At 42.2% G+C, this 277536-nt stretch overlaps 2 protein-coding genes across 2 annotated transcripts; one reads left to right on the top strand and one right to left on the bottom strand.

The window, feature by feature from the left end:
* Positions 1-99039: 99039 nt before the first annotated feature.
* On the top strand, positions 99040-210765 carry EFCAB6 (EF-hand calcium binding domain 6; the record flags this gene model as incomplete). Its single annotated transcript, XM_080609804.1, is given in 28 exon segments — positions 99040-99150; positions 105828-105905; positions 129517-129665; positions 134803-134922; positions 135236-135317; positions 136339-136360; positions 139448-139501; positions 141488-141528; positions 141532-141579; positions 143942-144102; positions 155693-155864; positions 160914-161023; positions 163995-164028; positions 167295-167320; positions 167322-167528; positions 169962-170058; positions 171448-171594; positions 173295-173342; positions 173346-173362; positions 182880-183035; positions 186117-186312; positions 189583-189675; positions 189677-189704; positions 189707-189768; positions 198718-198735; positions 208050-208104; positions 208107-208198; positions 210643-210765. Coding segments are annotated over 28 exon segments (2547 nt in total).
* A 19492-nt stretch (positions 210766-230257) lies between these two features.
* Positions 230258-276415, bottom strand: MPPED1 (metallophosphoesterase domain containing 1; the record flags this gene model as incomplete). Its single annotated transcript, XM_080639202.1, has 6 exons — positions 230258-230376; positions 233985-234098; positions 238753-238868; positions 256840-257061; positions 270934-271119; positions 276264-276415. 6 exons carry the CDS (start codon positions 276413-276415, stop codon positions 230258-230260), a joined length of 909 nt encoding a protein of 302 aa, XP_080495328.1.
* Positions 276416-277536: the final 1121 nt, after the last annotated feature.

Raw genomic sequence — 277536 nt, 5'->3', positions numbered from 1 at the left:
ACCAAACAACAAAACCTTAAAAAAGTCCTGGCTAAATCACTGTGAAAAGCCCTGGCAAAAGTCTTGGCAAAAGTCTTGGCAAAATACAATACTTGGCAAAAGCCCCTCAAAAATCTGTGCTAAAATCCCTGTCCAAAGCCTTGGGAAAGGCCTGGCAAAGGCTTTGGCAAAATGCATGGCAAAAGCCCTGGCAAAATCCCTGCTCAAAACCCTGGAAAAAGCCTTGGAATAATCCTTAGCAAAGGCCTGGCAGAAGCCAGGAAAACCTTGGGGAAGAGCCCGGGCAAAATTGCTGTTAGAAGCCTTGGCAAAAACGCTGGCAAAAGCCTGGGAAAAAGCCCTGGCAAAATCCCTAACAAAAGCCTTGACAAAAGTCCTGGCAAAATTCCCTGTAAAAGCCTTGGCAAAATCCCTGGCCAAAAAGAAGACAAGGCTTTTGCCAAGATTTTGCCAGGGAACTTATCAAAATTTCCCCAGGGATTTTGCCAAGGCTTTTGCCAGGGCTTTGGCCAGGGCGTTTGCCAAGGCTTTGGCCAAGGCTTATTCCAGTGTTTTTGCCGGGGATTTTGCCGAGGCTTTTGCCAGGGATTGTGCCATAGCTTTTGCCAGGACCTTCTCCAAGGCTTTTCCCAGGGCTTTTGCCAGGGATTCTCCCAAGCTTTTTACCAGGCATTTTGCCAAGGCTTTGGCCAGAAAGTTGACCCAGGGCTTTGGCAGGGCTTTTGCCAGACTTTTTCCCAAGACTTTTGAGAGGGATTTTACCAAGACGTTGGCCAGGGATTTTGACATAGCTGTAGCCAGGTTATTTGCTAAGGCTTTTCCCAAGGCTTTTGCAACTTCTTTTGCCAGGGATTTTGTCATGGATTTTGGCATGGCTTTTGCCAGGGCTGTTGCCATGGATTTTGACAGGTAGCTTGCCAAGTCTTTTGCCAGGACTTTTGCCATGGATTTGGCCAAGGGTTTTCACAGTGCTTTTGTCAGGGCTGTTGCGAGGGATTTACCAAGGGATTTTTCCAGGGCGTTTTTTCAGGTATTTTACCAGGAATTTTTCCAGGGCATTTGCCATGGATGTTGAGCGGGAATTTGCCAGGGCTTTTGCCAGGGCTTTTCCCAGTGCTTTTCCCAGGTTATTTTCCATGGATTTTACCTGGACTTTTCCCGAGGCTTCTGCCAGGGATTTTATCAAAGCTCTTCCCACAGACTCTCGCAAACCCCATTCTAAAAGCGTTTGCAGAAGCCTTGGGGAAAGACTGGCAAAATCTATGGGAAAAGCCAGTCAAGATGCCTGGCAAAATCTGTGGCAAAAGCCCTGGCAGAAGCCCTGGTAAAGTCTTTTGCAAACTCCTCCACAAAAGCTTTGGCAAAAGCCCAGGCAAAATCCATAGCAAAAGCCATGCCATAATCCGTGACAAAATGCCTGTCAAAATTCCTGGCAAAAGCCCTGCAAGTATCCATGTGAATAGCCCTGGCAAAAGCCTTGGCAAATCACTGGAAACAAATGGGGAAAATCCTGATGAAATACCTGTCAGAAGGCTTGGCAAAACCCCTGGCAAAAGCCTTCCCAGAATCCCTGGCAAAAGCTTTGGCAAAAGCTCTGGGAAAAAAAACCACAAACAACAAAACGTTAAAAAAGTCCTGGCTAAATCACTGTGAAAAGCCCTGGCAAAAGTCTTGGCAAAAGTCTTGGCAAAATACAATACTTGGCAAAAGCCCTGGCAAAAGCCCCTCAAAAATCTGTGCTAAAATCCCTGTCCAAAGCCTTGGGAAAGGCCTGGCAAAGGCTTTGGCAAAATGCATGGCAAAAGCCCTGGCAAAAGCCCTGCTCAAAACCCTGGAAAAAGCCTTGGAATAATCTTTAGCAAAGGCCTGGCAAAAGCCAGGGATCCCTTGGAAAACCTCTGGGAAGAGCCCGGGCAAAATTGCTGTTAGAAGCCTTGGCAAAAACGCTGGCAAAAGCCTGGGAAAAAGCCCTGGCAAAATCCCTAACAAAAGCCTTGGTCAAAGCCTTGACAAAAGTCCTGGCAAAATTCCCTGTAAAAGCCTTGGCAAAATCCCTGGCCAAAAAGAAGACAAGGCTTTTGCCAAGATTTTGCCAGGGAACTTATCAAAATTTCCCCAGGGATTTTGCCAAGGCTTTTGCCAGGGCTTTGGCCAGGGCGTTTGCCAAGGCTTTGGCCAAGGCTTATTCCAGTGTTTTTGCCGGGGACTTTGCCGAGGCTTTTGCCAGGGATTGTGCCATAGCTTTTGCCAGGACCTTCTCCAAGGCTTTTCCCAGGGCTTTTGCCAGGGATTCTCCCAAGCTTTTTACCAGGCATTTTGCCAAGGCTTTGGCCAGAAAGTTGACCCAGGGCTTTGGCAGGGCTTTTGTCAGACTGTTTCCCAAGACTTTTGAGAGGGATTTTACCAAGACGTTGGCCAGGGATTTTGACATAGCTGTAGCCAAGTTATTTGCTAAGGCTTTTCCCAAGGCTTTTGCAACTTCTTTTGCCAGGGATTTTGTCATGGATTTTGTCATGGCTTTTGCCTGGGCTTTTGCCAGGGCTGTTGCCATGGATTTTGACAGGTAGCTTGCCAAGTCTTTTGCCACGACTTTTGCCATGGATTTGGCCAAGGGTTTTCACAGTGCTTTTGTCAGGGCTATTGCGAGGGATTTACCAAGGGATTTTTCCAGGGCGTTTTTTCAGGTATTTTACCAGGAATTTTTCCAGGGCATTTGCCATGGATGTTGAGCGGGAATTTGCCAGGGCTTTTGCCAGGGCTTTTCCCAAGGCATTTCCCAGTGCTTTTCCCAGGTTATTTTCCATGAATTTTACCTGGACTTTTCCCGAGGCTTCTGCCAGGGATTTTATCAAAGCTCTTCCCACAGACTCTCGCAAACCCCATTCTAAAAGCGTTTGCAGAAGCCTTGGGGAAAGACTGGCAAAATCTATGGGAAAAGCCAGTCAAGATGCCTGGCAAAATCTGTGGCAAAAGCCCTGGCAGAAGCCCTGGTAAAGTCTTTTGCAAACTCCTCCACAAAATCTTTGGCAAAAGCCCAGGCAAAATCCATAGCAAAAGCCATGCCATAATCCGTGACAAAATGCCTGTCAAAATTCCTGGCGAAAGCCCTGCAAGTATCCATGTGAATAGCCCTGGCAAAAGCCTTGGCAAATCACTGGAAACAAATGGGGAAAATCCTGATGAAATACCTGTCAGAAGGCTTGGCAAAACCCCTGGCAAAAGCCTTCCCAGAATCCCTGGCAAAAGCTTTGGCAAAAGCTCTGGGGAAAAAAACCACAAACAACAAAACGTTAAAAAAGTCCTGGCTAAATCACTGTGAAAAGCCCTGGCAAAAGTCTTGGCAAAAGTCTTGGCAAAATACAATACTTGGCAAAAGCCCCGGCAAAAGCCCCTCAAAAATCTGTGCTAAAATCCCTGTCCAAAGCCTTGGGAAAGGCCTGGCAAAGGCTTTGGCAAAATGCATGGCAAAAGCCCTGGCAAAATCCCTGCTCAAAACCCTGGAAAAAGCCTTGGAATAATCCTTAGCAAAGGCCTGGCAGAAGCCAGGGATCCCTTGGAAAACCTCTGGGAAGAGCCCGGGCAAAATTGCTGTGAGAATCCTTGGCAAAAACGCTGGCAAAAGCCTTGGAAAAAGCCCTGGCAAAATCCCTAACAAAAGCCTTGACAAAAGTCCTGGCAAAATTCCCTGTAAAAGCCTTGGCAAAATCCCTGGCCAAAAAGAAGACAAGGCTTTTGCCAAGATTTTGCCAGGGAACTTATCAAAATTTCCCCAGGGATTTTGCCAAGGCTTTTGCCAGGGCTTTGGCCAGGGCGTTTGCCAAGGCTTTGGCCAAGGCTTATTCCAGTGTTTTTGCCGGGGATTTTGCCAAGGCTTTTGCCAGGGATTGTGCCATAGCTTTTGCCAGGACCTTCTCCAAGGCTTTTCCCAGGGCTTTTCCCAGGGCTTTTGCCAGGGATTCTCCCAAGCTTTTTACCAGGCATTTTGCCAAGGCTTTGGCCAGAAAGTTGACCCAGGGCTTTGGCAGGGCTTTTGTCAGACTGTTTCCCAAGACTTTTGAGAGGGATTTTACCAAGACGTTGGCCAGGGATTTTGACATAGCTGTAGCCAAGTTATTTGCTAAGGCTTTTCCCAAGGCTTTTGCAACTTCTTTTGCCAGGGATTTTGTCATGGATTTTGGCATGGCTTTTGCCTGGGCTTTTGCCAGGGCTGTTGCCATGGATTTTGACAGGTAGCTTGCCAAGTCTTTTGCCAGGACTTTTGCCATGGATTTGGCCAAGGGTTTTCACAGTGCTTTTGTCAGGGCTATTGCGAGGGATTTACCAAGGGATTTTTCCAGGGCGTTTTTTCAGGTATTTTACCAGGAATTTTTCCAGGGCATTTGCCATGGATGTTGAGCGGGAATTTGCCAGGGCTTTTGCCAGGGCTTTTCCCAAGGCATTTCCCAGTGCTTTTCCCAGGTTATTTTCCATGGATTTTACCTGGACTTTTCCCGAGGCTTCTGCCAGGGATTTTTTCAAAGCTCTTCCCACAGACTCTCGCAAACCCCATTCTAAAAGCGTTTGCAGAAGCCTTGGGGAAAGACTGGCAAAATCTATGGGAAAAGCCAGTCAAGATGCCTGGCAAAATCTGTGGCAAAAGCCCTGGCAGAAGCCCTGGTAAAGTCTTTTGCAAACTCCTCCACAAAATCTTTGGCAAAAGCCCAGGCAAAATCCATAGCAAAAGCCATGCCATAATCCATGACAAAATGCCTGTCAAAATTCCTGGCGAAAGCCCTGCAAGTATCCATGTGAATAGCCCTGGCAAAAGCCTTGGCAAATCACTGGAAACAAATGGGGAAAATCCTGATGGAATACCTGTCAGAAGGCTTGGCAAAACCCCTGGCAAAAGCCTTCCCAGAATCCCTGGCAAAAGCTTTGGCAAAAGCTGCGGGAAAAAAAAAACAAACAACAAAACGTTAAAAAAGTCCTGGCTAAATCACTGTGAAAAGCCCTGGCAAAAGTCTTGGCAAAAGTCTTGGCAAAATACAATACTTGGCAAAAGCCCCGGCAAAAGCCCCTCAAAAATCTGTGCTAAAATCCCTGTCCAAAGCCTTGGGAAAGGCCTGGCAAAGGCTTTGGCAAAATGCATGGCAAAAGCCCTGGCAAAATCCCTGCTCAAAACCCTGGAAAAAGCCTTGGAATAATCCTTAGCAAAGGCCTGGCAAAAGCCAGGGATCCCTTGGAAAACCTCTGGGAAGAGCCCGGGCAAAATTGCTGTGAGAATCCTTGGCAAAAACGCTGGCAAAAGCCTTGGAAAAAGCCCTGGCAAAATCCCTAACAAAAGCCTTGACAAAAGTCCTGGCAAAATTCCCTGTAAAAGCCTTGGCAAAATCCCTGGCCAAAAAGAAGACAAGGCTTTTGCCAAGATTTTGCCAGGGAACTTATCAAAATTTCCCCAGGGATTTTGCCAAGGCTTTTGCCAGGGCTTTGGCCAGGGCGTTTGCCAAGGCTTTGGCCAAGGCTTATTCCAGTGTTTTTGCCGGGGATTTTGCCGAGGCTTTTGCCAGGGATTGTGCCATAGCTTTTGCCAGGACCTTCTCCAAGGCTTTTCCCAGGGCTTTTGCCAGGGATTCTCCCAAGCTTTTTACCAGGCATTTTGCCAAGGCTTTGGCCAGAAAGTTGACCCAGGGCTTTGGCAGGGCTTTTGCCAGACTTTTTCCCAAGACTTTTGAGAGGGATTTTACCAAGACGTTGGCCAGGGATTTTGACATAGCTGTAGCCAGGTTATTTGCTAAGGCTTTTCCCAAGGCTTTTGCAACTTCTTTTGCCAGGGATTTTGTCATGGATTTTGGCATGGCTTTTGCCAGGGCTGTTGCCATGGATTTTGACAGGTAGCTTGCCAAGTCTTTTGCCACGACTTTTGCCATGGATTTGGCCAAGGGTTTTCACAGTGCTTTTGTCAGGGCTATTGCGAGGGATTTACCAAGGGATTTTTCCAGGGCGTTTTTTCAGGTATTTTACCAGGAATTTTTCCAGGGCATTTGCCATGGATGTTGAGCGGGAATTTGCCAGGGCTTTTGCCAGGGCTTTTCCCAGTGCTTTTCCCAGGTTATTTTCCATGGATTTTACCTGGACTTTTCCCGAGGCTTCTGCCAGGGATTTTATCAAAGCTCTTCCCACAGACTCTCGCAAACCCCATTCTAAAAGCGTTTGCAGAAGCCTTGGGGAAAGACTGGCAAAATCTATGGGAAAAGCCAGTCAAGATGCCTGGCAAAATCTGTGGCAAAAGCCCTGGCAGAAGCCCTGGTAAAGTCTTTTGCAAACTCCTCCACAAAATCTTTGGCAAAAGCCCAGGCAAAATCCATAGCAAAAGCCATGCCATAATCTGTGACAAAATGCCTGTCAAAATTCCTGGCGAAAGCCCTGCAAGTATCCATGTGAATAGCCCTGGCAAAAGCCTTGGCAAATCACTGGAAACAAATGGGGAAAATCCTGATGAAATACCTGTCAGAAGGCTTGGCAAAACCCCTGGCAAAAGCCTTCCCAGAATCCCTGGCAAAAGCTTTGGCAAAAGCTGTGGGAAAAAAAACCACAAACAACAAAACGTTAAAAAAGTCCTGGCTAAATCACTGTGAAAAGCCCTGGCAAAAGTCTTGGCAAAAGTCTTGGCAAAATACAATACTTGGCAAAAGCCCTGGCAAAAGCCCCTCAAAAATCTGTGCTAAAATCCCTGTCCAAAGCCTTGGAAAAGGCCTGGCAAAGGCTTTGGCAAAATGCATGGCAAAAGCCCTGGCAAAATCCCTGCTCAAAACCCTGGAAAAAGCCTTGGAATAATCTTTAGCAAAGGCCTGGCAAAAGCCAGGGATCCCTTGGAAAACCTCTGGGAAGAGCCCGGGCAAAATTGCTGTTAGAAGCCTTGGCAAAAACGCTGGCAAAAGCCTGGGAAAAAGCCCTGGCAAAATCCCTAACAAAAGCCTTGGTCAAAGCCTTGACAAAAGTCCTGGCAAAATTCCCTGTAAAAGCCTTGGCAAAATCCCTGGCCAAAAAGAAGACAAGGCTTTTGCCAAGATTTTGCCAGGGAACTTATCAAAATTTCCCCAGGGATTTTGCCAAGGCTTTTGCCAGGGCTTTGGCCAGGGCGTTTGCCAAGGCTTTGGCCAAGGCTTATTCCAGTGTTTTTGCCGGGGACTTTGCCGAGGCTTTTGCCAGGGATTGTGCCATAGCTTTTGCCAGGACCTTCTCCAAGGCTTTTCCCAGGGCTTTTGCCAGGGATTCTCCCAAGCTTTTTACCAGGCATTTTGCCAAGGCTTTGGCCAGAAAGTTGACCCAGGGCTTTGGCAGGGCTTTTGTCAGACTGTTTCCCAAGACTTTTGAGAGGGATTTTACCAAGACGTTGGCCAGGGATTTTGACATAGCTGTAGCCAAGTTATTTGCTAAGGCTTTTCCCAAGGCTTTTGCAACTTCTTTTGCCAGGGATTTTGTCATGGATTTTGGCATGGCTTTTGCCTGGGCTTTTGCCAGGGCTGTTGCCATGGATTTTGACAGGTAGCTTGCCAAGTCTTTTGCCAGGACTTTTGCCATGGATTTGGCCAAGGGTTTTCACAGTGCTTTTGTCAGGGCTATTGCGAGGGATTTACCAAGGGATTTTTCCAGGGTGTTTTTTCAGGTATTTTACCAGGAATTTTTCCAGGGCATTTGCCATGGATGTTGAGCGGGAATTTGCCAGGGCTTTTGCCAGGGCTTTTCCCAAGGCATTTCCCAGTGCTTTTCCCAGGTTATTTTCCATGGATTTTACCTGGACTTTTCCCGAGGCTTCTGCCAGGGATTTTATCAAAGCTCTTCCCACAGACTCTCGCAAACCCCATTCTAAAAGCGTTTGCAGAAGCCTTGGGGAAAGACTGGCAAAATCTATGGGAAAAGCCAGTCAAGATGCCTGGCAAAATCTGTGGCAAAAGCCCTGGCAGAAGCCCTGGTAAAGTCTTTTGCAAACTCCTCCACAAAATCTTTGGCAAAAGCCCAGGCAAAATCCATAGCAAAAGCCATGCCATAATCCGTGACAAAATGCCTGTCAAAATTCCTGGCAAAAGCCCTGCAAGTATCCATGTGAATAGCCCTGGCAAAAGCCTTGGCAAATCACTGGAAACAAATGGGGAAAATCCTGATGAAATACCTGTCAGAAGGCTTGGCAAAACCCCTGGCAAAAGCCTTCCCAGAATCCCTGGCAAAAGCTTTGGCAAAAGCTTTGGGGAAAAAAACCACAAACAACAAAACGTTAAAAAAGTCCTGGCTAAATCACTGTGAAAAGCCCTGGCAAAAGTCTTGGCAAAAGTCTTGGCAAAATACAATACTTGGCAAAAGCCCCGGCAAAAGCCCCTCAAAAATCTGTGCTAAAATCCCTGTCCAAAGCCTTGGGAAAGGCCTGGCAAAGGCTTTGGCAAAATGCATGGCAAAAGCCCTGGCAAAATCCCTGCTCAAAACCCTGGAAAAAGCCTTGGAATAATCCTTAGCAAAGGCCTGGCAGAAGCCAGGGATCCCTTGGAAAACCTCTGGGAAGAGCCCGGGCAAAATTGCTGTGAGAATCCTTGGCAAAAACGCTGGCAAAAGCCTTGGAAAAAGCCCTGGCAAAATCCCTAACAAAAGCCTTGACAAAAGTCCTGGCAAAATTCCCTGTAAAAGCCTTGGCAAAATCCCTGGCCAAAAAGAAGACAAGGCTTTTGCCAAGATTTTGCCAGGGAACTTATCAAAATTTCCCCAGGGATTTTGCCAAGGCTTTTGCCAGGGCTTTGGCCAGGGCGTTTGCCAAGGCTTTGGCCAAGGCTTATTCCAGTGTTTTTGCCGGGGATTTTGCCAAGGCTTTTGCCAGGGATTGTGCCATAGCTTTTGCCAGGACCTTCTCCAAGGCTTTTCCCAGGGCTTTTCCCAGGGCTTTTGCCAGGGATTCTCCCAAGCTTTTTACCAGGCATTTTGCCAAGGCTTTGGCCAGAAAGTTGACCCAGGGCTTTGGCAGGGCTTTTGCCAGACTGTTTCCCAAGACTTTTGAGAGGGATTTTACCAAGACGTTGGCCAGGGATTTTGACATAGCTGTAGCCAGGTTATTTGCTAAGGCTTTTGCCAGGGCTTTTCCCAAGGCTTTTGCAACTTCTTTTGCCAGGGATTTTGTCATGGATTTTGGCATGGCTTTTGCCAGGGCTGTTGCCATGGATTTTGACAGGTAGCTTGCCAAGTCTTTTGCCAGGACTTTTGCCATGGATTTGGCCAAGGGTTTTCACAGTGCTTTTGTCAGGGCTATTGCGAGGGATTTACCAAGGGATTTTTCCAGGGCGTTTTTTCAGGTATTTTACCAGGAATTTTTCCAGGGCATTTGCCATGGATGTTGAGCGGGAATTTGCCAGGGCTTTTGCCAGGGCTTTTCCCAAGGCATTTCCCAGTGCTTTTCCCAGGTTATTTTCCATGGATTTTACCTGGACTTTTCCCGAGGCTTCTGCCAGGGATTTTATCAAAGCTCTTCCCACAGACTCTCGCAAACCCCATTCTAAAAGCGTTTGCAGAAGCCTTGGGGAAAGACTGGCAAAATCTATGGGAAAAGCCAGTCAAGATGCCTGGCAAAATCTGTGGCAAAAGCCCTGGCAGAAGCCCTGGTAAAGTCTTTTGCAAACTCCTCCACAAAATCTTTGGCAAAAGCCCAGGCAAAATCCATAGCAAAAGCCATGCCATAATCCATGACAAAATGCCTGTCAAAATTCCTGGCGAAAGCCCTGCAAGTATCCATGTGAATAGCCCTGGCAAAAGCCTTGGCAAATCATTGGAAACAAATGGGGAAAATCCTGATGAAATACCTGTCAGAAGGCTTGGCAAAACCCCTGGCAAAAGCCTTCCCAGAATCCCTGGCAAAAGCTTTGGCAAAAGCTCTGGGAAAAAAAAGCACAAACAAAAAAACCTTAAAAAAGTCCTGGCTAAATCACTGTGAAAAGCCCTGGCAAAAGTCTTGGCAAAAGTCTTGGCAAAATACAATACTTGGCAAAAGCCCTGGCAAAAGCCCCTCAAAAATCTGTGCTAAAATCCCTGTCCAAAGCCTTGGGAAAGGCCTGGCAAAGGCTTTGGCAAAATGCATGGCAAAAGCCCTGGCAAAATCCCTGCTCAAAACCCTGGAAAAAGCCTTGGAATAATCCTTAGCAAAGGCCTGGCAAAAGCCAGGGATCCCTTGGAAAACCTCTGGGAAGAGCCCGGGCAAAATTGCTGTGAGAATCCTTGGCAAAAACGCTGGCAAAAGCCTTGGAAAAAAGCCCTGGCAAAACCCCTAACAAAAGCCTTGGTCAAAGCCTTGACAAAAGTCCTGGCAAAATTCCCTGTAAAAGCCTTGGCAAAATCCCTGGCCAAAAAGAAGACAAGGCTTTTGCCAAGATTTTGCCAGGGAACTTATCAAAATTTCCCCAGGGATTTTGCCAAGGCTTTTGCCAGGGCTTTGGCCAGGGCGTTTGCCAAGGCTTTGGCCAAGGCTTATTCCAGTGTTTTTGCCGGGGATTTTGCCAAGGCTTTTGCCAGGGATTGTGCCATAGCTTTTGCCAGGACCTTCTCCAAGGCTTTTCCCAGGGCTTTTCCCAGGGCTTTTGCCAGGGATTCTCCCAAGCTTTTTACCAGGCATTTTGCCAAGGCTTTGGCCAGAAAGTTGACCCAGGGCTTTGGCAGGGCTTTTGCCAGACTGTTTCCCAAGACTTTTGAGAGGGATTTTACCAAGACGTTGGCCAGGGATTTTGACATAGCTGTAGCCAGGTTATTTGCTAAGGCTTTTCCCAAGGCTTTTGCAACTTCTTTTGCCAGGGATTTTGGCATGGCTTTTGCCTGGGCTTTTGCCAGGGCTGTTGCCATGGATTTTGACAGGTAGCTTGCCAAGTCTTTTGCCACGACTTTTGCCATGGATTTGGCCAAGGGTTTTCACAGTGCTTTTGTCAGGGCTATTGCGAGGGATTTACCAAGGGATTTTTCCAGGGTGTTTTTTCAGGTATTTTACCAGGAATTTTTCCAGGGCATTTGCCATGGATGTTGAGCGGGAATTTGCCAGGGCTTTTGCCAGGGCTTTTCCCAGTGCTTTTCCCAGGTTATTTTCCATGGATTTTACCTGGACTTTTCCCGAGGCTTCTGCCAGGGATTTTATCAAAGCTCTTCCCACAGACTCTCGCAAACCCCATTCTAAAAGCGTTTGCAGAAGCCTTGGGGAAAGACTGGCAAAATCTATGGGAAAAGCCAGTCAAGATGCCTGGCAAAATCTGTGGCAAAAGCCCTGGCAGAAGCCCTGGTAAAGTCTTTTGCAAACTCCTCCACAAAAGCTTTGGCAAAAGCCCAGGCAAAATCCATAGCAAAAGCCATGCCATAATCCGTGACAAAATGCCTGTCAAAATTCCTGGCGAAAGCCCTGCAAGTATCCATGTGAATAGCCCTGGCAAAAGCCTTGGCAAATCACTGGAAACAAATGGGGAAAATCCTGATGAAATACCTGTCAGAAGGCTTGGCAAAACCCCTGGCAAAAGCCTTCCCAGAATCCCTGGCAAAAGCTTTGGCAAAAGCTGTGGGAAAAAAAACCACAAACAACAAAACGTTAAAAAAGTCCTGGCTAAATCACTGTGAAAAGCCCTGGCAAAAGTCTTGGCAAAAGTCTTGGCAAAATACAATACTTGGCAAAAGCCCCGGCAAAAGCCCCTCAAAAATCTGTGCTAAAATCCCTGTCCAAAGCCTTGGGAAAGGCCTGGCAAAGGCTTTGGCAAAATGCATGGCAAAAGCCCTGGCAAAATCCCTGCTCAAAACCCTGGAAAAAGCCTTGGAATAATCCTTAGCAAAGGCCTGGCAGAAGCCAGGGATCCCTTGGAAAACCTCTGGGAAGAGCCCGGGCAAAATTGCTGTGAGAATCCTTGGCAAAAACGCTGGCAAAAGCCTTGGAAAAAGCCCTGGCAAAATCCCTAACAAAAGCCTTGACAAAAGTCCTGGCAAAATTCCCTGTAAAAGCCTTGGCAAAATCCCTGGCCAAAAAGAAGACAAGGCTTTTGCCAAGATTTTGCCAGGGAACTTATCAAAATTTCCCCAGGGATTTTGCCAAGGCTTTTGCCAGGGCTTTGGCCAGGGCGTTTGCCAAGGCTTTGGCCAAGGCTTATTCCAGTGTTTTTGCCGGGGATTTTGCCAAGGCTTTTGCCAGGGATTGTGCCATAGCTTTTGCCAGGACCTTCTCCAAGGCTTTTCCCAGGGCTTTTCCCAGGGCTTTTGCCAGGGATTCTCCCAAGCTTTTTACCAGGCATTTTGCCAAGGCTTTGGCCAGAAAGTTGACCCAGGGCTTTGGCAGGGCTTTTGCCAGACTGTTTCCCAAGACTTTTGAGAGGGATTTTACCAAGACGTTGGCCAGGGATTTTGACATAGCTGTAGCCAGGTTATTTGCTAAGGCTTTTGCCAGGGCTTTTCCCAAGGCTTTTGCAACTTCTTTTGCCAGGGATTTTGTCATGGATTTTGGCATGGCTTTTGCCAGGGCTGTTGCCATGGATTTTGACAGGTAGCTTGCCAAGTCTTTTGCCACGACTTTTGCCATGGATTTGGCCAAGGGTTTTCACAGTGCTTTTGTCAGGGCTATTGCGAGGGATTTACCAAGGGATTTTTCCAGGGCGTTTTTTCAGGTATTTTACCAGGAATTTTTCCAGGGCATTTGCCATGGATGTTGAGCGGGAATTTGCCAGGGCTTTTGCCAGGGCTTTTCCCAAGGCATTTCCCAGTGCTTTTCCCAGGTTATTTTCCATGGATTTTACCTGGACTTTTCCCGAGGCTTCTGCCAGGGATTTTATCAAAGCTCTTCCCACAGACTCTCGCAAACCCCATTCTAAAAGCGTTTGCAGAAGCCTTGGGGAAAGACTGGCAAAATCTATGGGAAAAGCCAGTCAAGATGCCTGGCAAAATCTGTGGCAAAAGCCCTGGCAGAAGCCCTGGTAAAGTCTTTTGCAAACTCCTCCACAAAATCTTTGGCAAAAGCCCAGGCAAAATCCATAGCAAAAGCCATGCCATAATCCATGACAAAATGCCTGTCAAAATTCCTGGCGAAAGCCCTGCAAGTATCCATGTGAATAGCCCTGGCAAAAGCCTTGGCAAATCATTGGAAACAAATGGGGAAAATCCTGATGAAATACCTGTCAGAAGGCTTGGCAAAACCCCTGGCAAAAGCCTTCCCAGAATCCCTGGCAAAAGCTTTGGCAAAAGCTGTGGGAAAAAAAAAACAAACAACAAAACGTTAAAAAAGTCCTGGCTAAATCACTGTGAAAAGCCCTGGCAAAAGTCTTGGCAAAAGTCTTGGCAAAATACAATACTTGGCAAAAGCCCTGGCAAAAGCCCCTCAAAAATCTGTGCTAAAATCCCTGTCCAAAGCCCTGGGAAAGGCCTGGCAAAGGCTTTGGCAAAATGCATGGCAAAAGCCCTGGCAAAATCCCTGCTCAAAACCCTGGAAAAAGCCTTGGAATAATCCTTAGCAAAGGCCTGGCAAAAGCCAGGGATCCCTTGGAAAACCTCTGGGAAGAGCCCGGGCAAAATTGCTGTTAGAAGCCTTGGCAAAAACGCTGGCAAAAGCCTGGGAAAAAGCCCTGGCAAAATCCCTAACAAAAGCCTTGGTCAAAGCCTTGACAAAAGTCCTGGCAAAATTCCCTGTAAAAGCCTTGGCAAAATCCCTGGCCAAAAAGAAGACAAGGCTTTTGCCAAGATTTTGCCAGGGAACTTATCAAAATTTCCCCAGGGATTTTGCCAAGGCTTTTGCCAGGGCTTTGGCCAGGGCGTTTGCCAAGGCTTTGGCCAAGGCTTATTCCAGTGTTTTTGCCGGGGATTTTGCCGAGGCTTTTGCCAGGGATTGTGCCATAGCTTTTGCCAGGACCTTCTCCAAGGCTTTTCCCAGGGCTTTTCCCAGGGCTTTTGCCAGGGATTCTCCCAAGCTTTTTACCAGGCATTTTGCCAAGGCTTTGGCCAGAAAGTTGACCCAGGGCTTTGGCAGGGCTTTTGCCAGACTGTTTCCCAAGACTTTTGAGAGGGATTTTACCAAGACGTTGGCCAGGGATTTTGACATAGCTGTAGCCAGGTTATTTGCTAAGGCTTTTCCCAAGGCTTTTGCAACTTCTTTTGCCAGGGATTTTGGCATGGCTTTTGCCTGGGCTTTTGCCAGGGCTGTTGCCATGGATTTTGACAGGTAGCTTGCCAAGTCTTTTGCCACGACTTTTGCCATGGATTTGGCCAAGGGTTTTCACAGTGCTTTTGTCAGGGCTATTGCGAGGGATTTACCAAGGGATTTTTCCAGGGTGTTTTTTCAGGTATTTTACCAGGAATTTTTCCAGGGCATTTGCCATGGATGTTGAGCGGGAATTTGCCAGGGCTTTTGCCAGGGCTTTTCCCAGTGCTTTTCCCAGGTTATTTTCCATGGATTTTACCTGGACTTTTCCCGAGGCTTCTGCCAGGGATTTTATCAAAGCTCTTCCCACAGACTCTCGCAAACCCCATTCTAAAAGCGTTTGCAGAAGCCTTGGGGAAAGACTGGCAAAATCTATGGGAAAAGCCAGTCAAGATGCCTGGCAAAATCTGTGGCAAAAGCCCTGGCAGAAGCCCTGGTAAAGTCTTTTGCAAACTCCTCCACAAAAGCTTTGGCAAAAGCCCAGGCAAAATCCATAGCAAAAGCCATGCCATAATCCGTGACAAAATGCCTGTCAAAATTCCTGGCGAAAGCCCTGCAAGTATCCATGTGAATAGCCCTGGCAAAAGCCTTGGCAAATCACTGGAAACAAATGGGGAAAATCCTGATGAAATACCTGTCAGAAGGCTTGGCAAAACCCCTGGCAAAAGCCTTCCCAGAATCCCTGGCAAAAGCTTTGGCAAAAGCTGTGGGAAAAAAAAAACAAACAACAAAACGTTAAAAAAGTCCTGGCTAAATCACTGTGAAAAGCCCTGGCAAAAGTCTTGGCAAAAGTCTTGGCAAAATACAATACTTGGCAAAAGCCCTGGCAAAAGCCCCTCAAAAATCTGTGCTAAAATCCCTGTCCAAAGCCCTGGGAAAGGCCTGGCAAAGGCTTTGGCAAAATGCATGGCAAAAGCCCTGGCAAAATCCCTGCTCAAAACCCTGGAAAAAGCCTTGGAATAATCCTTAGCAAAGGCCTGGCAAAAGCCAGGGATCCCTTGGAAAACCTCTGGGAAGAGCCCGGGCAAAATTGCTGTTAGAAGCCTTGGCAAAAACGCTGGCAAAAGCCTGGGAAAAAGCCCTGGCAAAATCCCTAACAAAAGCCTTGGTCAAAGCCTTGACAAAAGTCCTGGCAAAATTCCCTGTAAAAGCCTTGGCAAAATCCCTGGCCAAAAAGAAGACAAGGCTTTTGCCAAGATTTTGCCAGGGAACTTATCAAAATTTCCCCAGGGATTTTGCCAAGGCTTTTGCCAGGGCTTTGGCCAGGGCGTTTGCCAAGGCTTTGGCCAAGGCTTATTCCAGTGTTTTTGCCGGGGATTTTGCCAAGGCTTTTGCCAGGGATTGTGCCATAGCTTTTGCCAGGACCTTCTCCAAGGCTTTTCCCAGGGCTTTTCCCAGGGCTTTTGCCAGGGATTCTCCCAAGCTTTTTACCAGGCATTTTGCCAAGGCTTTGGCCAGAAAGTTGACCCAGGGCTTTGGCAGGGCTTTTGCCAGACTGTTTCCCAAGACTTTTGAGAGGGATTTTACCAAGACGTTGGCCAGGGATTTTGACATAGCTGTAGCCAGGTTATTTGCTAAGGCTTTTCCCAAGGCTTTTGCAACTTCTTTTGCCAGGGATTTTGGCATGGATTTTGGCATGGCTTTTGCCAGGGCTGTTGCCATGGATTTTGACAGGTAGCTTGCCAAGTCTTTTGCCAGGACTTTTGCCATGGATTTGGCCAAGGGTTTTCACAGTGCTTTTGTCAGGGCTATTGCGAGGGATTTACCAAGGGATTTTTCCAGGGCGTTTTTTCAGGTATTTTACCAGGAATTTTTCCAGGGCATTTGCCATGGATGTTGAGCGGGAATTTGCCAGGGCTTTTGCCAGGGCTTTTCCCAAGGCATTTCCCAGTGCTTTTCCCAGGTTATTTTCCATGGATTTTACCTGGACTTTTCCCGAGGCTTCTGCCAGGGATTTTATCAAAGCTCTTCCCACAGACTCTCGCAAACCCCATTCTAAAAGCGTTTGCAGAAGCCTTGGGGAAAGACTGGCAAAATCTATGGGAAAAGCCAGTCAAGATGCCTGGCAAAATCTGTGGCAAAAGCCCTGGCAGAAGCCCTGGTAAAGTCTTTTGCAAACTCCTCCACAAAATCTTTGGCAAAAGCCCAGGCAAAATCCATAGCAAAAGCCATGCCATAATCCGTGACAAAATGCCTGTCAAAATTCCTGGCGAAAGCCCTGCAAGTATCCATGTGAATAGCCCTGGCAAAAGCCTTGGCAAATCACTGGAAACAAATGGGGAAAATCCTGATGAAATACCTGTCAGAAGGCTTGGCAAAACCCCTGGCAAAAGCCTTCCCAGAATCCCTGGCAAAAGCTTTGGCAAAAGCTGTGGGAAAAAAAAAACAAACAACAAAACGTTAAAAAAGTCCTGGCTAAATCACTGTGAAAAGCCCTGGCAAAAGTCTTGGCAAAAGTCTTGGCAAAATACAATACTTGGCAAAAGCCCTGGCAAAAGCCCCTCAAAAATCTGTGCTAAAATCCCTGTCCAAAGCCTTGGGAAAGGCCTGGCAAAGGCTTTGGCAAAATGCATGGCAAAAGCCCTGGCAAAATCCCTGCTCAAAACCCTGGAAAAAGCCTTGGAATAATCCTTAGCAAAGGCCTGGCAAAAGCCAGGGATCCCTTGGAAAACCTCTGGGAAGAGCCCGGGCAAAATTGCTGTGAGAAGCCTTGGCAAAAACGCTGGCAAAAGCCTTGGAAAAAAGCCCTGGCAAAATCCCTAACAAAAGCCTTGACAAAAGTCCTGGCAAAATTCCCTGTAAAAGCCTTGGCAAAATCCCTGGCCAAAAAGAAGACAAGGCTTTTGCCAAGATTTTGCCAGGGAACTTATCAAAATTTCCCCAGGGATTTTGCCAAGGCTTTTGCCAGGGCTTTGGCCAGGGCGTTTGCCAAGGCTTTGGCCAAGGCTTATTCCAGTGTTTTTGCCGGGGATTTTGCCGAGGCTTTTGCCAGGGATTGTGCCATAGCTTTTGCCAGGACCTTCTCCAAGGCTTTTCCCAGGGCTTTTCCCAGGGCTTTTGCCAGGGATTCTCCCAAGCTTTTTACCAGGCATTTTACCAAGGCTTTGGCCAGAAAGTTGACCCAGGGCTTTGGCAGGGCTTTTGTCAGACTGTTTCCCAAGACTTTTGAGAGGGATTTTACCAAGACGTTGGCCAGGGATTTTGACATAGCTGTAGCCAGGTTATTTGCTAAGGCTTTTCCCAAGGCTTTTGCAACTTCTTTTGCCAGGGATTTTGTCATGGATTTTGGCATGGCTTTTGCCAGGGCTGTTGCCATGGATTTTGACAGGTAGCTTGCCAAGTCTTTTGCCACGACTTTTGCCATGGATTTGGCCAAGGGTTTTCACAGTGCTTTTGTCAGGGCTATTGCGAGGGATTTACCAAGGGATTTTTCCAGGGCGTTTTTTCAGGTATTTTACCAGGAATTTTTCCAGGGCATTTGCCATGGATGTTGAGCGGGAATTTGCCAGGGCTTTTGCCAGGGCTTTTCCCAAGGCATTTCCCAGTGCTTTTCCCAGGTTATTTTCCATGGATTTTACCTGGACTTTTCCCGAGGCTTCTGCCAGGGATTTTATCAAAGCTCTTCCCACAGACTCTCGCAAACCCCATTCTAAAAGCGTTTGCAGAAGCCTTGGGGAAAGACTGGCAAAATCTATGGGAAAAGCCAGTCAAGATGCCTGGCAAAATCTGTGGCAAAAGCCCTGGCAGAAGCCCTGGTAAAGTCTTTTGCAAACTCCTCCACAAAAGCTTTGGCAAAAGCCCAGGCAAAATCCATAGCAAAAGCCATGCCATAATCCGTGACAAAATGCCTGTCAAAATTCCTGGCGAAAGCCCTGCAAGTATCCATGTGAATAGCCCTGGCAAAAGCCTTGGCAAATCACTGGAAACAAATGGGGAAAATCCTGATGAAATACCTGTCAGAAGGCTTGGCAAAACCCCTGGCAAAAGCCTTCCCAGAATCCCTGGCAAAAGCTTTGGCAAAAGCTGTGGGAAAAAAAAAACAAACAACAAAACGTTAAAAAAGTCCTGGCTAAATCACTGTGAAAAGCCCTGGCAAAAGTCTTGGCAAAAGTCTTGGCAAAATACAATACTTGGCAAAAGCCCTGGCAAAAGCCCCTCAAAAATCTGTGCTAAAATCCCTGTCCAAAGCCCTGGGAAAGGCCTGGCAAAGGCTTTGGCAAAATGCATGGCAAAAGCCCTGGCAAAATCCCTGCTCAAAACCCTGGAAAAAGCCTTGGAATAATCCTTAGCAAAGGCCTGGCAAAAGCCAGGGATCCCTTGGAAAACCTCTGGGAAGAGCCCGGGCAAAATTGCTGTTAGAAGCCTTGGCAAAAACGCTGGCAAAAGCCTGGGAAAAAGCCCTGGCAAAATCCCTAACAAAAGCCTTGGTCAAAGCCTTGACAAAAGTCCTGGCAAAATTCCCTGTAAAAGCCTTGGCAAAATCCCTGGCCAAAAAGAAGACAAGGCTTTTGCCAAGATTTTGCCAGGGAACTTATCAAAATTTCCCCAGGGATTTTGCCAAGGCTTTTGCCAGGGCTTTGGCCAGGGCGTTTGCCAAGGCTTTGGCCAAGGCTTATTCCAGTGTTTTTGCCGGGGATTTTGCCAAGGCTTTTGCCAGGGATTGTGCCATAGCTTTTGCCAGGACCTTCTCCAAGGCTTTTCCCAGGGCTTTTCCCAGGGCTTTTGCCAGGGATTCTCCCAAGCTTTTTACCAGGCATTTTGCCAAGGCTTTGGCCAGAAAGTTGACCCAGGGCTTTGGCAGGGCTTTTGCCAGACTGTTTCCCAAGACTTTTGAGAGGGATTTTACCAAGACGTTGGCCAGGGATTTTGACATAGCTGTAGCCAGGTTATTTGCTAAGGCTTTTGCCAGGGCTTTTCCCAAGGCTTTTGCAACTTCTTTTGCCAGGGATTTTGGCATGGCTTTTGCCTGGGCTTTTGCCAGGGCTGTTGCCATGGATTTTGACAGGTAGCTTGCCAAGTCTTTTGCCAGGACTTTTGCCATGGATTTGGCCAAGGGTTTTCACAGTGCTTTTGTCAGGGCTATTGCGAGGGATTTACCAAGGGATTTTTCCAGGGCGTTTTTTCAGGTATTTTACCAGGAATTTTTCCAGGGCATTTGCCATGGATGTTGAGCGGGAATTTGCCAGGGCTTTTGCCAGGGCTTTTCCCAAGGCATTTCCCAGTGCTTTTCCCAGGTTATTTTCCATGGATTTTACCTGGACTTTTCCCGAGGCTTCTGCCAGGGATTTTTTCAAAGCTCTTCCCACAGACTCTGGCAAACCCCATTCTAAAAGCGTTTGCAGAAGCCTTGGGGAAAGACTGGCAAAATCTATGGGAAAAGCCAGTCAAGATGCCTGGCAAAATCTGTGGCAAAAGCCCTGGCAGAAGCCCTGGTAAAGTCTTTTGCAAACTCCTCCACAAAAGCTTTGGCAAAAGCCCAGGCAAAATCCATAGCAAAAGCCATGCCATAATCCATGACAAAATGCCTGTCAAAATTCCTGGCGAAAGCCCTGCAAGTATCCATGTGAATAGCCCTGGCAAAAGCCTTGGCAAATCACTGGAAACAAATGGGGAAAATCCTGATGGAATACCTGTCAGAAGGCTTGGCAAAACCCCTGGCAAAAGCCTTCCCAGAATCCCTGGCAAAAGCTTTGGCAAAAGCTGTGGGAAAAAAAAAAACAAACAACAAAACGTTAAAAAAGTCCTGGCTAAATCACTGTGAAAAGCCCTGGCAAAAGTCTTGGCAAAAGTCTTGGCAAAAGTCTTGGCAAAATACAATACTTGGCAAAAGCCCCGGCAAAAGCCCCTCAAAAATCTGTGCTAAAATCCCTGTCCAAAGCCTTGGGAAAGGCCTGGCAAAGGCTTTGGCAAAATGCATGGCAAAAGCCCTGGCAAAATCCCTGCTCAAAACCCTGGAAAAAGCCTTGGAATAATCCTTAGCAAAGGCCTGGCAAAAGCCAGGGATCCCTTGGAAAACCTCTGGGAAGAGCCCGGGCAAAATTGCTGTGAGAATCCTTGGCAAAAACGCTGGCAAAAGCCTTGGAAAAAAGCCCTGGCAAAATCCCTAACAAAAGCCTTGACAAAAGTCCTGGCAAAATTCCCTGTAAAAGCCTTGGCAAAATCCCTGGCCAAAAAGAAGACAAGGCTTTTGCCAAGATTTTGCCAGGGAACTTATCAAAATTTCCCCAGGGATTTTGCCAAGGCTTTTGCCAGGGCTTTGGCCAGGGCGTTTGCCAAGGCTTTGGCCAAGGCTTATTCCAGTGTTTTTGCCGGGGATTTTGCCAAGGCTTTTGCCAGGGATTGTGCCATAGCTTTTGCCAGGACCTTCTCCAAGGCTTTTCCCAGGGCTTTTCCCAGGGCTTTTGCCAGGGATTCTCCCAAGCTTTTTACCAGGCATTTTGCCAAGGCTTTGGCCAGAAAGTTGACCCAGGGCTTTGGCAGGGCTTTTGCCAGACTGTTTCCCAAGACTTTTGAGAGGGATTTTACCAAGACGTTGGCCAGGGATTTTGACATAGCTGTAGCCAGGTTATTTGCTAAGGCTTTTCCCAAGGCTTTTGCAACTTCTTTTGCCAGGGATTTTGTCATGGATTTTGGCATGGCTTTTGCCAGGGCTGTTGCCATGGATTTTGACAGGTAGCTTGCCAAGTCTTTTGCCACGACTTTTGCCATGGATTTGGCCAAGGGTTTTCACAGTGCTTTTGTCAGGGCTATTGCGAGGGATTTACCAAGGGATTTTTCCAGGGCGTTTTTTCAGGTATTTTACCAGGAATTTTTCCAGGGCATTTGCCATGGATGTTGAGCGGGAATTTGCCAGGGCTTTTGCCAGGGCTTTTCCCAAGGCATTTCCCAGTGCTTTTCCCAGGTTATTTTCCATGGATTTTACCTGGACTTTTCCCGAGGCTTCTGCCAGGGATTTTATCAAAGCTCTTCCCACAGACTCTCGCAAACCCCATTCTAAAAGCGTTTGCAGAAGCCTTGGGGAAAGACTGGCAAAATCTATGGGAAAAGCCAGTCAAGATGCCTGGCAAAATCTGTGGCAAAAGCCCTGGCAGAAGCCCTGGTAAAGTCTTTTGCAAACTCCTCCACAAAATCTTTGGCAAAAGCCCAGGCAAAATCCATAGCAAAAGCCATGCCATAATCCATGACAAAATGCCTGTCAAAATTCCTGGCGAAAGCCCTGCAAGTATCCATGTGAATAGCCCTGGCAAAAGCCTTGGCAAATCACTGGAAACAAATGGGGAAAATCCTGATGAAATACCTGTCAGAAGGCTTGGCAAAACCCCTGGCAAAAGCCTTCCCAGAATCCCTGGCAAAAGCTTTGGCAAAAGCTCTGGGAAAAAAAACCACAAACAACAAAACGTTAAAAAAGTCCTGGCTAAATCACTGTGAAAAGCCCTGGCAAAAGTCTTGGCAAAAGTCTTGGCAAAATACAATACTTGGCAAAAGCCCCTCAAAAATCTGTGCTAAAATCCCTGTCCAAAGCCTTGGGAAAGGCCTGGCAAAGGCTTTGGCAAAATGCATGGCAAAAGCCCTGGCAAAATCCCTGCTCAAAACCCTGGAAAAAGCCTTGGAATAATCCTTAGCAAAGGCCTGGCAAAAGCCAGGGATCCCTTGGAAAACCTCTGGGAAGAGCCCGGGCAAAATTGCTGTTAGAAGCCTTGGCAAAAACGCTGGCAAAAGCCTGGGAAAAAGCCCTGGCAAAATCCCTAACAAAAGCCTTGGTCAAAGCCTTGACAAAAGTCCTGGCAAAATTCCCTGTAAAAGCCTTGGCAAAATCCCTGGCCAAAAAGAAGACAAGGCTTTTGCCAAGATTTTGCCAGGGAACTTATCAAAATTTCCCCAGGGATTTTGCCAAGGCTTTTGCCAGGGCTTTGGCCAGGGCGTTTGCCAAGGCTTTGGCCAAGGCTTATTCCAGTGTTTTTGCCGGGGATTTTGCCAAGGCTTTTGCCAGGGATTGTGCCATAGCTTTTGCCAGGACCTTCTCCAAGGCTTTTCCCAGGGCTTTTCCGAGGGCTTTTGCCAGGGATTCTCCCAAGCTTTTTACCAGGCATTTTGCCAAGGCTTTGGCCAGAAAGTTGACCCAGGGCTTTGGCAGGGCTTTTGTCAGACTGTTTCCCAAGACTTTTGAGAGGGATTTTACCAAGACGTTGGCCAGGGATTTTGACATAGCTGTAGCCAGGTTATTTGCTAAGGCTTTTCCCAAGGCTTTTGCAACTTCTTTTGCCAGGGATTTTGGCATGGCTTTTGCCTGGGCTTTTGCCAGGGCTGTTGCCATGGATTTTGACAGGTAGCTTGCCAAGTCTTTTGCCACGACTTTTGCCATGGATTTGGCCAAGGGTTTTCACAGTGCTTTTGTCAGGGCTATTGCGAGGGATTTACCAAGGGATTTTTCCAGGGCGTTTTTTCAGGTATTTTACCAGGAATTTTTCCAGGGCATTTGCCATGGATGTTGAGCGGGAATTTGCCAGGGCTTTTGCCAGGGCTTTTCCCAAGGCATTTCCCAGTGCTTTTCCCAGGTTATTTTCCATGGATTTTACCTGGACTTTTCCCGAGGCTTCTGCCAGGGATTTTTTCAAAGCTCTTCCCACAGACTCTGGCAAACCCCATTCTAAAAGCGTTTGCAGAAGCCTTGGGGAAAGACTGGCAAAATCTATGGGAAAAGCCAGTCAAGATGCCTGGCAAAATCTGTGGCAAAAGCCCTGGCAGAAGCCCTGGTAAAGTCTTTTGCAAACTCCTCCACAAAATCTTTGGCAAAAGCCCAGGCAAAATCCATAGCAAAAGCCATGCCATAATCCGTGACAAAATGCCTGTCAAAATTCCTGGCGAAAGCCCTGCAAGTATCCATGTGAATAGCTCTGGCAAAAGCCTTGGCAAATCACTGGAAACAAATGGGGAAAATCCTGATGAAATACCTGTCAGAAGGCTTGGCAAAACCCCTGGCAAAAGCCTTCCCAGAATCCCTGGCAAAAGCTTTGGCAAAAGCTTTGGGGAAAAAAACCACAAACAACAAAACCTTAAAAAAGTCCTGGCTAAATCACTGTGAAAAGCCCTGGCAAAAGTCTTGGCAAAAGTCTTGGCAAAATACAATACTTGGCAAAAGCCCCGGCAAAAGCCCCTCAAAAATCTGTGCTAAAATCCCTGTCCAAAGCCTTGGGAAAGGCCTGGCAAAGGCTTTGGCAAAATGCATGGCAAAAGCCCTGGCAAAATCCCTGCTCAAAACCCTGGAAAAAGCCTTGGAATAATCCTTAGCAAAGGCCTGGCAAAAGCCAGGGATCCCTTGGAAAACCTCTGGGAAGAGCCCGGGCAAAATTGCTGTGAGAATCCTTGGCAAAAACGCTGGCAAAAGCCTTGGAAAAAAGCCCTGGCAAAATCCCTAACAAAAGCCTTGACAAAAGTCCTGGCAAAATTCCCTGTAAAAGCCTTGGCAAAATCCCTGGCCAAAAAGAAGACAAGGCTTTTGCCAAGATTTTGCCAGGGAACTTATCAAAATTTCCCCAGGGATTTTGCCAAGGCTTTTGCCAGGGCTTTGGCCAGGGCGTTTGCCAAGGCTTTGGCCAAGGCTTATTCCAGTGTTTTTGCCGGGGATTTTGCCAAGGCTTTTGCCAGGGATTGTGCCATAGCTTTTGCCAGGACCTTCTCCAAGGCTTTTCCCAGGGCTTTTCCCAGGGCTTTTGCCAGGGATTCTCCCAAGCTTTTTACCAGGCATTTTGCCAAGGCTTTGGCCAGAAAGTTGACCCAGGGCTTTGGCAGGGCTTTTGCCAGACTGTTTCCCAAGACTTTTGAGAGGGATTTTACCAAGACGTTGGCCAGGGATTTTGACATAGCTGTAGCCAGGTTATTTGCTAAGGCTTTTCCCAAGGCTTTTGCAACTTCTTTTGCCAGGGATTTTGTCATGGATTTTGGCATGGCTTTTGCCAGGGCTGTTGCCATGGATTTTGACAGGTAGCTTGCCAAGTCTTTTGCCACGACTTTTGCCATGGATTTGGCCAAGGGTTTTCACAGTGCTTTTGTCAGGGCTATTGCGAGGGATTTACCAAGGGATTTTTCCAGGGCGTTTTTTCAGGTATTTTACCAGGAATTTTTCCAGGGCATTTGCCATGGATGTTGAGCAGGAATTTGCCAGGGCTTTTGCCAGGGCTTTTCCCAAGGCATTTCCCAGTGCTTTTCCCAGGTTATTTTCCATGGATTTTACCTGGACTTTTCCCGAGGCTTCTGCCAGGGATTTTATCAAAGCTCTTCCCACAGACTCTCGCAAACCCCATTCTAAAAGCGTTTGCAGAAGCCTTGGGGAAAGACTGGCAAAATCTATGGGAAAAGCCAGTCAAGATGCCTGGCAAAATCTGTGGCAAAAGCCCTGGCAGAAGCCCTGGTAAAGTCTTTTGCAAACTCCTCCACAAAAGCTTTGGCAAAAGCCCAGGCAAAATCCATAGCAAAAGCCATGCCATAATCCGTGACAAAATGCCTGTCAAAATTCCTGGCGAAAGCCCTGCAAGTATCCATGTGAATAGCCCTGGCAAAAGCCTTGGCAAATCACTGGAAACAAATGGGGAAAATCCTGATGAAATACCTGTCAGAAGGCTTGGCAAAACCCCTGGCAAAAGCCTTCCCAGAATCCCTGGCAAAAGCTTTGGCAAAAGCTCTGGGAAAAAAAACCACAAACAACAAAACGTTAAAAAAGTCCTGGCTAAATCACTGTGAAAAGCCCTGGCAAAAGTCTTGGCAAAAGTCTTGGCAAAATACAATACTTGGCAAAAGCCCCGGCAAAAGCCCCTCAAAAATCTGTGCTAAAATCCCTGTCCAAAGCCTTGGGAAAGGCCTGGCAAAGGCTTTGGCAAAATGCATGGCAAAAGCCCTGGCAAAATCCCTGCTCAAAACCCTGGAAAAAGCCTTGGAATAATCCTTAGCAAAGGCCTGGCAAAAGCCAGGGATCCCTTGGAAAACCTCTGGGAAGAGCCCGGGCAAAATTGCTGTGAGAATCCTTGGCAAAAACGCTGGCAAAAGCCTTGGAAAAAAGCCCTGGCAAAATCCCTAACAAAAGCCTTGGTCAAAGCCTTGACAAAAGTCCTGGCAAAATTCCCTGTAAAAGCCTTGGCAAAATCCCTGGCCAAAAAGAAGACAAGGCTTTTGCCAAGATTTTGCCAGGGAACTTATCAAAATTTCCCCAGGGATTTTGCCAAGGCTTTTGCCAGGGCTTTGGCCAGGGCGTTTGCCAAGGCTTTGGCCAAGGCTTATTCCAGTGTTTTTGCCGGGGATTTTGCCAAGGCTTTTGCCAGGGATTGTGCCATAGCTTTTGCCAGGACCTTCTCCAAGGCTTTTCCCAGGGCTTTTCCCAGGGCTTTTGCCAGGGATTCTCCCAAGCTTTTTACCAGGCATTTTGCCAAGGCTTTGGCCAGAAAGTTGACCCAGGGCTTTGGCAGGGCTTTTGCCAGACTGTTTCCCAAGACTTTTGAGAGGGATTTTACCAAGACGTTGGCCAGGGATTTTGACATAGCTGTAGCCAGGTTATTTGCTAAGGCTTTTCCCAAGGCTTTTGCAACTTCTTTTGCCAGGGATTTTGTCATGGATTTTGGCATGGCTTTTGCCAGGGCTGTTGCCATGGATTTTGACAGGTAGCTTGCCAAGTCTTTTGCCACGACTTTTGCCATGGATTTGGCCAAGGGTTTTCACAGTGCTTTTGTCAGGGCTATTGCGAGGGATTTACCAAGGGATTTTTCCAGGGCGTTTTTTCAGGTATTTTACCAGGAATTTTTCCAGGGCATTTGCCATGGATGTTGAGCAGGAATTTGCCAGGGCTTTTGCCAGGGCTTTTCCCAAGGCATTTCCCAGTGCTTTTCCCAGGTTATTTTCCATGGATTTTACCTGGACTTTTCCCGAGGCTTCTGCCAGGGATTTTATCAAAGCTCTTCCCACAGACTCTCGCAAACCCCATTCTAAAAGCGTTTGCAGAAGCCTTGGGGAAAGACTGGCAAAATCTATGGGAAAAGCCAGTCAAGATGCCTGGCAAAATCTGTGGCAAAAGCCCTGGCAGAAGCCCTGGTAAAGTCTTTTGCAAACTCCTCCACAAAAGCTTTGGCAAAAGCCCAGGCAAAATCCATAGCAAAAGCCATGCCATAATCCGTGACAAAATGCCTGTCAAAATTCCTGGCGAAAGCCCTGCAAGTATCCATGTGAATAGCCCTGGCAAAAGCCTTGGCAAATCACTGGAAACAAATGGGGAAAATCCTGATGAAATACCTGTCAGAAGGCTTGGCAAAACCCCTGGCAAAAGCCTTCCCAGAATCCCTGGCAAAAGCTTTGGCAAAAGCTCTGGGAAAAAAAACCACAAACAACAAAACGTTAAAAAAGTCCTGGCTAAATCACTGTGAAAAGCCCTGGCAAAAGTCTTGGCAAAAGTCTTGGCAAAATACAATACTTGGCAAAAGCCCCGGCAAAAGCCCCTCAAAAATCTGTGCTAAAATCCCTGTCCAAAGCCTTGGGAAAGGCCTGGCAAAGGCTTTGGCAAAATGCATGGCAAAAGCCCTGGCAAAATCCCTGCTCAAAACCCTGGAAAAAGCCTTGGAATAATCCTTAGCAAAGGCCTGGCAAAAGCCAGGGATCCCTTGGAAAACCTCTGGGAAGAGCCCGGGCAAAATTGCTGTGAGAATCCTTGGCAAAAACGCTGGCAAAAGCCTTGGAAAAAAGCCCTGGCAAAATCCCTAACAAAAGCCTTGGTCAAAGCCTTGACAAAAGTCCTGGCAAAATTCCCTGTAAAAGCCTTGGCAAAATCCCTGGCCAAAAAGAAGACAAGGCTTTTGCCAAGATTTTGCCAGGGAACTTATCAAAATTTCCCCAGGGATTTTGCCAAGGCTTTTGCCAGGGCTTTGGCCAGGGCGTTTGCCAAGGCTTTGGCCAAGGCTTATTCCAGTGTTTTTGCCGGGGATTTTGCCAAGGCTTTTGCCAGGGATTGTGCCATAGCTTTTGCCAGGACCTTCTCCAAGGCTTTTCCCAGGGCTTTTCCCAGGGCTTTTGCCAGGGATTCTCCCAAGCTTTTTACCAGGCATTTTGCCAAGGCTTTGGCCAGAAAGTTGACCCAGGGCTTTGGCAGGGCTTTTGCCAGACTGTTTCCCAAGACTTTTGAGAGGGATTTTACCAAGACGTTGGCCAGGGATTTTGACATAGCTGTAGCCAGGTTATTTGCTAAGGCTTTTCCCAAGGCTTTTGCAACTTCTTTTGCCAGGGATTTTGTCATGGATTTTGGCATGGCTTTTGCCAGGGCTGTTGCCATGGATTTTGACAGGTAGCTTGCCAAGTCTTTTGCCACGACTTTTGCCATGGATTTGGCCAAGGGTTTTCACAGTGCTTTTGTCAGGGCTATTGCGAGGGATTTACCAAGGGATTTTTCCAGGGCGTTTTTTCAGGTATTTTACCAGGAATTTTTCCAGGGCATTTGCCATGGATGTTGAGCAGGAATTTGCCAGGGCTTTTGCCAGGGCTTTTCCCAAGGCATTTCCCAGTGCTTTTCCCAGGTTATTTTCCATGGATTTTACCTGGACTTTTCCCGAGGCTTCTGCCAGGGATTTTATCAAAGCTCTTCCCACAGACTCTCGCAAACCCCATTCTAAAAGCGTTTGCAGAAGCCTTGGGGAAAGACTGGCAAAATCTATGGGAAAAGCCAGTCAAGATGCCTGGCAAAATCTGTGGCAAAAGCCCTGGCAGAAGCCCTGGTAAAGTCTTTTGCAAACTCCTCCACAAAAGCTTTGGCAAAAGCCCAGGCAAAATCCATAGCAAAAGCCATGCCATAATCCGTGACAAAATGCCTGTCAAAATTCCTGGCGAAAGCCCTGCAAGTATCCATGTGAATAGCCCTGGCAAAAGCCTTGGCAAATCACTGGAAACAAATGGGGAAAATCCTGATGAAATACCTGTCAGAAGGCTTGGCAAAACCCCTGGCAAAAGCCTTCCCAGAATCCCTGGCAAAAGCTTTGGCAAAAGCTCTGGGAAAAAAAACCACAAACAACAAAACGTTAAAAAAGTCCTGGCTAAATCACTGTGAAAAGCCCTGGCAAAAGTCTTGGCAAAAGTCTTGGCAAAATACAATACTTGGCAAAAGCCCCGGCAAAAGCCCCTCAAAAATCTGTGCTAAAATCCCTGTCCAAAGCCTTGGGAAAGGCCTGGCAAAGGCTTTGGCAAAATGCATGGCAAAAGCCCTGGCAAAATCCCTGCTCAAAACCCTGGAAAAAGCCTTGGAATAATCCTTAGCAAAGGCCTGGCAAAAGCCAGGGATCCCTTGGAAAACCTCTGGGAAGAGCCCGGGCAAAATTGCTGTGAGAATCCTTGGCAAAAACGCTGGCAAAAGCCTTGGAAAAAAGCCCTGGCAAAATCCCTAACAAAAGCCTTGGTCAAAGCCTTGACAAAAGTCCTGGCAAAATTCCCTGTAAAAGCCTTGGCAAAATCCCTGGCCAAAAAGAAGACAAGGCTTTTGCCAAGATTTTGCCAGGGAACTTATCAAAATTTCCCCAGGGATTTTGCCAAGGCTTTTGCCAGGGCTTTGGCCAGGGCGTTTGCCAAGGCTTTGGCCAAGGCTTATTCCAGTGTTTTTGCCGGGGATTTTGCCGAGGCTTTTGCCAGGGATTGTGCCATAGCTTTTGCCAGGACCTTCTCCAAGGCTTTTCCCAGGGCTTTTCCCAGGGCTTTTGCCAGGGATTCTCCCAAGCTTTTTACCAGGCATTTTACCAAGGCTTTGGCCAGAAAGTTGACCCAGGGCTTTGGCAGGGCTTTTGTCAGACTGTTTCCCAAGACTTTTGAGAGGGATTTTACCAAGACGTTGGCCAGGGATTTTGACATAGCTGTAGCCAGGTTATTTGCTAAGGCTTTTCCCAAGGCTTTTGCAACTTCTTTTGCCAGGGATTTTGTCATGGATTTTGGCATGGCTTTTGCCAGGGCTGTTGCCATGGATTTTGACAGGTAGCTTGCCAAGTCTTTTGCCACGACTTTTGCCATGGATTTGGCCAAGGGTTTTCACAGTGCTTTTGTCAGGGCTATTGCGAGGGATTTACCAAGGGATTTTTCCAGGGCGTTTTTTCAGGTATTTTACCAGGAATTTTTCCAGGGCATTTGCCATGGATGTTGAGCGGGAATTTGCCAGGGCTTTTGCCAGGGCTTTTCCCAAGGCATTTCCCAGTGCTTTTCCCAGGTTATTTTCCATGGATTTTACCTGGACTTTTCCCGAGGCTTCTGCCAGGGATTTTATCAAAGCTCTTCCCACAGACTCTCGCAAACCCCATTCTAAAAGCGTTTGCAGAAGCCTTGGGGAAAGACTGGCAAAATCTATGGGAAAAGCCAGTCAAGATGCCTGGCAAAATCTGTGGCAAAAGCCCTGGCAGAAGCCCTGGTAAAGTCTTTTGCAAACTCCTCCACAAAATCTTTGGCAAAAGCCCAGGCAAAATCCATAGCAAAAGCCATGCCATAATCCATGACAAAATGCCTGTCAAAATTCCTGGCGAAAGCCCTGCAAGTATCCATGTGAATAGCCCTGGCAAAAGCCTTGGCAAATCATTGGAAACAAATGGGGAAAATCCTGATGAAATACCTGTCAGAAGGCTTGGCAAAACCCCTGGCAAAAGCCTTCCCAGAATCCCTGGCAAAAGCTTTGGCAAAAGCTCTGGGAAAAAAAACCACAAACAAAAAAACCTTAAAAAAGTCCTGGCTAAATCACTGTGAAAAGCCCTGGCAAAAGTCTTGGCAAAAGTCTTGGCAAAATACAATACTTGGCAAAAGCCCCGGCAAAAGCCCCTCAAAAATCTGTGCTAAAATCCCTGTCCAAAGCCTTGGGAAAGGCCTGGCAAAGGCTTTGGCAAAATGCATGGCAAAAGCCCTGGCAAAATCCCTGCTCAAAACCCTGGAAAAAGCCTTGGAATAATCCTTAGCAAAGGCCTGGCAAAAGCCAGGGATCCCTTGGAAAACCTCTGGGAAGAGCCCGGGCAAAATTGCTGTGAGAATCCTTGGCAAAAACGCTGGCAAAAGCCTTGGAAAAAAGCCCTGGCAAAATCCCTAACAAAAGCCTTGACAAAAGTCCTGGCAAAATTCCCTGTAAAAGCCTTGGCAAAATCCCTGGCCAAAAAGAAGACAAGGCTTTTGCCAAGATTTTGCCAGGGAACTTATCAAAATTTCCCCAGGGATTTTGCCAAGGCTTTTGCCAGGGCTTTGGCCAGGGCGTTTGCCAAGGCTTTGGCCAAGGCTTATTCCAGTGTTTTTGCCGGGGATTTTGCCAAGGCTTTTGCCAGGGATTGTGCCATAGCTTTTGCCAGGACCTTCTCCAAGGCTTTTCCCAGGGCTTTTCCCAGGGCTTTTGCCAGGGATTCTCCCAAGCTTTTTACCAGGCATTTTGCCAAGGCTTTGGCCAGAAAGTTGACCCAGGGCTTTGGCAGGGCTTTTGCCAGACTGTTTCCCAAGACTTTTGAGAGGGATTTTACCAAGACGTTGGCCAGGGATTTTGACATAGCTGTAGCCAGGTTATTTGCTAAGGCTTTTCCCAAGGCTTTTGCAACTTCTTTTGCCAGGGATTTTGTCATGGATTTTGGCATGGCTTTTGCCAGGGCTGTTGCCATGGATTTTGACAGGTAGCTTGCCAAGTCTTTTGCCACGACTTTTGCCATGGATTTGGCCAAGGGTTTTCACAGTGCTTTTGTCAGGGCTATTGCGAGGGATTTACCAAGGGATTTTTCCAGGGCGTTTTTTCAGGTATTTTACCAGGAATTTTTCCAGGGCATTTGCCATGGATGTTGAGCAGGAATTTGCCAGGGCTTTTGCCAGGGCTTTTCCCAAGGCATTTCCCAGTGCTTTTCCCAGGTTATTTTCCATGGATTTTACCTGGACTTTTCCCGAGGCTTCTGCCAGGGATTTTATCAAAGCTCTTCCCACAGACTCTCGCAAACCCCATTCTAAAAGCGTTTGCAGAAGCCTTGGGGAAAGACTGGCAAAATCTATGGGAAAAGCCAGTCAAGATGCCTGGCAAAATCTGTGGCAAAAGCCCTGGCAGAAGCCCTGGTAAAGTCTTTTGCAAACTCCTCCACAAAAGCTTTGGCAAAAGCCCAGGCAAAATCCATAGCAAAAGCCATGCCATAATCCGTGACAAAATGCCTGTCAAAATTCCTGGCGAAAGCCCTGCAAGTATCCATGTGAATAGCCCTGGCAAAAGCCTTGGCAAATCACTGGAAACAAATGGGGAAAATCCTGATGAAATACCTGTCAGAAGGCTTGGCAAAACCCCTGGCAAAAGCCTTCCCAGAATCCCTGGCAAAAGCTTTGGCAAAAGCTCTGGGAAAAAAAACCACAAACAACAAAACGTTAAAAAAGTCCTGGCTAAATCACTGTGAAAAGCCCTGGCAAAAGTCTTGGCAAAAGTCTTGGCAAAATACAATACTTGGCAAAAGCCCCGGCAAAAGCCCCTCAAAAATCTGTGCTAAAATCCCTGTCCAAAGCCTTGGGAAAGGCCTGGCAAAGGCTTTGGCAAAATGCATGGCAAAAGCCCTGGCAAAATCCCTGCTCAAAACCCTGGAAAAAGCCTTGGAATAATCCTTAGCAAAGGCCTGGCAAAAGCCAGGGATCCCTTGGAAAACCTCTGGGAAGAGCCCGGGCAAAATTGCTGTGAGAATCCTTGGCAAAAACGCTGGCAAAAGCCTTGGAAAAAAGCCCTGGCAAAATCCCTAACAAAAGCCTTGGTCAAAGCCTTGACAAAAGTCCTGGCAAAATTCCCTGTAAAAGCCTTGGCAAAATCCCTGGCCAAAAAGAAGACAAGGCTTTTGCCAAGATTTTGCCAGGGAACTTATCAAAATTTCCCCAGGGATTTTGCCAAGGCTTTTGCCAGGGCTTTGGCCAGGGCGTTTGCCAAGGCTTTGGCCAAGGCTTATTCCAGTGTTTTTGCCGGGGATTTTGCCGAGGCTTTTGCCAGGGATTGTGCCATAGCTTTTGCCAGGACCTTCTCCAAGGCTTTTCCCAGGGCTTTTCCCAGGGCTTTTGCCAGGGATTCTCCCAAGCTTTTTACCAGGCATTTTACCAAGGCTTTGGCCAGAAAGTTGACCCAGGGCTTTGGCAGGGCTTTTGTCAGACTGTTTCCCAAGACTTTTGAGAGGGATTTTACCAAGACGTTGGCCAGGGATTTTGACATAGCTGTAGCCAGGTTATTTGCTAAGGCTTTTCCCAAGGCTTTTGCAACTTCTTTTGCCAGGGATTTTGTCATGGATTTTGGCATGGCTTTTGCCAGGGCTGTTGCCATGGATTTTGACAGGTAGCTTGCCAAGTCTTTTGCCACGACTTTTGCCATGGATTTGGCCAAGGGTTTTCACAGTGCTTTTGTCAGGGCTATTGCGAGGGATTTACCAAGGGATTTTTCCAGGGCGTTTTTTCAGGTATTTTACCAGGAATTTTTCCAGGGCATTTGCCATGGATGTTGAGCGGGAATTTGCCAGGGCTTTTGCCAGGGCTTTTCCCAAGGCATTTCCCAGTGCTTTTCCCAGGTTATTTTCCATGGATTTTACCTGGACTTTTCCCGAGGCTTCTGCCAGGGATTTTATCAAAGCTCTTCCCACAGACTCTCGCAAACCCCATTCTAAAAGCGTTTGCAGAAGCCTTGGGGAAAGACTGGCAAAATCTATGGGAAAAGCCAGTCAAGATGCCTGGCAAAATCTGTGGCAAAAGCCCTGGCAGAAGCCCTGGTAAAGTCTTTTGCAAACTCCTCCACAAAATCTTTGGCAAAAGCCCAGGCAAAATCCATAGCAAAAGCCATGCCATAATCCATGACAAAATGCCTGTCAAAATTCCTGGCGAAAGCCCTGCAAGTATCCATGTGAATAGCCCTGGCAAAAGCCTTGGCAAATCATTGGAAACAAATGGGGAAAATCCTGATGAAATACCTGTCAGAAGGCTTGGCAAAACCCCTGGCAAAAGCCTTCCCAGAATCCCTGGCAAAAGCTTTGGCAAAAGCTCTGGGAAAAAAAACCACAAACAAAAAAACCTTAAAAAAGTCCTGGCTAAATCACTGTGAAAAGCCCTGGCAAAAGTCTTGGCAAAAGTCTTGGCAAAATACAATACTTGGCAAAAGCCCCGGCAAAAGCCCCTCAAAAATCTGTGCTAAAATCCCTGTCCAAAGCCTTGGGAAAGGCCTGGCAAAGGCTTTGGCAAAATGCATGGCAAAAGCCCTGGCAAAATCCCTGCTCAAAACCCTGGAAAAAGCCTTGGAATAATCCTTAGCAAAGGCCTGGCAAAAGCCAGGGATCCCTTGGAAAACCTCTGGGAAGAGCCCGGGCAAAATTGCTGTGAGAATCCTTGGCAAAAACGCTGGCAAAAGCCTTGGAAAAAAGCCCTGGCAAAACCCCTAACAAAAGCCTTGGTCAAAGCCTTGACAAAAGTCCTGGCAAAATTCCCTGTAAAAGCCTTGGCAAAATCCCTGGCCAAAAAGAAGACAAGGCTTTTGCCAAGATTTTGCCAGGGAACTTATCAAAATTTCCCCAGGGATTTTGCCAAGGCTTTTGCCAGGGCTTTGGCCAGGGCGTTTGCCAAGGCTTTGGCCAAGGCTTATTCCAGTGTTTTTGCCGGGGATTTTGCCGAGGCTTTTGCCAGGGATTGTGCCATAGCTTTTGCCAAGACCTTCTCCAAGGCTTTTCCCAGGGCTTTTCCCAGGGCTTTTGCCAGGGATTCTCCCAAGCTTTTTACCAGGCATTTTGCCAAGGCTTTGGCCAGAAAGTTGACCCAGGGCTTTGGCAGGGCTTTTGCCAGACTGTTTCCCAAGACTTTTGAGAGGGATTTTACCAAGACGTTGGCCAGGGATTTTGACATAGCTGTAGCCAGGTTATTTGCTAAGGCTTTTCCCAAGGCTTTTGCAACTTCTTTTGCCAGGGATTTTGGCATGGCTTTTGCCTGGGCTTTTGCCAGGGCTGTTGCCATGGATTTTGACAGGTAGCTTGCCAAGTCTTTTGCCACGACTTTTGCCATGGATTTGGCCAAGGGTTTTCACAGTGCTTTTGTCAGGGCTATTGCGAGGGATTTACCAAGGGATTTTTCCAGGGCGTTTTTTCAGGTATTTTACCAGGAATTTTTCCAGGGCATTTGCCATGGATGTTGAGCGGGAATTTGCCAGGGCTTTTGCCAGGGCTTTTCCCAAGGCATTTCCCAGTGCTTTTCCCAGGTTATTTTCCATGGATTTTACCTGGACTTTTCCCGAGGCTTCTGCCAGGGATTTTATCAAAGCTCTTCCCACAGACTCTCGCAAACCCCATTCTAAAAGCGTTTGCAGAAGCCTTGGGGAAAGACTGGCAAAATCTATGGGAAAAGCCAGTCAAGATGCCTGGCAAAATCTGTGGCAAAAGCCCTGGCAGAAGCCCTGGTAAAGTCTTTTGCAAACTCCTCCACAAAATCTTTGGCAAAAGCCCAGGCAAAATCCATAGCAAAAGCCATGCCATAATCCGTGACAAAATGCCTGTCAAAATTCCTGGCGAAAGCCCTGCAAGTATCCATGTGAATAGCCCTGGCAAAAGCCTTGGCAAATCACTGGAAACAAATGGGGAAAATTCTGATGAAATACCTGTCAGAAGGCTTGGCAAAACCCCTGGCAAAAGCCTTCCCAGAATCCCTGGCAAAAGCTTTGGCAAAAGCTCTGGGAAAAAAAACCACAAACAACAAAACGTTAAAAAAGTCCTGGCTAAATCACTGTGAAAAGCCCTGGCAAAAGTCTTGGCAAAAGTCTTGGCAAAATACAATACTTGGCAAAAGCCCTGGCAAAAGCCCCTCAAAAATCTGTGCTAAAATCCCTGTCCAAAGCCTTGGGAAAGGCCTGGCAAAGGCTTTGGCAAAATGCATGGCAAAAGCCCTGGCAAAATCCCTGCTCAAAACCCTGGAAAAAGCCTTGGAATAATCCTTAGCAAAGGCCTGGCAAAAGCCAGGGATCCCTTGGAAAACCTCTGGGAAGAGCCCGGGCAAAATTGCTGTTAGAAGCCTTGGCAAAAACGCTGGCAAAAGCCTGGGAAAAAGCCCTGGCAAAATCCCTAACAAAAGCCTTGGTCAAAGCCTTGACAAAAGTCCTGGCAAAATTCCCTGTAAAAGCCTTGGCAAAATCCCTGGCCAAAAAGAAGACAAGGCTTTTGCCAAGATTTTGCCAGGGAACTTATCAAAATTTCCCCAGGGATTTTGCCAAGGCTTTTGCCAGGGCTTTGGCCAGGGCGTTTGCCAAGGCTTTGGCCAAGGCTTATTCCAGTGTTTTTGCCGGGGACTTTGCCGAGGCTTTTGCCAGGGATTGTGCCAAGGCTTTTGCCAGGACCTTCTCCAAGGCTTTTCCCAGGGCTTTTCCCAGGGCTTTTGCCAGGGATTCTCCCAAGCTTTTTACCAGGCATTTTGCCAAGGCTTTGGCCAGAAAGTTGACCCAGGGCTTTGGCAGGGCTTCTGCCAGACTTTTTCCCAAGACTTTTGAGAGGGATTTTACCAAGACGTTGGCCAGGGATTTTGACATAGCTGTAGCCAGGTTATTTGCTAAGGCTTTTGCCAGGGCTTTTGCAACTTCTTTTGCCAGGGATTTTGGCATGGCTTTTGCCTGGGCTTTTGCCAGGGCTGTTGCCATGGATTTTGACAGGTAGCTTGCCAAGTCTTTTGCCACGACTTTTGCCATGGATTTGGCCAAGGGTTTTCACAGTGCTTTTGTCAGGGCTATTGCGAGGGATTTACCAAGGGATTTTTCCAGGGCGTTTTTTCAGGTATTTTACCAGGAATTTTTCCAGGGCATTTGCCATGGATGTTGAGCGGGAATTTGCCAGGGCTTTTGCCAGGGCTTTTCCCAAGGCATTTCCCAGTGCTTTTCCCAGGTTATTTTCCATGGATTTTACCTGGACTTTTCCCGAGGCTTCTGCCAGGGATTTTATCAAAGCTCTTCCCACAGACTCTCGCAAACCCCATTCTAAAAGCGTTTGCAGAAGCCTTGGGGAAAGACTGGCAAAATCTATGGGAAAAGCCAGTCAAGATGCCTGGCAAAATCTGTGGCAAAAGCCCTGGCAGAAGCCCTGGTAAAGTCTTTTGCAAACTCCTCCACAAAATCTTTGGCAAAAGCCCAGGCAAAATCCATAGCAAAAGCCATGCCATAATCCGTGACAAAATGCCTGTCAAAATTCCTGGCGAAAGCCCTGCAAGTATCCATGTGAATAGCCCTGGCAAAAGCCTTGGCAAATCACTGGAAACAAATGGGGAAAATTCTGATGAAATACCTGTCAGAAGGCTTGGCAAAACCCCTGGCAAAAGCCTTCCCAGAATCCCTGGCAAAAGCTTTGGCAAAAGCTCTGGGAAAAAAAACCACAAACAACAAAACGTTAAAAAAGTCCTGGCTAAATCACTGTGAAAAGCCCTGGCAAAAGTCTTGGCAAAAGTCTTGGCAAAATACAATACTTGGCAAAAGCCCTGGCAAAAGCCCCTCAAAAATCTGTGCTAAAATCCCTGTCCAAAGCCTTGGGAAAGGCCTGGCAAAGGCTTTGGCAAAATGCATGGCAAAAGCCCTGGCAAAATCCCTGCTCAAAACCCTGGAAAAAGCCTTGGAATAATCCTTAGCAAAGGCCTGGCAAAAGCCAGGGATCCCTTGGAAAACCTCTGGGAAGAGCCCGGGCAAAATTGCTGTTAGAAGCCTTGGCAAAAACGCTGGCAAAAGCCTGGGAAAAAGCCCTGGCAAAATCCCTAACAAAAGCCTTGGTCAAAGCCTTGACAAAAGTCCTGGCAAAATTCCCTGTAAAAGCCTTGGCAAAATCCCTGGCCAAAAAGAAGACAAGGCTTTTGCCAAGATTTTGCCAGGGAACTTATCAAAATTTCCCCAGGGATTTTGCCAAGGCTTTTGCCAGGGCTTTGGCCAGGGCGTTTGCCAAGGCTTTGGCCAAGGCTTATTCCAGTGTTTTTGCCGGGGACTTTGCCGAGGCTTTTGCCAGGGATTGTGCCAAGGCTTTTGCCAGGACCTTCTCCAAGGCTTTTCCCAGGGCTTTTCCCAGGGCTTTTGCCAGGGATTCTCCCAAGCTTTTTACCAGGCATTTTGCCAAGGCTTTGGCCAGAAAGTTGACCCAGGGCTTTGGCAGGGCTTCTGCCAGACTTTTTCCCAAGACTTTTGAGAGGGATTTTACCAAGACGTTGGCCAGGGATTTTGACATAGCTGTAGCCAGGTTATTTGCTAAGGCTTTTGCCAGGGCTTTTGCCAAGGCTTTTGCAACTTCTTTTGCCAGGGATTTTGTCATGGATTTTGGCATGGCTTTTGCCAGGGCTGTTGCCATGGATTTTGACAGGTAGCTTGCCAAGTCTTTTGCCACGACTTTTGCCATGGATTTGGCCAAGGGTTTTCACAGTGCTTTTGTCAGGGCTATTGCGAGGGATTTACCAAGGGATTTTTCCAGGGCGTTTTTTCAGGTATTTTACCAGGAATTTTTCCAGGGCATTTGCCATGGATGTTGAGCGGGAATTTGCCAGGGCTTTTGCCAGGGCTTTTCCCAAGGCATTTCCCAGGTTATTTTCCATGGATTTTACCTGGACTTTTCCCGAGGCTTCTGCCAGGGATTTTATCAAAGCTCTTCCCACAGACTCTCGCAAACCCCATTCTAAAAGCGTTTGCAGAAGCCTTGGGGAAAGACTGGCAAAATCTATGGGAAAAGCCAGTCAAGATGCCTGGCAAAATCTGTGGCAAAAGCCCTGGCAGAAGCCCTGGTAAAGTCTTTTGCAAACTCCTCCACAAAATCTTTGGCAAAAGCCCAGGCAAAATCCATAGCAAAAGCCATGCCATAATCCGTGACAAAATGCCTGTCAAAATTCCTGGCGAAAGCCCTGCAAGTATCCATGTGAATAGCCCTGGCAAAAGCCTTGGCAAATCACTGGAAACAAATGGGGAAAATCCTGATGAAATACCTGTCAGAAGGCTTGGCAAAACCCCTGGCAAAAGCCTTCCCAGAATCCCTGGCAAAAGCTTTGGCAAAAGCTGTGGGAAAAAAAAAACAAACAACAAAACGTTAAAAAAGTCCTGGCTAAATCACTGTGAAAAGCCCTGGCAAAAGTCTTGGCAAAAGTCTTGGCAAAATACAATACTTGGCAAAAGCCCTGGCAAAAGCCCCTCAAAAATCTGTGCTAAAATCCCTGTCCAAAGCCCTGGGAAAGGCCTGGCAAAGGCTTTGGCAAAATGCATGGCAAAAGCCCTGGCAAAATCCCTGCTCAAAACCCTGGAAAAAGCCTTGGAATAATCCTTAGCAAAGGCCTGGCAAAAGCCAGGGATCCCTTGGAAAACCTCTGGGAAGAGCCCGGGCAAAATTGCTGTTAGAAGCCTTGGCAAAAACGCTGGCAAAAGCCTGGGAAAAAGCCCTGGCAAAATCCCTAACAAAAGCCTTGGTCAAAGCCTTGACAAAAGTCCTGGCAAAATTCCCTGTAAAAGCCTTGGCAAAATCCCTGGCCAAAAAGAAGACAAGGCTTTTGCCAAGATTTTGCCAGGGAACTTATCAAAATTTCCCCAGGGATTTTGCCAAGGCTTTTGCCAGGGCTTTGGCCAGGGCGTTTGCCAAGGCTTTGGCCAAGGCTTATTCCAGTGTTTTTGCCGGGGATTTTGCCGAGGCTTTTGCCAGGGATTGTGCCATAGCTTTTGCCAGGACCTTCTCCAAGGCTTTTCCCAGGGCTTTTCCCAGGGCTTTTGCCAGGGATTCTCCCAAGCTTTTTACCAGGCATTTTGCCAAGGCTTTGGCCAGAAAGTTGACCCAGGGCTTTGGCAGGGCTTTTGCCAGACTGTTTCCCAAGACTTTTGAGAGGGATTTTACCAAGACGTTGGCCAGGGATTTTGACATAGCTGTAGCCAGGTTATTTGCTAAGGCTTTTCCCAAGGCTTTTGCAACTTCTTTTGCCAGGGATTTTGGCATGGCTTTTGCCTGGGCTTTTGCCAGGGCTGTTGCCATGGATTTTGACAGGTAGCTTGCCAAGTCTTTTGCCACGACTTTTGCCATGGATTTGGCCAAGGGTTTTCACAGTGCTTTTGTCAGGGCTATTGCGAGGGATTTACCAAGGGATTTTTCCAGGGCGTTTTTTCAGGTATTTTACCAGGAATTTTTCCAGGGCATTTGCCATGGATGTTGAGCGGGAATTTGCCAGGGCTTTTGCCAGGGCTTTTCCCAAGGCATTTCCCAGTGCTTTTCCCAGGTTATTTTCCATGGATTTTACCTGGACTTTTCCCGAGGCTTCTGCCAGGGATTTTATCAAAGCTCTTCCCACAGACTCTCGCAAACCCCATTCTAAAAGCGTTTGCAGAAGCCTTGGGGAAAGACTGGCAAAATCTATGGGAAAAGCCAGTCAAGATGCCTGGCAAAATCTGTGGCAAAAGCCCTGGCAGAAGCCCTGGTAAAGTCTTTTGCAAACTCCTCCACAAAAGCTTTGGCAAAAGCCCAGGCAAAATCCATAGCAAAAGCCATGCCATAATCCGTGACAAAATGCCTGTCAAAATTCCTGGCGAAAGCCCTGCAAGTATCCATGTGAATAGCCCTGGCAAAAGCCTTGGCAAATCACTGGAAACAAATGGGGAAAATCCTGATGAAATACCTGTCAGAAGGCTTGGCAAAACCCCTGGCAAAAGCCTTCCCAGAATCCCTGGCAAAAGCTTTGGCAAAAGCTCTGGGAAAAAAAACCACAAACAACAAAACGTTAAAAAAGTCCTGGCTAAATCACTGTGAAAAGCCCTGGCAAAAGTCTTGGCAAAAGTCTTGGCAAAATACAATACTTGGCAAAAGCCCTGGCAAAAGCCCCTCAAAAATCTGTGCTAAAATCCCTGTCCAAAGCCTTGGGAAAGGCCTGGCAAAGGCTTTGGCAAAATGCATGGCAAAAGCCCTGGCAAAATCCCTGCTCAAAACCCTGGAAAAAGCCTTGGAATAATCCTTAGCAAAGGCCTGGCAAAAGCCAGGGATCCCTTGGAAAACCTCTGGGAAGAGCCCGGGCAAAATTGCTGTGAGAAGCCTTGGCAAAAACGCTGGCAAAAGCCTTGGAAAAAAGCCCTGGCAAAATCCCTAACAAAAGCCTTGACAAAAGTCCTGGCAAAATTCCCTGTAAAAGCCTTGGCAAAATCCCTGGCCAAAAAGAAGACAAGGCTTTTGCCAAGATTTTGCCAGGGAACTTATCAAAATTTCCCCAGGGATTTTGCCAAGGCTTTTGCCAGGGCTTTGGCCAGGGCGTTTGCCAAGGCTTTGGCCAAGGCTTATTCCAGTGTTTTTGCCGGGGATTTTGCCGAGGCTTTTGCCAGGGATTGTGCCATAGCTTTTGCCAGGACCTTCTCCAAGGCTTTTCCCAGGGCTTTTCCCAGGGCTTTTGCCAGGGATTCTCCCAAGCTTTTTACCAGGCATTTTGCCAAGGCTTTGGCCAGAAAGTTGACCCAGGGCTTTGGCAGGGCTTTTGTCAGACTGTTTCCCAAGACTTTTGAGAGGGATTTTACCAAGACGTTGGCCAGGGATTTTGACATAGCTGTAGCCAGGTTATTTGCTAAGGCTTTTCCCAAGGCTTTTGCAACTTCTTTTGCCAGGGATTTTGTCATGGATTTTGGCATGGCTTTTGCCAGGGCTGTTGCCATGGATTTTGACAGGTAGCTTGCCAAGTCTTTTGCCACGACTTTTGCCATGGATTTGGCCAAGGGTTTTCACAGTGCTTTTGTCAGGGCTATTGCGAGGGATTTACCAAGGGATTTTTCCAGGGCGTTTTTTCAGGTATTTTACCAGGAATTTTTCCAGGGCATTTGCCATGGATGTTGAGCGGGAATTTGCCAGGGCTTTTGCCAGGGCTTTTCCCAAGGCATTTCCCAGTGCTTTTCCCAGGTTATTTTCCATGGATTTTACCTGGACTTTTCCCGAGGCTTCTGCCAGGGATTTTATCAAAGCTCTTCCCACAGACTCTCGCAAACCCCATTCTAAAAGCGTTTGCAGAAGCCTTGGGGAAAGACTGGCAAAATCTATGGGAAAAGCCAGTCAAGATGCCTGGCAAAATCTGTGGCAAAAGCCCTGGCAGAAGCCCTGGTAAAGTCTTTTGCAAACTCCTCCACAAAATCTTTGGCAAAAGCCCAGGCAAAATCCATAGCAAAAGCCATGCCATAATCCATGACAAAATGCCTGTCAAAATTCCTGGCGAAAGCCCTGCAAGTATCCATGTGAATAGCCCTGGCAAAAGCCTTGGCAAATCATTGGAAACAAATGGGGAAAATCCTGATGAAATACCTGTCAGAAGGCTTGGCAAAACCCCTGGCAAAAGCCTTCCCAGAATCCCTGGCAAAAGCTTTGGCAAAAGCTCTGGGAAAAAAAACCACAAACAAAAAAACCTTAAAAAAGTCCTGGCTAAATCACTGTGAAAAGCCCTGGCAAAAGTCTTGGCAAAAGTCTTGGCAAAATACAATACTTGGCAAAAGCCCCGGCAAAAGCCCCTCAAAAATCTGTGCTAAAATCCCTGTCCAAAGCCTTGGGAAAGGCCTGGCAAAGGCTTTGGCAAAATGCATGGCAAAAGCCCTGGCAAAATCCCTGCTCAAAACCCTGGAAAAAGCCTTGGAATAATCCTTAGCAAAGGCCTGGCAAAAGCCAGGGATCCCTTGGAAAACCTCTGGGAAGAGCCCGGGCAAAATTGCTGTTAGAAGCCTTGGCAAAAACGCTGGCAAAAGCCTGGGAAAAAGCCCTGGCAAAATCCCTAACAAAAGCCTTGGTCAAAGCCTTGACAAAAGTCCTGGCAAAATTCCCTGTAAAAGCCTTGGCAAAATCCCTGGCCAAAAAGAAGACAAGGCTTTTGCCAAGATTTTGCCAGGGAACTTATCAAAATTTCCCCAGGGATTTTGCCAAGGCTTTTGCCAGGGCTTTGGCCAGGGCGTTTGCCAAGGCTTTGGCCAAGGCTTATTCCAGTGTTTTTGCCGGGGATTTTGCCGAGGCTTTTGCCAGGGATTGTGCCATAGCTTTTGCCAGGACCTTCTCCAAGGCTTTTCCCAGGGCTTTTCCCAGGGCTTTTGCCAGGGATTCTCCCAAGCTTTTTACCAGGCATTTTGCCAAGGCTTTGGCCAGAAAGTTGACCCAGGGCTTTGGCAGGGCTTTTGCCAGACTGTTTCCCAAGACTTTTGAGAGGGATTTTACCAAGACGTTGGCCAGGGATTTTGACATAGCTGTAGCCAGGTTATTTGCTAAGGCTTTTCCCAAGGCTTTTGCAACTTCTTTTGCCAGGGATTTTGGCATGGCTTTTGCCTGGGCTTTTGCCAGGGCTGTTGCCATGGATTTTGACAGGTAGCTTGCCAAGTCTTTTGCCACGACTTTTGCCATGGATTTGGCCAAGGGTTTTCACAGTGCTTTTGTCAGGGCTATTGCGAGGGATTTACCAAGGGATTTTTCCAGGGTGTTTTTTCAGGTATTTTACCAGGAATTTTTCCAGGGCATTTGCCATGGATGTTGAGCGGGAATTTGCCAGGGCTTTTGCCAGGGCTTTTCCCAGTGCTTTTCCCAGGTTATTTTCCATGGATTTTACCTGGACTTTTCCCGAGGCTTCTGCCAGGGATTTTATCAAAGCTCTTCCCACAGACTCTCGCAAACCCCATTCTAAAAGCGTTTGCAGAAGCCTTGGGGAAAGACTGGCAAAATCTATGGGAAAAGCCAGTCAAGATGCCTGGCAAAATCTGTGGCAAAAGCCCTGGCAGAAGCCCTGGTAAAGTCTTTTGCAAACTCCTCCACAAAATCTTTGGCAAAAGCCCAGGCAAAATCCATAGCAAAAGCCATGCCATAATCCGTGACAAAATGCCTGTCAAAATTCCTGGCGAAAGCCCTGCAAGTATCCATGTGAATAGCCCTGGCAAAAGCCTTGGCAAATCACTGGAAACAAATGGGGAAAATCCTGATGAAATACCTGTCAGAAGGCTTGGCAAAACCCCTGGCAAAAGCCTTCCCAGAATCCCTGGCAAAAGCTTTGGCAAAAGCTGTGGGAAAAAAAAAACAAACAACAAAACGTTAAAAAAGTCCTGGCTAAATCACTGTGAAAAGCCCTGGCAAAAGTCTTGGCAAAAGTCTTGGCAAAATACAATACTTGGCAAAAGCCCTGGCAAAAGCCCCTCAAAAATCTGTGCTAAAATCCCTGTCCAAAGCCCTGGGAAAGGCCTGGCAAAGGCTTTGGCAAAATGCATGGCAAAAGCCCTGGCAAAATCCCTGCTCAAAACCCTGGAAAAAGCCTTGGAATAATCCTTAGCAAAGGCCTGGCAAAAGCCAGGGATCCCTTGGAAAACCTCTGGGAAGAGCCCGGGCAAAATTGCTGTTAGAAGCCTTGGCAAAAACGCTGGCAAAAGCCTGGGAAAAAGCCCTGGCAAAATCCCTAACAAAAGCCTTGGTCAAAGCCTTGACAAAAGTCCTGGCAAAATTCCCTGTAAAAGCCTTGGCAAAATCCCTGGCCAAAAAGAAGACAAGGCTTTTGCCAAGATTTTGCCAGGGAACTTATCAAAATTTCCCCAGGGATTTTGCCAAGGCTTTTGCCAGGGCTTTGGCCAGGGCGTTTGCCAAGGCTTTGGCCAAGGCTTATTCCAGTGTTTTTGCCGGGGACTTTGCCGAGGCTTTTGCCAGGGATTGTGCCAAGGCTTTTGCCAGGACCTTCTCCAAGGCTTTTCCCAGGGCTTTTCCCAGGGCTTTTGCCAGGGATTCTCCCAAGCTTTTTACCAGGCATTTTGCCAAGGCTTTGGCCAGAAAGTTGACCCAGGGCTTTGGCAGGGCTTCTGCCAGACTTTTTCCCAAGACTTTTGAGAGGGATTTTACCAAGACGTTGGCCAGGGATTTTGACATAGCTGTAGCCAGGTTATTTGCTAAGGCTTTTGCCAGGGCTTTTGCCAAGGCTTTTGCAACTTCTTTTGCCAGGGATTTTGTCATGGATTTTGGCATGGCTTTTGCCAGGGCTGTTGCCATGGATTTTGACAGGTAGCTTGCCAAGTCTTTTGCCACGACTTTTGCCATGGATTTGGCCAAGGGTTTTCACAGTGCTTTTGTCAGGGCTATTGCGAGGGATTTACCAAGGGATTTTTCCAGGGCGTTTTTTCAGGTATTTTACCAGGAATTTTTCCAGGGCATTTGCCATGGATGTTGAGCGGGAATTTGCCAGGGCTTTTGCCAGGGCTTTTCCCAAGGCATTTCCCAGGTTATTTTCCATGGATTTTACCTGGACTTTTCCCGAGGCTTCTGCCAGGGATTTTATCAAAGCTCTTCCCACAGACTCTCGCAAACCCCATTCTAAAAGCGTTTGCAGAAGCCTTGGGGAAAGACTGGCAAAATCTATGGGAAAAGCCAGTCAAGATGCCTGGCAAAATCTGTGGCAAAAGCCCTGGCAGAAGCCCTGGTAAAGTCTTTTGCAAACTCCTCCACAAAATCTTTGGCAAAAGCCCAGGCAAAATCCATAGCAAAAGCCATGCCATAATCCGTGACAAAATGCCTGTCAAAATTCCTGGCGAAAGCCCTGCAAGTATCCATGTGAATAGCCCTGGCAAAAGCCTTGGCAAATCACTGGAAACAAATGGGGAAAATCCTGATGAAATACCTGTCAGAAGGCTTGGCAAAACCCCTGGCAAAAGCCTTCCCAGAATCCCTGGCAAAAGCTTTGGCAAAAGCTGTGGGAAAAAAAAAACAAACAACAAAACGTTAAAAAAGTCCTGGCTAAATCACTGTGAAAAGCCCTGGCAAAAGTCTTGGCAAAAGTCTTGGCAAAATACAATACTTGGCAAAAGCCCTGGCAAAAGCCCCTCAAAAATCTGTGCTAAAATCCCTGTCCAAAGCCCTGGGAAAGGCCTGGCAAAGGCTTTGGCAAAATGCATGGCAAAAGCCCTGGCAAAATCCCTGCTCAAAACCCTGGAAAAAGCCTTGGAATAATCCTTAGCAAAGGCCTGGCAAAAGCCAGGGATCCCTTGGAAAACCTCTGGGAAGAGCCCGGGCAAAATTGCTGTTAGAAGCCTTGGCAAAAACGCTGGCAAAAGCCTGGGAAAAAGCCCTGGCAAAATCCCTAACAAAAGCCTTGGTCAAAGCCTTGACAAAAGTCCTGGCAAAATTCCCTGTAAAAGCCTTGGCAAAATCCCTGGCCAAAAAGAAGACAAGGCTTTTGCCAAGATTTTGCCAGGGAACTTATCAAAATTTCCCCAGGGATTTTGCCAAGGCTTTTGCCAGGGCTTTGGCCAGGGCGTTTGCCAAGGCTTTGGCCAAGGCTTATTCCAGTGTTTTTGCCGGGGATTTTGCCGAGGCTTTTGCCAGGGATTGTGCCATAGCTTTTGCCAGGACCTTCTCCAAGGCTTTTCCCAGGGCTTTTCCCAGGGCTTTTGCCAGGGATTCTCCCAAGCTTTTTACCAGGCATTTTGCCAAGGCTTTGGCCAGAAAGTTGACCCAGGGCTTTGGCAGGGCTTTTGCCAGACTGTTTCCCAAGACTTTTGAGAGGGATTTTACCAAGACGTTGGCCAGGGATTTTGACATAGCTGTAGCCAGGTTATTTGCTAAGGCTTTTCCCAAGGCTTTTGCAACTTCTTTTGCCAGGGATTTTGGCATGGCTTTTGCCTGGGCTTTTGCCAGGGCTGTTGCCATGGATTTTGACAGGTAGCTTGCCAAGTCTTTTGCCACGACTTTTGCCATGGATTTGGCCAAGGGTTTTCACAGTGCTTTTGTCAGGGCTATTGCGAGGGATTTACCAAGGGATTTTTCCAGGGCGTTTTTTCAGGTATTTTACCAGGAATTTTTCCAGGGCATTTGCCATGGATGTTGAGCGGGAATTTGCCAGGGCTTTTGCCAGGGCTTTTCCCAAGGCATTTCCCAGTGCTTTTCCCAGGTTATTTTCCATGGATTTTACCTGGACTTTTCCCGAGGCTTCTGCCAGGGATTTTATCAAAGCTCTTCCCACAGACTCTCGCAAACCCCATTCTAAAAGCGTTTGCAGAAGCCTTGGGGAAAGACTGGCAAAATCTATGGGAAAAGCCAGTCAAGATGCCTGGCAAAATCTGTGGCAAAAGCCCTGGCAGAAGCCCTGGTAAAGTCTTTTGCAAACTCCTCCACAAAAGCTTTGGCAAAAGCCCAGGCAAAATCCATAGCAAAAGCCATGCCATAATCCGTGACAAAATGCCTGTCAAAATTCCTGGCGAAAGCCCTGCAAGTATCCATGTGAATAGCCCTGGCAAAAGCCTTGGCAAATCACTGGAAACAAATGGGGAAAATCCTGATGAAATACCTGTCAGAAGGCTTGGCAAAACCCCTGGCAAAAGCCTTCCCAGAATCCCTGGCAAAAGCTTTGGCAAAAGCTCTGGGAAAAAAAACCACAAACAACAAAACGTTAAAAAAGTCCTGGCTAAATCACTGTGAAAAGCCCTGGCAAAAGTCTTGGCAAAAGTCTTGGCAAAATACAATACTTGGCAAAAGCCCTGGCAAAAGCCCCTCAAAAATCTGTGCTAAAATCCCTGTCCAAAGCCTTGGGAAAGGCCTGGCAAAGGCTTTGGCAAAATGCATGGCAAAAGCCCTGGCAAAATCCCTGCTCAAAACCCTGGAAAAAGCCTTGGAATAATCCTTAGCAAAGGCCTGGCAAAAGCCAGGGATCCCTTGGAAAACCTCTGGGAAGAGCCCGGGCAAAATTGCTGTGAGAAGCCTTGGCAAAAACGCTGGCAAAAGCCTTGGAAAAAAGCCCTGGCAAAATCCCTAACAAAAGCCTTGACAAAAGTCCTGGCAAAATTCCCTGTAAAAGCCTTGGCAAAATCCCTGGCCAAAAAGAAGACAAGGCTTTTGCCAAGATTTTGCCAGGGAACTTATCAAAATTTCCCCAGGGATTTTGCCAAGGCTTTTGCCAGGGCTTTGGCCAGGGCGTTTGCCAAGGCTTTGGCCAAGGCTTATTCCAGTGTTTTTGCCGGGGATTTTGCCGAGGCTTTTGCCAGGGATTGTGCCATAGCTTTTGCCAGGACCTTCTCCAAGGCTTTTCCCAGGGCTTTTCCCAGGGCTTTTGCCAGGGATTCTCCCAAGCTTTTTACCAGGCATTTTGCCAAGGCTTTGGCCAGAAAGTTGACCCAGGGCTTTGGCAGGGCTTTTGTCAGACTGTTTCCCAAGACTTTTGAGAGGGATTTTACCAAGACGTTGGCCAGGGATTTTGACATAGCTGTAGCCAGGTTATTTGCTAAGGCTTTTCCCAAGGCTTTTGCAACTTCTTTTGCCAGGGATTTTGTCATGGATTTTGGCATGGCTTTTGCCAGGGCTGTTGCCATGGATTTTGACAGGTAGCTTGCCAAGTCTTTTGCCACGACTTTTGCCATGGATTTGGCCAAGGGTTTTCACAGTGCTTTTGTCAGGGCTATTGCGAGGGATTTACCAAGGGATTTTTCCAGGGCGTTTTTTCAGGTATTTTACCAGGAATTTTTCCAGGGCATTTGCCATGGATGTTGAGCGGGAATTTGCCAGGGCTTTTGCCAGGGCTTTTCCCAAGGCATTTCCCAGTGCTTTTCCCAGGTTATTTTCCATGGATTTTACCTGGACTTTTCCCGAGGCTTCTGCCAGGGATTTTATCAAAGCTCTTCCCACAGACTCTCGCAAACCCCATTCTAAAAGCGTTTGCAGAAGCCTTGGGGAAAGACTGGCAAAATCTATGGGAAAAGCCAGTCAAGATGCCTGGCAAAATCTGTGGCAAAAGCCCTGGCAGAAGCCCTGGTAAAGTCTTTTGCAAACTCCTCCACAAAATCTTTGGCAAAAGCCCAGGCAAAATCCATAGCAAAAGCCATGCCATAATCCATGACAAAATGCCTGTCAAAATTCCTGGCGAAAGCCCTGCAAGTATCCATGTGAATAGCCCTGGCAAAAGCCTTGGCAAATCATTGGAAACAAATGGGGAAAATCCTGATGAAATACCTGTCAGAAGGCTTGGCAAAACCCCTGGCAAAAGCCTTCCCAGAATCCCTGGCAAAAGCTTTGGCAAAAGCTCTGGGAAAAAAAACCACAAACAAAAAAACCTTAAAAAAGTCCTGGCTAAATCACTGTGAAAAGCCCTGGCAAAAGTCTTGGCAAAAGTCTTGGCAAAATACAATACTTGGCAAAAGCCCCGGCAAAAGCCCCTCAAAAATCTGTGCTAAAATCCCTGTCCAAAGCCTTGGGAAAGGCCTGGCAAAGGCTTTGGCAAAATGCATGGCAAAAGCCCTGGCAAAATCCCTGCTCAAAACCCTGGAAAAAGCCTTGGAATAATCCTTAGCAAAGGCCTGGCAAAAGCCAGGGATCCCTTGGAAAACCTCTGGGAAGAGCCCGGGCAAAATTGCTGTTAGAAGCCTTGGCAAAAACGCTGGCAAAAGCCTGGGAAAAAGCCCTGGCAAAATCCCTAACAAAAGCCTTGGTCAAAGCCTTGACAAAAGTCCTGGCAAAATTCCCTGTAAAAGCCTTGGCAAAATCCCTGGCCAAAAAGAAGACAAGGCTTTTGCCAAGATTTTGCCAGGGAACTTATCAAAATTTCCCCAGGGATTTTGCCAAGGCTTTTGCCAGGGCTTTGGCCAGGGCGTTTGCCAAGGCTTTGGCCAAGGCTTATTCCAGTGTTTTTGCCGGGGATTTTGCCGAGGCTTTTGCCAGGGATTGTGCCATAGCTTTTGCCAGGACCTTCTCCAAGGCTTTTCCCAGGGCTTTTCCCAGGGCTTTTGCCAGGGATTCTCCCAAGCTTTTTACCAGGCATTTTGCCAAGGCTTTGGCCAGAAAGTTGACCCAGGGCTTTGGCAGGGCTTTTGCCAGACTGTTTCCCAAGACTTTTGAGAGGGATTTTACCAAGACGTTGGCCAGGGATTTTGACATAGCTGTAGCCAGGTTATTTGCTAAGGCTTTTCCCAAGGCTTTTGCAACTTCTTTTGCCAGGGATTTTGGCATGGCTTTTGCCTGGGCTTTTGCCAGGGCTGTTGCCATGGATTTTGACAGGTAGCTTGCCAAGTCTTTTGCCACGACTTTTGCCATGGATTTGGCCAAGGGTTTTCACAGTGCTTTTGTCAGGGCTATTGCGAGGGATTTACCAAGGGATTTTTCCAGGGTGTTTTTTCAGGTATTTTACCAGGAATTTTTCCAGGGCATTTGCCATGGATGTTGAGCGGGAATTTGCCAGGGCTTTTGCCAGGGCTTTTCCCAGTGCTTTTCCCAGGTTATTTTCCATGGATTTTACCTGGACTTTTCCCGAGGCTTCTGCCAGGGATTTTATCAAAGCTCTTCCCACAGACTCTCGCAAACCCCATTCTAAAAGCGTTTGCAGAAGCCTTGGGGAAAGACTGGCAAAATCTATGGGAAAAGCCAGTCAAGATGCCTGGCAAAATCTGTGGCAAAAGCCCTGGCAGAAGCCCTGGTAAAGTCTTTTGCAAACTCCTCCACAAAATCTTTGGCAAAAGCCCAGGCAAAATCCATAGCAAAAGCCATGCCATAATCCGTGACAAAATGCCTGTCAAAATTCCTGGCGAAAGCCCTGCAAGTATCCATGTGAATAGCCCTGGCAAAAGCCTTGGCAAATCACTGGAAACAAATGGGGAAAATCCTGATGAAATACCTGTCAGAAGGCTTGGCAAAACCCCTGGCAAAAGCCTTCCCAGAATCCCTGGCAAAAGCTTTGGCAAAAGCTGTGGGAAAAAAAAAACAAACAACAAAACGTTAAAAAAGTCCTGGCTAAATCACTGTGAAAAGCCCTGGCAAAAGTCTTGGCAAAAGTCTTGGCAAAATACAATACTTGGCAAAAGCCCTGGCAAAAGCCCCTCAAAAATCTGTGCTAAAATCCCTGTCCAAAGCCCTGGGAAAGGCCTGGCAAAGGCTTTGGCAAAATGCATGGCAAAAGCCCTGGCAAAATCCCTGCTCAAAACCCTGGAAAAAGCCTTGGAATAATCCTTAGCAAAGGCCTGGCAAAAGCCAGGGATCCCTTGGAAAACCTCTGGGAAGAGCCCGGGCAAAATTGCTGTTAGAAGCCTTGGCAAAAACGCTGGCAAAAGCCTGGGAAAAAGCCCTGGCAAAATCCCTAACAAAAGCCTTGGTCAAAGCCTTGACAAAAGTCCTGGCAAAATTCCCTGTAAAAGCCTTGGCAAAATCCCTGGCCAAAAAGAAGACAAGGCTTTTGCCAAGATTTTGCCAGGGAACTTATCAAAATTTCCCCAGGGATTTTGCCAAGGCTTTTGCCAGGGCTTTGGCCAGGGCGTTTGCCAAGGCTTTGGCCAAGGCTTATTCCAGTGTTTTTGCCGGGGATTTTGCCAAGGCTTTTGCCAGGGATTGTGCCATAGCTTTTGCCAGGACCTTCTCCAAGGCTTTTCCCAGGGCTTTTCCCAGGGCTTTTGCCAGGGATTCTCCCAAGCTTTTTACCAGGCATTTTGCCAAGGCTTTGGCCAGAAAGTTGACCCAGGGCTTTGGCAGGGCTTTTGCCAGACTGTTTCCCAAGACTTTTGAGAGGGATTTTACCAAGACGTTGGCCAGGGATTTTGACATAGCTGTAGCCAGGTTATTTGCTAAGGCTTTTCCCAAGGCTTTTGCAACTTCTTTTGCCAGGGATTTTGGCATGGCTTTTGCCTGGGCTTTTGCCAGGGCTGTTGCCATGGATTTTGACAGGTAGCTTGCCAAGTCTTTTGCCAGGACTTTTGCCATGGATTTGGCCAAGGGTTTTCACAGTGCTTTTGTCAGGGCTATTGCGAGGGATTTACCAAGGGATTTTTCCAGGGCGTTTTTTCAGGTATTTTACCAGGAATTTTTCCAGGGCATTTGCCATGGATGTTGAGCGGGAATTTGCCAGGGCTTTTGCCAGGGCTTTTCCCAAGGCATTTCCCAGTGCTTTTCCCAGGTTATTTTCCATGGATTTTACCTGGACTTTTCCCGAGGCTTCTGCCAGGGATTTTATCAAAGCTCTTCCCACAGACTCTCGCAAACCCCATTCTAAAAGCGTTTGCAGAAGCCTTGGGGAAAGACTGGCAAAATCTATGGGAAAAGCCAGTCAAGATGCCTGGCAAAATCTGTGGCAAAAGCCCTGGCAGAAGCCCTGGTAAAGTCTTTTGCAAACTCCTCCACAAAATCTTTGGCAAAAGCCCAGGCAAAATCCATAGCAAAAGCCATGCCATAATCCGTGACAAAATGCCTGTCAAAATTCCTGGCGAAAGCCCTGCAAGTATCCATGTGAATAGCCCTGGCAAAAGCCTTGGCAAATCACTGGAAACAAATGGGGAAAATTCTGATGAAATACCTGTCAGAAGGCTTGGCAAAACCCCTGGCAAAAGCCTTCCCAGAATCCCTGGCAAAAGCTTTGGCAAAAGCTCTGGGAAAAAAAACCACAAACAACAAAACGTTAAAAAAGTCCTGGCTAAATCACTGTGAAAAGCCCTGGCAAAAGTCTTGGCAAAAGTCTTGGCAAAATACAATACTTGGCAAAAGCCCTGGCAAAAGCCCCTCAAAAATCTGTGCTAAAATCCCTGTCCAAAGCCTTGGGAAAGGCCTGGCAAAGGCTTTGGCAAAATGCATGGCAAAAGCCCTGGCAAAATCCCTGCTCAAAACCCTGGAAAAAGCCTTGGAATAATCCTTAGCAAAGGCCTGGCAAAAGCCAGGGATCCCTTGGAAAACCTCTGGGAAGAGCCCGGGCAAAATTGCTGTTAGAAGCCTTGGCAAAAACGCTGGCAAAAGCCTGGGAAAAAGCCCTGGCAAAATCCCTAACAAAAGCCTTGGTCAAAGCCTTGACAAAAGTCCTGGCAAAATTCCCTGTAAAAGCCTTGGCAAAATCCCTGGCCAAAAAGAAGACAAGGCTTTTGCCAAGATTTTGCCAGGGAACTTATCAAAATTTCCCCAGGGATTTTGCCAAGGCTTTTGCCAGGGCTTTGGCCAGGGCGTTTGCCAAGGCTTTGGCCAAGGCTTATTCCAGTGTTTTTGCCGGGGACTTTGCCGAGGCTTTTGCCAGGGATTGTGCCAAGGCTTTTGCCAGGACCTTCTCCAAGGCTTTTCCCAGGGCTTTTCCCAGGGCTTTTGCCAGGGATTCTCCCAAGCTTTTTACCAGGCATTTTGCCAAGGCTTTGGCCAGAAAGTTGACCCAGGGCTTTGGCAGGGCTTCTGCCAGACTTTTTCCCAAGACTTTTGAGAGGGATTTTACCAAGACGTTGGCCAGGGATTTTGACATAGCTGTAGCCAGGTTATTTGCTAAGGCTTTTGCCAGGGCTTTTGCCAAGGCTTTTGCAACTTCTTTTGCCAGGGATTTTGTCATGGATTTTGGCATGGCTTTTGCCAGGGCTGTTGCCATGGATTTTGACAGGTAGCTTGCCAAGTCTTTTGCCACGACTTTTGCCATGGATTTGGCCAAGGGTTTTCACAGTGCTTTTGTCAGGGCTATTGCGAGGGATTTACCAAGGGATTTTTCCAGGGCGTTTTTTCAGGTATTTTACCAGGAATTTTTCCAGGGCATTTGCCATGGATGTTGAGCGGGAATTTGCCAGGGCTTTTGCCAGGGCTTTTCCCAAGGCATTTCCCAGGTTATTTTCCATGGATTTTACCTGGACTTTTCCCGAGGCTTCTGCCAGGGATTTTATCAAAGCTCTTCCCACAGACTCTCGCAAACCCCATTCTAAAAGCGTTTGCAGAAGCCTTGGGGAAAGACTGGCAAAATCTATGGGAAAAGCCAGTCAAGATGCCTGGCAAAATCTGTGGCAAAAGCCCTGGCAGAAGCCCTGGTAAAGTCTTTTGCAAACTCCTCCACAAAATCTTTGGCAAAAGCCCAGGCAAAATCCATAGCAAAAGCCATGCCATAATCCGTGACAAAATGCCTGTCAAAATTCCTGGCAAAAGCCCTGCAAGTATCCATGTGAATAGCCCTGGCAAAAGCCTTGGCAAATCACTGGAAACAAATGGGGAAAATTCTGATGAAATACCTGTCAGAAGGCTTGGCAAAACCCCTGGCAAAAGCCTTCCCAGAATCCCTGGCAAAAGCTTTGGCAAAAGCTCTGGGAAAAAAAACCACAAACAACAAAACGTTAAAAAAGTCCTGGCTAAATCACTGTGAAAAGCCCTGGCAAAAGTCTTGGCAAAAGTCTTGGCAAAATACAATACTTGGCAAAAGCCCTGGCAAAAGCCCCTCAAAAATCTGTGCTAAAATCCCTGTCCAAAGCCTTGGGAAAGGCCTGGCAAAGGCTTTGGCAAAATGCATGGCAAAAGCCCTGGCAAAATCCCTGCTCAAAACCCTGGAAAAAGCCTTGGAATAATCTTTAGCAAAGGCCTGGCAAAAGCCAGGGATCCCTTGGAAAACCTCTGGGAAGAGCCCGGGCAAAATTGCTGTTAGAAGCCTTGGCAAAAACGCTGGCAAAAGCCTGGGAAAAAGCCCTGGCAAAATCCCTAACAAAAGCCTTGGTCAAAGCCTTGACAAAAGTCCTGGCAAAATTCCCTGTAAAAGCCTTGGCAAAATCCCTGGCCAAAAAGAAGACAAGGCTTTTGCCAAGATTTTGCCAGGGAACTTATCAAAATTTCCCCAGGGATTTTGCCAAGGCTTTTGCCAGGGCTTTGGCCAGGGCGTTTGCCAAGGCTTTGGCCAAGGCTTATTCCAGTGTTTTTGCCGGGGATTTTGCCGAGGCTTTTGCCAGGGATTGTGCCATAGCTTTTGCCAGGACCTTCTCCAAGGCTTTTCCCAGGGCTTTTCCCAGGGCTTTTGCCAGGGATTCTCCCAAGCTTTTTACCAGGCATTTTGCCAAGGCTTTGGCCAGAAAGTTGACCCAGGGCTTTGGCAGGGCTTTTGCCAGACTGTTTCCCAAGACTTTTGAGAGGGATTTTACCAAGACGTTGGCCAGGGATTTTGACATAGCTGTAGCCAGGTTATTTGCTAAGGCTTTTCCCAAGGCTTTTGCAACTTCTTTTGCCAGGGATTTTGGCATGGCTTTTGCCTGGGCTTTTGCCAGGGCTGTTGCCATGGATTTTGACAGGTAGCTTGCCAAGTCTTTTGCCACGACTTTTGCCATGGATTTGGCCAAGGGTTTTCACAGTGCTTTTGTCAGGGCTATTGCGAGGGATTTACCAAGGGATTTTTCCAGGGCGTTTTTTCAGGTATTTTACCAGGAATTTTTCCAGGGCATTTGCCATGGATGTTGAGCGGGAATTTGCCAGGGCTTCTGCCAGGGCTTTTGCCAGGGCTTTTCCCAGTGCTTTTCCCAGGTTATTTTCCATGGATTTTACCTGGACTTTTCCCGAGGCTTCTGCCAGGGATTTTATCAAAGCTCTTCCCACAGACTCTCGCAAACCCCACTCTAAAAGCGTTTGCGGAAGCCTTGGGGAAAGACTGGCAAAATCTATGGGAAAAGCCAGTCAAGATGCCTGGCAAAATCTGTGGCAAAAGCCCTGGCAGAAGCCCTGGTAAAGTCTTTTGCAAACTCCTCCACAAAATCTTTGGCAAAAGCCCAGGCAAAATCCATAGCAAAAGCCATGCCATAATCCGTGACAAAATGCCTGTCAAAATTCCTGGCGAAAGCCCTGCAAGTATCCATGTGAATAGCTCTGGCAAAAGCCTTGGCAAATCACTGGAAACAAATGGGGAAAATCCTGATGAAATACCTGTCAGAAGGCTTGGCAAAACCCCTGGCAAAAGCCTTCCCAGAATCCCTGGCAAAAGCTTTGGCAAAAGCTCTGGGAAAAAAAACCAAACAACAAAACCTTAAAAAAGTCCTGGCTAAATCACTGTGAAAAGCCCTGGCAAAAGTCTTGGCAAAAGTCTTGGCAAAATACAATACTTGGCAAAAGCCCCTCAAAAATCTGTGCTAAAATCCCTGTCCAAAGCCTTGGGAAAGGCCTGGCAAAGGCTTTGGCAAAATTCATGGCAAAAGCCCTGGCAAAATCCCTGCTCAAAACCCTGGAAAATCCTTGGAATAATCCTTAGCAAAGGCCTGGCAGAAGCCAGGGATCCCTTGGAAAACCTCTGGGAAGAGCCCGGGCAAAATTGCTGTTAGAAGCCTTGGCAAAAACGCTGGCAAAAGCCTTGGAAAAAAGCCCTGGCAAAACCCCTAACAAAAGCCTTGGTCAAAGCCTTGACAAAAGTCCTGGCAAAATTCCCTGTAAAAGCCTTGGCAAAATCCCTGGCCAAAAAGAAGACAAGGCTTTTGCCAAGATTTTGCCAGGGAACTTATCAAAATTTCCCCAGGGATTTTGCCAAGGCTTTTGCCAGGGCTTTGGCCAGGGCGTTTGCCAAGGCTTTGGCCAAGGCTTATTCCAGTGTTTTTGCCGGGGGCTTTGCCGAGGCTTTTGCCAGGGATTGTGCCAAGGCTTTTGCCAGGACCTTCTCCAAGGCTTTTCCCAGGGCTTTTGCCAGGGATTCTCCCAAGCTTTTTACCAGGCATTTTGCCAAGGCTTTGGCCAGAAAGTTGACCCAGGGCTTTGGCAGGGCTTTTGTCAGACTGTTTCCCAAGACTTTTGAGAGGGATTTTACCAAGACCTTGGCCAGGGATTTTGACATAGCTGTAGCCAGGTTATTTGCTAAGGCTTTTGCCAGGGCTTTTGCCAAGGCTTTTGCAACTTCTTTTGCCAGGGATTTTGTCATGGATTTTGGCATGGCTTTTGCCAGGGCTGTTGCCATGGATTTTGACAGGTAGCTTGCCAAGTCTTTTGCCACGACTTTTGCCATGGATTTGGCCAAGGGTTTTCACAGTGCTTTTGTCAGGGCTATTGCGAGGGATTTACCAAGGGATTTTTCCAGGGCGTTTTTTCAGGTATTTTACCAGGAATTTTTCCAGGGCATTTGCCATGGATGTTGAGCAGGAATTTGCCAGGGCTTTTGCCAGGGCTTTTCCCAAGGCATTTCCCAGTGCTTTTCCCAGGTTATTTTCCATGGATTTTACCTGGACTTTTCCCGAGGCTTCTGCCAGGGATTTTATCAAAGCTCTTCCCACAGACTCTCGCAAACCCCATTCTAAAAGCGTTTGCAGAAGCCTTGGGGAAAGACTGGCAAAATCTATGGGAAAAGCCAGTCAAGATGCCTGGCAAAATCTGTGGCAAAAGCCCTGGCAGAAGCCCTGGTAAAGTCTTTTGCAAACTCCTCCACAAAATCTTTGGCAAAAGCCCAGGCAAAATCCACAGCAAAAGCCATGCCATAATCCATGACAAAATGCCTGTCAAAATTCCTGGCGAAAGCCCTGCAAGTATCCATGTGAATAGCCCTGGCAAAAGCCTTGGCAAATCACTGGAAACAAATGGGGAAAATCCTGATGAAATACCTGTCAGAAGGCTTGGCAAAACCCCTGGCAAAAGCCTTCCCAGAATCCCTGGCAAAAGCTTTGGCAAAAGCTCTGGGAAAAAAAAAACAAACAACAAAACGTTAAAAAAGTCCTGGCTAAATCACTGTGAAAAGCCCTGGCAAAAGTCTTGGCAAAAGTCTAGGCAAAATACAATACTTGGCAAAAGCCCCGGCAAAAGCCCCTCAAAAATCTGTGCTAAAATCCCTGTCCAAAGCCTTGGGAAAGGCCTGGCAAAGGCTTTGGCAAAATGCATGGCAAAAGCCCTGGCAAAATCCCTGCTCAAAACCCTGGAAAAAGCCTTGGAATAATCCTTAGCAAAGGCCTGGCAAAAGCCAGGGATCCCTTGGAAAACCTCTGGGAAGAGCCCGGGCAAAATTGCTGTTAGAAGCCTTGGCAAAAACGCTGGCAAAAGCCTGGGAAAAAGCCCTGGCAAAATCCCTAACAAAAGCCTTGGTCAAAGCCTTGACAAAAGTCCTGGCAAAATTCCCTGTAAAAGCCTTGGCAAAATCCCTGGCCAAAAAGAAGACAAGGCTTTTGCCAAGATTTTGCCAGGGAACTTATCAAAATTTCCCCAGGGATTTTGCCAAGGCTTTTGCCAGGGCTTTGGCCAGGGCGTTTGCCAAGGCTTTGGCCAAGGCTTATTCCAGTGTTTTTGCCGGGGATTTTGCCGAGGCTTTTGCCAGGGATTGTGCCATAGCTTTTGCCAGGACCTTCTCCAAGGCTTTTCCCAGGGCTTTTCCCAGGGCTTTTGCCAGGGATTCTCCCAAGCTTTTTACCAGGCATTTTGCCAAGGCTTTGGCCAGAAAGTTGACCCAGGGCTTTGGCAGGGCTTTTGCCAGACTGTTTCCCAAGACTTTTGAGAGGGATTTTACCAAGACGTTGGCCAGGGATTTTGACATAGCTGTAGCCAGGTTATTTGCTAAGGCTTTTGCCAGGGCTTTTGCCAAGGCTTTTGCAACTTCTTTTGCCAGGGATTTTGTCATGGATTTTGTCATGGCTTTTGCCAGGGATTTTGCCAGGGCTGTTGCCATGGATTTTGACAGGTAGCTTGCCAAGTCTTTTGCCACGACTTTTGCCATGGATTTGGCCAAGGGTTTTCACAGTGCTTTTGTCAGGGCTATTGCGAGGGATTTACCAAGGGATTTTTCCAGGGCGTTTTTTCAGGTATTTTACCAGGAATTTTTCCAGGGCATTTGCCATGGATGTTGAGCGGGAATTTGCCAGGGCTTCTGCCAGGGCTTTTGCCAGGGCTTTTCCCAGTGCTTTTCCCAGGTTATTTTCCATGGATTTTACCTGGACTTTTCCCGAGGCTTCTGCCAGGGATTTTATCAAAGCTCTTCCCACAGACTCTCGCAAACCCCACTCTAAAAGCGTTTGCGGAAGCCTTGGGGAAAGACTGGCAAAATCTATGGGAAAAGCCAGTCAAGATGCCTGGCAAAATCTGTGGCAAAAGCCCTGGCAGAAGCCCTGGTAAAGTCTTTTGCAAACTCCTCCACAAAATCTTTGCCAAAAGCCCAGGCAAAATCCATAGCAAAAGCCATGCCATAATCCGTGACAAAATGCCTGTCAAAATTCCTGGCGAAAGCCCTGCAAGTATCCATGTGAATAGCTCTGGCAAAAGCCTTGGCAAATCACTGGAAACAAATGGGGAAAATCCTGATGAAATACCTGTCAGAAGGCTTGGCAAAACCCCTGGCAAAAGCCTTCCCAGAATCCCTGGCAAAAGCTTTGGCAAAAGCTCTGGGAAAAAAAAAACAAACAACAAAACGTTAAAAAAGTCCTGGCTAAATCACTGTGAAAAGCCCTGGCAAAAGTCTTGGCAAAAGTCTTGGCAAAATACAATACTTGGCAAAAGCCCCTCAAAAATCTGTGCTAAAATCCCTGTCCAAAGCCTTGGGAAAGGCCTGGCAAAGGCTTTGGCAAAATGCATGGCAAAAGCCCTGGCAAAATCCCTGCTCAAAACCCTGGAAAAAGCCTTGGAATAATCCTTAGCAAAGGCCTGGCAAAAGCCAGGGATCCCTTGGAAAACCTCTGGGAAGAGCCCGGGCAAAATTGCTGTTAGAAGCCTTGGCAAAAACGCTGGCAAAAGCCTGGGAAAAAGCCCTGGCAAAATCCCTAACAAAAGCCTTGGTCAAAGCCTTGACAAAAGTCCTGGCAAAATTCCCTGTAAAAGCCTTGGCAAAATCCCTGGCCAAAAAGAAGACAAGGCTTTTGCCAAGATTTTGCCAGGGAACTTATCAAAATTTCCCCAGGGATTTTGCCAAGGCTTTTGCCAGGGCTTTGGCCAGGGCGTTTGCCAAGGCTTTGGCCAAGGCTTATTCCAGTGTTTTTGCCGGGGATTTTGCCGAGGCTTTTGCCAGGGATTGTGCCATAGCTTTTGCCAGGACCTTCTCCAAGGCTTTTCCCAGGGCTTTTCCCAGGGCTTTTGCCAGGGATTCTCCCAAGCTTTTTACCAGGCATTTTGCCAAGGCTTTGGCCAGAAAGTTGACCCAGGGCTTTGGCAGGGCTTTTGTCAGACTGTTTCCCAAGACTTTTGAGAGGGATTTTACCAAGACGTTGGCCAGGGATTTTGACATAGCTGTAGCCAGGTTATTTGCTAAGGCTTTTGCCAGGGCTTTTGCCAAGGCTTTTGCAACTTCTTTTGCCAGGGATTTTGTCATGGATTTTGGCATGGCTTTTGCCAGGGCTGTTGCCATGGATTTTGACAGGTAGCTTGCCAAGTCTTTTGCCACGACTTTTGCCATGGATTTGGCCAAGGGTTTTCACAGTGCTTTTGTCAGGGCTATTGCGAGGGATTTACCAAGGGATTTTTCCAGGGCGTTTTTTCAGGTATTTTACCAGGAATTTTTCCAGGGCATTTGCCATGGATGTTGAGCGGGAATTTGCCAGGGCTTTTGCCAGGGCTTTTCCCAAGGCATTTCCCAGTGCTTTTCCCAGGTTATTTTCCATGGATTTTACCTGGACTTTTCCCGAGGCTTCTGCCAGGGATTTTATCAAAGCTCTTCCCACAGACTCTCGCAAACCCCACTCTAAAAGCGTTTGCGGAAGCCTTGGGGAAAGACTGGCAAAATCTATGGGAAAAGCCAGTCAAGATGCCTGGCAAAATCTGTGGCAAAAGCCCTGGCAAAAGCCCTGGTAAAGTCTTTTGCAAACTCCTCCACAAAAGCTTTGGCAAAAGCCCAGGCAAAATCCACAGCAAAAGCCATGCCATAATCCGTGACAAAATGCCTGTCAAAATTCCTGGCGAAAGCCCTGCAAGTATCCATGTGAATAGCTCTGGCAAAAGCCTTGGCAAATCACTGGAAACAAATGGGGAAAATCCTGATGAAATACCTGTCAGAAGGCTTGGCAAAACCCCTGGCAAAAGCCTTCCCAGAATCCCTGGCAAAAGCTTTGGCAAAAGCTCTGGGAAAAAAAAAACAAACAACAAAACGTTAAAAAAGTCCTGGCTAAATCACTGTGAAAAGCCCTGGCAAAAGTCTTGGCAAAAGTCTTGGCAAAATACAATACTTGGCAAAAGCCCCTCAAAAATCTGTGCTAAAATCCCTGTCCAAAGCCTTGGGAAAGGCCTGGCAAAGGCTTTGGCAAAATGCATGGCAAAAGCCCTGGCAAAATCCCTGCTCAAAACCCTGGAAAAAGCCTTGGAATAATCCTTAGCAAAGGCCTGGCAAAAGCCAGGGATCCCTTGGAAAACCTCTGGGAAGAGCCCGGGCAAAATTGCTGTTAGAAGCCTTGGCAAAAACGCTGGCAAAAGCCTGGGAAAAAGCCCTGGCAAAATCCCTAACAAAAGCCTTGGTCAAAGCCTTGACAAAAGTCCTGGCAAAATTCCCTGTAAAAGCCTTGGCAAAATCCCTGGCCAAAAAGAAGACAAGGCTTTTGCCAAGATTTTGCCAGGGAACTTATCAAAATTTCCCCAGGGATTTTGCCAAGGCTTTTGCCAGGGCTTTGGCCAGGGCGTTTGCCAAGGCTTTGGCCAAGGCTTATTCCAGTGTTTTTGCCGGGGATTTTGCCGAGGCTTTTGCCAGGGATTGTGCCATAGCTTTTGCCAGGACCTTCTCCAAGGCTTTTCCCAGGGCTTTTCCCAGGGCTTTTGCCAGGGATTCTCCCAAGCTTTTTACCAGGCATTTTGCCAAGGCTTTGGCCAGAAAGTTGACCCAGGGCTTTGGCAGGGCTTTTGTCAGACTGTTTCCCAAGACTTTTGAGAGGGATTTTACCAAGACGTTGGCCAGGGATTTTGACATAGCTGTAGCCAGGTTATTTGCTAAGGCTTTTGCCAGGGCTTTTCCCAAGGCTTTTGCAACTTCTTTTGCCAGGGATTTTGTCATGGATTTTGGCATGGCTTTTGCCAGGGCTGTTGCCATGGATTTTGACAGGTAGCTTGCCAAGTCTTTTGCCACGACTTTTGCCATGGATTTGGCCAAGGGTTTTCACAGTGCTTTTGTCAGGGCTATTGCGAGGGATTTACCAAGGGATTTTTCCAGGGCGTTTTTTCAGGTATTTTACCAGGAATTTTTCCAGGGCATTTGCCATGGATGTTGAGCGGGAATTTGCCAGGGCTTTTGCCAGGGCTTTTCCCAAGGCATTTCCCAGTGCTTTTCCCAGGTTATTTTCCATGGATTTTACCTGGACTTTTCCCGAGGCTTCTGCCAGGGATTTTATCAAAGCTCTTCCCACAGACTCTCGCAAACCCCACTCTAAAAGCGTTTGCGGAAGCCTTGGGGAAAGACTGGCAAAATCTATGGGAAAAGCCAGTCAAGATGCCTGGCAAAATCTGTGGCAAAAGCCCTGGCAGAAGCCCTGGTAAAGTCTTTTGCAAACTCCTCCACAAAATCTTTGCCAAAAGCCCAGGCAAAATCCATAGCAAAAGCCATGCCATAATCCGTGACAAAATGCCTGTCAAAATTCCTGGCGAAAGCCCTGCAAGTATCCATGTGAATAGCCCTGGCAAAAGCCTTGGCAAATCACTGGAAACAAATGGGGAAAATCCTGATGAAATACCTGTCAGAAGGCTTGGCAAAACCCCTGGCAAAAGCCTTCCCAGAATCCCTGGCAAAAGCTTTGGCAAAAGCTCTGGGAAAAAAAAACAAACAACAAAACCTTAAAAAAGTCCTGGCTAAATCACTGTGAAAAGCCCTGGCAAAAGTCTTGGCAAAAGTCTTGGCAAAATACAATACTTGGCAAAAGCCCCTCAAAAATCTGTGCTAAAATCCCTGTCCAAAGCCTTGGGAAAGGCCTGGCAAAGGCTTTGGCAAAATGCATGGCAAAAGCCCTGGCAAAATCCCTGCTCAAAACCCTGGAAAAAGCCTTGGAATAATCTTTAGCAAAGGCCTGGCAAAAGCCAGGGATCCCTTGGAAAACCTCTGGGAAGAGCCCGGGCAAAATTGCTGTTAGAAGCCTTGGCAAAAACGCTGGCAAAAGCCTGGGAAAAAGCCCTGGCAAAATCCCTAACAAAAGCCTTGGTCAAAGCCTTGACAAAAGTCCTGGCAAAATTCCCTGTAAAAGCCTTGGCAAAATCCCTGGCCAAAAAGAAGACAAGGCTTTTGCCAAGATTTTGCCAGGGAACTTATCAAAATTTCCCCAGGGATTTTGCCAAGGCTTTTGCCAGGGCTTTGGCCAGGGCGTTTGCCAAGGCTTTGGCCAAGGCTTATTCCAGTGTTTTTGCCGGGGATTTTGCCGAGGCTTTTGCCAGGGATTGTGCCATAGCTTTTGCCAGGACCTTCTCCAAGGCTTTTCCCAGGGCTTTTCCCAGGGCTTTTGCCAGGGATTCTCCCAAGCTTTTTACCAGGCATTTTGCCAAGGCTTTGGCCAGAAAGTTGACCCAGGGCTTTGGCAGGGCTTTTGTCAGACTGTTTCCCAAGACTTTTGAGAGGGATTTTACCAAGACGTTGGCCAGGGATTTTGACATAGCTGTAGCCAGGTTATTTGCTAAGGCTTTTGCCAGGGCTTTTGCCAAGGCTTTTGCAACTTCTTTTGCCAGGGATTTTGTCATGGATTTTGGCATGGCTTTTGCCAGGGCTGTTGCCATGGATTTTGACAGGTAGCTTGCCAAGTCTTTTGCCACGACTTTTGCCATGGATTTGGCCAAGGGTTTTCACAGTGCTTTTGTCAGGGCTATTGCGAGGGATTTACCAAGGGATTTTTCCAGGGCGTTTTTTCAGGTATTTTACCAGGAATTTTTCCAGGGCATTTGCCATGGATGTTGAGCGGGAATTTGCCAGGGCTTCTGCCAGGGCTTTTGCCAGGGCTTTTCCCAGTGCTTTTCCCAGGTTATTTTCCATGGATTTTACCTGGACTTTTCCCGAGGCTTCTGCCAGGGATTTTATCAAAGCTCTTCCCACAGACTCTCGCAAACCCCACTCTAAAAGCGTTTGCGGAAGCCTTGGGGAAAGACTGGCAAAATCTATGGGAAAAGCCAGTCAAGATGCCTGGCAAAATCTGTGGCAAAAGCCCTGGCAGAAGCCCTGGTAAAGTCTTTTGCAAACTCCTCCACAAAAGCTTTGGCAAAAGCCCAGGCAAAATCCACAGCAAAAGCCATGCCATAATCCGTGACAAAATGCCTGTCAAAATTCCTGGCGAAAGCCCTGCAAGTATCCATGTGAATAGCTCTGGCAAAAGCCTTGGCAAATCACTGGAAACAAATGGGGAAAATCCTGATGAAATACCTGTCAGAAGGCTTGGCAAAACCCCTGGCAAAAGCCTTCCCAGAATCCCTGGCAAAAGCTTTGGCAAAAGCTCTGGGAAAAAAAACCAAACAACAAAACCTTAAAAAAGTCCTGGAAAAATCACTGTGAAAAGCCCTGGCAAAAGTCTTGGCAAAAGTCTTGGCAAAATACAATACTTGGCAAAAGCCCCTCAAAAATCTGTGCTAAAATCCCTGTCCAAAGCCTTGGAAAAGGCCTGGCAAAGGCTTTGGCAAAATGCATGGCAAAAGCCCTGGCAAAATCCCTGCTCAAAACCCTGGAAAATCCTTGGAATAATCCTTAGCAAAGGCCTGGCAGAAGCCAGGGATCCCTTGGAAAACCTCTGGGAAGAGCCCGGGCAAAATTGCTGTTAGAAGCCTTGGCAAAAACGCTGGCAAAAGCCTTGGAAAAAAGCCCTGGCAAAACCCCTAACAAAAGCCTTGGTCAAAGCCTTGACAAAAGTCCTGGCAAAATTCCCTGTAAAAGCCTTGGCAAAATCCCTGGCCAAAAAGAAGACAAGGCTTTTGCCAAGATTTTGCCAGGGAACTTATCAAAATTTCCCCAGGGATTTTGCCAAGGCTTTTGCCAGGGCTTTGGCCAGGGCGTTTGCCAAGGCTTTGGCCAAGGCTTATTCCAGTGTTTTTGCCGGGGATTTTGCCGAGGCTTTTGCCAGGGATTGTGCCATAGCTTTTGCCAGGACCTTCTCCAAGGCTTTTCCCAGGGCTTTTCCCAGGGCTTTTGCCAGGGATTCTCCCAAGCTTTTTACCAGGCATTTTGCCAAGGCTTTGGCCAGAAAGTTGACCCAGGGCTTTGGCAGGGCTTTTGCCAGACTGTTTCCCAAGACTTTTGAGAGGGATTTTACCAAGACATTGGCCAGGGATTTTGACATAGCTGTAGCCAGGTTATTTGCTAAGGCTTTTGCCAGGGCTTTTGCCAAGGCTTTTGCAACTTCTTTTGCCAGGGATTTTGTCATGGATTTTGGCATGGCTTTTGCCAGGGCTGTTGCCATGGATTTTGACAGGTAGCTTGCCAAGTCTTTTGCCACGACTTTTGCCATGGATTTGGCCAAGGGTTTTCACAGTGCTTTTGTCAGGGCTATTGCGAGGGATTTACCAAGGGATTTTTCCAGGGCGTTTTTTCAGGTATTTTACCAGGAATTTTTCCAGGGCATTTGCCATGGATGTTGAGCGGGAATTTGCCAGGGCTTTTGCCAGGGCTTTTCCCAAGGCATTTCCCAGTGCTTTTCCCAGGTTATTTTCCATGGATTTTACCTGGACTTTTCCCGAGGCTTCTGCCAGGGATTTTATCAAAGCTCTTCCCACAGACTCTCGCAAACCCCATTCTAAAAGCGTTTGCAGAAGCCTTGGGGAAAGACTGGCAAAATCTATGGGAAAAGCCAGTCAAGATGCCTGGCAAAATCTGTGGCAAAAGCCCTGGCAGAAGCCCTGGTAAAGTCTTTTGCAAACTCCTCCACAAAAGCTTTGGCAAAAGCCCAGGCAAAATCCACAGCAAAAGCCATGCCATAATCCATGAAAAAATCCTTTCAAAATTCCTGGCGAAAGCCCTGCAAGTATCCATGTGAATAGCCCTGGCAAAAGCCTTGGCAAATCACTGGAAACAAATGGGGAAAATCCTGATGAAATACCTGTCAGAAGGCTTGGCAAAACCCCTGGCAAAAGCCTTCCCAGAATCCCTGGCAAAAGCTTTGGCAAAAGCTCTGGGAAAAAAAAACAAACAACAAAACCTTAAAAAAGTCCTGGCTAAATCACTGTGAAAAGCCCTGGCAAAAGTCTTGGCAAAAGTCTTGGCAAAATACAATACTTGGCAAAAGCCCCTCAAAAATCTGTGCTAAAATCCCTGTCCAAAGCCTTGGGAAAGGCCTGGCAAAGGCTTTGGCAAAATGCATGGCAAAAGCCCTGGCAAAATCCCTGCTCAAAACCCTGGAAAAAGCCTTGGAATAATCTTTAGCAAAGGCCTGGCAAAAGCCAGGGATCCCTTGGAAAACCTCTGGGAAGAGCCCGGGCAAAATTGCTGTTAGAAGCCTTGGCAAAAACGCTGGCAAAAGCCTGGGAAAAAGCCCTGGCAAAATCCCTAACAAAAGCCTTGGTCAAAGCCTTGACAAAAGTCCTGGCAAAATTCCCTGTAAAAGCCTTGGCAAAATCCCTGGCCAAAAAGAAGACAAGGCTTTTGCCAAGATTTTGCCAGGGAACTTATCAAAATTTCCCCAGGGATTTTGCCAAGGCTTTTGCCAGGGCTTTGGCCAGGGCGTTTGCCAAGGCTTTGGCCAAGGCTTATTCCAGTGTTTTTGCCGGGGATTTTGCCGAGGCTTTTGCCAGGGATTGTGCCATAGCTTTTGCCAGGACCTTCTCCAAGGCTTTTCCCAGGGCTTTTCCCAGGGCTTTTGCCAGGGATTCTCCCAAGCTTTTTACCAGGCATTTTGCCAAGGCTTTGGCCAGAAAGTTGACCCAGGGCTTTGGCAGGGCTTTTGTCAGACTGTTTCCCAAGACTTTTGAGAGGGATTTTACCAAGACGTTGGCCAGGGATTTTGACATAGCTGTAGCCAGGTTATTTGCTAAGGCTTTTGCCAGGGCTTTTGCCAAGGCTTTTGCAACTTCTTTTGCCAGGGATTTTGTCATGGATTTTGGCATGGCTTTTGCCAGGGCTGTTGCCATGGATTTTGACAGGTAGCTTGCCAAGTCTTTTGCCACGACTTTTGCCATGGATTTGGCCAAGGGTTTTCACAGTGCTTTTGTCAGGGCTATTGCGAGGGATTTACCAAGGGATTTTTCCAGGGCGTTTTTTCAGGTATTTTACCAGGAATTTTTCCAGGGCATTTGCCATGGATGTTGAGCGGGAATTTGCCAGGGCTTCTGCCAGGGCTTTTGCCAGGGCTTTTCCCAGTGCTTTTCCCAGGTTATTTTCCATGGATTTTACCTGGACTTTTCCCGAGGCTTCTGCCAGGGATTTTATCAAAGCTCTTCCCACAGACTCTCGCAAACCCCACTCTAAAAGCGTTTGCGGAAGCCTTGGGGAAAGACTGGCAAAATCTATGGGAAAAGCCAGTCAAGATGCCTGGCAAAATCTGTGGCAAAAGCCCTGGCAGAAGCCCTGGTAAAGTCTTTTGCAAACTCCTCCACAAAAGCTTTGGCAAAAGCCCAGGCAAAATCCATAGCAAAAGCCATGCCATAATCCGTGACAAAATGCCTGTCAAAATTCCTGGCGAAAGCCCTGCAAGTATCCATGTGAATAGCTCTGGCAAAAGCCTTGGCAAATCACTGGAAACAAATGGGGAAAATCCTGATGAAATACCTGTCAGAAGGCTTGGCAAAACCCCTGGCAAAAGCCTTCCCAGAATCCCTGGCAAAAGCTTTGGCAAAAGCTCTGGGAAAAAAAACCAAACAACAAAACCTTAAAAAAGTCCTGGAAAAATCACTGTGAAAAGCCCTGGCAAAAGTCTTGGCAAAAGTCTTGGCAAAATACAATACTTGGCAAAAGCCCCTCAAAAATCTGTGCTAAAATCCCTGTCCAAAGCCTTGGAAAAGGCCTGGCAAAGGCTTTGGCAAAATGCATGGCAAAAGCCCTGGCAAAATCCCTGCTCAAAACCCTGGAAAATCCTTGGAATAATCCTTAGCAAAGGCCTGGCAGAAGCCAGGGATCCCTTGGAAAACCTCTGGGAAGAGCCCGGGCAAAATTGCTGTTAGAAGCCTTGGCAAAAACGCTGGCAAAAGCCTTGGAAAAAAGCCCTGGCAAAACCCCTAACAAAAGCCTTGGTCAAAGCCTTGACAAAAGTCCTGGCAAAATTCCCTGTAAAAGCCTTGGCAAAATCCCTGGCCAAAAAGAAGACAAGGCTTTTGCCAAGATTTTGCCAGGGAACTTATCAAAATTTCCCCAGGGATTTTGCCAAGGCTTTTGCCAGGGCTTTGGCCAGGGCGTTTGCCAAGGCTTTGGCCAAGGCTTATTCCAGTGTTTTTGCCGGGGATTTTGCCGAGGCTTTTGCCAGGGATTGTGCCATAGCTTTTGCCAGGACCTTCTCCAAGGCTTTTCCCAGGGCTTTTCCCAGGGCTTTTGCCAGGGATTCTCCCAAGCTTTTTACCAGGCATTTTGCCAAGGCTTTGGCCAGAAAGTTGACCCAGGGCTTTGGCAGGGCTTTTGCCAGACTGTTTCCCAAGACTTTTGAGAGGGATTTTACCAAGACATTGGCCAGGGATTTTGACATAGCTGTAGCCAGGTTATTTGCTAAGGCTTTTGCCAGGGCTTTTGCCAAGGCTTTTGCAACTTCTTTTGCCAGGGATTTTGTCATGGATTTTGGCATGGCTTTTGCCAGGGCTGTTGCCATGGATTTTGACAGGTAGCTTGCCAAGTCTTTTGCCACGACTTTTGCCATGGATTTGGCCAAGGGTTTTCACAGTGCTTTTGTCAGGGCTATTGCGAGGGATTTACCAAGGGATTTTTCCAGGGCGTTTTTTCAGGTATTTTACCAGGAATTTTTCCAGGGCATTTGCCATGGATGTTGAGCGGGAATTTGCCAGGGCTTTTGCCAGGGCTTTTCCCAAGGCATTTCCCAGTGCTTTTCCCAGGTTATTTTCCATGGATTTTACCTGGACTTTTCCCGAGGCTTCTGCCAGGGATTTTATCAAAGCTCTTCCCACAGACTCTCGCAAACCCCATTCTAAAAGCGTTTGCAGAAGCCTTGGGGAAAGACTGGCAAAATCTATGGGAAAAGCCAGTCAAGATGCCTGGCAAAATCTGTGGCAAAAGCCCTGGCAGAAGCCCTGGTAAAGTCTTTTGCAAACTCCTCCACAAAAGCTTTGGCAAAAGCCCAGGCAAAATCCACAGCAAAAGCCATGCCATAATCCATGAAAAAATCCTTTCAAAATTCCTGGCGAAAGCCCTGCAAGTATCCATGTGAATAGCCCTGGCAAAAGCCTTGGCAAATCACTGGAAACAAATGGGGAAAATCCTGATGAAATACCTGTCAGAAGGCTTGGCAAAACCCCTGGCAAAAGCCTTCCCAGAATCCCTGGCAAAAGCTTTGGCAAAAGCTCTGGGAAAAAAAAAACAAACAACAAAACGTTAAAAAAGTCCTGGCTAAATCACTGTGAAAAGCCCTGGCAAAAGTCTTGGCAAAAGTCTTGGCAAAATACAATACTTGGCAAAAGCCCCGGCAAAAGCCCCTCAAAAATCTGTGCTAAAATCCCTGTCCAAAGCCTTGGGAAAGGCCTGGCAAAGGCTTTGGCAAAATGCATGGCAAAAGCCCTGGCAAAATCCCTGCTCAAAACCCTGGAAAAAGCCTTGGAATAATCTTTAGCAAAGGCCTGGCAAAAGCCAGGGATCCCTTGGAAAACCTCTGGGAAGAGCCCGGGCAAAATTGCTGTTAGAAGCCTTGGCAAAAACGCTGGCAAAAGCCTGGGAAAAAGCCCTGGCAAAATCCCTAACAAAAGCCTTGGTCAAAGCCTTGACAAAAGTCCTGGCAAAATTCCCTGTAAAAGCCTTGGCAAAATCCCTGGCCAAAAAGAAGACAAGGCTTTTGCCAAGATTTTGCCAGGGAACTTATCAAAATTTCCCCAGGGATTTTGCCAAGGCTTTTGCCAGGGCTTTGGCCAGGGCGTTTGCCAAGGCTTTGGCCAAGGCTTATTCCAGTGTTTTTGCCGGGGATTTTGCCGAGGCTTTTGCCAGGGATTGTGCCATAGCTTTTGCCAGGACCTTCTCCAAGGCTTTTCCCAGGGCTTTTCCCAGGGCTTTTGCCAGGGATTCTCCCAAGCTTTTTACCAGGCATTTTGCCAAGGCTTTGGCCAGAAAGTTGACCCAGGGCTTTGGCAGGGCTTTTGTCAGACTGTTTCCCAAGACTTTTGAGAGGGATTTTACCAAGACGTTGGCCAGGGATTTTGACATAGCTGTAGCCAGGTTATTTGCTAAGGCTTTTGCCAGGGCTTTTGCCAAGGCTTTTGCAACTTCTTTTGCCAGGGATTTTGTCATGGATTTTGGCATGGCTTTTGCCAGGGCTGTTGCCATGGATTTTGACAGGTAGCTTGCCAAGTCTTTTGCCACGACTTTTGCCATGGATTTGGCCAAGGGTTTTCACAGTGCTTTTGTCAGGGCTATTGCGAGGGATTTACCAAGGGATTTTTCCAGGGCGTTTTTTCAGGTATTTTACCAGGAATTTTTCCAGGGCATTTGCCATGGATGTTGAGCGGGAATTTGCCAGGGCTTCTGCCAGGGCTTTTGCCAGGGCTTTTCCCAGTGCTTTTCCCAGGTTATTTTCCATGGATTTTACCTGGACTTTTCCCGAGGCTTCTGCCAGGGATTTTATCAAAGCTCTTCCCACAGACTCTCGCAAACCCCACTCTAAAAGCGTTTGCGGAAGCCTTGGGGAAAGACTGGCAAAATCTATGGGAAAAGCCAGTCAAGATGCCTGGCAAAATCTGTGGCAAAAGCCCTGGCAGAAGCCCTGGTAAAGTCTTTTGCAAACTCCTCCACAAAAGCTTTGGCAAAAGCCCAGGCAAAATCCACAGCAAAAGCCATGCCATAATCCGTGACAAAATGCCTGTCAAAATTCCTGGCGAAAGCCCTGCAAGTATCCATGTGAATAGCCCTGGCAAAAGCCTTGGCAAATCACTGGAAACAAATGGGGAAAATCCTGATGAAATACCTGTCAGAAGGCTTGGCAAAACCCCTGGCAAAAGCCTTCCCAGAATCCCTGGCAAAAGCTTTGGCAAAAGCTCTGGGGAAAAAAACCAAACAACAAAACCTTAAAAAAGTCCTGGCTAAATCACTGTGAAAAGCCCTGGCAAAAGTCTTGGCAAAAGTCTTGGCAAAATACAATACTTGGCAAAAGCCCCTCAAAAATCTGTGCTAAAATCCCTGTCCAAAGCCTTGGGAAAGGCCTGGCAAAGGCTTTGGCAAAATGCATGGCAAAAGCCCTGGCAAAATCCCTGCTCAAAACCCTGGAAAAAGCCTTGGAATAATCCTTAGCAAAGGCCTGGCAAAAGCCAGGGATCCCTTGGAAAACCTCTGGGAAGAGCCCGGGCAAAATTGCTGTTAGAAGCCTTGGCAAAAACGCTGGCAAAAGCCTGGGAAAAAGCCCTGGCAAAATCCCTAACAAAAGCCTTGGTCAAAGCCTTGACAAAAGTCCTGGCAAAATTCCCTGTAAAAGCCTTGGCAAAATCCCTGGCCAAAAAGAAGACAAGGCTTTTGCCAAGATTTTGCCAGGGAACTTATCAAAATTTCCCCAGGGATTTTGCCAAGGCTTTTGCCAGGGCTTTGGCCAGGGCGTTTGCCAAGGCTTTGGCCAAGGCTTATTCCAGTGTTTTTGCCGGGGATTTTGCCGAGGCTTTTGCCAGGGATTGTGCCATAGCTTTTGCCAGGACCTTCTCCAAGGCTTTTCCCAGGGCTTTTCCCAGGGCTTTTGCCAGGGATTCTCCCAAGCTTTTTACCAGGCATTTTGCCAAGGCTTTGGCCAGAAAGTTGACCCAGGGCTTTGGCAGGGCTTTTGTCAGACTGTTTCCCAAGACTTTTGAGAGGGATTTTACCAAGACGTTGGCCAGGGATTTTGACATAGCTGTAGCCAGGTTATTTGCTAAGGCTTTTGCCAGGGCTTTTGCCAAGGCTTTTGCAACTTCTTTTGCCAGGGATTTTGTCATGGATTTTGGCATGGCTTTTGCCAGGGCTGTTGCCATGGATTTTGACAGGTAGCTTGCCAAGTCTTTTGCCACGACTTTTGCCATGGATTTGGCCAAGGGTTTTCACAGTGCTTTTGTCAGGGCTATTGCGAGGGATTTACCAAGGGATTTTTCCAGGGCGTTTTTTCAGGTATTTTACCAGGAATTTTTCCAGGGCATTTGCCATGGATGTTGAGCGGGAATTTGCCAGGGCTTTTGCCAGGGCTTTTCCCAAGGCATTTCCCAGTGCTTTTCCCAGGTTATTTTCCATGGATTTTACCTGGACTTTTCCCGAGGCTTCTGCCAGGGATTTTATCAAAGCTCTTCCCACAGACTCTCGCAAACCCCACTCTAAAAGCGTTTGCGGAAGCCTTGGGGAAAGACTGGCAAAATCTATGGGAAAAGCCAGTCAAGATGCCTGGCAAAATCTGTGGCAAAAGCCCTGGCAGAAGCCCTGGTAAAGTCTTTTGCAAACTCCTCCACAAAAGCTTTGGCAAAAGCCCAGGCAAAATCCACAGCAAAAGCCATGCCATAATCCATGACAAAATGCCTGTCAAAATTCCTGGCGAAAGCCCTGCAAGTATCCATGTGAATAGCTCTGGCAAAAGCCTTGGCAAATCACTGGAAACAAATGGGGAAAATCCTGATGAAATACCTGTCAGAAGGCTTGGCAAAACCCCTGGCAAAAGCCTTCCCAGAATCCCTGGCAAAAGCTTTGGCAAAAGCTCTGGGAAAAAAAAAACAAACAACAAAACGTTAAAAAAGTCCTGGCTAAATCACTGTGAAAAGCCCTGGCAAAAGTCTTGGCAAAAGTCTTGGCAAAATACAATACTTGGCAAAAGCCCCTCAAAAATCTGTGCTAAAATCCCTGTCCAAAGCCTTGGGAAAGGCCTGGCAAAGGCTTTGGCAAAATGCATGGCAAAAGCCCTGGCAAAATCCCTGCTCAAAACCCTGGAAAAAGCCTTGGAATAATCCTTAGCAAAGGCCTGGCAAAAGCCAGGGATCCCTTGGAAAACCTCTGGGAAGAGCCCGGGCAAAATTGCTGTTAGAAGCCTTGGCAAAAACGCTGGCAAAAGCCTGGGAAAAAGCCCTGGCAAAATCCCTAACAAAAGCCTTGGTCAAAGCCTTGACAAAAGTCCTGGCAAAATTCCCTGTAAAAGCCTTGGCAAAATCCCTGGCCAAAAAGAAGACAAGGCTTTTGCCAAGATTTTGCCAGGGAACTTATCAAAATTTCCCCAGGGATTTTGCCAAGGCTTTTGCCAGGGCTTTGGCCAGGGCGTTTGCCAAGGCTTTGGCCAAGGCTTATTCCAGTGTTTTTGCCGGGGATTTTGCCGAGGCTTTTGCCAGGGATTGTGCCATAGCTTTTGCCAGGACCTTCTCCAAGGCTTTTCCCAGGGCTTTTCCCAGGGCTTTTGCCAGGGATTCTCCCAAGCTTTTTACCAGGCATTTTGCCAAGGCTTTGGCCAGAAAGTTGACCCAGGGCTTTGGCAGGGCTTTTGTCAGACTGTTTCCCAAGACTTTTGAGAGGGATTTTACCAAGACGTTGGCCAGGGATTTTGACATAGCTGTAGCCAGGTTATTTGCTAAGGCTTTTGCCAGGGCTTTTGCCAAGGCTTTTGCAACTTCTTTTGCCAGGGATTTTGTCATGGATTTTGGCATGGCTTTTGCCAGGGCTGTTGCCATGGATTTTGACAGGTAGCTTGCCAAGTCTTTTGCCACGACTTTTGCCATGGATTTGGCCAAGGGTTTTCACAGTGCTTTTGTCAGGGCTATTGCGAGGGATTTACCAAGGGATTTTTCCAGGGCGTTTTTTCAGGTATTTTACCAGGAATTTTTCCAGGGCATTTGCCATGGATGTTGAGCGGGAATTTGCCAGGGCTTTTGCCAGGGCTTTTCCCAAGGCATTTCCCAGTGCTTTTCCCAGGTTATTTTCCATGGATTTTACCTGGACTTTTCCCGAGGCTTCTGCCAGGGATTTTATCAAAGCTCTTCCCACAGACTCTCGCAAACCCCATTCTAAAAGCGTTTGCAGAAGCCTTGGGGAAAGACTGGCAAAATCTATGGGAAAAGCCAGTCAAGATGCCTGGCAAAATCTGTGGCAAAAGCCCTGGCAGAAGCCCTGGTAAAGTCTTTTGCAAACTCCTCCACAAAATCTTTGGCAAAAGCCCAGGCAAAATCCATAGCAAAAGCCATGCCATAATCCGTGACAAAATGCCTGTCAAAATTCCTGGCGAAAGCCCTGCAAGTATCCATGTGAATAGCTCTGGCAAAAGCCTTGGCAAATCACTGGAAACAAATGGGGAAAATCCTGATGAAATACCTGTCAGAAGGCTTGGCAAAACCCCTGGCAAAAGCCTTCCCAGAATCCCTGGCAAAAGCTTTGGCAAAAGCTCTGGGAAAAAAAACCAAACAACAAAACCTTAAAAAAGTCCTGGCTAAATCACTGTGAAAAGCCCTGGCAAAAGTCTTGGCAAAAGTCTTGGCAAAATACAATACTTGGCAAAAGCCCCTCAAAAATCTGTGCTAAAATCCCTGTCCAAAGCCTTGGGAAAGGCCTGGCAAAGGCTTTGGCAAAATTCATGGCAAAAGCCCTGGCAAAATCCCTGCTCAAAACCCTGGAAAAAGCCTTGGAATAATCTTTAGCAAAGGCCTGGCAAAAGCCAGGGATCCCTTGGAAAACCTCTGGGAAGAGCCCGGGCAAAATTGCTGTTAGAAGCCTTGGCAAAAACGCTGGCAAAAGCCTGGGAAAAAGCCCTGGCAAAATCCCTAACAAAAGCCTTGGTCAAAGCCTTGACAAAAGTCCTGGCAAAATTCCCTGTAAACGCCTTGGCAAAATCCCTGGCCAAAAAGAAGACAAGGCTTTTGCCAAGATTTTGCCAGGGAACTTATCAAAATTTCCCCAGGGATTTTGCCAAGGCTTTTGCCAGGGCTTTGGCCAGGGCGTTTGCCAAGGCTTTGGCCAAGGCTTATTCCAGTGTTTTTGCCGGGGATTTTGCCGAGGCTTTTGCCAGGGATTGTGCCATAGCTTTTGCCAGGACCTTCTCCAAGGCTTTTCCCAGGGCTTTTCCCAGGGCTTTTGCCAGGGATTCTCCCAAGCTTTTTACCAGGCATTTTGCCAAGGCTTTGGCCAGAAAGTTGACCCAGGGCTTTGGCAGGGCTTTTGTCAGACTGTTTCCCAAGACTTTTGAGAGGGATTTTACCAAGACGTTGGCCAGGGATTTTGACATAGCTGTAGCCAGGTTATTTGCTAAGGCTTTTGCCAGGGCTTTTGCCAAGGCTTTTGCAACTTCTTTTGCCAGGGATTTTGTCATGGATTTTGGCATGGCTTTTGCCAGGGCTGTTGCCATGGATTTTGACAGGTAGCTTGCCAAGTCTTTTGCCACGACTTTTGCCATGGATTTGGCCAAGGGTTTTCACAGTGCTTTTGTCAGGGCTATTGCGAGGGATTTACCAAGGGATTTTTCCAGGGCGTTTTTTCAGGTATTTTACCAGGAATTTTTCCAGGGCATTTGCCATGGATGTTGAGCGGGAATTTGCCAGGGCTTTTGCCAGGGCTTTTCCCAAGGCATTTCCCAGTGCTTTTCCCAGGTTATTTTCCATGGATTTTACCTGGACTTTTCCCGAGGCTTCTGCCAGGGATTTTATCAAAGCTCTTCCCACAGACTCTCGCAAACCCCACTCTAAAAGCGTTTGCGGAAGCCTTGGGGAAAGACTGGCAAAATCTATGGGAAAAGCCAGTCAAGATGCCTGGCAAAATCTGTGGCAAAAGCCCTGGCAGAAGCCCTGGTAAAGTCTTTTGCAAACTCCTCCACAAAAGCTTTGGCAAAAGCCCAGGCAAAATCCATAGCAAAAGCCATGCCATAATCCGTGACAAAATGCCTGTCAAAATTCCTGGCGAAAGCCCTGCAAGTATCCATGTGAATAGCCCTGGCAAAAGCCTTGGCAAATCACTGGAAACAAATGGGGAAAATCCTGATGAAATACCTGTCAGAAGGCTTGGCAAAACCCCTGGCAAAAGCCTTCCCAGAATCCCTGGCAAAAGCTTTGGCAAAAGCTCTGGGAAAAAAAACCAAACAACAAAACCTTAAAAAAGTCCTGGCTAAATCACTGTGAAAAGCCCTGGCAAAAGTCTTGGCAAAAGTCTTGGCAAAATACAATACTTGGCAAAAGCCCCTCAAAAATCTGTGCTAAAATCCCTGTCCAAAGCCTTGGGAAAGGCCTGGCAAAGGCTTTGGCAAAATTCATGGCAAAAGCCCTGGCAAAATCCCTGCTCAAAACCCTGGAAAAAGCCTTGGAATAATCTTTAGCAAAGGCCTGGCAAAAGCCAGGGATCCCTTGGAAAACCTCTGGGAAGAGCCCGGGCAAAATTGCTGTTAGAAGCCTTGGCAAAAACGCTGGCAAAAGCCTGGGAAAAAGCCCTGGCAAAATCCCTAACAAAAGCCTTGGTCAAAGCCTTGACAAAAGTCCTGGCAAAATTCCCTGTAAAAGCCTTGGCAAAATCCCTGGCCAAAAAGAAGACAAGGCTTTTGCCAAGATTTTGCCAGGGAACTTATCAAAATTTCCCCAGGGATTTTGCCAAGGCTTTTGCCAGGGCTTTGGCCAGGGCGTTTGCCAAGGCTTTGGCCAAGGCTTATTCCAGTGTTTTTGCCGGGGATTTTGCCGAGGCTTTTGCCAGGGATTGTGCCATAGCTTTTGCCAGGACCTTCTCCAAGGCTTTTCCCAGGGCTTTTCCCAGGGCTTTTGCCAGGGATTCTCCCAAGCTTTTTACCAGGCATTTTGCCAAGGCTTTGGCCAGAAAGTTGACCCAGGGCTTTGGCAGGGCTTTTGTCAGACTGTTTCCCAAGACTTTTGAGAGGGATTTTACCAAGACGTTGGCCAGGGATTTTGACATAGCTGTAGCCAGGTTATTTGCTAAGGCTTTTGCCAGGGCTTTTGCCAAGGCTTTTGCAACTTCTTTTGCCAGGGATTTTGTCATGGATTTTGGCATGGCTTTTGCCAGGGCTGTTGCCATGGATTTTGACAGGTAGCTTGCCAAGTCTTTTGCCACGACTTTTGCCATGGATTTGGCCAAGGGTTTTCACAGTGCTTTTGTCAGGGCTATTGCGAGGGATTTACCAAGGGATTTTTCCAGGGCGTTTTTTCAGGTATTTTACCAGGAATTTTTCCAGGGCATTTGCCATGGATGTTGAGCGGGAATTTGCCAGGGCTTCTGCCAGGGCTTTTGCCAGGGCTTTTCCCAGTGCTTTTCCCAGGTTATTTTCCATGGATTTTACCTGGACTTTTCCCGAGGCTTCTGCCAGGGATTTTATCAAAGCTCTTCCCACAGACTCTCGCAAACCCCACTCTAAAAGCGTTTGCGGAAGCCTTGGGGAAAGACTGGCAAAATCTATGGGAAAAGCCAGTCAAGATGCCTGGCAAAATCTGTGGCAAAAGCCCTGGCAGAAGCCCTGGTAAAGTCTTTTGCAAACTCCTCCACAAAATCTTTGGCAAAAGCCCAGGCAAAATCCATAGCAAAAGCCATGCCATAATCCGTGACAAAATGCCTGTCAAAATTCCTGGCGAAAGCCCTGCAAGTATCCATGTGAATAGCTCTGGCAAAAGCCTTGGCAAATCACTGGAAACAAATGGGGAAAATCCTGATGAAATACCTGTCAGAAGGCTTGGCAAAACCCCTGGCAAAAGCCTTCCCAGAATCCCTGGCAAAAGCTTTGGCAAAAGCTCTGGGAAAAAAAAACAAACAACAAAACCTTAAAAAAGTCCTGGCTAAATCACTGTGAAAAGCCCTGGCAAAAGTCTTGGCAAAAGTCTTGGCAAAATACAATACTTGGCAAAAGCCCCTCAAAAATCTGTGCTAAAATCCCTGTCCAAAGCCTTGGGAAAGGCCTGGCAAAGGCTTTGGCAAAATTCATGGCAAAAGCCCTGGCAAAATCCCTGCTCAAAACCCTGGAAAATCCTTGGAATAATCCTTAGCAAAGGCCTGGCAGAAGCCAGGGATCCCTTGGAAAACCTCTGGGAAGAGCCCGGGCAAAATTGCTGTTAGAAGCCTTGGCAAAAACGCTGGCAAAAGCCTTGGAAAAAAGCCCTGGCAAAACCCCTAACAAAAGCCTTGGTCAAAGCCTTGACAAAAGTCCTGGCAAAATTCCCTGTAAAAGCCTTGGCAAAATCCCTGGCCAAAAAGAAGACAAGGCTTTTGCCAAGATTTTGCCAGGGAACTTATCAAAATTTCCCCAGGGATTTTGCCAAGGCTTTTGCCAGGGCTTTGGCCAGGGCGTTTGCCAAGGCTTTGGCCAAGGCTTATTCCAGTGTTTTTGCCGGGGGCTTTGCCGAGGCTTTTGCCAGGGATTTTGCCAAGGCTTTTGCCAGGACCTTCTCCAAGGCTTTTCCCAGGGCTTTTGCCAGGGATTCTCCCAAGCTTTTTACCAGGCATTTTGCCAAGGCTTTGGCCAGAAAGTTGACCCAGGGCTTTGGCAGGGCTTTTGCCAGACTGTTTCCCAAGACTTTTGAGAGGGATTTTACCAAGACATTGGCCAGGGATTTTGACATAGCTGTAGCCAGGTTATTTGCTAAGGCTTTTGCCAGGGCTTTTGCCAAGGCTTTTGCAACTTCTTTTGCCAGGGATTTTGTCATGGATTTTGGCATGGCTTTTGCCAGGGCTGTTGCCATGGATTTTGACAGGTAGCTTGCCAAGTCTTTTGCCACGACTTTTGCCATGGATTTGGCCAAGGGTTTTCACAGTGCTTTTGTCAGGGCTATTGCGAGGGATTTACCAAGGGATTTTTCCAGGGCGTTTTTTCAGGTATTTTACCAGGAATTTTTCCAGGGCATTTGCCATGGATGTTGAGCAGGAATTTGCCAGGGCTTTTGCCAGGGCTTTTCCCAAGGCATTTCCCAGTGCTTTTCCCAGGTTATTTTCCATGGATTTTACCTGGACTTTTCCCGAGGCTTCTGCCAGGGATTTTATCAAAGCTCTTCCCACAGACTCTCGCAAACCCCATTCTAAAAGCGTTTGCAGAAGCCTTGGGGAAAGACTGGCAAAATCTATGGGAAAAGCCAGTCAAGATGCCTGGCAAAATCTGTGGCAAAAGCCCTGGCAGAAGCCCTGGTAAAGTCTTTTGCAAACTCCTCCACAAAAGCTTTGGCAAAAGCCCAGGCAAAATCCACAGCAAAAGCCATGCCATAATCCATGAAAAAATCCTTTCAAAATTCCTGGCGAAAGCCCTGCAAGTATCCATGTGAATAGCCCTGGCAAAAGCCTTGGCAAATCACTGGAAACAAATGGGGAAAATCCTGATGAAATACCTGTCAGAAGGCTTGGCAAAACCCCTGGCAAAAGCCTTCCCAGAATCCCTGGCAAAAGCTTTGGCAAAAGCTCTGGGAAAAAAAAAACAAACAACAAAACGTTAAAAAAGTCCTGGCTAAATCACTGTGAAAAGCCCTGGCAAAAGTCTTGGCAAAAGTCTTGGCAAAATACAATACTTGGCAAAAGCCCCGGCAAAAGCCCCTCAAAAATCTGTGCTAAAATCCCTGTCCAAAGCCTTGGGAAAGGCCTGGCAAAGGCTTTGGCAAAATGCATGGCAAAAGCCCTGGCAAAATCCCTGCTCAAAACCCTGGAAAAAGCCTTGGAATAATCTTTAGCAAAGGCCTGGCAAAAGCCAGGGATCCCTTGGAAAACCTCTGGGAAGAGCCCGGGCAAAATTGCTGTTAGAAGCCTTGGCAAAAACGCTGGCAAAAGCCTGGGAAAAAGCCCTGGCAAAATCCCTAACAAAAGCCTTGGTCAAAGCCTTGACAAAAGTCCTGGCAAAATTCCCTGTAAAAGCCTTGGCAAAATCCCTGGCCAAAAAGAAGACAAGGCTTTTGCCAAGATTTTGCCAGGGAACTTATCAAAATTTCCCCAGGGATTTTGCCAAGGCTTTTGCCAGGGCTTTGGCCAGGGCGTTTGCCAAGGCTTTGGCCAAGGCTTATTCCAGTGTTTTTGCCGGGGATTTTGCCGAGGCTTTTGCCAGGGATTGTGCCATAGCTTTTGCCAGGACCTTCTCCAAGGCTTTTCCCAGGGCTTTTCCCAGGGCTTTTGCCAGGGATTCTCCCAAGCTTTTTACCAGGCATTTTGCCAAGGCTTTGGCCAGAAAGTTGACCCAGGGCTTTGGCAGGGCTTTTGTCAGACTGTTTCCCAAGACTTTTGAGAGGGATTTTACCAAGACGTTGGCCAGGGATTTTGACATAGCTGTAGCCAGGTTATTTGCTAAGGCTTTTGCCAGGGCTTTTGCCAAGGCTTTTGCAACTTCTTTTGCCAGGGATTTTGTCATGGATTTTGGCATGGCTTTTGCCAGGGCTGTTGCCATGGATTTTGACAGGTAGCTTGCCAAGTCTTTTGCCACGACTTTTGCCATGGATTTGGCCAAGGGTTTTCACAGTGCTTTTGTCAGGGCTATTGCGAGGGATTTACCAAGGGATTTTTCCAGGGCGTTTTTTCAGGTATTTTACCAGGAATTTTTCCAGGGCATTTGCCATGGATGTTGAGCGGGAATTTGCCAGGGCTTCTGCCAGGGCTTTTGCCAGGGCTTTTCCCAGTGCTTTTCCCAGGTTATTTTCCATGGATTTTACCTGGACTTTTCCCGAGGCTTCTGCCAGGGATTTTATCAAAGCTCTTCCCACAGACTCTCGCAAACCCCACTCTAAAAGCGTTTGCGGAAGCCTTGGGGAAAGACTGGCAAAATCTATGGGAAAAGCCAGTCAAGATGCCTGGCAAAATCTGTGGCAAAAGCCCTGGCAGAAGCCCTGGTAAAGTCTTTTGCAAACTCCTCCACAAAAGCTTTGGCAAAAGCCCAGGCAAAATCCATAGCAAAAGCCATGCCATAATCCGTGACAAAATGCCTGTCAAAATTCCTGGCGAAAGCCCTGCAAGTATCCATGTGAATAGCTCTGGCAAAAGCCTTGGCAAATCACTGGAAACAAATGGGGAAAATCCTGATGAAATACCTGTCAGAAGGCTTGGCAAAACCCCTGGCAAAAGCCTTCCCAGAATCCCTGGCAAAAGCTTTGGCAAAAGCTCTGGGGAAAAAAACCAAACAACAAAACCTTAAAAAAGTCCTGGAAAAATCACTGTGAAAAGCCCTGGCAAAAGTCTTGGCAAAAGTCTTGGCAAAATACAATACTTGGCAAAAGCCCCTCAAAAATCTGTGCTAAAATCCCTGTCCAAAGCCTTGGAAAAGGCCTGGCAAAGGCTTTGGCAAAATGCATGGCAAAAGCCCTGGCAAAATCCCTGCTCAAAACCCTGGAAAATCCTTGGAATAATCCTTAGCAAAGGCCTGGCAGAAGCCAGGGATCCCTTGGAAAACCTCTGGGAAGAGCCCGGGCAAAATTGCTGTTAGAAGCCTTGGCAAAAACGCTGGCAAAAGCCTGGGAAAAAGCCCTGGCAAAATCCCTAACAAAAGCCTTGGTCAAAGCCTTGACAAAAGTCCTGGCAAAATTCCCTGTAAAAGCCTTGGCAAAATCCCTGGCCAAAAAGAAGACAAGGCTTTTGCCAAGATTTTGCCAGGGAACTTATCAAAATTTCCCCAGGGATTTTGCCAAGGCTTTTGCCAGGGCTTTGGCCAGGGCGTTTGCCAAGGCTTTGGCCAAGGCTTATTCCAGTGTTTTTGCCGGGGATTTTGCCGAGGCTTTTGCCAGGGATTGTGCCATAGCTTTTGCCAGGACCTTCTCCAAGGCTTTTCCCAGGGCTTTTCCCAGGGCTTTTGCCAGGGATTCTCCCAAGCTTTTTACCAGGCATTTTGCCAAGGCTTTGGCCAGAAAGTTGACCCAGGGCTTTGGCAGGGCTTTTGTCAGACTGTTTCCCAAGACTTTTGAGAGGGATTTTACCAAGACGTTGGCCAGGGATTTTGACATAGCTGTAGCCAGGTTATTTGCTAAGGCTTTTGCCAGGGCTTTTGCCAAGGCTTTTGCAACTTCTTTTGCCAGGGATTTTGTCATGGATTTTGGCATGGCTTTTGCCAGGGCTGTTGCCATGGATTTTGACAGGTAGCTTGCCAAGTCTTTTGCCACGACTTTTGCCATGGATTTGGCCAAGGGTTTTCACAGTGCTTTTGTCAGGGCTATTGCGAGGGATTTACCAAGGGATTTTTCCAGGGCGTTTTTTCAGGTATTTTACCAGGAATTTTTCCAGGGCATTTGCCATGGATGTTGAGCGGGAATTTGCCAGGGCTTTTGCCAGGGCTTTTCCCAAGGCATTTCCCAGTGCTTTTCCCAGGTTATTTTCCATGGATTTTACCTGGACTTTTCCCGAGGCTTCTGCCAGGGATTTTATCAAAGCTCTTCCCACAGACTCTCGCAAACCCCATTCTAAAAGCGTTTGCAGAAGCCTTGGGGAAAGACTGGCAAAATCTATGGGAAAAGCCAGTCAAGATGCCTGGCAAAATCTGTGGCAAAAGCCCTGGCAGAAGCCCTGGTAAAGTCTTTTGCAAACTCCTCCACAAAAGCTTTGGCAAAAGCCCAGGCAAAATCCATAGCAAAAGCCATGCCATAATCCGTGACAAAATGCCTGTCAAAATTCCTGGCGAAAGCCCTGCAAGTATCCATGTGAATAGCTCTGGCAAAAGCCTTGGCAAATCACTGGAAACAAATGGGGAAAATCCTGATGAAATACCTGTCAGAAGGCTTGGCAAAACCCCTGGCAAAAGCCTTCCCAGAATCCCTGGCAAAAGCTTTGGCAAAAGCTCTGGGAAAAAAAACCACAAACAACAAAACCTTAAAAAAGTCCTGGAAAAATCACTGTGAAAAGCCCTGGCAAAAGTCTTGGCAAAAGTCTTGGCAAAATACAATACTTGGCAAAAGCCCCTCAAAAATCTGTGCTAAAATCCCTGTCCAAAGCCTTGGAAAAGGCCTGGCAAAGGCTTTGGCAAAATGCATGGCAAAAGCCCTGGCAAAATCCCTGCTCAAAACCCTGGAAAAAGCCTTGGAATAATCTTTAGCAAAGGCCTGGCAAAAGCCAGGGATCCCTTGGAAAACCTCTGGGAAGAGCCCGGGCAAAATTGCTGTTAGAAGCCTTGGCAAAAACGCTGGCAAAAGCCTGGGAAAAAGCCCTGGCAAAATCCCTAACAAAAGCCTTGGTCAAAGCCTTGACAAAAGTCCTGGCAAAATTCCCTGTAAAAGCCTTGGCAAAATCCCTGGCCAAAAAGAAGACAAGGCTTTTGCCAAGATTTTGCCAGGGAACTTATCAAAATTTCCCCAGGGATTTTGCCAAGGCTTTTGCCAGGGCTTTGGCCAGGGCGTTTGCCAAGGCTTTGGCCAAGGCTTATTCCAGTGTTTTTGCCGGGGATTTTGCCGAGGCTTTTGCCAGGGATTGTGCCATAGCTTTTGCCAGGACCTTCTCCAAGGCTTTTCCCAGGGCTTTTCCCAGGGATTCTCCCAAGCTTTTTACCAGGCATTTTGCCAAGGCTTTGGCCAGAAAGTTGACCCAGGGCTTTGGCAGGGCTTTTGTCAGACTGTTTCCCAAGACTTTTGAGAGGGATTTTACCAAGACGTTGGCCAGGGATTTTGACATAGCTGTAGCCAGGTTATTTGCTAAGGCTTTTGCCAGGGCTTTTGCCAAGGCTTTTGCAACTTCTTTTGCCAGGGATTTTGTCATGGATTTTGGCATGGCTTTTGCCAGGGCTGTTGCCATGGATTTTGACAGGTAGCTTGCCAAGTCTTTTGCCACGACTTTTGCCATGGATTTGGCCAAGGGTTTTCACAGTGCTTTTGTCAGGGCTATTGCGAGGGATTTACCAAGGGATTTTTCCAGGGCGTTTTTTCAGGTATTTTACCAGGAATTTTTCCAGGGCATTTGCCATGGATGTTGAGCGGGAATTTGCCAGGGCTTTTGCCAGGGCTTTTCCCAAGGCATTTCCCAGTGCTTTTCCCAGGTTATTTTCCATGGATTTTACCTGGACTTTTCCCGAGGCTTCTGCCAGGGATTTTATCAAAGCTCTTCCCACAGACTCTCGCAAACCCCATTCTAAAAGCGTTTGCAGAAGCCTTGGGGAAAGACTGGCAAAATCTATGGGAAAAGCCAGTCAAGATGCCTGGCAAAATCTGTGGCAAAAGCCCTGGCAGAAGCCCTGGTAAAGTCTTTTGCAAACTCCTCCACAAAATCTTTGGCAAAAGCACAGGCAAAATCCATAGCAAAAGCCATGCCATAATCCGTGACAAAATGCCTGTCAAAATTCCTGGCGAAAGCCCTGCAAGTATCCATGTGAATAGCTCTGGCAAAAGCCTTGGCAAATCACTGGAAACAAATGGGGAAAATCCTGATGAAATACCTGTCAGAAGGCTTGGCAAAACCCCTGGCAAAAGCCTTCCCAGAATCCCTGGCAAAAGCTTTGGCAAAAGCTCTGGGAAAAAAAACCACAAACAACAAAACCTTAAAAAAGTCCTGGAAAAATCACTGTGAAAAGCCCTGGCAAAAGTCTTGGCAAAAGTCTTGGCAAAATACAATACTTGGCAAAAGCCCCTCAAAAATCTGTGCTAAAATCCCTGTCCAAAGCCTTGGGAAAGGCCTGGCAAAGGCTTTGGCAAAATGCATGGCAAAAGCCCTGGCAAAATCCCTGCTCAAAACCCTGGAAAAAGCCTTGGAATAATCTTTAGCAAAGGCCTGGCAAAAGCCAGGGATCCCTTGGAAAACCTCTGGGAAGAGCCCGGGCAAAATTGCTGTTAGAAGCCTTGGCAAAAACGCTGGCAAAAGCCTGGGAAAAAGCCCTGGCAAAATCCCTAACAAAAGCCTTGACAAAAGTCCTGGCAAAATTCCCTGTAAAAGCCTTGGCAAAATCCCTGGCCAAAAAGAAGACAAGGCTTTTGCCAAGATTTTGCCAGGGAACTTATCAAAATTTCCCCAGGGATTTTGCCAAGGCTTTTGCCAGGGCTTTGGCCAGGGCGTTTGCCAAGGCTTTGGCCAAGGCTTATTCCAGTGTTTTTGCCGGGGACTTTGCCGAGGCTTTTGCCAGGGATTGTGCCACAGCTTTTGCCAGGACCTTCTCCAAGGCTTTTCCCAGGGCTTTTGCCAGGGATTCTCCCAAGCTTTTTACCAGGCATTTTGCCAAGGCTTTGGCCAGAAAGTTGACCCAGGGCTTTGGCAGGGCTTTTGTCAGACTGTTTCCCAAGACTTTTGAGAGGGATTTTACCAAGACCTTGGCCAGGGATTTTGACATAGCTGTAGCCAGGTTATTTGCTAAGGCTTTTGCCAGGGCTTTTGCAACTTCTTTTGCCAGGGATTTTGTCATGGATTTTGGCATGGCTTTTGCCAGGGCTGTTGCCATGGATTTTGACAGGTAGCTTGCCAAGTCTTTTGCCACGACTTTTGCCATGGATTTGGCCAAGGGTTTTCACAGTGCTTTTGTCAGGGCTATTGCGAGGGATTTACCAAGGGATTTTTCCAGGGCGTTTTTTCAGGTATTTTACCAGGAATTTTTCCAGGGCATTTGCCATGGATGTTGAGCGGGAATTTGCCAGGGCTTTTGCCAGGGCTTTTCCCAAGGCATTTCCCAGTGCTTTTCCCAGGTTATTTTCCATGGATTTTACCTGGACTTTTCCCGAGGCTTCTGCCAGGGATTTTATCAAAGCTCTTCCCACAGACTCTCGCAAACCCCATTCTAAAAGCGTTTGCAGAAGCCTTGGGGAAAGACTGGCAAAATCTATGGGAAAAGCCAGTCAAGATGCCTGGCAAAATCTGTGGCAAAAGCCCTGGCAGAAGCCCTGGTAAAGTCTTTTGCAAACTCCTCCACAAAATCTTTGGCAAAAGCCCAGGCAAAATCCATAGCAAAAGCCATGCCATAATCCGTGACAAAATGCCTGTCAAAATTCCTGGCGAAAGCCCTGCAAGTATCCATGTGAATAGCTCTGGCAAAAGCCTTGGCAAATCACTGGAAACAAATGGGGAAAATCCTGATGAAATACCTGTCAGAAGGCTTGGCAAAACCCCTGGCAAAAGCCTTCCCAGAATCCCTGGCAAAAGCTTTGGCAAAAGCTCTGGGAAAAAAAACCACAAACAACAAAACCTTAAAAAAGTCCTGGAAAAATCACTGTGAAAAGCCCTGGCAAAAGTCTTGGCAAAAGTCTTGGCAAAATACAATACTTGGCAAAAGCCCCTCAAAAATCTGTGCTAAAATCCCTGTCCAAAGCCTTGGAAAAGGCCTGGCAAAGGCTTTGGCAAAATGCATGGCAAAAGCCCTGGCAAAATCCCTGCTCAAAACCCTGGAAAAAGCCTTGGAATAATCTTTAGCAAAGGCCTGGCAAAAGCCAGGGATCCCTTGGAAAACCTCTGGGAAGAGCCCGGGCAAAATTGCTGTTAGAAGCCTTGGCAAAAACGCTGGCAAAAGCCTGGGAAAAAGCCCTGGCAAAATCCCTAACAAAAGCCTTGACAAAAGTCCTGGCAAAATTCCCTGTAAAAGCCTTGGCAAAATCCCTGGCCAAAAAGAAGACAAGGCTTTTGCCAAGATTTTGCCAGGGAACTTATCAAAATTTCCCCAGGGATTTTGCCAAGGCTTTTGCCAGGGCTTTGGCCAGGGCGTTTGCCAAGGCTTTGGCCAAGGCTTATTCCAGTGTTTTTGCCGGGGACTTTGCCGAGGCTTTTGCCAGGGATTGTGCCACAGCTTTTGCCAGGACCTTCTCCAAGGCTTTTCCCAGGGCTTTTCCCAGGGATTCTCCCAAGCTTTTTACCAGGCATTTTGCCAAGGCTTTGGCCAGAAAGTTGACCCAGGGCTTTGGCAGGGCTTTTGTCAGACTGTTTCCCAAGACTTTTGAGAGGGATTTTACCAAGACCTTGGCCAGGGATTTTGACATAGCTGTAGCCAGGTTATTTGCTAAGGCTTTTGCCAGGGCTTTTGCAACTTCTTTTGCCAGGGATTTTGTCATGGATTTTGGCATGGCTTTTGCCAGGGCTGTTGCCATGGATTTTGACAGGTAGCTTGCCAAGTCTTTTGCCACGACTTTTGCCATGGATTTGGCCAAGGGTTTTCACAGTGCTTTTGTCAGGGCTATTGCGAGGGATTTACCAAGGGATTTTTCCAGGGCGTTTTTTCAGGTATTGTACCAGGAATTTTTCCAGGGCATTTGCCATGGATGTTGAGCGGGAATTTGCCAGGGCTTTTGCCAGGGCTTTTCCCAAGGCATTTCCCAGTGCTTTTCCCAGGTTATTTTCCATGGATTTTACCTGGACTTTTCCCGAGGCTTCTGCCAGGGATTTTATCAAAGCTCTTCCCACAGACTCTCGCAAACCCCATTCTAAAAGCGTTTGCAGAAGCCTTGGGGAAAGACTGGCAAAATCTATGGGAAAAGCCAGTCAAGATGCCTGGCAAAATCTGTGGCAAAAGCCCTGGCAGAAGCCCTGGTAAAGTCTTTTGCAAACTCCTCCACAAAATCTTTGGCAAAAGCCCAGGCAAAATCCATAGCAAAAGCCATGCCATAATCCATGACAAAATGCCTGTCAAAATTCCTGGCGAAAGCCCTGCAAGTATCCATGTGAATAGCCCTGGCAAAAGCCTTGGCAAATCACTGGAAACAAATGGGGAAAATCCTGATGAAATACCTGTCAGAAGGCTTGGCAAAACCCCTGGCAAAAGCCTTCCCAGAATCCCTGACAAAAGCTTTGGCAAAAGCTCTGGGAAAAAAAACCAAACAACAAAACCTTAAAAAAGTCCTGGCTAAATCACTGTGAAAAGCCCTGGCAAAAGTCTTGGCAAAAGTCTTGGCAAAATACAATACTTGGCAAAAGCCCCTCAAAAATCTGTGCTAAAATCCCTGTCCAAAGCCTTGGGAAAGGCCTGGCAAAGGCTTTGGCAAAATGCATGGCAAAAGCCCTGGCAAAATCCCTGCTCAAAACCCTGGAAAATCCTTGGAATAATCCTTAGCAAAGGCCTGGCAGAAGCCAGGGATCCCTTGGAAAACCTCTGGGAAGAGCCCGGGCAAAATTGCTGTTAGAAGCCTTGGCAAAAACGCTGGCAAAAGCCTTGGAAAAAAGCCCTGGCAAAACCCCTAACAAAAGCCTTGGTCAAAGCCTTGACAAAAGTCCTGGCAAAATTCCCTGTAAAAGCCTTGGCAAAATCCCCGGCCAAAAAGAAGACAAGGCTTTTGCCAAGATTTTGCCAGGGAACTTATCAAAATTTCCCCAGGGATTTTGCCAAGGCTTTTGCCAGGGCTTTGGCCAGGGCGTTTGCCAAGGCTTTGGCCAAGGCTTATTCCAGTGTTTTTGCCGGGGGCTTTGCCGAGGCTTTTGCCAGGGATTGTGCCACAGCTTTTGCCAGGACCTTCTCCAAGGCTTTTCCCAGGGCTTTTCCCAGGGATTCTCCCAAGCTTTTTACCAGGCATTTTGCCAAGGCTTTGGCCAGAAAGTTGACCCAGGGCTTTGGCAGGGCTTTTGTCAGACTGTTTCCCAAGACTTTTGAGAGGGATTTTACCAAGACGTTGGCCAGGGATTTTGACATAGCTGTAGCCAGGTTATTTGCTAAGGCTTTTGCCAGGGCTTTTGCAACTTCTTTTGCCAGGGATTTTGTCATGGATTTTGGCATGGCTTTTGCCAGGGCTGTTGCCATGGATTTTGACAGGTAGCTTGCCAAGTCTTTTGCCACGACTTTTGCCATGGATTTGGCCAAGGGTTTTCACAGTGCTTTTGTCAGGGCTATTGCGAGGGATTTACCAAGGGATTTTTCCAGGGCGTTTTTTCAGGTATTGTACCAGGAATTTTTCCAGGGCATTTGCCATGGATGTTGAGCGGGAATTTGCCAGGGCTTCTGCCAGGGCTTTTGCCAGGGCTTTTCCCAGTGCTTTTCCCAGGTTATTTTCCATGGATTTTACCTGGACTTTTCCCGAGGCTTCTGCCAGGGATTTTATCAAAGCTCTTCCCACAGACTCTCGCAAACCCCACTCTAAAAGCGTTTGCAGAAGCCTTGGGGAAAGACTGGCAAAATCTATGGGAAAAGCCAGTCAAGATGCCTGGCAAAATCTGTGGCAAAAGCCCTGGCAGAAGCCCTGGTAAAGTCTTTTGCAAACTCCTCCACAAAATCTTTGGCAAAAGCCCAGGCAAAATCCATAGCAAAAGCCATGCCATAATCCGTGACAAAATGCCTGTCAAAATTCCTGGCGAAAGCCCTGCAAGTATCCATGTGAATAGCTCTGGCAAAAGCCTTGGCAAATCACTGGAAACAAATGGGGAAAATCCTGATGAAATACCTGTCAGAAGGCTTGGCAAAACCCCTGGCAAAAGCCTTCCCAGAATCCCTGGCAAAAGCTTTGGCAAAAGCTCTGGGAAAATAAACCCAAACAACAAAACCTTAAAAAAGTCCTGGAAAAATCACTGTGAAAAGCCCTGGCAAAAGTCTTGGCAAAAGTCTTGGCAAAATACAATACTTGGCAAAAGCCCCTCAAAAATCTGTGCTAAAATCCCTGTCCAAAGCCTTGGGAAAGGCCTGGCAAAGGCTTTGGCAAAATGCATGGCAAAAGCCCTGGCAAAATCCCTGCTCAAAACCCTGGAAAAAGCCTTGGAATAATCCTTAGCAAAGGCCTGGCAAAAGCCAGGGATCCCTTGGAAAACCTCTGGGAAGAGCCCGGGCAAAATTGCTGTTAGAAGCCTTGGCAAAAACGCTGGCAAAAGCCTGGGAAAAAGCCCTGGCAAAATCCCTAACAAAAGCCTTGACAAAAGTCCTGGCAAAATTCCCTGTAAAAGCCTTGGCAAAATCCCTGGCCAAAAAGAAGACAAGGCTTTTGCCAAGATTTTGCCAGGGAACTTATCAAAATTTCCCTAGGGATTTTGCCAAGGCTTTTGCCAGGGATTGTGACATAGCTTTTGCCAGGACCTTCTCCAAGGCTTTTCCCAGGGCTTTTGCCAGGGATTCTCCCAAGCTTTTTACCAGGCATTTTGCCAAGGCTTTGGCCAGAAAGTTGACCCAGGGCTTTGGCAGGGCTTTTGTCAGACTGTTTCCCAAGACTTTTGAGAGGGATTTTACCAAGACGTTGGCCAGGGATTTTGACATAGCTGTAGCCAGGTTATTTGCTAAGGCTTTTGCAACTTCTTTTGCCAGGGATTTTGGCATGGATTTTGGCATGGCTTTTGCCAGGGCTGTTGCCATGGATTTTGACAGGTAGCTTGCCAAGTCTTTTGCCACGACTTTTGCCATGGATTTGGCCAAGGGTTTTCACAGTGCTTTTATCAGGGCTATTGCGAGGGATTTACCAAGGGATTTTTCCAGGGCGTTTTTTTCAGGTATTTTACCAGGAATTTTTCCAGGGCATTTGCCATGGATGTTGAGCGGGAATTTGCCAGGGCTTTTGCCAGGGCTTTTCCCAAGGCATTTCCCAGTGCTTTTCCCAGGTTATTTTCCATGGATTTTACCTGGACTTTTCCCGAGGCTTCTGCCAGGGATTTTATCAAAGCTCTTCCCACAGACTCTCGCAAACCCCATTCTAAAAGCGTTTGCAGAAGCCTTGGGGAAAGACTGGCAAAATCTATGGGAAAAGCCAGTCAAGATGCCTGGCAAAATCTGTGGCAAAAGCCCTGGCAGAAGCCCTGGTAAAGTCTTTTGCAAACTCCTCCACAAAATCTTTCGCAAAAGCCCAGGCAAAATCCATAGCAAAAGCCATGCCATAATCCATGACAAAATGCCTGTCAAAATTCCTGGCGAAAGCCCTGCAAGTATCCATGTGAATAGCTCTGGCAAAAGCCTTGGCAAATCACTGGAAACAAATGGGGAAAATCCTGATGAAATACCTGTCAGAAGGCTTGGCAAAACCCCTGGCAAAAGCCTTCCCAGAATCCCTGGCAAAAGCTTTGGCAAAAGCTCTGGGGAAAAAAACCAAACAACAAAACCTTAAAAAAGTCCTTGAAAAATCACTGTGAAAAGCCCTGGCAAAAGTCTTGGCAAAAGTCTTGGCAAAATACAATACTTGGCAAAAGCCCCTCAAAAATCTGTGCTAAAATCCCTGTCCAAAGCCTTGGGAAAGGCCTGGCAAAGGCTTTGGCAAAATGCATGGCAAAAGCCCTGGCAAAATCCCTGCTCAAAACCCTGGAAAAAGCCTTGGAATAATCCTTAGCAAAGGCCTGGCAGAAGCCAGGGATCCCTTGGAAAACCTCTGGGAAGAGCCCGGGCAAAATTGCTGTTAGAAGCCTTGGCAAAAACGCTGGCAAAAGCCTTGGAAAAAGCCCTGGCAAAACCCCTAACAAAAGCCTTGGTCAAAGCCTTGACAAAAGTCCTGGCAAAATTCCCTGTAAAAGCCTTGGCAAAATCCCTGGCCAAAAAGAAGACAAGGCTTTTGCCAAGATTTTGCCAGGGAACTTATCAAAATTTCCCCAGGGATTTTGCCAAGGCTTTTGCCAGGGCTTTGGCCAGGGCGTTTGCCAAGGCTTTGGCCAAGGCTTATTCCAGTGTTTTTGCCGGGGATTTTGCCGAGGCTTTTGCCAGGGATTGTGCCACAGCTTTTGCCAGGACCTTCTCCAAGGCTTTTCCCAGGGCTTTTCCCAGGGCTTTTCCCAGGGATTCTCCCAAGCTTTTTACCAGGCATTTTGCCAAGGCTTTGGCCAGAAAGTTGACCCAGGGCTTTGGCAGGGCTTTTGCCAGACTGTTTCCCAAGACTTTTGAGAGGGATTTTACCAAGACGTTGGCCAGGGATTTTGACATAGCTGTAGCCAGGTTATTTGCTAAGGCTTTGGCCAGGGCATTTCCCAAGGCTTTTGCAACTTCTTTTGCCAGGGATTTTGTCATGGATTTTGTCATGGCTTTTGCCAGGGATTTTGCCAGGGCTGTTGCCATGGATTTTGACAGGTAGCTTGCCAAGTCTTTTGCCACGACTTTTGCCATGGATTTGGCCAAGGGTTTTCACAGTGCTTTTGTCAGGGCTATTGCGAGGGATTTACCAAGGGATTTTTCCAGGGCGTTTTTTCAGGTATTGTACCAGGAATTTTTCCAGGGCATTTGCCATGGATGTTGAGCGGGAATTTGCCAGGGCTTTTGCCAGGGCTTTTCCCAAGGCATTTCCCAGTGCTTTTCCCAGGTTATTTTCCATGGATTTTACCTGGACTTTTCCCGAGGCTTCTGCCAGGGATTTTATCAAAGCTCTTCCCACAGACTCTCGCAAACCCCATTCTAAAAGCGTTTGCAGAAGCCTTGGGGAAAGACTGGCAAAATCTATGGGAAAAGCCAGTCAAGATGCCTGGCAAAATCTGTGGCAAAAGCCCAGGCAAAATGCATGATGAAGACACGCCATAATCAATGACAAAATGCCTGTCATAATTCCTGTCAAAAGCCCTAAAAGTATCCATGTAAATAGGCCTTGCAAAGCCATGACAAAATTCTTAACAAAACCCCTGGCAAAAGTCCTGAGGAAATCTCTAGAAGAACCCCTTCAAAATCCCTGGCAAAATCCATGGCAATATGTCTGACAGAATCCGTCGCAAAATCCTTAACACTGAATCCCTGCGAAATCTTTTTGAAAAACGCCTAAGAAACACCCTGGGAAAATCCCTGGGAAAAGCCCTGCCAAAATGACTGGGAAAATCTTGTTAAAATCCAGGGCAAAAGCCTTAGCAAAATCTCTGCCAAAATCTCTGTGTGGTTTTTAGCTCATCACCTAGATGGCCCTCTCCACCACTCTGGGCTTTGTATTATCCTCTCCTGAGTCTAAGTCAAGGATGCACAAGAAGCCAGGAGGAAGCAGAGACAGCACACCTGACCCAAATCAGCCAAAGTAGTATTCCGTACCACAGCACGTCATGGACAGTATATTAATTGGCGGGTATTACCCAGAAGGCCCAGATCGCTGTTCGGGTTGGGCTGGGTATCAGTCGGCGGGTGGTGAGCAGTTGTGTTGTACATTACTTGTGTTCATTGTTTTATTTTCCTTTTCTCTTTTTACTTTTATGTTCTCTTTCCCTGTTATTTCCCTTATCATTATTATCATTAGTGGTGGTAGTAGTAGTAGTTTTGTATTGTACCTTAGTTATTGGACTGTTCTTATCTCAAACCGTGGGGTTTACATTCTCAAGATTTTCTTCCCCATCCTGCCAGGAGGTGGGGAGTGAAGGAAGAGAGGATTAAGCAAGCAGCTGCATGGGTCTGAGTTACTCGCTGGGCTTGAACCATGACAGTGTGTCACATGGGGACAGCTTATGTGCAGGAGAGGATATGGTATATAAGTGATTGTTTGTTCTTTCTAGTGAGAGCTTTCATGTTTATTTGCTCCTGTTTTGCATTTCCTAAAACAAGAGCCACTACTGTTTTCCCTGTATTGTATGAAGTTAGAAGAAAACTTCGTTGGTCGTCCACCAAGTAAGACAGAGTTTGGATCTAAGTACTCAACATTTCAAGAATCAGCCTTTCCCCCTCAAGCCATGGGAAGAGAATAAGGAGAAGTAGCAACTTGTTTAATAATTTGAGTTAGGGAGCTAAGAAAAAGAAGGTAATGAGAAAACACCATTTTTACATTCTGTGTTTTGCACACCAGAATTTTTCCTGTGTCTAACAAAGACTGGTGAAGATGCTGCTTGCCTCAGAGACAGGGAGCTCCAGGAAGAGTTGTGAGGTGGGAGGTAATGGTGAATTCCCAGGAAAACCCTGCTTCACCCTGTGCATTGGGTGTTGGTAATGTGGGGCTGCAGGGACTGCCTCTTGCCAAATACAGCTGCTTCCTGCCAGCCTATTGCAGGGCACAGGTGAGCCCATCAGCTGTGGTACATCTGTGAAAGTATATTTAAGAAAGAGGAAAATATAAAAATTAAAAATGCAGTACACATGTGTTGAGAGAGAGAGGAGTGAGGGGAAAGAAGTGTGAGAAAAACCATCCTATAGATATCAAAGTCAGAGAAGAAGAGGAGGAGGCCTTCCAGTCACTGGAGCAGAGATTTCCCCCACAGTCCCTGGAGGAGGCCACGGTGAAGCAGGTATTTCACTGCAGCCTATGGAGAGGACCACACCAGGGCAGGTATCCACATGGGAGCCCACAGAGCATCCCAGATTACAGCAGGTTGCTGTGCCCGGAAGGAATCTGCAGCCTCTGGAAAGCCCATTCTGGAGCAGGCTTCTGGCAGGACCTGTGGCCTGTGGAAAGCTGCCCATGCAGGAGCAGTTTGTAAAGGACTGTAACTGTGGGAAAGGACCCACAAATGGAACAGGGGGAAAGCGTGAGGAGGAAGGAACGTTAGAGAAGAACTGTTATGGACTGACTGTAGCATTCCTTTACCAATACATCTGCACTGATTTCATGGAGGGAGCAGAAGAGCTGGGAATAAAGGAGTAAAGTTGAGCCTGGGAAGAAGAGGAGGGTGGTGGAAAGGTGTTTCAGTTATTTTGTAGTTGTTTCTATTTTTAATTGGTAATAAATTATTTTTCCCCAGATCAAGTCTGTCTTGCCTGTGATGGTAATTGGTGAGTGATTTTTACTGTCTTTATTTCAACCCACGAGCTTTTCCATCTTATTTTCTCTCTGTCCTTTTGAGGAGAAGGATTGAGAGAACTGTGTGGGCATCTGACAACCAGTTCAGGTCAATCCACAACACTGTGGAAGCCTCTGGTAGCCTATTTCAGATTACATAGGAGCTTATAGCCTGATGTGGCTCTGATGGTGGTTGGTTGCTATAACCCCATCATGAGAAGAACAAATTGTGCTAGAGCCACAGACTGTTCACCCTTGATCTGCATGGGGGATTTCATAGCCTTAATTCTCTAATTGTTCTCTGACAGTTGCAGAGACTGGCACACTTTCAGGGGGAATAAAGCAAAATAAAAGATAATGTTATGGCAATCCTTTAAGTTACGCAAGATAAAATGTCTTAGGCTTAAAAAAAAAACAAACCACAAACAACAATCCCCCCCCCCAAAAAAAAAAGCTAAGAAAATGAAGGTGATATTTGCTGTCTGTCTTGACAAACACAATTCTAAGTAGTGAAGCTTTCAGACACAAATAGAAAAAGCATTCTATTCTAAATCTTCATTTATTCTTCCAAGAAAAGTATGTAGTCCCATGGTTCTGACTGAAGCACTGTAAGAGATCCTCATTACTCTGTTAATTAGGAACTGCCTTCTCTATGTCCATCTAAACTGTCCAGAAATATATCATTTTCAAGATCCATCTATCTTGTAACTAAAGTGAAACATGCCTCAGATGCAGAAACTTGGTATATAGACACTTGGGAAACTCTTTTCAAGTAAATTATTGAAATGAGAAGAAATGAGGGCCAAGTCCCTTAGTGGTTACAGATGCTGTAATTGTGAAGATAGAAAAGCAAGCAGAGCTATTCTGATTTATGGTAACTGAGGATCTTGCCCTTGTACAGGTAGGAATGTACTTAAAAATATAAGCAATGGATCTGATTTACAACTTTTTATGTGCCAGCATGAATTTCAAGTAATGTATAAATCAGGAGCTATTCAGTACATTTATTTTTGATTCATGGACTGATACTTTGCAGATGTAAAGGCAATGTAAAGGAGAAGAGAACCAGGCTGAGTATCTGATGAAACTTTTAATTTGATTGCTCTATTTCAGTAATCTTTGACTTTCAGTATACGGACTTCATGTCTGGACTATTATTCATAGCTGGACTATTCCTGAAGGGTCCATGAAAGATAGTAAAGAAATGCAAGCTGACTGTTAGTAGACCAGATGGATATATGCTTCCACCAGAAAATGTCTAGTGTCCAGGAAAGTACCAGTTGCACTTGGTTTATATAAGAGTACTTCAGAGCTCCATCCTGATTTTCTGAAGTCAAAGAAAGCTTTGCTAATGACTTCAGCAGCAGCAGGATGTGCTTCTGCTCACTGTATTCTTCTTGTAGCCAAGTTGCTGAGCCACATAGCTGTTACTGCCTTAGCTGTTTGAATGGTCCTTTTGCTAACAAATTGATTTAAATATGTCTGCTGAACCTGTAACAAGGGCAGAGTAGTATTGAAATGTCTATGAGTTTCCCTCTGACTTGTGCATGGTACAAATAGCTGGCACAGCATCTTTAGCATGAACCCCCCCAGTACCTGCAATAGAGCTTGGTGGTGCCTGAGGAGGCAGTGACAGAATTGGCTTGCTTCTGTTTGTTTCAAATATGCTTATTGTCTGTCCATATTTACGATGGGTTAGGTGTTGAAGCCAGAAACCATTCATCTGAGCTCTCAGCCCCTGAGAAATGGGCCTTCCCTGTTCACAGTTTCTAGGGAGCCAAACTTGCATGGGTGCCATTGTAAGTGTATCAGCCAAGTGACTACAGTAATGATGACACTTAGCCATATATCAGATGAAGAAGAAAAGGTTGTTTTCCACCTGAATGGTGGAGAAAGAATGCTTGGAGACTCATTTCTTTTAATAGATGGCTACAGAGCTAGGACATCTGCCAGGGGTTACTGCTGTAGGTGGGCTATGCTAGTAAATTCAGTGGGCTTGTGACTGTTTCTTGGCACTGAGGCAAACTGGTATGGAATAGCCCGTGTCCAGACTGTTAAACACTTCTCAGCCTTTGAAACAGGATGGCTGCATGCAAACTGCCTGTTGGGAATGGTTTCTGACCAAGCTAGCTCCTGAAATGTGCCCAGGAAGCTGCTTGACCCAGAGATTATTCTAACAATTTGAATGTACAAAGGGTGAAGATACAGTGCCCAGTGACAGAACCCAACTCCCTTATTTGCTGAATGCTAAGCAGTGGAGGACATCTACTCAGATCTACTTAATTTCTGTTTGATAATGTGAAGATTGCTTACATTGTCAGAATTATGTTTTCTCTCCCTTTCCCTTTCTCTCCTCTCTCTCTCCCACCCCCCCCACCCCCACCCCCCAATTCTCCCTAGTAGTCCAAAGCACTGAGCTACATATTAAAGACCTGAAGCATTTGAACTGTGGTGGTTTCGTTTGTTTATTCAACTTGGATGGGGAGGGAAGAGGAGGAAGAGCTTCTCTACTTGTGTATAATGCTGCACAGTGCTGCGTTTTTGCTAGACAGCTAGTAAGTCTTGCTCTCATCCCACTGTTTATTTTTACTTCTCATCTCCCTTACAGAGAATTGACTGAGCCTCCTTATATGGCTTTTGTCATTTGTATGCAGCAAGCTGGATTTTCAGAAAGCTACAGAACTCAGAGAATTCACCATGCTAATATTCACTCTCTATACTGTGGTAATGGAATGACAAGAGCAAGGTGCAATTGATTGGCACATATCAGAGAGAAGAGGAAATATATTATACTCTCCGAATGCTACTAAGTTTGGGAAGAAACCAGATTTCTAATTTTGAATTATGTTTTTAATAGAGGAAACGGGGACTTTTAAAATATTTCCTTTGAAGTGTCTGATTGTGTTAACTGCAAAAGGATCAATAAAATCACTCCATGATCCAGTGCATCAGACCGCTGATACTGGAACGTACTTTTGTGACTGATGACTGTAAAATGACATGGAAAAAATTGGGTGGTAGTGCCATCACCTGGATCACCCTTATTTTATTAGCACAAAAAACACATTCCATGTGGGCAAAGACAGGTGCCTCATAAGCCCCAGAAGGGCATTTCCCAATGTTTTGAGCAGTAGAGCATCGTTGGCTCTCAGCATTCCTACCGAGAGCTTACATAACAGTGCAATCACGGCTGCTGTTCAAGTTGCTCTGCTGTGCAGAGCAGATACAGATGGTTTAACATTGTCTAGCAGGTCACCTGTGAGCCACACTCACCAAACTGTTGCATATGCAGTGCAACACTATCTCTGTCTGATTGTTATTTTCCCAGTTAGCTCTTCTGTTTATACTTACAATATAGTTTGCCTCAGATTTCCTGGTGCAGAAAATTAATAATAGCTCTTCATAAAACAGGGTAATTAGTGTAATGAGCTGGCATCTGGTATATGCATTTTTCTCCTGCAAAAGCCTAAAAATCTAAATAAACGTCTAAGCAACTGTACTGCTTAATAAAATAGTAGTCTTCCTTAACTAGAAGGTTGTGCTCTTAAATATTTTTTAGAGGCCTTCAAAATAATGGCCAGAAAGAATTCCAGAGATAATTCTGTGTTATTTGGTAAAGGAGTTAGTCTACCATTCCAGTCTCCTACCCTAAACTGCATATCTGAAAGTGCTGACATGGGAGATAGTATCCGGCACAACCACAGAAACCGTGAAATCCTCTCATCTGGCCACTGCTGCTCAGCAAGAACTATCTCAGTCCATATTTTTGTCATCAAATCAGATCTTGTGTTAAGAAACCAGGTTTTATTGCTCTCGTTGCTGTTGCTAGCCACACTGTTTCTTTTTGTGTCCTACATTCTGGTGGGTTCTCATAATCCTGTTTAAAACTTAAGGGACACCACAGCCAGTGACACCTGCAGAAGACCTCAACGCCTTGTACCCCTTCACTCAAGGCATCAGACTTACCCCAAGACTTCCTTCTGCACAAAACAGAACATCATTGCGTGGCAGCAGGCAGCACTCAATTAAGTTGGCTGCAGGTTTGTACCAAAGTCTAAGTGTTCACAGTCTTGGGACTTTAAATCAAAATCCTTCCATCTCTCAGAGGACAAGCACTGTGTGACTTGCAGATGGCATCACCCTCTCAGTCCTTCTGTCCTAGTGTTTGGGTTTCAGGGGTGCCTTTCAATATAGCAAGTTGCAGCGACCAAGAAACCCTTGTGCCATAGGGTTTGGGCCATATTTCCCTCAGTACTTTGAGAGAAGTTGTCTGTCACAAATACACCATGTTTGCTGGATCCTGTGGACATGAACAAAATCAGTCTGGTTTTAATCATGGAGAGAGGGTAAAAGAGGAAGCCATGGCCCTTCTCACCTACTTCTTGTTACTCCTACTTGTATGTGAGGAACCAGAGTCTTTATTTTTTTTTTTTGCTTCTCTGAAGTCCATTGGAACTTAAAGAGAGATGCCACTTGTTGTACCATTGTCTCAGAACAGACTTCTGTTCTGAAGTCACTACAAGATCACTGTTTCCAATTATAACACATTACCAGATTTGATATACATCCTATCCTTTGGGAACTCATCTGAAATGACTATGCACTTGCCACAGAAAGCTCATTTTCTGGAGCAGTAAGATTTATAGTTTATTCCAATCAAGTATGATTTTGCTGCCCCAATGTGGGCATTCCTTTTGCAAGTAATTTTTAATTATTATCATGTGAGGCTTCCTCCATGATGGTTCATGTCACTTTTCCTCCTCTCCTTGACATGTAGTTTTAGATTTAAGGTCAGATTCATTGTAGAAGGAAGCTGTGACAGCTCTATTGATTTCACTGAAGCTGTATCCAGCTGTGAATTTGAATGCTTTCTTTTGCTGGAATGGCTTAAAGTTGAAATGAAATGTGCAAGGCGTCCATGATTGTATACTTTCCTTGTAAGGAAGGGATGAACATAAGAAAAAAATTGGCTTTTATAAAATTGCAGCAAAGCTGTAAATAACAAAAACCTGTATTTTGCCGTCTTGCTTTCTATAAACAAAGCTTCTTCTGAAGGCAGTTACAATTCACTTAAGAGCAGATCCTGGATTAATGTTTAGAAAAACCAGAAATGCCTAAGAACTAGCCACAGTGTTCAGATTTGTGTAAAAAACCTCCTTTGATTCAAGCAGAAGGTAATTAAATGCTCATAGCTGTGGCTGAATTTGGCTCATTATGAATCCGAAAAAAAAACCCATCAGGCCAAATCTTTTGGTGTTGTTTAATTCTTATTCAAGTCTAATGAGGGCCAGAGGTGTCTTAAGTAATATAAGGCATCCCTGTACACCATATTGCACTGTCAGATACTTCCATTGCTGGTTGTGTTTTCACACATTGTGGGAATGTGGCTGGCAGGAGCTAAAATACTTACCAGCCATAGACTCCATATACAGACAATGAACGTTGACTCCACTGCTGCATGAAATCTCTACCCAAAGCTCAATAACTGAATAAAGCCTCTACATTTTACAGGGCAAAGAGATCATCTCTGTAGCTTGAAGTGGAAGGGCTGCTGTCATAGAACACATCTATGTGCTATTACTTTATTGTTTTTTAACTTTTAAAATTTAAGTGTATCTTCCAACTTACTCTTTTTCCATAGTAGCAAAAAAAGATACCCTGCAATCTTTAATTTAAATACTTGCAAATGTGTTTGGTTATTTATTGCTTTCAAGTCAGTGGACAAAAAAATAACTGATTTACTTATATATTTCTAGAAATGAACAGATTTGTACTGAATTCTCAGAAAAATTAGTGATTCTCCAGACTTAGGAGTATCTGATGACTGCCTAGTATATTTTACAGCTGTCTGTGAGCTCTGTCCCAGATCCCACATTCTTTTCCTGGGACATTGGGCAGAACTTACTTCATGAGACAGCTGAAATAAAAGAGAAACTGAAAAACGCATTTCAGATGCTTGAGGTTGATCTGACCCTGACAATCACAAAGGGTGAATTCAGGAGAGTGATCGAAACCTTTTTCTTCCGTCTAACAGAAGCTGAATTTGACGCTGTGCTGGCAGAGGTATGCTACGTTATTGCTATTCATAATCTTTGAGAGGCTGTTCCCATTTATGTAAAGAGCAAAATTTCAGTAGGAACAGGTTCCAGACCAGTGTTATCAAAAAGATGCTACACATGGTCAAAACCTTGGTTCAAATGAAAGTCACAGAAAACTTGCAAAAATAATGTGAACTAAATTTGACGATTGGTATGTTTATATGAGGATTTTGTCTGTGGTGTGTCTCACTATTTGAAAGAGTTGCAATTTACTAGCAGATTTTTTGATTTAAAAAAAAAACAACTCACAGCTTAAATTCATATACATGCAGTGTTATGAATATGCATAGATTACATTGTGAACTCTGAGTCAGAGACCAGCTGGTTTTTGTCTGCACAGGGAATTTCTCAACTCACTTTTGGTATTTGCTACCTTATAAACCATTGTCAGACTGGATTTGAAGGAACATTGGGTGTTTATATGATATTGTGACTGGCACTTATCCAAAAAGGGGGCAAATCTCATTCAAATCTTCACCAGCATTATTGTACACTTATGTTTATGTCCTGAAGGTGTGGATGACTAAGTTTTATATATTTTTTTCCTAATGTATTTGACTCTTGTTTCTGTAATTTGGTGAACTGATCTGTTGCATTTGCATTTTAAACTAATCAGTCTACAACGGGTTAAGCCCATTTCAGCAAAGATGGATATTAAGTTCTCTGCTAATGCTAAATCGTCATTAGGGAGACACATATACAGCTGAAACATATTGAATAGTCTTTTGAAACAAGAGAAGGATGCATCAGTGAGACTGAGAAGGAATATACTTCCATATATACATGTGAAATATCATAGAGCTAGAGAGTTGAGAAATCTGTCTTACATGAGGGAAATACTTGTAGGTTGTAACTTTTGGGGGGAGGGATTTTCCACATATTAAGTTTATGTTCTGCTTAATTCTAGACAAGTTGCTGAGAATTAGTAATGCATAATACACAAAACAAAATTGTGAGATAGATTTATTTTTTGTGTGTTTTAAGAAAAGAATGAGTAATGCTAATGAAGTATTTAAAAAAATCTGATATCACTGTAGAACTTATCCATGTATATTGAAATACAGATGCCAAATACTTCCTGTCAAAGTTCACTGAAATTGCCAGAAGTATTAACACACTTAAAAAGTTTTCTATACTATGCAGTAAAATTCCTCAAAAATCGTAGTCATGAATCACTTGTGAGTTGTCTAGCTCTGAAAGCAGAATCGAGCTGTTAATGTGAGCCTCAAGTGACATAGTGACATGATACAAGTTTTCCTAAATTGCTTTTTCTGCACATATACCTGGTGCAGCTGCCATAGGAATGTTTCCTGATTGCCAAAGAGAAGAGAACAGTCTGCTAAGCCACTGATCTGCTACTGGAAAAGTATGAACCTTTAAGACTAATCAGTCTGTTCTCTAAATTCACAGTGAAAGTTGTAGTGTATGAAAGGAACTGTAACTGATTCAGTTTAATAGGGATTTGAAAACGTGCCATTCTGCTTGATGTATTTTTAGGTAAAAAACAAAAGCTAAACCAAGGGACCCAGTAGTGAGAAAGTTACAATGTTTCAGGGTTCAATCCTTTAAGAGTGAATAACTCACAGCCATCTTCACTGCCAGTGTAAGTAATTTTTCAATAATAAAGTTGAGAAGACACCATCTGCGTGTGAACTGGGATTAAGTTTAGATTCTTATCTTCAATGAAGTAAAATGGAAATTAAAGCCATACTCTATGTAAAACCAGAAATAATTAAAAAACAAACCAAAACAACCCCACAAACCCCAAACACAAATCTGTGTTCTCACAGTAGCTTTATTAGCGGAGTGCTAAATATTTTTCACACCTCATCCCCTCCCCCAGTGACATTAAAGGGTGAAATTCTGCAAGGGGATCTGTGGGGAAATTCCTTTTCCTTCAGTTTGTCCTGTGGGTTTCTATGATCTTGCCTTCAATAAAGAGTTGCCTCAAAAAATATTCTGTAAATTCCAGTCCAACTTTGTTCCCAGCCAGTGCAAAGCTAAAAAAACTCCCAGACAAAGAGAGAATGGGGGAATGTAATACTGAGGATACAAAAATGGGATTAGGACTTTGAAAGGAAGCAGGAGGAAGAAGAGGAGCAGCAAAAGAAAAGAAGAAAAAGGGAGGGACCTAAGCCACTTTCTCCCAGAGAGACAGGGGAGCTTAAAAAATTCTAATTAATTAGTGAAAACTAATTAAATAACAAATGAGGGATCTTTCCTGGAATAAAAGGTTAATCTTTTCTTTATTACATGCAATATAATAAAACATTAAAGCTTTTTGTATGCCTGGGGTTGGATTTTCTTCCAGTGTTCAAGGAGAATAAGATGTTATTCTTGACTTCCTTTTAAACTCAGTAAAATGTGGGAAGTTAGGATCATGCTTAGACGATCTTGTCTTTCGGCCAACTAGTTTGCTAGAGAACTTCCCTGAGACTGCAATGCATGAAGGCAAAATTAATGGTAGGTTTGTTAGAGCTATCAGGCATAGAGATGTAATCTTACCACTAGAGGGCACTACAGGTGCTGTTTTCCAGGAATTTTGCTAGGAAGCATTACCAGAGCTAATTTCTCTCTCTAGTTAAAACTCATCCAATTCCACTAAATTCAGAGGCTGAAATGGTGGCGGAGCTTGTCTTCTAGGACCTCATCCCACAAATAAAGATCTAAATAAAACTGCACAAGGCCTTTCAGAAACAGTTAGTTAAGGCTGAAACCAGAGAAGGATGTGCAGAGAGTGGATTTTGACCCCTGCAGAACCCACCAGCGAAAGAGAACTTGGCTGCTAGCTGCTAACTCCTGAAATGACCTGCTTTGGTGCTTGTTGCAATCAATAGGTTGCGGAAACAAAACCAAGGTGATATGTTTTTAATTTTTACAAGAACATTAAAAGTTACTGGTGACGAATAGATCTCAGGTTTGTGCTGGATGAGAATAGGAGGAGAGAGCTGTAATCTGAAGAACTCTTGATGGGAGCAGAGGACAGGGGAAAACTAGCACTATAACTTTCTTGACCTTGGGACTCCTGTGTACTCTGTCCAGTACTTGGGACTCCTGAGTACCCTGATCCCAAGGGCTAGATCATCCCTTTGTGTGCTGTTTGACAGCCAGAAAAATACTTTAAGACAAAGTTTTTACACAAACAGCCATCACTGTTACTGTTCACTCTACTTGTGGTAGAGCAGCAGTTGTCCGAGCAAACCTCATAAAGTTCAACTAGACCTTTTGTTCAAAAGGTCCTGCACCTGGGTCAGGGCAATCCCAAGCACCAATATGGGCTGTGCAAGGAATGGATTGAGAGCAGCTCTCAAGAGGTCTTAGGGGTGTTGGCTGATGAGAAGCTCAACACGACAGCTCATACTTGCAGCCTAGAAAGCCAACTGTATGCTGGGCTGCATCAAAAGAAGCATGACCAGCAAGTGGAGAGAGAGACTTCTCCACACCTACTCCACTCTTGTGAGACCCCACCTGGAGTTCTGTGTTCAGCCCTGGGGCCCCAACACAAGAGGGATGCGGACCTGCTTAAGTGAGTTCAGAGGAGTTCATGAAGACGATCAGAGGGCTGGAGCACATCTCCCATGAAGACAGGCTGAGAGACCTGGCCTTCTTCAGCCTGGAGAAGGATCCAGGGAGACCTTAGAGCAGCCTTCCAGTACCTATAGGGGCCCACAGGAAATCTGGAGAGAGACTTTTTACAAGGGCATGTAATGACATAACAAAGGCGAATGGCTTTAAACTGACAAAAGGGAGATTTAGGTTAGATATTGGGAAGAAGTTCTTTCCTGTGGTGATGGTGAGTCACTGGCACAGGTTGCTCAGAGAAGTTGTGGCTGCCCCATCCCTGGCAGTGTTCAAGGCCAGGTTGGATGGGGCTTGGAGCAACCTGGGCTAGTGGAAGGTGTCCCTGCCTGTGGCAGGCAGGTTGGAATTAGATCACCCAAACCATTTTGTGATCTCTGTTCTGCTTAGGGTCCCAGATTTTCTCCAAGAGCAGTGTAGAGCTGTGGAGAACAGCCTCGATGAAGGCTATTTCCTTGCTTTTGTTCACATGCAAAAAAAATCCTTTCCCACTGGTGTCCTGTCCTGGGTTCAGCAGCAGCAGTCAGTTTTTCTCTTTCTTAGTAGCTGTTGCAGCACTGTGTTTTTGACTTTCGGCCTGGGAATGGAGCTGATAACACCGATGTGTAGACTGACCAAGGACTTCGTGAGTCTCATGCTCTGCCAGGGAGGAGGGGAAGCCGGGAGGAAGCAGGGACAGGACACCTGACCCAAACTAGCCAAAGAGGTATTCCATACCACAGCACGTCATGCCCAGGATGTAGAACTGAGAGTGGCCCGGAGGGGCTAGAACGCTGCAGGGTGGGGGTGAGGTACCGGCTGGTGAGCGGTTGTATTCTCTTGCCTTGTTATTTCCTTTATCATTATTATTATTGGTGGTAGCAGTAGTGATTTGTGTTATACCTTAGTTATTAAACTGTTCTTATCTCAACCCGTGGGAGTTGCATTCTTTTGATTCTCCTCCCCATCCCTCCAGGAGCGGAGGGAAGAAAGGTGGGGGGGGAAGTAGACTGCGTGGTTCTGATTTACGGCCTGGGCTTAAACCACGACAGTTCTTTTTTTGGCGCCCAACGTGGGGCTCGAAGGGTTGAGATAACGACAGATCTGACCAAGGCACAATGCTGATTTATTGGCTCTCAAAGTTGTTTCTCTTGATGTCACAGTTTCAGTATGCAGTAGCTTACTTAGAGCCGGTATTTGCTGTGTTAGTGTTTATCAAGCGTGGGCCTTGGGCTAAGGTTCTTGTTTCATTGTATTTTATGTTAATGGCTTGTAATGCGGGCGGGCTCCGGCAGCAGGGCGGGATGGACGTGGCCGTGGACTTGTACCTGGCCGTCCCGCTGCTCTTCACCGTCCTGGCCCTCGTCCTCGCATCCATCTTTGTGAGGCTGCGGGGAGCTGAGGGGGAGCGGCCCCGGGAGCCGGCGGCGGCCGAAGCGGCCCGGGAGAGGGGCCCCGGGGACCAAGCGGCGGCGGGAGCGAGGCTGGAGGCCGGGAAGGAGGCGGCTGCTGAGCAGAGGGAGGAGGCGGCGGAGGAGCCGAGCCCCACGGCCGAGCCCAGCCCCGCGGCGGCCGAGAGCATCCCCCAGCAGCCGTCCGCCGAGCCCCGTGAGCCCGAGCCCCAGGAGGATGCAGGAGACCCCGCAGCACTTTCCAGCAAGGCAGAGGAGGAAGATCTGGACTCGGAAAAAGAGAAGCTGGTGGTGAGAGAGCCGGCAAGCACAGCAGCTACAGCCCCAGTGACAAGCACAGCAGCATCATTTGAGAGTTCTGACGGTTTTGAATGGCCTTTGGGTACCCTTGGAACCTGCCTGCTGATTGTGATGGGGATCACCATGTTGGCACACACACAGAGTGTGTTTTACCCATGGCCATTTTGTCTGATCCCGAGAGTTAAGCAGAGTCAGGTTTGGGTCTTGTCTGGGTTTAGACGACGATATACGGGGACCAAGAGGTTTTCCCCAAGGCTGGACAGTCATGAGTGGCAGGGTGTGTGGGACAGTATGGGTGAGTATCTAATCCACTGGGCCCCTCCAGTGCTTTGGAAGCATCGGAGATGGAAGGCAGCTGTATGGAGTCCCCGACGACAAGTTGCAGAAACTGCTGCAGGGGAGGGTGAATTATTTTGAGCCTGATGGGCCCATGACACTTCAGGCCATCAGGGCAGAGATGCAACATAGAGATGGACTCATGATCGAGGGGTGGACTTAGCAATAGACACTATTGCCCAGGTTATTGACGAGTGTGAACACTGCCCACAGCCTCTCCTGCTCTGAAAGACTGTTACAAGAAATGGAGCCCACCATCATGGACCGAATGGACTCAGCAGCTTTATAGGGATTGGTCTGTGCACTAGGATAAGAGTGCACTGAGATGAGAGTGAGGGTATATTGAAAATGTGGGATCTGAGCATGACGTGAATGGTATGGAATAAGGGGTGGATACTGTCCTGGGTTCAGTAGCAGCAGTCAGTTTTTCTCTTTCTTAGTAGCTGTTGCAGCACTGTGTTTTTGACTTTCGGCCTGGGAATGGAGCTGATAACACCGATGTTTACCCTGACCAAGGACTTTGTGAGTCTCATGCTCTGCCAGGGAGGAGGGGAAGCCGGGAGGAAGCAGGGACAGGACACCTGACCCAAACTAGCCAAAGAGGTATTCCATACCACAGCACGTCATGCCCAGGAAGTAGAACTGAGAGTGGCCCGGAGGGGCTAGAACGCTGCAGGGTGGGGGTGAGGTACCGGCTGGTGAGCGGTTGTATTCTCTTGCCTTGTTATTTCCTTTATCATTATTACTATTGGTGGTAGCAGTAGTGATTTGTGTTATACCTTAGTTATTAAACTGTTCTTATCTCAACCCGTGGGAGTTGCATTCTTTCGATTCTCCTCCCCATCCCTCCAGGAGCGGAGGGAAGAAAGGTGGGGGGGGAAGTAGACTGCGTAGTTCTGATTTACGGCCTGGGCTTAAACCACGACATGTCCCTACAGTGGTCTTCTACAGTAATATGATACATTTGTGATTTATATTTCTTGATGTACTTGTGGTTTATGCTCATGTAATCTTTTTTTATTATCTTTATTTTTAGGACGAACAGTCACAATTGCCAAATAATGACGTTAAGTCAGCTAGAATCCCTGCTCAAGGAGGAAGTATGTTGATGAGGGTAATAGCAGAAACCACATGCTGGGGTAGTAATTCCTTTCAGATAAGTAGATGGTGCTCTTGATATACTGATAAAAAAAATCTAGTAACAAGTTACTGTAAGGGTGGTGAGGCACCGGAATGGGTTGCCCAGGGAAGTTGTGAATGCTCCATCCTTGGCAGTGTTCAAGGCCAGGTTGGACAGAGCCTTGGGTGGCATGGTTTATTGTGAGGTGTCCCTGCCCATGGCAGGGGTGTTGGAACTAGATGATCTTAAGGTCCTTTCCAACCCTAACTATTCTATGATTCTGTGTCACCCTGTTGTATTATGAAGATCTGGTCATTCTTGTATGCTTACAGTTTTCTGGTTTGTCGGGGTTTTTTTGTTTGTTTTTGTTTTATTATGCTAAAGTACAAAGTAACATTTTAAAAGCCTCTCTAATCCACACTTTTTAGCATCCAATACCCAAACACTTTTTCTCTTTCAAGCAGTCTTTTAACAAATCTCTGGCTTAGGGTTGGCATAGTCCCACTGTGAATTTATTTCCTAGTTACTAGATGCTTGTGGCTTGAGTAACAACACTTGACTTATTTAAGAAACTAGATTCTCCATGGCGGTACAGTTTGTGTAATTGCTTAACCCTTTGCAAGGCTGATGTAAAACATTCTGTCACATCAGAAGAACAATATTTTAGGCATTTTGTACTCTTTAGAAGTATCCAGCCACTTGAGAGTCAGCTTAAATCTCAACTCACATTTTAACAGCACAAAACTACTTTTTAAAATCCAGGACAAAGTGGTGGTGTTTCTATGGGAAGGCTAGATTTTTTATTTTAATTTTGTACAAACTGAGCCATGAAAATTTGTTTGTAACATCCTGATTTTTTATTATATTGGGGCACTTGCAAGTTAACCTGATGTCACTTGTCATGCCTAGTAATAGTTATTATTTACAAGGACACAGAAGAGTATTCCATGCTTTTGAAAGCACAGAGTAACAGTCTGTTGGCTTTACTCTAAGACTGCTCATAGAAGAAAAAATACATTAAACATAACCTGATGTAAATTCCAAGGAAAATTCAATCTCCTGCTGTGCTTAGCATGAGCTTGGCCTGTAGTTTGGGAGGGAGAAATAAAATCTTTCTGATTTCACAGCTGTTACTGCACCTCAGGGCTGCAGTAGTATTTGCAACCCATTTGCTTCCCTTCTACAAAGTAGGACATCCGAATATATCCTCACTGTAGTCTGAATAAAATGTTAACATATCGCAAAGGCTGTTAGGACAGATTGTATCCAAGACAATCTTTTCTCACTGTAGAAAAGCCTATCAATCATAACTTAGTATAGTTGTTATTAATGTCATAGCTTTTATTCATTTGTCTGTATACAGCTAACTAAAGAGGAACATTTATGTTTTCATGTTAAGTGTTCCCTATCACAAAAGAAACTGCTGAAATATCTTCTTATTATAGAATTTATTAATTGAAAATATCCTCCAAAGTCCTAATTAGAGGTACATTTAATTTACAAGGTTATATGTTATTTTTTAACAGCATTGTTAAATAGAGCTGTTATGTATATTTTAGTACATTAACAGGAAACACCATTAACGGAAGGCAAGGTTACGGCTACATATATATCCCAGGAACAATTCAGTTAAAGAAGTACTGCAAGATATGTAAATGCATGATGTACACAGGTAATTATTCAAATACACTTTAGAGTTCATATACTCATTTAAATATTTATCTGTAACATATCACAGTGGTTATTCCCAAGCTAAACATTATTCTGCTTATGTTTGGATGCATGTAATCAGCCAAGGACAAGGTTTTGAATTTGTATGTGCAAGTAAAAAAAAAAAAGAAGATTCAGCAAGCCCAAAAGATAAAGCTTCTAATGTCCTCAGTAAAACATGGAATAGTGGTTTTTATCTTGTATAGGCAGAAAGACACATTTGGACCATCTACTACATATATCTGTATTTAGCCATCATAACTAGCATACTGGTCAAGACGAGCATGGTGGTTTACTCTGGATGGATGCCAAGTGCCCACCAAAGCTGTTCTATCGCTCCCCCTTCTCAACTGGACAGGGAAGAGAAAAAACAACTAAAGGCATGGGCTCTCCACAGGGTCAAAGCCTTCTTCAGGCATCTCCCTGCTCCAGGGGATCCTTCACAAGCTGCAGGTGAATATCTGCTCCACCATGGACCTCCATCGGCTGCAGGGTCACAGCCTGCCTCACTACGGTCTGCAGCAGGGACTGCAGGGGAATCTCTGCTCTAGTACCTGGAGCACCTCCTTCCCTCCTTCTTCACTGGCCTTGGTGTCTGCAGAGTGTTCCTCTCACACATTCTCACCCCTCTCTTCTGGCTGCAATTACTCCTGTGAAGCTGGTTTTTTTTCCTCCGCTTCTTAAATATGTTATCCCAGAGGCACTACCACCAGTGCTGATGGGCTCAGTCTTGGCCAGCAGCAGGTGTGTCTTGGAGCTGGCTGAAATTCCCTCTCTTGGATGCAGAGGAAGCTTCTAGCAGTTTCTCACACAAGCCACCTGTGTAGCCCCCCGCTACCAAAATCTTGCCATGCAAACCCAATACCATAAAGAAAATCAGCAAGTGGTTCAGAGCATTTTCTAGTCAGTGAAAAGACATGGCAGAACAAGCAGCCTTGGATTTGTCATCACTATCCTGCACTTAGAAACTCTTGCCATGCTGGTGGTTCACTTAACCAAATGATCCAAGGCTGACCTTGTGTCGTGGTTTAAGCCAGTCGGCAAGTCAGCCACGCAGTTTCTACTTCCCCCCCAGAGGGATGGGGAGAAGAATCGAAAGAATGTAACTCCCACGGGTTGAGATAAGAACAGTCCAGTAACTAAGGTATAACACAAATCACTACTGCTGCCACCAATAATAATAATGATAAGAGAAATAACAAGGGAAGAGAATACGATACCACCTGCCGGAAATATGCCCGACAGAGAAGAGGACGTGCCCTTCCGGGAAACTCCCAGTTACATCCCCGGGCATGACGTGCTGTGGTATGGAATACCTCTTTGGCTAGTTTGGGTCAGGTGTCCTGTCCCTGCTTCCTCCCGGCTTCTCCTCCTCCCTGGCAGAGCATGAGACTCACAAAGTCCTTGGTCAGGGTAAACATTCTGATCAGCAAATGAAAACAGCAGCTTTATCAGTATTATTCCCAGGCCGAAAGTCAAAACCACAGCCCTGCACCAGCTACTAAGAAGGAGAAAAACTGACTGCTGCTGCTGAACCCAGGACACCTTGCCTGGTTTTATGACACTAAAGTTATTTGTTGTGTTTGTTGGAAGTAAGCCTTACTGCCTCTGTAGTCATTCTTACTTGCTCAAAAAAGTATAGATAAGCTAGGTAAGGATTTTGAGTATTTCAAATGCCAGTATTTCAAAGCTCCATGTTCAGTTTTGACTATAGGAGTCCTTCCATCATTTCTAGTCAAATATAGTAAAATGTTACTCCTGAAGGTCACTGTCTTGGGAAAAGCAGAGATAAGGAAAGGAAACAAGAAAACAAATAAAACCAAACCAACAACTGATCAAGAAAGAGAAGTAACAGCAAACTGTAGGAAAATGACCAGTGTTGTCTCCTAAGAAAAAAAGAAAAGCCTGGAAGGAGGGCCAAATGCTGAACCCTGTGCCTGGAAATAAAAATAATTGTACAGGAAATAGCTCTTTTCTATTGACTCAGTGAGCACGCAAGGTAGTAGGCAGCAATGTAGTTAGGCTACTTAAGCACTTCTTTGTGTGCTGTGGGTAACAAGAACCAGAACTTTTATACCATACCAGAAGCCCAGACTCTTCGTGCTCCTGGCCAGCTGATACCCTGACTGCTCACTACTGCTCTGGTGCAGCAGAGGCCTGTTATTGTAGGAATATTGTTTTAGCTAAATTCAGAACCTAACTGTTTCTCTTTAGAGATTACTGAAGTACTGTGATTGATTCTCATTTACAATAAGGCTGTTCATGTAAAGCAGAATGTAAAGAGGACTGAAAATTGATTTATTTTGTGTACTGATTGCACAAATTTCAAGGTCTCTAAAAATTGCTAATGAGTTGTAAAGGGCTATCAATATGAACAAGCATCAGGCCCATGTATTTTCCTCACTTCCCCTACTCTTATCTCCCCTCCCCCATTAATTTTTGATTTTATGTTTATGAGGATCTGAAAATAGTCTAATTCTTTTCTATCTGGTTTGGGCCTATCTTTACCAGCTGGTAAATAGGAAATGTTCACTGTAGGAAGCCAATACTCTGCAGAGTGTAAACAGATGGAATCAATATAAAGTGACAAGTTAGACTGTGCTACTGAGAATACAGAGCCAAAACTAAGAGCATAACAGTCACGATACTTATTTTGTTCCAATTCATTTGGTACTGAATAGCACTTCATATATGCACAGCTGTGTCCTTCCATTTTTTACTTTCTTTCTTCTGGTTTGATGATGACAATTTCAAAGAAATCTTTAATTAAAGATTTTACACAGAATGGCCCAAAGTAGAATATAGGGAAAATGAGAACTGATGTGTTTATAGCAAAAGAAGAATATTTTTCAGGCATTTATTTTCTTTCTTTCTTTTTTAACAAAACAAAATCTGATGTATCTCTCTGTGTATCATATGCTAGATTGATAGATCTTCACAGGTAGAAATCTTCCATTTGGTGATGAGGTATTTAACCATACCTCTAAAAGCTTCCCCATCATCCTTTTTCTTCCCTGGTACCTGTTACAGCAGGGTGTCATGAAGAGCAGAAAATCTAATTGTAAATCTCTACATGGGTGTGCTGGCCGAAGAGAAGGGGACACTGCTACAGACTGCTGTCAGACTGCTCTGAGACACACTGGAAGCAAAGTGACTGAGAGTCTTCCTTTGCCTTCCCTGGCTAGCTTGCCTCATATGTACCTCTTCTACTCTCAAGAAGGATATTTTGAAGACCGTGGATCTGACCCATGGTCTCTTCAGAGACAGTTACTGGGGTGGTAAGCTTCCAAGCTGTCCTGTGTTGTAGGGTTTGCCTTGAAAGCACATCTGAGTTCTAGTCCTTTTGCCAGGTGTTATAGTGTGGGTTTTTCTTTACTAATTTATGCATTTTTGACACATTTTCGCAAAAGTGGAAGAAGACAGCAGGTTTTACCACTCTATCCCCAACTTATTCCTTGCAGCATATTTCTTAATGCTGCCATTAAAATTTTGCTATTTTTGCTTTCTTGGCAAATAATAACCCCCGATTTCCCATATGTTGTTTATTAGGGTGACTGTATGTCTCTAATAAGGGGCAGCAGCCACGAATTTGAGCACAGATTTTGCTTCTGATCCTCATGTCAGGGTCAAGCAGCTTTTGTTTCCTGCAGAAGAAACACTGGGTCTGTCCCACTCTCCTCCATGCATATCTCCCTAGATATGCAAGCCATGGTAGCACATCTGTGCAGAACTCCTCTCCCTCTTCATCCAGTCAGCTGCTTTCTCTGCAAAGCACAATTCTTTTCCTAACTATAACACTAGGGGTCTGTTGGTCTCAGGGATTTCCTAAGACCTCTCTCAGAATTGTTTAACAACAGAAAAAGGGTTTATGGCATTGTAGGCATAATTCAGGAGCTTGAGGTAATGGGAATGCATGAAAGCCCCTTTCCAGATCTCCTTCCCACCCTTGCCAAATACCCTGAGCCACCAAACAAGTTCCATAAAGGCTGGGAAAGGGAAATAACACATGATGCAGGTGGCACCTTATAAGCCCAGATCCATGGGCCACACAGTTTCTGAGGAAAATGCCTCGATATACAGTGACTGGTAACACTTGTGTGGGTAGCAAAATGAACTTTAGTGATTTGTGGCAGGAATTTTTCGCCCAGTAAGTTGCAGTCTGCATAAGCGTGTGTCTGGAAGTTTCTGCCGTTTGTGATGCATGTGGAGGAATTGTTTTCAATGGCTATCCTTTGTGCTCCTGAAGTGTAAGAAAATATTTCAAATATTCATTGCCTTCCTTCTTCCCAAGGGATACCCGAGTGCTTTACATGCATAAATGCTGCTGAAATGCAGTCACTGCTGGGGTGGGGAGCAGCAGCCAGCTGGCACGTGTCAGTGACAACAGAGTGCATTATGCCAAAGACACCATGGCAAGTCCCTGCGGTTGCTAAAAGTGCTGTGGTATCACTAACACTCCAGAGAACAAACAGGAACATTGCTTCTAGTGTCTCTGCTGAGTGATTCTGATAGCATAAACTGATTGCTATGTAGCTTATCTAACCTGTAAGGAGAAATGGTCACACCAAGCTGGCAGAAAAACGTACCACTGGTGCCAGGCACCGCAGTATCCAAACCTGTGCTTCACTCATTAAATAATACATTTCAGTTAAATCTGATTACTGGGGAAATGAATCAAGATTTCTGCATTTCATTCTTTATGAAAAGCTTAGAGTTGTGCTGGAAATGTTTTGCCAGTCAAGGCAAGGAAGAGAAATCCTAGCCTACTCTGATGAAATCTAATCCTTTCTCTGAATTTGAATTCCCTTTGTTGTTTTATATGTATTACTATAGGAAAATACACTTTTAATTAATAAAAACTGTTTCCTTCTTCATGCTTTAGCCAGATAAGAAGCTTTATCCTCTTCCACCTTTTTTTGCCAGGTAGAGTTGCCAAGAAGTAGTCAAATCCACCTGATCTATAGCTACTTACTCTGGGCAACCTTTGCTTGTATCAGTAGATGGCTGTAGCCACAAATAGGCCTATTTACGGTGCAAAAATGCTCTGCAGTAGAAGTACTGGACTTGGAACCTTGACCATTTTGGTGAAAACAAACAAGATACAAAGTCTTGGCCCCACTGAAGTACTGACTTCACTATGATCAGGATTCCCTCCAAGGATTTTCCTGCTTGCTCCTGGTAGCACTGCAGAGTATACGCAACTGAGCTGAGTTTAATTCTGTCTCATGCAGCCTCATTCAAATAAGTGAGTAAGGAGCAGAGGCAGAATCTTTATTATTGCTGCTTTTATGTGAGCCAGAAAGTACACAGCCTGATTCAATTCCCCAGTCACATTCGCAGAAATAGCAGTTAAAAAGAGTGATTATTTTTGAACAAGGCTTTATTCTTGTAAGCTGAACAATTCAACACAGAACAGAGTAAGCATGGAAGCCTTCAATACTACTTTTACTGTCAGTTTTCAGGTTTTAAGCTTGCTTTAAGGTCTAGGCAGCTGAGTTTATTTACAGATGTAGAGAAAACAGTTGCAGTTTCTAGAATGTTAATATATTTGTCAGTTTGTCCCATGTATACATTCTTTTTCAACTCCTAAATCTTCTTGATTTTGGCAATTTTTGAAGTGAAGTGAAAAAAAGAATGCTCTCGTATATGTAGAACAAATAATTCACTGATATTCTGGAGTTCACTGATACTTACAAAACGTATACCTGCCTTGATCTTTGATATCTGGTTTCCAGCAAATCTCTAGGTTTCAGTCATTAAAGGAAGATCATCCTACTGCTTAAAATATATGAATCGTATCAGAAATTCATTGCTTTGCCTAAAAGTGTTTTGAAGTTTACTAGTGCTATTTGAAGAGGAAATTGCCTTAGACATTGAGTAAATGTAAAATATTCATTTCTCTTGGAGTGTTACTGTAACACTTTCTATTGTGCCAAGGAATTACTCTACTGTATTATCAAAATAGGTATAAAACGTCATTTTGTATTATATGTTAGAAAAGCTTTCCACTGCTTGCAATTGTGTCAGTTGTGTCAGTATTAGTTTCTTGTTCATTGAAATCACCTGTAATTTGTAGATTGCAAAGAATGTGAAAAACATTACCAGGTGCTGCAGACTTTTTGACTACAGCCATGCAGGGTGGATACAGAGGCACAAAAAAAGGCAAATTTTTGAGATGACCTGTTTTAGGATGAAGGACTCAGAATTTGAGAAGGAAGTAAAGAAACAGCATGATTTTTCTCTAAGAGTAATAATGCAATAAATAATGGGGACTTTGTGATCTGCTGAGTGACAGTGGCTGGGGGCTGCTTGCAGCAGGCTAATTTGCCAGTTTATCTTCTGTATGCAAGTTACAGCCTTCAGCCTTTCTCTGACTAAACGGATGCAGCAGTATGCAAAGATAAATATGTTGGTAATACACTCCAAAGGGATGAGTCCTGCATCAAAATTCACCCCAATCAGCTTGATTTTCAGGATGGGGGTTAAGATACTAAAGTGACAATGTGGGATTCCTCTTGCCTGAAGTCTCACAAAGCGACATTGGTGCTGCATGTCCTTGGCCTGAGATCCAGGGCAGAATTGAGTAGTCTGCATGGAGATGCTGATGCCTACCCCTGTCTGAAAGCTGAACGGAAGAGATAGTGAGAACCCCAGAGGATCTTCCAGAGGAATAGTGAAAAGAGGGAAAGATTTCTCTACTCTGCTTATAAGAGGTGTTAGGTCAGCCTGTTGCTTGTCCCCTTCCATTTGTTTGGCTGACATAGGATATACATAAGATCTGTTTGAAATATTCTACGATTCTATTCTATATACATATGAATCTATTATATATATGTATGTATATTTGATTCTGTGATTAATCAGTAAACCAATGTATCAAGAGGACAAAGTGTGTGTGCAGAACATACCTACAGGACCCACGAGCCCCTCCCTTTCACAGCTGATTTGAAAATGTTTGCTGATGAACAAGAAAATGGCTCCCCACTCCTTTTGAGACCAGTGAGTGGAGAAAGATAAGAGCCATTGCCTGTCGCTGGAGAAAAGATCCTAATAACCAGGTGACTAGTGAAATCTTGCCTTGGAAAAAGGCAACAGCTCCTATCAGCTGTTTCACGGTTTTGCTAAATTCCTGCAATTGTTTTAAGTGTGACTGGTTTTTTGTCCATGGGGTAGAGGAACACTGTTATTTGAAATAAGATGTTGCATGGCACGTCTTCACATCCTGTGCAACCTGAGGCAGTGAACAGGGAAATGTTATATCATGGATACTATACTCTGCTTCCCGCTGGTTTTGCACAGTTTTCATGTGAAGTGATATGGTGAAATAGAAACTCAGAGGCTGCCTTCAAGTAGGGTGAAGCCAGAAAGCAAGGAGCATCTTGCTTCAGTGAGTCAGCCATCTAAACTTGGCAGTTGGTTCACCAGGAACCTTGGAAGAAACATTTAACCTTTTAGAGCTGTAGTATGCATATCTTCATAAGGGAGTAGTACTTGCTTACCTCAGAGGGAGGATGTGAACCTTGACTGATGTTTGTATAGCATTTGGAAACTAGATTGGTCTGCTCTTCAATGGCAGAACAATGGCTAAGTATTAATACTGGGAGTCCATATGTGCTTCAGATATGATGGATCCAGTGCTCCTATTAGTTTGTACTGGACGAAGCTGTAGCAGATCCTGCTTTCACAGAGCAGAGATGTGAGGATGGGAAGTAGCTGGAGCTTTGACTGCAGCAGGGGATGCACAAAGAGGGATGGTCCAAGCATGATGGGGTAGGAAAGTACATATCTAAAGAGCATGTGGAATATTTCTGTAGGATCTCTGCTGATGGGTTGCTGTGAAATTGTTCTTATAAGGCACTATGATGGAAATGTTGAAAGAGATCAAGTGATGACAGTGCCTGTGAATTGAAGCCTATGCATCCTGGGAGATCAGCTACAAACAGCCTTAAACCAACATGAATCTGTTAGCTGCAACACATACTCCAAGGGCAACCTAAAGAGACTTCAGGGCCTTGGAATGGCCTTCCAGTTGCATGCAGTGACACTGGAAGAAATAGATGGGCCAATTCTATTATTATGTGGCCCCACGGATGGTGTCACCATCACAGTTCTGGGGTTTTCAATAATGAGATGGCTTACATGGCATCAGGCTTGCTGACACCAGAAGGGATTCATCTTTCTCAAAGCAGGAAGAGCCAGCAGGGCTCATTGACAAAAGACTTTGGAGGGGAGGGGGATAATATGAGACGTACTCGTGATAAGCTGTGGGATGAAATACTAAGGTTAGAGAGACGGGTGCTATCAAAGGCCCTCAGCCTGTTGTCTGGGACATGATGGCCACACTGGAGCACACTTGAAATCTTACAGACATGAGCTAGGGCCTCCCTAGGTAATAGGAGCCATGAGGGAAATACCAGTGAAATACCTGAAAGGAATTAATGGATGTTCTTCTAAGAAGGTGACACAGATGACAGCCCAGCTGAAGTGCCTTTACACCAATGCACACAGCATGGGCAACAAACAGGAGGAGCTGGAAGCCACCATGTTGCTAGAAAGCTAAGATCTAGATGTCGTTACTGAAACTTGGTGAGACAAATCCCATGACTCCAGTGCAGCTATTGATTGCTACAGGCTATGAAGGGACAGGTGAGAAAGGAGGGGCAGAGACGTTGCCCTCTACTACAGGAAATGGGTAGAGTGTGAAGACCTGTCACTAAAGAATAGCCACAAGCAGGTTGAAAGCTTATAGGTAAGAATTAGATACTGAGGCAACAAAAGGAACCTTGTGGTTAGTGTCTATTACAGGCCACCCAATCAAGGGGAGCCTATTGAAAATCTACAGGAGGCATCGTGCTTGTGGACTCTCATCCTGCTGGAGTATATTGGCCACCCTAACATTAGATCAAAAGAAGAATGGAGAGCTGTAGGCAGTGTTCAAGATCAGGTTGGACTGGGCTCTGACCAATCTGCTCTAGTGGAAGATGTCCTGCAGGGGAGCTGGAACTAGATGATGTTTACAGCTCCCTTCTAACCCAAACTATCCTATGATTCTCCATGCTCTGATTCCAAAATAATTTTTGTTAGTTCATATTGCCTGGCTACACTATTTCACTTTGTGTATTTTTTTCTGGTTGGGACACTTTCCAGAATTAGATATCAACAAAACCAATTAAATAATTTGGTACAGGCAATTACAGAACAGAAGCAATACTCTTCTAAAGCAGGCACTCAAAACCCAAAAAGATGCTTTATTTGACAATAAACCTTGTGTTTGGCATTGCAATCTGAAAAGTAATAAATCTATAAAAAATTTACTACATCTCATAAGTGTTGAATAATAAAAAACCCCACAAATTTTCATTTTGGGGTTTTAGGCTTTAAAAAGATGAAGTTTTCTCAAAAAACTTATGAAGCTTAACAAATAAAAATAACGGTACTGAGTCACCTCTGTATGAAGCAACACAATATCAAAAATAATAGAGAAAATTTTGTAACATTTGTTTTATTTTCCTACTGATGGAATATCACACAAACATCTTTTGAAGAAGCCTATTAAATTTGAGAATGTTTAAATATATCCAGATTATACCTGAATTTGTTATTATGGGCAAACCTTAAAGCAAATGAAAGTGTATTCTCTTCTCAAAGTGCAAGTTGCAAGATGTTAATGTTAATATGTTTATGGAAGGATATTAATGTCCCAGTCGAAAGAATAAAATGGCTTTGTTTTTGGAAGTGTGGTAAATTCATGGGTCAAATTCATTCATTTCTGTGCTGGTAATTTTGCACCGATCCAGTTAAATCTTAAGAAAAACATAAAACAGCTATGTCTACTCTGTTCCTCTGTCTGCACACTTATTATTGTACAAAAGCTATACATCCTATAATCATCATGCCCTAAAACAGCAGTGCCACTGACTTAGGTCATATTTACTGGATTTATTTTGTCTGTATCACAGGTGGCTGAGAAGACACAGGCAAATCGAGATATTTGAATCTAAATGCCCTCTGCTATTTCAAGTATAACCGTGTCTCACTCTAAATTCCTGATAAATTGGGCAAGCACAGTACTTGAACAGCAAAATATCTAAATAAAATGGGTTCCAATTGAATATTTAAGTTCTCCACGTCATCATTCATGAAATTCCTTGTCAAAAAATCAATAATCCTTCGGCTTTTAGGGTATTTTTTAGCATGTTGAGGGCAGATAAACAGGTAGGCAAAGCAAATGCTAACAGTTTTTTTAGACTGTTTAGGTGTATCTATACCCCTTTCTTCCCTCTCAGTTCCTCTTCCTGGGCAAAAGATTGGAGTGTCATACTCCAAACCCAGCACCCTAAAATGTTGGTTTCATTAGAAAGGAGTTTTCTTCTGTTTTTAGGTTCCCTGTGAGGTTTCTGTGTATTTAAAGAGCATTCAGTTCAAACCTGCAGGTCCAGCTACATTCTAGGGCATTGGATGCTCAACTAGCTGCTAGGCCATGTGTCTTCGGTATGATTACCTCACATTTCTCTGGACTGTATACCTTTCATAGCATAGTCCTCTGCCTGTGACATTTGGAAAATGTATCTTATTTGATAAGCCCTGAGCTCCTGTTGTCCTTCAGGTGTCTACTTTTGAAATACAGTGAAATATGCTCCACTGATAATTATTCTTTCTGCACTGATCTAGAAAAAGCCTCTAACCCAATATTGTTCTTTGGACCAAGTACTGCTGCCACTTCACAGTGTGGTCTCCTGATTGATTTCTGCTCTTGGACTCTGCAGCTGTTCCTGATTCAAGCCAGAGCATGCTGAATATTTGCCTTGGATTGATTAACAAACATTTTTTTCCCATAATACTGTTACGGTTGTTGTGGGACACTCTGTCAAGTCTCTCAATTAACTTTAGTAGTCTTTGGACCAGTTGTGTAATTATCAAGAGGGCTTTTTCTGTCAAGATCCTGACATAAGGCACTGCCCATATGTATCTTTTGGGCTGGGGAAACTTAGTATGTAGTTAGGGGAAAATATTGATTTAAATATAAATATAATGAGCTCTGTTTGTGATCATAGCATTTCTTTTAGATAGGTCAGCCCAGCTCCAGCAAGACAAAGCAATTGTATTATATCACCAAAAGGATATTAAAAATTTTCTGAAAAAAAAACCAAACCAAAACCCAAACCAACCAATCCAGAAGTCTAACAGTCCTGAAAACTACTTTCTGCTAGGGAGAAGTAAACCATTTTTGGATGGACCTCCCATGTAAAGATTTACTTGACTCTGAAAAATGAAACTCTCCTTAAGACCAGATCTCACAACTTCAGATTTTAGGCTTTTGCAGTTGGGCAACCTTGATCATCTAGGCCTAGTAGTCAGGAAAGTTACTCAGGTTTCATATCAAGGCTAAATTCTTCAGTTTCGTGGGAAAAACCAACCATGAACTATATATACATATATACCTATTTCCTTAAGATCCCACTGATGTTCTGAATTCATTGCAACCAGGAAATACGAACTTTCATTATTACAAAAATGACTGGAAACATAGAAACAAAACCAATCTAACTTCTTCCTATATGTGATAACTGGATTTAATTTGAAAATCAGAGAAAGAAAAGGGATATGGCAGGAATTTTTCAATATTGAACTTAAAAGCTTTTTCTTAAAAGTCACATGCTCAAGATGAAGCTGTCCCTAGGCACCTTTAATGTACTCATGTGGCAGTTATGCAGCAAATAACTCAAGGTTATTTTCTTTGGCAGCTATTTCAGAGCAAATCTTTGTGTAAAGAGTGATTTCTTTTCCTTGAACAATGGGCTGGATTCATAAAAAATATAATGGGTATGTTTGTTTTTCAATTTTAACAATTAGGAGGTATTTGTGTGTGTGTAAAAATAGAAAGTAGGAAAATAATTAATAGTTTTACTTACAATTAGCATATTTTGATACCTAGGAAACTAGAAGCCATTTCTATGCTTATTAAATGTGCATTGTCAACTTCAATTTTTTGAAAATTGCTAACTAAAAAAATAATTTTGGATGAAACATTGCTTAAGAAATACTTACTGAAATTAAAAGTAAACCCAGGCTTTAAAATATGTAGAACAATATTTGTGCTTAAAACCATAGAATAATTTGGGTTTAAAATCATTACCCCTTATCCTGTCACAACAGGTCCTATTAAAAAGTCTGTCCCCATCTTTCTTATAAGATCCATTAGATTTTTATAAGCTCACTTGTATAATAGTCTTAGCACTAAGATATGTGCTAGCCTTTAAGCAAAACTTGTGTAAAGATCTCTCATTGTGGAATTGGGCAGTCCAACTATATTCATGGATTCAAGAATATTCAAGGATTCAAGAATATCATGGCTGCACAGGACCGGATGTTTCAGTCTATCACAGCCAAAACTAGCAGTAGAGTTAAAGTAGTTGGGATCTATGTGCTCTGAAAGACCATGTGTTTGCAAGAACAGGGCTTTAGAGAGAGTCTGATTCAGTGTCCCTTGACTGTAATGAACATATTTCCACTGTTTTCAACTGATTTCAATCCAGTCCTTTCATCTTGGATGGAGATAGGAAATGGTGACCAAATTTAAGCAGGCATAGAACATAAGCAGGTACCAAAATATTTTTTTCAGATGATAACCTATGAATTGGTTTAGCTTATAAAAATGAGGAAATAAATGGGAAAGTCATAGAAATAAATAGCTAAATCATCCAATGACAGGAAGGGCAAGGCAATCCAAGTTGCCTATTAATTTTTATCATGAAAATGGGCTGTAGCCCAATTTTAATGGCTGCTGCAAAGGCCAGCTCAAATCTCCATTATTTACATGTCCACATTGTTTCCCACTCCTTCCCTAAGGATGTGGTCTATGGTGTGCAAAGCACGATGGCAATCCTTGCCTATTCATGAGGATCCTGTAAATTCTTTCTACTCCAGAACTGGAGTGTAAAGAACAGAGGGGAAAAATGCAATTATGAGCCAGTAATTATTATTGTATTTCTATTTGTTTATTAAATGGTATTGGCTTTCCAGCCTTGATATATGCAGATTCATAACAAGCCATTTGGTTCAAAACAGCAGGAATTGCCTGAAAGTAACAGTAGGAAGTACCTAGGGGAAGGAGTCAAACTGTTTTCATGTGACAGAAAACAGAGTACCCCCTGGGTTGCTTGAAAAGAGTCACTAATGTAGGATAATGACTGAAGAGTGTTCCTATTCTGAAGTAAGACCATGGTAATTTGTGTATATATCTGTTGTTTATTGCAAGTTGGGGTTTTTTGGTAGATCAAAAACCGAGCTGCAAACAAGGGAGAATTTCAGATAATCCTAAAATCATAGAATAGAATCATAGAATAGTTAGGGTTGGAAAGGACCTTAAGATCATCTAGTTCCAACCCCCCTGCCATGGGCAGGGACACCTCACACTAAACCATGCCACCCAAGGCCTGTCCAACCTGGCCTTGAACACCACCAGGGATGGAGCATTCACAACCCTCCTGGGCAACCCATTCCAGTGCCTCACCACCCTCTCAGTAAAGAACTTTCTCCTTAAATCCAATCTAAACTTCCCCTGTTTAAGTTTTAACCCATTACCCCTTGTCCTATCACTACAGTCCCTGAGGAATAGTCCATCCCCAGCATCCTTGTAGCCCCCCTTCAGATACTGGAAGGCTGCTATGAGGTCTCCACGCAGCCTTCTCTTCTCCAGGCTGAACAGCCCCAACTTTCCCAGCCTGTCTTCATACGGGAGGTGCTCCAGTCCCCTGATCATCCTCGTGGCCCTCCTCTGGACTTGTTCCAACAGTTCCATGTCCTTTTTATGTTGAGGACACCAGAACTGCACACAATACTCCAAGTGAGGTCTCACGAGAGCAGAGTAGAGGGGCAGGATCACCTCCTTCGACCTGCTGGTCACGCTCCTCTTGATGCAGCCCAGGATACGGTTGGCTTTCTGGGCTGCGAGCGCACACTGAAGCTGGCTCATGTTCATTTTCTCATCGACCAACACCCCCAAGTCCTTCTCTGCAGGGCTGCTCTGAATCTCTTCTCTGCCCAACCTGTAGCTGTGCCTGGGATTGCTCTGACCCAGGTGTAGGACCTTGCACTTGTCGTGGTTAAACTTCATAAGGTTGGCATCAGCCCACCTCACAGGTGTGTTGAGGTCCCTCTGGATGGCATCCCTTCCCTCCGGCGTATCAACTGAACCACACAGCTTGGTGTCATCGGCAAACTTGCTGAGGGCGCACTCAATCCCACTGTCCATGTCACTGACAAAGGTGTTGAACAAGACCGGTCCCAACACCGATCCCTGAGGGACACCACTCATTACCAGTCTCCAGTCGGACATCGAGCCATTGACCACAACTGTTTGCGTGCGGCCATGCAGCCAGTTCTTTATCCACTGAGTGGTCCGCCCGTCAATTTGATGTCTCTCCAATTTAGAGACAAGGATGTCATGTGGGGCAGTGTCTGACACTTTGCACAAGTCCAGGTAGATGACGTTCAACTGCTCTGCCCCTGTCCATCAGTTTCGTAGCCCCATCATAGAAGGCCACCAAGTTGGTCAGGCAGGATTTCCCCTTACTGAAGCCATGCTGGCTGTCACCAACCACCTTGTTGTTTTTCATGTGCCTTGGCATGCCTTCCAGGAGAATCTGCTCCAAGATTTTGCCAGGCACAGAGGTGAGACTGACTGGTCTGTAATTCCCTGGGTCATCCATTTTCCCCTTCTTAAAAATGGGGGTTATATTTCCCTTTTTCCAGGCGTCGGGAACTTCACCTAACTGCCATGATTTTTCAAAAGTGCCAAAGTATCATTCCTGATACTGAGATTTACTATTAATCTCATCTTTCTCATGACATTTTCTAAAATAGAACTGTCAATCCCCAAATAATTCAATCACATGAATGTTTTTGAAGTATTCCTTTTATTTTGAATATGTGTGAAAAGTTTGTTCAAAGTGGATCCAAATCTATCAATTTTATTAGATATGTTTCTACTGCATTTCACATGTTAGAGCAATGTCTGTATATTCATTCTGTATTTCCATATGTACAACTCACAGCTCAAATAATCCTAAACCCTCTAAAATTTCCTTGAAAAGAAGTTCAAAGATAAACCTCACCCTCCAGTAAGACACAAAGAGAAGGCTCAAGGTGACATAAGATGTGAGGGAATTGCTGGGGAAAAGAAGTGAAGTCCTACAGTAATTATGCATATACCCATGGCTTGCATGCATCAAAACCAGGTGTGTGATTTACTGTGATAACCAGGATAGCCTCATGTTTTGGGCAGGATTATAACTCAGTTGTTACAAATGAGAAACTGAGGCAAGAAGCAAGTCAATAAATTCCCAAGTTTATTAAATAATATTGTAATTGGGCATTTCTGTCTTTCTGTGCCTCACAAAAGTGAAGCTAATTGTACCTTCACACTTTGCCATGCAAAACAAATGATATAGAGAAAACCAGGGTATGTTACAGTGCAGCTCTCTTTTCTTGTCCCAAATGGAACTTGTCAAATGGCTAATCAGATTCTTTTTATCACCTAAATGGAATTTCCTCCCCCCACCATTTTGGTGCAAGTAATGAGTTATGAGTGGTGGTATGTGGCTTTTTTTTTTTTCATAAAATCTCTTCTACTATGAGTCTCTCCAGAAAGGTTAATATCCAAAAGATGTCTGGAAAAAAGTACTGAGCAGAAATATTATTTTTACTTTCATATATTTTCAAAGTCAAAACCAGAGCACAAATTCACAACAGGTGCTCTCATTCCCAGGATGCTGGAAAATTGTGAAGCTAAAAAAACCCCTCAGACCCCTAAAAAAGCCACAATTGTGATTCAAGGGGTGATATGGATGCTTTAGAGCTTAATGTTAGCATACAATCCGTGTAGCCTTTGAAAAAGGAGTTTACGAAGTGACTACATCATACACTGTAGTATCTTCACTAAATAGGTACATTCAAATGAAAAAATAAGACAATCTGTTTCCATTTTTGGAAAAATTTCATCAGGACTAACTAGATGATTTTTTTTTTTCAGACATGCTGAAATCAAACACAAGTTTTATTGTATTTGGAGACTATGGGACTAACACAAAGGAAGTTAAGATGTTCTAATGGTACCATTTTAGCTTTAGACTTTACTGATCCTCTTTATGCAACAGAATTATAATTCTCATCTTAAAAACTACATCTTTCATGATCAGGAAGATGAAATACAATCATGAGTCTCAGCAGCATTTTCTGAAGGGGATTGGAATTTAATCTCATAATAACTTGTGATAAACTGGCCCTGGTTTCTCTAACAAACTGTTATTCTGGAAGGTGAAAACTGCCTATTTTTTCAAAGTGTTTGGATATAATCTGATGATGGCAAGGGTACACAGTTTTAATAACTTCCCTCCTTATCAGGTGAAAAATCTAGGAAATAAATGTTTCAGAGACTTATTTCCAAGCTGTAGAAGTTAATTCTATGGGTAAATGAGTTCTAATTGCGAAGTGAGGTTCCCATATAATCCAGATGAAGCTGCTGCAAATTTTCCAGCCTGTTATAATATCCAGACAACTTGCCGCAGAATTTAGATGTGACTTATCATAAGTTACACTGGAATTTGTTTAAGAATATCATAATATTCTTATATTATTAGAAGAAAAATGTCCCTTTGCAGATACATTAAAATTCATGTTCATGTAGATGGCCAAGAAAACGGCACTGTATGTAGGATTTGAATGATATTATTCAGACAACTCATATACTATAGACAGTCTTTGGCAGAGGAAAAAGAACAGAAAAAAATGTAGAGGGAAGGTAAAAAAAAGTAACTTATTGTTTTTCACAATCTTTTACAATATTTCATTTCTAAATACTTAATAAATATCCTATTTCTTCAGTTCACTACCAGTATGATCTATACTAGCTGTGTTCTGTAAAAAATGTCTTCTTCTCTAGGCTCTGGAACTGTTATTGTGTTAGAGATTCTAATGTGATGGATTACAAAGAATTTCTGAAGAATTTTGGCATAAGTACAGACACAGTTAAAGAAAAAAGCATAGAAAATGAAGTTCCAGGTATGTACTCAGAAAAGAAGTGGAAACTTGTGTACTTCCCCTCTTTCCAGTTATATCATTAGAAGTATTCCTGTTGGCTTTGATGGATCTGGTTTGCAATTTTGTAGGACACTGATAGCCTCTGTTTCTCAGCAGAAACAACTAGGACAGGGAGGAAAAGAAAGCCAAGCCTTTGGCCTGGGAAATTCTACCAATGGTGTGTGAAAAGTGCCTTTGAAATCAAAACATTACATATTACATGGGACAAAATAAAGAATAACACCATTATAAGCTTATAAACCCCAGACAAAGATCTTGTTACTGCACGTTGGAATCTTATAGCACTTGGGAACCTCTGTTTTCACCCAGTATTCAATCATACTGAACGTTGTAGGTTCAGTAACTTTGTAATAAAGGACTTACACTCTAAGACAGTGGCAAATGGTGAACTTAGGTTGGGAAGGTCAGTGACCATAGGACATTTTTTGTCAGCATGTCTATAGTTTCAAGCATAGCAGCAACCTAACTTATTGGGGTATTGGCAATGTCTTTGTAGGCATCAACTCAAAGAAGGATGTTTGAGAAGTATTGATGGTCAGTAATTAAGTCAGTTTGTGAATGTGTAGGGACAGGTCCTCTCAAATGTAAGGGTCAGCATAAAATCAGATACAAAATGTATTTGTTTGAAACTGCAAGAACCAGACAGTCCAGGGTGACACAAGGGGTCATTCCTTAGTGAAGGGTGATTGGCATGGAGGACGTGGGCCGTGAAGACCTTTAAAATGAAATCATTAGCTTTTCTCTGGTTGTCATTGGTGAGAGCGGTATATGGTTGTTTTCCTCAAAGACAGAAAAAGCGTGTTTCAGGAATTCAGTTGCTGGATGAATGGAGGCAGTGAAGAGACTTAGTACAAGGCATTTTCTTCATTGCATATGTACACACATGATATTTTGGCAGTAGGATTTTTCAGAAGTGTGAGCCTACGTCCTGTTTTCTGCTGAGATAGAATTAGTTTTTTCCTAGTCGCTGGTACAGTACTGTGTTTTGGCTTTTGTCTGAGAATAATGTTGATACATTACTGCTAATTATTTTTTCATTTATTTTTGTTTAAAAAGAAGCATTTAAACTTACTTTTGCTGAAGAAAGCCAGCAAAGACTTACCTGTACTTTGCAGGCTAAAGAGCAGTAGCTTCAAAGACTGTCTCTTTCATTTCTACTACTCAAAATTTAGCACTTAATGAAGAGAATTACAGAAGAATAAACCAAAAATCTATCCTGGTCTAGAAAAGAAAAGCCAGAAGTACAGAAATCTGAATTATGATTATCCTTTTCCTGACAAAAAGTCTTTCCTTGGGTGGTAGGAGCTATTTTTGAACCAATTTTTAATAGATGGCCTGATGTTCAAAGGCCCTTAATACCAGCAGCTCACATTGGCTTCAGTAGAATCAGAAGAAGCTGAACCCTTTGGAAATCATTAAGTCAGAATATCTAGTATTTTACTAATACTTCCTTCTCACCATTTTATACAAGCATGGTGTGACTATATAGAGGTTGGTTTGTGCAGTACTATCAAAGATTGTTTTGAAACTATTACTAGAGGTAAATAGAAGTACCAAAAATAGAGTTGGTTTTTTTTTTTCCCATGTGGGGTACTGAAATTGTGGAAAATAATTTTATGAATTAAGGCTCCTCCTCCTTCCTAGTACTTGCTGTACCTAGCATTGTGCACGATTAAGCCTCTTAATTAACCCATCTAGTTAATGGGGCCTGAGATACAACTTCCCACTTGTTCCACAATACTATGCCTCAGACATTCAAAAACCTAGCTTGTGGGGTGCTCCTGCAGCCCTACTGTACTCACAGTGTCTTGAATTCACCTCTTACCCTCTGATTTCCAGTTTCATCTTTCGTCTACCCACTTTAAGAAGCAGACCTTTGTCCATGAAAAACACTTATGAAAAAATTACCAATCAACACTGATCTAAAAATAGATTCTAAAGTCATCCAGATAAATTAGTAATAACCTCTGTGGTTCATTTCTGTGGTGCATAACTGAGTGATATTTGCTTAATAAACATTAGTACACAAGCAAAACTAAATTGAAATAGAGCAGTTCTAAATGGAATTAAGCATTCACACAAATACTTTTCAAATATTTTGAGTAATATAAAGTATAGCTTTATTTAAACAGGAAGGAAGATCTGTGTTTAGCAGGACACTGAGTGGGCAGAGGGAACAGTGGAGAGTATACCCTAAGCACATACTCTTAGTGTATAACATTCTCAAAATGCCTGTGCCTTGTCTGTCACAGTGATTGCTGCTATGCTCTGAATCAAGCATAACAGATCCGTAGCAGAATCGTTATCCCAAAGAGTGTACATGCCAACAGCACATTAAGCAGAGCAGTATACAGCAAACCACCATTACAGCCTATCTGCAATAAATATTCCACAGAACCGGCTTGGGTTTGGTGGTGGTTTATTTGATGGGGAATCATTGAAGAGAGCTGTTTGCCTTACAGTAACGGAAGCTCTTCCAAGTATCATGGGAGCTAAGATGAGACAGTGAAATGGGAGTATATGAAGCAAATGGAAAAGAGCCTTTTCAAAGTCAATAGTTTTGTTTATCACCCAAAGTCTATAAGGACATTGTCCTCCACTTCCTGCAAATATATTTTTGGTGATGGATCATTCTGGAAACATATTGACAAACAGAGGGAGTCAGTTTCTAGTAGTACCTTCTGATATGAAATGTAATAAAGTTACCTGTAAAGATTATAAGTTATGTGTATTATGATTTAAAAGAAATATTAAATGAAAAATAACTACAACAAATGCACAGATTAGAGAACATAATTTTGAATACTGATCAAGTAGTTTTCTTGAAATACAAGAAAATACAAGAAAGTTGTATTTCAAACTTGGTTTAGTTTGTTTGTACATAAAGATTCATCAAGTTAACAGAAACATTCTATAAGTGTTTTAGATGGCTTTATTTCTTTGAAGCTGACAAAGCTGTGGACTTTGCTAAATCAGTTTTCTTAACAGCACTAATCTGCCAGAAAATAAAAAAGAAGGAACAGAAGCAGAAAGAACTTTTTCTACAGTCTTCACCAGTTAAGTGTGCTATGACAAAGTGCAGTCTGAATAGCACTAAGAAGGCATTTAAGGAAAAGGTAATGGAGTGTCATTGGTACTTCAGAATACATCAACAGGTGGAGAAGCAGAGCCAGGCATCATAGGAGAAGAAAACTGCCAAGCTTTGAGGCCAGTTAACTATATCAGCTTCTTTTATAAACAAATTCCATGCACAGGGCTTCCTGTTTGCTTTTACAGCTGGTTAGCAGAAGCACCAGTTCTGTTTCATTTTGTACATTCCAGTCTTGCTTATTAGAATAACAGCATTAAAAATGTATGTATTAGAACTCCAGATTCCTTAGGCTAAAACAAAGTGAGAGTACATCAAGGCTTGATGTCTAAAGTGCTTCATAATGTGAATTGCTAGATCACTCTGTCAGTTCAAAGTAAGTAATGACTTACACTGTGTAATGACTAGTTGTCATTGTCTGACAATTATTTTCTGACCTGCATGAAATAAATTATTAGTGAATAGGTGCTACTACAGAAACACACTTTTTTATGTGAGATGCAGGACTAGAATAGAGAGCAGAGATGGAATAGACATGGCAAATCACCCTTCCACATGCCCTTAAGTGTGATCTTAACTGAAGAGGGTTGGGGAGTGTGATGGTGGAACGTAACTGTGTTCCACATGCTTTCTGGGAAGGTGAAGAGAAAAATAGTTTTCCAACACTCACTCATATGCTTCCATGCCATGAAAATCCTAACTCTCTAAAAAAGGAGAAGCTGAGACTGTGCATTAACTTCATATTCTACTACAAACTCAATTATACAGACCTGTAGCTGTGTTTTCTCAGCCTTGAAAAGACAAGAGAGGAAGGACAAACAAGGCTATAGGGACGTTCAACATCTTGACCCCTTTTCATTTTGGTAATTTTTGATGTGGAGGTCGAGGCTCGGACTGGAAGCACATTACATCTCACCTGACAAGCCCTTCTAGTCCTTGACGTTTATTTTGGGCCTTCTAAAGTCTCTCAATACATTATCTTTACATTGTGATTTCAGCAGTTTTGAATGAACAATAATCAGCTTAGAAGCAGATGGGGTACTTGCAAAAAATGGCAGGGGGAGAAAAGCCTCAGGGATGCTCGCAGTATTCAACAACCCAGTGTGAGCTAACATTTCAGAAAAACAAACCAGTCTTCCTGTTGTTTCCTGAGCCTTATCAAAATCTGCAGTAAGTCAACTTTCAGGCATTTTACAAGTCCCATAAGCAAAAAAACATCCACATAGCTCCTTTGCAACAGTCCATGAATTAAAAAAAACCCAAAGAAATGTGTGATATGTTTATACCACAGCTATGTTAACTATTACATGTCTTCTAATGTTTTCCAGTATTCAGTGTGTTAATGATCTATTTTTAATAAAGAGAACTTTGTACTAGATTATACCATGGACGGTTTTAAAGTTATATTAAGACAGGTGTTATGAAGCAGTCAGATCCACCAGGTATTTTTAGCTCTGAATTCTGAGGCAGAGTTATTGTTTGAGAAACTTGTCTGACTTGTCATTTGAGAGTGTGTGATTGGGAATACTGTTTTGTAGTGAGCTTATTAATTAAACATCTGATGTTCAGAGCATGCCAGTATAACCTATTTGATCAGTTCAGAGAGACGAACATTCAGAAAGGTCTTGTAAAAAATGCATTATTGTTTTAAAAGCTTCATGAACTTGATTTTTCTGAACAAAACACCATAAATTGTATTCATTACAGCTGTGCTCAGCCTATAAGGACATTGAAAAAGCCTTCAGAGCAATTGATGTCAGTCAGAGTGGATTTGTGTCTCTGGGTTGCTTGGAGTCAGTCATAAATGGCTTTATATTTCCTTTACCAAATGAAACTTTTCAAGAGCTAATGAATGGGTAAGAATCATATTAGTTTCTTAGGGGACATTTTTTAGCAGTGCTGCCTTATAACTTTATTATTGGTTTTTGCGACTACCATCGTTAATTCATCTTGCTTGTGCCTGTATCGCAGTGTGTATGGCACAGTACATAAAAGCTGATATAGTTAGGTATAAAACCAGGGTTTTTTTTCAGTAAGGTATATAGTTTTAATGGAGTAAAAGCTTTAAGTTAGTGCTTGCTTACTTCTATTTGTTCACAAATTTCTATTTAGTTTCCTAAAGGGAGCATTCCTCTCTTGCATTCAAATGACTAGTGAAGTGGGATGGTGTGAGCTTGCTGGAAAAGCAGCTTTAAGACTCTTAGCACCATGTTCACATGGTGATAGTGTGACGCTACAAGCCTCTCCTTTTTAAATATGCTGGTGCAGTAAGTAAAAGAAAGGAAGAAGTGAGACTGAAGTGGATGAATGAAACAATGCTGAAAGCTTTCACTCTGCACTGCTCATTATCAGTCACTGAAAAAGATAACTGAAGGGACAATTCTGTGCCACATAACAAAGCAATTTTATACTTGGAAACTTGAATTTTAACTAAAATGAGGCAAAAATCTTTTGAACTGAGGTTTTGACATAGTAAATTTTTTTATTACAGCTGCTGCGAAGGTTGAGAAATCTTGCCAACTACTGGATTCAATTCAATGCACTTTTTTTTATTTTAACCAATCATCTTTGTAGCATTGTGACCAAAACTCAAATAATCCCATGGGCAGTATAGTGTACAGAAGATAAATGGACAGAAAACGTTTTCCAGCCCGGCCTCAAGGATCTAAGCAGACAGAGTTTAGGCCACAAGACATTATCCAAAATACAGTTTCCTGGCCATGATCACTTCAGCATATGCTGACTAGCTTCCCAAACTCACATTTCCTCTTTAAAGCCAAAATATCACAGAAGTGGATGTTTTTGTGGCTTTTGGTTAAATCTAGACCAGGATCTCTCATTATTAATCTTTTGTACTCAGAAACCATAAAGTGTGAGAAGACTGCCAGAATATACTTTATACTTGTTGGCAACAGTGCCAAGGGCATATGGGCAGAAAAAGGAAGAACAACTTAACTCTTGCACAACATTTGTACTCCAAAATATTACTTAAGCTTATAGTAGCAGAGCAAGGCACCCAAATCCTACAGTGTGAGGAGGCCAGTAACTAGATCATGCATTACTGCTTAATGATTCCATAATTTATAGTTTATCTATTTAATTTTTTGGAGCAATTGAATCATTCATGTAAATAACCAGTTATTTTTTTTTCTTTATATGCACTAGTTAGCTGTAAAGAGCTCAGTGCAGATATACATTTTATAGCAGCAGGTGCTGTATGAGAGTGTCATCTGCAGTAACCATATTGCTTTGTGCATTCAGCAGATAAATCTGATTTGCTTCTAGTCATTCACAGTGTGATATAACAAGGATCAACTATTACTTTGTAAAAAAATTGCTGCTATAGGTTTTTTTTCAATTAATGCCACTTGCTAGTATAAATCTTCAAGTAAATCTTGCTCTTAAGAGCAGTTGCATAATTGAAGGATTTCTGCATGTATTTTTTCACTGGAGCTTTCTCCACCTTTTGAAAAATATAGTGACATTTTAATGATGTAGTGAACAGAAATGTTCAAGCCTATGTATGCCATATCTCTTAGGTGATATTTCTCAGATAATGTCATTCAAAAGCTCCATCAGGTGAATGGAGCAACAGCAAAAGTTTGTCATAGGCATCTAATTCTAATAATGAAGTAACTTCATTGTGTGGCTGATAATAAATGTAGGAGTAATTGATGGGCAAGGGATATAATTTCAAGGTTTTTAAGATTCTATTTAAATAATATGACATGAGATGTGCTAGGGAGCTGTTTATAAGAAATAATACATGACAGCATTTTATGGTTGTTTCAGGTATTTACATCTCATGGGTTCCTGATATAAAATTCAGGGTCCATTGAAGTTGATGCAATTTTGCGTTCAACTTCAGCTAGGATTTCATCGTTGACTGGTTTAGGACCAGATTACCTATACACTTATCTCTCAGTGTATGTCCCCACTGCAGCAAGATCAAATACATCAGAGGCAAACCACTGAGGTGTACTTCATTCAAAGGACGTTACTCATCTGTGTCCCAAATTCCCTGATTTCCATCACTTCTATGCTTGAAAATTCTTTCACTTAGAACTAAAACACTGTGAGCTTGAGGTTATATATAGAGTTGCAGAAACTGAAGGAATTAATCTCAGAATATTTCACCATTCCCATGTGAGAAATATTTTGGTGATGTTTTGGAGCTTTCCTGTGGACTGTGTCCCTTCACAGGCTGAGGGGTATGAGTGAAGGGAATTTTTGTTGACAACTGTGAGCAAATCATACTTGACCAATATGAAGGCTTTGGGCTTTGCTGATGGAAGGCCTAACTTCTAAGACTCTTTTCTGATGGCTGCTGGGATTTCTAATTGATGAATTTTATTTATGATATGAGGTAAATAAATTTGTTCAGTTTGTCAGGACTTCGGTGAATATAATGTCAGCTAAACACACAGAGTATTTTCAGCAGCAGAGGTATTTGTAAACTTTTTGTGTTATCCTCATGCTTCTTTAATTTATGATTTGTATAAAAGTATCAGATGCTAAGGCACTGATGGCTAAAAATTTCTCAATGGGTTGTATTTTGTAAAGGATCCCTACGAGATGATACGTCACATGCTTTTACTAGGTATTCATTATGTTACAGCTCTAATCATTCAATTCTTTTGGAAGTATTCTCTTTTGTATTTGGACATAACCATAACCATACTTCCAAAAAGCCATGAGAATTTATTTCTATTACTTTAATAAATTAGCTGGCTTACTATAGTAGGTAAAATGATGGATTATCACTTACAAAAAAAAAGCATTTTTTTTCTGGCCCTATAGTGGAATCATCTTCCTATGCCTCAGTTATTTCTACCTATGGCATCTAAATATTGTATTTATTGCCCTTCTAGCACAGCTTGAAATCTGAGAGCCAGTAGTTTAACTATAAAGGGGGATTATTTTGAAATTAAAAAATAATAAAAATACTCCAAAGTCCTTCCTCGGATTTTATTCAAACTGATTTAGCTTTATCTAAATGGGGATTTCTTCAGTTTGATCCGTGAAACTTAATGCTGGGGAGCTCCTCCCCACCTCCCCTACTCCAGCCCCTTCGAAGGCCTGATTCATCCCTTTCCATGATAAAACCACAAGATTAATGTGCTGCAGTGACTAGCCGCAGGCAGAACTGGAAGAGCTCCACAATCCTTTACCTATCTGTAGAACAGGGGATAACCACTGCACCTTGTGGACTGATCAGTGGCACCACAAACGTAATGTCAGACCTTCACGCATCTGCATTAGTATTTCTTCCTAAGTTCCATTCAGCTCCCAGGATTTTGGCAATTGTCACTGCCAGTTTCTGAGAGGCAATTGTAGGGCGTCCAAGCAAGGTGGAAATTGAGAGGTCTGTTGCTCTGATTGACACAGCTTTGGCTGGTTGCTCATTTTCAGTTTCAGAATTGCTCTGTACAGTGTGATTTGAGTGATTTAGTAGACCATAGACATTTGAGTTTGAAGGGATCTCTGTTGGGGGCTCAAAATAACAGTTGTTATCTTGGCCTTAATTTTAAAGATCATCTGTTATTTCATACTGTTTGTTTCATATTCATTTATCCAAGAAAATAATCAGATATCAAATACCTATTCTTCCCACAGCTTTTTTTAATAACCCATCCCTCAAACGCATTGTTGGCAAAGCTCTTCCCTGCAGGGAATGAAATGGCTTCCATGGTGAAATCTAAATGCTAGCACTGCCTCTGTCTTAATTTACCTTGAGTCTTTGGTGCTTGGCCCTTCCCAGCCCCTCTTCTGGGCTCTGGTGCAATTGTGCTGCTTGTGCAATGGGAGATGCTCAGCCCCTTGAGCCACTGAGCCATGGTGCATGCACACTACTAACAGGCAGGACCACTGTAAAAAGTCAGGTTCCCCCCCCACCCATTAAATACTCTGTGCTGTCAGGTTGCAGTCAACCAAAGCCTGAATGCTGTGATTCTTGTAACTTGCTTTTCAGCTTTGTTGGCTGAGCTCAAGAAACTGCTGTGTAGTCCAAAAACTGGAGTTTTTTTGTAAAAGATCCAGGAAGCCTTGCATACCTCTTGGTAAATTTTTAACTTTGTCCTATGCATCCTGGATTAGCAAATGCTCTAAACACCATCTGCCACCATTTTAAGGAGCATTAGGAGTTTTAAAAGCTTATCTGAGATGATTAGAGTAGCAAGTCAGCACATTTCTGATAATATGTGAGGGGTGTAATTGCCTACAAAGCACCATCTGAAACAGCAGTGCGTTTACCCATGCTCATTAGAGCTTCCTACAGTACCATTCAAACTGAATAGGAGATATGTCAGTGGTTGGGGAGGGGTCATGGGATCAGGTCCTTCTTGATTTTAAAGTAATTATTCATGCAATATGATACTAGTTAACTTCTTGGGACTTTCAACATAGTTTAGCACTTCCAGTACTTTCAAAATTTTCAAATTTGGATACAATGAACATCATAACATTTAAAAAACCCAACATACTATTCCACTTAGTTTTTCTACAGTTATGTGTAAATAATGAGAAGGGATGCATTAAATACGATCTCATTCTAGACATCTGTAATGTCTACGCCTGAACTGCTCCTCCTAGACTCCATTTTATAGTCACTGGAGAGAAACAACAGGCAGGAATCATCTAATCAGTTTTAGATGTCTGTTTTAGGGTGAGATGAATCCTGTCCTGAAAGTGCCTGTCTCTCCCTAATGACCATAAAGGGAACTTAGAGTGATTCGCTCAGGTGCAGGCATGTACATTTTGTTAGATGAATTCTCACTTGGGGTCTAGCTCTTCCACAGCTAGATATTTGGAACTGAGAAAATAAGTTGGCTCAGTTTGCATATTTAGTAACAGAGAAAAGCTATGCAAGCTAACTCTAATTATGAACGTTGCACACATTGATATTATAATGATGATGTGATTTTCTAATTCAAAATTCTTCTTGAAACGTTTATAAGAAAACCTTTTAAACCAGTTTTCTTTTTTAGAAATCAGGCTTGGACTGAGAGCCACAGGTAAAATTGCTTGGCAACAATTCTTAGAAAAATTCCAGGATCCTGGGAGAACCTTTGAAAACAGGCAGACAATTCCTATGAGAAAAAAAAACATGAGGAGGTAGGGAGTTCCTTTTTTATGCAAGTAACCTGTGGAATACATATATATATATATATAAAATACAAAGTGTATCCATTCAATGGTCACCCTTGATTAAATTCAGTTAAAAAAATCTTTTGGCAATGCTTTCTGTAGGTGCACTCTTATTTTAAATCCTATCAAACTCTGAACCTTAATGAGTTGGTTTGTTCTTCCTGCTCTGAGAAGAAAATGATGAGCAAAAGAGGGTGAGACATGAAAGCATTGCAAAGACTGCCTTTTTTCCTCTTTCAGAGTAAATCCAGCTAGAGGAGGTGAAGCTTTGTCCAGTGAGTGACACTGTTCTTCAGAAGCTGTGCAGATACATCCAAGGTGCTTATCTTTCTTTAAAGCAGGGATTCCTTATGCTCAGCGAAGTAAGAGGAATTATTTTTAGGTGTTTCCTCAGTTAATTACTCTTACAGCTGAACATTTGTGTCTTATATATACTTCAAAGTAATCTGGTGGTTGCCAGCCTTTGTTTTCTCTTACCGCAGCAAGCGGAGTCTGGTTTTCAAGTTTCCTTAACATAGATATGTGCAACTGGGGACTAAATAATCTGTAACAACTTCTCTGATAAACAAAAATTATTGACCTCCTACAATTTCACTGAAATTCATGTTGGCCAGTTCTTTAATCATCCCTGTGGCTGCCTTTGAACCCCTGCTAGTTTTTCTGTTTGTCATGAAAAGTTATGACAGAAATAAGAATTGGTGCTTTCACAGAAGTTGCACTGCTACCAGAAAAAATAAGTAATATAACTTCTCAGATACTGTTAAGTGTTCCCCTGTTTCTATATCCAAGGATTGCCCGAGTCCCTTGTGCCTAACATCATAGTGGCAATTTACTTATGCTTCGATTATACATTATGACCTGCAAATCTTTAAGAGTAACTGCTCCTTGTAGTTAAGATCCCTCTTCTCTTCTGGCATATTTTCTCCATTTCTCATTGTAAGAATTCATTAGAAAGCTTATTCTTTCCTTGTGCTTATTCTTCCTAGTCATGCTGTTCTCTTTGTGGTTTGTTCTCTTTATCATTTTAACATTCCATTTATCTTTCACTTATCTATGGTAGTCTCACGTTTTAAAGCTTCTGGGTTGTTTTTTTTTCAAGTTATTTGTATATGTATTTATGTATATATGTATATAAATATTTATATAGAAAGGAAGAGACATGTTTACTCTGTTAGAGACACATGTATATGTGCATGGGTGCATAAAAAGGACATATAGCAGAGGGCTAAAAATCAGCCCCTACAAGCCTGCATTAGAAACAGGCCTGCTTGAGAATGAGTTATTATCTACAATTCCATTTGAAGGTTTCTGTTATCTGGTTCTGTTATCTATCACACCTGTTTGATATCTGTCATTTGTATCCACAGTGCTCTCCTTTCTAAGTCAAAATGGCATGCCACTAGGCGTAAGTAAAGTGTACCATTGCCTTAGGCAGCAGATTGCCCCAGGACAGTAGTGCAGGCAGGGCCCCAACGCCTGTTTTGCCTCTGCTAGAGTCCTGGACAGCCCTATTAGCCGCTGCTTCCGAGAGAGGGATCTAGATGTGTTAATTCGCAGCTGTTGGCATCCCCATGTTGACTGGTACCACTGGTTATTTCATGTTAGGCATTATATCCTGATTATGCAGGGTTAATCTCCAAACCTGGCTCTGTGTTTCCTCTCCCCACCATTCCTCCTGCTCAGGGCTGTCTCTAGGCCTAAGTGAATCGCCTCCTCTCGATGCCTACAGCAGTCTGTCATGAAGTGTGGTAGCTCCCGGAAAAGCTGGTTTCCTTATCGGTAAAATGAAATGTGATAACTATTGGCTTTGACACTTAGTGAAGAGGGAATGCAATGAATAAATGTTCAGTCTCACATGATCAACACAAGAAAAGTCTTCTTGGATGTCATATTCCTTTTCACACTAAGATCTGCATAACAATATTTAGCAAATACTATTCTCCTGCTAAGCTGCTGTATGCAATAGTTCAACAGAACAATGACCTCACCAGTGAACTCATTATTAATGTCTAAACATATGTGAATTTGTAACATTCCTAAATATTTATGTAACTGTGTGAGTGGGTATTCAGCTATTGTGCAAAACCCATGTAAACCAAGTATGTCTTAGAGTTAACAAGCTTCTTGCTCTTTTCTTTTTTTCAGGAGGTAGAAATAGATTTGAACTTGAATGTCTTCTGTTCCAGGACTTAAATATATCCATGTTCTTATCTAAAAGTTTTTAATAGATTCATGCAGCATGCTCCTGATTCTTCATCACATCACTGCCCAGCCCACATGCAACTGCCTGCTCCTTTTTTCTTCTGATGTTTTTTCGGAAGTGCTCTTGATGTGTTGGCATCTAAAATGCTACAGGTCCTGACCTGTTAAGCCATATTCTGAAAACAAAATCCCAACCTAGTAGCAGTGTTTTCTAATGTGCACGCTATAAATGTAATGTTCCCTGTAACTATACTACAAATTTGACTTTAAAATGTTGAACCACATTGATGTTTTATAATAGGATGAATGAAGCACCCTTTGATGTTCTTCCATGAATCTTGCAATATTTTGTGATTAACTTTAAAACTCAGATCCTAGAAAAAAAATTGTTATACAAGTGTTTCAACACTAAAGAATTAATAATTAAACAACTTCTCTAGCATTCTAGAATGTTTTCAGAAAGTTTCTTCATATATTCTGAAACACAAACAAAAAGTCATTAAAAATTATTTCCGTGGGCAATATTCAATATAAATTAGTTGAGCTTTTTTAAAAAATAAGAAATATCATTACTGTATGTAATTTTTATACATACCATTATATGGACTGCATTTTTTGATAGTTCTTGTTATTGATCAAAATGTCATGCCACAGTCACCTAAGGCATTGGCATTTGTGTCATTTGAAGATGTGACATCAATTTTTATTATAAATTTCATACTGTTGCACCTCCTGCAAATTTAGAATTTTAAAATCACGGTATCAAGTTGTAATTTTTTACCTGCATTATTTAATTGATTGGGGTTTTTTTGGGGGGGTTTTGGTCTCTTTTAAAAGGAGATTTCTCACCTCGGGGCAAGGAATTCGAGTATTGGAAAGTCTTCTAACTCAAGTCTTTAAATGCATCAGGTTCATGAAAGAAATTAAACTGTTTCTCTCTTGTACTGAAATGTGGCCTCAGGCAAACTTTAGTGTTCCTAGCATTATAAAATGTTTAAAGGAATATACCAAGTGTTTTTAATATTGTATCTAAATACTACAGAACATTAATACTTATTTAACATTACATGGTGAAGGCGACTGATTGGTTGTGATTGACATTTAAATTAAAGATAGGCATTAATATGTGCAGGATAAGGTTACACCTTAATCTGAGATACAGCATTTTGAAAAATAAGACAGGTGTCCTAAGTGTCTACATCCAAATATACTGCTTAGCAATAAGTATACATCCCCATGGTCGCTGTCCACCCAAGAGAAATCAGAGCTGAGGCACATATCTTCTGATAAAGGGATAAAATCAGTGTGATAGATAAAGTTAATGAGAATCAGAACTGTGTAGTAATTATTATAAGCTCGTATTATATAATATAAACAGAGAGTGCTATCATGTATTTGCAAAAGGTTGCTCATCTGACAGGTAGACTAGAACTTAAATATGGTACTGACAATGTTGAGCCTACTGTGGCATAGTTCTCTCCAGTTTCAAAAGTACCTTCATCCGACTTTTCCTAGACTTGGGATTGCCTTTTCATGTTTAGTTCTGGATTATGAGCTTCTGATAAGAACGGTCTATCCTTACCAGTTCTGGGGCCCTCATGATGTACAGAACTATACTAAAATGCCTTTTTGTCAGTTTTGATGGAATGTCATCATATGTATGTCCCACACACTGGATTGCATGATCATCTCTTTAGTGGACAAGCTGGATTTTTTTATTACTTTGATTTGCTACATATTGCTCTTCCTAAATTGTGACTCTGTACTTCTAAATTGAACGAACAAATAATAGAGTAAAAAATTAAAACGCTCAGTCTGGTTGACAGAAGCGAAAGGAGCACTGGGCATATCTTCAGGAGTACTATCGGCATTTTTTATTAGATGTTTTTATATAGATGATATATCACAATCCCTTTCTAATATAATTACATAAAGACTGTTCCTTTAAGCTCTGCAGTATTTCATGTATATACATACATATATGACCACAAAAAGAAATCACCTAGCAATTTATAGGAAAACAAATCAGTTTAATACATTGCAGTAGATAATAATTACGCCTACAGCATTCAGGACATGATTCAGTAATGCACTTTACTACATTATTTTAATTCATTTATTGGACTGGAGCATTACTGAATGAAATTGTTTACAAAGACAGAGGTACTGGAAATGGTGGAAAAACAGGCAGAAGAATTATTTAATTCCCAGCATCTGGAGCCTCCCACAATGAAATAAACATTTGTGAGAATGGTTTATAATTATACATAACATCATGATTTTTTTGTAGGAATAGACCAGTACATCCCCAGTTATATCACTAATGCTGGACTGACTGACTTAGGTAATGGTTTGGGCAATAAAATTAAATTTTTTTTGGTAAATAAAATTGAACTTGCATGTATCCAAATAAGCAAATGAAATCTGCTTAATAAATCCTGATGTTGCATATCTTAAGTTTCCCATATTATCTAAGGTTTGAACAGATGTAATATATTTTTATCAAAACAGATATTTCATCTTCATGGGTAAGATCTAGACATTCTGCACAATTGTTTCTTGTAAAGTACAAGCTGTCAGACTCCCTAACTTATTTACTGGGGGAGGTAGGTATATTATCAGGTTTTGCTTCCATATGATTTAATGTAGTGACAGCAGTCTCTAAAGAAAATTCAAATACCAGCTAGTAGTTTCACAAGACCATTATCTTTTGATTGCCAGACTTTAAAGTGTTTCCCAGACCGACTGATGAAGTAAATAATTGCTTATCCTCTATATTATTACTGCCACCCTGGATCTCTGTGGGGGACTAAAGGGAAACGGAATTTTCTTAGGGTGAATTTTATGAACAGAAAGATATTTGTCTAGTGCTTAGCCAGGAAAACTGAATCACTGAAGGAACTATTTACTCCTAATTTTTCTGTTATTGTTCCAAAGCCTTTATTCCACTTTCTTCTTTTCTCCTTATTATCTTTCCTCAGGTTTCTTCAGAGAAAATAAAGAAACAATTAAAAAAAAAAAAAAGTTCAGGAACAAAATTGAAATTATAAAATGCAATAGACAGTTGAAGAAAAGAGTTGGTACAAACCCATATTTAAAACTTTCTCACATAATTTCTGGATATTTCTTGCCATGAGAATTGAGAGAAAAAAAACATGCCCTAAGTGCAGCAAAATAACAACAGCCTGTTTCTCCTGCATAAAGACATTCATTACCCATTACCTTACAGTCCAAATGAGTATCTATTGGCATGATAGTGTGACAGGGCACCAGGCCCTGGATTTCTGATTCTTTCTGAAAGCTAACTGACTCTCAGAAGCCAGGTCAAGAATGTCAATAGACCTAGCGCAGCAGCATACCTGATTTAAAGGATGCATAAACAGGTACAAAGGAAGGGTAAGAAAAGAAAGGAGGTCCAACAACAGTTGGTCTCAAGTATTTCAAGTTAACCGTCAACAGAATTTCTCAGTGCTCACCATGTACTTATAATTGTATCTGTAACTGAAATCTCTGTAAGGACCCAAGTGTTTGCATTTACTCTGGCCTTACAGACTCATGGATGACATCTGACAACTGCAACCTTAGAAAAAGCTGTGCTCAGAATATAAAATGTTTAGTTGAGATTTTGGTTGTTGCTCTGAAGTTAATAATGAAGAAAATCCTGCCACAGATGTGACAGCACATCTGCCTAATAAATTTAGGTTCATGTGTCATCTATGAATATGCCGAGAGCTGTATTAGAATCTAATAACAGACATTACTTGATGGACTTTTGTGTGGACTTAAGGCAATGGTTGAAATACATGCTAACAGCAACTTAGATTCAACTTGACTCAGTTTACTCAGATCCAGCACGTATTGAGTCAGACACAACTTTGTGTGAACACTGGTTAGAGACCAGATAAGGCATGAAATGCAGCTCAGAAACTGACCTGAATGTGAGCTGGTCTGTGAGAGGTAAGTTTACGTATCCATTTGCTTGTAGCACAGCTTATCAACAAACTAAATAATCTAACCCAAGGTAATGGAAACATCATTTTAGCTTCATTCCCATAGTTTTAGCCTTCCATCCAACAAGTATTCCACTTGTAAGTTCACTGGGAACTGGAGTATATTCAGGCTATTGAAACAGCTATAGGGTTGTTAGTTATTGTAGGCCAGGATGATCTGTGAGTGTTGAATGGCATGTTGGAATCAGCATTTCTTTAGTAAATGTTATGTCTTTTTTACGTATGCTTTCTTTTTTTGTCTTAGAAATGAGATGGGAAGATCAGAAGAAATTGCTTTCATCATCTTTTACGTAACTTGGTGTTTCAAATGAAAAATAAAGACTTCCAGGATTTAATTGAGATAATTGATCCAGAACAGACTTGATACCTTGATTACCATAAATTTTTAGGCTTGTTTGAAGAAAAAGAATTAGTAGAAAGTATTTACTTTTAATTCTCTAATCATAACCTCTTTTATAATGGCTGTGGCAAAGCTGGATTATGTTCTGGTAAATTTTTATGCTCTGCATACCGTTGTTGTCAACATTAGTAAGGTCACATTTATTCCAACAATGGAATAACCATAACCAGCACTTCAAGATTATTTTTTTTTCTGAAGCATCAATTGGAAAGCAATCTCATGCTTTTACTCCAGCAAAATCACTAGCTCACACCTGTGCATACAGCAGAGGAAGAACAGTAGTAGCACTTCTTAGCTTTCAGCTGTCAGATCTGTTTTGCCAGTATATTGCTGTTTCTTGTTTTATCCGGTTTTTTTATAATATATCTTGGTTCAAAACATATGCTATACTACACAGACATTGCATATATTCTGGGTACAGCTTTGACACCTTCTGAATTTGCAGTCATCTTACAATTTTTTTTCTTTAGAACCATTCACTGGAGGTACAGAGCGGTTTTACGCTGTGCATTGTCCATTTCTTTTGACAGAAATAAATCAATATATTTTTGCTTACTGAATTATTGTAAGAAGCAAGTCAATCTCCAGTTTGCAAATCTACTTCTTAATATTAAGAAGCTGCTCATAATTTTCAGTATCAACTTTTAGATTTGCATTAGTATGCCAACTGACTAACTTCACATTTAGTCTTAGGTAGTCTGGATAGTGTTTATGAGAGATACCAAAGGAGCACATTAATGTAAAAAGAGATACTAGATGCACAAAAAGAAGGTCCCATTAAACAGTCCTGAATGGTGTGCATTGCTTTGAAACACTTTGGTTTTAGGAGCTGAAACAAGCTGCTTTCCACTCTGATAGATCAACAACAGCAACATTTGATGTAGCAGCTCAAGTCCCTTTCAGCTTGTTTTGAGAAGAATAATGGTATGGTTGAAATTCTGGGGCAAACTTTAGTAGCTGTAAAATTAGCATGCTGGAAAAAATGCAAATGCTGACAGTGCCTACATGTGCCACTGATGTGCACACTAAGTGGGATTTACAAATTAAGCTGGTTAGACTCCAATTAGAGGTGTACACAGATTATTAGTCATTTTCTCGTGGAAAATAAGCATCCCAGATGATGTAAATGCTAGCATGAGGGAAGGCAGGTAAAGGAATGTTAAGCATCACAAAACATTGTCACCTTGGGATGAAATACCACCAGTGATGGCACAGTAGCCACACATGATCTTGGCAGTTGTGGTTTCACACACAGGAAGTGATTCTGCCAGAGGAGTAGGTCTGTTCTGGGCTCTGTGGCTGGGTTTGTACCCTGCTCTTTATGAAAAGTAGCTACGAATAAGCCTAAGTGTCTGTGAATTCTTTTGTTGTGTGACTGAGTAGTGATGCCAGCTCCATCAGTATGGCTCTCATCCTGTAGAAAAGGCAGATTAGAGGTTGTATTAATAAAAGAGGACAACATTTTCAAGAAATCTCTTCATTTTTATCATTCCTCTAGGAAATTATTTGGTCAGAGGAATCTTAAAAGCAGCAACAGGCAGATTCAGAACCTGGAATCAGCCTAGGTCCCTAGTCACGTAAGACAACCCAAGGGGCATCTCAACATCCTTCCTTTCACCTGAAAGCTTGCATAGTACAGTGTTTGGTCAGAACTTCAGTTATGATGAAATTTTTTGTCAAAATGGGATCCTGCTTTTGTTTCTTCTCAGAAACTTCTGTTTTTAATATACTCAATTTGCAAGTGAAAAACACTTTTACTCTAACTGCTAGTGCTACAGACAGATCCTAAAGTGAGTTCAGTAAGCCAGATTTTGTCATTATTTTTCCCCTGTGCAAGCCCATTTTCTTCAGGTTATGCCCTGAGTAAGCTGAGTGCCACTTGCAATTCACTCAGTCCTTGTGGATTTTGTTTTAGAGGACTGAGGGGAAAAACAGAAAAAACTCTGTGTTAGTATCAGTCAGTATACATGACTCTTCAATCACTTAAAGAAGCAGATGTATGAAGTGAGATATATGCTTTCTTGACGTCACTTTTCAGTCAGTTTTCAGAACAAATATTTTCAAGGGTAAATTTTGGGCCTAATGTTGCATCATGCTTTGAAGTTAGTACACTAAAATTATTTTAGTTGAACATAATTTTGTTTTAAATTAGATGGTTCATGAATACCTTACTGAAAGAAACCAAGCAAAGAAGCACACTCTTCTTGTAGCTTATAATACTGTAAGTGGTTGCATATTCATTTTCAGTAACTTTTGGTCTTCCAATATTAGATTTATCATTTCAGTACATTTTTTCATGTGGTAATGCTGACATAGTTTAACCTCAGTGACCTTCTTTTTTCTTTCCTTCATTACTAATTTATTTGATTGTTAGGTGGGAAAGATCCTTTCAGATGAAAACACAGAAAACTGGAAAGATTTCCATAAGGCTTTGCAGTCCTATGATCCTAAGTGTACTGGCACTATTAACAGAAGTCATCTAAGAGAAGTCCTGCAGGTGTGTTGTCCCTCTTTGTCAGATCCACAATATATGAAGTAAGTTGATGATGTCTGCATTCTAACAGATTTAATGTAATTTCTTTTCTTATCGTATCTTTCTTCCTGTCTTTTAATATAGCAGCTATAGCTGAAGGCATTAAACATTTTGGTCTGCCTTAAGCATACAGAAAAGAAAAGATTGTTGGAAAAGATCACTATTCCTCATATAATCAGCTTGTAAATAAGTTATTTATTTTCATAACAATTCCATGTTGGAAACTCTTGGGAGTTTGACAGTATTTCAGCATTTCAAAGGTGAAACAAGCCTTTTTTACAAAGGAAGAACTGATGTGCTGAACATCCAAGACAGTATTTCAAAACACAATGTAATACAAAATTAGTTTAATTAATATTTTGTCTTTCCTCAGTAGACTATAGTTGTAAAGAACAAGGAATTGAAATTTAATATTGTCAATATGAAATTTCATTTTCAACACCAGCAGGCTCCCCAGAGTGGGGAGTCATAAGAGCTACAAGCAAGGGGAGCATTGGGTCAAAATATCTATGTCCAAAGAAGAGGGAATTGTAATCAGCATTTTATTGCAATAACATTTCAGTCAGGTTATAATCGAGTCTAATCTACTCTCTCAGAAGCTCTAGTTTTCTCTGCTTGCAGCCAGTGACTTTCAGAAAGAAGGGGAATTCTTTCCTACCTTTGAAAACATAATAGGAAAATCAAAGAAATCAGGTCCAGTTTGACCCTTACAACCCAGTGTCCTGCTGATCATTGTGTGTGAGCAGCAAACACAACAGCATCAATAGGAAATGGCTTTTGGAAAATAGTCTTTGATCCTGAAATATGAATGAGCATGAGCGTAATCAGTAAAACCAATTCTACTGTATGCATTTTCTTTTCTATATATGACTTAGAGAAAACTTTGGGTGCTGTATATTGGGTTCATAAAAGTCATGTTCCCAGCACAGTATGTTATAACTATATGCTTTCATCATCTGTCAGTTTTATAGCTCTGTGTTGCGTAGTATATAATTGGTGGTCATTGATCATAAACAAGTAATTATCCTTTGAATTACCTGGGACACAGCAATTGTACAATTTTCTAAATAATGTTTCTACCATTATTTGTGTCAATGAAAGTTCTGTACTATAAGAAAAGTAAGGAATTATAGCCACTTTCAATTGAAAAGTGGTCTTTACCTGAAATTCTAAAAATTCCCTATAAAAATAATATAGAATAAGGTAATGAGAGGCAAACAGTCATTCATCATTGTGGTCAATGGCTGCTTTGCTTTTGGTTTGAAAGGATACAAGATAAACCTTGTGGATTAGTCTAGTGAAATGCTGAACACTGAGCCTGTATTCTAGCAAAGCCTAGCAAGAACACTTCTAGAGTTTCTGTTATGGTGAACATTGAGCACATTGTATATTTGCATTATTGAATTGTGGGATTGTTGAAACATGCAGATATCTGTGTTTAGCAAAGAGAGATGTGCAACACCACAGATGTGTTAAGTTTGGAATCCTTTCATGGAAATAGCATCTAAAACATACATCTAAATGGTAAGGTTTGTATTCCACTTTCAAAGACATTCAGGGACATAGAGTCTTGCATTGGCCATGTTCAGTCCATGAAAACAGTTTCACTCACACCGTGTTATTAATTCTTCTCAAGCAAACATTTCTAAAGGCACCTGTTTTTAGCAGTATCTTTCACCAGGGTCGTGTTCTAGAGAGTTGATGACCACGCTGGAGAGGAAATTTAATTCTCATAGTAAGATGAAGAAAGAATTTATACTCAGTCAGGCAATAGATGGCCCACTTGATTGGAGAGGTATTTGGGTTTAGGATAAATGAGTAACAATATAGCTAATTAAGTTAGAATGGCTCATCCACAGATGAAGAGATAATTTGAAAAATCCTTTGTTGTAACCTACTTTTAGAGTTGTCATTCTATGATTTAGGCTGACTCCTTAAAAACACGTTTTGACCTGCATCTATTTACCAATCTACATTTCTTTGTTTCAAACTTGGCATTAATATTTATATTTAATCTTATTTAAGACTATTTTAGGAAAGTGTTGTGGATTATTCAGAGAAACAGTGGATGGCACTGTTCATTCGCTGCTCTAAAGTGGTAAGAAACACCAGGTTTAAAAAGGCTGCATTTTATAATAAAAAAAGAAAGAAGTAATTGACTCCTCCAAATGCGTATACACTGGGCTTAAGACTAACACACCTGTGCTGGCAATGTCATAACCAGATCAGGTTTTTAGCACGGGTGCTTTAAGGGATGCAGGGGTTTTGAGCAAAAGGTGATGAAGTGATTGACTTACATTCTGAATTCCAGTGGTTCAGCTACATCAGTCTTATTTATTTGAAATGATACGTCTGCTCTGGGGGGCTTCTACTGTAATAGGACTTTTGCACTGATGTGACTCATCCTGAGGCACTTGAGGACAATACGGCTATGGCTGCAGCAGAATAGCTGGCATGCTTGTCCCAGATGGCTTCCTGTGAGATGACATTCAGACTGGGAAAAAGAGGGAACAGTTTTTAAGGGCATTTGGAAGCCTTTTATGGTTTAGACTCACAAAGCAGATGTTGCTCTGTAGTGTTCACAGCCACTTCGTGTGTGAAGGCTACACTTGTTTTAGCTGAGCAAAGCTTCACATTTACTAGAAAATGGAGACACTTTCACCTCCTTCTCACCCCCCCTGACACTTTCTCTCCTGCAGTGTGTGGTGACATGGTGTGCATTAGATTTTTCAAAAGCAATTAAAGCTTTGATTTCTTCTTCTTTTCCTAAGAAGGAAGACATTGAGGCACTTATGTTGAGTTGCAAGTGCTTTTTTACTACAAGTATTTTTTTTAGTGTCATTCTAAATAGAACAGGGACTTGGAATAAGTAGAGTGCAGAGAATGCCATGCCTCCCTAGCACAAGGACAGGAGCCTTCTGCTTTCATCCAGGAATGCCCCAAAGGTTTAGGAACATGAATGAAATCCTGTAAGGCTGATCAGCTCAGTGAAGTAGCAATACAGTGATGACAAGGGCTTTGATTCATGAGCTCTGGTAATTTATACAGGAATGATTTAAGAGGGTATCTTAACAGGCCCAGGGAACTACTAAGTCAACCTCTTCACTGGAAGTTACCCTCAGAATAACAGACAGGGCTGAACAGTGTGTCTGCTCCTGGGCTGCTAAGGCTCACATCCAGGAGTATTAACCTAGGCCGCTAGTGACTTCATGATATATTCATTTGCCAGGTAGCAACTTAAGGTAAATAAGGGCTTTCATTCATGATTTCTGACAGATTTCATTGTGCAGTGGCTGTGACTCTAGCTCCATCAGTCCAGCTGAATTTGACAGGTCAGTGTCAGGTGAGCCAAGTTTCTTCCAAGTGTACACCATATAATTCAAGCATTGATTACATAAGGTATTCACAAAGGGTAACTGTACGTAGGGAGAGGCTTTTGTCCTTAGGCTCCTTCTAGAGTCGATAGAGCTTTTCCAGAATGATAGTGGGTTTAAGTTAGTTACCTATTTTTCTGTAGGCTACAAAGAAGCCTGGGAAAACTAGTTTCCAATGCCTAAGGATAGCCTTCAGAACAATGTCCTTAACTATATATGGAAAGGAACTGTGTTACTTTGATTGTCATTGCCTTAAGACATTTGTATTATGCATTGTTCTCAACCCCCCATATTATTTCAAATTCTTATTTTATCCAGGTTATGCTATAAATACAAGGATAACTCTTCTGATGGAATCTTTTACAAGATGCTTTTTGATAACTTAAAAGCTGCTGTTCTTTCCGGTGACTTAAATGGTAGCAGCTCACATATATCAAAGGAAAAAAAAAAAAACAAAGAAGAAAAAAGACAAACAGAATCTTCAAAAAAGTACTGTTATTACAGACAATTTTCTATTTAATGCAAAGAAAAAATATGTATAGAAAGACTTCCAGATAGACTGAAGATACATGCTGGTTTTCTAATGGTAAGCACTGTCCTGACCTGAGCTCTCATTTCAGAGAGATATATTCAAAATTGTACAACAATCAAAGCGTTGCATCAGGAGAGCAAACACACATGGATCATTCATCAAAGAATCTAGGATTCAGGTAAAAATGGTTGAGCTCACATTACAGGCTCCACAAGGAGCATCTTCTCTCATGGCATCATACAAAAACTGGGGTTTTGCCCTCTAGATAACATCTGAAGAGTAAGCTTGTGACCCTCCGTAAAATCAGTGGGGCTCATTACTCTGGAACTTAATTTGACCATTCTCAGAGGATCAGGAACTCAGGCACATCTGATGGCTGTGACTACTGCAGGCCATAGCTACTGCTTTCAACTGAACCAACAGCATTGATAGTGGCATCCAGGTTATGAAGATGTATGATTTACTGATTCTCCTCACCTTTTACTTCTGAATATATGTAAATGCATGCATAACCTGGGGGGGGGGGGGGGAACAACTGCAAACTTTCCTTTGTCATGTGAGGAATTTCTCTTAAAAATATTTTTTTCTTATATTTGCATGATAAACTACATGTGTGGTCACACATGGGACACGTTTCCTTTCACTTGAACCTAGATAATGCTTTACCGTAATATGTCCATGCTCACTGCCTGTCCTCCCCCACTTTTAGGCTGGTGTTCTGTTCCATGAAACAGAATGTCCTATGCAAAGCTCACATTTCTGTTAACAGCTCTCAAGACAGTAGTATGTCCTGTCTTGTCCCAGAGCCTTCTCAGGCTTGTTTCCTCTTCAGTGATCTGATCTTTTTGTGTTTCTTAAGTTCTCATCTGAATCCCTTCCAGATCAGTTCTAGGGATTGCCTTGTCTGTGCATTCACATGTCAGAACTGGCAGCTTATTCCTATGGCTCAAAAAGCCCATTTCTGTTGTCTCTCTTCTGTTGTCTCAGAGCATTGCCACAGGCTCTCCACACACCTTTCAAAGGAGGGCAGAGGTTGCAGGGACACCAAACATAGATATAAACAATGAACTCTGAGCTCTGATGCTGAGTACCAATTTCAGTACTACTCTTAATACAACCTGCCGCAAAGCTCTCACAAAAATGACTTGTAGGCCCACCAGGACCTTCATGATTCTGTCATGAACACAGAGAAACTGGCAGTGGATATTTGGCATCTGAATCAGCAGTATGAGGCGTAAAATGCCTGCCTTAGGACCCTGATGAAGGACAGCTTGTATTCACCAAAATTCACTTACCACTCTAGCCAAGCCCTGCTTTAAATAGACAAAACAGAGGAAGAGCATGCTATCCATCTTCTGAAGGCCTCTCAGGCATTGCAACATCTTTCTGTCTCTCCTAGCGAGGTCTTGGGGAGATATAACCTGCTGGGACATTTTATGGAAGACTACAATCTCTTTTACCTTCTTGCCAAGGTGATTATTGGCTATAAGGCCTTTGAACTGCTTTATGCACTGCAGTCAGTTGCTGGTGGTCAGTTTCTATCTACTGGGAGGATCTCAACTGTTTGGAAATGTTACCTGGCTACCTGCCGTGATTCACGTGAGGCAAGTTCTCAGGTATATGGCTTGAGTCATTTTATTATGTCAGGCCCACACAGGAAGGAGACAATCCCTTGTTGCAGAAAGCTGCAAACATACCAGATCTGACCTTTCATTTATGCCATTTATTTATGACAAGAGCTATCATTTTAGTCATGCTGACAAGCTTAAAACAGAACCTTTGGATGTTCAGCTCCTGAATTGGTCAGTATTTTGGAGCTATGCCAGATAAGTTGCTCCTTCTGTAGCTATAATCAGTGGTTTACATCTCCCCAGTTCCTCTTGTCCCAGTGATGTTCTGTGTTGGCCAAGTCAGTTCTGGTACTAACAATTTCTAAACCTCTAGGCTGGAGTTCAAGACTTCTGCCCCTCCTGAAATTGCCGAAATGACACTTCAGTATGCTTACAAATCTTACTGTTACTGCTTTCTTGGTTACATAATGGCTGTGTGGCTCTCATTCTCTCTTTAGCGAGAATTTGTGATTAGCAATGAAGAAGAAAGTAAGTCTCTAGGAAAGCAAGCCTGATCTCTTTCTTACCAAAGTTGTGATTTTGGACCAATGGTCTGCAACAGATGGAATCCTGTAAGCAGTTTAACAGGTTGGGGTGGTTCAAGTTTCACCACCTGTGAAAGATCCTGTTCCACAATGGCATTCATCTTAATCCTCTGGCCTTCTAGCAGACTGCATCCGTCTCTGAAACTCTTTCCTAATTTGCTTTGTAAGACACTACGAAATATCTAAGACTTATTTTTACTGAGGTTCAATTGCATTTCTACTGACAGACTATCAAAGCAGAGAGCTGGCAAGATGAAAAAAATGCAGATGATCCACCAGCATGGAATAGAGTTCTGTGCATAGGACACATTACTCTGAACTCAAGATAAATTGGTGGTCTCACTAATAAATATCTCTGTCCCTAACATCTGCTGAGACACCATCTGGAGCTTTATCCATACCTTCAGCAAGCATTCTGGCTGTTGAAGAAGACAGTTAGGTTAGGTTTGTCAGGCCTGAATGAAGAACTTTGCCACCCAGACCCAATGAGATGGGAATGTGCAAGGAGTAGGGTTTGGTGTGTCACATAGTTGGTAAATGTACTGTGGCTTATTACCTGAAGGTAGAAAAATAACATAATTCTCACTGAGTACTTCAAGCTGGCAGCTGGGCAAGAGACAGTACATGGCTAGTCCAGAGAAGCACATACACTGATTACTTGACTAGCTGGTAACGGATAGAAAATATAATGTCCCTGCCTTCCCAGCTAGGAGAATGAAGAGTCTCTCTCCTTTGCATGACTGTCAATTTCACAGAACTTGTAAGCGTTGACTCCCCACCTCTCTCAAGTTGAAGACTCCCCACCCCTCTTAAGTTGGACTGAAATTGGTAGGTGGACTCCAAATTTAGGGGGAAGGCTGACAGATGTGGATGAAAAGGCAGATTGCATTATTCTTCTTTCCCTAAGAAACCAAGGTAAAAGTGGTGCTGGTTGGAGGGAAGTCTAATTTAAAATATAAGCTTGCCTGAAATCAGGGTAGATCTTGAGGATCCCTGGTGGCTCTTGTGTCTCTCAGCAGGCTTTGAACTCTTTGTGACTCTGTAATTACTGCCTGAAAGTAGGAACAGATTTCTTAGAAATATGTCAGTAACTCTCCAGTTCTTCTCCTTCCCTCTTTTTAAAGTTAGGTAGTGTGTTTGCTTTTCTGCATAAATTTGGGAGACAATTTTAGGCAGTTATTTAAGAGCCAATATGAGCGCATTGTGATATTCTGTAGTTTGTTCTTTCCTTATTTTTTATTAGCATTCATTGTTTAAGCAATGAATACTAATATATTACATATTATATGTGTTATAAACATATAGAATCATAGATTCATAGAATATTTAGGATTGGAAAGAATCTTAAGATCATCAAGTTCCAAACCCCCTGCCATGGGCAGGGACACCTCACACTAAACCATGCCACTCAAGGCTCTGTCCAACCTGGCCTTGAACACCACCAGGGATGGAGCGTTCACAACTTCCTTGGGCAACCCATTCCAGTGCCTCACCACCCTCACAGTAAAGAACTTCCTCCTTATATCCAATCTAAACTTCCCCTGTTTAAGTTTTAACCCATTAGCCCTTGTCCTATCGCTACAGTCCCTAATGAAGAGTCCATCCTCAGCATCCCTATAGCCCCCCTTCAGATACTGGAAGGCTGCTATGAGGTCTCCATGCAGCCTTCTCTTCTCCAGGCTGAACAGCCCCAACTTTCTCAGCCTGTCTTCATACGGGAGGTGCTCCAGTCCCCTGATCATCCTCGTGGCCCTCCTCTGCACTTGTTCCAACAGTTCCATGTCCTTTTTATGTTGAGGACACCAGAACTGCACACAATACTCCAAGTGAGGTCTCACAAGAACAGAGTAGAGGAGCAAGATCACCTCCTTCGACCTGCTGGTCATGCTCCTTTTGATGCAGTCCAGGATACAGTTGGCTTTCTGGGCTGCGAGCACACACTGAAGCTGGATCATGCTAGGTTTCTCTTCGACCAACACCCCCAAGTCCTTCTGCTCTGAAGGCTGCTCTGAATCTCTTCTCTGCCCAACCTGTAGCTGTGCCTGGGATTGCTCTGACCCAGGTGTAGGACCTTGCACTTGGCATGGTTAAACTTCATAAGGTTGGCATCAGCCCACCTCACAAGCGTGTCGAGGTCCCTCTGGATGGCATCCCTTCCCTCCGGCGTATCAACCGAACCACACAGCTTGGTGCCATCGGTAAACTTGCTCAGAGTGCACTCAATCCCACTGTCCATATATATATGTTATATATATATTATAATACTAATATATATTATATATATAAAAATATGTTATATGTGACTCTTTATCCAAGACCAATATAAAAGAGGCTTTAGGTTCTTCATCATCCTAACTGAAATCTGTTAATATATTTCCTTTTCTGTTGAACAGAAAACCAATATTTTTCTTGATCCCTCTTCTATTACTGAAGCATCTCTAGAGTGAGTTCTCATTACTCTTAATATTTTTTATATTGAATCTCACATTGTGTTGTGGCCTTTCCGATTTTGGATGTATGTACTCATGCTTCTCTCTTCTACTGTGATGGCATGATTCACTGATGCACCACCAGCTCTCCTTAAGTTATTTTCCTTTTTAGATCCATTTCCCATGAGATTTTAGTTCCTTGAAAAGGTAGAAATCTACCTTTTTTCACTATTCTACTACATTCCTTTTATAAGTGTCATAAACACTGTCATTCCATCAACATTCCTGCCTAAGCTGTGTTTCACCTTTTCAAGCAGTTTCTCTGTGTTAATTAGGATAAAATTTAGAAAGACTTTCCTTTCACTAGATTTTGCAGCATCAACAGGATGACACATTCTGATAATCTGCTGGACAACTTATGTTCTGCTGTAATCATTACCCAACCAATTACAACCAGCTTTCTTTTTTACCCTGGATGATTTTGTCATTTTTATTTTTTTTTCTACAGGCAAAAATCTCCACATCTCCAAGAGCTTCAAATCCAAATCCTGTTTTCCCTGTTGGGATGTATAGTAGGCATCTTACCATTGCAGTACGTATTCTCATGGTGTTTTATCAGTAGAACTCAAACAGGGCTGAATTTATTGAAGCGTAAAATTCCAGGATCTTCCAAGAACCATAAGGATGTCCAGGTCCCCTTTTTTCTACCATGTTTCTTACATTCATGTACTGACAACCAGCGTGCTTGATCCATTTTGTTTGGCTTTGTCTATTCTATGACCCGGTAATGTATAACCCTATATCAAGTAGTTTTAGGTCCTCAGCTGAGTGGCTGTTAATACCTTCCTGTAAGCTTTTATGTCAGCTCCTTCCTTCAATCTAGTCTAAGGCTTCCCTAGTATTTTATAAAGCTAGTAGATAAAGAGAGCTTTTTGTGAATAATCCCCTAACAGGGAAGACAGTCTTTTAGATGATATCCTTCAAGTAATCATTCATTTCCAGGACACATCCAGCCTTTGCTTCAGTCTTGAACTTCAATAAGGAGCAAGGATATAAAGAACATTTGAGTTTATCTTCATCACCTGTCCTGTAATTACTTTTTCATTTTCACAGGGTCATTTGTGGCAAGGCCAGTGTTGATAGGCAGGAGAATACAATAATCAGTGCAATGGGACAGGTAAAGCTGGTGAAGTTTTGGCAACCTCTTGCATTCAGGCAAGATGGCAGAAATCAGAAGACCATGTGCCTTCAGCAGATGAGTTCATTTAAGAGCCTCAGAAGGGAGTTACCAGGCATTGTCATCTTTTGATCCCTTTGGGAAGGCTTAATCTTCTGTGTGCTGCTCAGATCAAAGTAAAACTCTTTTCATTAGCATATTGTTAGAATAAGCATTAAAATGCTAAGATTATCTTCAAGTTTAGGGAGAACTATAAAACACATTTAGTAAATCTATAAAGTAAGACTGCTGAATATTTCTGCATTTTGCTTATATGGAAATACATCCTTTAAAATTTAATGAAAATAACTGTTCTAACTTTCATTTTCATGGGTTATAGTAAATCCATAGCAGATATAAGATAGGTGCAAGTGGTACATATTACATGCCCTTTAATTTAAATTTTTTTCTGTCTTTAGAAGTTATTAAATACTTAATTGTTATTTATTTTAATCTCTTACTGATGAAGGTTGTGGTATTTCAACAAGGTGAGTATATAGTCCATATCTATGTACTCTTTATAGGGCCCAAGAAAGTAAGGAATTTTTGCCATTCCTCCAAAGGGAAAAAGCGTGGAAGCAATTTATTTGGAATCCAGAAAGAGAGAAAACGTCATAAGAGATATTTTTTCTTTTAAAGTCAATGGAAAGATTTTCCTTAACTTCTTTCATCTTAGCTTAGCCATCTCACATTAACTGAGGAGGTATTAAAGGATAATGGTGGCTCCTTAGCTAATGTAGAAACTTGGGCTCATTAGAAACTAAGCCTGTGATTTGGAGGTCAAGGATCTCTATTTTCAAAATAAATACTTCAGAGCAGTACCAGTCAATTTTTGGTTTTGGGTTGTTTAGGAGTTTTTCCCTTTTCTGCAAAACAAGCAATACATAAGAAATGTTTGCACAATATATAGAATCATAGAATAGTTAGGGTTGGAAAGGACCTTAAGATCACCTAGTTCCAAACCCCCTGCCATGGGCAGGGACACCTCACACTAAACCATGTCACCCAAGGCCTGTCCAACCTGGCCTTGAACACTGCCAAGGACGGAGCATTCACAACTTCCTTGGGCAACCCATTCCAGTGCCTCACCACCCTCACAGTAAAGAACTTCCTCCTTATATCCAATCTAAACTTCCCCTGTTTAAGTTTTAACCCATTACCCCTTGTCCTATCGCTACAGTCCCTAATGAAGAGTCCATCCTCAGCATCCCTATAGCCCCCCTTCAGATACTGGAAGGCTGCTATGAGGTCTCCACGCAGCCTTCTCTTCTCCAGGCTGAACAGCCCCGACTTTCTCAGCCTGTCTTCATACGGGAGGTGCTCCAGTCCCCTGATCATCCTCGTGGCCCTCCTCTGCACTTGTTCCAACAGTTCCATGTCCTTTTTATGTTGAGGACACCAGAACTGCACACAATACTCCAAGTGAGGTCTCACGAGAACAGAGTAGAGGGGCGGGATCACCTCCTTCGACCTGCTGGTCATGCTCCTTTTGATGCAGCCCAGGATACGGTTGGCTCTGTGGGCTGCAAGTGCACACTTAAGGCTCAGGTTCATTTTCTCATCAACCAACACCCCCAAGTCCTTCTCCACAGGCCTTGGAATAGATCTCTCTCTATATATAATTCATTATATATATTGTATTTTATATATAGATATTATTATATCTATATTATTATATCTATAATATTATATATATAATGTATATATAGGCCTTGGAATCACTATCTCTAACTTGACCAACCTTTCACTTTGTTTTATGGCAAAGAAGTTTCTTCAATGTCTATCTCTTTTTTGTCATCAAAGCATTCTTCTTCATTATTGCTGAATCAAAATTTGAAACTACAAAAAATAAGTGACTTGTCTTTTGTACAATCTTCCAATTTTAGAATCAAGCAGATTGAAGATCAAGCTAAAAAATGTGCCCAGAATAGAACTGTTGATGAAGTAATTAGAAGGCCGAAGGACAGAGTGATACAACAAGCAGCAACTATTAAAGACAGCTTTTTTGCCTGTAACAAGCAATTACATGGGAAAATTAATAACACTGGCTTGCAGAAGGTAAGGAAAGTGTTAGCTGTTTTTCTCTCTCCCGTACTTTCCCAGAAAGGTACTTCTTATCTTGGCAACGTGCTTCTCGCACAGCTGGAGTTGAATCCTCAAGGATTGTTTCTGTTACTGATGAGCTAAACAAGTCTTATGCGGGTTGAGTCCTCCAGAACTCATCATCAGTTACTGATGAGCTAAACAAGTCTTATGCAAGTTATTGTATGAGAAAGAATCTCAACTTGTCTTTAAAGACCTAAAATTGTCATCCTGTAGCAGCACTACACCTTGAAAGCTTCAACTGCTTCTAGTCATTAAAAAGAACACATATGAATTGGGACTGGCAAGACACAGTTGAGACTTGGTCTAATATCAACCAAGAACACACCTCTTATGTGAAGTGAGTGGGCATACCTTAAAGAATCACCTAAGCCTTAACTCAGAGTCTGTAAACTGACTTTGAAACTCTGGAGTGGTAGCTGGTAGGAACTGGGTATAGGTAGGTGAAGAATAAGATTCTTAATAGATACAGCATGATACTTCAGGGAGAATGATTGAAGCTAATTTTATACCATCTTTTAGAATGCTGAGCCCCAGCTTCCTCTGAACTGCTCTTGGACTGCAGTGTGGCTCATCATCACGCTGGATCTCGGGGGCACCACTTGGGGTCCCCTGCTCTCTTCCTTGCTCACTCTTGCTCTACTTTCAAAGAAACCTACAGTGATTGTTACAGGGAAATATCCTCCAGACATCCAGTAGCATTTCAGGGCATAGACTGGTCCCCAACAGGAGAGAGGAACTTTCTGTAGCTCTTACTTGAATTCAGTGAATTTGATGATGTAAATTTCCAACATAATTATTTGGTGTTGGGTAGTTTTTGAAACTGACTTAGCTGATTTGGGTACAGCATCTCAGTGCTGAGAGGATCCACAATAATACAAGTGTATTGAAATTGTATAGTTTTTACTTGCCAAGACTTCCAATTGAATTTTGTAGGTGCCTTTTTCGAGGTAGGGCTTTCTGAGGTATTCCCAGTGCACACTGCAGACTTGATGGCTTATCTGAGTGCGTGTTGTGCTTTGGATGGACTTGTGAGACCATGGATTTGGGATTGTAGCTGTGATACTGATGGCACCCAAAAGTACATTTCTTCCTTTTCACATTTCAAGCAAAATTCTTTGCTGAAAGTTGAGACTGGGCAGAAAAAGAGACATGATAGCACTAATATTTCCCTAGTCTTCCTCAGTGTAAGAGCTGCTGCTGAATAGCGTTATGACAGTAATGCATACTCTGCCTTTTGTCGAGGTGCTGAAATAAGGTAAGAGTCAGCAAGGATTAAATCAGAACTGTACCTCTAAAAGTGGCCTGCATAGTCCCTTTAGAAAGTTTGTCCTAATCTGTTCTTACTTTGCTTCAGTAATAGACATAATCTCCCTTTCATGTACCATGGACTGTACAAGTTGTCACCAGCTACAGATGCAGGGCCAAATGTACTGACTGTAAGGAGATGACAAGCTCTTGTCTTCTTTTCTCCCTTTCTCAACATAAATCTCAACATAGACCTCAACATAGACCCATGAGGTATGCACTCCACATCGTATGACAGGACGAACACCTTTACTATAGAACCTTCTCCCACAAACACTGTAGCTGCATTCAGGCACATATCTTTTTACCCTCAGGTGGATATCTTTCTGCAGTTGATGCAGGAAGTGAAATTGCTTTGAAATGAAGGGGAGGGAAAGAAGGAGGACAAAGCACACAGAAAATTTTCCATTTTTCTTACTATTTTCTTGCTAACAATATTCTTATTAAGAATATGTAAAGCTACAACCCATCTTCTTGTACAGATCTGACATCTGTGGCACCTACCTTTGGGACATTAGCTTTGGTTGCTGCAATTCACACTACAGTGTGATACCTAAGAGGCTTATATGTTGCCTGCAGCTAATGCACTAACATGCATTTTGTCAGTGTTAGGCAGAACAAACTCATTCTACACGCTGCTTTTTCTTCTGTGTTGGCTGTCTGTGTACAACTCACATTTAAGGTATTTGTATAGCACCAGAAGCTATTGAAGAGTTAGTCTTAGTGGTTTCATTATTCTTTTATTACACTACAGATGATGCATTTCTCAAGTTTTGGCAATGCACAAAAGATAAAATATCATCATGTATCTGCAGCCAGGTATATGCATCACTGCATTGTGATGTTCTTGGACCCTGCAAGCTCAGCAGAGTCCAGCTGGGTGGAATATTGCCCTGCTGCTGCAGCTTATGATCATTTGTAAGGGGCATGCTCCCCCGCTACAGTCTTCTTCTGCTCTGCCTTGTGCCGAGTGAAATAAGTCTAACCTGGCAAGACTGAGGATGACAGCTCTTTGCAAATAAGGAGGATTAAAAGGAATTCTTCATCAGAACTGAAGTGACAGACAACCTATGTCTCTGGGAACTGATTGGGCATATATGTTTGCGGACTGAAACTGATTCTCCATCACTCATAGTCTGTAATGATCTCTGCACCTTTTGCTAAAGAAAGGGTTTTTCCTCATCATCATACAGGTAGAATTCCAAGTGGGAGTTTTCATATTCTTCCTGCTTTAATTTCCGTGACAATTCTACAAAGATGTTCATTAATCCCTGCCCTGGGATAACAGCTGCTTTTCATCCCAGATCTTATGGAGTCTCAGTGGTTGATAAAGAACATTCAGAAATGTGGCAGGCATTGTGGAGAATCTACATTGTCTTCCAACTGTTGTTTCAGAAGGAAGTAGGGTTCTCTGTATCACATTTTCCAGCTGCATATAGATGTTTCGGATATATTAGGTTATCGCAAATGATGCAGGCAATATGACATGTCCAAATGCATTTAGGTGGGTAGGTTGTGAGGCATATTGGGGTGCCACTGAAGTTAAAGTGATCTACAGTGTTAGGCTGTTCTTTGGATCCTGATTCTGTAGCTGTAGGCAACGTCCTTGCTGGGACTTTTGAAACTGCTACTCTGATCTACAGCTTCTTTTAGAGCAGCCAGGCAGCTACTGTACAACTGGGCAGAGTTGCTTGTCCTCAGAGGTGGAATAGGTTACTCAAACAGTAATAGCGTAGTGTGGCAGTGGTAAACATAAAAGCGTACTTGATTTCTGATTTGTTATTTCAGGACAACCCATAGAAGTGGGCAAAATCTGTCTGCCCAACTTGGAACTGGATAAGGTCTGTTTATTTGTAAAACATTATGTTACAACAACAGCATTAAGGGCTAGGCAGAATGCACCCTTTCGTTCCTGTGAAGGCTAATTGATCTTGCTGTGCCTGAATAACCAAAAAATGCAAACATAAAATCACCAGTTAACCTTTGCAGGATTATACTAACACTGTTTTGGTTCTCTGTGTTTTTCTTTACAGCTTACAGCATAAGGACACCTTTCAGCTGCTTACCTGTGGCATACCAAAGGTGTGAGGCAGGTTAGTGAAGGGGGATGCTGAACTCCGCCTCCTTTACCAAAGAGTAACATAGCACTCTGGCTTCACTGTCTGGCTTTCCTAGGAACAGGGAGAGTAGGCACAGACCCTGCCTTTGCACCTTTGGACTAATTTTTAATTGGACTAATTGTCTAATTTTTATGATAGTTCAAAATCAAGAATATGATAACTGAAGCTCTGTCAGGGGTCCAGAGGTAATATCCCCAATTTGTGTGTGTTTGCCTTCAATTTTGTGGATTACAATATCTCCTCCATGTAAGGTTGTCATCAATCCTTATCTTTTAAATAAGACTTAGAAACTATGACTTTGTGAGCCATTCAGCACAGGTCAGTGACCTAGTTGTTCAGTTTAATATGACTTAATCTTGAATGCAGTTTTCACAGAGTTTTATCACTTTTTTCTCTAGATGAAACTGCTAATAATTGAGACTGTAGCCATCAAAATTAGTATTATGACTAATTCTCTCCAGCTTTGATTAGATTTATGCAGCCAGATTTCCTTATCGCTACTATTAAACATTTGATCTGATGGTAAATACTTGTTCAACAGAACATAAAATGTACTTGCTTATTCAGAAGCTTTACATTCAGACAAAGGAATGATAATTTCCTAATTATTCTCACGTTTTTAACTCTCCTTATGCTGTTCAGCTATTTAATGATTTTTTTCTTTTAATCTGTGCAATAAACCAAAATACAATGGCAAGAGCAATAGCTGTAGGAACACTTGGAAAGTCAGGACAGAGTGGTGCAGGATAGTTATAAAGAAATAGACCCAATTCAGGAGTTACAAAGCAGCTGAAGGAAATTAAAGGTTTGGAGAAAACCCTCAGAAGCAGCAGAGGCTGCAACTACAACTTTGCAGGGAAACAGGAGGTGGGAATAGACGAAAATGAGCGACCCCTCTTCAGTTGACTGCCAGGTAATGGTAAGAGGTTGCAATGGGAGACTGCTGGTATCCGGGGTGCTCCACCTCTTAGATGCAGTGAGGTTAGAGGGTCTGCGAAAAAAACCCAGAAGGAAACATGGGAGAAATGTAGGAAGATCAGAAAGTTCCTTGTCAAAATAGATTACCTAAAATGGATCCCCAAGTCCGTTTTGAAGAGCAGCAATGCAGAATGAATTGTGCCTCCACCTTACTGCAGCTGTATGTGGTTCAGGGGCCTGAATCCATTCTGCAGCATTTGTTGTCCAGCAGGTAGTTGTGGCAGGCTTCTGCAGAAAAGTGGTAGCAGCGAATTCTACAAATGACAGTTTTCCTCCAGTCTGCTAAATGAGCTAATGTCGCTTTTTACTCTCCAGGTGAAGTTAAATCTTAGCCTGTCATGCGGTGCTTTTGCTTAAAATGCCAGTCTCAAAAATATAGTCAAATTTTATTCCCTATCTCTTTCAGGATAGAATTGAAGTTGTATGGAATAGATCTATATATAAATGGCTTACTATAAATATAAGGAAGAGAGATCAATTTTCAAAGTAATTTCAAGTTGAGCCGTAGGATAAAACACCCAGATATTAACTATTGAAAGTGGTATATTAAACAAGAAAATATGCCATTATATAACTTATTTTATTTCTTTTCTCACAGGTGTTAGAAGATCATGGCATTCCAGTGGATGACAGTCAGTTTAATCTACTAACAGAAAAGCTAGGGTTACCAGATGGAGGGCTGAGTTATCTGGATTTTGTGGCAATACTGTAACATAAAGGATTTTTAACAGCAATAAAGCATGAAAAATCCCTTTCCTGGAAGATCCAGAACTTTTCTCTTCCAAGGAAAGGCTATTGGTGAAATTAGGAAGAGATCAGTGATAAGATTTTTAGCACCCAGATTAACTTCCTGTCTGTAGTGCTTTGATTCCTGATCCAGATAAGATATCAAGTATCTAACTGGAGAGAACCTGGAACATGGGGGATGTGAAGTAACTGTACACAGATAGATACCATGGAGTTGCCACTAACAGATTGCAAAAAGTAATTTACTGATTGCTCTGTCTTGAGTAGATCCTTGTCCTCAGCATTTCTAACTCTTATTCACAGTCTTGGAATTATGCTGTATCCTAGATTACAGTGGACGATTTTATAGTAGTGGTGTCCAGCAACTTTTTCTGTTGTGAGTAAAAAGCCAGAAGACAGCAACTAGTCCTTTCAGGAAAGATAGATATGTCAGTAAGCCATTAGTGATGAGTTTTAGTGGCAGTATATACAACTGGAGCTCTGTGGTGTGATCTGGTTACTTATTGGTTTGTGGGTTTAATTTAAATTACTGCTTTTGAATGTTAAAGCTGTTAAGAGACATTGCTACTAAAGAACACTGAAATGTTGTTATCTATAATGTAATTGACAGTTTTATTAGAGTATCAAGAATCCCAGTGAGAGAGCAAGGTTCACTGTTTGCATGTCCACCCACATAATGAGGATGTGGTCTTCAGTGATTTACTATTGTTGAGGAACGAATACCAGAGGAATATATTCATAATTTGGGAGTACAGTTTTTTACTCAGCTACTTGCCTTACCCTATTTGTAATTTCACTGATTTCAAGGCACTGTAAGGGGTTTGATTTTCAACTCTTAAAAATGAAGCTGATGGAATATAACTGATTGCATAGGGGGGAACCCTGAGTGCAGACTAAAGCTAGTAAGTAATTATTCATTTCTCCTGTCTTTTATATTCGTGTTTTAAGTCCAGATTTTACAGGTAAAATTCTGATGCTACTGAAGAAAACGGCAGTTTTGCCATTGGCTTCAAGGCCTATTTTAACTTCTATATTATGCCTCTTATTTTTCCTCAGAGGTGCACATTTACCTTTCTCACACTGTTCCTATTATTTTCTGCTGCCATTATTTCTTTTAGAACTAAGACAAGAGGGAGAGCTGACTTGTGGCTGGCTGACATAATATTCAGTTTTTTCTGTATTCAGTGCTAGAAGCTTAGAAGTTTGTGAATATAGTCAGCTAATCATCTGTCCACCAAAATATGTGTGCCTTCATTCAGTAGCCTAATAAAAGATGTTTAAAACAGGTTAACCTCAGGAGAAATGAGTGTGCCAGCTCTTTGATTTAAATCAAGAATCAACAGTATTTTGACTGTATTTAAAGTTTTTGCTTTTGCCAATTATGAGAATCACAGCTTTTCTTTCGACACATTACTATATCTCATAGCTGTAAAAGGAAGTGTGACCCACATTTAACATAAAGCAAGTCTCCGAAATCAGAAGGCAAAGAAAAAGCCTTAACTTTTATTTCCAATGATTCGTGGTTCACTGGGGTGGAGGGTGGTCTGAGACCTGATTTTCTTCTTATAAGCCTTAGTGGGAAGGCAACATGAGTACAAATTTTCTTGACTAGATTTCAAAAGAAATTGAAATTTAAAAAAGGGAAGGACAGTGCATGTCTGTAGGGGGGAGTAGGACTTAAAGGGTAAAATCAGGAGAGCTTGAAATGATGCAGTGAATACTATTTAGTGATTCTTCACAGTAGTTGCAAAGGCTCTTGTGTGTCACTATGTAAATCTTAAAAATAAAATAAATTTTTCTTTAGAACAGGCCATTAGCATTTTTTTTATCAATCAGGAGTAAGGTGTAGTAAGATGTTAGTGTGTACATTTTTCTTTGCAAGTTTTTCTCATTTTAAAATCTGATGTGAATTACTTCAGTTTTCCGTGGCTCGTATGTTGCAGAAAAGCCTAAAATGTTCAAGAGGCTACAAAAGATGCTTAGACTCTTTTCCCCCAAAAGCAAGGCAAAATAGGTTCCTAGAGTATCACCGCACAATGAGCAGAAGGAATCAGATCTGGAACAGTGACCAAAATAGCTTTTCTATGGCCTAAAAGTAACTTAGCCCTTCAGGACTGGAAATACATTATTGCCCTGCTGGGAAGCTGACTATCTCCCTTCCCTGATCCTGCTGCCTTTGGGATAAGAAACTTGTGACAATATGAAGCCGCTGTTTGTGCAGGGCTGAGTCTTGCCAGAACAGAACATCAGGCAAAACAGGTTCAGGGGTGATACTCTGTTAAGTCAGGAGGGTTTTGATGGCAGATCTCCTGAAATAACTCACGTTGGTTCAGACTGGAGGAGGGCTTAGGCAGGATAGAATTGCTCCAGGGAATATGGTCTAGTGTGCAGCGGTTGTGCTTCAGCGTCAAAGATGTAACAAATTACTTTCACTGACACTGTCTGCAATTCCCGTGTTCCCTCACTGAGACAGACGGGCGGTATGACAGGTCATGGTTTTCACAGGGCTCTTTCTCTCTTCTTCCAGTCTGATATCTCCCTTTCTCAAAGCAGTCAGGCACCAGAGAAGGCTAAAGCAAAAGAAAAAGGCCATGTCTTAGCTGTGATTTCTTCAGTTGAGATTACCTTCTTCACCTTGTGCTGAGAAAACTATAGCAGCTGAGGCCATTATTGTAAAATCTGTGGACAGCACTAATATTGCATACAGCCATTGGACTTCATCGTGTTTGGGCTGTAAAGAATACAAATGCAGGTTTTTTTTGTTTTATTTATGTTATATTACTGTGCTATTTTCAGATATGTTTAATATCCTCTTTTTGATGTTTGCTGTACTTTGATTTCATTATTGCAGATGCCAGTTTGAATGAGCCAGGAGCTACACTATGTAACAGCCCAGACCACAGAGTAAATGATGTTAAATTCACTGCATGAGTCAACTTAATGATAAGCTGATGGAAGTCCATGGGGTAAACGCATTGAGCCGCAGTTTGGTTTTGGCAGTGAAGCTGGTTGTCATTTTGATACAAACATTTGCTGGTTTGGAGGAGCAGTCAGGAAAGTTACTCTAAATTATGTTGGATATCTTGTCTTCTGTTTTCTCAGAAACTTCCAGTTCAAATATATTCAGTTTTCAAGGCAAAAAGTTTGTTTGTTTGGTTTTTTTTCACTAATTTTCCTCTACAGCCTTGTCGTGGTTTAAGCCCAGGCCGTAAATCAGAACCACGAAGTCCACTTCCCCCCCACCTTTCTTCCCTCCGCTTCTGGAGGGATGGGGAGGAGAATCAAAAGAATGCAACTCCCATGGGTTGAGATAAGAACAGTTTAATAACTAAGGTATAACACAAATCACTACTGCTACCACCAATAATAATAATGATAAAGGAAATAACAAGGAAGAGAATACAACTGCTCACCAACTGGTACCTCGCCCCCACCCTGCAGTGATCCAGCCCTTCCGGGGACTCTCCGTTCTACATCCTGGGCATGACGTGCTGTGGTATGGAATACCTCTTTGGCTAGTTTGGGTCAGGTGTCCTGTCCCTGCTTCCTCCCGGTTTCTCCTCCTCCCTGGCAGAGCATGAGACTCACAAAGTCCTTGCTCAGGGTAAACATTCTGACCAGCAACTGAAAACATCAGCTTTATCAGTATTATTCCCAGGCCAAAAGTCAAAACACAGCACTGCACCAGTAGAAAAACTGACTGCTACTGCTAAACCAGGACAGTATCCACCCCTTATTCCATACCATTCACGTCATGCTCAGATCCCACATTTTCAATATACCCTCACATTCATCTCAGTACACTCTTATCTTAGTGCACGGACCAATCCCTATAAAGCTGCTGAGTCCATTCGGTCCATGATGTTGGGCTCCATCTCTTGTAACAGTCTTTCAGAGCAGGAGAGGCCCATTGCAAAGTCCACCCCTCGATCATGAGTCCATCTCTATGTTGCATCTCTGCCTTGATGGCCTGAAGTGTCATGGGCCCATCAGGCTCAAAATAATTCACCCTCCCCTGCAGCAGTTTCTGCAACTTGTCGTCGGGGACTCCATACAGCTGCCTTCCATCTCCGATGCTTCCAAAGCACTGGAGGGGGCCAGTGGATTAGATACTCGCCCATACTGTCCCACACACCGTGACACTCATGACTGTCCAGCCTTGGGGAAAACCTCTCGGTCCCCCTGTATTGTCTAAACCCAGACAAGACCCAAACCTGACTCTGCTTAACTTTCAAGATCAGACAAAATGGTCGTGGGTAGAACTCACTCTGTGTGTGTGCCAACATGGTGATCCCCATCACAATCAGCAGGCAGGTTCCAAGGGTACCCAAAGGCCATTCAAAACCTTCAGAACTCTCAAATGATGCTGCTGTACTTGTCACTGGGGCTGTAGCTGCTGTGCTTGCCGGCTCTCTCACCACCAGCTTCTCTTTTTCCGAGTCCAGATCTTCCTCCTCTGCCTTGCTGGAAAGTGCTGCGGGGTCTCCTGCATCCTCCTGCGGCTCAGGCTCATGGGGCTCGGCGGACGGCTGCTGGGGGATGCTCTCGGCCGCCGCAGGGCTGGGCTCAGCCGTGGAGCTCGGCTCCTCCGCCACCTCCTCCCTCTGCTCGGCAGCCGCCTCCTTCCCCTCCTCGGCAGCCGCCTCCTTCCCGGCCTCCGGCCCCACTCTCGCCGCCGCTTGGTCCCCGGGGCCCCTCTCCCGGGCCGCTTCGGCCGCCGCCGGCTCCCGGGGCCACTCCCCCTCAGCTCCCCGCAGCCTCACAAAGACGGACGCGAGGACAAGGGCCAGGACGGTGAAGAGCAGCGGGACGGCCAGGTACAAGTCCACGGCCACGTCCATCCCGCCCTGCTGCCGGAGCCCGCCCGCATTACAAGCCATTACCGTAAAATACAATGAAACAAGAACCTTAGCCCAAGGCCCACACTTGATAAACACTAACACAGCAAATACCGGGTCTAAGTAAGCTACAGCATACTGAAACTGTGACATCAAGAGAAACAACTTTGAGAGCCCATAAATCAGCATTGTGCCTTGGTCAGATCTGTTGTTATCTCAACCCTTCGAGCCCCACGTTGGGCGCCAAAAAAGAACTGTCGTGGTTTAAGCCCAGGCCATAAATCAGAACCACGAAGTCCACTTCCCCCCCACCTTTCTTCCCTCCGCTTCTGGAAGGACGGGGAGGAGAATCAAAAGAATGCAACTCCCACGGGTTGAGGTAAGAACAGTTTAATAACTAAGGTATAACACAAATCACTACTGCTACCACCAATAATAATAATGATAAAGGAAATAACAAGGAAGAGAATACAACTGCTCACCAACCGGCACCTCGCCCCCCACCCTGCAGTGATCCAGCCCTTCCGGAGACTCTCAGTTCTACATCCCGGGCATGACGTGCTGTGGTATGGAATACCTCTTTGGTTAGTTTGGGTCAGGTGTCCTGTCCCTGCTTCCTCCCGGCTTCCCCTCCTCCCTGGCAGAGCATGAGACTCACAAAGTCCTTGCTCAGGGAAAACATTCTGACCAACAACTGAAAACATCAGCTTTATCAGTATTATTCCCAGGCCAAAAGTCAAAACACAGCACTGCACCAGTAGAAAAACTGACTGCTACTGCTGAACCCAGGACAAGCCTTCACCAGGAAAATAAGACCTTAGTTATTTTTGCTCAGCCCATCTTATCCCTATTTCCTGGGAGAAGTGGAAAGATCAGCATTCAGGAATGGGATCCTCTGTTCAAACCAGCTTGGACACTCCTAGCGAAGTTGATCATATTGGGCAATTTCTGAAGATTTCTGAAGAGCTACACCTTTTTTTTTTATCATTTTGCAACTATTTTAATGGAAGAAGCTTTGCAGCTGGTACATCGATAGCTGTGAACTCTCTGTTCATTATAGGTTTTCTAAAGGTGCGCACAGGTTGAAATGAGGTACCTCAGTACAGTACTGATGGAAAGTGGAGGTTAATTTGCAAGTTTGCATGAGGGTGGCTTTTTGATGCTCTTACTTTTGCTCAGTTCTGTACGTGCTTGAGATGAAAGCAGAAAGACTGCAGTTTAACATGGACTTTCCCAAGTGTTTAGTAAGGAAGTATTATAAATGCTTTGTATTCTCAAATGGCATTAAAATACTTGCCTGTTGTCAAAACAAGTCTAGAACAAACATTTGTTATTTATGTTTAAAAACATGTAGTTGACATGTTAAATATATTTAGTTAAATATTCCTTGTTAGGACACCTATTCTGCCTTCCATAAGACACAGTACTCACGACACTATCATCAACATGCTTGACTTTCAGCAACTCTTGGGCAGCTTTCTGCTTCATCTTCGAGATGAGGAATTCCTTTGCCTCCTTGGTTTGTCAGGAATGAACCTGACCTCCATGTTAAATTACCAAGAATTCTGTCAGCTGTTCCACACCCAAGAAATTATGGAGGAAACTCCTCAGCTCATGTCATCTCACAAGTAAGAAAGAAAAAGTTGTGTAGTATTTAAAGTAATCTGATGTGTTTACAGAAATGTAATGTACTGTGTGAAAATCTTTATTGGGTATAACTGAAAAAAAGACAGTATTAAAATATGTCTTTATTAAGCTGATGTTGGGTGGCTTTACCAAATTCTCAGTGATTTAGGACTCCATTAAGCCAGATATTGAATCCACTACTGGGTTAAAATGCCTGACCTACCTCAGGAACTGTTTAAGTCTGTAAGGTCAAACATGCATACTGGTTCAGGAGTTGGAGCCTTAGAGCTGAGCCAGCCTCCAAACTGGACAACTTGGCTGCATATTCCAAGTAGCAGAACTGGGGACATGGTTTGGGAATCAGATGACTTTTGGCTCGAGGAGAAGCCAGGGTATTAGATGTCTAGCACAATGTCTGTCAATTCTGAGACTAATGTCGGTGTACATTACAGTAGCCCAAAGCCTCATCGTCCAGACCTTTATACTGCCAGGGCACTGAGAGTAGACAAGATCAGGGGGGTGCATAGAAGCACCAAGATACAGTGAATTGGGTGGAGGAGGATAGAAAAAAAGTGCTGCAGCTCCCGTTCCTGTAAAAAGTGATCCTGCTTAAAATGTCTGGAACGTTAAAGTTTGAGCTCAACTTTAATGATAAACAGTGTTTAGGCACTAAAAAATTCATTATAAAAACTCAGTGTGAAACTCTGTTTAGCTATGCAAACAGAGGTAAATTCATAAAAATAATGACAAGATGCAGCAGGACTGAAAAAGCTCCTGATCAGCAACTCATCTCTGCTGTGGCAGTGAAAATGTGATATATACACATAGGATTATTTCCCAGTTTTTATTAGTCTTTCACAGCATTGCTGTTGGCTCTGATGTTGGTAATATTTATCTGCTTGGTTTGTTTTTCTTTTTTCCTAAATTGGGCAAGTTGGTGAATCAAGGACATCAGCCCAGAATAAGAAAGGAAACTGATGACGATTGAGTCTTGCTAACACTTGGAATCTGAGACCAATTACTGTTGCACTCTTACTTCTGTTTCAGTTTGGACTTAGCAAAAAATTGAAACATTCTGAACACAGCTCCAGAATTTCCTCATTTCAAATACTATTACTTTTTCAGAAGTCCTGCAAAGAAAATAAAGTTATTGATGCCTTAAGAGCAACTGCATTTCCCTGCTAAGTTTTTAGACTATTTTTCTTGATTGGTTATTTAGACTTATGGAATCTTCTCTCCAAAAGTGGGAGTGGGGAAAACTCAGAACATTCCCAGGCACCTATCAAAGATTAGTATGGCATTCATGTTTCTAAATCCAAAGGGAGCCCTCAGCAAAAGCTTTCAAGGCCCAGAGTCCTAGGAGCTCAGAAGTGCACGAGTTTGCAGTGCTGCAGTTCTCCAGGACTTAAGTTCTTGTCTGCACATGCCATGGGTGGTACAGGAACTCAGTGGGTAGGTCAAATGTAGTTACCACATTTCACCTGGTCTGCAGACCCAGTATGCCTCTGCCCCTTATCTGAGAATCTTTGTCAAAGAAGCATATTACTGGAGGGTGGCTGAACCAGGGTTTGAAGCCATATGTCTTCAGTGTTCCCTTGAAAAGCAATAGCTGGAGTAGAAACAGGTACTAGGATGTAGCATGATGAGGGTAGCTGTGTGTTAAGAGAAATAACTAGCCTTTCCTCAGTTTTCTAACTGGAAGTGTTTTGAAAAGCTAAAGAGAATTGGGCATCATAAGAAGGGCTGCTCTTCTCAGGTGAAGGAAGGTGCACCATTTCAAAGAACTGTGAGACTTAAGGTCCCCTTGATTCTCAAGAAGGCGTGTCCTTACGTAGCACATGGCTTTAGTCAGCTTTCTGTGTACTGCAACAGCTATGCTGGATCCTCATTTGAGGCACCCATATTCCTCTGCATGCTTGGACTCAAGCAGAAGCACAAGGGCCCCCAAAATTAGGCACTTTTAATGGCTGGATTTGAAAATGTAGGTCTTACTCTCCAGACTCACAAGCCATGCCTTGGTGACTCATAAAGATAGTTTTGATCTACATTGTTGACGTAAATCAAGGATAATCTTGCTGGAGTCACTCCAGGATATAATTGTTTCTGAGATAATTAACATTTCCTTCTATGCATATAAATGATCTGTGCTGGCTCTTGAGTTTGAGGGAGAATTGAACAACATTGATTTGAAAATAAATAGGGAATTACAAAATTTAAAACATCTTCGCTAACCTGCAGCTAGGGAAATAAGGCAGTATTTAAAGAATTAAGTTTACACAGATGTGAAGTAACAGTCTTTAATGGGTATCTTAGAAACTAGGAAACAAACCACCACTACTGTGAAGAACAACAAAAAGGAAGAAAACTTGTGGAGATTAAAGATCCCACTAAAGTAAAACATAGTTAGTTGTTATTATATTTTTTTCTTTTCTGAGAAAAAGCCAGATGATAACGGATGCAGAGCTAGCTTGTGATCACGCTCATTACTACCTTGTTATCAAAGCAAGAACCAGATGGCATGACCTAGCAAGGGTAAGAAGAATGTTTTCTTTATATAAATAAGCAACACTAATAGTTTTCAGAACATTATGCAATGTTGATCTTCAGATTCTATAAATATTCAAAGAAACCCTTGCAAAATAGCTCATTAATGATAAAAACTTACTATGTGATTAAAAAAAAAAAATCAACAGTTTGAATAATAGTCAAGTTTTGTAACGATTACGTTGTAGCTGTATATTTCTAAAACTTTCTTAATATTTTACTACTCTTGGGTTTATTTAATATTTACTTTAATATTTCTATTGTAAAAGTAGTAATAATGGGCTTCATCCGAGGCCAGTTTGACTATGTGCTGTACGCACACACCTACTCTTAAGCTGACACCCAGTGTTGCCCAGTACTGTAAATCACTGACTGCAATGCTTACACCATCCAAAAAGACTCTCACTAAACTGTCCTATAAAAGTTATAGCCACCTTTTTATCTTCTTTAGCTTGTTGAACAGTTGCAATATTTGGACACAAGAGTAGCACAAGGGAAAAGGAATATAATTTTCATTAAATGTGTAAATCTTAGAATCATAGAATCCTAGAGTGGGGATGCTATTTTTATAGAATTACAGAATCATGGAATGGTTTTGGTTGGAAGGGACCTTAAAGACCCATGGGCAGGGACACCTTCTACTAGACCAGGTTGCTCAAAGCTTTGAACACTGCCAGGGATGGGGCAGCCACAACTTCTTTGGGCAACCTGTTCCAGTGCCTCACCACCCTCACAGTAAGGAACGTCTTCCTAATATCTAATCTAAATCTCCCCTCTGTCAGCTTAAAGCCATTCCCCTTTGTCTTATCACTACATGCCCTTGTAAAAAGTCCCTCTCCAGATTTCTTGTAGGCCCGCTTCGGTTACTGAAAAGCTGCTATGAGGTAGGCCTGGTAGTCTCAGTTCGCAAGATGAGCGGTAAGAAAAACAATAAACTCAGCCAACCAACTAAAAACTAAAGCAAATTCAATCATGTTAGGTATAGAACAAGCTGAGGAAAAAATCTGAAGGTCTGCTATTTACCAGTGCCTTCATCCTCCACTGGCATGCTTCAGCAGTGGGCATACTCACAGCTGCATGCAAGCTTCTCACGATCATATCACCTGTGTCTGTCATCAGTAAGAAACTTCATGTGGCAAGTACATCACCTAAACACCTGTGATGACAATGCCAATTCAAGCTTTTGTGAATTGCACATCCATAGCAGAAAGCAGGAAACAGTAAAAATCAAATGAGAACACATTAAAAGATTAAACTCAGACATGCATGATTTTCCATATCTTTCTCAATTCCCATTATTCATTAAGCTTATAGAGAGATCAAACATTTTGTCAAACTTGTTGGTTCTTATTAGTGATGATTTATTTTACATTCCAGAGTTTCCAGGAATTTGACAGTGAAGGAAATGGCATTATACAGCCGAGGGACTTGAAGAAAGTCATGTTCAGATTTGGCATTCCAATCACCCCGGAAGAATTGAAGCAGCTTTGGGCAAGGTATGACAACTCTAAATTATTAGCTCTTGCAATAATGCATCTTTTATAGGATTACAGAGCCTTTAGTAGTGCAGTGAATGACAATAGATTACACTGCATGAGAAATCTTTTGTTATGATTGTGACCTCAGATCATGACACTGTTACAGGAAGCTATGTTTTATCATGCTAAGCTCAAGGATACAGTTAGATCCATCAGTTTCCAATTAATTCAAACCTAGGTCTTTCTCTCTGCTTCAGTGTTACTGATCCTTTTAATTCAACACATATTCTTGGATGCCACCTTAGGTCACTGGTTAAATTAACTTGTTTTTCATCAATTTTGCTTATACACAAAAATGCTTACCTGAGTTTGTGATGGGGTAAAGTCAGTTCCAGGTGTTTTGGGTAGGTTGGTGTTGCAGACAAAGCTTCCATAAAGGAGGTGTGGACAGTCCACATTGCATACCTGTCTGAAGGCAGTGCTACCAGCCTCTCATCCTCAGAGCACTAAATTTACTTCCAATATTTTTAACATAAATAAAAATGATTCAGTTAAAAGAAAAATGCTACATACCATAATACATAACAAAAGAAAGGTGATTTCATGCTGTGTAGATGGTAAGTAATATCATGAAATGTTTTTATAGATAAGTAATCTTTTGTGAAGTGGGGGGAAATACTTGTCTGCCTACAACAGAAGAGCTGTGCTATAAACTGTGTGTGAAATGGCATAGATGTCAGCTGTATGTGACATTATATAAAAAGCTACCTTCATTATAGGTCTATTTAAAAAAATAATCACTCTCTCAAACATACAGAACCTGAGTGTATTTCATTGGGGTTTCAAACTGCATTAACTACGTAGATATTTTAGCATAGATTCATCTCTGAATTATTTTCTACCCCATTAGATTTTACTTTTTTTTTTTTTTTTATTCCTTATGGATGCCATGGCACATTGAAGAGTATCCTTTTTATGCAGTTTTCTGCTGCACAACTTCACTTCCATCAGCCACTCCTTTTATAGAATAGCTAAAATCTCTTACGTGCCTGATACGTCTGTAACTTGAATAAAGGAATTAGAGTGGAGCTGTGTCTAAATTAGTCATTACCATGCATCAGAGCACTAGCAGGGGAGAAACTGCAATGTAAAGAGCTTATAGAAGAGTTTATACCCAAGAAAATATGAAAAGTGTTTATGAACCTAAACCTATGTTTCTGAAGTATGATTACAATTCTGAGTGTCTCAGACTTGTGTGACCAGTTTGAGACACTCGAGACTGTATTTTTAGGAGCCCGGTTCTCTGTATCTCAAGCCAGAGAGTGAAAGGCAGCAGTACCGAGAGCTGGAGAATAGTCCTGACAATTTGGTCCTTAGGCTAGTATTTTCAGAATCTACTCTGTGACTACAATGCATATGCTCTATCTTTCAAGTCTCATATAAAGAGACATACTCATTGATATACTCATTCTCAGTGTGGTATGGCGCCTCCATAAGGAAGGGAAGACAGTGAGATTTAAGCTGTTAAGTCACTTAAGGACATCTGTAATGCTTCTCTGTGAGGAACACATGAATATTTAAAAGGAGCATTTTTTTCTTTCAAGGTGTGATACAGATGCAAAAGGATGTCTTACCAAGGATTTTTACAGAAGCTGGGGATAGAGTTTGCAGCCACTGACAAAGGGCTCAGCAGACAACACAGCAGACATCTATGGACATTTACAAGCCTAGTATACTAATCAACAGAAGAAGCAGTCAAAGCAGAAACAGCGAACTAAAGCTCTGTACGTAAAATAAATCAAAAAGCAGATCAAGTAAGTTGTTTATGAGCTTAGTATATAACTTTCTATGTTTGTGTTCAGTTTGCTAAGATGACACAAGATTACTATACTACAACTGTAATTAAAAACAAAAAAAGACTCTGAAAAGTAGTCTGAGAAGGTACTGGACCAAACTTATTTATAGTGTAACTCTCTTGATTTGCGGCAGGTAGACATAGCTCAGTGTGTACTGTGAGACGTTTTCCACAGATATTCTCCATGGCTCATGTGACTTATTTTGCAGACTTTATGGCAACGTCTATACTGACAAATCAGAACATCCAGAGACATTCTCAGACTCAGTCATCTATGCTGCTAGATTGCCAAAACAGTCATTGTCATGCTTTGCCCTGCGTCAGCTCATGTTTTCCCTGATCACTCTGAGCACAGTTTGGGAGCAATAATACTTCAAGGACTATTCCTGAAAGGCAGTTTGCAGGCAGCTGCTCTCTTTCAGCAGCTAGGAAGGTTCACAAGCCAGAGATGTGCCAGATGGCCTCTGTGCCCAAAGCAACCCCTGGCCTGTTTATTGATATCATCTCAGCTTGTGGTTACAGATCTAACACTGCTATCGGCTCAGATTGAGGGAGAAGAGCAAAAGGAGTTTTGTCTCCTGCAGGTCTCTTCTTCTCAAACTGCTGCAGGCAGCGTAGACTTAGACCTACCTAATTACAGGGGCTTTTCTTGCAGCTGGGCTGGGTGGGGGTGTAGGACACCCTGGTGCTATATCCTACCCTGTCCCTTGGATGAAGGCTAAGTAGCAACCACAGTTGGTTTCACATCCCTCTAGCAGCTAGTTAAATTGTTAGTAAATGGCTTTGTAGATGCAGCAAAAACAAGCCTTAACAAGGATGGACCCTGGCTTCACATAACAGAAATAATCGTGTTGTCTCCAAGCAAGAGGACTCTCTGCCTCAAACAAAACCAACACTCACTGAATTAATAGGTCACTGCTTCTGAGAAAAGTATTTGACAAACATATGACAAAATTATATCCCACTCACAGCGAAGTTTAATGATCCACACTTGCCCTTGTGAGTCAGCAGTCATTAGCCCACTGCTGCTATAGGATTCCTGTACCTTAGCCCACTGCTGCTATAGGATTCCTGTACCTGCTAGCAGACTGAAGCAGCAGGAGAATCCTCTGCCTCAGCACAGTGCTGTTACAACTATTTTTCCAGGTTATGGATAGACACCACCTGGATACTTATGTTTTCTACTTGTGCTTTCACTCTTCTCCTGAACAGTTTCTTTCTTTCTTTCTTTCTTTATTTGTTTGCTTGTTTGTTTAGGAATATAAACCCTCAGGAGCAAAAACCATATACAAATGTACCCCCAGGAGCACAGATTTGCTTTCTTTTGTGCTTGGGAAGTGTCTGGAAGTTGTAGGAACTAATAAATTATTATTGATAAAAATTGTAATTCCCCATGACATTGTTGGTAAAGGTGATACACTCATAAACAAAGAGCAGCCTTGTCTTGCAGATAAAGAGGCAGCTTGGGAAATCATTAGACAAAAAAAAACCCCTCATGAAACACAGAGAGAAGCCTGCAAGCTACAGCTTCTGCTTTTTTACCCTGCTTCTTTAAATTCTGGCTTTCAGTATCCCAAATAGGCTGAAGGAATCAAGAGCAAGACTGTCTTTTCTGCATCACAACTCTCCCGCCTGCACTGCATCTCTCTGGCATAAAGATGCACTTACGACATCCACAGGTATCAACGAGCTTTCCACAACAGAGATATTTAGGCAGCTGCTGTGTTGTAGGCATTGCTTATTTCTGTACTTGTAACTGCCTGATGTGAAACTCAGGCCTTAACTGTCTCATACTGGGTTCTTCTACTCCATTTGTTGTACCAGCCAGCTGCCTCTAGACTTACACTTGGATGAAGAGCTTTTTTGGTCAGGAGCCTTCTATTTCTTCCCTAGAAACTTACTTTTTTAGTGCAATGCCAAGTGCAAGGCAATGCTACAAATAAGAACCAGCTCTGCAAGTTGAGAAGATGCTGTGCTGCAAGCAGAAATTATGCGGTGTGGCTCAAAGATGTAAATACTCATCCTGAAGCAGCTGGAGAGTAATTAAACAAATGGGGAAGACATGCTGGGTAAAAAAAATAGTCATGATACGGCATGCTGGCAGGTCCACATCCTTTAGAATTATTTACTTTTGAGAACCTATCATAGCAACCACTATGTATAGAACTATGTATATGACAACTATACACACAAGTACATACATGAAAGTGCATAGCGATTGCTTAACCATAATTCGGAGGAAAACAGCAATTATCAGACTGAGTCAAGTATAACAATTCAGTTACCTGCTAGCAGCCGGAACCAAATGTTTCTGGTAGAGGTGGAGCAGCCTTCTAATAGGAATAATGTGGAATATTCTACCCCCTGCACTGGGGCTGTCTCATCCTGGGCAATGACAGCATTTGGCTTAAGTGTGCAGTTAGGACTTATATCCCTTTCAAAAATAATGTTCTAATTATTCGTTAGATTCTGCTTTTCGTGATTAATATATAGGACATCCAGTTCTGTTCTTAATCTAATGAAACTTCTGGCATCTGCAGCTTCGCCTGGGAATAAGTTCACAGCAACAGCTCGTGGTCTGCAAAACTATGTCTTGTCATCGATTATTGCCACCTCTCGGTTCTGCTGAACGTTCTGGTTTTGTCTCCCACACTTCCTCACCCACCTCCTGGCTGGTGGGAGCAGTCCTATGGTAGCGGTTCCTGTCTGGTTTTCTCTCTCGGAAAGCTCGAAGTGCAAGAGGAGTTGTATCCAGGCCTTGTGACTCCTCAGATTTTACATAAGGCCCTGGAAAGACATAAATGATTCTTAAGCTGTAGTCGTTGTCCACGTGGTGGCTGTGAAGGCAGAGATCCAGTCGGCTGTCAGCCTTCCACTCCAGGACCACCTCAGGACAGCTGAGATACGGGAAGCACATGTGCGCACCATGCCCTCCTACTGTAAAGGTTAGTGTAAGGGGAGCTTCTCTTAGTCAGGAAAATGGATGTAGTGGCTGCAGAACCTAAGCATGGTGATCCACCTGCGTCTTGGCCCCCACTTCATTCTCAATGAGTTGGAAAACTAACTCCTTTCACCTGTGAAATTTGGACTGAGAGGAGGTATTCACCTGAGGTGTGAATTTGCTGGTTATAAGAGCCACTTCAACAGCATTGGGAGTAGCACACACTTCCCCTTCTGTGATCTTGCTTAAGCCTTACTTACACAGTGGCTGTATCCAGCCTGTATCCTTTCTTCTGGCTTTTGCAAGGTCTGTGAACCTCACCCTAAAGGCTTTGGAGCAGTTTCAGTGCCCTGTGATTACACACTGTGAGGCAGACAAAAGCTCCGGACATTACAATTCAAAACATACTGCTATGCACTTCTTTTTTTTGTTTTGTTTCCTTTTGCTTTTGTTGTAACTCACAGGAACAAATTGCCCAAATTAGAAACAGACATTGAACAGTGGCTCTCCAGCTCTTCAAGAAAACTACAAAACATTTGCAAGAAAATAGTATTTTTTTGGCATTGTAGCTTGATCTATGCTTTTAATCCTCATTTTCTCCATGCACATATTTACTGCTGTGAGTGGAATAATCACTGCTTTGAAACCTTTTATCAGTCCAAAAATGTTGAATGCCTCAGTTTTCCAAAAATATGAATTTCAAAAACTGTTGTTATTTTACTTAAGACTTTCTTTGGGAAGATTTAAGCAGAATATGATAGCAGTGATGAAGAGTGACACTAAAGGTAATACACAGTTGAGAAGGGTTCCAGAGCTGGGGCTGGAAGAGATCGGTCTCTCACTGAAATCACAAAACTGCCTTTAGTGTGTTCAGCTGGTTTTGGCTTTTTTTGGTTGCTGTGTCCTGCTTCTTAGGTGTGGCTCTCTTGGTCTCTTGCTGGGCCTTAGCACACATCTTCCCCCACTTTTGCCACTGTAAAGCCATGATTTTTAAACTGTGGCACATTACAGTAACTCAAAACAAGAGAAAACCCTCTGTCAGGAGATTTTAGATTTGTGTCTCTGCTGGAAAGTCTGTAGGCTTCTGAACATAATAAAAGTTAAAACTCAGAGATGTAATTAGCAGATGTTGGATCTCTAGGGTCTCATATCTAAGAGGAGGTTGAATGAGTCTAAGCTGGTTAATCAGTAATTAGATACATAGAGACTGAAGACAGTAAAGGCAGCTTCAGTGCAATGCAAGTGCTCTTTGTCTGATGTGCACCCACTGCAGAATACTTCTATGCTCTTTCAAATACAAGCCTTGCTTTAAGTGTAAACCAAGTACCATATGGTAACAGAATAATGTGAAAAAGAGGAAGGAATTAACTAGAAAAAAAGATATTTGAAAGTAAGAGAAAAGGTGATAGCTCTTTAGGGGCTTTTAGAGACTCTAAAACACACTGGCAATATTGCAGTTTCCCTGAAAAGATTCACATCATGCTTCAAAACCTATATACAGTGGCTAGATTAATCATAAAGAAGCTCACAACTGTTTTCTGGAACATTACAGGAGTAGGAGCTATCAAAGTTTTTAATGGCATGAAACCAAGCCAGGGTGAGAGGGCAATCCATGCAGCTACAAAAAGTAAGTTGAAGGAGTATTGCACTCCTACGGAACCTTGAACTTTTGAAAGGTTTCATATGAGAATGCAGAAGGAAGAATCCTTTGAAGAATTTTTAGCTGATCTTAAAATAATGGATCAGTCAAGTAGGTATGCATATTCAGAGATTCCATTTCAAGGGATCAGACAAGACATGCAGATGTGGTTAGGATATGGTTTAGTGGTGGACTTGGCAGTGTTAGCGTTATGGTAATTCAGTGACCTTAAAGGTCTTTTCCAACCTAGACAATTCTATGATTCTATGATCAAAGATCCAAAGATACAGATTGCTGTTTAGTCAAGCTAGGACAAAACTGGTGCTCGGTCAACATTACCTCCAAACACACTGTAAAAATTTGGTCTTAGAAATATCTACATACGAAGAAACACTGCTGAAACTGGGGGAATCTACTGAGAATTTAAATCCTACTAAAGGATTGTATGGACTTAAATTGAAAAGTGAAGATAAATACTGCAATTTAAGTTTATAAGCAGAAAGAGCTAATATTTTTGTCCAAAATATGCCTAGCCCTGGGCTTGGTTAAAGCAGTGAATCTGATGAAGGAACATACAGGAGATCAGTACTCAGCAGTGTCAGAGATAAAGTAGCCACAGAATATAGAGCTGTATTTTCACAGCAATGTGTGCTACTAGAAATATTCCACTGATTTTGAGAGAGAAGCTCATAAAGGAGCTAGATTATGTAGGAGTAATGGTGGGAAGTTTAAAAATGGAAGAGCCATTTAGCAACAGCAAGATGAAAAGACAAGTCACTGATATTGTTCTTACATCCAATGTGGCTAAATATATGCTTCAGACAGACACTGTCTTATAAAGGATATTTTTAGCCAAAAGGACTGCATATGTTTTTACAAATACTAATATTTTTCACAAAAATTGCGAATTCAAGTTCTTCTGCTATATCCAACCAAACTTCCTTTCATGAGAGAAGTTAAGACCAAGCTTTTTAGACCACTGTACAGGAGATTCTGCCTTCAAAGACTTCATCTAGGCTTAAATCCCATTCTTGAATTTTCACAGTAAAGTGTAGGAAAAGCCATTCACTTGAAGCAGCTGTGACTGTTTAAACAGATACTGGAGATATCAAGTAGAGAGAAAACCAGTAGGGAATCTGGAAAAAAGTATCCAAGAGGGCCTGGGAAGTAGGATTAGACAGAAATGCAAATGTAAGGGGAGAAAATTAACATAAAAGATTAACTGCCAACAAGATAAACCAGAGTCATTACAAATATGTCATCCACAAAGATAACAAGAGTGTCCAGAGGCCTGTTAGCATGTAAATAATGTATGAGAGTTCATACCACATGGGCAATCTGTACAAGTCACTTTTGACTTGCTACACAAAAAGGACATACTGGGCAGTAAACCTGGAAAAAGAACTCCCAAATTAAAGACATTAATAAAGACAGCTCTTGACCTTAGGTATATTGGCACTAGAAGACAAAGTCTTCAAAAAATGGCTTATAGGCAGTATTATTAAAAAAAATCATCAATGGAAATGTGTGGCCTGTGTTTCTAGGGCACTTGTCAACACCACGATTTGAGGCATAAACCAAAAGAGCAGAGCTCTAGCTCTGCGCTCAATTGTAAGCAATATCGCATATTTGTCTATTGATCTGTTCTGATCAGAGATGAGATTAACCACTTTGTAGGCAAAAGAAAAAACAGCTTCTAGAACATAAAGATAGTGTGACTTTTAGTGGGTTTTTTTAGGTAAAACCATTCAATTTGACAATAATGTTGAAGAAATAATTACTAATCAAAAATAACTAACCAAAAACATTTTCTAGAACATTCAAGGAGTCTTCTCTTGATAACAACAGAGAGAATAACAGAACACCTGGAAATACAATTATAAAAAGTATATCCTATTTTAGAAGAAAGTGGTGAAAGAAGGGTTTCTAAGGCTGTACAGAAGATGACACAGTGCAGAAAGTCATGAAGGTTACCGCCTGTGGGTAGTGAGGGCATTGCATACCAAGCCTATATATACCAATCAGATCAGAGTCTTCTGTGTTTAGCAGCACACACTTCAAAGGCAAGAGCATAGTAGTATCAATGTGTTAAGACCTGACAAGCCTCACAGAGAACAGGACACTCACAAAACTGCTGAAAAATGTGAAAGGAAAGACCATATGTTGGTTCATCTGAACCTGTTGTAAGTATCTGACCAGGGCATTAGCCTGAAATTGCATTTGGATTGAATTTAACATCAGAACATGTTATGGCATACATTAATGCTCTATTTGTTTGGATATTGAGCCCCAGAACTTTTGTTTAGCAATGGTGCCCTGGTCAGCGGCTCAGACATGAAATGATTTGTAAGGAATGAAGGATATCCTGATGTTATGAATACAATGGTGAGCTGAGTTAAAACTGTTAAAAGGCAGTTCAAGCAATCTGTGAAGCTGAGAAGTGATCCATACTGTCACTGAACTTGAAAGAAGTATCATTGAAAAACGGTTTCTTGCCAGCTGAAACTTGCTTAAGCAGGGATTCTGGTACTCCCTGTTTAGTCCATAACAGTATGATGTGTCTGAAGCATATATTAAATTGCTAAGAACCCTCCTAAGTCATATCATAATTCAGATTTTTTTACTGTAGGTGATGATGTTTGCACACACAATGGTGTTTCCTGGACCCTGAGGGCTGTGGGGAAATTACTCTTCATTCATATGAAGTGCGAACTCCAAAAAGACAGATTCTTAGGAGAAACACTGACATGGAAAATGTACTGTTCTTGTAAAGGCTATACTGAACTTCAAGCTTCTTGAAAACAAATGGAAAACCAAGGATTCTGCAATGCTCTGAGAGGAAAGACAGCACCAATAACTGGAGCTGGGAACAGACACCTCTTAGGAGATCCGTGAGGGTTTGTAAAGCTCTGAAAAGACTGAGTATTGCTAAAATGCATATGAAATTTATCCTGTCCCATGTTGGTCTTATAACAACTCATTGTCGATGAGAAAATGAACATGAGCCGGCAGTATGCACTCGCAGCCCAGAAAGCCAACCATATCCTGGGCTGCATCAAGAGGAGCATGACCAGCAGGTCAAAGGAGGTGATCCTGCCCCTCTACTCTGCTCTCGTGAGACCTCACTTGGAGTATTGTGTGCAGTTCTGGTGTCCTCAACATAAAAAGGACATGGAACTGTTGGAACAAGTCCAGAGGAGGGCCATGAGGATGATCAGGGGACTGGAGCACCTCCCGTATGAAGACAGGCTGAGAAAGTTGGGGCTGTTCAGCCTGGAGAAGAGAAGGCTGCGTGGAGACCTCATAGCAGCCTTCCAGTATCTGAAGGGGGGCTATAGGGATGCTGGGAATGGACTCTTCATCAGGGACTGTAGTGACAGGACAAGGGGTAACGGGTTAAAACTTAAACAGGGGAAGTTTAGATTGGATATAAGGAGGAAATTCTTTACTGAGAGGGTGGTGAGGCACTGGAATGGGTTGCCCAGGGAGGCTGTGAGTGCTCTATCCCTGGCAGTGTTCAAGGCCAGGTTGGACAGGCCTTGGGTGGCATGGTTTAGTGTGGGGTGTCCCTGCCCATGGCAGGGGGTTTGGAACTAGGTGATCTTAAGGTCCTTTCCAACCCTAACTATTCTATGATTCTATGCAATGGAGAAAACGTAAGGCTCAGGTACTGACTGATTGATAGTGGCTTAACAAGGAGAGAAGTGAACTGGTCTGAGCTGTTAGATCCACAAACAGGCTCGATGAGAGGCTGAGGCAATGAATCATGAATGATTATCTGGGTTACACTGTTGAACTGTGCTATCACTGTAATAGGCCTTTTATACTGCAAATGCTGACTCTCTGAAGAACCCAGCCTCCACGCTCTGAACCCTAGAGCTGTCAGAAAGAGCAATCCCAAAGCAAATGGAGTGCGGCTGTAGGTATTAACCCAGATCCAAACTTGTTATTTTTGCCATAAGGGTAGCATCTTGTAAGTAATGAATATATGTAGATAATTTATGTATACTTGGTACTCTACATCAAGACATAATTCACAGCTATTCTCATTTACATTAATCTTAGGCCCCTTTGCTAGTTGAAGACATGCAGTAATGAGAGATGTTTGTGCCTGCTTTGTCTTCTTGAGCCACAACGTGGAAAAGCTTGGCTGAATCAAGAGGCAAAGAGGTATATTGCTTGGGTTTCTAAGGTTTGATCAAGAGATCCCTGATGTCAGTAAACATAAGTGACAAAATAAAGTGGGAAGGAGACTCAAGATTTTTGTACTTAGTTGTGGGCCAGGGCTGAAAGACAACAGGTCTGAATTCAATTACGTGTAAGAAACATAATTCAGTTAAGTGTAAGGTGATGTTCCAAAGGCCACATGAGTCCACAGAAGCTCTGCACTTCTTCACTTGGGCAGGGATCGGGCCCTGTGCTAGTTCAGGTTTTGGTCAGATCTAACTGGTTTTGTTGAAATAGTTGTTCTTGCTATGTCAAAGTTTCAGGAGCCCCAAATTGCAGAAAGTAAGCAGCTGAACCTTTACTATTTTAATGGCAGTAGTAAACATTTTGTAACTCTGCTCAGGCCAGACTTTAAAAGAGAGAGCAATGGGTTGCACCTGCAGTTCTGAGCAGGGAGAGTAGGCAGTTAATCTCCCAAGAAGCATTTCTTTACAACAAGCGGCTTGAGCCATGCAATTCTATGTGCAAATTAAATGGGAGGGGGAGGGAGTTGGTTTTGAGGTTTATTTGTGAACAATTTGGCAGTCTTTGAATAAATTATACGAACTTATCACACACAAATAAGCTCAAACTCTTTCTCTGCCCCTTCACCCCTATTTTGTATATTTGTTTGTATCCTTTTTATCTGATTTAACAAAGAAGCTAAAATAAACATCTGCTCTCTTTCAGGGATAAATTTAGGGATTACTTCCAAGATTTCATGAAGGCCTTTCATAAAGTAGATAAAAATAGAGATGGCTATGGCACACTATGTGACCTGCACAGGATACTACAAAAATTCAACTATTACCTTGATCACAATCAATTCAATGGTATTCTAAACAGGTTTGTATTATTATCTCCTAAGCACCTCTTTGGTCACACCCAGCAAAGCCTTAGCAGAACTAAGCTTCTATTTAGTGTTAGGCATATATGAAGCTCTGTTAAAACCGATGGAGATACCCATATGTATCCAACTACATAGGCATGAAAAATCTTGATTAATTCTGCAGGTAACAGGAGTGAAATGGTTTCTTACAAAAGAAGTATGCTTTGAGTACTTGTATGTGTTTGCTAGTTTGTTCTATTTATTTAATTTCAATTCAGTAGAGCAAGTATGTGAAACATATCCTATTCAAAACAGAATCAGAATTAATTCAGGTTATAAAATAGCAATAATCAAATATTCCAATGCTGTTGCTATGCAAGACTATGCTTTTAATTTTCTGTGTCAACATGAGTAAGAAGAAAAATCTTTTGTAGAGGCTGAAGAGCAAAAAGGACCTGCTGTAACATTAGGTACTGTGATTCTTTGCACCAAATAGTTCCCCAAAGGTTATATGCCCGGCAGCACTGCGTTTTGTTCTCCAGAGCCTACGAGACCAGACTCTTTTTTTGAAATAAAATTAACAAAGTCTTTTCACAGTTCACCTTTAATTGGGTGATCAACTTTTTATGAATTGAAACCTTAATAAGAATCTGCTGCCTGTTTCTTTCTCAAAGACCTCTTGATGATAAACACCTCCATTCATTGTAATTTTGTGCAGATTATTCCTTTCTTGATCCAAAATAGTCTTTTCTAAATAATGCAGAGTAGATTAGCATATGCATTTAGTTTTATTACTAAAATTTTAATGCCCACTTGGCAATTTATTTCTCTGCTGAAATGGTGTTGATTATTTCCTTTTCCACACAGTCTCCAATATTGGAGCCAGCTTGACATGGGTAGTATGTGGGAGTGCTGTGCAGCTGCAAGATGCAAAATCAGGGCTCTTGAATATTTTTTTTCTTGCTAGCAGATATGGGGTCTATAGTTAATTTATTTTCCAGCCTGTTTTATAAAGCTTCTCCTTTGTTTTACTGGCTCTCCCCGTTAATTAGGCATTCTTGTAACTGGATATGTTGGTGATTGGTAGCTGAGGCATTGGTCCCCAGTGATTTACTGTGGAAACAGATGACAAAAGTATGTTACAGTAACTCAGATTTAAACAAGAAAATCGGGGTTGTGTAGTGGGGCCATCTCCTCTGTCAAGTCTTGTGTTACTAGGACTTGCTTTGACCATAATTCTAATAAAAGCTGAATACAAGACTAAAAATGTCCAGCCTTTCCCCTGCAGCATAGGAATTGGTTACGTAATACATGTGTGAAAGCAATCTACAGTTCTTGCCATTGACTATGTAATTATTAAAGTCTATTAGAAACCTCTACGTAGATGGTAACTCTAAGGTCAATCTGGAATAATTCCACAGGAGTCAGTGGTTCTGTACCAAAAAAACCTAATATATATTGTGATCTGGAGACACTGTCATTCAGTGATAGGAAATTCCCCAGACTGACTGCACTAACTTTATACTGGCTTTATAAGCAAGAGCAGGGCAAGCCCCTGCTATTGAATCCCTTGTGGTGATGAATTCTACAGGCTCATTAGACAGGTTTGAAGTCCTTGTTTAAAATATACCAGGTGTCTTTTCATTAAGTGGTCACGAGTCACAGGACATTGGAGGAAAGTAGCTTTTCATATAATGGTTAGTGCTATTCATCTTTTAGTGTTTCATCCTAAATAACTTTTATAATATCGTATTTTCTGTATATGTGAAACTTGCCTTAATTCTAGTCTTCTTATGGTAAAACATCTTTGAATTAAAATAATTCAGTTTGGTAACAAAGTCCTTTGCAAAAACAATTTCCCAAATCATATGCAAGAGCTCGTCTTTCCCCACACTGATATTTGATGCAAAAATATATTCACTGTTTTTACCTGGAGCTATCCATAGTCAGCTCTGTAGCCCCCTGAATTTCCAGTGTGAGAGAAGATGAAATTCCCCAGCATCTGTGATCCAGCAGATGTTTCAGCTGACAGGCAGAAATTCAGCAAGTTGTGAGTGCAGCCTGCAGTGCCCAGGGGCTGGGCTCCCAGGTACAGCCTGACCACATGCCATCAGAGGAGAAACCCTCCCAGGACACTGTGTGCCACAGGTCAAGGGTGGCAGCAGCTGATGGGCCAAATGTAGCAGCCCCTTATGCGGCTCAGTGGATGAGTGAGTGCCTGAGAGAGTGAGGCTGAGTCCTGCCAAGAACATGTAAAACAATCCTCTATGGGCCTGACAAGCTGTGAAGTTTGCAAGGGAAGGAAAGGCCTTCCATCACAAACATAAAGAGAAGCATTGAATGGAGCCTGGTTTGTTTTCCTTCTATGTGGTAGAGAAATTGTGAGTGAGCATAGACCTGTGCTGGTACATCCATGAAATGTACCATGGAGTGATACTGGATGTCATAGTTTGTGTCTGGTAACAGCTTACCAGGCTGTATGTGGTTCTGCTTCTTTCTGTCCAAATTGTAACAACCACAACGTATTGGGAGGCTTAGGTTAGCACTTCAGCATCTGTGAGTTGAAGTATTTTTGTAAAGTCAATTCCCAGAAAGTCAAGGGAAAGTACCAGGACTTGGCACAATGAACATCTACTCCTCAACAAAGCCTATTCGACTGTGTTTACACTGTAACGTGAAAAGGAGATTCAAGGACAAGGTTGAGAGCCTACCGTGTCCTCCAGCCACATTTGGGATGATAAGCTCCTCAGCAGATTGTGATCAAAGAACTGTGCTGTGTTTAAAAACCACAAAGTTAATGCTGATGGACTGGAAGGTTGTGCACTTGGGCCCAGGTTAAAGCAGGGCTCCTCTTGAGCATCTGGAGATTGTCCTGAAACTGCATGTGAGAGTATGGTTGCATTTAAATGACAGGATTGGTGTCTTAGACCTGAGAAAGAACTTGGGTTGTAACTAACAGGATTTATGCACTGACAGCACAAGCATATCCTGAAGTGCTGCTGCAGTAAAAATAATACTTCATAATAATTAATCAGCACAAACAACAGTGAGATAATTATTCAAAATCATTGATATCTCATTCTGTGTTTTTCCTTTAGCTTAGGAATCAGCATTCATGACAGCAAGCTCTCTTATTTTGATTTCCTAAGTGCAATTGGTGATGGCAGAGTATCTAAATACCAACAGAGACAAAAGCAGGATACACAACCTGAAAGTTTTGCAGTGCTCAGCTTAGAGCAGACCCTAATTAAGATAAAAGAAATAGTTGCATCATCTCATGATTTGTCATACAAGGTAAGTTTCATGTGGTCACCACATCTTGTTTAATGTCTGGTTTTTTCCTGCCTGGCTGGGGACTAACACAAAGACGTCAAAACTTTTCTGCTATTAATTGAGTGCTACCAGCAACCTCAGCCTATGTAGAAATAGCATCTTCTGACAACTGCAGACTTCTTGATTGTATTCTAGTAACTCCACAAAACAGGCATATCAAATCAAGCCTAGAGTTTTTGTGAAGGCAAGGATTGGAAATGAAAAAGTGAATAGCACATTATCAGGACCTTCATCTCTTCCCCAAACCTCTTTTCCTTTTTCAGTTGCCTGTAAATTGTGTTCCAAGCATGTAAATTATCACATGTCTTTCAAACAGCTCTGTTAAGTTTCCTAAGCTGAGACTTTATTATAAGTAGTTATAATGTGCTACTGCAGACAGGCATTATGTTTTTATCAGACAGAAGGATCATGTAGCAACTGAGGGTAAAGACAAACGATCAGATGTGAGTGCATTATAGTGGCTGCAGAAGTTAGCACCTGTCAGCTGGGGCTCTGTAGCTATCTGCTTTTATGCTCCGGGCCACTTCTGATTCTGACACAGACAGATAAGGTGCATTAGCTGTCGAGCAGCAAGTTTCCTGGTTTTCCCACCTGTAAAATGAGAGCAATAAATATAACCACTTCTCTGCAGAATTTTGAAAGCCCTGAATGAAAAAATGCTGTATATTAAGTAGTCTTAGACTGTTGTGTTGGAGTCTACTGAAATGCAGCAGCCCCTAGAGTAAATAATTCTTGATGCCACAGCAAGATTGTTTTCAAGCGTAGGAAAGAATAATCAAAAATACCTTGAAGGAAACATTGCTATTGCAAAGAACTGTAGAGCTATCTCATGTGTGCTTGCAGTTTCAGGTCCAGTTTAATCTTATGAATTTAGAGGCAGGCTTATGCCTGCAAAGGTGGTCTCACTACCCTTGTATCCCCAACAGTGTGGTCTTCCTGCCTGCCTTGTGTCAAAACCAGTGCTTGTGTTCCTGCCCAATGACCTGGGTCAGGGAACTTCAGCCTGACAAAAGCCTGATAAGTTGTGTATGGCCATGGGGGAGCTGCTACCCACGCAAGGGAGGGGAAGGGAACAGTGGCTAGGGGTAGAAATTCGCTGTTATCAGTGGCTGCATTTCCTAAATCTCAATCTGTAAACTCTGTCCTGCAGTTAAAGATAACACAGGCTTCCAGCAAAGACATCACTAGTGATGTCACTTATACAAACACCCCCAAAAAAAGTAGTACCATGGGAGATGCTGGTTTTTTACAGAAATCTTTTTTCACACTATTTGGAGACTTCTGTGATGTTTGTAAATTTGCTGGAGCCACATTCCTATTTTGGCCAGATAGATTAACTATTGAACAGGATATTGAAATATTTATATAATCACTTTACATTTTTCACAGTAAGTGGGGGGGAAAGGCCTTCCTGTGCTCCATCTTACTGAAATAAGAAATAGATAAATTCAATAGCCCAGGTTAATGTTAGCTACAGGTTAATAGAAGACAATATCTGTCCTGTCATTCCTGGGTGTCTTGGGAATCATAGAATGGTTAGGGTTGGAAAGGACCTTAAGATCATCTATTTCCAACCCGTTTGCCATGGGCAGGGATGCCTGGAAATTTTAAAGGTCATAGTTTTGTCTGCTGAGGATATGATTTAAAAATGGCCTTTGGCATGAACAAGTTGTCCATTTAGTTTTTTAGGATACCAGTTGATAGTCAATATAACTTTAGGGACCAAGGGATTTTCTTCATGGAGAGCCAGACTTTGTCTACGATACTATGGAAAAGCAGAACTCTTTCTCATTTCCCTTACATGAGAAAAATAGGGAAGTTCTCAGTTTTCTTCTGAGCCATTTTTTTGAGTAATAGTTGCTGCCATCTATGTGATGAGGTTTGTCACAAACATATAACATAATATTTTGTTAAGAAGAGGCAGACCTGAAAGCACAGTTCCTGGAGTCCAGCCAGTTGAATAAAATAACCCAAACCGTCACATCCCATCCATGACATTCTACAAATGAAAGCTCTTCTACTTTGAAGTTTAAGAATTCAGGTGTGTCCTCTGTCAGTACAATCATTTCCCACACCGTTTCACCAAACTTGGCACAGTGCATGCTATACACTCAGTGCTTTAGTTTTCCTATAAAACTTTCAGTAAGTAAGCGAAGATCAAACTTCTATGCTAAGAAGTTACAGAATCCTCTTTAGTGTCCAAAGGATTCCTTTTCAATGACCTTTGGATATGGTAGCATTTGTTTTGCCAATAGACAAGGTTCAGGTTCAATAAATACACATTTTTAAACCCATTATTTAGAATAGTTCTAATGGTAAAACAGAAATTGCTGTATTACGCCAATGTGCAATAGTATTAGCAGGCTAATAAGACTTTAACCTGAAGTTTAGAAAAGCATAACATTCCTTTACATTTATGGAATCAGCGATTTATATGTGCAGCGTCATCAGGGGCAGAATAGAACAAGGGGGCACAGTGAGTCAGTAGCAGAATGAGAGTGGGTATGACCCACAGCTTTTCTAGACTTTTGTATTTCTGCCACTCATTTAAACTACTCTCTTGTACTCCACCTGCTGCAACTGTGCTAAACCAAATCTGTTTTCCCTGAGAAACCTTTGGAAAACTCCCGTGAAGAACTGGTTGAGTGTCCTGAGCAAGGAAGGACAAGAATAGAGCAAGTAATCTTTCAGGATGAGATGAAACTGATGAGAATGAAGGACTATCAAGTTCTTTACAGAGTACAAAACAAACTTGCTCCACCAGGGACAATGAGCTGAGGGGAGAACAAAAGGCAAATTGAACATGCTCAGGTGAGCTTAATTTAAAATACCTTAATTTAAATTATTTAAGGCAGCCCTCATGTTTTTGTTTCTTTCCTTTCTTGTCTTAACCACTGCCTTTTCTGGAAAGTTCGAGTACTTGTTAGAATGCCTTTTTGCTGTTACTGCAGGTTGTTGTTCATTTCCATATTTATATTTACATTGGCACACAAATACAGGCTATTTTTGTCTTATTTCAACAATTGCATCTCATTTTTTTAAAGAAAGGAAAGCTTCAAACTAAGTACGGTTCTGAGAAACGTGTTTTATTTCTCCGTGTATAAAATACCTGCAAGTAAAGGGCATGTGGGTCTCAGGTATTTCCATGTGAAGTGCTAAATAGTTGCTAAAAAAGACTTCTCTTTTGAAATGTCTACGTTTGCTTAAATAATTTGAATTCTTGCTTCTCAGGCATTTCCTCTATTTGATAAAGAAGGCACTGAAGTAATTAAAACACTAGAATTTCAGCAAGTACTTGACCATTTCTGCTTTAAATTATCAGACAAAGCAGTTCAGGCACCTTCTCAAGTACCTTACCTTTGTGAGCAATTCATAGTAGACTGGAAAGTTTTCCTAAAAAATAAGAACCTCACAGAGATAAGAAGAGCTATCAAGCTATAATTCTTTAAAATACAGGCTTTAAAAAACTGACTAAGTAAGCATGCACAATTCATATATATTTCTGTTAAGCTCCATGAAGCCCTTATTTCCTTACAAACTGCTCTAAGGAGTTACATCTTATACTCAGGTAGATTTAGGTCTATACATGGGGGCAAGCTGAAAGTATGCAGCTGAACAATGCAGGACATGAAATATCCAAATATGCCCAGTGATCCCTGAACTGTCTAGATGGACTGGCAGTGGCAGGATAGAAAAATGAGTAGAGTGGGAAGCCCACCAGGTTCTTGGTGCAAATAATAATAGCAATGTAGATCTAGCAGGAAGGTCAAATACAGAGATCAGTCAAGTACAGAGCAAATCTTGACTGCAGCCATGGACAGTCTTCTGATGCTCTGAATATGCATGTTGCAGCAACTCAAATTAAAGTAAAGTTGCTGTTTCTCTGTGGCAGAGGTTTGTGTCCATAGTACCTCTCTTGGAGCCGTTCACTTGGTGCAGACTGCAGGAACAGATCCTTCAGTCCATAATCACATCATTTTATCAGTGCAGCGATCCTTACTGTATTTGTAAATAGCAGGAACATTATCAAAAGTGTAAATAAAAGAATTCTCTGTCCAATTTTAGTTTCATAGTCCTTCCTTTCCCTCTGGCTTTTCCCCTTGGTCTGGCTTACCAGTGGGAAGAGGGTATAAGTACATCTGAGAGTGCAGGAGTCCAAATGACATTACCTTACAGCTCATTTCTGAATTTGGCTCAGGATGTGAAAGCTGGTTGCTAGCTGGATAAAAAGCAGTTCTAATACTAAAAAAAAAAAAAAAAAAAACCAACAAAAAACAAACAACAAAAAAAACCAACTAAATTAATTTGTGTCTTATATTCTGGGAAGTAACTATGTTTCATTTGCAAAAGTATATGCTCAAAACACAAATAAAATGAGAAAAATAATAGTCATCATCCAATGGAAAACCGTATATAAAGCTACCACTTTATTGCCATGGCGATAATAGAATGTTGTGCTAAACAAATCTGTATGGGGCTATATGGTGATTAAGTCTTGTGTCATAAAGTAGAAGCTGGAAAACCAGTGAGATCTGCTGCAGCCTCTTCATGTCCCAAGTCCAAGTCTGTCAGGCTTCAAATAATTGCAGGACTTGAGTGACTCATGAGAGGAGAAGAAGGAGGAGGAGGGACCACAGATTTCGAATAAAGGAGGAACCATAAACAGCTTCAAATGTATGTCATGTGTTACAGGTTTCTGTAGCTGATTAGAGACTTTATCTATACATGTCAGTTACCGATAGGCATAGCTTCACCGAAGTGCTTATTATAAGTGTAGCTTTAGTCAAAATTTTATAAGGTTCCTTAAATGTATTTTATTCTCTGTAAATTTAGCATTAATATTTATAGTAGTGCAACTGTTACTTTGTCCTTAGTGGCAGGGCTACATTTAATTATAGTTATTTAAAAAATAGTTGGGGGGATTTTTAAACATTTATATTTTCAGCTTATTAAAATTAAAATGCAGTCTTAACAGATATAATAGATTACATGGTTCTGAAGTGTGAAACAGTGGATTACTTTGTATAGGTTAGAAAATGCAGCATTTCCCCCTTTCCTGCTTTCATGCTGATACAAATTCAGTAAGTTTCAACTGAGTCATATCAGCACAAAGACCAATTGTATGAAATATCTGTATAATTATTCTAAGAATGTATTTGTGTGCTGTAATATTGACCTGCCAACAAGCTTCCATGTTAACTTTAGAATAAGTAGCTGCTTTTGTTACGGAAGGGTTTGCTGTAACATCTTCTCATCCTCCAAGTAGGTGCTAAGCCCCCTTAATAACTTGTCAAGCTGCACAATTCCTGGGATCAAGTTCTGCAAGAATGTATGTTTAACGTGAAGTCTCTTTAACAATTAGTCCTCCAAGATCCCAAATACCTTCCACCTCAACTTAGCAAAAAAATTAGATACTTGGTCCATGACAGGACTGGAGCCTGTACTGCTTTTTCAGTATCGAGCATTCATCTTAAGCAGTTTTTGGTGCTGTTTTAGAGGTAGAAGGGATAAATCCATCATTAAAACCCCAAATTAATCCACAAGGGAACATTTTTGAAAAGACAAAACAAATAACGAACCAGGTTCACGGTGCTGGTTCAGCTTCCAGATGCTCTCAAATCTCATGTTTTCATTTTGGGTTCAACCCAAAATTTCCCACGCCTTTGGGTTCACGCATATTCCTGGGCTCCTGTGCAGGTTCCTAGAGAAGGGTGGTTGTTAAATTATTCACTTCATTCAAACACACTACAGTTTTGGCCTGTAAAGTATGTATCTAAATTAATGAGGTATGCAACTCATTCAGGCACATTAGGAAAACTGATCATTTCGCTATACAATTTGATCACTGAAGTATATTAAAAAGTAACAAGTAAAGTATGCAGCTTGATCATTAAAGTATGGAAAATTTACTGAACTAGTAAAGCATGAGCCTGGGATGACTTTTGTCTCAAATGGCACCTCATAAATAAAACCCACAACCACAAAGGCAAACATTCACAAACCCAAAAGCTATATAGGTTTAAGTTGTATTTTTCCTAGAAAACAGCTGAATAAGGGGACGTGAAAAAATTCTTGTGGAAATTATTTCTGGATGTTTTATGCATCGTGGATCTTTTGATGGCTTTGACATACGTTGATGAGCTTTACATTCTGATTAACTCTCTAAAATATACACTACAGCATCTGTATATGAGCAGGATGCTCACTGAAATACGGCTCTGTAGAGCTTTAGGGCTACACTGTACAAAAATAGAATTAAAGATGTGAAGTATTTTAAGCAATATAACTGCAGCTTAATATTCAAATAAGAAAAAAAAAACACAGTTATGGCACTTAGCTTGGATGTTGCTAACCAGCTGCAGAAGAGCAAAGGAAGGAGACAGAGAGGACGTTGTCTTAGATGGGATGCTGCTAACCACAGGTGGACTCTATGAGGATATTTGTAAAAGTCCAGACCCCGGAGCTAGGAATATGCATTGCGAACTTTTGGCTGGCCTGCCAGTCCTGTGATTAATAAGGCCTGAATGGAGCTCTTCTCCATTAAAGTAAGTGGCTAATGCATTCTGGCCTGCTGAAAGCTGCAGATGGGAATCAGACTCCCCCAGAAGAAAATGTACTCATCTGTCCTTCCCCACTGTGAGCTATTTCAGATGCAAAAAGGGAAAAAGTAGAGAATGTGTAAAAAGCAATAGTTCAGGTCATGCTGCACAGGTCTGGAACAGCAAGATATTCATATAGCATCAGCACAGCTGCCTATAGGGGGGAATATATGGGGAAAGGATGGATTATAATCAATGTCAAAAAAATTGTTATTTAGCCTTCCTGGAGCTGAGGCTGCTGAGTGATTTGCTGCAAGCTTAGTAAACCTTTACCTGTCAAGTCTGGTAGGGAGGAGAAAGAGGGCAAGGCAGGTTGAGGTGATGGCAAAGAAGAGAGAGAGATTATCACTTGCACCTGTTCAAGAGCAGGAACTGAGCTAACTAGGGGTTTGCTGACATGTGTGTCTCAGCTGGCAAAGGGAATGAGTAGAAACGTATTTAGCAAAGCTTTTTTTCTTTTTTTTTTTTTTAAAGTGATTTAATCTGAAATTATGAAATTTGGAAATCAAATTCTTTGCAGAAAAATTTGCAGAACATTTCAGTATCAAATCAGGCATTTGATTTAGCTTCATCCTGAACTTTTTGTTTTCAAACTAAATTCTCCATTTTTGTTTGTGCTTCCTGTTTTGAGTTTCTCTGCAGTCTCATGCTGCAGAGTGCTTTCATCACCAGCTGAGTGCATTTTGTTTCCAGCCACTTCCATCTAATCAACCTGCCTGCAAAACTGCAGGCTTGTTTGTTCATTCTTGGTGTTCTTCCTGCCAGAGAGAGCATCCTGCTTCTCCCTGGACCAGTACCCATGAGAGGATTCCCCTGAGTATAGCAAGTTTATTTATCTCTCTACAGAGCTAAAGCCACTTGCTTTCACATTGCTCTCAGCAGTGGTTGCTTCAGCCTCTTCCTGTATAAAAACAGGTTCCTTGTGATCTTGGAAACTATTCTTAAATCTACAGAGGGGACAGCACTGACACAGCTTACCAGTTCCACAAATGGAGAGTGCCTGCACTGTGGTTCCCCAAGCACTGATTTGCCTGCAAGTGATGGAATGCACAGAGTACAACTCTGTAGTGTATCTGTTGTAACCATACAGTTTTAGAGCTCAAAAACCGTATGCAACAGAAAAGTTACATCCTTGGTCTTTCCACAACCCTGTTTCCTAAATCCAACAGTGTTACTAACCCAGCCCTTGTGCACTGTGTTCAGGCAGTTGAAGTTCATTTTGCTGCCATGATCTACCTGTGAAATTGCAGCAGGACTATATAATGACCTCCTCTACAGAGGTGGTGCTTTTCCCTGTCTTGAGAGTGGGTATTTTACAGGTTTATTCATTACTCATTGTCCTCATCTGTTGAACCTCTGGGCCTTCCTGTTCTGGGCCACAGATATAATCAGACAACTGACTGTCATCCGTCATGACCCACTGCACCAGCATCAGAGATTGCAGGCCTGCTGGTTATGTCCCTACTCTCAGTCAGCAGCACCACAAACTTTGTCTGAGCTCATGTAGAACAGCTGTGCTCCAGAGAAATATCCCCTCTAGGATGCCTGCATGTTTGCATCTATTTCTGAATATTACACCTGCTTCAGGCTGAGAAATATTAAAGCTTTCCTTACACCATGGTTTAAGTCCATGTTCCTCTTTATCCATAGCAAAACTGGTTTGAAAGTTCCCCTTCCTTGCTCTGCTTTTCTGTGCAGTGCTGTCCCCAAGACTATAATATGCTGTCTGTTATTTTGCTAGGGTATCTAGTTTGGACTCTTTCCTCAATGATGAGTGAAGAAAAGTTTCTAATGGAATTTTAAAATGGCAAATTCTTCTTTGGGAAGCCTTTCGCTCTATATTTACTGAAAGTAGAGGAACAGGGGAAAGTAGGAATAACGGAAAATAGGGAACGTAGTGTTAGACCATCAGCTGTACTGCTGATGGGCTAGACACTGTTGGGAAGACAGAGGAGCAGGGAAGTCTTACTGTGGCTCCTGCTTCTTTAACAAGTTCTATCTAGGCTTAATATTTCATACTCATTTATACAACAGTTATTTTAATTACATTTAGAGGAATGTGGCTTTTCTTTTTTTCTAGACAAGGCAGAGATTGGCATGTGGGCCACCTTTGACTCGTGTCAAATCATATTGTCAAACTATTTTATACCATTACATATTCTAAACACTATCAAGGGTATTTTATCCTACAAATGTGACCCCAAAATTTGAATCTGTTTGTTGCAAACACTTGGTCAAAAGGAAAATGGTAAACTACAGAATGACCCTCAATGGAGTATTCATATTTTGTTTATAACTGGGTTTATTGTTGCAAGCTCCTGTTGCACACCAGCTATCAAATCCTCAGCATGCATAAATCAGCACTCAGGTTAATGGAGCTAGACTGATCACTGCCAGATGAGGATACAGTTCTACTTGTAACCCAGGGATAAAATATAAGCTTTTATATAGTGCTGAGTGCTAGAACAGACTGGCTGGTTGTTACTGGTTATAACCAGGAATTCACCAGTGCATTTCCACCCCAATCCATACTCAGACAACTAACTGCTTCTTCCACACATCTTTAGGGAAGAGCATTTATGGAAAACAACTTGAAGATACATATTGTTAGGATAAAGGCCCATGGGCTAAGCACAGAAGCCTCTAAAACTGTGTAAACTGTCAAAAGGATGATTACTTCTGGCAAAGGTCATTCCCATCTACAAAGAGGGAAATGTACATGTCCCCTTTTTCAGGGAAAGATACAAGGGCTTTCTTGTGTAAGCTATTTCCCAAGACCTTTTCTCTCTGAGCCTCCCCAAAAAGAGGTCAGACTTGTGGGAGGGCAGGGAGAAGGACTAGAGAAATTGTAATTTATCTTGATGTACTGATTAACTTCCTAATTAAGAATTCCTCTTAATAGAAAAATCTTCCAGAAACAGGAAGGAGCTGCAGGAATGGAGCTTCACTAAGCAGGTGTGGGTGGCAGAGCCTTCTTTTATTACTAATCAGCATAGTTATGCCATTTATAGAAAAGGACATGAGGCTCTGAGGGAACTTTCTAAAGAACAAAAATACAGCCCTGCTTTGAACAGCAAGCGAGCTACACAGGGTACCCCATAAGAAAAGCCTCCTAATAATGCCTCCCCTTTCTTGTGAAAGCAGGAGGTGAAAGTGGATTTACATGGTCCTCCCAAGGCACCCTCAAATTCTGTTAGGAAGAGGAAGAAAGCCTGTACAGAGCTGAGCAGGACAGCCAGGTAATCCAGATTTCACAGCCTAGGGCAGCAGCTGACATTTGGTCACAGCATGGGACAGGTACTGCTCGGAGGCCATGTGGTAGTCTGAGAAGCTGTGAAGCAGGACCAGAGTCCTGGCCCTTGAATTCTAAAGTGATATACTTACAGAGCTTGATGGGAGTTGTGGAGCACATGGAAATCACTAAAAGAGAAGTAACCCCTTTTCTATACAACAGAATGTCTTCTATAAATTATCTGTAAGTGTATGCTAGGGCATGTGCTACACAGCTCTCAAGCAGCTTCATTCCAGTTCCCTTTCACTCATGAGGTTAAGTTAGACACAGCGAAGCTAAGAAATGTACCCACACTGTGTATATGGTTAATTTCAAATGAAGAAATAACCATTAAATGTCCAGATGCCCAGTCCAGAGAGTGAGATTTTAGGTTCCACCTCCATGATTTCAGCTAAAGGTGATTCTTCTAACAGCAGATGATAGTGTCATAGATACCCCACTGGATGCACTAACTGCATGTGGTAGATGAATGTAATGCAATAACTGAATATAAAAGCCTTCCTGTTTTTCAATGTGTGGTTTGCAAGAAGAACAAGTGATTTATTTTTTTATTGGCTCTCTAAGATCAAAGTGCATTAGGTCTTATGAAATAAACAGAAAGCTCTTGAAATTAAATAAATTAGGAAAGCTTGCACTTACAAAATATGTTTCTTTAAAAGGTTGCAGGGCAGTAACACTTTCCCTGAGCCTTTGGCTTCATTAGGATAATTAAAACCAGCAGTACAGTCCTTTCTAGTTGCAGTAATATTAGGCAGGCAGAAGGTGTGCCCTGCACTGGACCATGCCTGGCAGTCTTCATTTCCTGACTACGGCACGGTCTGGCTTCTGCTTCTGCAGCCGCAATTCCACTTCTCGCATTTCTTCCCTTAGTAATAATGCAGCCACAGTCTTGTCCCACACGTATGTTTTATGTAAAGCATGGTTAATATTGGAAAGTGTTATTTGCATCTGAAGATAGTGGAGTCTTTTCTGATTAGGAGGCAGGTTTCTTGCAGTTCTGTAAGAAACATATTTTCTTTTCCATCCAGTTATAATGATCATGTGAGACGTGACAAGGAAACAGGAGCGCAGGACCAAAAGCCATCTGTTTCTTTTTTGGTATTTCATATTGCATGGAGCAAGAAGGTGGCAAAGCTTAAATGCTTAAACATAGTGGTATAAAACATGATAGTAACATTTAACATGCTGTAAAGAAATGTCTGAACCAAAACCAGATTTTCTTTTTTGGTTTGTTTTTACCACGACATCTTACCACAGCTATAGTAAAACTGGCTGCTACTTGTGCTTGTGAAAACTTTGCTTTCAAGATATTTTACATGTTTAGTTTAGGCAGTGCAGTGGGTGGAATGTCAGCTTCCACTCCTGAAAATAAGTAGTTTCGTCTTCAAAATTCTGAAACTGCCTATTATTATTATTATTATTCTGCACTGTGCCATTCTTTAGACTAATTTTATAAGTAAAACTTGGTTTGACTTGAAAAACTGCAGTTTACTGCTAATTCTGCAGGTAGAATGTAAATGTTGAATAGACTTCATTGATATTTAACTTTATTAAATGTAGCCTTTTGCATGCACAGCTAGACTTTTGGCATTCTCAGGTATGTCCATACCAAAGCCTAGCAGCATTTCACTCTGCATTTTATTCCAGCCAACTGTATTTTGTCATTTTTATTTCTGCTTGTCATATGACCTTCTCCTGTATTTACCTACAGTGTGCTTTTCCCCATGCAGAATGCATAATGGGAATTTAATCAGCAATAAGCTCCAGTGGTAAAGTTTAAAAAACATACACTGCTGTTAGATTTGAAATGCACACACTGAAGAAAAGCGGTTTGCACACACCTTGTGCTAGCATTAACACTCTTGCACCCAGCCGTTTCCCTGCTTTCCCATCACACATTCTGTGCCTTTACAGCCTTCAACTGCATCATTTAGCTGTAGTATCCCTACTGTGGATGACCAGATTAAAAAGTACCTCCATAAATACGCCTAGAACTTAAAAAGGAAAGGAACATAATTGCCCTCTCTTTCATCTCAGGACTGAAGTGCCTTTTCAATCAAAGAGATTTCCACTGCTTGCTAAAGACTATTCAGATGAGAAGAATACGTTTGGGATATTTGGGCTAGTTAGCACTCACTTCCCTTTTTTCTGTATTAACAGAATAACCCTCTTTGTATGATCACCCAATTTTTTTAGACCTTTGTAAAAGTTTAGGTCAGTCTTGGAATCCTGTGCTTTTGTTGGCCTGTCACCAGCTGGATCACATTTATAGTCTGTTTTTTTCCCTTAACTACTTGCATAGCCCCTTTTCTTTTTTGTGGTGCAAGCCAGAATTCCTGGAAGCAGTTTTTACTGCCTGCAGGATCTCGAAGGCCGCCTTCTCCATGGACTCTTTGACTGGCTGAATGCCACACCACGATTTATAATTTATTCAGTGGATCCATTAGTGATTCTCTGTGTATGTTTTTTGTCTAGACTGAGGAAGGGCAAAAAGTCACTCTGCCTTAATCTGCTTGGGAGCTGTCAGAGAGAGGCGTCTTCTCACAGATACAAGTAGTGACTGCTGGCTTTAACACAATTGCACAGGAGTTTAAAGATATTTACTCTTCAAAAGATACTACAGTATATCAAAAAAGGAGTTCTGGGATATATGTAACCAACATTTTCAGCAGCTGACTGAAGAACAAGTAAGAAACCTATATTATTTTGTCTTGTTAATTTAAGTGTACAACTGGGTAAATTGGCTGTGGCTAGAGACATGTGTTTGTATACTGCTGTGTTTAGGCAAGTAGTTTAAAAATTTGGATGAAATGAAAATGTTTTAAGACTATCATTCCATGAACATTTGTTGCTACATTTGTGGGAGATTATTTTTTTCCTTATCTCTGAGTATGGTTGTGAACTATAATAATCTCAGGCTTTCTAAAGCAAAGTCATGGAGATGCTATTGCTAATAGTGAAGGTGTGAACTTAAAGCACAGTAGTTCTCTTTCACTGTAGTTCTCTTTCACTGTATATTTGCTATTCACTGTATATTTGCTATTTCAAAAGTTTCCTTTTTTTTCATTTTTAAATTAATACACTTCCAGTTGATGGGGGAAAAAAGCCTTCTCAGCATGGAATTAAAGGTATTTCCATGGGGAGCTAATTCCTTTAATGCAAATTCCTTTTTCTCAGTAGCTATTTTGAACTGCTCGGACAAAGAAAGGGGCAAGCATTTGACATTTGCCGGCCACCTTTCAGCCACTTTTCTGGGAAAAAGATTCCACCAGATTAGTGTTAGCAGAGTTTATGTAACCCTGAATTTAGCTTGAATGACTGAAGTCATGGCATGAATCTGCCAGTACAAACCGTCTTATTAGCCCAGTGCTAGTCTCAGGGCAACCTGAGGGGCCAGTCTTTCATAAGATTCTGCTTCTGCTGAACTTAGAATAAAAAGAGCCATATTTTTATCCTTGCTAATGCTGGTTCAGTGTGGTTTTTCCTAGTCCAAAGATGAGGTGAATAATAAAACAGAGGGAACCTTGACTAAAAGATTTCAGATTTTACTTAGCAGCATTCTAACCTTCATGCTCATGATTGCATTAATGCCATTTGGCAGCAAACTAAAAGACAAGACACAGAGCCTCCAAACTCACATGCGTGTCTGCACTACAGAAAGATATTTTGGCACTTTGCTCATTACAGGTATACCCTCTGGCCCAGCATTTTTTACTATAAATTGCAGACAGGAGCAGGGCCTGCTTGTGATTGCAACAAAGAGATTGCACAGTCTTCCATGTTATCAGGTGCTGCTGCACATGTGTAAAGTAGCAGACAAAAGCACTCTAAAAATTAAAATATCTTCCATTTCCCTCTTGAAAATAGCAGAAAACCCCAAATGTCCTATGTGCTCTATTCCTACATACTCTATTCCTCACCACACTTCTGGTGAGCACCTAAGTGCAAGTGTTGTATTTGAACCTGAAGCCTTAACACCAGGTGAAAGCAGAAGTGAAAATGTGGTGATACTCTTTCCTCATCCCTGTGAACCACTGACCAGAAGCACTGGGGTGAGCTCTCAGGTGAGCCCTGGTGAAGGCAGGAGAACACACACCTTCCTGAGATGTGAAAAATATCTTCGTTTTTTCTTATTTGTTTTTTTGGAAGCATAAGGCAGGCATCTCCAGCTGAAGAGTCCTCCAGACTAGATCCTGTCTACACTCAAGAAGCAGCAAAGGGACACAGGAGCTATTTTATACTTAAAAGAACCTCAGGCAAATGAATAAAAAAATCTCGATAGAAACTGTCATCCATAATAGCAACGAGAAACAGGCCTGAGGAGCTTCATTTATATAAACAGCAGCCTTTGTGTGAGTGAGACTCAAGCCCTCTATTTCCAGAGATATTTTGATTTTGACAGGCTTCTCAAAGATATGCCTACGTATATCTATATGAAGATGCCCCAGGAGAGCCTTCCAATCTGGGTACAGGTTTTGCCACTGCTAATCCAAACCCCTGCCGTTCTGGCTGTTGTCACTGCTTAGAGTTGTTACAGAAGTGTTTCTAAAGTCGTAGTCTGGATGACTTCACAGAAAACATCTTTTATCCTTTCCTGGATGATGGCCACTTACTGTTTGCTATTAGCAAGGCTCAGCTGCAGTCTACATCGAGTAGTGGATGAAGAATTTTTTCCTGAAGTCTGAGTTCTTGGTCTTCTTGGTCTTTCAGAATTCCTGATACTGTGACCTTTTTCATAAAAGGCCAAGGATGGTAAAATCTCTGTAAGCAAGGTGTTGATTAATATCTCACCAGCTGGCATCCTCTTTTTATCACAGGCACTTTTTCTGCTTGAACTCCCTTGACTTGCTTGAACTATCGGCAATCCCCCAAATGGCTAAACTTCTTTGGGTGTTAAAATAGTTTCTATAGCTAATCCAGCTCATCAGGGTATTATTCTATTTAATTGAAGTTTGTAATACACTTTGAGATCCCCATATGAAGTACAAAGTATAATCAGAAGTGCAAAATAGAATTGTTTATAATTCATAATGTGGTAGCAGCCAGGCCAGTGGGGGAAAGTTGAAAGGAAATTCAAAATGTATCCTTTGCCCTTTGAAGTTTGACTGCAACTTGGCACTTGCATCAAAGAGGTGACTAGTTTCCTTTAGGGTTTAAGTCTCTGCCAAAAAAGATCAAATCAAAAGCAATCTGAGGTTCCCAATTAGATTTATATTAAAAATCAATAATGAAGACCCTATAAAGGCATACTGATGACTCTTGAAACACAAAATGAGTGCAACTTATTTAAGGGCAGACTGTGCTAATCCTTGCTTTGATTAGTAGCTTATATCATGAGTAGTCCCATTTAATTCAGTGCAGCCACTTACTGAATAAATTGCTGTTCAGCAGGAAATCAACTCAGCTGATTCCATAGGATTCCATACAAAGCCCAAAAGGTGAGCTACCTGCCCTGTGCCAGGCCAAGCAGCCACATGAACCTCCATGGGCAGCAGCAGCAAGGGTATCAGCAGCTGCCCCCAGGTCTTCTGTAGGCTGGCTGTATACCGTAACTATATGTGATTCTCAAGGCTGTAAAGATTTCCTGCTATGTTCTTTCATGCTGATTCATTTTTTCCCTCAGGGTGGAATAATTTGTTGATGCAAATACAATAACTGAGGAACCTTAATGGCCTTCTGAGATGGTGATATCAACTTAGGTGTACCTGATAGCATGAGAAATTCGCCTCAGTGGTACTTAACCAGAATACAGGTGCATCATGTGTTTGATTTACATCTCATGTTAAAGCATTATCCTTCTATACTGCAGCTCAATCACTGTGTCTAATCACAGGGTTTAGTAGTTGAAACAGCACACTAAGGGCCCAATTCAATTAAAAAATGTCCTGCAGAAATCCTTTTTTTCATTGTTTTTCCAGCTTTGTGCAGGCTTCTGCAGAGAAGCTTTGTTTTTTTGTTGTGGTTTTTTGTTGTTGTTGTTGTTGTTGTTGTTGTTTTAATAAGATGGGCCTTAGGATTCCTTCTATTCCAAAGCATCCTCACACTTTTTTAATATATGTTTTGTCATATTATTAGCACATAAGACGATTCTGGTTTTGTAAAACTAGAATTTACAAAAGCCATCTTTTTCTTCATTATTAGTTTGAGAATCTTTGGAACACGGTGGATGTCGGTGATAGTGGACAGTTGAAATAACAGGACTTTTTGAAGAAGTTCAGCTCTGAACTTGTAACAATACCATCAAGCACTCCCAACACCCAACTCATTCTTCAACTTCTGCCAAGTCAGCTACTACTTGTGCAGTGCGTGATCCACGCATGTCTTCTGAGGCTGAACATCCCAAGACATCATCTTCTCCAGTGCAAAACAGCGTAAGTGTGGTTTTTCTGTGGATTTTCTGGATTTTCATTTTTGTGAATAGGTTGAAAATAATACCTGTGAAACTCAGTGAAGGTATTCTTATTGATTTCCCATGAAATCAGACACAACCACCTGCCAATAAGCACACAAGGTAATTTGCAAAACTGTGTTACAATGACAAAAATTGGGCTAGACAGTAACTCTACTGAAGTCAAAGGATATATGTCAATGTTAACCAATAGCATTCCCTGCTGTTGCCATATGCATATCCATCAGTGCTGTGCAGCTAATAAAATTTCTGGCTTTAAGCACAATCAGATTTCTGAAAACAAAGAAAACAATCCAAACTTCAGGTGCCCAATAGCCGCAAAAGCAGCATACAAAAATGTAGGCAGCTTATCTGTGATCATCTGACAAAGCCAGGCAGGATTGGCAGCTGCAGTTTTCCAAAAGGTGTTTGCTGGCCTGTCCTAAAACATTCTGGTGGTCTTGCCTGCTTTCTGGTAGATACCAAACAACAGATGTTAATGCCTGATGGTCTGACTGATAGACTTGCCATGAAGGACAGTGATCCAAGAGAGGTAAGAGAAATGGATTAGGAATGCAATAGTTTTGCTTCATTTTCGCATCCAAGCCTATACTTCCTGTCAATAATGCACTTTGGTCCTCTCCACTGCCATGCTGGCCTCTTACCCAAGTGTTAAAATTCACAGAAAGGTGAGGAAATCATTACAGGAATTGAAATATCCCACTTGCAGAGCTGCACCTATTTATTCTAGTTCTTCAGCTACAACCAAACCTACAACAGAAAATAAAATATTTAGAATTATTCAGTGCCTGGAACATGCTTGGATTTTCTGACTACTGCTACATGGAGATGTTTAGCTACTGAAAAAGAAATAACAGATTGAGCAAATTAAAGATGCAAACAACTTGTCAGGGCTGGTAAAACTAAACATTGTCCCATCGCTGGCTCAATTATTGCATTAACTATAGGTTCTTTCTTGAAAAGCCCAGACAATTACTTACATGCATCCTTTAACGCTTTGATCCAGTTCCCAGTGAAAGCAACAGAAAATTCCTTGTTACTGCCTGTGAATGTTAAATTGGGCAGTAGGAACTGAACTTAATTCTTCCCAAACTTACGGCTGTTGGAAAGACCCCAGCCAGCCTGAACACCAATCAAGATGAGTGTACCTGCAGCATTCATTGCATGGATATAAGTGTGAGTCCTCAGCAAGTCTGCACCAGGGAGACCCTGAAGTCTCACTAAATATGAGATTATACACTGGATCTGGAAGCATAAATACCACTTATGCACATATCATAGGCTGAGACTTTGCTCCCAGATCACCTACGGTACTTCTGAGGCAGCAGTCAAAAAGACGTTGTTCGCCAAGATCTTCTCACATTACTCCTTCTGTGGTTCTGCATAGGACCACTGCTGAACTGAGTCCTCCCAGTAGCAAATCAAAGCAATGTTATTTCATGATTCAGTGACTGTCATTGGTTTGTGTTTGGTCTAAGATGGTTCTACATAGCTTTTTTTGAATATGGTATCTGTTGTTTAATACAAAACATCAAGCCAAATTAAGAAAAAAATGATCAAGGCCCACTAAATGTATAGCGTCATTTTGACACTAAGAGTGTTCTCATATGTTCACCTACAGTTTTGCAGACCAAATTCAAACCAGACTTAGAAGTGACCCAAATGTTACATTCATCTCAAGACCGGAAGACCAGAAACTGGATTTGTCATCTGGTGATTTTTCTACACAACCAGTAAAACCCAAACAGCACTATCTTTTGCTTTTAGATACAAGCGTCCAGTTGTCCTCAGAAAACAACTTGTTCTGCACGTGACCTTAACTGCAAAACAATAGAAAATAAGAAAGAAAATCGAACATTCCTGGAAAGGGATACTGAAAGTGTGCAAAGAGAAGGATACCAGCAATGTAGGAGAAATCCCAGTGTCAGACTTCCTAGGTTTGTTACCATCTGAAAAGTGCTTTATTCATTCTCAGATGTGTTCTGTTATCTTTCTGGTGTCCCAGCCATAGGAACATCTGGTCTGAAGTAAGTGCCACCCACTGCATGATTTCTCCACCTTTCTATTGCAGAGCAGAATAGCCTTGAGTGCAATACATTCACATTCCTATTCAGAATTAGCTACTCCTTGAAAAAGGAGTGCACAGCTTTGCTTGTGGGTACTTTAGCATGCATGCAAGTTCCTCATTACCTTCCAAATTCACTATCCTTTCTGTGCCTGGGGATATGTCAGTAAATAGATTCACCAGATTTTTCCTTGTGAGCTTGTGTGTGTGTCTGATTGCACTGGTTTCAATGCTTAACACCTGCTAATTTGAAAGGACCCTGGATTTTACTCTTAGAAGCACACACATTTGTGTGTGTGTGATGAGTGCACACCTGTATAATCAAATGTAAAGTCATGGCTATAAGAACATGTTAGCTTATCAAATCTTTTATTTAACATTAAGGAGTACTTCTTGTGCATTTAAGATCAAAATGACATGTTATCAGCCTCCTGAAACCATATAAAAAGTGAACTACCGCCCCACAGGTATATGCATATGTGTATACCTAACTATTCTATGATTCTATGTAGCAAGATCTGCATAACACACACAGCAGTCACTGCAACTGATGACCTGGCAGCGTATCCCAGGTAAAACTTGTGAAGATAGGACAACGACTGGCTATTTTTAAGAATGACAAAATTAATATTCTTTCTTTGCATTTCAGATACAGCAGGGAAATTCAATTTGGATTTAAGTGAAGGGGAGATTAACCAAATAACAGCAAAATATGATTTCAAGAAAAACGGAAGATTTGCATAGTATGACTTTCTTCAGAGTTGTGTCTTGTTCTTAAAACCACAGGAAACCTCACTGCTGAAGAAGGTGGTTATATAGAAGCCACAAAAGCCAGTAGGTACAAAGCTCATAAAAATCAAAACAAAATTTGTTTTTTTCAGTTTCTGCTATACTGACAAAGTATTTCATGGCCCATTTTACAATCACTTTTAAACATTTTAAACATTTTAAACTAATATAACATATTAAACTAATAACATTTAAAAATTTTAAACATTTTAAAAAATCCTTTCTCTTATTTAATACCATGGTACTAATCGCCTAGTATTCATTTGGTATCTCTTTCAGTTAGAGGATTTAACTCCTTGGGATCATATTTGGTGTATCCATGTTATAAGGCAAATTGGCCAAATTTGCTAAAATTTGGATGCTAATTCCAAATAGAAAACATGGGAGCTGACAGTTTAAGAGCTTTTGTTGAACTAAATGAAATCAAGCTAGAAATAAAAAGTGCATGGGATGTGTCTTATAATGACCCCAATTTGTCATCAAGCTGTGCCTCAGCGCCATAAGAAAAGTCCAGAAGAAGCTCTCACTTGCAGTGCTGTTAATGGACATTAAAAATATCTGTTATCCAGGACTGGTCAGCACATATTGCGCCCTTGCAGCTCTCCCTACCACATATACTATCTCTCTAAGCTACAATGAAGAGGGAAAAGAGTCCCAGCAAAATGGCTATACACCGGCTGTTTTCCTCTGCCTGCAGTACCGCTTTAGGGCAGAAAAGATCAGAAGAGACCCTGAAATCTGGCTCTGGTGGGCCAGAAAGGAAGGCGTTGGTAATAGCATCCCAATCAAGTTATGTAGTAGGAACGGTGCCAAATTCCAAATCTGCTCATTCAGCGAGCCTGCTACATTTTTAGGCTGACTGTGCCTAATTAGTTTAGATATGGTTAGTAGCAGCATTTTATAGAGAAATTACATTACTGAACTGTTTTCACATGTGGAATGAACAGATTGCTACCAAGGTATGAAGAGAGTATCATTAGGAATTACCAAGTATTCACTACCGGTAGGGACAGTAAGGTAAAACCATTAAGTTTTGCATTAAAGAACTTCATTATCTTCCATAAGATCTTCCTTTATACACAAACTTAATGTCGTAAAATTCCATCCCAGTGTTCTGGGGTGAATAACGCAGTAATTTTTAAGTCCTTATGTAGATGTCTCAAATAATTTTTATTTTATTTATTCTATTCAGAAAAAATAATGAAGGTCTCAGTCCATGTTCTGAGCACATTTATATAAGGTAATATGCAGAGCAATATTTCCTCATAAATTGTTCAGTCCATTTCACCTGATAAGTGTACAGATACCCATCAAAAGGAATCATAAAACCCCCAAATAAACCATTTTTCTTTCAATGGCAGGCACAATTCCTTCTCTTTCTCAAAAGCCTGAGAGAATCAATTGCCTAGGGCTTCATGGAAGCATCCAGGCTCTGAGCAATGAAAATAACCCATGTTACAGTCACCATAAAGAGCTCTTTCTCTGCCTTCAGCCCACAAGGAAGGCTCAGTACTTTGGGTTGGAAACTGCATTATTCATATACCCACTCATTCCTTAGCTGCATAGTCTGTCAGAGTAATACCCCCAAGAGCACAGAAAGATGGTGCAGCTGCCTCCCAGGCCTCTTATAACACATGTAGGTGCAGCACAGCCTCTTTGTGTTCACAAAGCAGATGTATAAAGTCAACAGTGTGCTTCCTTCACACGCAGATGCTTGTGGAGGCTGCAGTGGCACGTGCAACTGGCACCCAGTTACAATAATAAATACCAGGAAAGTGAGATGGAGATGGTTTGGTTTGGCTTATTTTTTAAAAAAAGGTAGCAGAGCAGATCCAGAGCCCGCAGGTGGACTGGGGCTTGCTGGCTTTGGGGAAAGTCCCTTACTCATCACAGCAGTGCTAAAGCTTTGTACAAGTGGAATTAATTTTGCCTTAACGAATAGTTCTGCAGTTCTTGGGTGTTCAGGATACACCAATGCAATGAGTTTAGCCAGGCTAAAAACAACAGGTCACAGCATGTCCCGGTGAAAATCAACCTTATAGACTTGTGAAAACATAGGTTCAAAAACTGGTTACAAGTTATTTTTAAACTGGGAAAAATGTATAGTAAGGTTTTGGGTTTTGTTAAATACTGTACTGCTCCCACAGTTGGCTTATGCAGTCACTTTGAAAAATGAACAGTGCAGAGAATTAAAAATGACTGAAAGAAGGAGTTGAGAAAAGGCAAGCTGAATACATGTGAAAACACTGAGATCTGAGCAGAAGTAACACTGACTTCGGAATCAGTTTCAAATAACAAAAAGTTAAGGCTTTGACAGTGATTAAGTAAATATACCATCTGCACTTCCCAAGAATATCAAAATGTTATAGGTTAAAATGATCTTGTGTAAACAGTATCTTGCAATAATTTGTAAACAAATTATTGTTTACAGTATTAAGACAGTATTACAGTCCAGCATCTTTTCTCTCCGCACTATAGTTCTTCTTCCCGGTCGTGTCCATGGTCTGTTAGTAAATGTGTTTCTTTCTCATCCAACTTCATTAGCTGAGTCCTGGACCACAAACCACATCATTTTTCAGTGCAATGCTGAGAATTCAGCCAAGATCCTGCACTGCCGGAGACCAATGAAGCGAACTTTTAAATCCCATGATGAAACTCATAGCGGTTTGTTAAATGTTTCAGATTTCAGACAAGTAAGTTGCATTTACCGAATAATGGTCAGAAAATTACAGCTGTCTAATCTAAGCTTCCAGATTGATTTTTTTCTGGAAAATGGTACTGAACTAGAGCATATAATTTCATTCTGGCTCCTGTCTGTGACTTTAGCTGTGAACATCACTCACAGTAATCTTTCTCTAATTGTAATTACAATTCCTTGAGGTCTGAGATCTTGGTGAGATCCTGACTACATAAAACAGAGTAAAACCTACCTAAGCCCCTATACCAAGTTTAAACACGTATCTTTCACAAACACGTGGCAACAGAACACAAGCATCTCTCTACAGGCAGCACTGCTATAGCTGCAGGATCCTGTGACCCTCCAACTGCTGTGGCCGCTCCTAAATTTAGAATGGGCTCAAGTAATCTTGATTGGAAAGCTTCTGTTTCTGTTTTCTTTTTCTGTTTCTATTTCTGGAATCCTTTCTCGTCTGTATGCAGCATAAGTCTGCATTAGGTAAGGGATCCATATCCTTTGCAAATATTTAGGCATCTCATATCTCCTCAAACAGTAAATACGCACCTGTGTGTTCTGGATATCAGTGATTCTTCATCAAGATCAATGGGTAGTTTGATTTTTGCTTAGCTTTACTGATTTAAAAATCTTTGACACTGTTTTAACCTAATAATAATAATCACTGTTTGTTCTAAAGTAATTCTGACTACTTTCTATCCAGTTGCAAGGAAAAACAAAAAACCAAAAAGAATAGAGTGAGGCCTGAACCCATTAAATGCTGCGTGCATTAGGACACCCCTTGCTATCACTACTACTGAGCAACCAGCAGACAGGATCCTCACAGTATACAAATGCCTGGATGCAATAAGCAACAATAAAGTGTGTTTCTAATGCTCCTTTTTCCCTGGAGCTGCAGGAAGGTGGGTCGTTACCTGATAGGCATAAACCTGTTCAATATACTGGTCACAGAAACACTCTGTCAAATCTTTACCCATTCAGGACTGGTGGGAATGTGATATGTTCTGGCACTGCCACATAGCTGAAATCCAAGTGCCTGCCTGCTCTTCTACAAGGGCTGAGGAGCTAGATGTGTCAGTGAGGCCATATCAAATTCTTGCCTGAGGCTCCCTGTCTATCGCTGCAGCTTTCTGAGTGTTTGGTCACTGCCTCAGCAGACTAGGCTCAGAAGAGGAGGAGTAAAGATCAGGCTCCTTTGCATTTGATTTTAATTTGTTATGTTCCTCTAGGACATATGATGATTACTATTTGTAGTTAAAGCAACGTCAACAACTTTCATATCAAGCTTCCTAACATGATATAAGCTAAGCAAAAGAAACAACAACAAAAAAACCCCAACCAACACACTCACACAAAAAAATTAACTCTTTGTGGATCTAGATCCCTGAAGAAGCAATCCCTGATTACACAGTCCTACTACAAAGGTGTTAATCTGCTGTTTGACAAGATATCAAGTGATTTGTGGAGGTACAGATCCCTTTATCTCCTAAGTAACTTAATTACTGAAATGGGGAAATTAGCTCTCTACTTACTTCAGTACCACTGCTATTTATGGCTGTACCATCTTGCAAGGGGTCATTAGTGATTTCTGATGCTGAGCTGTTAAGAGGGAAATGGGCAGACTCATCTGATATTGCCAAAAAACTAATGACAACCGGCATAGCACACAAGGACACACCATGCTGGTGGTCACTTTCAGGGTTTAAATTCTGAAGTGCCTCTAAACCCAGAAGTAATCCTCAGAAATTAATGAATTATTTTATTTTCTGTTAGGGCACTGAGAACACTTCAGACCAATGAAGTGCTGAAAAACACACTGGGTCAAATATTTGAAAGATGCAGGTATCTAAACTGGCTTTTGCTATCTGGTGAACCAGATGAGTCCTGCTCAAGCTGGGTTCTCCCTGAAGTGCGAGGAAGCTTTCAGGCTGAGCATTTGTTCCATGGAAATTAAAAGCACTGAGTGCATCAAGAGCATTATCATATACATAGGGGTTTGTACAGTTTGAGGGACTTCTGTTTCTCTGTATGCAAAGGCTTCAGATCACCCAAGAAGGATAGAAAAGAAGATTCCACCTCTTCATCTCATCTCCAGATAGCAGTGGATGCCTTTTAAATATGTGCTTTCTGTAAATTAGCTTCTATGATTATGGGTGCTACACATTTCCCAGTGTGTCCTCAGACAAGTGCTAGTTGTGCTAGTGGACAAAACCCCTGTGTATGCAGGTTTTCAGACACACATCTGAGGGAGCCAGTATTGGCACAGGAAGGGTAAAGGATAATGAAGGAAGGTTTGATTTTCTAACTCTAAGAAACCTAAGAGAGAGTGGAGCTGAACCATCAAGATACTTTGCAATGAAATTTTAGCAAGATAAACAAATGTTTTTACTTCTTGCTCACTCAAAGCACTGAAATAAATTTTAAAGTTGTCTATGTCTTTTGCAGGTTCTTCATGACTACAACATTGGCCTAGCTGAAGAGGAGTTATTCAACATTTTAGAATACTATGATAAAAATTTGACTTCAAAAATATCCTATAATGATTTTCTCTGGGCATTCATACAGTAGGATTTGGTCAAAAGCAAAAAAATCCAGATAAAGACAGTACCTGATTTACAATTTCAAATTTCAAACTAATAAATTATTTGACTATAGCTTTTTTTTATCTTTTCATTAGAAAACTCAAAATACTTCTAAATTCTGACAGTGGTCTTGTGTTGTGGATTAAATCTGCATAGTGAGAGAATTAATTTTGCATAATCCTTTTATCAAAAAAGAAAAAGACAACAATTAACATTGTCAAAATAATACTTCCTAAGACATCTCCAAAAGTAATTCATTTAATTTTATGCATTTTATTAATGACATACTCTTAACTTCAGTAGAAAGGTTTACAAGACATATTATTGAATTTCCTTAATTGTCATTTTCCAGATTTATTACTTTCAATACATTAGCCTTCATTATTCGAAAAAATCATCCTATTTCTTGGAGCATCATTTTCCTCTACTTGCAGTGCCATATGTGCATTGTCAAAGAACACGTTCATAGGGATCAGCCATTGAAATCTGAGCAGATGCCAACTGTGTGTGGACACCACACCTTTCTCTGTTAAAACTATTCTTCTACATCCATCAGCGCAGTTTAGAAAAGAAGCTACTTTACCAATAAACATTAGCTTCTTAATTGCAGAGAAATATTCCCAGTGCTAGCCATGAGGTTTATTTTTTGAGGATACTACATATATATTTATACAGCAAACAATAAATTGCAAGTAAAACCTCTGGTTGGATTTCCCAATTTTAGAAATAGTCTGGTTTAATATCTTGTGAAGTACTTTGATCTTGGTGAGAAAATTAAAAGATATCTGACAGTTGAACTCTTGTGATAATTAAAGGATAATATGATCATATAAGATTATATCAACAATTAAACACATACCTGCTCTGAAGAACTGTTAGATAAATGTTTCAGTGTCTGGTTCCTGAATTAGTTTTCATTGGTACACCAGAGAACCCTGTCCTCACCACCTGAACTGATTTGGTATCTTCCTTTCTCCCAAGTAACATATAAAGATAAGCCAATAAAAATTAATTGAAAAAAAAAGAGAGCAAGTTATGGGTGTACAAACACACATGCACACACCACACACACACATATATATCTCAAGGGAAGTCTTTGGAATGGGAAAGGGTAGTAGAACGTAATCTTGTTTTTCTTATTACTTCTAGTGAAAGTGTGAACCATTGCAATGAATCTGAAAGATTCCCAGTGCAGAGCACTTTACTGCATGTTTTTTCTGAGAAAATGTTTCTTTGCATTTGGAGCTTTTCAGGAGATATTTTGAAGATTTTGAGTAAAAAGCATTGGGGAGGTTTCAGGTTGGGTGTTCTGTATTGTTTCTCCTTTAGGTTCCAAGATTCATGTAATTTGTACTCTAAGAGAAATACATTTGGAGTTTAATATGTTTGAAATAATAACATAAAAAAATGCTTCCTACACTTTTTTTCCAAGAACTGATGGCTGTCTGTAAGCCACTGAAATTGCTGCTTAGATATTTGATCAACAGAGGAGACTGAAACTACTGGTATTAAAGGATGTTCTCCCATGCTAAATCAATACAAAAATCCTAGTTCAATTAATAGAAAACAGCAGGGTTTAAGAATACACATACATATAGAATGAGTGACTAAAAAGAGCTGGTCCTGGTTCAGTTGCAGGAACACAGGCACGATTTAGCTACTCCCACCTGGCCATGCCGGCAGGTCGTGTGTTAACCCCAGCTAGCCCCACAGGGATGTCTCCGGTGTTGAAGGACTTCTCAAACAGCAGTAGGTAACCATGCTTCAGCAACTGACCCGAGCCCAAGAGGGGGTCGGCTTAGCCTCACTTATGATCCAATTGGCCCATCTTCGTTTACCTTTACCCTTGTAACGGGTGTGGTGCCTCACACTGCTCTGTGCTCTAATGGCAACTTCTTCCCTCCTCCCCAGTCATTCCTAATTCAATTTCTGTAAGTATTTCATACAGTTCATGTACTGAATTAATCATTCATATCAGCTAAAGAAATAATTGCTATTTGGAATACCTATGATTAAAACACAAATACAACATTAATTTTTTTTAAAATAGTGGATTTCACTGCACTGATCTAACTGAGGAGGAAAAAATTAACTACGTGATTATCCGGTAGTGCTGTTGCTGGCTTTTTTGTTTTGTTGTTTTGTTTTTTCCCACAAAAATCTTCTCCTGTACCTCCTGTTTGACCGTTGGGTCTAATTTTAAATCAAATACAGACTGCCATCCCTGCGCTGCTTTCTGGCACAGAGCACGGCTACTGTGTTTCACAAAGGGATGCAGGAGTTGTGTCCCTTGCCCTGCGATTTTCAGGATACCCACCACCATCAGGAGAGGTGATGTGGCAAGAGGATGGATGTCTTTGGGTTTCCTGACACATCCTGACAGAGGATTTTTCATTAGTTTGGCTGGCAGGAGTATCAAATCCAAGAACTCTGAAGGGATTAAAGAACAATCTTTTTGCTGTACAAACAAATCAAATCACGCTGGGTTTTTTTTAGTGAGTTCTTACCAACTATTTCTCCAACCTCAAAATCAAGCCAAACCCAAAGCAAACTGAATTTCAACTTCCAGTGTTTTGAAATAACCAAGGTAATTTTTCATATTAAAATTGCAAACTGATGGATGGATAAACTTTGTAATAGAAGAGGGCTTATTTGTTTTGCAGCCGCTCCACCTAACCAAGGGTCAGCCACCCAGCTACGAAGGGCTGGCAGAGATCCCGTGTTTCCACTGTGAGACGGATAATGTCAGTGGGATTGAGCATTATCCCAGGGTAATGGTCTCCTGCTGCTGTATGTAAACACCGCAGCAAAGCTGAGGTGGTTATGAAAATAAAAGCATCAATGCAAAGCTCAGAAATGTAATTTCCAAGCGGAGGACAGCAATCCTGTGTCTGCTCTAACAGAACCAGCATTTGCCCTGTTATCCCTGGGGACAGCAGCACAGGCACATGGACTGCTGGTTTGGAAACTTGGGAAAGGGGAGCAAAGGGAGGGATTTTGGCAGCACCGATCTCTGCCAGCACTCCCTGCGAGGCAGCATCTGCTGCCACTGAAACGCAGCAGCAGGTGACAGCCCATTGCTGGCTGTTCCCTCCAGACGTGCCCCTTCTGGGCTCAGTGGAGAAAAGCCCTTAGGCAAGGTCTCTCACCTCCCTCCGCAAGGGTCCTGCTGCCAGTGTTGGGAAGAGACACGCTGACTCTCACACACCAAAGTCAGGGCATGGCCTGCTGGTTGCAGCCCAGCCCTCGCACTTGGCTTAGCGGCAGGTGGCCACCAAGCATCTGACTGAGCTGATCACGATGAACACTGCAAGGCATCCTGTGAGGAGTGAAGGAGGCCAAGCACACCCCATAGTCAGGGGGGACGTCTGCCTTCAGCAACCTCTCCAGCAAAGCTTGGATAACAGCAGACACTGATCCCCAGGGGTTAACCCAACTGTGGATGACAACCTGCATTGCCAGACCTGCCTTAGTGCTTCCCCGCTGCTCTGCCCCCAAACCAGCAGTCTCTGTGACTGCTTATTTGCCTCTTCTGAGCTGGAGACAAAGGGCTTCCTAGGCTGGAGGAAAATGGGTCCTTCTGCAGTGTTCTAACATTGTTTTATTTCCTTCACTCCAGAGCAGAATAAGCTCATTGAATGAGACTGAAGACACTAACAGATCTGCTGCTGCACAGGAGCCTCATGTCACTGCCAGGTCACCCACCGTCCTGCTAGACCCATCTTGTTTCCCCACCTGCACAGCCAAGTTTTGCCCATTGCTACATCCCTCAGCAAAACAGCCAGCCACTCACATATGGCACCTCTGACTCAGGGGCATACTGAAAGAAAGCTCACACCAGCCAAGCACCATAATGGTTCTGGAGAATTAACATACAATGTAAATACCCATCACCACACAGAAAGGGAATATCAGGTAGAAGCAGACTATAGAAGAAGACCTTGTCTGTCCCTAAATTTTCTTCTCCCCTCATCATTCCTTTCAGGATTTTCTCACTTCAAAGCTCCAGTAAATATGGATGCTCACCAGAAACATGTGCTGCTCATTAGCACATCCCCAAGCCCACCTGAGCTACTTGGCCTCTTCAAATCCCCTGCCCTGAGGCCAGCCTGCTGCTATTGCCAAGAAAACAGGGGTTGGCTTAGGGGAAGGAGTGGCTTCAGAAGAGCCCTTTTGAAGCAGAGCAGAGTAGAAAGGCATGGTACAAAAGCTGTTTGCTAGAAACATGAGGAAGCAGAACAAGGGAAATGAAAGATGGTAATCAGTCAGAGGAGTGGAAGGAAGAAGAGGTCTGTGGACTCTGTACCAGCTATTTCTGTCCTAGGGCTTGGTGTGGAGCCTGCAAGAGTGGAAACAGTGTGCTCAAAGAATGAAGAAGTAGGGAAGGGCAGAAAGAGGGCTAAGGCTGGGAAAAGGGACTGAAGAGAAAGGAAAGAAAGAAGAGATTCATACGGGCCATCTTCTATACTGGCAACTGGCATAAAGCCTGCCAAGGGCAGAAATAAAGTCTGCTTCAGGAAAAAAAAGAAGTCAAACTTCTTCAGAATACAGTCGTTTGATTAAAGCATTACTGTGTGAAGTGCCTATATCTCTGTGCAATTACTGGTTTTATCTGCATGATATGCAGCAGGTCATGAGTACTAAGGGATGCTCCAAATAGGGGAAATGAAAAACAGGTTTAAAAAAAAATCTGTTTCCTAAAATATAATTTTATTCTGTTTTTGTATTTTTCAATGCTAAAGGCTGCCATGCAATGGAAGAGTATTATTATGCTGTGAAAAGAGTCATAAAGAGAATTTTGTATTATATCAATACTTAAAATATGCAAATATAATATCTTCACAACACCCCAAAATTATGCTTGGCATGAGTTCTTAGCAACAATACAAATATCATCATCTTCAAATAAGCAGGTATAACATGCTGCTCAAATAGCTGTAAAAATAACCTCATCACAGCTCTGGGAGCATCCAGATTTCATCTTTGATGTAGATAGATTTTAAGTAGGAAAGCAAAGAAAGTTGTCTTAAACATCAGGGTGTATAAGGATGAGCTGCAGTGGAGCAATAGTATATTCAACATGGAAAGGAGACCTGCTGGCATTCATTTACAGAGCTGCTGTTGTTATAAAACCCCAGTTCTGGTACTGTGTATGCAGAGCTACAGAGGCTGAGTGCTGTGGCACAGCCTCCTCCTCCCCTCCTGAGTCCCCATTGGAACAAGGTTAGCCCCAGGCTGCCGTCCAGTATTTCTGAGTCTTAGGTTAGGTAGTGGTTAGCTAGTGGCTGGCTTTATCACTGCATGTAAATTGGCTGTGATTTAATAAAGAAAAGGGCACGACAGCAAAACTAGTATAACATAGACACTTCCTTGTGGGGTGAATACTTTTTTGCTCCTGCTTTCAGTGTAAGTGTTTATACAGGGCTTGATTTTGATCTCGTTAAATCAACGAACTACCATGACTGCTTTGACTTCAGTGAATTTAGCCCAGCATTTGAGACCAGGATCACACCTTTATTTTCTTTTTTCCTTTTTTCTTCTTTTTCTGTAGTCAGGTTTTAAAGAAAGTAGCAGCTATTTCTGCTCACTCCAGAGTGAGAGTGGCGGGAGGGTTTTGCCTGAGGAACAATGCATCTTTCTCTGTACACTGTGCAGAATTCCCATCTTGTGCATTAGAATAGATGTTGAAACAGTTCTAATTAACATTTATAATTTGCATTTTAATTGTCTGCCAGGGTGTGAAATGACATGTCTGGGTAAAAGGAGCATTCTCCTTAGTTCCAGTGGTTTGCACAGTCCAAGCGAGGCGACGGGGCGGAAGCACCCTGGCCAATGGTCCTTCTGCAGCATTCCTCCTAATTAAGGCAGAGCCTGATCCAAAGCCCAGTGAGTTAAGCTGAAAGAGTTCACACGGGTGTGTGCTTGTTTGTTTGTTTATTTTTAATGAATGGGACTCCCATAATAAATTTTTGTCTGAAGATACACATCAGATCTTGATTTTAAAATTGCCAGTTGCAAAGAATCAGCACAATCATCTGAAGGTTGTTTTAGTGGCTAATTACTCTCTATGAAGAAAACACCATGTACATACAAATGAATACATATATATGTATTTTTAAGATGATGCTCTTTTAGATAGAAATGTGCCTCTGCGCAGCTTTCAGCTTGTGCACCCTGCAGTTACATAAAGGTCATGGTGAAATCATAGAATCACAGACTGGTTTGGGTTGGAAGGGACCTTAAAGACCATCTAGTTCCAACCCCTCTTCCATGGGCAGGAATACCTCCCATATAGACCAGGCTGCTCAAAGCCCCATCTAACCTGGCTTTGAACACTGCCAGGGATGGGGCAGCCACAGCTTCTCTGCGCAACCTGTGCCAGTGCCTCACCAGCCTCACAGGAAAGAATTTTTTCCTTAATATCTAATCTAATGAACCTCTTCTTTCAACAGAAAGACAAAGTGAGCTCCATAGATTTTCACCTCTTAAAGCAAATTTTCCAGTTATTTCCCCATTTCCACAGGTCCTTCTGGTGTTGATTCCAACTTCTCAAAGTCATGCCAGGGTCAGTGATGTATGAACTGGGAAGTTTTCAAGTCTTAGCTGTAGGGATGCCAAATACAGAGGACACGTCACCTCTTTCTGCCAGCTTTGTCCACTCAACTGCTGCATTTGCTCATCCAGCCACGGCACCAGCTGAGCACACCAGGCACTTTCTGCCAACCAGACCCATCTTCAAGTCCTATTCTTAGAGCTCTTCTCCCTGAGGCAAAGTCACTCTGGCCTACGTCCTTGTGTTTGGTGATATGACTTCATATGTGGCCATACTGAAATGTAGACCAATTTGCTGTACCTCATTTTCTAAGATAAAAACATATAGATCAGAGTGTACCTGTCAGCCCTCATGTTCAGTATTCCCTGTGGTCCAGCACTTGGTTCATCTGTAAAAAGTTTCAGTAGCACCTTTTTTTGCAGGGTGAAGGGGCAGGTTTCCTGGTCAAGATCTCGCAGTTAAATCATGTCGGGACAGAAACCACTACCTGGAGGACCCTACAAAACATATAGCCTCTTAAAGATAATTCCTCGTTTAATTACATTGGTTAGGTGGTTTTTAATTCATTTATCATGTGCCATGCTGAAATTATATCATTCCCGTTTCCTCCGCAAAATACTAGGCAATGGTGCCAAGTCATGTGCCTTACAGAAGTCTATTACCTTAACACTATTTCATTTGTCATCCAAACTTGTAATCTCATAGAAAGATATCAAATTAGTTTAAGAAGATCCATTTTACTTAAACCCACCTTGATTAGCATTTAATTTTATTAGCTCCTTTTAATTCTTTATTACTTCAGCCTTGTACAATCAATCCCATCACTGCTTTTTTCCAAGGATCAAAGTCAGGCTAACACTCTCTCACTTTGACCATCCTATTTCCCTTTTTTATAATATTGGCACTGTTTCAGCTTTCTATGGACTGCTGAGATTTCTCTCATGTCCTAAAGTGTCTGAAAATTCATTATTAACAGTTTAAAAATCTCCTCAGCTTTTCAGATATAAAGTTCCCAATTCATAACATTTAGTAATTGCTATTTAACATGCTGTTTAAGGACTACTGGGCTGAAAAGCCACCACCACTGGGTAATGTCCCACTACCACCTGGCCTTTTTGTCTGCCCACTGCAGAGAGATTTATTTTAAAATTATACCTTTTTAATAATACTGTTGATGAATCTCCCCTTCACATCATTCCCATTTGATTTTGTATTCTTATCATCACTGTTTCAAGCCATTGATACTCCCTCTGCATGTTTGCTTTCCTCATCATTTTTAACACGATTTTCTTCCTTGTCCAGTTTGGTATATATCTTTTTTCTTCATTCATTTTGCATTTATTTACCCTGAAAAATGGGTTTGTAGGTTGGGTTCGGTTTTTTTGGCTTGCTTGACTGTTGGGGTTTTTTACCCAGTTTGGGTATTCCTGGATTCTGGAACTGTTCTCTGGCAAACTTTCTTAAATAGTTTTCGAGTACCATCTATGTTTTCCTGTTTAAGTGTTTTTTCTCCCCATTGATTTTTTAGTTTTTGGCTTTCTGAAATTCCCCTTTCTGAAAGACGAAAGGCTGATCTGACTTGTTCTATCTCCTTATTTTACATTCACACAGTGGACGTGATCAAAGTCATGGCTGCGGATACCACAAGCTGTTTCAATGTCCTCATTCCCTGAACCAGTTCTTGTCCATCAAGAAAAGACGTGGTGACAAAGGCTGGAAGTAGCCTTTTTGTCAGAAAATTGTCATCTGGGGTTTGTAGAAATCCTGGCAGAATGTAATTTCCACTTTATACCATTCAGAACAAACTGCCTCCTAATGCCGAGTATGGGGTATGTTTGCAACCGTTTTTGATCTGTGTTTAAGTAGTGGTCATCCTCTATAGGGAAGACTTCATAAAGCTTAATTCAGTTTAATAGTGTCAAGTGCATACCATCTGGAGGGACACCACCACCAGCTTTACTTCTTAGGTCCAGTGGATGAAAAAATATTCCAGTTGACTGACTTCATCATTGCCAGCACCACCATTTTATATTGTGAGTCAGTTTTATTTCCCTTTTGCCAAGTTGATCTTTTCTAAAGAGATTATAAACAACTTAATCAACATTCCTGTCATGTGTCATCCTATTAGGTTTCATTAATATCAGCTAGTTCTAATGCATGTTTCTAAACAAGCAATTTCTATTCCTTGCATTTATTACCTGGGCTTTTAATCTTGATGAATTTCCGCACAGCACAGTCTTTGTCTCTGTTATATGTTGCAAACACACAGGTTTTGTACAGTCTGAGGGTTTGGTGGTGCCACCTTTTCACACACTTCTGCTAATTGAAACCCTTCCTTGCAGCTCCAGACAGCCAAGTCTTCTGCAGAACCCCATATTCTTTAACTTATATCTCCTTATATATCTCCTTCTTTAACTTATCTCCTAGTTAAGCAGCATTTTCACTGTCAGGTCCTCGCATCTTCTGATTTCCTTCATTTACTTCCATGAGGATACATTGAACATCCCCCTCCCTCAACTTCTTTTGGAATGTAATGTTTATTAAACTTCATCATGAATCAGTGCAGCAGTGTCTTCTGATTTTATGATGTGTCATCCTTCATGCTGTGATCCTTTGTGTCAGTTCCTCACTCTGACGCCAGCCTGTCCCTTGGAGAATATTTCTTCCTCCACTTATCCATGCCACAGGAGTTGATCTGCCTCCATGCAGATCAGCTCCCTCCCCAACTTTTCTGCTTCTTCCAGGTATGCAGTGAGGGGATGCTCTCTGCATTTCACTGTCCCAGTACACAGAATTTATTCGAGTTGTCTTGTGGAAACAGGAAAGGCTGTGCACCATATTTACTTATCAAATGCAATCATCAGTTGAACAGCTTCTAAAGCAAAGTTTTTCCCCAAAGAATGAATCTTTTTGCTTGCTATAACTCAGGTTCCTGCATTTCAACTGGCACATCCCAGCTAAACCTGAATCAAACTGCCACAGTTTGCAAAATACTGCATAGTGCAGCACTCTGAGCGTCAGACTTACAGAGATAAAACTCTGGTGACACAAGGGCACACACCTGAGGAGTCATTCCACTTTGAAGACGAAATGAGTTGAAAAGCTGAAATGTCCCTTGGAAAACAGTCACAAAAATAAAGTGGAAGTGGATCATAAATTCAGATATAATGAGCACAGTCTTCCATTAAGACATGATCAGAGTGTTTCTCCTGGAAAGGAGGCTGCTCCTACATGGCCAGGCAAAGTGAAGGTCCAGCATAGTGGGTGTCCCTCTTGACTACTCCAGCTCAGCAACAAAGGGGCACAGTGCAGAGAGAAACTCAACTGCTCTTGACATCATGAAAAATTGCGTTAAGTTTTAGGGTGCAGTCACAGATGGGAATGCTCATTTTGCTGAGGTCAGTGCCTCATACTTCTGCTGATTCCAGCAGGACAATTTTTCATCACGGTTCTTCAGAGTAGGTTTTCTTTCTGCTCTCCAACAACTGAAGGAAGTAAAGCTGTTGCATTGAAGACATCAGAGCAAAAGAAAGAAATACAGCAGGCTCCAGGGTTTTGCTGTGGCTTCTCGCACACATGAAGTTTTGGAGCAGTTGGGTCAGCTGTGCAGTGCAGGCGGCTTCCCTTGGTAATGCAGGACATAAAGCTTTCACTTGGACAAGGAGGAGCATTTTACACCATGAAGGTGGTCAGACACCCTCACACAGATGTCCAGAGGGGTGATGAGCTCTCCATCTTTGGAGATACTCAAAACTCAGCTGGAGGAGCCCAGCTAGATGTGCTTGGAGTGGGAGGCTGGGCTGGGTACCACCAGAGGTGTTCCAACCTGAGAGACTCGGAAACCAGACTTGGGACATTTACTCTTCAGGGAGTAAGTCGGTTTCCAGGTTCAGTGGACTGTGGGCTTCTGAGAGTCTTGCACAAATTCAGCTCAGTTTTACCCTCCCACTGATATCAGCACCGTCTTGGGAAAAGAACTTTGCCATCCTCTGTAGCCATGCACACAGGAAAGGAAAAGCTGCTGTGAAGCCACTGAGGAGTCAAGAGAAGTAACTGCCTTTTACATCTATAACAAAGTTTCAAAGAATAAAACTGGGGTTTTTTTTCTTTATTAAAAAATAAAACTCCCATATACCTCCTTCCTATTTCAACTCTAAGTGAGTTCCTGATGATTTTTAGACCACCACCACAATTGCTAAACACAACCGCTGTTGACAGCGCCAGAGCAGAGACTACTGATTCAACACTGTTCTTTAAAGGACACTTTCCATTTTCACTCAGAAACAGAAACAAAGCCAATAGGGAGCACAAAACGTCATCATCACTTCTGAAAGCCCCACTGAAGTAATTTGCTTTCATACATTGTGTTGCTTTCCATCTCTCAGCATTGAGTTTCTTTTGTTGTTTCTTATAGATAACACCAGCTTCAAAGTTTGGAGGAACCGTTCCCCTTCTGCCGCTGTTGTCCTTTTTTCTTTTATTCCTTTGGCAAATGTTGATTTCTTTGCAAGATAAAAGGAGCTGCTTTAACAAAGCACACCCAGGATCCAGGAGAGCTGGGTGTCTCGCACTGCAGCATCCTGAGCTCATGGAAGGGTGAAAGGACCCTTTCCTGACCAGCAAATGAAGCTGCACCCTTTGCCCCTTTGGTCTACCCAATCTTGTGGCCTTGGCAGAGAGTTCTACTCTACAGGTTAAAGTCTGTGCTCTATAAGTTTACATGCCTTCATTTTAAGGGATGGCATGTGCTCAGTAGCAGGTGAATTAATAGCAATTAAGAAATCCTTTACTTTTAACTTAGAAGAGAGCTCAGTATTTCCAGGTTTACTGCAGCATTAGTGAGCGCTGGCTGGTTACAGCTGTCACGCAACTACCTCAGTCAGTGTCAACTCCAGTGTAACACACTGATGTGGAGCTAAAGGCAGCTGATGAAGTGTCTTCATCATAGTTTGCTGAATGCCTTGTCTATATTTTCATGATTTATTACTTCCTTGACTTTCTTAGGTGTTGGGAGGAACAATGAATCAATCCAAGCGTTTTTAGAGCAGGGACTGCTAATTGTGTGAGCTCTATTTGCTGCTCAAGAGCTTCAATTTTGACAAGTCTCTTGACCGCATGTTAGTACGTTTGATTAATTATTGTTACAGGCATCTGCAGAAGCAAAGCGGATAGGTAGCACTTCAGAGCTATGATTTCTTTCTGAACAAGCAATAAACATAATGATGTACACTATGTTATAAGCTTAACAGGTGGGGAAACAAGGTGCTTTTGAAGGTGTGCAGATAAACCATCCCTCCCCAGCAACGGTTACCCAAAGGGCACGGGCTGAAACAATGGGGCAGCAAGTTGGAAAGCAGATAACTTCTCCTGACTCCTTCACAGCAGCTTTTTCTTTCATATACACATGGCTACAGAGGACTGCAAATGAGGTGCTGCATCATCTGGCACATGAATGAGGGGTGGAAGTCCTGGTCAGTGCGTTGCACGCAGGCCACAAAGTCATTGAGGTGCCAAACGTTTGCAAACAGATGGACAAATTCCAATGCGGGGTTGCTGAAGGACCCTGCTGGGCACTTCTTTCTAGAGGCTTGTTCTGTCATGCTTCGGCTTGGCCACCCTGGTGAAGAGCTGTCTTTGCTCTGGCTGGTGTTTGCATTTGCTCCCACCAGAGCAGAGCTCTTCCCTCCCCGTAGAGGGGATCTGTCCTATATGAGGGTAGTCACTCACCCAGAGAGGCTCAAGGTGATGCTGAGAGGTGTCCCCAGGCTCACCTCAAGCAGAAGGACCTGCCCCCTTGTCCTACACTACTCTCAGCTTGTTGCAGGTCCTTCAAGCTGGTGCTGCTGGGGAAGGTGGCCGGTTTGTCTGTGGGCTCAAAAGCAAGAGCAAGGTTAAGGCTTGCACATCGCCCCTGAAGAGGCTATAGAGGCATCTAGAATGAGGTGCCCATGATGAGAAGCTGCTTGGGGAGCCCCACCATGAGTGGCACGAGGCGGCGAGGACTGACAGGCCAGCTGTGGGAAAGCAGGAGTCGGTGACAAAGGAAAGGTAATCTGCAGCCAACACACGTCTGTGTGAAGCAGCTCTCCGTTCATTTTAAGATATCAGGTAACAGATGCAATCAGAATGGCTGCACCATGCAACAGCCTTATAAAACAGTAGAAGAAATATAAATACGGGTTTAATTGCTCACTCCACTTGAATTGCTTTATCCTCCATTACTTCAGTGTTTCTAGAAAATTTGTCCTAAACCATTACGGTGGGAGGCGAAGTTTGCACGAGGCTATGAAATTTCTCACTGCAGCAGCAGCAGCCTGCCAGAGCAGGATATTACACCATGCAGATGAGAGTATTTCTGTCTGCACAAAGCCCTCCATCAGCACGCTGGAAGCGAGGCACCGTGCTGTGCAGCTGAGAACCCAACCATCACTTCTCCATGTCCCTTGTGTCTTGGTGGAGAGGCAGCACCACCAGTCTGAAATGGAAACCTGAAACACCAGGGGGAAGGCTTTCTCTGAAATCCACAGCACACAACAGTAGGGCTGCCTGACTCTGCACCACGCAGGGGTGCAGACGGAATCACTTACCCCAGCGCCATCGGCTTTGGCCCAACGGACCCCCAGGCAGGGTCACTGCCAGGATGCACGCTGTGGCATCCCCAGTTGTCCCCCCAGGCACAAGTGGGCACTTGTTAAGGGGAGGCATCCCAGGACCCTTTATGACCCCTTCCCACTGCTACAGTGGCCTCTGTGGAAAGGTCTGTGCCACCAACCTCAGTATCTTCTCATATTCCCAATCTGCACTCAGGAAACTGGGCCAGCCCCGGTCCCTGCAGCTGGACTCTATGTGCAGCAGGGAAGGGGCAGCTGGGGTTTGGCTGGCAGGATGGTGCTTCAGCGTCACCTCTGACTCTCCTGAGCCTTTGCTGGGTATTGCGTAGCTCAGCTGGTGAGCAGAGCATTTTCCTTATCCCGACTTTGAAGCTTAATTCTAACATAAGCCATTGCAGCGTGTTTACTGCATCCAGTGTTTTCCCATCCAGCCCTCCCCAGGCTGCTCATCCCTTCCAGAAGGCAGAAAGCATTACAAGAAAAATGTTTTGAGAGTAACTGAAAGGGCAAACCTGTCCAGGTCACCGTTTCTAATGGCTGGCCCCTCTCCCTAAGGCTTGCTGCAAGCCCGTAGCACCACCTCACTGTGCAGCTGTGCCCCTCTGGCAAAACCAGGGGAGAAGCATCCACACTACTGGCTTCAGTCCAAACAAGCAAACAGCCTCTTCTCCAGTGGTGGGAACGGATTTGTCCACTAACTGGGCCCAGATTGCACTGAATCGGAGCAAATGAGTGGCATGAATGCCAGGGCATGTTGTGCGCACTACCTGGCGGCAGGTAGTGAGGTTAATTGCTCTGCTCAGTTTTAGCCCATTGTGCTCTAAAGGACGAATGCACTTCACCAGGCAGGGGAGTGGGGAACAAAGACAACCGGTTTGTGGAAAAAAAAAACCCTGCTCCTTTAATCTGTTTGAAAGCTCTTGGGACATCAAAGTCCTGGCAAGAAGAGATATCTCTGATATAATTGGTGTGGACACTTGCAAAGGTTTTCATAAAGACCTTTATGAAAGAGCTATTTGTGGGAGGCAAAAAGGGGTTGTGGGCTAGGCACGAGCCAAGAAAGGAAAACCCAAAAAGCAAGATGAGGACTGTGCAAATGTCACTTGGCTCCATACCCCACCCAGCAGCACCTCCAGGCCCAGGGCTGCTCACCACACACGGCAGATGAGGTGCCCCTGACAGTAAAGCCTGACCACGGGAGACAAGGATTGCCAAGGGCACCCCAAAGCCAAGGGATCAGGCCAGAGCAGGGGAAAAGGATCCCCCCATAAACACACTCTGGAAGGGCTCCCTGGGAGGAAGGGGCTATGGTTGTGAAAATCACAAGTAAGTCCAGTCCAGAGGAGCTGTCACCTCTTGAGAAAACCCAACTAAGGGCATGGGTAGCTCACCATAGTTCTCCACTGGGGGTTGCAAATATATGCTATTACCCCCAGAAATCCTAAACAAATGAAGTACCAAGTTGGATAAAGATCTGGAGAGAAAGTAGCAGGGAAATGTGTCCAAATGCTTGGATAGGAAGGAAGAGGAGGTTCTCTTCTGGCATCACTGTGTCCCAAAGGACACATAAGAAAGAGAGGAGGGGAACGTTTCAGAGATGGGAAAGTTAAGAGAGTTAGAAATAGAATCTAGCTAGAATTGAAATTATTTTAATTTCTAAACAAAGTGAGTAAAATGCAACATAATGGCAGTTTACAAAATAATGAATGGGGTACATATAAGGACTCCTATTTACACTTTTCACATAAAACGAGAAGAAAGGGACAGTCAATAAACCCGAACAGCAGCACACGTACAAGGATAAGCGAAATAGTGTTGCTCTAATGCGCTGTGCATAATCACCCGGGGAGCTTGCTGTTCCACAATATCATTAAAATCCCAGATGCAGAGAGACTTGCAGAAAAGGGACAGGAATGTACCTGAAAGAAAAGAACATTTGGAGTTATATTCACTATGAGTGAGTTATATCAGCAGTGAGCAATAACATGGGGTTTTAAGAGAGAAACTGTACAAACAGGGATAAATGGGAGTGGGGCAAAGATCCCCATGGGCAGATTATTTCCAGCATTGCCTTCTACGGAATGTTGTGTTTCTCCTTTCTCTGAAGCATTTACATTGGCTATTATGGCTTTAAACCAACAGAGGGTAGATTTAGACTAGGCATCAGGAAGAAATTCTTTCCTGTGAGGGTGATGAGGCACTGGCACAGGTTGCCCAGAGAAGTTGTGGCTGCCCCATCCCTGGCAGCGTTCAAGGTCAGGTTGGACGAGGCTTTGAACAACCTGGTCTAGTGTGAGGTGTCCTGGCCCACAGCAGGGGAGGTAGAACTAGATGGTCTTTAAGGTCCTTTCCAGCCCAAACCATTCTAGGATTCAATTAGCAGCTGTCAGCAACTGGAGAAGACAAACCACTTCTTTTTTCCCACGGGCTCCCTCCTGCAGCAATGCCAGAGCACTTTGCACCCACTCTGTCCCCGTGATCACCCAAAGAACAGAGCTTTTCCCCTTCCCTGCCCACAGCTACTTGGTTGGTGGAGCACCCGTCAGGGCCAGCCAGGCGAGCTGCTGCCACCAGCCTTGCTCCCTCCAGCAACTTCCTTGAAGACTGCTGTAGTTTTGGAGACTGGCTGTAGGTGCCACCAAGTAGCATCATGTGGAAGCCTAAACCCATTTCCACAGGCTGGGTACAGCTGTAGTGGGTTGGAGCTGCCTGGGAAAAGACAACTGAGTCCCAGCTTGCTCATTGCTTGTAGCCAAGGAACATTTCACATCCTCAGCCATATGTGACTGAGGGAGGTGAAAAGAACGTCTTTTTTTATATTGACATGCAGTGGTATCTCCCCTATTCATCGTCAAAATGAACTGAAATTAAACCTGGTTAACAATTCTGCAGAGTGTTGGAAATGTGGAAGGTATCCCTGCCCATGGCAGGTGGGTTGGTATTAGATGATCTTAAAATCCTTTCCAAACCAAACCATTCTATGGTTCTATGCACTTATTAGTGATACACACCAGAACACTTTTGGGAGCAGTGCTGTCTGGATAAATATCAGTGAAGGTTAGCAATGGGGAGGTGGTGTGGGAGAATGATTTGAGAAAGCATCCGTGAATTTAAATAGAGCTGACATCTGAAAACCATGTTTGTGGAAACCTTCCTTTTCAAGGCCTCCCTAGTCCGAGGTACCTCAGACTTGAGGCAAGAAGCCCAGGCCTTGACTGTACCCACAAAGTTAAAATAAGTCACTTCACTTTGATCTCCCTCTCTGTGTTTCGTGTCCTTACACTCAGAGCACAAACCATCCTTCCTCTGACTGCTGCCCATTCCCGAAGCACGGCACCCCAGTTCCTTACTGCTTCACAGCTCCATTGCAGCACTTCCTCACGTTAGCTTTTCCCAGCCTCACAGACACATCTGGCGTATTCTCCTACCAAAATACATCGGTTACAGGTAGCAGTTGTGGTCCTCCCCTCTCTGCAACCCCAACTTCCAATTTGCTGCCTTCTGCAGGAGATGTGGTGGCTAGAAGAAGCTGGCAGGTAGAGCAGGGCACCTTCTGCCTATCACCCCCAGCCCCTCTGCCAGATGCCCCTCAACCCCTCCCGATAACAACTTTCATGTCCTGTAGCCTGGCTCCTACTCCTGGAGCAGATAGGCAGCCTTTCCCACAGAATGCATGAGGTGGACATAAAGAGGCTTTCTTTTTTGTTTGTTTCGGTTTTTTTAAGATTTTATTTGTCCAACATGCTTGACCAAAAAGTACAACAACAATCAAGTTATGCCAAAATGATTAAATAATCTTTACGCTTTCATACCTCAAGTACTTTAAATGATATTCTGAAGGAACAGCTGCTTTCGTATCCTTTCCACATAAAAATACACAGTATTTTGAAGATGCCTTGGGAAAAATTATTTTTAAGAGAATAGTTTATGGTCAACATACAAATTTTGTTGAGCCTAATAAAAGGACCTCTTCCCCAACTTTATTTAACACTTTTTAGTCTCTTAAGTGCCGTGAGCGAATGTAAACATTTCAGACTTTTAACATACAGCCAATTTCCTGCCACATTTGTGGCAAATTGCTTGAATTGTGACTAGCTAAGACACTTTTGTTCTAAATACGTGCTATTGCTCATCTTCCCAGTGATGGCCGGAGTTCATATTCAACTATGAATTTCAGTGCTTGCTGATTTAGGAGCTGATCTTGCAATTTCTATACCAATAGTTTTGACAAAAGCACTCATCTGAATTCATGGCAGGCTACTCATGCACTTGTGAACTATCCACCCAACAACCAGTTGTGGGCATCACTGGTTGGTTTGGGTTTTGTTTCAGGAAGAAGCAGCATGTTAGTTTAAACCCCAAATCACCCAAAAGCTTACAGGGAATGACAAACCTGCAACTTCTCATGTTTTCTGGTGGTTTCTGGTAGGTCCACAGCATGAGTTAGTTAGTTACAGGGCTCGAATGCCACAGCTCTCAGCAGCAGCTGGAAGAGCTGCTGTCCATGGGAAGCCAGCAAAACACAATGTTTCTGCCCACCCTGCTTACAGTTGAGGCTGACGTAGCCTGGTTTTGTGACACAGGCATTTTAAATTGTGTATGCATATGAAGTACATGCAGCTGCTACGTGAAGCTCATTTACACCCATAGATCAAGCGAAAAGTAACATACACAATTATCCAATGCATGTGTGCAGATGTGGGCTATGCACAGACCAGCAAACAAGCCTGTATTGGTAGCGTGATGGTCTGCCCGATATATGTGCACAACATTAACGTCTAGATGCCATCAGCCCCAAATTCAGGATGCAGCAGTTAAATTAAAACGGCTCCTCTTTGCGCACAGTTATTGATGAACTGACCATTGTCAGTTCAAGACAGAAACCCATTTCTTGTAGGGCACATCGGAAGCACATTTTTTTCTGGTGGGTCTGTAATCAATTCTCAACCTTCTGCCTAGGAAGGTTTTAATCCCAGCAGCTTCAACACCTCTGTTAACCAGCAGGAAAGACGCATGGGCAGTACCATGGCACTCGGCCATCCCAGTGAGCTTCTGACACGTCCTGCTTTACCTGGCGTCACATGCAAAATGACAGATGGGTTTCAACTCAGTTGACAATTTTGTCTTGGGCCTCTTTTACCAGTGTCCATGAGCGAGCAAACACCAGTGACAGGTTTTACGAGTCTCTGTACCCACTGGTGTGTACTCATTACTCATTGCACTTACACTACCACATAGCTACCCAAAAATGAATGCCCAATCTCCACCTTGGGATGACCCCTTCCCCTTGACATCTGTAATGTTCTCCAAGGACAAAATGATGACATTTAATCACTTTCTGACTGGGGCCAAATTCGAATCAGTAACCTCATTATTGGCTGCATGTCCCATTAACAGGTTTTAAACAAATAGTCCCAGTGGATTTTATTTAAAATACCACTAACGAACATACAATCACGTATTGCCTGCCCACAAGAAAACACAGTTATATTTTTTTCTTTTCTGTTTCTTTTTTTTTTCTTTTTTTTTTTTTTTTTTAAGGGAAATGTCATCCTTTTTTTTCACAGGTGAGGCCAGGTTACAAATTCCTGAATTTATACTGCACTTAACACAGTCTCCCTTCTTGAATGTTGAGCTGTTTACAGCATGCTGGCAATATGCACCATTTCCCTTACCATCTGTAACGCCAGATGTAGTAAAACTTCATTTCAGTACAGTGAATTAGGGCCTCTATTGCATTGGTTTTGAATAGATGCAAAGACTTAGACCTGGAGGACTTGACGTAAGAGCTTTCCTCCTGTGACTGGTCAGTCGTGCACCATCTTTTATATTTGCCTTGTTAATTAAGGGAAAACATCTTTACCATCATTCTTCTTTTACCAAGAGCTGACTGGGAAACATCTGAAATGAGGAAATCCTAGTCTAAACACTTAAGTTTAAACTGTAAACTTTCTTAGAGAAACATTACTTTGAAAGACATTGTTCTTTTAATAAGTCCAATATAATGTACGGTATATACAAAAGTCCCTACTTGAGATATATATATATATGTATATTATATATGTGGAATGCATTCACTTTTCTGTGTTCACAAATATTTTAATGGTGAAATGTTAAGAGTCTTTAATCTGTTTCTGGCACCAAAATGTCTTTATTCCTCATCCACTTTTGTCACTCAAAATTTATCTGTTAAGAGCTAGCAGGGAAAAAAGAAGATTTTTGCTTTTTTTTGTTGAATGAATCCCTATTGGGATTCTCAGCCAGCAATATAAAGTTGCTAATGTGTTCGGTACAACTTTAAATCCTCATTATAATCATGTGTTCCTTGGAGTAGGTAAGTCAATAACTATAGGTGGATTAAGTGGCTGGTAATTCACAGTGCACACAGATGCGTTCACATAGGTAGTAGTTCCATCAGCCATGACACCATAGCCTGTGAAGAAAGACAAACTCTGGTTATTCTCATTATTCATCACTATCTTCTTCCTTTTCTAATTATTCGCCTTTATCACACAGCAGTAAGTGCCACATTTATTACTCAGAAGGAATTTAAAAATTCTCTCCATGCAAAACGTGAGGAATCTGAATTAACATCCTGAATTAACACCATCTTTGTCCCACAGCAGAACTTTTTGCCATCTTTTAAATTGTGTAAGAAAATTGAAATGGACCCTCACTACCTAGTGGCTGTATTCTCTGGTAGCCAGCTCACCGAACTTTCCTGGAAAAACAGATAATTTTCTCTGCAAAGCTTTTTTCTTAAAACCTTATCAGTTTTGGAAACGATAAGAAGATAGATAGAGCTTAGCCAATTGCAGCACTGAAAAAACCCCATACTTCTGATCATTTAGGTTTGCAGTCATCAGTGCAGCAAACTCTGGACAATTTTCATCTTTCGACTTTTTTCCTGTCCTGTGTTGTGTATCTTTTAAGCAACCAATAAGGATAAAGTATTGCTTGACTAAGGGGACTACGTGTGCATGTGCGCCTGGGCAGGATTTGTCTAGTAGGAATCTCTTGTCACTATGTGTTTGAATTTGTAGACCAAGTTCCACCAAATTTGCTGGAAAGACACTAAAATGTCTAGCCAGTCAAAGAAAAAACATGGCTATGAGAAGGTGAATTTAAGCCCTAAGATACCATAGCATTTCCATAGGAGAAAACTTTTCTGTAAGTCTCACCAGTGGTAAAAGAGCTTTAACTACATCTCATGTCTGACTAGACACCCAAGCCAAACAATTCCAGATCTAAATCTGAAAAAAAATCAGACTTCTAGCTCTAATGCCTGTAAGAAATACAGTGAAATGCTGTTTCAGAGAGTGAAGCAGCAGCCCTTTAACTGCCCTCGTGTTATGAAAAAGTAGACACACTCTCCATTGCCAAAAATCTTTTCATGAATGACTAGGAAAAAAGAGAAGCTTGATTCACCAAAACTAAAAGCTTAATGTTGGAAACTTGCATTGAAACATTATGATTAACATGAAAAAATGCATTCAAAATCAGAAATATATGACTCTGGGGAAATCACATGCTAGAAAGCATTTGTACTAAGATTCAATCCCACTATTATTGAAGTTAATAGTGAAACGTATTCGTTGCCACATACACTGAGGTACAGCTATTCAAATCCTAAGTGCTTAGGATTCTACAGTTTTTCTGAGCACAATTTTGTGTCTTATGGAAGCACTGATAGATGCATAATTTACAAACAAAGAAACAGTAGCCAAATTCCTCTCTTTTTTGTTCCTTAAAACACCCTGAATAATGCAAGGCCTCCTGGACTCCCCATGGAAAAACCACACTATAATTAGGGACAAGGGAGGGAAGAAAACTCTGTCAGGTTCCTGTCACAGACATTTCTTTAAATCATTTGCTGTTGCCACAGAACAATTGTTCTGTGTAAAACACAAACTGCACAGAGGACAGTCAGCATTGCTGCTGGGACTTTCTGTCTCCTCAGCTACATCTTTAGAGAGAACAGAATCAGCTTGCTAATACATTCTTTTTGCTGAAAGATTCCTAATGCTGCAGTTCTCACTCACACCCTACTGCCAGCAGAGTTTCCCTGTCCATTACCCTGGCCAAGTACTGGATGCAATGGGCAAAGCAGGATTTTAGCCAGAGTCCCTGCCATGCTGCTAGTCACTCCTATGGGTCAACCAGCAGCAAGCCCATGTGTAGAGGTATTTTTTTGGCAGAGACAGCAGTGCAGAGGGGGAATAAAGAAGAAACATCTCTTCTAAGCATCTTTTCCTTCTGGATATTCAGTAAATGACTGCTGCAGATGTAGCTATGCTCAGTCAGGGGAAGAACTCATCTGTTCAAATCATGCATTCCTTCTACAAAGAACAGCTTCGTTTGCACAGGCTGTCTGCAATGGGAATTCTCCTCTGCAGAGATTTAGCATCCCACTGCAAAACAGGCTATGCAGTTCCCCATTTGTTTTCTCTAAATTATGATAGTTAACAAGACGAGTACCTTGTTTCTGTGTTCTGATATCTACTGTGCCAACTGTATTAATTCACAGGATTTACTATTCTGTGGAGGTGCCATTCTCTTCCCTTGGGAGCCAAAGTTGGGTTTGGTCTTAGCAGATGTGATTTTGTTTACCTGCCTGAAGCTTCATGGCTTGCTGTTTGCTTATATCCCCTGCAACCCACTTGGCTTACTATTTCTGAGAAGACAATGAGTTTGAACTGTATTCACCAACTCCCTTGTACAGAATCTCAAAGACTGCTCTAACAGTGGAAGGTTAGGGAAAATACTGTCTATGTATTGTGTGTTCACTCTGTGATTTTAACAGCACATTGGACACTAGCTAGGCATTAACAGGTCACCACAGACAAGACACATGAGCAGAATCAACTTAATCCCTGAGCTGTAAAATAATGATTTGAATGTCTTCTCCATCAATTTCTCACCAGCACACCTCTCAGCAATGTCACTTCTAACTTAGCATGGTGAAAGCCCCTAGCAGCAACTTGGAGTGGTATTTCTTGGGAAGGGTAATGATTCTTCACAAAACCAGAAATATCTGCATTCCAGCTATTCCAGTGTTCCCATTTGTTCATTTCTACACTGGTGAGACCTACAGAAATCCTACATCAAAGGCTGGAGCAGTCCCAGAAGCAGAAAACTGGCAGTTATGGAGCACCTTTTTCTGCCAGTAAATTAATGTTGCCAAGGACTAAGCAGCTGATAATAACATGCTTACATGCCAATGGGTACACTTCTGCACAGCCCAGTGGTTTCTTTGGATGAGGGCACTGCTTGAAGTCTTGCTGCCATAGTATGTGAACAAGACAGACATCTCTACAGCAGACAGCATCTACTTTCCCTTTTTCTGGAAACAAACTCCCCTGGTCACTGACTTCAGTGGAGCATATTTGTCACCAGTTACTGACTTATGTGAAGGGAACTCATTTGTTTCCAGTTAAAAATTAAATAGTCAAGGGAACCATTTTGTTTTGTCTCGGTACAAAATGTTTTCCTTGCCGAAGCAAATAAATACACGAATAAATATCTTAAACTTCTGCCCAAGTCAGTGGTGACATCCCTCTTGATCTTAATTTCATATACATGCTGATGAGGAGAGACAACCTTTACTGTGCAATCTTGAAGATTTAGCCTCAGCAGCACCCCTCAAAGTATTCCTACACATTCACACAGAAAACTGAGACACAGAGATCTTACATGAATTATCTGTCACAGAGACTCAGCAGAGGAAAATACAATCCATCAATCCTAATATTTAGTCACTTTCTGTAACTACTGGACTCATGTTCTTACTTTAAAATTCACAGTAATCCTCTCTGTGGAGGAGGCATCACCTGTTTTACAGATGTAGAAAAGAAGCCATAGTACAAATACTGAAATTAGAGTATCAGCCAATTTCCTCTCTATATATGCAGCTAAATAAGTACCTGAATTCCACAAGTGCTTCAGTTCAGACATTCAAGTTTGAAAATGCTGTTAAACTAGACAACTTCTGTGTTTGTGGTTTCCACATATATATATGTATAGAAAGAAATGTGTTCTGACCTTCATGGATATGTCCAAAAACATGAAGCCTTGGCTGTATTCGTCTCTGGACTGTGTTCAGCAGCTCAACACATCCTACCCGTTGCATTTTCTTAGGGACCCAGTCTAGAAAACCTTGCGAAAAAAAAAAAGAAAGCTTTACAAGAAGACAGGGTATCTGCAAAGCTGTACTGCTATACAGCATTTCTGAGATTTCATGGTTTGTCGCTTTTCATAAGCAGCCACTGAAGAATGGACATGGAAATAACAGTGTTTGCCTTGGTAAGTGCAAGAAGGAAGGAAAAATACTTGAGGAAAACCATAAAAGCTCATCTGAAGAAAAAGGACTATGATAACACTTTGCCAGGTGTCTTCCAGAGAAAATAAATCACTGTAATTAAAGCATTTTTAATGTGAAAACTCAATATGCTTTATGAAGTTTTCTTTCTTTAATAGAGTGAGGTTCAAAGAGCAGTATGTCCAAAGTCAGTCTCTTCAGAATGCAAATCAATATTTGGCTATTTAAATCTAGCCTTGAGATGTAGCTTTTGAAATTGAACAATTTAACTGATGAAATGGAATCTGTGTTGTTAATAATAAAATTGTACTGTTATCACATTCAGTCTTAAAGTAGTGGAATTCACATGGGGAATCCAGAGCATACCTAAACCCAACCTTATCAAGGAAATGGGTTTAAGCATCTCATGACACACCAAGGCCAACTAGCCTAAATCTATGAACCTCACATAGGAAAAGAACTCAGCCCATCTGCAGTAGATGTTTTTAAGAGCTATAGTTAGTTGCACCACATTTGTATAAAAATTCATTTTTTTTATGTATACAGACAAAAAGGTACACCAACTTGCTTTTGTGTCTAGAAACATACTGCAGAGGGATGCTTACTGCCAACTGAAGTCTCATGTTTCCTTCATAGTATAAGAAGGATGTTGTTTTATTAGAGGGTTTGCAATAACCATTCTTGTTATCTTTCTATTGTTCTGGCATTTTCATCAGGCTCGAATTTGGAAACCTAAAAGGTATAATCACTCCGTTTCTCTTTAGCTGTTCTTTCCCTGTGTGCCTGTCATAGCTTTGTATCTCTTAAATTGCTGCAACAGAAGGAATATATTGTGCCTCTGAGAAACCAGTAGTCAGCCAGAGAGGTATACAGCATGGACCTAGTTCTCATATGTTTACTTTTGACGTCCATTCAAGCATGGCTAAATAGCAGCTAACCAACTGGCTTAAAAGACCAGGACGGTGGTATTCAAGCTCTTGGAAAAACTCAGAGATTTGCTAGAGCTTCAGGGTAGGTTCACACATTGAGATGATCATCTTTAGACGCCAGTGCTTGAAAACTGGGCTCACTGTAGTGTGGGGTTTTATGAAAATTGAAAAAAAATTGCCCTTTTATCATAGTTACTCAGAGAGCAAAGTCCAGTTTTCAGAAATGAGTTGGGAATGAAGCATCCTAAATGTCAAAAAAAAAGGAAGTTCTCACGACGGCCATAGACTCCTAATTAATTCAGACACAAAGATGTACAAAGAAAAAGCCCTGCTGAATTACAGAGAGAGCAGAGCAATGCTTGGTCCTGGTAACAGATTTTATCAGTCACCCTTGGTATCCAACACAGGTCAAAATTCACTGTAGGAAATAATAAGTATTCAGGATGCCAAAGTGAGGACAGAAACTCCCCTGGAATCCAGTCATGCTTTTTTTCAGAGCAAGAGTGTTATAACCATAGGTTTTGTTACTGCAGTGATTTGAAATAGTTAATTGTCAAAATGTCTGTGGTGAACATAAAGCCGAAAGTATTTCCACTTCAAAAACTTCACAAACAAAAATCCATAAAATTAACTTCTCCATTAAATTAAGCATTATTTATGTTGAACATGTTTTTGTTTACATGCATTATCACCCTTCTGAAGCTTTCCCATATGTTTGCAGCTTATTATGTACACCTGACTACACAAACTAAGAATAATTGATTACACCTAGCTAACAATTAGAGTTCATCTTAGGGTTTTTTTAATGTTTGGTTACTTGAAACAGGTTTCTGCAGCTGTCAGGAAAGTATAAATCTTTGTCACCGACAATCAAGCAGACAGCTACAAATGAAGACTTAAAGGTGAAATTAAATTAAAAACAAACAAATAAGAGAAAAGTAAACTTTGTGAAGATGAATAAAAGAATCATAAATGCAGATCTTTAGGAATCAGGGAAAAGGCTTGAAAAGTTATACTATACATAAAAGTAACAAAAATACACTGATATAGAAACAAGCGTTAGCACTGATCCCATAATCATGAATCCAATATTTCATAAGCTATGAAATATATGCCTTATCATAGTTAACAACACACAGGTCATATAAAATGGTCAATAATAGCTGTTTTAACCTTTGTTTTCTCATCCTGTGTGAACATCCTGTGTATCCCTCCCCCGCTTTCATCCCAAAACACTACTCAGAAAAGAAAAATTACTCAGAATTTTGTTACATGCCTAACTGACTTAGAAACACTAAGTCCATTAACTCTTAATGGTGCTTCTGCATCTAAATCATTCAGGCAATTTAAAATCTATCTAACAATGTAGTATTAATTAGTTTAGGAGGATGCATGCTCTTTTGAAGTGAGTGAATGAGAAAGCAGCACAAAAAACAGATGATGGACAGAATTTAGGCAACCACGCTGGAGAAAAAAAGAGAAGAGGAATTTGCAAGAGCACTGATTGCTATTTATGATCATTAGGAACAGCTCTGGTGATGCTGTCCAAGATCAGAACAACAGTAATCAGTTTTCTGGCTAAAATAATTGGCTGGGAGGGTCAAGGAGGATCCTGTCTCCCAAAATGTCTGTGGACAGAGCTACACCATAAGGTGGTTCTGTAAGTTAGGCAGAGCACTAATTTCTTTTGAAGCATCATACATTTGTTGCAATGGGTGTCAAGGAGACCAACAGCTGATGCCCTCAGGCAGAGGGTTCTGTTCCTGAGCCATCTATTAATGCATCAAAAAGAAAGATAAAGAAATGAGAACTTTAAAAAAACAAAACCCTTGGAGGACAGTTGAAGCTTAAGAATTAAAAAGAGAACAAACACTGAGACATGGAGATGGGGGAACTAATGTTTCCCCATTACAGTCACTGGAGATGGGTGGCTCTTCATCTGAATTACTACGATTACTAAATTCATTATTAAATTTATTATTAAAGCACGTTTGCTGAGTGCCAGCTCTGCAGTACTCTCTAGAGGTTCTCCTGCCTCTGCTGATCCCAGAGGCTGCCTGGAGAGGCCTGGTGGCTAAACCAGCTAGGCAGCTAAAGCTAGGTGGTGTGAACCCCTCTCTCCACTTTCCAACATTGGATTTCATGTGCTAGATACAGGGATATTGTTTGGATCAGCTGAAGGTTGGATTACTTTACAGCTGATCAGCTGGTTTTAAAAATTGCTTAAAAATACTGAAAAAGCTTCTGAAAAGGTTTTAAATATGACTTATAAATAAAAGTATATCAAAGACCCAGTGTCATGCCTTGGATCCTAACAGGGATTATCCCCAGTAATAACTGTTTGGAGCTGATATCTCAAGGTCTAAATAATTAATTTCTGCCATCCACTTTTACAATAGAGGTCCATATTAAAATCAGTCAATGGCATGACATGAGACTCCACTTAGGTGAAGTATCAAAACACATGCCTTCCCTGTGAGAAACCGTGCTCAAAAAGAAGCCCTTTTCCCCAGGATTAGTGAGCAGTGGAATGCAAACATGTCTTTCTAAAGAAAACAACAAAACACAAACCCTTTAGATACTTTCTCCTCCAAGCTCTGAAAGAGGAGAAGAAAGGGTGGAAGACAAGAGGGGTTTAGCTTCCGGAAATTGGGGAATCTAAAGGTTTAAAGAAACCAGCTGCCTTCATTTCACACAAAGCACTCCTCCACAGTAAGACTCAGCAGACCACTTAAGTACATGCTTCACCTTCGTGTCCACTGATTAAATTAGTGAGAGCTAAACGCATAGCTGCATTAAATGTAGCCTGCTATACGTTAAATACATTGAAAACCATGTTAAAAGCTTTACTAAATCTGGACAAATTTCTGAGATTACATTTTTTCTGTAACACACATAATTCACTTTTTTCTAGGAATACAAGAAATCTCTCCTGACTTTTATATCACCTATATTAATATTTGTAAAACACAAATGCAGAACTATTTCTTGTTGGTGTGTTAGTCTTGCCAGACTGTATTACAGGTAGGCAATTCACCCACACTGTGCAAAGAACAGGCAAACAATGGCAGCATTTGGGTTTGTGAGGCAGGAGATGCACCAAGTCAGCATGATGAGGAAAAACACAGACTCTGGGTACTTGTTGGTGGGGGAATGCTACTGAAAGTGAGGGACAAAGGCAGTGCTAAAAATAGAAGATCCCAATCCTGCACTTCTCTTCAAGCAGGCTCCATGCTTTAAACCTACTAATTTCAGCAGTGACAGAGTGGACAGATGCATAGGAAAATCAGACCTCTCTTGTTTATAAAGCTCATTAAGGCTTTATATGTTAAGGCTTTATTTTTAAGCCATTATTTAATTCCCTACCACTGAGCATAGGTAATCATTACACATAAACCTGCGCTGGAGTCCTGGTGCTGCTGAAATCAGTATGGATGTTACTTTTGACTCTTGTAAGTCAGGATTGCACTCTATGTCTAAGGAGAGGCATCAGTTACTCATAATAACATTATTTCAGATAATCATCTGAAATACACAGCTAAGAGCACTAGTATTTTCTTACCGAGAGGTGGTCCATGTGTTATAAGAATATCTATTCCATCTGGAATAAGGTTCCATTTCTCTAATAGTGCTTGGCCTCGTGGAAGATTAAAGCCCCAGCCATAAAACCAAGGTTGCCTGCCAAGAGAGGAGGAGAATGTCTTCAGTGCTACTTCCATACACTGGTTATCTAATTAAAATACGGAGATTGACTCTCTACTAGCATGGAATTTGGAGACACAAACAGCATTCATTTTCTTCATTATGTGCACAGTAAAACTCTCTTTACATACAACCAGTGTTATTTAGCTTGTGTGGAAAATCAGTGCAGTCCTTACCACTTTCAGTAGGCAGCATACAGTAAAACATTCACAGTATTCCTCTAACTAGTTGAAAAGTAACTCTTACAAGAGCTGGATAACAAGATCTCCATGTGTGGATTAGCATGCTGCACTCCCACACCATCTAAAAGAACACCCATCTCGGATACCTAGGTGTGGATCTACATTTCACATTGGCTCCTGTCTTGTTTGGCCTTTAGCCTATGACAAGCTGGGAGGACAGACCCCAGCACAATGATAGATCCCACTCCAAAGTTGGAGACATCACCTATGCTGCTTTGTTTCCCTAATTGGAAGCATCCCATCAGAACAAGAATACTGCTTCTTTCCATACAAATAATTTTCTTCTGTCCTTGGTGCGCTGACTTGCTTTGAAAAAAAGACTTTCCATATTCAGGATTTCTTATCATATGGGCATTTATATTTTTTAAAACATATTTATGGAGCAGCTCATCATGGAACAGTGGGACTGTAACACTGCCAGTCGGAACACAATTTATCCATGTCTTGCTATCCCATTGATTAAAAAACTGTATTTCACAGCAATTATATCACAGTGCTAAATTATGTCTTGCCAACTATGCTCTGATTCTAGGGCATAAAACTGAGGGATTAGTTTTAAGTTGGAATTTTTTAATAATTTTTTGACTGACATCTTCTGGCCAAATCCATATTTGGAGAACAACAAATAGGCTGCCTTTCTTCCACAGACAAACAGCCTAAACAATTCTAGACAGGTAACTGAAAGGCTTTCTGTGTCCAAAGCTAAGAGCTCTTCTCGTAGCTCTTCATCACATGCCATGGATAACCAGGGTCTGGATAAACAGGTGTCCCAGGGAAAAAGAATAAAAGGTGAAACTTTCTACATCTGCCACTGGGACCAGAAATATATCCCAGCCTTCCAAAGCTGTGATAAGGGAGGTGAAGGTGTGTGAAGATGCTAATGAATGAAGCAGAAACCTTGCTCTGAGTCAGGTTGCTCAGACCAAGGCATCTGGCTAAGAAACACATATCCCTATATCAACGATATGAAATCACAGTTTTCTGGTTACCTGTTCAACTCCTAGCAGCCTTTCCTCATAGGAATAACAGCACCTGGCTCACAGGTACATGACTTCTCACCTTCTGGGTGGTAACTCACAGTCCAGCTAGGAGGCTCAGAAGGGGCCTTATCACTCTCTACAAGTACCTGAAAGGAGGTTATAGTTAGGCGGGTGTTGGTCTCTTCTCCCAACTAACAAGCGATAGGACAACAGGTAAAGGCCTCAAGCTGCACCCAGAGAGGCTTAGATTGGATATTAGGAAAAATGTCTTGACTGAAAGGGTGATCAGGCATTGGAACAGCTGCCCAAGGAAGTGGTGCAGTCACCATCCCTGGAGATATTTAACAGATGCATAGATTTTCAAGGCTAGGTTGGATGAGGCCTTGGGTGGCATGGTTTAGTGTGAGGTGTCCCTGCCCATGGCAGGGGGGTTGTACCTAGATGATCTTAAGGTCCTTTCCAACCCTAACTATTCTATGATTCTATGATATGGCACTCAGGGACATGGTTTAAGCGAGGGACTTGGCAGTGCTGGGTTAAGGGTTGGACTTGATGATCTTAAAGGTATTTTGCAACCTAAATGAGTCTTGATTGTAGTTACGGGCTTATTCTGCAGTAGGTGACCAATGATGTTACCATGATGTTACAATGATGCCACCAACACTGTCACACAGAACCAAACTCCAGTCTGTGGAGCTTGATCAGCCTGTGTTTATGTTCAGCTCTCCACTGACAGAATGGGAGTGTTTTTATCTCACAGGAATGCCATGAAAATAAATAAAACTCAAGTCTGTGAGGTGCTCAAGTATTACAGAAGTGGCAGGCTTTATAAAAATATACAGAGGTTAGACTGCTTCTAAACTCTCCATCCATTCCTGCCTTGGGATTGCGTTCCACAACTTACATGCTAAGCACCATGAAGATGAAAATACTCAACCAACGGAAATTGCTGAAATTGTCTACAGGCCCAGAGCAAGTTTTCCAGGAGCAAAATCTCAGTGAGAGAAAATATTTGCAAGGGCAAACAGGACGCAAAAGAAGCATCAGCATAGTAAATCATGCTTTTAAAGCCCCTGACAGATTCAGTGAATACAGGCCCCTGCTCCCACCCACTGCTGGCACCAGTGCTGCTGGGCATGGACAGGACCATCTCCACGTCCTCAATGGGAAGTGAGGTGAGGCACTGTCCTGCACTCCACAAGTGTGCCAGACACAGCAGAATGGGCCATGGCCACTCCACGCCCCAAGAAAGAAACCAAGGGGAAAGACTGGTACTTGTCCAAGAAGAAAAGGTCAAAAACCTATGGAATAATTATTTTAAGGATACAAAGAAGCATTTATAAAGAGAAATAATCATGACTGCCACAAGTCTTGCCAAAAGTCAGCTTAGCCGTGCTGAAATCCAAATGACCAAAAATGGCATATGCAGCTGCAAGAATCTCTGCCTGACTCTAGAAGGGCTAGCCTGTATGCAGCCATGTTTTAAAAAGCCCGTTTCCCCTTATGAATAGGCATGATCTGCTTATTAAGACAAGAAGCACTTTCCCTCGTCCCTCCCTCCCTCCCTCCCTTTGTGGTGACTGCAGCATAGCCGCCTGAGCGCAGGGCTGGTAAGTTATGCATGCTGGAACTGTTCTTTTGTGAAGGGGAGATGTTACAACTTGTGTGATTTGCCATTATGCTGTCTTTTGTGACAATCCCAAGATCGAAAGAAATGTCTGGAATATTTCTGGCAAAAAAAGAAAAGAAAAAGAAAAGAAAATCTGAAGTCCAAGAAAGGATTCAGGGGAGGATGTTGGTATGCTTCACATCTGAGAGAAGAAAGACAAATCATACATTATCAGTGAGCCCACCCCAAAGCAAAACCATCTTTATATGCACACAGGGATTTTATAAATCCCCAAGCCCCCTTCTCTGCAAACTTATTGCAAAACGACAATCAAAGTTTCTGAGTAGGGGAAAAAAGTCTTCTCTAATACCCAATTAACAAGTGTGTGACCTGGGTACCGCACAAAGAAAACTTTGTCTAAAATTTGCATTCACAATAGAACTTGAAAGCAAGTTAAATTCTTTGTATCAAGCACCAAATTTCTGGATCCCCACTTAATGCTTGCTCAGGAAAAGTGTTATTTTTTTTGTATATTATTTTTCAGTATATCCTGGTTTCAGACATACTGAATGTTTTATATTTACATATTACATACCGTAATATTTTACATTTTACAAAGACAATACTGTTATGTATGTTCCATAAGAGAAAAATCCACTGTTCCCTAAAAACTCCAAGAAAAATGTATTTGGCAATTAAAGACATACAATATGAATGCATTTCACCTCTGAAGTGAAGCGCTCGTGCATAGAAATGTACTTTGATTTAGGTCTTATCTTCTTACACTGAACACTTTGAGTCTCTCCATATACTACTGAAATTCCAACCATTATTATTATGGTAAGAATGATGATTGTCTACATGTAAGACGCTAGGGGTAAAAGACATTGGAAGTGAATTTGTTTACAGCACAATTAACTTTATGTTAAAAACATATGAACAAGTTTTGCAGGTCAAATAATCCACTATACAAAAAGGGCTGAATTATCAAGAGTTTGTGCTAGCAATCGGATGTTGCTTTATGTACTGAATTTCTATCTTTCTGTTCTAAAGTAACCATTGGAATAATTTTCTTACAGAATGATAGTTGCTATGACAACCATAGCAAATTTTCCTTTTCTGAAACAGATGTCTCATTTAGTTGAAAATTAGAATGTGAAAAACCCATGGGAAAAATTAATTCAAACTTTAACAGAACACTGACTACAATGTAATCTCTTATAGGTTAACCCCTTAACATCTTTCTGCACTCTTAGAGTAACCTTCTCATAAATTCTAATTAAACCAGTTTAACCTCCTAGGAATGACCTTCTTAGCTATCATTAGAGCTTTAGTTGTCTTTGAAAGGAACATTTCTGTCACAATAATAACATAAAAAAGTCATGCCAAAAAAACAGTGGTCAAAAACATTACTGCCTTAATTATTTGGGCAAACACATTACTGCCTTAATTATTTATTAGTTTTTCTTCTTTTATTCAGCTGTTATTGGAAAGGGCTACCATGTAGTCCAAGGACTCTTCTGTCATTTAAAATGGGGCATAACTTAGCTTTATGTGTGATTTACTGTAAAGGGCAGTGAGGTACTACACAGATTTGACCTGTAATTTACGTGAAAATTGAAGGTTTTCAATTTTCAAACCACTGCTATCCATTTCAATCTGCTCAGCAGATGTATAAAAAGGGGACACAAAAAGGGACACTTGCCTGGGGAAAACTATGAATGTGAATAGATTTTTCCATTACAAGCAATGAAGTATTGAAATCTGATTCTCCATTACTTTGGTTCAATGTAATTGTTTTAACTTAAAGAATGGATCCCTTCCTCTGTACATTTAAAGGGGACCCTCCACAGTACTTGGTCATCAGCTACAAATGAATACAGCTGGCAGCCAGTGGGCAGTTGAAGAAATATCCCCACCACAGCACTGCCTGTAGTGCTTGTGGGATGTCAGCTAGCACAAGAACTTCAAGACTGCAAGATTTACTGCAGCAGCTACATCTAGGTTGTCCAGATGAGTAAGACAAATCTTGCCACCAGTAGGCACACAATTACTCTCTTTGACTTCAAAGGAAAATTCTCTTCCACAGCACAGTACCTATGGAGAGTAAGTGAATGGCCATTAGCGTATCAAAGGGAGTGGTGGGCAGCATCTTGCTAACACGTTAATAGAAAGAAATACAGAACTAAAGCACAATGCACAGATATTGTACCTCCTCATTTCTATAAAGCTTCCTACAGAAACCTTTTTTGCAGCTGAAAGGCAAGTTATCTCCCTAGAATTCCTTTGCTTATAAAATAAACTTCAAACACATGACTTGCGCCAGTCTTTCCTCCACAACAGTTGTCATTTTCCTCCTATCAGAAAATAAACAGATATTGGCCAGTGACTGTAAAGAAGCTCAGTGGGAAAAGAACAGAACAAATCAGTTTTTTGATTCCTGCTTCCCTTTCTGACAACTGCAGAGCTGCACACAGTCAGCATTTAGAAGATTAGTCTATAAAATGCTAAGAATCATACTGGTAAAAGTGACTGACCGAGAGCCATGGAGCACCAGAAAGCAGTTAGATTCAGCAGTGGCAGTCACAGGCAAAACTCTGATACATCCTGATTCCCAGTCCAAGAAATCTCACTACTGGATCTATAATCTCACTAAGTCTAACTTTTCCTGGTCTTGATTTAATCTTATTATTGTAACTATTTACACTCCTACGAATATGGGTATACAGTACTAAATACACTATCTACCTTCCTTCACCTGCTTGGCATTAATATCCTTCAGGTATTCATATTTTTACATCCCAAATCACAGTGTTAGCTGAAATTTACCCAATCTCCATAAGTGCCATTTTAGCCCTTCCTCAGTAAGCAACTAACCAGTTTACTGAGTATTTCTACTGCTTTTTACTCAATTTTCACTAACAAGTAAGGATGCACAGAAGTTCACCTTTGCGGGTGGGGGTATTGCCTGTTTCAACATCTGAAGTAGTTGTGAAAAAACACTCATCTTTCTGTCTTTTCTTCTTCACATTCAAGAGGATGGTCCAAAGGAGGCAGGGTTGAAACTAGCCATGAGACCATAAATGCTAAGAAGGACTGGCAGGGCACTGTTTGCTTACAGCCTTTGAAATACCGTTCAAAATCTTGGCATCTAAGCATTTTAACAGCATAACTGAGATTTAAAGGAAGACAGTTTTGAGGAGTATGAGGAGACTTATATTTTGGCTAACCTCCATGTGACAGAGACAACGGATGGTTTGATTTTAGAGAAGAAGTATGAAAGCGGTGCAGAGAGAGAATTAAAACTGCACAAAAAAAGAAACTTAGATTCACACATTCATAATATTGGAACCAGGGTTTTCTTAATAAAATCTAAGGCCTTATACTTTAATAAATGCAAATGATGGTTAATGTCACAGAAGATTATCTCCTGGAACACAAGGCCACAAAGTACAACTCAGCAGGTGTAAAGGAGAATGCAGAAGGAAGGAGAATGTAGGTGCTAAGATGGAGATGGCTTGCACAGTATTAGTTCAGGAAACTGTAGTGAGCAGCAAACTGAAGTCAGATCTTCTATCAGTCTGCTGGCTGTACTAGACAGCATTTCTTCGATGAGGAAGTTAGCTGTATTCTTGTTTTTTTTGCCTTACTAGCTTTGCATCCAAGGTTGTCATTCTTGAAACTCTGAATCTAATTAAATTATAGTTTTCACAAAAGAAAAGGATAAAAATCCGAATATGGCCCTTTGTCAGTAATTATTTCTTTTGCAATTTGAGTTACACATGAAATCATTCATCTTTTGTTTAGTAAAGGATTTTCTCTGACTGGAAAGAAGAAAGAATAAGCTGTGACTAATAAGAACTCATCATTTCTAAACATTAATCTGTTATAAAACAATGAAAAATAAAAGGAAATCTACTTTATCTTCATAACAAGAAAACAAGATAACAGGTAAGGAGAAAAATTAATGAAGGACTGAATTTACAATATGGCAACTACAAATGCAAATAGTTTATGTCATGCTGCTGGGAGGCAAATGATAATATCCCATCTGATAGATTTTAAAATAATACAATAAACCCAACAAATAATTAACCAAGAGATTCACTGATGATGATACAGATGTAGAACTGTAGAGACTTTCAGTACGCTCTTACATATTTAATGCAGGGCTAAGTACTTGAGTTCCTTATGCCTCAGAGTGTGTTCTCTCAGTCTCTCTTAATATGTAAAAATATAGGTACAGCCAGGTTATCCAGTTTGTACTTCAGATACTGTTAGCTGACAGCCATAGAAAGAAGAAGGATTAAGAGACAGGAGGAGTTAACAGCCCCTCTGTACACAGTACAGTCACCATCTCATTTTAACTGTAACTTACCAAAAATGAGCCAATCTGTTAGAAAAAAAAATTTTAGGCCCATCTATGTATGGCATCCCTACAGTTTTTCACTATCAGATGACCAGATATTTAAAGAAAAAGGATGTTCTTCCACACATCCAGCTGCTGTTTACTGTAGTCCCCCAAGACTTTGCAGAAGTTCGCGAACTGAGATTTACTATCCCTCCAAATTGAGACACCAGTGGGTTTTTTTACGATTCAGCTACTGGAGGGACTCTCTTAGATGAAACATGACTGAAATAGGTAGACTGTGTAATAGGTGCACTAAGAACTGAGAAAAAAGGTCCTCAGAGTAGCCACTTCATAGTTTAGTAATTCTCCAGGTTTACATTCTTTTCTCAAAATACCAGGAGTAATTAGGCCATATGGACTAACTGTCTGCCAGTTCTTCTCTGGTTTTCTTTCTTTTTTGTTTTTTTTACCTTCTTTTCTGTGGAAAATTCAAAGCCATTTTGAGTTAAACAAGCATGAAAATGCTTCCAAAACTAATACACTAATACAGCACATGTGCATATATGCAACAAGTATATTATTTTTAACATTTTTAATTTAGCAACAGATGAACTTACTTCTTGTTTAAAAACAACAAAGTACTGATACTTCATATGCCATGTTTCTACCTGAGCTGAACAACATCCAAGTAATCCTAAATTCCAAATTCCTATTTTCCTGCAGTCCCAAATTCACCCCACAGTACAGCAGTGGAAACCAATTGCTGCAATATAACTTTCTATATGAAAAAGGTACAGCTTTAACACCTGGATGCTCTTTCAGCTTGCTAGGAATTATGAGATAACCTTAAAAAGTCACATGCTTATTTGATATAGATTACATCATTAGAAATATCTGACACAGGTGCAGCCCTGTGTTGTAATATTGGTTCCAATTTACTCTACCTTCTTACTGGAGAAGAAAATCCTCATATTAATTCATATTAAATTATGCTAATTTATTAAATAAAATTAATCTATGAACAACAAATCCAAAGAAAGTGTTCTGATGTTAAACAGCTTCACAACAAGTGGCAAATTACTTTTCAGCTTAAAATCTGGTCAGGGAAAAGAGAAAGAACTCAGACAACTGTGTTACAATTAGTTACTCTGATGGTGGCTCCATTTACAGTTCTTCACGTAGAGCTCAATGTAAAGTCACCATCTAGTACTTGATGTAGTAACACATCCACTGTGTAAAAACCTAGGAAAAACGCATACATACAAGCTACTGTGGAGTAGGGAGGCTGATTCTCACCAGGTGTAAATGGCTCAAAAGCCAGTGGAGCTCTGCCAATTGACTCCAGCTGAGAATCAGCTCCATATAGATCCGCTCCAAACTAGTTAGCTATTTGTGTTTCTCTTGGAATATTGCCAAAGGGCTCAACTCAGTACCCAACTGTGTTTACATCTTTGAAACATCCTGAAATTGCTGCTGTCTGAGACAACAGCCCAGATTACAGATAGAGCTGGTAGTCCTTTTGTTCAAGAAAAAATGGTGGGAAAAAAGCACAAAAACAACAACAACAGAAAACCCACTTTAAACTTTAAAATCAGCTCTGTTGCATAAAATTAAACTTTCAAGCAAATGTGAAAAATAAAGAGAAAACTGCTGTGGGGGATTGCAATTTCACTCTTGTGGTTTATGAACTGCAGGAAAGTGAAGCCAATTCCCTGTAGTGAGATTACAGGTCTTCTCTTCTATAGGTCTTAAATTAAAAACCAGCTGAATCCAAAGTGAGCTCGTTTACTGGATCAGAAGATTCAATTATTTCTGCTAAGTAACTGAATGTGAACTACTTCCTTTTAGTAATATACGACTAATAATTACTGCCTAAGAAAGGACTTTTTTCTACCAAGCTAATTAAACTAAAGCAATATATTTTTCAACTGCTCTCAAATTTAACTAAAACTAGAAACACTGCAACAAAACAAGTAAATGAAATCCTCACTCACATACAGAAATATAAAGCCACACAATGTGTTCAGACATTACAAGAAACAGCACTTGCCCAAAAATATTATGTGAAATCAATGTAACTTCTGGACAAAGGCAGTGTAATGTCCTGCACACTTGTACAGACACAATGGAGGAACGCAACTGCAAAGTGGATGCAAAGCATCTTTGGCTTCAGTAACTGATTGAGCTCACTCTGCAAGAGGTCACTGTGAAATGTGTTAAAAAAAATTGATTCATATCCCTAACAGGTAAACACATAAAGTAAGCAGCATGGAAACGTGTTCAACTTCCTGTCTTTCCTCTACTGTGCCTATTCTAGGACAGAACTGTTCCAAATTCCTCAACCCTGAGCAATGTTGAGAAGGAATTTTATTTGAGAGAAAACATTTTCTGGAATGTTCATTAATGACAAAAGAAAAAAGGATATTCTAAACCGCTGTGACTTCAAAAAAATCTTATGGGAAATAGAAAATAAATTTCTCAGAAATAAAACTTCTAAGGAGCTCATAATAGCTAGAATTTAACATATTGGTCTGACTTTGATGGTATCTATGGGCTACAATAGGCATAGTTCAGTTTACATTTTCATTCACTCACATACCTGTTGCAGAATTCAATTAATAGCAACTATGTTCCTTTACCATGCTACAGAAAATTCACTTGGAGTCTAAGAAACTTTTATTTTGTTCTACACACCCTTTATTTTTTCAGCAATGTAATGATTCTTGCTAATTCATTTCAGTCATTTAATTTGTACAGCAGTGTTCATTAAAAAACCTCTCCTGAATCCAGTATGATTACTCAGATGAGTAATAGCACCTGTATACCTACTGCCTACTGAATGAGATCCAACATTTCCTGTATTTCCAAGTCACATTAAAAAAAAAAAAATGCTTTCCAAGACGTTTTTACCACATGAAATGCACCAATTTTAGCAAACTGCCACTAGTAAGAAAGATGAAAAAAAAAAAGGAGAAAACCAATCCAATGATCTGTTTCTCCTGTTAAAACAGCCAGCACAAACTCTTAAAGTCTCACTTTCTGCCACTGGAAAGCCTTTCATACTTCAGGAGTTCAATATATAACATTTCCCCCCAACACATTCCCTGAGCAGCTGAATTTAATAGATCAAAATCATTTTGCAGGAAAAATACCCATTCTTATGATCTTCCACATGCTGCAAACTAAACTATAGCTTACTGTGATTTTAAGCATTTCTACAAGCAGCACTTTCCAAAATGCAAAATGGTTTCTGATAAGTACAGAAGAGGAAATAAAAATATCACTCTAGCATTCTATTAAAACACAATTAAATCTGTATCTATGTGCCTCAGACTCTTAATTAATATATTTTAATGATGAATTTTGCTTTCTCTCTTCTAAACGCATTGCTATTTCTTACACATCTGTCACATCTTACCTACCTTTTATGGAATGCCTGAAATAAAACATCTTCAGCATTCTAACCATAGTAATGCAGCCACATCAGGTAGGCTTAGATGCCAACGTTCTCCCCAATCTTTCTGAAACATGAGATGCCTCAATTCTAAGTAACAAGTAGAATCTATTGTTCTCACTCTTCAAGAACCGTATCAGTCTACCCAAATTACTTAATTATTTTGCCTGCCTCGAAGTCACTAATTAAAAAAGCTCCACATAGTTCCTGACTTTAAAAAACAGGGAACATCTACTGTTTTTAAAACATACTTATGAGCAACAAAAACCCATCACGCTGTAATGTCCACATCCAGCATTTCCACACCCATCCATAAAAAACTGCAGCACTCACAAAGCTAGACAGGAAAACAAGCCATCTGCTCAAAAATCTACCTAATCTGAGGCTTTCAAGAATTTTAAAGTGGTATTTTATTGCTTTAGAATACAGTACAGAAGCAACTGCAGTATAGTTACCTGTATTCTTATTTTTCGAACAAGTGAGGGTGCAGAAAGAACACAGGAGGATCAGCTATTTTACTTAAAAAAAGTCTAGTATGGTTTTGTACAGTAACATGTATTTCTGGTCTCCCTATATATTTCAGTCATGTGCAAGGTACTGAACAGGGGGTTTTTTTGCAGATTTCAAAGGGGGCATAAGAACTAAGAATCAGAGTGGTCACTCTGAGGCAGAACTTACTACTTTCTGTGAATTTTACAAAGAATGAAACCTGCAATGTAACATCTTGCATTGCTGCTGCTGGAAAGCACACTCCCGACTTGGGAGGTATATTATGTTAAATTAAGTCAATATTTTATTTTATTACAGTTTCATTTTAATTGATGTTCACCTCAATGACTGTAAAGACTTGTACAAGGTCTGGGAAAGTAAACATTAGATGATTCATCACTGGCAAAATGAAAGCATGTCCCTCTCTTGAAATGAATCTATAAATCTTTACTGCATTATTTTACTGATGGAAACTAAGTTCAGCGAGGAATGAAAGAGACTATTATAGCTGTTCTTAAAAAGATGGAGGAGGAAGGCAGTGAAATGGAGACCTAGGGTATGGGTGGCCTCAGTTCTGTATGGAACAAAAATAAGTCTGCCTCATTTTGCCCTCTGCATGCTCTTTCAAACTACCCAAAATACACATGGAAGTTGTCAGTCTTTTTATCCAAAGTGCACGTGCACGCGCATATACACACACACACACACAGAGAGAACATCTGAGAAGGGGTCTAACAAAGTCAGCTAATTTGTGATGAAAAAACAAATCAGATAAGAAAGTAACAGATGAGAGTTACGCACCTACAGCTAAGTACTACTGATCACACTGGACTACACAGCTTGAGTAAAGACACGTGGCAGCATACTGGAACAGTACAGATAGCTGCAGTGCACCAAGAAAAGGGCCAACGGTTGGAACAGATTTCCAGCCCTCACACTAAAGAGGGATGATGATTCGAAAATAAGCTCCCTGGCAAGGCTCCTCTGGGCTGAGTTGGTGACTGATACTCACTAATGCAACCTACAAGTTGGAATGGAAAGAATTCAGCCATCTTCTCTTGACATATTTCACTTTAAAAAACCTGACTGCGTAGCCCTGACTCAGAATGCTAAACTCAGTAAAAACAACTCTCCACATAAACCCCTAAATTTCGGCACTCAGTTCCCATAATCTGACTAACAGTGCTGCACGAGAGCTGTTGGCCCACAGGTAAACATGCAGGGGCCACATCTAATCAATGTTCCACTGGAGGGAAGCTAAAAAAACCCAGGAGTGCAGCCCAGGCGTCTGTCACTTCAGGATAAACGATCACAAATGTCTTTGTAGGCTGATATTAATCTTTGCTCTCCCATTTTCCCTAACTGGGAAATGAAAGTTTCTGAAGTTCCAGATGGCCTAACAAAAGAATGAAGGAGGAAATGAGAATACATAGACACTAGAAAAAAACGTAATTCTGCAAAAAGAAAAATGAGGTTCTGTTTCACAGGACACATCCCTCCAGATAATCAAAGCCAAGCAAAAATCCACTCTATGGATAATGAATCTGGAGGCAATCTCCTCCTAAATGTCTTCTTTTTGCTATTCAGGCCAATATGTCATTTAGAATAATGAAATTATCATATGTTTGGCGAGAGGGCTTTGACTGTCCCTTCCTTTCCCACATTGTGGAAAACTAAAAAACAAAGGAAAACACTGAAGGAGGTAAAAAACTCTCCTGTCACTTTGTATGCTTGTTTGAAAGCAGGAGGGCCAAAGCTTCTCCTGCAGTTGTGTACAGCTGATCAGAAGTATTATGGAAATTCAGTGGCTAGGAAGAATATGTTTTTCTTCAGCCACTTGTGTTTCTCTCGCTATGTCAAGTGTGTACTCTAACTTTCCCATTAATGCACAATAATCCATTTTTAATAGAAAATGCCACTGGAATTCCTGTCCTGGAATTCCATTTTCGACAAGATCACACACAGAATAACAGCTCTTCTGCAGATGCACATCTTTTTCTATAAATTTGAGGCAGGGATACAATATTACACACTGGTGGAAGGGCCAGTATAACCTCTGCAAGACACTAACAGCTTCTGATTATTGATCAGGTCAACTCAATCTTCAGGTCTTATCATTAGTTATTGCATGCAAGTCGAGAACAGACAGCAAAGTTACTTACCCACTGAGTTGTAAAAAACTCAATGGAAAAAACATGTAGTAGCGCAGAGTCCATTGTTGGAACCTTGTGCAGCAGAGAAGCAGACATAGCAACACTCAGATCACACATGCAAGTACGAACCTCAGAGAGGTATTCTCATGTTGAAAAAAAAATGTACATGCACCCGTATAGGCATTTATTTTTGCATAGGAAAATGGAGTCATACGTAGTTAACTCACTAAGCACAGCAGATCTTACGCACTGAATGCATCAGGGTTTTCTGTGCAAATACAGTGTGTAATTGTGCAATTACGATCTTTAGCAGGGGCACAAGTGGATTTTATAGCCTATCTTCACTTCAGCTGTAGCTAACACTAAAACTTTTACCTGCAAATAGTAACACATTGTGAGGATAATGAACTATAACAGAAGGCTGAAAATCTGTAACTTAAATACTCACCAGTTATTTATTAATATGGTTCTGTGAATGATGTCATCACAGAGATAGTACTCAGTCTGATGACACAGAAAAGACCTTCTGCTTCAAATCCAAATTCAACTTTCCACTATCGTCTTGGCTTCCTGACTTCCAAGCCACCTGTGAGGACCGTCTACTGCTTATAAAGTTTCATATCAACGGCAGTACTTATTGTAAGGACTTTGTTGATACCTGTTTATTTCAGGTATCAATGCTGACACCTAACTCTAGCTCTATAGTGGGATGGAAAAAATCACAGAAACATTGCTCAAAAGGGACCTTTGAAGATCTTTAGTCCAACCTACCACTGCCTACCACCGCTCACCACCACTAGATCTGGTCAGCCACAACTGTCCAGCCAAGTCTTGAGAACACACCTGAGGATGGATTTTCTGCTCCTCTCTGGTGTTCCTGCTCGCTGTATTTTTACTTACATGTTATGATTTCATCTGTTTTACTGAAAAACAAATTAAACTCTTCTGGAAGATGCCTTCATCTTTAGGAAAGCTTAGCAGTTAAATGTTAATTATAGAATTATTCTGTAGAATTATTTGGGTTATTCTGTTTGCCAGTTTGACTTTTGTCATAGCAGTCCGGAATAAATAAGAGTGTTTAAAGGTACTTTCCAATCAGAAGCTTTACAATTTACAACAAATGCTACTGAGAAACCAAAATCTTTGGTTTACATTCCTAGCAACTATGGCTATTCTCTACACAAGATTGCTTCCAGGTCTGTGAATACGTTCTGGCCATGTCCTTGGTTTTGCTGGGGTGACACTAGGGTGCATCTTCCTGTGCCTAGCTTTTTATGAAAAAATTCCCCAACAGTTCCCAGCGTGTGGGCTACACTAGAATGAAGCTCCATGCATTCTTCCTGATGTCCTGCTCATCCAGATCTGGCAACCAACACTGTATGGTGTGCTGTCAAGCATCTTACTTATTTATACTCCTCTCACTTACAATCTACACTGATAATTTGTAGTCCAAGTGTTGCAAATACCAATTCCTAAATAGCAGATTTTCTGCTTTGCAACTTGATTTCAAAATGGATGCTCCCTGCTTGATGATTACACTAGGGTAATTAACATTTAAGGCAGTTAAATTTTCGTTAGTGGGTAGAGGCTCAATCTGGCACTTGAAATCTTGCCCTTGGAGTCCAGGAGAGTAAAAGCATTGGTTTCTGAGACAGAACTGTGTCCCATGTCTTCTATGCAATTAAAAATAACCACTGAATTTTAGATAATAATAGAGGTCAAAATACCCAAGTGCTATGAAAACATTTAACCACACACAAATGGTACATATTTAAAAGGCCTTAGAGACTGGCATATTATGCAGACCAATCAAGCTCTCATGGTTTATTCTGCAACTACAACATCTTAAGCATATGTATAATCTAACTGCACAAGTCACATATAAAAACACAGGTGGCTACGCGTAAACACACCAAGTTAATGCTCGTTGACATTGACACAGACCTTACTCCAGCATTCTCAAAGTACTTTGCAACTATTGATTAACCTGTTTTATAAAGCAGGGATATCTCTAGCTTGTACTTATTTTTACAAAGGATGAAGTAAGGTCAAGGCTGTAACCAGAAATGGAAAGGCAGGATCTAAAAGACTAGGGCCCCAGTCTTTTCATTTCTAGATAGCTCACCTTCTCATTAGAGTCAGGCATGGACAAAAACATGTACTGTAATTGGGAGTTCTACCATTAAACAATTCCATTCAAAAAGCTAGATGCACATTTTCAAGGCTGGAAAAGAAAATTATTTTAGGATACTAAACAAGCAACTGCATGAAATTTAGCTTTCTTACCAAGTTCTAAGATCTTAAAGAATCCTGAATATTGAAGTCTTGACTAAGTTCATATGCATTTTCCGAAGGACTGGCTTCATGATGCAAGGGCAAAAATAGATTCACCATGAAACGTTCACCAAAGTTCTGTAGTTTTTTAGAGATTACATTAGTATGACATAGAAAGAAACTGAGACTGATTTCACAGAGAGGCTATGACAAACCTCTTTTTTTCACAACGAATGAAATACGGAGCCAAAAAGAACTGCTAAAGAACTGTAGTGGTCAATAAGCACAGACTTGTACTACAGCCTTCAATACAGCAGGAAGCAAGTTTAACCTACACAAAATAGCTACTTCCTAAGTTTTCTGACTGGTGAGCTGGCTGATGTGACTTGGTTACTTCTGCATCTGCTGTTCTGATAGACTAATGAAGAGTGACTTAAATTATTGCTATTGCTGTTGCTGACTCTACTGGACATGACATCAGTTAGCATGGAAACTTCATTTGGCATTGCACAATAAAAAGCAGAAAAAAAAAGAGTTCGGCTGGAAGACTTTCATCAAGACTTTCTCCCATATGGAGCAAGCAAAGATCTTCAAAGGACCTTACAACACTCATCTTCCAGGACCATAAGGGGGTGGGAGATGATTTAGCAACACTGTGAAACATGTAGCGAGGAAGTTTAGATGCAACCTGAAGATGCATAGATGGAAAGCAATCTTTTTTCATACAGGAGAGGTCATGGCAGATAGCTTAGACAACTTGCGCAAAATGACAGGATTAGCGCACAAAGGGAATGCAATGCGGCAGATCCGATTTTACAGAAACATTATTTATGGGTTAGTGGGTGGACAAAAGTTTTCTCAACAGATTTTTACACATCGAATCATACACGGAGTTCAAATGGTTTCTTTAGCCTCTACTTAGTGCCACTTTCTAGATAATGTTTTGCTGTAATTTAATTTATCTAGACTTTAATGAGACTTTTGGTACTTTACTGCACGAAAATTATTACTGACACTGGAAATATGGTGCCTGGTTAAGAATATTGCAATGAAGATATGAAGTTGCCAGACATATTGTAAACAGAGCATAATTACAGTATATTTACAGTTGAACATCAAAATGGGAAGAGATGCCAAGTGGCATTTCTCAGAAGTTAATATTGGGACTGATACCATCTAATGTCTTCCCTAATAATTTGGAAAATGAAGTAAAGTGTACATTGATTGAATACACAGTAGACACTAGAGGAACATGAACTACAACACAGCAGGTGGGTGGATTGAAAAATACCCCCAGAACAATCTGGAGATCTAAGAGGAATAGAGAGAAGGGTGCATTTAAAAGGGAAGATATTTAATGCAGACAAATGTAGAATAATAATCTTAGAGAAAATTAACACCCATCTCAAGTAACCAAGTGGGAAAATGCCAATTTTCATTACAAAAAAAAAAAAAAAAAACAAACAAAAATCCAAGAGATTTCACAGTTTATTCACACTGAAAATTCACATTGGGGTATATGCATCAGGTTTGACAACTTGTTTGCTACATTCCAGCCTGATGTGATTTTAAAAGGAAGGGTAACAGATTCCCTTAAAAATCTGCCTTTTAAAATAAATTTTTACTTATTTTATATGTATAGCGAATGCTCATAAAAGACTCAATTTACAGTCCTGTTAGTGGAAGTAACACAATAGTAATGTAACTTAAGTAAGAGACACAGCAGCAGCACATACGAGGGCCAAGGTGGAGGTCAGGAAGCCAAAGCCCATCTGTCTCCAATACTGTCGAGGAATTCTAAGTGTTCACTCGATGCAACAGAGCAAAATCCATGAAATACTAGGTTGCCACTGTTTTGTTGACTTCAATTTAGAAGCTCAACTATGCCTTAAGGAAAGCTATTACTGTATTAAAGAAGTAAGATTTTGAGGGATATTAAAAAAAAATAAGGAGGCTTAAACAAATGCTGTAACAAGCTTGCTATGTTAAATGACTACTGTATACAGTAACGAAACAAATATTATCTGTAGGATGGAAATTGTCAAAAGAATATACCCTCTGCAATAAAATTAACCTGTAATTACATAAACTCACTAAGTATAGAAACATATTTTATGACACAAAAAAAACCTACACAGACTATGTTACAGAAGTTCTACTGGCTGAGAGTTAAAGAGCACACTATCTTTCTCCCATCATTATTTGGTTAACAATACCCATAGTACATTATTTTGTCACAGGAATGATTCATTATAAGAAAATATAAAAACTTTATCGAACTGAGTATTACTTTTCTTCCTAAGACAGCAATCCAAATATAGCTGATGCATACAAAATGGCTGATGTGATAGCAATCAATAATATTTTTTTTTGGTATGTTTAAAAACCTGCTTACCAAGGGGAGCCATATATTCTGAATCCCCTCACCGTCACTTCAGAGTCTTGAAGATAGATGCAGTTTGTTAGAAGAGACTGTACATTTTCATAGCTCTCTGGCTTCAGCTTAGAAACAGAGGGGAAATAGTAAAAGTCCTGCTTGATCAAGTCAGCCATGAATTCCTGGTCAAAGGTCAATTCATGATTTCCTGCTATCACAATCTTGTATTCATAGGGCAGGCTACCTAAAACAGTGAAAAGCAAACAAATTACGTGTTTTATGGAAAATCTGATAAAAGAAAACAGACAGACTCACAGACTATTATCAATTCCTATAATATGCTCACATACTGAAAACAACTGAGCATACCTCTTACTACGTTTTACTGCAATTCCTGGTGATTTCAGGTAAATGACATTACTGTCTTTTTCAGGGCACACTATGATTTAGCATACTTAGCATTAATGTGTTGAAATTACTTTCAACTCATCAACCTTAAAAACCAGTCTGCAGACTTCTGCTCTACTATTTACTTCTAGTTAATTGCCATTTGTGCTGCAAGTATCACTTACTGTGACAGTGATGATAACTCTTTGACAGAAATTAGGGTTCAAAGAAGATCAGCCGTAACGCTTCACAAAATAATGTCAGCTCTTCTCCCAGAGCTGTGGTCTTTATCCGCTTGTATTGAGAAGGTCTTACAGACTCAGAACTTGGGTCAGCCACAGAGGTCTGCTGCCCTCTTTGCCCTTTCAAATCAAGCCTTCAACCAAGATGGGGATGGGGTTTAGCTGTCAAAACTACACATCCCACAAAGAAGTCTTGCAGTTTGCCTCTATCCCATGTTTTTTCCTGCTCCATTTTCTCAGTGACTTCCTTAGATCCATGGACTATAATTTAAAGTGACTCATGTTCAAGAATATTTTACAACCTGTATTTAGTGAAAAACCTTACAACCTCCTGCTGACTGCAAGAATATACATGCCCACACATATGGGTTCTCCCTGAGAGCAGCACTGCAATAGGAACTTTCTACCTAACTCCACATTTGGTTATCAGCTGGATTCTGTCCTTGACAGCAGGCATCACCTGCCTCAAGAAACTCAACAGAAACCTTCTGAGTACATCTGAGAGGAAAAAAAGACAGAAACTGTGTAAAGCTGCATTCATTAGCTTCTGCACTGTTACTGTGTATCAGGATGAAGACAGTCAGAAAAGGAGACTGGGACCAGAAAGAAATATTTTCTTGAAAATGAGGCCCACTGTGCATAGCAGCAATCTTGTCATTTTGAACATGTATTGTTGATAACATAGAAATGACCACAACCATAACCTAGAGGTAGGATATTTACAGAAGGTAAACCACCAGCCAATATGCAGTGGCAAAAGTTGGTATGTATAGGACTTAAGAATAAAATGCAAGAGTGTAATTCAGAGTTACAGAAATAGAAAACAAAGAACAGTGCTAGCCCAGAGGAGATGCCACAAGGCTAAACTCATTATTCGCCATATGAAACGATCTGGGTAACTCTGAAGTGTAAGTTTCAGACACCTGGAACACCTGTATTAGGAAAATTGATTGTACATTTTCCAGTCTTTCCTGTGGATTTAATACATATGTGCCTTTAGAATATTTACTAACAGAAACTGTTTTCAGATATTTATAATTACATGTTGAATGCTGGAGATTCTTTTTTTTACTTGAAAGACTACCTGAGATGTACATTTTGTAATTTTTGCCTCTGAAATGCTTAGCATTTTGCAGATGTGCACTCTATCTCTACAAGTTTTCTGGATGTGCGCACATATACACACATAAGTTAAAAATGTTACTTAGCTGCTACAATATGTATGGGCATCTACACGCCTTAAAGCATTCTTGGGAAAAAGGAAAATAAAATCCTGAACACTGCAGTGCTGTTAATAATTCCATTTCTATTGTTTCATACATCTTTTCCAGCTCATCTGATCCATCCATCTAGCAGCCAAAAACCTGTATGAGCTTGTTATAGTTGTTGCTTCCACTAATGTATTTATGTCATGTTGCTGTCTGTGGGTGTTACTTAGGCAAATTAGCAAATTACTCTAAATGTACAGTTACATTTATTATAGTGGCGGCCAGAAGCGCTGCTGTAGTTACAGGTCTGTCAGCTTTTCAATTAACAACTGTGTTTTTGATGAGTTTGCAGCTCAAGGTTTGTTTTCTTTCATTCCGTACCAGGTGGCACCTTGCTAAACCCATTTCCCTCTTTTTGCCTCCACAACCTCTCTTTACCATTTAAATCTTTTTTTTTGTCTAACAGATATTTTTTGCTGCTCATGCAGGTTTTCATCGCTTCTTATAGCAATAGGAGACATGGTGGAATAGCTCACCTGACTGGAGAGATGCAATGGATGGACACAGGCTTATAACCTGTCTATCACACCTTTGAAAAGTCAGGGGGATTGGAGAAGTTTCCCTTGGCTGGAAAAAGGCAAATGTCCCACCCACCTTCAAGAAAGACAAGAAGGGGAATCTGAGAAACTACAGGCCACCAAGCTTCACATCAGACCTGGGAAAATTATGGAACACATCTCTCACAAAGTAATTTTCCAAGCAATGAAGATCAGGAAAGTGAATGGGAACAGCCATCAGTGATGGCTAAATCATACCTGACTAACACAACTGCCTTCTATGAGGAGATGACTGGCTCTGTGGTGAAGGGGGAGTACTGGATGCTGTTTGCCTTGATCTTAGCCTTTGACACAATCTCCTACAGCATCCTTATATCCAAACTACTAAGGTAAGGATGGATGATAAGGTGGGTCAAGTATCCTCTACAATACTGAGCTCAAAGGGCTAAAATCAGTGGCACAAAGTCCACTTGGAAGTAAGTCACTAGAGGTATCCCTCAGCTAGTGATGTTGAGACCAATACTACTTCCCTTCTTTACTAACAGCCTGGATAATCTGATGAAGTGCACTTTCAGCAAATTTGCGAGACAACACCAAATTACAGGTGAGGATACGCTGACCCACTCTGGAAGGCATGTGTGCTCTTCAGAAGAACCTCCAAAGGTTGGAAAAATGGGTTGACAGAAACCTCATAAATTTCATCAAAGGCAAATGCAAAGTCCTGCAATTGCATGCTCCTATGATGGAGTAACTTAATTCAACAAGGCACTGTGTGTCTTTGTGGCAAAACCAGACAACCATACTGTATTAGTTAACAGTGAAAACAGCTGAACAAAGGGAGTGATCTTTCTCCTCTATCTAGCACTTGTGAGATCAAGTCTGGAGTGCAGTGTCCAGTTCTGGGTTCCTCAGTAAAAGAAAACATATAGACAAACTGAAGGAAGTCCAGCAGACAGCCACCAAGATGGTTGGGGAATGTGGCATATGGAAAGAGGCTGAGATGTGAGTCTCTTCAGCCTAGAGAAGATGAAGACCTTACTGCTGCCTGCAACTACCTGATCTCAGGATACAGAGAAGTCAGAGCTAGGTTCTTCTCAGAGGTGCTCACAGATACAAGAGGCAACAGACACAAGTGGGAACACGGTATAAGGAAAGAATTTTACCATGAGGATGGCCAAAACATGGAATAGGTGCCAGAGCAGCTGTGAAATCTCCACTCTTCAAAACTCAACTGGACAAGGTTCTGAGCAGCCTGCTCTAACTAGGCCTGCTCCGAACAGGGGGTTGGACTCTATGACCTCCAGAGATACACTCCATCCTGTGTGATTCCGTGTTTCTACAAGTCTACACTGGAAAACTAACAGTAATTTTAAAGAACCTGCAATGTTGCAAGGAATTAAAAACTTATTTCATGTTGTGATTCTAATGGAACAAATCTATAGTGGGCAAGCAATTTAACAGGACTAGAGAGTATGTTCCATTAACTGGTATAAATTTCTCATACTATCCATTTAGCAGATGAGTAGGACTAAATACCCAACTGACGGCCAATTAACATTTGCTGCTAGTATATGGCTTTACTGGAGGGCAGGTAGCAAACTCAGTGTTAACAGAGGAGCTCTACGTATACAAAGATATTATAGAAAATTTACGGCTGTCACAGGAATTCTGCACACACATCCAGGACAAAACTCATTCCCCAGTAAAATTAAGGCATCAAGCATGTAAGAAATAGATCTGCCCTTCCGGAGTGCCAAGAAACACGTACAAGAACATACGCCACAGGAGTCAAAGATATATTTTTGAACCAAAAAAAAAAAAAAAAGGCAAAGTTATGAATTTGGGGGAAAGTGGTTTGTTTTTTTTTTTTTAACTTCTTATTTTGAGTAGCCAAAACAAGACAAGTGTTTTTCCTTGAAGACCAGGGAATTCCCTGTTCTTGGCACCTGAGAAGCTTCTCCTAAAGTATTTCTATAAGCTGGAGAGGAGCTAGAACTAGAATTGATTGAAAAAAATTTACCTTAACAGTATTCTATATTAAAATTATTAAAATACCACTAGGATGGAATGGGATATATTTGGAAATTCATGTACTGATTCTGACATTACCAAGTAAAGAAAATGAACCAAAATGTCAGTTTAAAATATCTGGGGGTGAATAAAAATTCCATTTCTAAGCAATTTTTTTTTTTTTTTAAATATGGGGGGTTTTCCTCCCATAATATCTAACTTGCAAGAAATTAAAATTATTTTCCTCCATAATCAACGTCTAGCCACCTCATCCTATTTGGATGTGGAATCAACAGAAATCTTTACACATCAAAATTTTGTCAGAAGTACACTGGCTCAAATTCAGTCCTGGGCTTTAGGGCTTTTAGGCCACATCCAGCTTTTGCCTTCTGCCAATTTGGAGTGAGGCTCCAAGCCACCATTTGCTTTCAGACTCTATCTTAACAAAGCATGAGAGATTTTTCCCTTCCTTTTCCTTCATCTATGTTACATGGTTTTTCATCTTTCCTGCTGCATTTTCCCCCTCCTCTCCTTTTTGTAATTTTCCCCTGTATGCAGAAAAATGCTGGAGACATTACCTTGCACTTAAATTAGCATTTTACCAAAGGGCTTTTTCTTTTTCTTACAGAAACAAAACTTGCAGAAGTACAGTGCTTCAGACTTCTGTATGCTTGTTTCTCAATATCCCTCTGAAAATGCCCAGCAGATTCAGAAGTTATTTGTGATATTCAGCAAAGTAAGTACCTCAAAGGTACTTATGTTCCCTTGAGCTTCCTCAATATGACTAAGAAGACTAATGCCCAATCTGAAGGAGAGGTTTCAAAGGAATGAGACACCTAAGGATCCACAGAAAGTCTAGGAGACAAAATCCATTAAGTCAGGCAGCAGTGGTTCTCCTCCCAGAACAACTAAGCAGACGAAGTTTCTGCCATAAATGCCCTAAATCAATGCAATTTATTATTTTTTGAGATTATCTTACTATCTTACTTTTTTGACAGCTACAGCAAGCCCTCCCGAGAAAGTTTCTTCACTTTTGTTGCTTAGTGTAAGAATCTGACAGCAGTTCTGGTAATATATAATGTATAAGAATATAGATGTTGTTCAGCTAATAACATCTTTGTTTATTCCCTTCATTACTGTAGATTGCTAATTAAGAAAATCAACTGAACATCTAATTTTTTGCATGTTTATGTACCAATTACAAAATTATTACAGCAATTCTTAACTTCTAAACTACAGTAGGCCCTTTTTATGGCAATCATAATTTTTACAAAATAACTTGAAATGCTGGGGAACCATTACTTGAACTACAAACTGCATAATGCGAAGCACTGAACAATGTGCCTCTGTCTGCTATTTCTCTGCATCTGAATTTGTTCAAAGCAGAATTCTGTGTGCTTAAAGGTTCACCCTGTTCTATCAGTCGTCTTCCCTGTAAACTAGATCAACACGAAAAATAATTCAAAAGCAAATGCATGATGTTTATACTCTGGGCTTGTCTGGTACTAAGAGGTTAGGCATCTTTATCAAACAGTAACCTCCTTTGCAGCTTAGAGCTGTTATCAACTTGCACCTTCACCAAGATAAATGCAAACTTGTACAAGCAGATGTGCTTTGCTTCTCTCCTGGTATTGTAGTGAGCAGAATTTTTAGCATTCATTAAAAGCAGAGACAATCATGTAAGTGCCCACTTAATGCTTTTTCCCTCTCATTTCAACCTTTTGGAATACAGCAGTGAGTGATATAGTAAAAAGACTGCATAACTGTCTCAGATTGCTTTTTAGCATCTCTTTGACAGTTCTGTGTTTAAACACTGGGGCTGATGTCTGGGAAATTCACATTAACATACTTTTTGTATGGTGTGTAATCTGGAATAACATTGTAAATGAACACTCCCTCCTAAGTCATCTGTAACCTGCTAGCTCTAGACATTCTTGCATTGTAAAAGCTAGTAATTATATCAAGCACTAAAACAGCAACCACATACAATACTGCTCACATTTACAAAACAGGATTTCTTAGTATAAATAGATAAAGGCAAATCAAACTAAAAAATACCTGATAATAGCCCAACTTAGGCTCTTTGATATACTGTGTTTTATATGCACACACACGCATGTACAATAATTGACCAAAATTACTTCTAAAGGAAAAATGGCTTCCTTTTATCCTGGTTTATTTAATTACCCTGTAATTATACAGAATGAACCCAGTGCATGTTGCAAACTAGGCCATTAGAGTGGCTGTAGGGAGCCAAACCAAAAGATTAGGTAGGTCTGTACCTTCTGTCCACTAGTGGTCAGTAACAGATGCCTAGAAAATTGTGCAACTGCAAGGTTTGCCTAGACTGAACCTTCCTTTGATATTGCCTTACATTATGGCAATAGATGGTTTGAAAACCCCCAACTATGTAAGCCACAGGGTCCATTTTAATAAATATTTTTTCTTTTTTATTTCCTAGAATAGTTGTAATCTTAATATACATTTCTGTGGAGATAAATTTCTACAACAGCTTTTCTGCCCTTTGGAATATTCTATTTCTGGTTTATAACATAAGTAACTGGGGAAAATGAAAGAAAAGAAGACAGAGAACTGTGTTAAAAAGTAACAATCAAAAATATTTCAGACTTCCTACATGGATCTTGCCGCGCACTGACACAGATTCCGATTCAGATCTTCAGATACCACAAAGGTGCTTTTAGTACCTCCCAGTCATCACCTTCTGGAAGAGAGGACTACAAAGAGCTGTGTCATGTCACTGTACAAGGTGCACAGCACTAATAACAGTATTTAATGTTTGTGTACAGTGCTTTGCAGTAGATGTTCAAAGTGCCGCACTGATGATAATTAATCCTCCAACACATTCATGTGGTAGGTGGATCAAGCATCATTTTCACAATTTTACAAGGGGGAACAATAAAGAGACTGTCAAGTCTGAAGACGACTAACCACAATTTAGTCGCTTGTGTTCCTCAGGCTCTTTCAAATATCTCCACCAGAGGCAATGACAATTCATGGAATCATACTCCAGATCTCTCAGTTCCCTGGTTGATCTCTGCCCGTCTGGGCCGCACTGCTTTCATAAAGCTGCACTTGTCTCCTAGTCTGGAATAAGACTGGGTGTTTTTACTCACATGTTATTTGGAGGGTCAGGGATCTCCATATTTATGAAAATCACAGGACATTTTTAGATAAGTCACCCCAGAGACTAAGAATCTTTAAGTTTGGCTACTTTCCACTCCACCAGTGGAAACAAGCAACTCCAGTATTAGTGCAAAGTGCAAGAAATCCCCCAAAAGCATACGCGTGTTTGGAAGCAGGAAATCAAGCGAAAATCTTTTAGCACCTATCACTCCTACAGCTTGTCACCACTAGTATGGGAGAAATACTTGGAGAACAGCTGTTCTGAGTCATCTTGCCAATACAGGGATGTAGTTTAAATATTCCCTGAGACGGCCAGCCAGTTTAGTGTTCAGAAGTCTTCAGGACCTACTAACTCCCCAGAACTGGAGAGTGTGTTGCGGTGCACTTTTCTGTGCTGTACTGTCTGAATCTTAGACGTACAAACGGATCTGAGCCACTGCACATTTAAGAAATGCAATAAAAACCAACACTTTTTTTAGTATGCCTAGTCTTTTAAAAATGACATCTGTTCTAAATCCCTACACAGCTCAATGTTTTTCACTGCATTTCCAAAGCCATTCTTTTGTAAATAGATAATTAGTACTTAAATACTTCTTTCAAAGGGTTTCCACATTAACATAAAAATAGTGTAATTACCGATGGTCAAAATGGCATGACTACAATTTATAAATTCTAATTTCTTTTGCTGCTTGGAAGATTACTTTTTTCTTCTTCAACACAATTTTTATCTGTTTTAAATATATTATTGAACCTAAAAATATAACATACCTGTTAAAAGAGAAAGAAAAATCGCTGCCATCATTTTGCAAGATTGAACAGTAAAGCTAAGCCTAGTATTTCAGGCTTTTCCGAAGAGCTTTTATTTTTTGCCAAGAGCTTAAAAGTAGGGATGATGTTTATTGACAAAAATTAGCTGATTTTCTTCTATAACCTAATACTAGAAAAAGGTAATTCTAGTAGTGCTATTTACTATAGCTGGGATGGCATCTTCAGACTAAAATACTTTTTAGTCTGAAATAAAAAAATATCCCCTGAGCTGACTCTGCCTAGGTCAATTCCTGAAGTGCATGTCAAATAATTTAATCTAGGGTTTTTGTGTGTCTACGATATACAGGTAAAATTAACATTTTCAGGAAAATACTCTAAAGAGCTAATTACTGTTTTCCATGACAATGCAAAGCCACCTTCTATTTTTTTTATTTCAAATTTAGCTTCAACTTGAATTTCAAATAGGAAAACTGTCTTTGACACTGGAAAATCTCAAGCAAACATACTGAAACAATGGATATCATAAAATGTGTTGTTTAAGTAATCTTTTCAAACCATGCACAGAAGAGAATTCAGAGATAGAATACAAAAGCATGTGTTGCAGCTTACATCACAGATTGGCTATTTAGTCAAATTTCCAGGAAAGTAACCCAGAAGCTCAAAGTGACAGTGGGTCCTGGAGCATACACAATTTGGAAATGATATTACAGACTTGAGCAAGGGGAATTACATGAGCAACTGAGCCAAGCAGGCTATTTCCAGTGCCAACAATATGGGAGATGAAAAATAGACATGATTTTGGAGTCATTATTTGATGAGTGCACTAAAGCAGGACATGTGTCTTTGTATTTGTCCTACAACACATTTGATTTATATGCAGGTAGGGAATAAACAACAAAACCAAAAATAATGAAAAAGCTGAGCACAAGGATAGCTACAGTGCACAGTCAGCCTGATATATCTTATGACATAATCTACCTTATCTAACCTTGATTGCACAGAATCACAGAATTACTTGGGTTGGAAGGGACCTTTAAATATGATCTAGTTCCAACCCCCCTGCCATGGGCAGGGACACCTTCCACTAGACCAGGTTGCTCAAAGGCCCATCCAACCTGGCCTTGAACATTTTCAATGATGGGACATCCACAACTTCTCTGGGCAACCTGTTTCAATGCCTCACCACCCTCATTGTAAAATATTATTTCCTTATAGCCAATCTAAATCTCCCCTTTTTCAGTTTAAAACTGCTACCTATTGTCCTATCACTACATGCCCTTGTAAGATGTCCTTCTCCAGATTTCTTATAAGCCCTCTTTAGGTAATGAAAGCCTGCAGTAAGGTCTCCCCTGAGCCTTCTCTTCTCCAGGCTGAACAAGCCCAACTGTCTCAGCTTGTTGTCATAGGAGAGGTGCTCCAGCCCTCTGCTTACTTTCATGGCTCTCCTCTGGACCTGCTCTAGCACATCCATGTATTGAGAAACAATTCCCCAGAATTATTTTTGGATGTTTAAAGGGATGTCATTAAAATCTCCTGGACATACTGGAAAATTAGCATGTGTTCAAAGCTGTCATACCATGCATCCTTATAATGTCATTAGAAAGTTTCACTGGCTTCATGCCCTTCCATACAGCCCTACCATAATACATACTTAATACTTCAGTTTTTTCTCATTCTCCAAAATTGGATTTTCAAATTTGGAAGAAAAATAGTCAGAGAGGAAAGTATGTAAAAAAGGTAAAAAGTAAAATATAAGAACAGGAGAAAGGTTAATTCATAAAAAGAAGGGACGGAAATTATCAGGTTGGCACCACTGTCAAGCTTTGTAAACTGACTGTTCATCCCTGTTTCCCCTATTTTTCTAAGCTATTCTGAATAAGGACAGCAAAATAGAAAACTGACTTGCAAAAGTATATCATGATACTGCATGACTGGGCAATAAGATGACAGATGAAACTGAATATAAATTTATGCAGAATAATTCAAGTGCAGGAAAATATATACCAACTACAGATACACACTGATGGGCTCTGAACTAGGTATTACCATTCAGGGAAGAGTTCATAGAGTTATAACAGGCAGTTTTATGAAAATGCCATCTCATTGTTCAGTCACAGTCAAAAATAAAAACAGAATAATCCACAACACTAGAGAGGAAAAGAGAACAACCTAGGAAATTTCATTATGCCAGGGGATAAATCTGTGGTGTTCTCAGCTCATATGCAGCTCTGGTCTCACTGTTTTTAAAAGGATATAGAACAAAAGGGTACAAAGAGTGACACACATGATCAAAGGCATTTAAGGGCTTCTAAACAGGCTTCAGACTGAAAAATATCTTAAGGGCAGATATTGGAAGAGCCTATATTCTCAGGCAGAATGAAAAATGAAATTATTCACTTTTCTCTTCCAGTATCAGGAAACACATTATGACACTAGTAAGTGACAGGTTCAAAATAAGCACAGTACTTCACGCAAACATAGAATCATAGATCGGTTTGGGTTGGAAGGGAGCTTAAAGATCATCTGGTTTCAACCCCCTGCCATGTGCAGGGACACCTTCATGGAACTCTGATGTAAAACTGTCGGCACTCAAAATCTGCATAGATCCAAAAGGCAATTAAAAAACTAAGAAGAAAGTTCTGTATATTGAAAACAAAGTAATGCTGTGGCTCAGGAAGTCCTTGGACTGCCTACTAGAGAAAGCTGACAAAATATGCACATCCAGTTATCACCAGCGTTTCATCTCCTCCATAGAGTTAGGCATCTATCTAGCCTTAGTAAAACCTCAAATTACTCCCTGGGAAGCAGGGGGGAGGGGGAAGAAAAGTGAAAGAAAAGAACAAATTACCAAAAAGAACAAAGTGAAATTAAATGGAGGGCTTTAGGGGTCAGATGATAAAAAATACAAAGCTAAGTAACTAAGGGGCAGACAAAGCAGAGCACCTTAGCTGCTAGCTACAGTTGAAGACAATACAGTGCTAGAGATATATATCATCTGAGCTGGTATAGGCCTTCCTGTGTACCCACATACAGTTAGCCTAAAAAAGAGAGAACATATTTTAGGGTATGACTCAGCAAGCCAACGTGCCTCTATTAGCACAACACTTGAGCATGTGGTCGATATAGCCATAAGGTCCATGGAAGTTAATGATGTTAATGTAAAACATACTTTGCATCAGACAGAAACAGAAATTTTATGTACAGCAGAAAGATAAAATCTGAGCTTGCTGAAGGGCCTACTGAAAAGATGGAATAGGCTGATAGATAAGAGTGGCACAGACTCAAGAGGATCCAACAGAACAGAAAGCTAAAAGGTAGGAATCAATGCTACACATAAAGATATGGAGGAAAAGGAGTAGCAGGATACTAATCTAGTGCCCAAGAGGAAGCTGAGATCAAGGGGAAGTGTAACAAGCAAATATTCTAGCATTTACAGGGCATAAACAGAGTTATAGTTTAATGGTGGCAGAAGACACAGATTTGACACAGAACAAAATAAGTGGGAAGCTGACCCCTGTGCTATGGGATGAAGGAACAGAGAGCGAAATTTGGTGGCAGCAAGTTAAGAATGATGCTGGAGGTAAAAGTCCGTGCCAGAGTCTGTCAATTGCTTTCTCACGAAACTAGTCAAATGTTAAGACAAGGAAGAAGGAAAAGGTTGGATAAGCTGTGGGAGTTGCAAAATCATGGAAGGTACTGGAAGCAGCTATCTAGAAAAATCAAAACTGTTGCAGACTAGTGCCTTTCACAAGATGCACAGCTAGAAAAATATTTTTTAATTTCTTCTTCTCAAAGAGAACACTTTAACCCTACTACCATTTACTATAGATTTTGCAAACACTCAGGGTATTGTAGTGTTGCTAAATTGTTCATTAAAAAAAAAAAAATAAAAAAGCTAAAGCTTCCATTTTGAATTCTGACTACTATTTAAATAAATAGTTTACAGTTCTGAACTGGAACAAAACTTTAAATGCAGCTGATGAAACCTACATCGTGATGGAAAACTATTTTTCTATTGGATCTTCCAGAATGAATTTAGAAAATAAGTTAAACTTCCCCTTTCTTCAAATTGCCAAGAAACTGAAAAACATCTGATTTGTTAAATTTGTATATCTCAAAGATGCTCTTGCAAAAATATAGCTGAAGCCACGAAGATCGCCTTTTCCCAAACTGCATGAGCTACCATGAAGTTGGAACATGCCTGTGAAGTCAGAAAATGAAACCTCCTTTTGGAATAAAAATGATGAAGAGACCATCATAGAAATGCCTTGGGAAATCTCTCTGCCACACTGAGAGTCTTTCAGCTTACGGACTTCTTCAGAACACTGTACAGATGTGACCAGCAGGGAGGCAGATGGAGAACAATGGAGACAAAAACTGTGCAGCAAGTGTAGCTGTGTGTAGCCATCATCCTTACTTGCTAACAATATCCCAAAGCACTTTTCTTCCCACACTAGCAGATAAATAAAATGGGTATTATTTAGAAGGGCTAACCATATGGTTTGTGTAATCTTTATATGCTATTTTCAGTACATTATTATACTACATGATAGAGATCTACAGAACAGGATTAAAATTTGTTTTCTGTTTTACAACCAACCTGTTCCATTTGGATACCATTCTATGATTCAATGATACAGAGACAGAGGTGAGGGCACTATACCAGAGTGTATTACTTCTACATGCTGTCTCTACCTTAATACTCTTAGAACAATGCAATTGTTCCATGTGAGGCATATTATTGGTTTCCCAAGGTCAAACAGGTATTTATTAGCCTTGCTGATAATTATTTGTTAGCAAATATTTGATTAAATTGTAAAGTCTTGACTTTTTTTTATATTCCATTTCAGCCTACATGTATCTGTCTGCTTCGTGCCTTCCCAATGTAGAATGCTGTAATATGGAGCAATAAAAAAAACCTTAAAGATAGGAATAATGCAAAAATATCAACTACAGGAAAGAAAATAAACCTAAACCCTGAAATCTGTTAGTCATAAACTGTGTCCTCTCTCTCAGCCACTTCTTTCTTCCCTCTCACTCTTTTTTTGATAATGAAGCATCAGAATCCAGAAGCCATTTTCATTAAATTAAGGTATCCACACTGCTGTAGGAACAATACAGATCAGGGTTTTTGTCTGGGTATGTTTTCCCATTTTCACTGTCATTTTTTTTTTTTTTTGCATATACAAAATGTTGCAGAAGCACATGTAAATCACCAGTCTCTTGCCCAGTGGAACAGAATTTCAGTTACCAATGCCAACAGTTGCCTACAGAAGGCATCTACATCTGGTCTGCTACATCCAAGACAGCAACTACCGGCACACGTTTTGCTTTGTTTGGAATTCATCACCGTGGTGCAGCTGAGCCTCAGATAAAAAAAACCCAACTATGAGCCTCCAGGGTTAAACAGACAAATGTTTTCAGTCACAACAACTTTTTTTGGGAGGGAAGCAAAGCCGTAACAATGTATGTAAGAGGTTTTATGTAAATCATTAAAGGCCTTCTGACTTAAATTGTTGCTAACACCAAGAAGTTGCTTAATGTACACTTGAGAGTGTGAAGGCAGAACAGATGAATTGTCTCACAAATCTTACTTGCTCAGTTGGATAAATGCAAAAATATTTGTAAAAAAAAAAAAAAAGAAAAAAAATCTGACTCCTGCTCACTGCCATTGAAATTTAACAGTCTAATTAATATTCATCATTTCTGAGTGCATGATGGCTTCTACTGAGAGGCAGAAGGGGCAGATACAATCAGTAAACAAATTTACTGTCAAATCCACACAGAATTCAATACCTACCTAGCCACTCGTTGAATTTTTTTACTTCACTAGGAAGTCCCAGCTCAGTAAAATCACCAGCATGTATTAACACATCTCCATATGGCATTTGGATGGGATCAGTTCTTGAGTGAGTATCAGAAATACAGACAAATCGTGTATATCCCGGAGGTTTGGGAGCATCATGGGGCACTGGATCAACCCTGTAGGAAATGCATCATAACAAGGTTATAAAGTACTTATGTACTTCTTAGTGTCTACTTTGCAAATCTAATACTACTTTTTACCTTTACAAAAGATTACACAGACTTCTAGATCTGGCTGATGGAAGGGATTTATTAAAACAAACCTAACACTAATGGGAGGTGTAAAAATTCTTGATGTTCACATCACAACATTTTCAGTATTTGTTGGGTAGACGGATTAATTTAAAGAGAATAAGGAAAAAAACCTGGACTATGGCAGTTACTCTGACAAAATACAAATAAATCAAAGGCATCACCAGTTTCAAAGGAACACTTACTATCTCGTTTCATTGTTTAAATACGATTACACAGTATACAGGGAAAAGATTTATTTTAGATACATAAATACATTTCAATGTATTTTTTCTAATTATAACTTTTTTTCCCTGCGAATTATGTAACTCCAGCAAATTTAATTAACACATTTTGGAGCTATGTTTCAGTGTGTTAACGCAAAGCAACACAAGAACTCTCCTTACGACAACTGCAAATGTACATTCGAGTCTGACTATTCTCAGGATTAATGTGGCAACTTTCTGGGCCTAATTATACTAAAAGAAATCAGATGCTGTGAGGGGTGAGGTTGCATTGTTCAGAGCCCAATCTCGATATTCAAAACTGAGGAAACTAAAAGATCTGACCCAGTTTGATGAGACTTATGGTTTAGAAGACGAAAGCAGAGAACACTTCTCTGTTATATGAGGAATACTTATTTTCAACTTAGTTTTTTTACCCTCAATCCATATTTTGTTAAAATATATAGAAGCAAATGCATCTATACGCAGCTATACCGTATCTGCTACTCCAGTTAGAGAATTCTGGTGGAATAAAATTTAAATGCCAGAGATGCAAAGAGTTATATTTATGTCGCCTGAAAACAGAGAATTGTTACGAATTGTTTTACCTTTCCAAAATATATTTTGAAAGGACAAATAAAATTAGTTTGGTTCAGTGTTGCAGGATATGTTAATATATATCCTTATTCCTTGCTGGTTGGGCTTCAGTTCAGGAGCTTACTTTTATATAAACTCAGAATAAAAGTTAGAGATCTTTGCTATTAATACTACCTGTTTATTTGGAAAATTTTCAAAAGGCATTTTATTACTTGAAAGACATAAGATAATAATCTTTATAATCACATAATCTTTTCTCCAAGTCAAAGAATTCTGTGAAATTTATAGGCTGGTACACTGAGGTGGTTTTGGCAACTCCATGAGATTAGTAAGAGAGTGAGGAATAAATCTAAAACCTTTAAACCTTACTAAATATAGAGAAAGTTCTTAGCATTTTCCACAATATAACTACACAACTAGAGTATGAACAAATTATTTTATACCAGTCTTTCCTATACCTTTTTAGGAAGAAGAAATGTTGGGTTTTCTACAGCAGTACTGGAGAAACAGCTTTTTAGCACAAGTACCTTGGAGTTGCCTTTTTGAAGTTCCAGGTTTTGAGCAGAAAGTAACCAAACAGTAGGTAAGGAGAAAAACCAGCTGTGATCAAATCATACCTAAAGAATACCCAGCAGTATATATATGCTAGTGGAATATGCAAGCAAGCACGTACTTCAAGTTGTAAAACTTGGCTTACAAACAGTGGAATATTTGGATTTGAGAGAACAGCTGCAAACACTATGTGTAAGGCTGAGGGAGTATGCATGTTGCAAGAGAACAACAAGCACATGTAGAAGGGCAAGTGAAAAAAAGTGTTAGATGCAGGAGGAGTTAGGCATAGGAGGTCACAACCTCAACTGTGCAGCTGCATTACTGCCATCATGTGTTAAAAAAACCTCTGTTTTGGAGGGAAGAGAGCTGCCATAGAGAAAGTTCCATGGGTGGTTAGAGGAAATAGCAGGGCTGCAAAGGAATATACATGGCGAATGGTGGGGTTTAGACTAGTGAGTGAGACTTGTCAGAAGGTGTGAAGGGTAATGCAGTCAGCTCATGAAGTTCCTCCACAAAATGAACTGTGATGGCTAGATAAAATGATGAGATGCTGACCCTGGCTATCACTGCTGCCATTTAAGCTAAAAAGATTAAACATCAGTCCAGTAAACAAATTTCTGATTATTGTTCTTGGTGTCCACCATGTGAGTTACGGGTCGTAATAGTAAGCCAGCTCTAAATTATGCTTACTACCTTGGAACAACCTAACTATATGGACTGGTCTAAAATACAACTTTTTGACTCTTCATGGTAGGGTAGCCTTTAAAGCTCGTACTACTCCTTCAGAAATCTGTTGAAGCTCAGCACAGCAGGAAGTTGGGTGTTGTGGAGTAGCACGCATTTCACATGTTGCTCCTCTGAGGCTGAATGGAAAAAACAACAGACTTACCATGGCAACCCATGCAGTACATAATATACATGCTTTTTCTTACAGTTTGAATGGAGATGGGGAAGATATGGACAGCATGTTCCTGGCTGCTGAAGTATATATAACTTTCAAAACCTGTGCAATGGGCCAGGTAATTTTCATGGGGAAAAAAGCATCAATACAAAAGAAAAAAAAAAAAAAAACAACAAATGAGATGCAGATTTTTCACATGGAAGTGATATACACACACTGAGGCCATATATAGGTAAAAACATATGTCAGGTTTCACAAGCACATCGAAGTTGTATTACTGGAAATAATTTCTGAAGGCTCCATCCCCATATTCTGGTGTAATGCATTCCCACAGCAGCTGTCACACCAACACCCAATGCACTGCTTGCAGCATGAGCAGAGGAATAAAGATCTGGTGATTATTTCTGTGCAAATGCTTTTGCTTTTCTTTAAACCAGTATGAAAACTTGTAGAGAAATGGAAAAGCGAAGTCGAAAAATCTCAGACCAAAACCACTGCCAGAGGTTAGTTTATACATTAGGTTTCAGTGGTTTCACAAAGGAGCAAGACAGGAACTTCCCAGAAACAAGGGATGGACTTGAAAACACTGCCAGAATTTACTACCCTTGTCAGTGACAACCCAATCATTGCACAAGCACAGGTATGCCAGACCAAGATGGGACTATGCACGGGTTTTCAGCACGTTATGGGTGCTAAGAAGTGAAACAAGAAATACAGAACTGCACAAAGGACCAAGGAAAAGCTGCAAGATTGAATTCAGAAGGAGCACAAAGAAAAAAAAATGTAGTTTAAGTAGTTTACTATGAGTTCATATGTTAACAAGTCTGTGAAATCTGTTTATGATTGACTGCAACATCACTTATATAATGATATTTGGAACTACACACAAAGACACTGCAAAGCCCTCACCTCTTTGAAGTCAGTGACAAAACTTGCATGGACTAAAGGAGGGCTAAGATTTCACCCATAACAATCATGTGAATAAAAGGTGCTTTTGTTACACTTTTTATGTCTACTTCTCCCTTCTTTGTTATTATTCTATTCATTGGTAGGAGGCAAAAGCAATCCTGCTGGTATTCAGAAACATTACTCACAATTTCTGTACCAAGAAGAAGAGGTCACATTGTGGTTAAATGTTCAATTGATTTAGCCTGTTCTTCTAGTTGTACAAGCTTCTTCAATAGTATTAAGCATTTATGAGAGATTGCTAAACTCTTCTGAGGATCCATTTTCTACAGATAGCTTATTTTCAACTACTTGCTTAGGTGCTGAACTTCTATGATGTAGTTGACTGTCTAAGCCCTCCAATAATACGATTTGGTACTGGTTAGAAGTTGTAACAGTATATAGTTGAGTACCAAGTGGATACTAGTAAATAACTTATTTTCAGCCCAGTAAGAAACATTCAGCTTTTAAGACCAGTGAACAAATTCATGAGCACCCAGGAACTGTCTGAATATTCACAAATAGCTAAGCCTCAACAAATAAAGCAACCTGCATTTGGCATTTTCATTTGTAAAAGTATTTCTGAACCCACATTTGTTTGTTTGTACTTTTGCTACCATTTGCCAGCTCTGTAAACAAAAGATGTTTCCCAGTGCTAACACTTCACTCATTTTACTGTTTGCATTCCAGTAGTATCTAAAAAAAAAAACAGCACAGACCATAAGCTAATACACTGCCCCCAAAACCTGAGTGTTTGCTCACTACCCTGATATATATGTCAATCTTAAGATTTTTTTTTTTATTAAAGAATCTCATTTGTGCCAAAGAATGTACATAAGCATTCACTAAATAGACACAGAATTCAAACAGTCATAACTGACGAGTTTTTTAGCTATAGAAACCATGGCCTGTGTTTGTAAATTATCAGATCATATTTAACACCAAGAATGTGAATGAAGTGATTTTTTATCAGTCTTCCTAAAGCAAACAAAAGTTTCCATCAAAAAAAATTAAAAGCCAGCCTTCTGATCTAAAGATAAGGCTGCTTCGCTCTATAATAAACACAAAAAAATGGTGCATTTTTATTCCCTATAAAAATATTTTACAGTAGATCTTTATACTTATTTGTAATAGCTTTACTGTTTTGCTCTTCCTTCAGGCTTTAAAGTTTATGGCAGGTTTCATTTTGTAATTATAATTCTCCACTTTACATTACAAGTAAATCATTTAGAGTAGTTAATTTTACTGATGTTGTCATTATATAAGAAGTCAGAAACAAACACATTATTTTAATTACTCTTTAAGTACTTGGCATCTTCAGCCCATCAGTATGAAAGTAAGTTTTCGGATGGGTGCCCACACTATTTTATTTATTGATGTGATTTTTCCCTTGTACGTAGCTGCAATATAACTAACCAAACAGTATGTGTTGTACAGAGACAGGATGGTATTTTCATCAGCTCTTTACATCAATAAGTGAGTGCACAATGCAAACAAACATTATCAAGATCACAGAAAATATCCTCGTAGCATCTCTCATCTTATTACCACTGTTTGTTGTTTTTCTTTTTAATACATTAAGTATTACGTATTAAAGTAATGCTAGCTGAGTGATCTTTCTCCCATCCTTTAGCAAGGTACTTATGCTTTCCAAAAGGACTGATTTTGTATCATTACAGTAATTATTATAAGAAAGGCAGCAAAATGGTGTTCTTTGAATTCTTTTTGACTGGTCCATCAAATACCACATCGACAAGGCCATAACAATTCAGAAGGCTGTGCTAGAGCAATAACAAAACTATAATACTTACATTTGCACATGTGGGGGCTGGAAACGTCCCTGGTTAATGTTGTAGAACGTGAAAGCCTGTGTGGGGTTGGAGCTGTACTCATCCACTTCAATTATGAGTCTACTGTGCTGATGCCTTCTAGCTGCCATAATGTGCGACTGGGAGAAAGCCATGCTTGCACTGCGTAGTTCGGCTTTTTCAGGCAATCATAACTGCTATCTTCCTACATCGACAGAAGTAGACCATGACATCTCCTTACCTAATCAGCACACTCCCCTTGAAAAACCTAAAAGCAGATTGAAGAGAAGGAGCATAACTGTTTGACAGTTAATATGTTTGGAATTGCTTTATTTAATATGAAATAAAGATGAAGGGAGGATATTGAGGGGTGAAGACACACAGCTCCAAGAACTCATCACAAACCTTTCCAACCCAGCAATTTGATGACCATACTTTAACTGTGGGTGGGAAGCAGGGTGAGGAAGTAAACTTGCTAAAGAGCACAGGGGCAACTTGATCAAGTATTTCAGACATTTAATACAAAACTTAAAGACATGGCAGTCATTCAGAATGGTGTGTCAAATAATAATGTTTCTTCAACCCAATCATTTCCTTTCTTTTTTATTGCATTGCTGAATATTTACTCCCCACCCACCTTCTAAAAAAAACACAACCCACCAAGCCTGACACTGAATACATGGCTATGCACAACTAAAAGGCGAGTTAATTAAACAAGAATCAGTTTAACCAATTCTTCAGAAAGTCTGCACCATTTATTACCAGGAAGCATTTCAAGTGGTTGTTCTTTACATCCTAAGAAACAGAGCAAAAGGCCTTCTGTGCCCTTGCTCCTGGTTTTATAGCATCACTGAAGGAAGTTGTGACACAGATATGGAGGGCTCCCCCCTTCAAACACATTCTCTTCTCAGTCAACACTAACCCAACATTCTGAATTCACTGGAAAAGAAAGCAAATCAGAGGCTAACACACAGTTAAATGTTACTAAGTATTAAAAAAAAGTGAAATCCGTACAGGTTTTATGCTTGGGAATAAATTTTTCCCTGAAGGTTACACAAGTCTAGAACAGCAGCACTGAAAACTGGCAGAGGAACAGCAAAGTGAAATCAACCGAAATGCAGAGTATCCCCTAGAAACAGCAGAAAGTAATTTAAATGTGAATTTTACTTTTATTTCCCAGTTTTAATAAAAAATGGATTATAAGATATAAAGGTGGGTATTTTTACAGTATAATTTTGCATCCTTTTAAAAAGTTGTCTGTCTTAAATATTTACTT

Source organism: Psittacula echo (assembly GCF_963264785.1).
Source record: "Psittacula echo genome assembly, chromosome: 1".
Classification (NCBI taxonomy): domain Eukaryota; kingdom Metazoa; phylum Chordata; class Aves; order Psittaciformes; family Psittacidae; genus Psittacula; species Psittacula echo.
This window is presented reverse-complemented; position numbering and strand designations above follow the sequence as displayed.